A 288,358-nucleotide genomic window follows, 5' to 3' on the forward strand; every position below is an offset into this window, starting at 1 on the left:
AAAAGCCTCCCGTTGTCAGATACGACATGAAACTACTCCAATTAGCTCAATCATGTTGTAACTAAGACATGCGCTGGAGAAAATATTTTTTTCACGGGCCACTTTGTGAGTTTAGTGAGTTATTACAGACACGGCTAACAGCTAACAGCTAACGGTAGGCCAGCTAATCTACGATAACCATGTTATTAATTACACACAGAGAAAATACTAATGTTTGTTCAGTCATTGTGTTTATAGACTTTACAAACATCAGATTAGTCTAAACGGTGATATAGTGACGTGAAAAATGTGATATATATACATATATATATAGCTAAACTCAGCAAGGTGAACAACAAGGCGATTCCCATTTACACAGTGGTAAGAGTGCTGGACCGGAAGTGTCGCACAAAAAAACAGAAGCTGGCTGCGTTCTGTTTTGCCTCCGTGTTTCCGTGAAAAATAAAGTGCATATGACGGGCGTCTTCTGCAGCACAAGCTAACATCACTAGCTGCGTTAGCATCAACTCACCAAGACGTTGATAAACGCATTAACACTCCCACAGCACAGGTCCTCGGTCCCTCCCTCACGTCTCCTGCGAGGATCTCGCAGTGTTATCATTGTGTTTACAGCAACACTTCTCACCGCAGACATTGTGTAGTTTCACTTGATTCCCTCCGTCGTCTGATTCCTGTGCCTGCGCAGTACAAGCTTGTCCCCTCGGCCTCGCTGAGAGGTGGTACTTCCTGTCTTAACCAATGGGAAATGTGCACCTCCCTGTTTGACCAATGACTGCAGGTCTAAGCAGAGTGGCTGTGATTGACACCTTGTTTGATCAATGAGACTATGCCAGAGCGATCTAGTAATTGACAGTTAACAACGTAAAACCTAACAAACAAACATTAAAGCAACTTCAAGACAACTGAGGAATCATACGGGAATATTGTAAGAAAATAAACCCAGTACTTTCTCTGTTGACAATGTCAAGCAAACTATGTCCCTCTGATGTTACAGCAAGGGACCTGTGATTAGGTGTTCTGTTCAGTTCACTTTTGTGTCACAAACTAATACCATACAACATGTCATCAGACAATTTTTGCATAAAATAAGAAAAAAAAGAATTGATGAGATATCAATCTCAATGAGACTCACCTGGTTAAAATAAATAAAAATTACTGTACTTACGGAGTATGGATGAGAGGAATAGTGCCTGTCATGTGTTTTCTGTGTAATCACATAATAAAAACATTTTATAACTCTGAATGACTCATTATTGTGGATTTATTACTGTATAGTTTGTGTTTTGCCCTTGGATGACAGTACGAGACTTCCATAGATGTGCATTTTAGAGAGGTAAGTTTGCTACCAGCCAGCCTGTTATTAGCCAGTTTCCATACTGTATTCCCATTTCCCAACATATTATTTTTCCAAACCATAATGAATAGTACATCTCTGGAATAGGGGTGAAATTTGCCTGCTGACACTTAGAAAAAACAAGACTGTAACAATTGCAAAGAGCGAAAGGCTGTGCTCATATTGTACAGCAGACTATTTAATTTAATATACCTGGTACTTAAAATGATTGGTGGGGAAAAAAGACCAGGGGGAGTTACACTGTAAGTCCGGGCAAAGTAGGACATAATTGTACGGGAGTTACGCCTAGTTATACTGTAAAACACATGGAAAGTAACGGGGGAAAGTGAGCAAGAGTTACTCTAAGTTGGTGTAAAGTAGGACGTAATTGTACGGGAGTTATGCTCTAATACGCAGCCTAGTTATACTGTAAAACACGAGGGAAATAGTGGGGGAAAGTGAGCAAGAGTTACTCTAAGTTGGTGTAAAGTAGGACGTAATTGTACAGGAGTTACGCTCTAATACGCAGCCTAGTTATACTGTAAAACACAGAAAAAGTAGCGGGGGAAAGTGAGCAAGAGTTACTCTAAGTTGGTGTAAAGTAGGACGTAATTATACGGGAGTTACGCACTCAGACGCAGCCTAGTTATACTGTAAAACACGGGGGAAATAGTGGGGGAAGTGAGCAAGAGTTACTCTGTACTTCTGTGGAAGTTGGTGTAAAGTAGGACATAAGTCAATGGGAGTTACGCGCTAAGAAGCAGCCTAGTTATACTGTAAAACATGGGGGAAATGGGGGGGGGGCGAGAGTTACGCAGTACTTCTGTTAAATTAGGTGCAAAGTGAGTGGTAGGTACGCTCTAAGTGAGTGGTAGGTACGCTCTAAGTCGCGGGCCGTATTATGTAGTATTACCCAAACTAATGCTGGAATGTTTTAGATCAGTTTCTTGGCTACCAAATATTATGTGTCATCACTGCATATGCTATTTCATGTTTTGCAAAAGTCAAAAATAGACTCACTGCCTGACAGTTGTATGCCTCCACACACCAGTCAAGTTTCTTTTATAGTTTACATCCATGTCTATTAAAACATGGATGCCTCACGCAGCACAGGAGATCTACACAATCAGCACAGTTTCAGGGTGGACAACCAGTATCAGTGTCACCAATTCATTATCTGACCAAATTTCTCCTCTTCTGTTCCTGAGTTACGACATTGAGTAATGGCCAGAAAAGTGTTTTTGCAGAACATTATGATGTCACAGTGAAGGTGACCTTTGACCTTTTGGATATAAATGTCATCACTTCATCATTTTATCTATTCGACATCTGTGTTAAATTTTCTCATAATGAGCATATGAATTCTTGAGTTTGGCCAAAAACATGTTTGTGAGGTCACAGTGACCTTGTTCTTTTACCTTGAACCACCAAAATGTAATCATTTCATCGCTGAGTCAAGGTGAACGTTTGTGCCAAATTTGAAGAAATTCCTTCAAGGTTTTCTTGAGATATTGCATCATAAGTATGAGTTGATGCAAATAGGTCACGTTGACCTTGACCTTTGACCATCTAAATCTCATGAGTACATCCTTCACTCAAAAAAAAGACCTCAAGATGTTCTTGAGCGCCCCGAGCTGTTGGGAGGTTCAGTGCCTTGCTCAAGGACACCTCGACAGTGCCCAGGAGGTGAACGGGCACCTCTCCAGCCACCAGTCCACGCTCCATATTTGGTCTGGACGGGGACTTGAACAGGCGACCCTCCGGTTCCCAACCCAAGTCCCTATGGACTGAGCTACTGCCTCTTTTGTTCACAGGAATGGACATACGGAAGTATGTACATATGTAGGAACGAACAGACAACCCAAAAATATGCCTCTGGCCATGTTTATCCGGAGGCCTACCCTTTTTTTCATACTACAAGGCTGCATGCTCATTTTCATGCCAACAAGTTTGTCAGCTAGCACTACTGAGATGTAACCCACAGCTGATGCCAATATGCCCTTGATTTGTGTATCTGTTTTACTTGTTTACGGCATTTTTTTTTGTTATCGGTATGTGCCTAGGTATTCTAACTGATTGAAATTAATAGTGTCTTGAAAATATGCTTATTTGTCTTTCTTCAGATAATTCAATGAGAGTATTGATACCGCTCATGTTTGCAGGTTAAATATGGATCTACCACCAGCAGCTGGTTAGCTTAGGTTGCCATAGAGATTCGAAATAAGGACTGCCAGTTGTTGCGATGGCCCATTATTCCAAAACCGCAATAGTTAAAAATTAAATAAAATTCCCACTGGACTGAAAGCCCATTTGTCCAACAGCCTGCACTTAAAATAGAAACAAACAGAAGCACATGGCTAATTATCATGTAGAAAGACGTCATCGGACTGGGTTATGCCTTTGCCATAGTACAAAAAAAAAAAATATTGCAGCAGGGCAAATTGCAGGCCATCAATCTTTCTAACTCCAGGGAGAGTATGTATTTTCGGAGCAAGGGGAGTTTGTTTTTGGGATAAAGCTCTGCTGGACAAATGGGCTTTTGGTCCTATGAGAAATTTTCCAGACTGTTGGGGTTTTGCAATGATGGGCTATCAGAACAATGACACTATTTTTAATTTTCTATGTAAACACTCCAGTGCATAGCGTGATTTTTTTTGTTGTATTCTTTTACCCAAATGACTGAAAAGACAAGTGTTAATCTAGCAACATACAGCATACAATACATAACAACATACCTAACATCATAGAATTTGCAGTTTGTGAAAGTTTTACATGGTGCTTATGTCCCTGGGCTGAAACAGCGCATAGAAAAAACCTTAGCAAACCAAAGCAACAGCAAATTATCAGCAGCAAAGGCAAACAAATCAGAAAACAGGAGGGCTTCCTGTTGATATACAGCATCAGAAATAAAAATCTGTCAGTAAGAACAGCCTTCCTAACATAAAGGTTAGGCTCTCTTACTTCATTGGAGGCAAATAAAAGTCCCATATTTGAGAATTTATGGTGTTAGCCAACTGATAAAACATGGCCACATTTTTGTGAATCCGTGGTCACACTGGCAGTGTGGACAGATATCATATATCATCCTCAGTATTAGGTCCACATTTGACCCTGTGGCATTAACCAAGATTTTCTGACGTTTAACTGTGGATGTATTCATCAGATAGGAATGTCTTTGCTCCCTTCCTCTGCCTCTCCGGCCTACCTACCACCTGTGTGTGAGGCTTGTTAAAACTTTATGAACGTATGAAAGGTCTGGCCTGTGTTTCATATGACACAGATAGCCCAGTTGAGGTGTGCGGGGGTCAAGTTAATGTGCAGGGTGGTGTTATATAGAACCCAAGTGAAACCGGAGCTTCAGGGTTCTGTTCCAGAAGGAAGAAAACCTCATTCAAAGTCTCAGTGACATTTGTTACTATTGTAATAACCAAAACTCAGCAATGGAATAGAGTCTTACCTGACGGTATGTTGTATATGTCTAGATATGATAGATATTGAATATTTATGTTTTGTAGGGCCTTTAATGTACACATCCTATCAACCTTGACAGTATGCAGGGGAGATGTCCTGGCTCAACAGAAGAGGCGAGTACACAGGCTAGGGGTAGTGGCTAGCTCAGACATGTCTGTAATGACAGCAAGACAGAGAAAAAAGCAAACACTTTAAGACTGCAGAGATCACACATAGGAAGTTGAAGAAATGACTGTAACAGAGAGGAATAGTGAGTTTTATGGATGTGGACCTTTGGCATTACAGGTGCCACCATCTTGGTTTTTTGGGCGAGAGGCTGGTGCTGTGGAGGAACGAGGGGTGGATCTAACTGAGAAACTGAGGTCACTATCAGTAGACAGTCTATTGCTCAAAGCGACGCGCCTTAAATTATGCATAGCTTTAAGCCTTAATGAAATGTAAACAGGTGACTTATCCAAGAAAAAAAAATCACCCACGCTACAATTATAGTACAGTTAGCGTTTTTTTTTTTTTTTTACCAGGCTGTAAACAAATGTTGTTAAGTTGGGCATTTTAACATCTATGGGGTCTGTGGGGATTGGCTGGCCTCTGGACCCAGCCTCATGTGGCCATTCAAAGAAATGCATTGTTTGGCACCTCTGTGTTGGTTTAATTTTTCAGCCCTGGAGGTTGTCTCCTGGAGCTGTATTTTTTTCTGCGCTCACGAAGAAGAAGAAGAAGAAGAAGAAGAAGAAGAAGAAGAAGAATCAATTAATCAATCAATCAATCAATCTTTATTTATAAAGCACTTTTCATACATAAATGTAGCACAAAGTGCTTTACAAGGTTAAAGAAATGTCCTTCCCACCCACCCCCCACCCGCCCACACCCCCACATACACACAGCCACCCACCCACACCCACGCACACACACACCCACCCACATATACAGTCATGATGTAGACATAAAAACATAAAAACATGTGGATTAATGAAGATATACTTCATTAATCCCTGAGGGAAAGCTGATTTTTTTCACTCTGTTGTCATATACACACAGGCCATAATACACACATACACAAACAGGACCTATACATGCATTAAATGGAGAGATATCAGAGCCAGGGGGCTGCCTTGGACAGGCACCCCGAGCAGCTGGGGGTTCAGTGCCTTCCTCAAGGGCACCTCAGCAGTGCCCAGGAGGCAAACTGGCACCTCTCCAACTACCAGTCCACACTCCATACTTGCTCCATATGGGGACTTGAGTCGGCAACCCTCTGGTTCCCAAGCCAACCTCCTATGGACTGAGCTACTGTCACCCCAAAATAATTCTTGTTAAAATTGAGCATAGCGTTAGTTCAGGCCGGACACGATGTCAAGCTCAGCTCACATCCCAGCTACATCAGTTGATCTCAAAAAGCCAATCAACTGATGGAGCAGCTGATTGACGAAAGGCAGTCAGCTGATAGATCACATGGTTCCTTTCTATGCAATCAATTGGCAAATCTCATTCACGACACCCTATTTAAACTGCTCTGGCCTGCCTACTGTTGCTGCTTCCTCTGCAAGCTGCTTTGCAAACCGCCTCCACCCCAGCTCCTCCTTTTCATGCTGTATCTGACTTATCAGTGTCATTTCTGTTTGTCATTCATGCTGGCTCTGTTCTATTCCCAGTGGGTCTTTGCTGCTGCTCTCCCTGCCTTAGGCTTTCCACGCAGGCATGTGGAAGGGCGGAGACGTGTGCTGTCTCCACCTTAGGCTTTCCATGTAGGCACGTGGAAGAGGCGTTCTGCGTAGGCCTGACGAACGGCAGAGGGGCCCGAGAACAGAGCCATACTGCCAAATATAATACTGCGCCAAATATAATATTGCAAATGGAAATTAAGTTTTCTTTGACAAAAGTGTTCCTGACTGAACTTTTTTTTTTTTTTTTCTCAAAACTTCTCTAGTGGAGGACGATGTGACTTAGAGCATGTAAACTTCATGAACACACTTCATTTTTTTTCTTCTGTAAGACCTATCAAAGAAATGCTAAATTAAAGATTTCATTGTGTTAAAGATGCTAGTAGAATATAGCAAACACAGGCTAGCCCAATTGACTCTCTTTATAAAAAAGGGTCAGCACATATAAAAGAGCCCTTCCCAGCAGATACAAAGGGTGTCTGATTTGCATCTTGAAGCAGTGTTGGTCTGTCAGGCTGTTGGTTGGTCAGTCAGTATGCCAGAATGAAATATCTTTACAAAAACTGGATTGGATTGCAATTAGGTACAGAAATTCATGATCCCCAGATGCTGAACCTGAATGGCTGTGGTTACAGTAAGATGGTAAACACACTATAAAAAATAGATCTCCATAACATCAGCATGTTATCACTTACTATATGTATGCACACTAATTTTCCACTATTATTCTGAATTTGATGTGGGTCATGTAAAAAATCATATTCCGGTTGGATATTCTAATTTAGGCCTTCATTCGAATGATACATTTTTTGATAATGGGATATGCCAATATTATTGGGATTTTAGAAAAAATCTTTGGACATGTATACAGTGTTGAAAGAATGTCTGTCATGACCTGTCAAGTTACCTAGAATCATGTTCATTTGTTATCCCTGTGTATCCTGTTTTGTTGTAGTAACCATTGTCTCATCTTGTTTCAGATCCCATGTCCTGTCAAGTTTCCCTCCTTTGTGATTCCTTGCCCCACCCTAATGTGTTTCACCTGTGTCTCATTGTCTCCCTTGTCTTAGTTTATTTAAGAGGCCGTTTACACGTTGCCGGCTATTTTCATAAACGGACATTCCACCGTCTCCGTTTTCAAAAAGATCTTATACACAAGAGCATGCCAAACCTGTAGGTGGCAGTGTAACGAGAAGATCAAGCCTTCCATGTATCCATTGTCACCATAGCAACATAGGTCGCACTTTTGACACAGGCGCAAGTTCCGGCGCATACTGTGACGTCGGCTGCCTATAACTCTGTTTATCTCCGTTTATCTCAGTTTACATGCAAACGCGCAACCGGAATTTTCCAAAATCTCCACTCTGGCCGGAGTTTTTAGAAAGACTCATTTTCAGAGGAGAAATCTCAGTTTGCGTGTAAACGAAGGGCACAAACGAAGGAAGATGTCTCCGTTTATCAAAATCACCGTGTACGTGTAAACGGCCTCTAAGTCCCTGTCTTCCCCTTGTTTGTTGCCAAGTTGTCTTTACCCCTGAGTCGGAGTTCTTGCGTTTTCCTAGTGTTCCCTGTGTGTGTTTTTGACAGTTTTTGCTGGTGAGCACCCTTTTTGCCTGTCGTTTTTGGATACTTTTGCCTGTGTGACTGACTACCTGTGTACTGACCTTTGTCTGATTAAAAACCCTGAACGTTCATTGGAGTCTGAGAGTCTGCTTAGTGAGTCAATCTCCAGTTTGTGCTTGATAATATCTGTCTTAATTGTGGTTTTTATAGCAGTTTGTGACATACAGCCTCTTGCCTTTTTACAATCAGTTCTGTGTGTTGTCACTGATGCATCATACACAAACCAACTAGCCACCAGTTTGCAAGGCTGGGGTAGAGATGCGTGTGTGGCACCCTGGAGATTTCAGATTATATCCAGTATTATTATTTTATTAGTTCTTGTAATTAACTGACTCCCCCTACCATTATTTTTCTTATTAATACAATTTAAAACGACTTGTGTCACTTATAAAACCTCACCTGCTTCACTTTATGTAATTGCAGGGCAAGACCCATTTTCACCAGTAGGTCGCAGTATAGGCGCTGTAATTTGAGTGACTGCCGCTGTAATCCTGGCGTGTAGGGAAGTAAACTCAGTTGTACAGCGTAAACAGTCAAGATATCAGCACAGAGAGCCTATACTCATCCAAGACTTTCTTTCTTGTTATATTTGCAGGTGAGAGAAGTGCACAAGCGCCCAATAAATTTCGGTTAAGCTTATCCCTCATTTCTCGTGCCATTTGTGTATGTTTATAAAGTCATTTATGTCAGAAATACAGCAGTTAACTACAGCTAGCCTTAGCTGCTAACATAGCCGTGTCCCGCACGTTGTGTGGGTGTAAGACGTAATGGCGTCGCGCTGTAATGATAGTGACCTTACCATTTCGTTTTATTGTCTTAATGCATATTAACATTGTGTTCAGAGGTTTATAACATGAAGCTGTGTATATAAGCAGCCACTATAAGCAGTTTACAAGATGTGTTTCATATAAGATAAGGTGCTCAGTGTACAATACAAGTCAATGATAAAAGCAGCCACAATATTGAGTTTATTAGTGAGAAGGCTGTACATGTTATGTTGTTTATTCAGTATTCATTTGATGTTAGGTCAGTAACAGATGCGTTATGTATCACTTTATTATTTTTGGCTGTAATCCTGGCGTGTAGGGAAGTAAACTCAGTTGTACAGCGTAAACAGTCAAGATATCAGCACAGAGAGCCTATACTCATCCAAGACTTTCTTTCTTGTTATATTTGCAGTTGTCCTGTGCAAATAAAGTCAACAAAACCTGGACACATGTCGTCATCATTGTACGTGTGTAACACATGCACAAAAGAAAAACCCATAAACTCATTTCAGAAGGCTGTGATCACATGACCAATGTGCTAACAGTAGTAAATAAGGAGGTGGTCCCGGGTTGTCCAGTTAAGAGGCAGGTTGAGGTGGTGGATGGGTCACAATACACAGGATTTTCACCAAGAGATCGTAACTGTGTGAACTTTGATCGAACTTTGAGTCATTTCAAGGTACATCCTCACCATGTTTCTTTTCCTTAACCTAACCACAGTAGCCTAATTAGCCTAAACCTAACCTCTGTAACTTTATGTTAATTATGTAACTTTGCGTTGAGGATGTAATGTCATTCGTGGGTTGCTAATTTGTTAGGACATCATACAAACTGTAGCATAAGGTATGTAAAAACAGGAATACTAGGTAGGTAGGTAGGTAGGTAGGTAAGTAGGTAGGTAGATAGAACTTTATTTATCCCCAAAGGGAAATTCAACTGTCCAGTAGCTCATAAAAAAGAACAACCACACTTCCCCTCATCAACAACAACAACAACAACAACAACACAGTGGTATTAAAAGAGACAAAATAAGATAAGTTAAAATAAATGCATGAATAAAGTTAAGTTAAAATAAGTGCATAGACGCTTAGTTCGGTGGAATCAATATCTCATGTCTGAGCAATATTTATGTGTGCGTGAATTTATCTCTGTGCCGTCATGCTTATGCTAAAGATTGTGAGTCTTTATGGTTTGTCCTGATTTCCTGCTTTTAATTCCTGCAATCATCTGTTTATGAGTGCATGGATGCCCCCGCTGTAAGAGTGAACACACGTCTTTGTACCCCATATAACTGTATGTACATATCTGTACATGCTTTCTATGGTGTGTGTGTGTGTACAGTATGTGTGCAGTAACACAACTGGGACCTGAGATGGTGTAATTCGTCTTTTAATTCGTTTATTTCCCCCAGTTAAAACACTCAGTGATTCCCCAGATAGTGCCTTTAATGCACTCTACAGTACACTGCATATTAAAGGCATACAACTGCACACAAACTCAGAGAGGACAGCCTCATTTCATTAAATGCTGCTTTAATCTCAAATATAACCACCTGCTTCGAGGCCTCTGTTCCCATAAGTCTATTTCTGGTTTAGTGAGATAGAAACTAGCAAACACGGATTGCATCTTCAATCAATAAAACAATTTTTGGAGTTTCTGAAGAGTCAAATAAACTGCCCTTTTTTTGGGAAACATATCAGAAATCAATCCAGGGCTTTTTTCAACTGAGAAAACTGAGCACTGTCATTTTAAGCAAACATTACCCGATCAGAAGGAAAAGCATTTGTGCATTTATTGGAGACTATTTTAAGCTGTGGATGAAAACACCTGGGTATTTTATATAGGACTGACTCAAGATAAACTATATTGCTTATATTCCTTGTGATACAGGAACTAGAGTTATAATGATTAGTCAGTGGAGTCAATTTAAAGTAATTTGACCAAAAAATGTGAAAATTGATTAATCATTTTTAGTCATTTTTCAAGCAAACATACTAAAGTGACTTGGATCTTGGACTGTTAGTCAGAAAAAAAGAAGCAATTTGAAGACATTGATTTGGTTTCTGGAAAACTTAGGCATGTTTCACTATTTTCTAACACTTTATAGACAAAAAAAAGGAAGACTGATGTCTCAGCAGGATCTGGAAAAACTTGTCCACGCATTTATCTTCAGTAGACTTGACTATACTGAAATGGGGTCTTTACAGGTCTCCCAAAAAAATCGATCAGACAGCTGCAGCTGAGTCAGAATTCTGCCACTCAAGTCCTCACTGAGACCAAGAAAGTGAATCACATAACTCCAGTTCCGAATTTTTACACTGGCCTCCTGTCTGTTAGAGAATAAACTTCAAAATACTTGGTTTACAACGCACTGAATGGTTTATGGCCTAAATACATTTCTGACCTTTTGCTACACTATGAGCCATCCAGACCTCTGAGAGGCATCATCACAGTCAGTCCCGCCCCTTGCTCCTCAACAACTCCCACCTCTCACCCAAATATGGTCACTTCTGGCTCGAAAAAGATGGTAACAACTGAAATACCGAACTCGAAGCTTCGAACGACAGTCTGCAAACCAATGGATGATGTCACAGTTACTACGTCCATTATTTATACAGTCAATGTTAAAAACCAAAACACTGTGAAAGGTATATGGTTTTTTTTTTTTTTCTGACTTTTGTTATTTCTGTTGGCATTAGCATATGATTGCAAGCACAAACATGTACACATGACATGATAAAAGGTGTGGCATATAATTTATATAATGTGTGTCCACATAGCAGAGCATGTCAGGCCATCAGAAGGTTGTCACAGAATGACATGGCCACAGAGTTCCCATTCTTGCTCTGCCAATGCTCGGTCACCTCCTTCTTATCTTCTTCCATCCCTCCCGTCCCCTCTCCGCCTGTATGCCCAGCAGTGAGGTTGGGAGACGGGCTGGAGCAGAGGGCCAGGTGTTGTGAGTTAGAGAGCGTCACTTCAAGAACATCAGCGCAATCAGAATCTTACAGCGCTCACACAGCAGGGTGCCTCCTCAGTCGAGAAGCGTGAACAGCCGGTCACAAATTAGTCTGCCCACATGCCTCATCCATCATCCCATTCCTTCTTTATTTAGTACTTTCTCTCCTTCTTTCCAGGTCACACACTAATGCTGCATACTAACTGTATTAATGCCAAATTAACAACACAGGGGTGGAGAAATAGACTTAAAACTCTTTTTGTGCTTTTTTCTCTTTACACCTCCTTCCTCTCTTCTCGTTTCTCCATGTTGCTTATTGAAATGAGTCTTAAGATTGCAATTAGTAGTCTGATTAAAGAAGGAAATTGCTGCTTTATCTAGTGGCCTTTATAAATGGCTCACAAATGCATCGATACCTGGGATAAAGTGCCTGTCAGTGGATTTAATATGACAAACACAACCACAGTCTGTGGCAATCACACAATCAATGGTCAGGGTCATGTAGTCATTGTGCTAGGGTGGCGTTACATTGATTTGTTGAGGCTGTTGTATGAAACTAAAGGTGTGCAGGCCAACAACATGAATGTGCTCACCGTTGGCATGCACAAGCGCCTTATCTATGTTTATGTCTCACTGTTTGTGCATTTGTGGTCATGCATGCTTTCTGTTTGCTTGTGCTTCATGCAGTTTATTTGTCTGTGTTCTCATGTGTTGTGAGAGTGTATATTTAACACATGGGCATCTGGCAATGTACCACAATATGTCCCAAAGGCAAGTAAGGGATAAATAAACCATTACAGGAACCGTACATTTTACCATTTCCCTCAGTCTTCTGTTTTCTCTTTTTTTTCCATGGAAGGCTAAGTGCACTCACTCATGGTCGATTTTCAAATCAATAAGCTGGATATCTCTGAGATGACACACCGACTTGCAGATCCCCCATGCAGGCAGAATTCTAGTAGTAATGCAATTCACATATTCTGCGCGCGCACACACACACACACACACACACACACAAAGACACACAGGCCATACTTATGCTTGAAAGGAAGTACACATGCACATTCAAGCGTACATGAAGGCATATGCTCACATTGTGTCTGTTTCCTGCTTAGAAATAGATATCATGGTCCGTCATGGGAGACGGGGGGGGGAGTAGACTGAGTTATGTGTTGTTATTGTTGTGAAAGATGCCAGCTACTAGAGGTCATAACTCACACATGGCAGGGGGAGATGATGTAAGATAAAACAATGTGTCACTTATGAAACTTTCACCCAAGATTTAATCAGAACTGAGCTGGCATCAGGGTGGAGGTGGCATGCATGTGAAATGTGTTTGTGTTTGTGGGCAGGCATTGCTTAACAAAGTAACCTCTGGCTTCAGCTACAGGGGCCAATAAGGGACAAAAAAAGAAATACACTGATAATTTGCCAATATAAATAAATAAATGAATAAACAGGCATAGTTAATTATAAATTATTTTATAACATTTTCTTTTTACATATTAATAGACTTACATGCATTCATTAATTTCTTTGTGTATTTATCCTATCCCTTTTCAGTGTTGTGTTTATTTATCCCCCTATTTATTTATTTCTGTATTTCTCCTTTATGAAATGAGGAAAGCTGGCAGTCAATTATGAGACAGTTTCCCATGGCTCTCACTGGCTGATCAAGGTCACAGTATATTACATTGCCTGGGGAGCCCAACATAAAAGGAGTGCAGTCCGACTGGCACAATATTAGATTTTAACTTCACAGTTATCATGGCCAAAAGAGTTCATATCAATAATAATTATCACATTATCTAGGGAAAAAGGCTAATGTTATCAGTCAAATTTTATGTTTAACTTTCTTTATTGCGCATTTTGTTTCTTTTTTGGCAAATGAATTACACTCAAAATACAAGTGTAGGGAGGTGGAGAGTAACCATGACTGCACAAAAGCATACAAAAAGAGCAATTATACCTAATGGATCGTGAACAGGCAACCAGATGGCATTGAGGGAGGGAGTAAAATGAGAACAGACAGAAATGGGATTATTTAAGAGGCGCTGGATTATTAACATGACATTGTGATATGTGTATTATTAATTTACATCAATATACACATTTAATTTATAGATATCAGTGTTATCATCAATACAGGTAGATCACAACGTCCCTCAAGTGCAGGCAGCATATGAGGCAGGTATTAATGTTTAATCTCTATAAAATGATAATCAAAGAGCAGGTTGATGCTGTGATGAACACTTTTGTAGTTTGGATTTATTCAAAATATTTTATGGCTAATTTAAGTTAACTATTGTTTATAAATATATATATATATATATATATATATATATATATATATATACTATATACCCTCAATCGACCAAGATTGCCTCAAGTGGAGCAGTCGTTGTGTTGTGCAGTGTACTTATCCGAACATTTTAGTCCCCAGATTTTGCTGCCGTGTGACTTTCATGCTACTCTTTGGTACAGACAGCTGCAGACAGGATGCAGTGGCACAGGGGAAGAGGAACTTTCCACCGTAAGGTTCCATGACAACATTATCTTCTCTCTTCTGCTTGGAAGTGGTGAATTTACAGCTGACAGGTACTTAGTACATCACAGTCTCCGGCTTTTGTTTGATATCTAGTGTCTGCAAAAACTGTTGTTGCACATCTTCAATTGACATTAGCGCCATTAGCTTGTTTACCATATAACATGAATGCCACTGTCACACTGACGCCGGATTTCCACTGGATGCATGTCCGTTGCGGAACGGCAGTGCCAGTTATCCGCTGTGTGCTCCGCCGTCCGTCAACATTCACTGGCTGCATTTGCTGTGCGGAAGGTGCAGCTCCGCCGGAAGACATCTCGGTGCACTGCCATGATTAATATCTCCTCGTCCATGGTGTCAACGGGGTGAAATGATGTCTGAAAACCTCTGACCTGTTGACTTCAGGCCTGCCTCTGCCCATTATGTAGTTTTCAAGGTGTAGTGCAGGGAAATATGATCCACCGTGAACACTGTGTATTTTATTTTGAAAATTAACCGGATGTTTTATTTTGTTTCTGTGCATGACTTCCTGCCCCGAGCGATCTGCTCTGTGCTGAATTGCTGCATTGTGCTCCGGCGTCCGGCAAAAATAGAAGTCCTGCATATCTCTTGTGGAGGGCTCCGGAGCGCCGGAGCTGAGACAGAGCCGGAACGCAGCACAGCTGCAGCTGGTGGAAACACACACATTGACTAGAAATGAATCCTATCAGCTCCGCTGCCGTGCCGGAGTGCAGACGCAACCAACACGCATCTGGTGGAAATAGGCCGTCAACGTCCCGCTGAGCCCTGTTCAAACTTTATGTATATGATAAGATTATTGTAAAAACATAAAAATAATAATTGAACATTCATATTAAATGGCTCAATATTATTCGAAGTACAGCCCTGATTTTAAAACAAGGATAAACAAAAACACAAACGATACAGCAACACACAGGTCCCCACCCTGGGAGTCAGGTGCCCCTCACTAGGGCTAGGATGATATGCTTATCGTCACATTCAAGATTATCATGATATTTGATAGTTCATATCAAATATATATTGAGATTTTTAAATAGATCTTTTCATCGCTTGAACAAGGAAAAAAAAATCTACCTTTGGTTATTATAAATTGTATGTTTCTCTTCCCCATCATAATCATCATCATCATCATCATCATCAACATTTACATGATTGAAAACTGGTCTGCATACTATAAAGCCTTTATGCAAATGTGCACATACTGTATATAATGTATAAATGTATCACTGTAAAATAGTATTTTATTGTTGACATCATCACTATCAACATTTCCCTCAGAAACATTCATGCTTTGTCCTCCACCAGCATGTCTAAGCCCGGTATGAGTTAACACATCTTATTCGCCACATTTCCCACGTTGCTGTGAGCCTTCCAGGATGGGAACATAAACCACAATATGGTACCGTATCAAGTGCGTGTATGCAAAATAAAAGTGTTCCAGCTGGTTACCAAGCCTGGATTCACTTTGTAATCCCTGGTCTTTACCTTCAGGCTGACTTCCATTATGTTTTCACACGTTAGCACGTTCATCCCTGGTTTTCTGCCTCTCCATTTTTCGCTCTCTGGTTGAGTAGGAGGAGAAGGGAAAAGAGCCCGGGGCAGGCCACCTGTGCCGTTGTTTGTTGGTTGTGTCAGTAATCAGAGGAATTAACTTCTGTGTGTGTTGGTGTGTGTATGTGTGTGTGTGTGTGTGGGTGTGGAGAGACAGCAACGACAGAAAATGGTGTGTGAAAGAAAGACTTGATTATATATGACCAATGTGTCTGTATCGTTATCTCACAGGTGTGTGTGTGTGTGTGTGTGCGCGCACTCAGGTCTTCCACTGGTTGTATATTCTATCATTTCACACTGGTACGCATTACTTACTTATACATATTCAGCTTCATTGAAAAGATCCATCCATAAATGGAATAGCATAAAAAGACTGCAGCAATATCCCAACATTATAGTGGGGTAGAACATTCTAAATTTTCTCACACAGTGAATGCATGTTTTTCTTCCCCACAAATGCTGCTAATCCATTTATATGAAGAGAATACTGTAAAAAGGAAAACTTTAAATTTTTAAATTTCAGTAGGGTGAACATAAAATGGGTGGCACAGCGATGCAGTGGTTAGCACTGTCGCCTCACAGCAAGAGGGTTCTGGGTTTGGCTGGTGCCCTTCTGTGTGGAGGCTGGTCATTCTTCTTGTGTCAGCATGGGTTTTTTGCTGGTTCTCCAGCTTCCTCCCACAGTCCAAAGACATGCAGGTTAATTAGTGTCTCAAAAGTGGCCATAGGTGTGAATGTCAGCGTGAATGTCTGTCTATCTCTTTGTGTCAGCCCTGTGATAGTCTAGCGACCTGTCAAGGGTGTACCTTGCCTATTGCCCAGTGTTAGCTGGGATAGGCTCAAGTCCCCTCACAGCCCTGTACCAGGATAAGCAGTAAAGGATAATGAATTAATGAACATAAAATCATAAGTGACCAACTATTGCCAGTTACTGACTTCAAGTAATTGTCTTCTTGTGAAAACCTCTGCTAACTACAATATTTTCATTGAAATTTATATTCATAATGTAAAATTCTCTAAATGTGATTATATCAGTGGTGTAGTCTTTTGTTGTGGCTTGGCCAACCTTGCATATGCTCATTTTGTTGTTTTGATTACACTGGGTTCTTCAGAAGCATTTTGCAGAGGTTCACATACACAGTATTGTCTTTGTCATACGTTGGCTAAAACGAGGGCTGTGAAGCCATTTTGGCATGGTGGCCAAAGCTGGTACTGCATCTCATTATAAAGCTGGGCAATATGGCTTAAAAGTGATATCACAATATTTTTGGTCTATATTGCATTACATGATGCAGTTGAACTACAGTTACAGTAAAGTTAAGCAACTGTCACAATATAGCTAAATAAAACAGTGTTAAAGTTAAATAAAATATTATTATAATTTAATAAATCAAAGTGGAACCACTGGTGCTTTTATTTTGAAGCATTTGGCTTGCTTAGACTGGAAGTGTTTTTGTTACTATTGTGAACTCAACCTGATCTCACAGAAATACGTGAAATGACCACAACCTATTAACACTGCATTCCGTGGTCGCAGCACGTAATGGGTTGAAATTACGTGCTGCCACCACGAAAACAATGCCAATGTAAAGTCAATTAGGGTCCTCTCCCGTGGTGGACACATGGATTCCCTGATTCAATCACGTCACGTCAACCTCGTTTTCCTCAATGATATCTTTAACATTCCTGTATACACACAAAAACGCGGAAGTGTCCTTGATAACTCAACAATATGACAGGTTAATGTCAAGGCCATAAAATAAAATAAATGTATTTTGCCAGCTTTTGATAGCGTGGGGCTTTAAGAGCATTGTGCTGTGGGCGGATAGGGCGCGTTCCACTACTGTTTTGTAGCTGCTGTCTGCCATCTGTGGGCTTCATTCCATTTCAGATTGCCATCCGTCTGCCGTAATTGAATCCAAACGCCAGTAATAAATAAATAAATAAGAAGATAAAAATAAGGCTGAGCACGGAAGAACCAGAGAGGAAACACCATCACATGGAGCCGTCTGCCCCTGGCAACCCGGCCACCCTCCACTCCACCAGGGGAGAGTGGACCCCAAGCCAGCGCCACAGAACGGCTGCCCCGCTGGTTATACGTCCGTGGCAGCTGTCACACAAACCGCTGCTGAAAATTATACATTTTGATACAGGTAGGCTATATACATATTGCAAAACTCTGTAAAAGTAGCCTACACCAAAGCATATTTTCGTTTCCAAATATTTATTTGAAAACGAAACCATTCATACGGTCAATATAAAACATTTTGTTAGTAATAAAAAACAAATGTAATCTCAATGTGAGCCAGCCGGCTGGACTGTGGCTGAACCTCTTCCAATGTTCATTCATTCATTCATTCATTCATTCATTCATTCAATCGCATGTTCAATGTGTGTGTGTGTGTGTGTGTGTGTCAGAGAGGAGTATCAATAAAAAAAAGTAATTATTTCGGTGTTTATTTCTTTTATTGTTCCGGTTTTTTTTAATCAAAATGCGTAATATAGCCAACAATATTACAGACCAAATGTTAATCTAATTATTATTGTAGAATGTATTTAGCAAATCACCACTCTCAACTGGAGACAGCAGCAAAAAAAAAAAAAAAAGGCATTATAAAAAGCCGACAAATCGTGTTAATTAATTGACGTGAGACATTGAAGAGGCTGTCTCCAATAGTCTGTAATTTTTTATTTTTTTTTATCATAACTTCTTGGAAATTACTCAAAAGTAGAACATGCTAAAAGTAAATACAATAATAGGCTAAATAGTATCTAAGCAATAATAAAGTGTCTAAACAATAATAAATATTATCTAAGTTATCTATTAGGCTACAATTCCACTCTGTAAATAGATTTTAACATTTCAATATGATTTTAATATTATTTTTGTTTATTTCATTATTGTTATTATTAGTTTTACTTTTTAGTAGTATTGTATTGTCTGAGGATGACTCATTTTAGTAACTATCTACAGTAAAAAAGATCAAAACAAGCAAAGAAACAAACAAAACTCATTTTATACACGGGGCCTTCAAAGTGCTCTCTGAAACTACACCTGGCATGGCTTGTGTCCAAAAAATGAAAAAATCTAAACTTTGTCGTAGAGCTAAACCAAATACATCATTGGAAAGGTCTCAACCTGGAGAGTGACATATGTCAGTATGAAGATTCTACATGGCTCCTGCTTTCAGCCATTGACCTTTGAACCTTGACCTCAGTGCATGTTTGAGGGCTTATAACTCAGCAACGAAAGGGGGTACAGACATGGGACCAACTGTTACAGAGAGCTCTTGACCTCAGCTATCATGTGAGTGTAGTCAACAACTGTGGGTGCTGTCAGATATGGATAAAATATGGAAAAAAATAATTTTCACCCATTTAGAAATTAGATATTTAAAATCTGATTTCACAAATGTGTTTACCATACCCTTAAAGTCCACAGTGTACTCTCAATTCAATATTTACAACTTCCAAATCTGGGAAAAACACTTTGATTTTTAAAAAACTACAATTTCCTGGGACCGCGCCATGCAGTTTGATACATATCAGCAACATAGTTGTAGTTCTTCTGATTTGCAAAGTAGGGTTCTAAATAGGGTTGTAAAAAGATATATCTACTGTATATATCTAATATCAAGTAAAGCCGAACTAGTTATTACACTCCACCTAGATGAACTATGGTAAGAAAAAGTAAAGATGTCCGCTAATTTTTGATATTTTAGCTAATACACTAGAAACGGCGTTTTTGGGACAGTAGGTCCGTTTGCGGCATGTAAAATAGGGTTGTAAAAAGCTAGATCTACTGAATAAATCTAATATCTAGTAAAGCCGAAGTAGTTATTACACTGCACCTAGATGGACTATGTTAAGAAAAAAAGCAAGGATATTGGCTAATCGTAGTTATTTTAGATAGTACTCTAAAAACGGCGTTTTTGGGATGGTAGGTTTTTTGCGGCTTGTTGTAAAACAGGGTCGTAAAAAGATACATCTACCGAGTATATCAAATGTCTAGTAAAGCTGATACACACCTTGCCTGCTCACACATCGCTCGGGAGAAAGTGATCTGGATGGGCAGAGGAGTATGTATAATGTGCATGTTTGTGAATCTTTCTTTATGCGTGTGTGCCTGTTGGAGGGAGAGAGTTGCTTGAGAGAGCGAGAGGTCCAAAATGCTGAGACGAGTCTCTGCTGGTGACTTAAGAAAAAAAACAAATAAATAACAACTTTAAAATTTACTTAGTGTTCACGGTATAGTCATTTTATCCATTCCCTGTGGAAACAGGCCACGATACAGACTATATTCAGTATCAAAAGTTGCTATATTTAACTACTTAAAGAACAGTCTCTGGATTGAGCTAAGGATTGTTTTTAATCAGAAAAGTAAGCAATTAAAAACAGCTACCCAAATGAGAATTCTCCTTTATCGTAAGTATGGATACTATCACCTTTTCCTTTGGGTTATACTCATAAAAAGTACATTATCCATACCAGATAATCTTTCCATCCGAGTATTGAGGTCAACGCTATGCTTCTAAGACAATGCCAGCCAAATATCAGTCCTGACTGCTGAATGAGCACAATGTAAAGCGGAGGTGATGAGCTAACCAGTGTGATAACCACATGCACTAACATGCACATGCAACAAGACCAGCTCACCACAAAATCAGACAGAGAAGCTGGGATCAACACACACACACACACACACACACTGTAGAGATGTGGGAGATCTCCAGGGAGTCGTTTTACAGGTAAAAATGAACACCAGACAAAATACTTCTCACCTCAGCTGTAGTTTTATTAAGAGCAGACGTTGTGATGGTACAGGTCACGGCTTCACCAACAAAAAGGAGACTTTTAACACAAAATAGCTGGCACATGTGCGGACTAGCGTCTTCTCCCATCAAAAGTAAAACAACGACTCACCCAAAGCTGACGTGACGTCACTATTTAACCCTCAGGTAGGCAGCGATCATTACATACCCCCCCCCCTTAAAACCAGGGCCGTCCTCGGGCTGCAGCCAACCAAGAAATGAAACTTAAAAGCTGACATTATACACGGACATAGCCAGTGGTACAATAAAAAAATAAATAAACAACAAGTCTCACAGCATAAGCCTAAAACCAGTGTGCCCATGTCCAACACTCTGCAGGTATACATACAGTCGAAGGTTGATATTTTTTCCTCCCCCTTAAAACGAACACAGGAACCCACAGCAAAAGCATTTAAATTTAACAGGCCATCACAAAACACAAAATGTGCTCACTTTCACAGTCACAGCTGGCCAAGCATCAGGCAATGAAACAAAAAAGAAAACAGTTGTGGACTAAAAAACATCATCTGACAATATATAACTGTAGTGAGAATAAGGCACAAAACAGCCAACTAATTTTCTGATTCTCCAACGAAAAAAACAACAACAACACATTCCTACAGAAGTTGGTTTACAGAACAATGTCAACTGAAAAGAAATCTTGTCACACCATAAAACAAATGTTTCAGAAAAAGAAATCACATTGGAAATAAAAAAAATATATATATATATAAAAATCACAGAACCCAACAGCTCACAAATCTAGCTTCTGAGTAAAATAAGGGTGAGACCAATGCGTAGTGGCCCACCCAGAGGTCACTCTAGGTGCGTGCCTCGGCCTGAATGAATATTGGGGGGAGTGGGGGAGAGACGGGGAAAAGTGAGGGATAGGCAAAGAGGGGTGAGGGCGTGACAGAGATGCAGGCGGCCCTCGTTCCTCCAGCACCACCCCTAATGGCGACACATCAAGGCCTGCAGGTTGTACCGACACTGCCAGGGGCTCCTCACGTTCCACCATTGGAGGGCCGGTGGCCACCCCACTGACAAAGAGAAAGTCGAACCCATAGTCCTCCGTTTCATCATCATCCCCACCAGTTTCTTCAGCGAGGGCGGATTCCACAGGTGGAGCAGGGGGATCCTGATGAGACTGCGCATCCCCACCCCAAGTGAAGAAAGGAAGCAGGTTGGCCACATGATGAACCCCAGCATCGGAGTCGTCGAAGACCTGTGACAACCTGTAGTTCAAGTCCGACATCACTCTCTCCACTCTGTACAGACCCTTGAACAAGGGGGCCAACTTGGCAGTGAACCCTGTAGACGCGTCAGTGCGTGGATGAGTTCTCAGCCGTACCAAGTCGCCAACCTCGAAAGAAACCTGTCTCCGTCTCTTGTCATAGTGACCCTTCTGAGTTTCATGACTGGCTGCCAGCGACTGACGCACATGATCGTATGCATCCCGCAGAGCAGCAGACAGCTCAGACTTGTACACCTCCACATCCTCCGGAGGTGGTTCCAGTTCAGGTTGCATCCACAGGTCTAGTGGCGTAGCGAGGTCCCTGCCATAGAGAAGGAAGCCAAGGCGAATCCCCCGTGCTCTGATGGGGGGCGGTTCTCAGCGCAAAACTGATGAGAGACAGATGACGGTCCCACTCCCTGTGCTTAGAGCCAACATAAGCTCTGATTGCGGTCTTGATTGTCCGATTTACCCGCTCAGTTTGGTTGGACTGTGGGTGATAGGCTGTGGTCAGCCTATGGGCAGTACCCATTGCCGCGACAACTGACTCAAACATGTCGCTGACAAACTGGACGCCTCTGTCAGATACCAGATGTTTTGGCGCACCATGCCAAAAACCTCGGACAGAAACTTATCAGCAGCAACATGCGCAGTTGCTTCTCGCACTGGGCATATCTCAACCCACTTGGTAAAATAGTCTATGAAGACTAGAATGTACTCATTGCCCCGTGAAGACCTCAGCAGTGGCCCCACAAAGTCGACTCCAGCGAACTCCCAAGGGAAGGAGGCCACAACCGATTGAAGGAATCCACCTGGCTTACGATTAGTCAGCTTACTGAACTGACAGGTAGAACAAGACAGCACGTACCGTTTGACATCGCCCCTCATGCCTGGCCAGTACACCCGCTTCTGGAGTCGGTCCTGGGTCTTCACGATCCCAAGATGACCTGCCATTGGATGGTCATGAAAGTACTCCAGCAAGGTGCTTCGAAGTGAAGTGGGCACGTAAAGACGAAGGTCTTTATAAGGGTGCAGACGACATGATGCTCTCTTGTCTCTGAAATATACAAGGCCATCATGAAGACAACACAGGAGTTACTCTCCAGCGTGGAGCGCAGTGAACTGATGGTCGAGTCAGCGTCCTGTAGTGCACGCAATTGCACTTTATCAGTTAGTACTAACAGGGACTGATTCCTGATGTTCAGAAATCCCACTGTGGCATAGCTGGGGAGCAAGTCATCCACCTCACTGGTTGAGACTGGATTGCGCGACAGCGCATCAGGGACGGAGTTCGCTGCACCCGGCTTGTGGACAACCTCGAAATCAAAGTCTTGGAGCCTAAGGCACCACCGAGCCAACCGACCTGACGGGGTTGGACGAGACATCAGCCAACGCAGACTGTTATGGTCTGTCACCACCGTAACATGGGTCCCCTCGATGTAGGGTCGGAAGTGCTCTAGGGCCCATATCATTCCAAGGCATTCTTTTTCGGATGTGGAATATGGTCGTTCTGACTTAGACAGGGTGCGGCTTGCATATGCCACGGCTCTCTCATGCCCCCTCTCGTCAGTATGGATCAAAGCGGCACCTAAACCGACGTCGCACGCGTCAGTGTGCACGACAAACGGTTTCTCAAAGTCAGGGAGAACCAAGACTGGCGCGGTACACAGTCTTGACTTGAGGTTGTCCAAGGCCTGCTGGCAATCGCTAGACCATACAAACGGGGCCCCATCCCTCATCAGTGCAATAAGTGGCTCTGCCACCGCTGAATAGCCCTGGATGAATCTACGGTAGTATCCCGTCATCCCAAGGAACTGCTTGATCTGTTTGACACTACGGGGCCTTGGGAAGTCTTTGATGGCACTGACCTTGTTCTCATCTGGGCTCAGACCTTCCTGAGTGACAGTGTAGCCCAGGTACCGGAGGGAGGGCTTGCAAAAGTGGCATTTTGAGAACTTCAAGGACAACCCAGCATCTGCCAGGTGGGTGAAGACCTCATTGAGATCAAACAGGTGCTGGGAGAAGGTGGGTGAAGCAATGACTATATCGTCTAGGTAGACCACGCAACACTTGTAGGTCAGGCCAGCCAGGACTGAATTCATCAGACGTTGGAAAGTCGCTGGCGCGTTTGACAGACCAAACGGCATCACTCTAAACTGGTATAACCCCATGTGACAAACAAAGGCCGTCTTAGGGCGGGATTCAGGGGCCATGGACACTTGCCAGTACCCCCGAGCGAGGTCAAGCGTTGAGATGTACTTCCCCCGGGCAAGAAAGTCCAGTAACTCATCCACCCTAGGAAGGGGGTATGAATCCTTGACTGTTGCCTTGTTCACTTTTCTGTAGTCCTAGCTGCACAAGGTTGAGTGAGGGGCCAACGCCAGAGAAGTTTCTGCCGTTGTTTGAATTAGGACCCTTAGAATCATTGCGACCACCTTTCTGAAACTTGTGTGTGCGGGCCCCCTGGTCCATTTGGGGGGACGTCCTGTTCTCACCCACTTTGCCAGCAGAGGCCCCTTCAGACTCATGAACAGGTGGGGGCGCATGGCTTGACTCCGCCCTCACCCCTTCCTTATCACGTCTACAGTTCACACAATTACGAGTGGTCACCCCTGGGGCCATACATTTGAAGCAGTGCAGCTTCTGGCGTGACTGGGCTCGGGGGCCGGGCTCTATCTCTCTGAAGACAGATGAGTTCGAGCTTGAATTTAGCCTGGGGGTGGGGGTTAATTTGGCTCTCTAGGTGATCCAGCAAACCTCGCTGTAGCTCCAAAGACTGGCTGAGCGTAGACTGCAACTGAGTTACCTGAAGCTGTATGTGTTTAACCTGAGCAGCAAGGTTACGAACATCAGTAGACAAAACATCACAAAGATCACATCTGGTGAGCTCCCTAAAATCCCCATCATACAGTGTTAAACCCCTTCTCGCCATCTTATTTGACTAATAACCAAAGAGGAAACAATATCTGCTACCCCAGTGAACCACAAAGCTGAACTTGAATACACCATAAATGCACATACACTAAGTAGACAGTCATGAATGTACACAAGGCAGAACAAAACAAAAAGTGAACTACATTAACCAAATAGCGGTTTAAGTTATATATTTTTCCACTTTGACTTTTTTTTTTTTTAAATTTCCAAAGTCAAATTACATAACTCACATAACTCCAATGTGGTCCTGTGAAGCCACAGCTGTGAAAATCTTCTTCTGGACTCGGCTGTGTCCACCAGCAATGAATGAGAAACACCAATCCAGTTCACTCCAAGCTGTCCTCATGTGAAGCAGCAGCACTCGGTGCAGCAACAGCGTTGACCCTTCAATGTTCTCACGGTGATAGAGCCAGCAGAAAATCCTCACATAACAGCACAGTCACAGTTCCTCCTTGCAGAGAAAAAGCTTCTGAAACATACCCGGTCGGGATCCTGCGGTCCGTCGCTTCCTCCCGATCCAAAACGAGCCAGCGGACACCGCAGTAACTTCTTGGCAGGCAGTCAGCCAGCCAGCAGGCTGCAGCGGGCCGTTTGCTTCTCCAGTTAGCGGCTAACAATGATGTAGCCTAGCACCGTCTTTATCCAGTCTTTAGCTCCATCACGGGGCGAAGATGGCAGTCCACGGCCACCACACTGAGTCCACTCGAGCTTTAGACTCACAAGTCACTCTTTAGACGCTTTGCTTAACTAAAGACTGATGACTTTCTCCCTGATTTTGTGTTTAGATGGGCGGATACAATTTCAGAGTTTAAAAAAACTCCCTACGTTGCAGAACCATTAGTAAATCTGCAGGGCGGTCCTTCGGTGGCTCGCTGAACTGCTCGTAAACATAGTCCGACTAGAAACACGTGTAGCGGTGCAAAATGGCTCAGCCGTGCTCGCAGGAAACGCCGTCAAAGTTAGTGGATGTTTGTCGCGTTTGCGGCGACACATTCTCGCCAACTAAAAGAAACAAACATAATCTTTTACAAGGCCATGACTCATCCGTCCGGCCGGACTATAACGTTAGAGGGAATCGCCTTGTTGTTTACAAATACTTCCGGGTAGAAAACCAGCAGAGCTTTTAGCTATATATATAGCCTATATATCACATTTTTCACATCACTGTATCACCGTTTGGACTAATCCGATGTTTGTAAAGTCTATAAACACAATGACTGAACAAACATTACTGTTTCTGTGTGCACGTTTAGCTGGGCTAACCGTTAGCTGGTAGCTGTTAGCGATGTCTGTAATAGGTAATAACTCATTAAACGGTCCATGAAAAAAATATCTTTTCCAGCGGATATCTTAGTTACAACATGATTGAGCTAGCAAAGCAGTTTTGTGTTGCTATGTGTGGTATTTATTCAGTGGCTGCAGCTGACAGGGACAGCTAACAGCAGCAGCAACACTAACATCAGGACGTCATCTGTTAAAAGCCTCCCGTTGTCAGATACGACATGAAACTACTCCAGTTAGCTCAATAATGTTGTAACTAAGACATCCGCTGGAAAAAATATTTTCTTCACGGATGAGCACACGTTTGATAAAACGGAGTTAAATCTCTCGGCATCCATTTTCAAGTGTGTTTGTTTCCTTGCGGACAAGAAAAGGGGGAGCGCACATTTCCAAGAAGGCGTGTCATTTTCAAAAATGCAAGAGGCGTTGCTTTGTTGTCCGCCATTTTCGCCGATGTGTTACACACACTTTAGAAAGGAGTGTCCCCAGACTATCAGAAGGCGGAGATCTCTGATTGTCTGGTGGCGAGACTACTCGAGCTTAAACAACAGTCCGGCCTTATGGGAAAAGCGGCCACAGCTGATATCCGAGGTGTTCATGACACGGTTCGGGCGCCATTTGTAGAGATGTGGGAGATCTCCGGGGAGTCGTTTCACAGGTAAAAATGAACACCAGACGAAATACTTCTCACCTCAGCTGTAGTTTTATTAAGGGCAGACGTTGTGATGGTACAGGTCACGGCTTCAGCAACAAAAAGGAGACTTTTAACACAAAATAGCTGGCACATGTGCGGACTAGCGTCTTCTCCCATCAAAAGTAAAACAACGACTCACCCAAAGCGGACGTGACGTCACTATTTAACCCTCAGGTAGGCAGCGATCATTACAACACACACACACACACACAGAGTATTATTACTATTAATGCTCTAAATGTTGCCTACAGAAACTTAAAGTCCAGCGAAAAATGTAAAAGTCTTCAAGAGCCATTTCAGTTACGTTCATGCTCAGCCAGTAAAGAACTCCAGTGTGCTCTGTGGACTAAAATATGCAGGAGCCTTAGTTCGTTTGTTTGTTTGTTTGTTTGTTTTAGGAAAAGACATTTCCGGCTTTACAAGAAAGAATGGGGAGCCACGTCAGTAAGTCACATGGTCTTCTCTTAGTGCAAACCACTATGAAGTATGAGTTCTGTAAATTTTACAATCTAAACTCATTTCAGTGTTTTCTTTCTTTCTTTCTTTCTTTTTAACATCATGAGCATAGCAATTCAAGTATCTCTCTAGAAGATTGGATCAGCAGTAGATAAATATATTACCTGAGAAACAAAGTTCAAATATCCATTTATTCTACCTTGAGTAGTGTCTGCAGTTACCTTTCAGGTGTTATACAGGCCCAACAACCTTCACCAGTAAGACAAGGCAGAATGAACACGTAAGAGTTAAAACCATAGAATGTAAAAATAATGACTGTATCTACTGTGACATCACCTATTGGTTTGTGGATTGATGGTGATTGAAGCCGCAATTTTGGCATTTGGGCCGTCACCATCTTGTTTTTTTGGAGCCAGAAGTGACCATATTTGGGCAAGAGGCTGGAGCTGTGGAGGAGCAAGGAGTGGATCTAACTGAGAGGCCGAGGACACTGCCCGCAGACAGTCTGTCTCTCAAAGCATCCAGCCCTTAATTGTGTGTACCTTTACGCCTTAATAAACTGTAAATGGGTAAGTTGTGAAAAAAATCGCCACCTGTACAGTTGTCATGAATGTTGAATCAGCTATAAAGACCAAAACCGTTTATATGTACCAGACTGTGAATGTTTATTTCTGCCATAAAGTTGGGCATTTTAACATGCGGGTGTACAGAGCTTTACTGGCGTTTGGAGCCATTCAACTGCACTGGCTTCCTGTTAAGTTCCGGATCACCTTCAAACTTCTCCTGCTCACCTACAAATCTCTGCACACCCTTGCCCCTCAGTATTTAACAGACCTCCTTCATGTTCACCACCCGTCCCGGAACCTGCGATCTGCGGACTTGGGCCTCCTTTCAATTCCTCGTACTAGAAGGCAAACCTTTGGGAGCAGGGCCTTCAGTGTGGCAGCACCCACCCTCTGGAACTCGCTTCCGCTGGAGATTCACCAGGCAACCAACTCTGGACTCTTTTAAATCTCAGCTAAAGAGGCACCTTTTCCTGCTGGCTTTCGCCAGCTAGTTGTGTTTTCTGTTTGTTCATGTCATGTGATTTTGTGGTTGTCTGTGTGATTTTGTGGTTGTTTGCAATTGTGAAGCGACCTTGGGTTTTTGAAAGGCGCTATATAAAATTGATTTATTATTATTATTATTATTATTATTCTCAAGTGGCCATTAGAGGAACAGCAGTTTTTGGCTCACATTGGCTTTGTTTTTCAGCCCTGGGGATTGCCATTTGGTTAAAACCAACCTGTTCTCATTCTGAAGTTGTCAAATACTGTCACTTGATTTCTGCTCCAAAAACTGACGAAAAAGGCATCCTTTGGCAGCAGTATGATATGCTGCCAGGCGGTGTCGGTTTATAACACCACAGGACAGCTCAGTTTGAAACGCCACCATTCAACAAGGTAAATTTAGGAGCTGGAAAGTCCCTATAGGGAGGGCGGAAGAGGTGGTGAATCGGTGCAACCTAGGAGCCTGGTGTTCGCTTGCCTTATGAATGTAGAGCCTAACCTTGTGCTTATTGTCGCCTAATCCTAACCATGTGATTTCTTTGCACAAGGACAGAAACATGAATACCAGGTGTTTTGCCAACATTTTAAGTTTATTTTGAAATAGACTGTATGCATCTAATGAGTAGAAACTGTACAGTTCCCGTGAAAACATGTGTATTTTTTAGACATAATGCATGTAACAGGCATTAATTGACACAGTGTCCCAGAACGTCAACAACAGACGCACCCACGATATTAAGAGCATCATCTGTAGACATAAAAGTCAGCTGACCAAACAACGAAATCTGATGAGTTGGAGGTGAGAACGTTGTTAAAACACAAAGCTAAAAAGTCTACAAAGCACTCGCTGCACCCTTCGCTACTGGTGGTTAAGCTCACAGAGTGCCCAAGGAATGAATCGTAAAACCCAGGAAATAGTCAGCATTTTTGCACTCCTGATTCCCCCGTCTCAAAGTCAGTGGGCTTTTTGAATGGGTTTCTGGTTAGATGCCTGACATAAGGTCTGTGGTTACCACAAGCTTAAGAGACTTCCATGTTTTATACAAAAAAATATATATCTTTAACTACCCTACTTGTGAATTTAAACCTACAGAAAAACGTCACCCCTGAAGCAATCTATTGCTCTGAGCGCACTGTAAGAACTGAAGATAACACAGATACGTATATCAACATTTTCATCAGCACATCCCCAGTAGAAACTGCAGCCTTGGAATCGATGAAAAGCAAAACATAAGCTTTTGCATTATTGCATGCACAAGTTTGAAAGGGTGCTATAGCCTGGTGAACACAAATGCTCATAAGGGTTTCATGCCACGCACTTATCTCTTTCATGGCCACCTGTAGCAGTTGAGGTGTTGTACATGAAATTGCCATCATAAAGTAGCAAACCAAGGGGACACTTTGTCACTAACACATCACTTACATCACACCACCTCCTAGTGACAGCCTGTATGCACTATATACACACATATACATACATATATATATATATATGCCAAATCAGCTCAAATTCAAAGGTCCGGACCTTCCCCACTCATATGGAAGTAGAGACCACTCCTGTCTTTGCAAATCATAAATAAATAAGTGGAAATGTAAAGCAGACCTCTTGGTCTGAGGAGGGATCTTAAAGACACCTACTCAAGTAGAGTGTTGGAGTCATGGGAGGGCCCCTGCATGCTCCCTCAAGGTTTGTTTGACTAACAGCACTGGATGCCATCTCCCTTTTCAGATAAGGGAGGGAACCGGGGGGGAGGAGGAGAGGCAGTGGAGGGGAAAGAAAGGGCAGGAAAAGAAAATAGGAAAGGGTGTATAGACGTGTAAAAGTATTTTAAGGTGGAATAAGAAAGACAGCAAAGTCTGACATTTGATGTGTGTGTTTGTGAACGCCTGTCACTTGCCATTCCAGCCTAAAGGAGTGGAAGAGAAGGATGTTGAGCAGCAATACAGTAGACAAGGTTTTCACTCAAACTGAAGTACACATTTCTATGCTACCTTTCATGCTTTACAGAAGCTTTTGCAGCTGTGTCCATTAGCGGCCTCTACTTGCATCATCATGGATCATTACAGAATTGGCTGCATGTCTTCATTTCTTCACAAAAACAGCTGTGTGGCAGACAAAGAAAGGTACTTGTGAGAGAAAGTGGTTATTGATGACCCACTATGTGCCTGGAAGAGTGTAAGGTAGCTAATAAACAAAGCACAAGCTGTAGCAGTGGTGAATCATCAGTCGCAAGTTAGAGTACAGCCAGGCTAAGAGTCTGTATGTAGGCACAGCTGTCCTTTGCTAACATGCTTACAATGACAACGTTATAAAGCTGAAAGTTAGCAGGTACAATATCTAACACGTTCACCATCTCAGTTTAGCATTTTAACTAGCTAACATTTGCTAATTAACAGTGAACACAAAGTACAATGAGGCTGATGGGAATGTTATTACTTTTGCAGGTATTTGGACATAAACCAGTGTGTGTTGGACACAATAAAATTTTGACCCTAGATGGAAAGTCAGAGGATCACCAAAGTTATTATACAATACATTCCAGGTCCCCAAAGGTTAATATGACGTGTATTTTTACCAACTTTCATATCAGTCCATCCAAAAGCAGTTAATATACTTCCCTCAAAAACCACAAATGCCAACAGCATGATAGCATAACAGGAAAATTCAGGGAATCGCTAGGTCATTAGGGTTCATCTTCTGGAAACTATGCATGTCTGTATAAAAGGTTGTGCTGAGCCATATTATAGATGTTGAGATGTTTTCATGGGATACGTGACAATGTTGACCTGCTGGTGGCACAAGAGAAAAGGCTAAGAGATCACTAAAGTCATAGGAGAAATCCTCTGGGGAACATGAATGCCTGAACCAAATTCCATGGCAATCCATTCAAGACTTTTTGATATTTCAGTTTGTACCTAAGCAGGAGACTAAATGACCGACAGACATCCCACGGGCCATGTAGCAAGCGGGCTTGAAACAGCCCAGAAATGCAGCATATCTGCTTCATTTGAGTAATCTATAGGGATGTCCCACTTCGGATGTCAAGGATCGGTGTCTCAATCTCAAGAATTGGTATCTGGGCCGATTAAGGCATTTTTTTTAACAGATTGGGGTTGACTATATTTAGCTATATAGAGCCTGATCTGGTCCTTTATTTTATATAAGCTGGTGTTTTTACTTGCGAAACAGCGCAATGAGTGCAGCCTTCATCAGCTCCCTAACCCTCTGCTGTCAATACAATATTTCAAGAACAACTTATGAGAATTTGGCACAAACATTCATTTGGACTCAATGGTGAACTGATTATATTTCAGTGGTCATAGGTCAAAGGTCAAGTCTGTGACCTCATGAGTCTCACTGTTGTGAACGTGATATCTCATGAACAGCTTGAGGGAATTTCTTCAAATTTGGCACAAACATTCACTGTTCACACAATGAACTGTTTAGAATTTTGTGGTCAAAGGTCAAGGTCTGTGTAACCTAACAAAACATGTTTTGGCCATAACTCAAGAATACTAATTATGACAAAACTCCACACAAATGTCCAATAGGATAAAATAATGAACTGATGACATTTTATATCCAAAAGGTCAACGTCATTGTGAGATCATAATGTTCTGCATAAAACACTTTTCTGGCCATTATTCAGTGTCATATCTCAGGAACAGAAGGAAAAATATGTGTTCAGGTACTGAACTGGTGACACTAATCTTGGGTGCCTACCTTGAAACTGTGCTATTAGTACAGATCATCTGTGCTGGTTGGTGAACAATGGGTGTGAAGCGTTGACTTGGATGTCAACTGTAAAAGAATGTTGACTAGTTCACAAAGGCATACAACTACAGAGCAGTAAGTCTAGATTTTGATTAATGCATTGTAGAGCTATTAAGTTGCCAAGCATATTGACCTACATTGGATTGAGTTTGATAACTTTAAAGGACTGAAAGTGTGCACTATACAGCTGTATTAACTAGGAAAATAGAAGTATTGGATTGGAACTCAGTATTGACAGATTAATCTAAGTTTAAAAAGTGTTAGTGTCCACTTTTGCTCTCATAATAAGGATTTCTAACATGGCTGTCAATAGGTGAGTTCACTTATTTTACTATCTTGGTCTCCTTAGAGCAAAGAAAAGTGCACCTGGTGTGTTTTCTTTTTGTGCCTCTTACACTGATGCACAGTTCATCTGGCTTTTGTCAAAGTTTCTATTCAGGGCATGTTAGAGCTCCTTCTTTTACCATATGAGCAGCAGATATTCACTCACTGTGAGGATGACTAATTCAGGTCATCTTCTAATATTAGCATGAAATTTGATTTCATAATTCACTTTAAAAAAAAATATAGACTGAGCTTTGTCTCAGTGTGGGTCTATGCCATGCTGCTACAGCCATGCATATTATATTTGTATCTCTTTTTTGAGGTGTTTTTCTAGAGTTCAGAACAGTTATAATAATGTACCTGTGCACTTAATTTTCCCTTGATCCTATACTTCACCTTCATTTGAACCTGCACATTTTCTTCTCTGTGAAAGTCTGCCTTTTCTCTAAATTCACACTCCCCAAGCAACTAAAATACAACTCAAGACACATACTGCTCTGTACAATGTCTAAATAAATGAATGGAAGAGAAGGTGATTAATTGGTTGTCATTGCTTGTACAAGTGCTGTATTATTATGTCCTAACTTAAATTTAAAGGTCAGGTTCAGATACAGATCAGCAGTTGAAGCTGGTCAGGATTCATTGTCTAACTGAAGGACACTCCAGCCAGGCAGATGCTTGCCAACACTGGGTGTTGAACATGGAACCTCTGATTGAAGCATGGTGTTGTCCTTGTTGCCATTTTTTTACACAAACATTACACCAAATTGGCTGATGCAGAGAGTCACTGCAAGGACAAGTGCATTGTACTAACCTTTAAAGGACAGCTTTCCCCATATAGATACTGCAACCAATGGTACATTAGCCTTCCCTCTAATTGTATGGTTACACACCTGCATAAAACAGTTGCATTAGATATTTCTTTCTGGGTAAGCTGAGAACTTGTGAGTGCTGCTTATAGGGAGACATCCAGGGGTGACAAGACTTAATAGGAGTTGTCTGTTTTAATCAACATTCGCTCCGTCACACACCTTAAATGAACAAGACCTCCATTCAAGGTTTTCAGACAGTGAACACAGTAGGCTCAGCCATAACTATCACATATCACTAAATTACATGTCCTTCTGAATTTGCTCAGTAATGTGTTCAAAAAAGGTTGTTTTTCCTTTCATACTTTCCTTTCATAGAGAGATAAATGTGGCACATTGTCCTACAGAAACCTTGATATTATTCACTGTCCAAGAAAATGCCTCAGTTTTTGACTAAACAATCTGACTATGTCTCAGTATTTGTTATCCCACCTCTAAAGGGTCAGGGTCAAATAACCTTGAAACAAGAAACAGTTGAAGTTTTCAAGTTCAAAACTGAACCGTCAAGCTGAACCATCAAGCCAACATGGAAGAGAAGTCCATTACCATGGATATGTGCTACCTCTGAGGTACGTCTCACGAGTGCTCTATTGGATTGGGATCTGGGGAATCTGTAGGGCCAAGTTGATGCCTTGTATTCTTTGTCACATTCCTTGGGCCATTCCTGAGTAGTTTCTATGGTGTGGCATGGTGCATTGTATTGCTGGGGGGGGGGGGGGGGGGCATTTCTATGAGGGGAAGTACTTGCTCTGTAGCAGTTTTTCAGTGGATGGAGTGCATCAAGTGGCATTGACATACATGCCAAGACCCAAGGTTTCCCAGCAGAACATTGCATTGTAATAAGATGATCAATGTTATTCACTTCATCAGCCAGTGGTTTTAATGTGTTGGGCTAATTGGTATATGAGCTGAGTTTCTCATCATGAGGAGAAGGGGATGGTGTATGGTGTCAGACATACTCAAGATGGCTGCCAAAGCAGGGTGCTAAGCAGTAGACCACTGTTTGAGAGCAGTGACACTTCCAGCCGCAATCTGGCGACAAAACTGGGTATTCTTTAACGAGAAATAACACATTAATAACTAATGTCACAACATAAAAATGAAACTTATAAAGAAAAGAAAAGTTAAGTTTCAAGATATCCATATGTGAAATGTACAAAATTAACATATCTATTTTCTTCCTCTTTATCGGTCAAGAATTATGGAGGCTCCATTAGCAAAAATAAATGAAAGTTTTGACAGCATTTTTGGTGCAGGAGGTCAGTCTCGCTACAGAGTGGAGAGACTTGTTTGCAAGTCTCTCCACTCTGTAGCGAAATCTGCGAAATCTGAATCTGGAAGATGATGAAATGGGTGATGAGACAATGTGTAGCAGAATCAGTTCTATTTGTTTAACCCACATTTAAAATAATATCTAATTATTCAGGAGTAATTTCTAAGTCAGAAAGTCTCCTGGTAATGGTAGTCCTGTGCTAATAGGGCTTTAGAGTTTGAATCCTTACTAATGAATGTGATGACAAAGCTGAATATGTCCATGTGTTGGCCCAATCTATGTCAGATGTCCTGGGAATAACTAGCCTCAAGCAATTTCAATATCGTACTCACCATAAATGATGTAGTCGACCTTATCTAATACTTCTTAGGACCTCTCATGGAGTGAATCTGTGCATGTTAGCCCTAAGGCTGATAAAAACATGGGTGGTGGAGCAAAGCTTTAACCGGCGGTGTGTTTGTCTCATCTGTGTTGCAGGGATAACAGTTGGCTGGTGTGGTAGTGGACCGGGACGAGGCCATGGCGATACTGGCAAAGTGTCTGAACCAATCTGTCACATATACGGTTGGACGGTGAGCAGATTGTGTGTCAGCCTGCCAAAGGAGATGTGCTGCCTCTGATTACAGACAGGTGTCTCGGTCAGTGAGACAGACGGCTGAACAGACAGGGAGTGGAAACATTTTGATAGTGGCCATGGTCATGCTAATGGGCAAAACAAGCCAGTATTTTCCTGTGGGCTCCGCTGAAGGTCAAGTCCCCAAGTCACTGACTCTAATGTAGAAACAGGAAATTATAAAAATTTGATTTGATTTTGGCAACACAAAATTAGAATTGTTACTTCAAGACATTGCTTATGGATTGGTCATGGTTTATTTCTTTTTCTGGCTCCTCATTTTTTCTAAAATAGAAAAAAAAGACCTAACATATATTTCTGAAAAAATGTTGAAAATTCATGATCATTGTCAACATCAAGTTATGGTAACTGGCATTACATGGTGAATAAAACAAGACGTGAGCCATTCACGTGTGGAGTCAGCTTTGTGCAGCTGCAAACCAATCGATTTCTGTAGCTGTGAGAAATGTTTGCTTCATTTACTCACACATGCCTATTTTTCTAATGGCATTCACCCAGCTAAATCCCTACCAAGCAGCAGACTGAGCTGGATAATAGCTCAATACCTTATCAACTATAACATTATTACATAATTATCTCAGCTGGGGATGACTGGGCTTCACTGTTAGCAAGGTGTTTGTCATAGCCCTGTTACATATAATGCTTTCCTTCCACTGTATGGCACTTTGGATGATTACTTTCACCAAATGGTATGTGTAACACTGAGTGAAGTCAGAAGACCCCTGTGTTCAGAACCAAGCTGGCTTTGTTCCTGTGAAACCGTGATGTTTCATTAGATTTCATCTGATCAATGCAGCTGGTGTGAAAACAGCAGTGTTAACCATGTTTTCGGTCTGGTGCTTTTAGAGAGGCATATGCTGTGGGGTTTTAGCAAACTTATGGACGTGTGTTTTGCATTTCCCAAGTGAAATGGTGCATAGAGTATATAACATTGATCCTGTAATTACATGAACTTGGCCGTTCCCTCATCTGGATTGTATTACTGTAAAGAAGGATAATGTTCTGGCCTATAGCTGTCGGATTCACTGTTTAATGGCATCTAACGCAATTTACACTGAGAAGTGCCTCAGCTCCCTATCAGTTCTGTGAGGCTGTTGGCAAACTGTACAAAAGATAGAAAGGCTGTTATGCTTGCTATTTATGTCTTTTTAGGCTGATAAGTTTACCCTAAAAATCAGGGAACCCGCACAATAGGGTTGGTTACTATTCACATTTAAACTGATACCTGGAATTTGGACTTTATCTTTTTCTAAAAAAAACAAAAAAACAAAGTAATTTCTGAACAAGTTGCAAAGCAATTTGGTATTTTGCTCTTTTCTAATCACAAAGAGATAATCTTTTGTCTTGTTTGTCTGTCTGCTTGTGTGTATGTATGTGTGTGTGTGTGTGTGTGTGTGTGTGTGTGTGTGCATGTATGTCTGTTCATCTAGAAGTACTGCAAGGCTTTTACTAAAATAATATGGAAAAGAAAATGGACCACACGCCAAAATTATCCCGAAGATCAGCACTAGCAGTAATAGTTCTGGCTTGCTGGGGAGCAGACAGAGCGGAGGGAGCAGCTGGCTTCCTGGCTTCCTGGCTTCAGGGTGCTTCATGGCACTTTTGCATCTTGTCCATACCTGGCCTTCTCAACCAAATGCTCTCTCAGGTAACGCCATTTCGCACCAATGGATTTAACATGAATCAGCACTCGAGAGTACTGACATAATTTGGTCAGTAGCCTACCCTTTGTACAGACTTTGTTACCCTACCCTGCCACTTTGGATAATTTTCCCAGAATGCTCCAAGAAAATGTTGTTGTTTTTACCAAACTAAATTGTCTCTCAGCTTTTCTCCATTTCAACTAGTTTGTTGAAGAAAATTAACTTTAGTTTGATTATTATGTACAGTCCATAGCTTATAGGAACTGGGTGTTTATATCTGCCCAGTCCACTTAGTACTTTAAAATACATTAAAGTCTGTGACTTAAAAGCAGCTGAAGCACACTAAGTAGTATGAAATTCATGAGTCACAAAATTAGATAGCAGGCACTGAGATCTGCTATGCTAGTTACCTTCAGCAGGAGTGAAGCTATTTTTCACTTCTCCATCATGGAATGATGAAATGATGATCTATTATCCTTTTTCATGATGTGAAATAACAAACTAAATAAACAAAATTCTTGTTACAGTCAAACAAAACATAATGTTTAAGCATTTCCTTCAGTCTAGCCTCAGATTTGCACAAATAATGTTTCTGGCTAGCTGCTGAGTGGTGTTTTTTTCTGTTGCTCAGGTGTTTGCTGAGAGAGAACAGCAATTCAGAGCTCAAGTAGTCTTAGCCCAGGCGCACAGGCCTCAGGCGGGAGACTCAAGTTTTGAGTCTCTCCCAGCATGGAGGCCTGACAGTGGGGATTACTGCCATCTCATCCCCTGCTGAGAGGCGCCAGATATGGATTGAATCAGTTCAGTCTCTGTCCTTGGGGAGAAGGATAAGTAGGTAGACAATGGACTCAACACACACACACACACACACACACACACACACACACAGACATACACATCTAATTGAATCCCATTTGTCTCATCCCTGGACATCCATGAGGTGTAATGACAGCTAAAAATCTGTGGCAAATTGCTCCAACGGTAGCTGCTCATTTACACCCTCATCTTCATCATTAGAGATGGGGAGGGGGGAGCATAAATAACTGCTCATATCTAATGGCACGCTAATCATCAGTGTAAAATCACTGTCAGTTCTGGCAAGTTCTAAATATATCTGGTGGCAGGTGGGACCTCAGCAGCTGGGTAACTTCAATAGAACTCTCTGCCTTTATTGTGTCTTTATTCTCTTGCCAAGTCTCTTTTCAACTCTGGTTACATTATGATGTCATAGTGTGTAGTATTTCTTGATATGAGCATGGTCATTACTTGCTCAAGGCACACTATTGCAAGTGTTTACATTACGTAGCCTTACCTGCTAAATGAAGCTACGTGCTAGTATCAGAGAAAGGAAACTTTGTTGCTGATACTGTGAATTCCTCCTGGATTTGGGGTATTTCTGCTGGAACATGTCTGATTCTCTTAAGAATCTTTTATTTAGGGATGCCATTCTCAGTTAAAGTCATTACCCAGCTGTAAGTACAAAGCTAATTGGAGCTACATACTGACATCAGGAAAACGTAATATTTTGGTCGCAGATGTCGTTATTTTCTTCCAGAATTCTGATCATATTCCTGCTGGAACATGTGTGGTTGTGTTGTCGAGCCTTTTACTGGTGATTTTTCACAGCAGAAATTGCAGCTATTCTTTGTTACAGTCATTATGATGACGATGCGGAGACACTATGGATACAAAGAGACCTGCATACAGCATTGGAGGTGGGGCCCTGTTCTTTCCAATGAAAATTGCTCAGTGGAGCATTAAGCCAAAAAAGCTCTATTTCAGCTGTATAAAATTATTCAAATCTTCTGCATCTTGGGACCCATAGAGCAAGGAGGCTGAGTATGGCCAACTTCCACCGGCCAAATGACTAACATCCGATTTAGCTCTTTGCTAACTTAAATGGAGATAAAATTATTTACAACCCCAATCCCTAAAAAGTTGGGACATTGTGTAAAATGTGCATCTGTGATGGTATGGGGGTGTGTTAGTGTCCATGGCATTATGGGTAACTTGTTCATCTGTGAAGGCACAATGAATGCTGAAAGGTACCTACAGGTTTTGGAGCAACATATGCTGCCATCCAGACAACATCTTTTTTCAGGAACATGCCTGCTTATTCTAGCAAGACTATGAGACACATTCTGCACGTTACAACAGTGTGGCTTCAAAGGTTATTGGACTGAATGGCTCAAATCCTGATATGGACAAGTCATCCTGGGGGGGTTGTGACGCTGAAAAAAATGTATCCGCAGATTTACAGATGTTTCTTTTACAATGTAAGTCTATGGGAAAAAGCTTTTTTGGGCCCAAAGGCTTCACATTACCAACCCAGCCACAATGTAAAATTGGCTTCAAGCGCCAGGCCCAGTGCTGTTCCTTGGGGCTTGAAAGAGACTAAGAGATATGGAAGATGCTGAAACACTGACCAATCAGAATAGACTGGGCTTTTTCAGGAGGTGGGCTTAAAGAGACAGGCGCTGAAATGGAGCCTTCTCAGACAGAGGATGAGTACAGGTGTTTCAGCAGCAGTTTTTTGACTATTAAAACATGTGAGCATTGTTCTAGTAAAAACCCTGAATACAAGTATGAGCCTGAAAATTAACACAATAGATCCTCTTTAAGAACTAACTATGTCATCTGCTAAACAGTCAAATTAGGACACGCATTTCTATTTCGGAAGCAAATGGGCCAAATGTTTAAAATTACTGTTCAGTTTCCATCTATGAAGTAAAAAACACGCTATTTGAGCATATTTTCATACAACTCTACCGCCACTTAAAATCCTGCATTTTGTTTAGGCTGCTGAGCAGAAAGTTATAGACATATCACAGGGTCAGATTGGTAAGGCAGAAGAAAATGCACTGAGCATATGCGCAGAGAATCATAATTCTAGCTTAGTGTCAGCTCTTTGGAAGCGTGTGTCCAGATGGGGAGAGCTGGGTGCTCATTTAATGGTCAGTTTAGCTAATGCAATAATAGCTGCAGAGTGGGGCCGTGTAATGACCACCTCACTGGGCTTATTCAAGTGAGTCAAGCGATTCCAGCCTAGCCCTAATAAGGGATCTCAAGGCCGCAGCAGACACTGGACAGGCAATTGTAAATTTTCAGACATCTCAGCCCAACACGCTGTAAAAGGTGAGAAATGAGAAGTAAAATGGGATGTGGAGGAGAGGCTATTATTTAAAAAATGAGTAGGTTACGCCTCCATGAGCATGCCTGAGGTGGAATCCCTGTAGTTGTTTCGTTTGACAATCTGGATGTAATTATGAAAGTGCAGCTTCATATGTTGTGCATGTTTACTCAATAAGACAGACAAATCTCTCCATCTGACTGCAACAGCTAATATTACACAAACAAGTATGTCTATGAAACATGAACATCCAGACAGATAAAACATATCTCTCATGAGATAGGAAAGAAATGAATTTAACAAAACAGGTTCCAATCTTAAAACTCATATCTACACTGACAGAGTCACTCATTGCTGTAGTCACTCCTTCTGTCCACACTGGCTGTAAAGTCCTTGTCTAGCCTTCCATTGTAAGAGATGGGGGACAGAATGTCACTACAGTATGTTGTCTAAAAAATATCAAAGTTCAGTCAATGCTAATATGAGGCTTCAGCAGAGGATGCGAAAGCTCCCAATAGGCTTTATAAATTAATAAGGGTAAGCAAGGGGCATTTGGTTGTTGTAGGGGAATAGTACCCTAAAACATGTGTTGTTTAAATTTTCTTTGTTAGAGAATAACATTTAAACAGGGTCTATATAATTTCTACATAGAAATGTTGTTTGTATGAGTTAATTGATTCTGAACTTACTTAAATTTGTCTTGTAGGAGGGGCTCCCTGTATAAAAGCAAGGGATGGAAACTCCTCTCAGGTTAGAGGTAGGGTTGTTGGAGACTGACAAGTTCAGTTACTGTTGCCAGAAGCAACTTGTTGCATAGGCAATGTTCCTTTTGACAAATTTATATTTGGTTTTACCGTTTCACACCGGAACAAAAAACAAACAAACAAAAAAAAAACCTGACCTGTAATGTTCTGTTCTTTGAAAGACCGGGTAAAGACATTCCCACCAGTCGGCTAAACCTAAATGGTCTCCCCTAGTTTGTCTTTTAAGTACACAAATCCCTCTTTATTTCCCACGACCAAGTTCCACTGCTGGAGGGACAGAAAATGGGCCCAGCACACAACTCCAGGTAAACAGTTACATGGCTATTTTGTCAAAGGAATGGCCATGGGCTTCCTTTTACTTTACTGCAGTCTTGCTCCTGTCTCTGTGTGTAAATAACGGCAGACATAGACAGTGGTTTGCATCTGTGCTTTTTGGGATGTTCACAAAGAAACCGGCAATATTAAAGTTTTGGACCCATTCCAAGTTTGAGGTTTTACACACAAGCAAACACATGTTGTTGGCTAATGCCTGTACTGTTTACTGCATTGTCCAATTGTATCAGGTAAACTAGGGGTCAAGCAATTCCAATACTGATTATTAGTAATCAGGGAGGCTGATAACTGATATTTGGTTTTAGAATAACACAAACTTCAACTCTATTAATTAATTGATGGAAAAAAGAATGTCTTAACATTACCTTTAAAAAAAAACTGCCACTGCTCTTCAACCTTTTTTGCATGTATTGCAGTCTGCCTTCCCTGGTGTATAACTCCCATAGGCCTACTGCACTTTAAGGCCTTTTCTTTAGTGCATCAATCCAGAGAGAGAGAGAGAGAGCAGATAGCACAGAGAGTTACAAAATTTGAGATACAAAAACTTTCTTTGATTACAAAGCCTAGTGTATAGCTCTCTGGTTTAACAATGGGGTGTATGACCAGCACTGCAGACTGAAGTCTCTAACAGTGACAGCTGACTCATATGAACTGGTCCAGTGCAGGTTGAATGCACATCAGTGGGTATGCATTATATGTATATTGTTCAATGAAATGTCCGTATGGTCACAGATCAACTGTGTTTATAATTTATTTACCATAACCTTGTGACATCTCTTGCCATGCCCACGCCACGTCTCATTCCCTCTTCCTCTCCTTGCAGTTCTTATACTGCTACAACTGACGTTACATCCAGCAACTAATATTGTTAACAGCAGAACATTACCAGTGGAAACACTGGTCTGTTCTTTTGAGATCAACTTTTTATTAACACCATTTATTCAGTACAGGTATTTTACAGGTACAGAAAAGGTAACAAATGGTATGAATGTTCCCCCTCCCATCCTCAACACACATACCAACCCAAAAACACCCACCCTCGTGAACACCCCTTGCACCCAACTTGAGTGATGACATCCTCCATGTTGATTTCTGTGTTAGCGCTAGCCTAAATGTTAGAGATATTTGTTTCTTTGTGTCCCCAGACAACCAACTGGACCACTGAAGTGGTAATTAAAACAACTCAGAGGTTAAATAAACCCGTTTCTACAGGGAAAAAGGGAGGTTTATGAGGAGCTCTACTTTTCAGCGACCATTGCAGTTGCAAGTCATGTGACCTCCCTTACTGGCACAATGTGTTTTTGTGTCACATGGGTTTTGCCACTGCCCTGCCCCTTTTGAAGACTAGTGGCAATCCTGTGCCCATTTATTCCAATGGGATAAGTGAATGTGAGCAAAGATTATGATTCTTTCAACCCTAAAGTCAACAAAGTACATATTGGACCCATTTTTCACAAGCCAAATCAGGAGAAAATTTACTTTGTCTTTGTCTTAAGGCCAAAACACACCGGCGGCGTCATATGACGGCGGCGTCATATGACAGCGGCGTCATTGACGCGAGTCAAGTGCCGCCCCCAACACACACAAAAAGCGTCGCACTGTGGGGCGTCAACCGGATTTCTATTGCACACTCCAGTCCGCTAGGCTGGGAAGTACAAAATAGCACTTTTTCAAGGGCGGCAATGCTGGAAAAATAGGACAATAGTGTAAAGTGCCGTGGTGCGGCACGTTGACGCGTGTCGAGCTGTCGCCGGTGTGGGTTTGTAAATAGAAAATAATGAGGGCGGCTGTTTTGATGCGCGTCGTACGGCGCCGGTGTGTTTGGCCTTTAGCAACACACTCTCGTAAGATCTGGCAACAACTTATATAACCTTGTACTGAGCTGAAATCAGATAATAAGCTAGCAGATAAAAACGAGTGGCAAAATATGGAGCAAACATTACATTTGTACTGTATATGTTGTTGTATTGTTTTGAATCTGAGTTCATCCATTCCAAAGGATGATCGCAACACTTCAAAACAAGATGGGGATGATGTGCCCACTTAGTAGACAGGAAGTGTACACCATTTTAAAAGGCAATAAAAGCTTCTGTTGAAGGAAGTGCCTCCCCTTATTCCTTTGACCTCAAAGCCAATTAGTAGCCAGGCTTATGGGTCTTGTAGTCAATGACACTCCTTTAACCCCTTATTGTCATCATAGACTGCTATAAATGTACATATATGGTAAACAAACTCTGTTGTCTTAAGTGAAAATAACAAAGCCTTTCTTATCAATTTAGATTTCCTGGAAGTGTTTTTTTTTTTTTTTTTTTTTTTTTTTTACTTATGGTAAGCTCTTAAATAGAAATGTCTGTGTTAGTTATTAGTTTTTCACTCATAATCACAAGTTAAGTACATTGTTTTACCCTCTTTTTTTGGAAAGCACCTGGGCCCGTATTCACAAAGAATCCTAAGACTAAAAGTAGCTCTTAGTGACGTAATTCTAAGAAAAATCTTAGAATTCCTCAAATTCTATGATTTTTCTTAGAATTTTCCCTTGGTAAGATAAAAGTTATTCATAAAGCATCTTAGGTCTTAAGAGAGCTCCTAGGGTGAAAAACTGTTAAGAGGAGGGAGGAGGACTTTTAAGAAGCCTAAGAGTGTCTTAAACAGAGAAGATGGCGGAAAGACAGAGAGGAAGGAGAGATATTCTCCATATATTGAACGACAGTGATTTAATAAGACGCTACCGGCTTGATCGTGTAGGGATAATGTTTGTGGTTGACCTCATCAGGGATGAGCTTACTTTGCCCACCCAGCATAGTAACGCAATAACGCCCGCTTTGGATTGCAGCATGTACCAGCGCTTCTCACACTCATCGCTTGTGTGTAAAAGGAGAGGGAACGACGCATTGATTTGTCGGGCAATGCGCTCCCAAGTCTGCCTCTTCCCTTGTGCCGTGATCCCGGGACCAAATTTCCCTCTTAAAACTCCTTTGTTCTCCCCCACGAGCTGTGCCACCAGCAGGCACTGCTCTTCTGTCAAGTTCAGCTTTCTTGTTCTTTTTTTCCTCCATTTCATTCATTGTTTTGGTCATTCTGCCAAATCAAACCGCTTTCAGCAATCACAGTAATTGCTGACAGCTGAGTCTGCGTCCACCATTAATATCAAATAGATTAAGTAGTAAAATTACCAGCATGGCGAGTAAACATAGCAATAAGCAAATCAATATAATAATCGGCATGTGAATGAGGTACGTTCAAACATTTTGAAGCTGTGTAACAATTAATTTAATTTTCCTGAGTTTCATCATCATGACATAAAATTAATTTCATGATTACACATTTCTTAATAGCCTACAGTTTAAGTTCTATGATCGGTTCATTTCACTGTCCATCCATTACTAGGAGTGCATTTTTTTTTTCTTTTTGTAACAACCAATCACAGCTTTTAGAAGACTGCGTCATACCTAGCAACGGGGTCAACCACACCTCCTCACTAAGATAAAAGTTTCTGTCCCTTCCTTGCTCAGAGTTGCTCTCAGAAACATCCTGAATCACTCTTAAGCTAAGATTCCTTGCTAGGAATTTTTAGGTTAAGTTAGGAGCTCTCTGAGAGGACTCTGAGAATCTTTGTGAATACGGGCCCTGGACTTTAGAACTTTAGAAAAACGTGTAAAATTTTTATTTTCTATGATATTGTTATCTACTTCGAGTTTGAACTATGTGAGGCTTTATGCTATGGACCCATTGCATTTTCCAGCTAATAGCTCCCAGTTGTGACATAAGCAGCATCTTTGTTTTTATTCTTTTTTTTTTATAAGAAAACAGTGATGATTTTTTAAAAAAGCCCTTTATTTCAGTGTGTTGAAACACTAGCACTTAAAGTGATTCTGACTCTCAGGGAAAAAAAACAAAACAACTTGAATGTTATCTTTCAAATGAGACCATGCATGTACATGTACTAACAATGGAACAAGAGCAGCTTTCAATTTACTTTGGGTATGCTCTGGATAGGCATTTTAGGCAAATCTGTAGGTACATTTTGCGGGATGCTTAAGAGGCTTAAACAAATAAACAGGGAAACACAAAGTGGGAAAATCAGTACATTTGGAAGATCATGTTTAGTTTATCTCAGACTGCTCAAGTCTTATAGGCTATTAGCTTCAGATAAACTATATATACTTTCATATGCAACATGGACTGCGGGATTTGTCCCTGATTTTTTACAAAAGAATTGTGTTAGTGGTGATTACAGTGACCAATAAGTCTTTCAACGCACATATGGCATAAGAGTATTTTATAACTGTAGACTTGAATGAATCCAAGCCTATCAAAATTAGAAAGCGAGAAAAAGAGAAACAGGGAAGCGTGATTGCTCACATTAGACCTAATGACTCACAAAAAATGTTAAAGTGAAGAGAACTACCCTTACTGCCATAATTGGCTGCACTAGCCTTTGATATTTGTCTTTTTAAGTCAGAGGCATTGTGTTCTTTCTGTCTAAAGACAGCAAAATGGTATTTTTCTGCACTTTCATTTTTAAGTAGAGGGTTAGCGGTACTGTAGTTGGGGAGCAGCTGAACTGCATATTTAATTTTAATTGCAGGCCAGCTGAAGCACAGGTTGACAGTTGGCTGAAAGAAACCAAGCAATAAATGGGCATCTGGTCTTTGTGCTTGAATTAGTGTACATTCAGCTGTGATGGGCCAACAGCACATCAAGCAAATTCCCATCAATACCACATTAAAAAAATGTATAATAGATACATAACATTACCAAGTGCATTTCAATAATAATGACAATAAGTAAGAAGTATCCAAATAAAATCATTTTGAAAATGAATCTTGTGCGTGAAACAAGACAGCCAAGAACTGAAATTTAAAATGACCCACAGCTACAAAAATGTAGGAATGAAAGAGAAGGATTTGATGTGTGCTTCATTGTTTCATCTGCTTCATATTCACTTCTACTGTCATTCTTCTGCTTGATACATCCCCCTTTTTTAATTATACTTTATGTAAAGCATTTAAGTAGGGGCCTCTTCTTTATCTTTTCCCTTTTCTTGTCTTTTTCAGCCTCTTTTCTTCCTCATCTGTGAAAGGTTGTGAGACACGCCACAGTCTCTCTGGCTAATTTCAGCTTGCCGAATGTCTTGTCATTTGAAGCTAATTGCATGGTTTAGCCCAGCTCTGGCAATTATAGCTTCCCTCCTTTGTGTAAGTGCGATAGCTTTCAGGGGTCTGGTGGTTAAAGAAGAAGGGGCTGCTGCTTTCCTCATACAGTTCAATTCAGTGTTTTACTAACCCTGTGAATGCAGATGTCTCATAAAAGAATACCAAGGAGCTATATAGGGAGGAGTTAGCATTAAGGCTACTGACACTTATTGTTGAAAACAAGGCAGTTTTTGTTGATGGTTGATAGTCTTGATCCTATGGATGACTGTATCAACCAGGGTGGTAGAAAGCTGGGATTGTGTCAGGGCTACATAAAAATAGGACATTTATCTTCTCCAATGTTATTTTAATCACCAGGCCAAAAGAGGGTGAAGGGGGGAGTACATGTTTTTCTTCTCTTTCTTTCAGCTCATCTTCTCACATGAGCACATTTGGCATGTGAACACACTCCCAATGACACAAAGACACAGACACACACAGCCAAACACACAGGGGAACATCAGCAAAGATGGAGCCTTTGGGGTCAGGGCTGTCTGGTGAAAAGGTCAAGTGTCTGGTCTGTCTGTTCTTCGCCAGACATGTGGAATGCTGAATACAATTTTTGGGCACATGTGTGTGCGTTCGTGTATTTAAAGTGTAATGATATGAATGAAAGTGCCTTGGGTCACAGCCCTTTTAGTAAAAATATTCAGATAAAGACTTCTGGACAGGCGTCCTCTTGGTAAAGACAGGAAACAGCCAGCACACAAACTTCCTTGCACACACACACACACACACACACACACACACAAACACTCGCATACAAACAGAGTAGCAGGACTAAAGCGCCAGAGGCATTTGCCAGAAGGCGCCTCAGATAATTTCACACTCTAAACAGAACCCAGAAACCGCTGACAGACCATGAGCATGCACACCAGAGCAAAATCGGCAAACACTGGGCACCTCCCTTGTGGCTGGAAACTGTTGGAAGCGGTGTAAGGGCACTTGGTTTGAAGCCCATTCAAACAAGACTAAAGCTAATGAGTCCTTCATTGGATAGACCAGAGCCTGATTGGAGCTGTTGTTGTAGTCAGGGAGCCAAATGTAGAGGGATTACAAGGGAATGTACCAATGACGAGGGTAGATGACTGGTGTTTAGGAATTGTTTTAGGTTGTAGAAATATTTGGGGCACATGGTGGCATGGCATCCGTGATATCTTCTGTTTGATTTAGCGTGGTTTTAGAAATGTAGTCTGAGTATGTTCATAATTACACAAAGGCAGCACTATGCGGGTGTGTATATTTATGCATACACATATTTGGATGCATATACAGAGACACACATTTAGTACTAACCAACAGATGATGCATAAACTGTCGCTGCCTGCCTGTTTATTGTTTTCTTTTTCATTCTGTCTGACCTGTCCTTTGAATAATGGCAACATGGTCAGATTTATTATCACAAAAAGGGGTTATACACTTCTTTCTTTCTTCTTTTATTATGGATCCACCATTAGCACTTGCCTAAGCATGGCTATTCTTCCTGGGGTCCATCACACCCAATGCATCCAACATAATACAAATCATACACATCTACATACAATACACATACAGTAACCACAACAAACACACTATAAAACATACAACATCACAACATAATACCTCTCAACATAATACAAATCATACACATCTACATACAAAACCCATACAGTAACCACAATGAACACACAGCAGTTCACAAACATTTAGAATCAGGTACAGTATAACACTTTGTGTTTGCTGCCAGTACAGATTAGAAGAAAATGTGGATGTCGACTACTCACAGCCTGAGGTTTTTAATGTTTCAGCACGTGAGTTGTAGGGTTTAGCCAACATTTTGTTTTTTGAAAATAATGTTGGCATATGAGAGTGAATGATGGGTTGAACATGCCAGGTTTAGTCAGACAAGAGGCAGAAACATGTTGTCATACAGTCTTCACTAAGGGTGGGAATCACCAGAGGACCTACGATACAATATTGTCATGATAATTAGGTCATTGTATGATACTACTGTGATTCTGATTTTTTTTTTCAACAGCAAATTATTCTCCCAAAGGAAAACTTTGTTAACATCAGTTTTACCTCATAAGATAAAGGTTTCAGTCTGTTCATCTGACTCCAATCATTTTAATTACGGCAAAATGTGATGAAAAGCAGACAGACTGACCAACATTGTCATAAAACCTGTCAGAAATACTGCATACACTTGACAAACTGAACTTCACGGGCATATACTTTTACTGATCAGCAGATTTAACAGACAAGGCCAGATTAAATGCATGAGGGCAACACTTCAAATGCAGGTATCCCACTAACCAAATGGCAACACCCATGTTAGAAGTGTTGTCTGTTACAACAACAAGATTTTTGTTGGCAATCCCCCATTCTTGTGCTGCATTTTGCAGGAGTTCAGCAGTGTTTGCTCCAGAGTGACACTCGTGTACTGTTCTAGTTTGGAGAATGTGAGACAGCAGTCACCAGTTCTCTGTAAGATGATGTGTTGTTGTAGTCTCATATGAATCCACTGACCTTGAAGTCCAGGGCCCATATTCCTAAAGATTCTGAGAATCCTCTCAGAGAGCTCCTAACTTAGCCTAGAAATTCCTAGCAAGGAATCTTAGCTTAGGAGTGATCAAGAACATTCTCAGAGAACTCTGAGCAAGTAATGGACAGAAACTTTTATCTTAGTGAGGAGGTGTGGTTGACCCCATTGCTAGGTATGAGTCATCATTTCAAAAGGTGTGATTGGTTGATCCTAAAAGCTAGATAAAAATACACTTTTGGTGATAATGGGCATAGAATGGACTGTCAAATCAATAGACTTAACCATAAGATCTAATCTCTATGAAGACTGTGTAATTATAAATAATATTTTACATAAAAAGAAAATCTCTGTTAAATAAATAGTAAGCTATACTTTAAAATTATCCTACAAAATGTGTGAAAACTCAGGCCCACTTGTACAGTATTCACATGCTGATAGTTATATTTATTTGCTTACATTCATTTACCATGCTGGTAATTTTTGCACTTCATCCATTTGGTATTAACGAGGGTAAAATGGCTCAGCTTTCATCCATTTCTGTGATTGCTAACCGGCCTATAAGAAGCAGTGTTGGTTGGCATTCAAATCTTCCAAAAACCGAAAAGCAATGGAGAAGAAAAGAAGTAGGAACCCAACTAGACAGAGGAACAGTGTTTGCTTCTGGCTCAATTGGTCAATGAGAATAAAAGTGTTTAGAGAGGTAGATTTGGCCCCAATGTCACACTACAAGCCAAGAAGCAGGCATGGGAAAATATAGCACAACAGATAAATGCCTCCTTTCCGCTGGTTGTGCGCACAAGTGAGGAGTGCGAGAAGAGGTGGTATGTGTTGCAGTCGAAAGCAAGAGAGGAGAATGACACAAACGTGAATCTTCACACACAGGTGAGTGATATACCACTTACTTACAACTGCTGGCAAAGTTAATTTAAATATAGAATTAATGTGTACATATTGGTTACTGGATTGTTTTTAGGGGGTGGACCACCTGCTAAGCAGCTGTCCCAGGTTGCAGAAACAGTGTTTAATGTCCTGGGACAGTCAGAAGTTAGTATCACCAGGCTGAGGGAAGGCATTGACCCATCAGTGATGCAGCTCAATGAAATGCAACAAAGGTAGAAGCGAGTTTTCATATATCAATAGAAAGGTAAACAAAATATCAAGAACAATATTTATTCATTACGTAAGCCATTTCTCATATCTCTTGTACATGCTCATTCTGCGAAATCAATGAAAACAAAACAATAATTAAATAAACTAAATGTATTCCCCTTTCTGTAGCATGGAGCCATCAGAGGAACCGGGCCTTCAACATCACAGGTGTATGACCCTCAACCTGAAACATCACAGTTCAGCCTGCCCGCTGGTGCTGCTTCCGCTGCTCCAGCCGCTGCTCAAACACCATTCCTGCAGGACAGAAGATTGGAGGTGACAATGGATGTCCTCAGACAGCAGAAAAGAGTTCTATGCCTACAGGAGGAGTACTACTGACTAAAAATTGATCTCCTAAAAAACAAATACCATGACAAATAGATATTATGTATTCATGTGTCTTTGTGTGTAATATGTGTCATGTATTTAACTATTGTAGGCTATGTGTAGTAAATATTAGTTGGTATATTAGTTCACTGCAGTCACAAGTTCTTAAATTACATATACTATAACTTGCCTGAAATGTAAATTTGTAAATTGGGCTCTGTAAGGCAGTCCACTCTGGCCCAAGTTCCCCTGTGGAGCGTGAATGTTTTCTTCACCACCACCATCATCATCATCATCATCATTATCATCATCATCATCGCTGTCTTCATCACCCTCGAGAGGTTCTGCAATCTGTCTAGCCTTGCAAATGTTGTGTAGTATTGCACAGGCTATGATAACTTTGCAGACTTTATCAGGGGTCAGCCGCACCTCTCCGTGGAGAACATGAAAGCGCCTCTTCAGTTGGCCGATGCCACACTCCACTGCCCTTGTTGTCTTATGGACCCTACAAGTTAATACAGACATAATGAAAATTTCATTCAAAACAACTGGAAATAATGTGAATAATTTAATACATGACAATGTACATTATTTGAGGGAAATATTTAAACTACTAGGATACTCCAACATGCTCTTTACATTTTATTTCCATGCATAATTCTATATTGTTTGGGTTACCTGTTGTAGTTTAGACATGCAGCAAAGGGCCACAGGCTGGATTTGAACACAGGCCTTGTACATGGGGCACCTGCTCTACCACTAAGCCACCAATGCCCCAACTGTGTTATTTTCTTAGCTCTCTCAGAGTTGGATGGGGGTTTTGTCAAGCTATGTCTGGACGGTGGTGTATGAGGTGAGCCCTCATGTTTGTAGTATTCCCACAGTATTTTATTTTCAAATGACATTGCTTGCAAATCACGTGTCATATCCAAATCCTTCTTTCCTTCCATGTTAAAAAAAACTCAAAATAAGTCCAGACGTTTGATTTAAACGCAGACAGCACATTTCTGATTTCTGTCTCCGATGCCTCCATCTTTGTTTTGATGAACTTCCTGCCAAATGCAGTTGACTGAGACCTCTACTGACCTCATCAGGAACACCCCCCCCCCCCCCCCCCCTCCCCAAAAAACAAAAACAAAAACAAAAACAAAAAACAGAAAAACATCATCAGCATCTAGTGGACCGAAAAAGCCATTGAGTTTATTAGTCTAATATCAAAATATGTATTTACAAAAATAAATAATGTACATAATAAAATGAATAATGTATATTATAAATAATGCATATAATAAAAGACTGATACTTACTTCCCCCCATCCCTAGACTTCACAGGCAGATACTCTTATAGATAAGAAGATACATAGACTAAATGAGAATCCAATCAGATCCCTTACCTAATATAATTTGGTACAATTTAAAATCCATCCATCCATTTTTGTAACCGCTTATCCTCTTCAGCTGACATTAGGCGAGAGGCAGGGTACATCCTGGACAGGTCGCCAAACTATCGGAGGGCTAACACATAGAGACAGACAACCATTCACACTCACATTCACATTCACACCTACGGCCAATTTAGAGTCACCAATTACCCTATCCCCAACCTGCATGTCTTTGGACTGTGGGAAGAAGCTGGAGTACCCGGAGGAAACCCACGCTGACACGGGGAGAATATGTCCGGGGTTTGCCTACAGACTCTACATTCACTGAATGTAGATGAATATCCATTTCTGCCAGTATATCCTTCTAAATTCAACACACTGGACCTTTAAATTGATGAGCATGGTAATTAATCAATATAAAAGTGAAAATGGGAAATTGTCCTGAAACTAACGTGATGTAATTAGCTGATTATATCTTATATCTTTAGAGAAGAGACCTCAATATCCCATTTTCCACTGCACAAAATACCTGCAAACACCTGGCTTTTTTATGCAATGGGAAAGATTACCATCGGCATTCATTTCAGTTCAGTTCAGTTCAGTTCAGAAAACTTTATTTATCCCTGAAGGGCAATTTAGTTTCTACAGTCCACCGACAACATACAAGCATTCACATCCAGGTCAAAAGACTCTGCAGCAGGGTAGTAGGCATGAGTATTTATTGGCTCCAGCACTGATCGGCATCGATGGAAACACAACACCCAGGTGAACATGTTGATTTTAGCACCTTTAGCGGCAAGATGCAATGACGCACCACCACAAAATACCATCTGCCCCTGTCCAAGCAATGCCCAAGCATCGATCCAAATTAGTTTGCACCAAGTTTGGAAAAGAGACTGTGTAAGTAAGAAATATATAGAGAAATATATATATATATTTATATAATATATTTTTTGGGGCATTTTATCCTTTAACTGATAGGACAGACAAGCGTGAAAGGGGGAGAGAGAGAAGGAGTGACATGCAGCAAAGGGCAACGGGCTGGAGCCGAACCCGGGCCGCTGCGGCAACAGTCTTGTACATGGGGCGCATGCTCTAACCACTAAGCCACCAACACCCCGCTGCTTTCTAGTGTTTACTAACCTCTTTACTGGCCTGTCCATGACGTTGAACATGACACACCAAAAAACCCTCATACACACATTAAGGCTTACTCATCTACTGTAGCATTGTGTACACAGCTCTGGTCTACTGGCAATGGCAATGGAGTCTACCACCTATTTTTAGCCTGTTTTTTTTTCTGTGTTTACATACATGTACACGCAATATGCTATGGTCTTAATAAAACCATATCCATAGGCACAAACACAAGTCTACTTACATATGGTTATACACCTATGCAAATACATATAGGGGAACTCAGTCACATGACATGCATATATACATACATATTATACATGTACATATTGACAACATATACACAGCATGCACCGACCTCACAAACAAGCTCTGCTCACTGTGTCCCTTGATCCTTGTATGCTTTTTTGTTTACTTCGTGTAGCCTGTTTGTCAAATCCTATAAGCTGTCCAAAGCATAAACTGAATCAATGGGAGGCAGCAGAGATTGGTAAATAACAAAAATGTTCACTGTGTGAAATCACTAATCTCTGTCACTAATTGTCTTTTTAGTGTTTACTTGCTAATAACAGGCTGATAGCAATAAAGTAAGTGACTGCATCAGATTAGCACATTTATGGGAGCTCATAGTTACTGTAGCTGAACATCAGAACAGTGTAAAAACACTGACAGTTTCAGGAGCCATAAAGACTTTTTTAAATAATGTAAGAAATGACTTCATGTTGATTCAAAAAGCTGCACCAAAGCCAAAAACAAGAAGTAGCTGCAAATTAGGAATAACATCAACAACCATTTATTAAAACAAGCAATCCTATAAATCCTTCCTGAAGAAAGAGTATAAATAAGAATAATAAAGATCCACAACAGTGATGGATCACTTGCCTTACATAGATTTCATATTGTATGGAAATGAAAACCAGTGGCTGCCATGTTTAAAAAACACTTTCTCTGAAAATGGTGACTAATAATGTAAACACTTTGTAATTAGTAGCAAATAGTCTAGGACATATAAAATGAATTACAAAGTGTTCTCAAGAAACCTATTAAATCATCCGTCTGTAAAAAGATAGTCATTTTAAATCTTGAACATTAGATTTTCATTACCATCTCTTCCTCTTTGGGTGTAGAGAAGTTCAAATAAGGACAGATTTCTATTTGGGTAAAATGCAGTAATAGGTTTTCAAACAGATGATGCTACAGCTGTACACGGGTACTTGTGATAAATAGAAAAATCACTTCCAGTGCAGCTTTGAAGTCTTTGGGCACAAACGTCGGTTACATGTAATTTGTATTAAGGATTCACCAAAGTCACCTTTGGCCCAGAATGATGGTGAAACTTGAAAGCTGCAACGTTAAGGCAGACAGGCTTGCTGTCTTTTTAAAACAAACAGCGGTCCCTGTGATCTTACTTCTGTATTCATTTTGGGAGTTCTCTGGTGCTATTTCCAACACAATCAAAAACAAAACCCTCTGGCAGACTGGCAAGTTATGCATCAAACACAGTGTTGTAGGGAAATAATTGAGCCAGCAGGGATCAGCTGGCAGGGCCAATGCAGTGGAGTGTTGTTAGTCATGTTGGAGATGCTTAGATGTTAAAGCAGTAATGCATACTGATACATGGCGCCTATGAATAAAGGATAAGGTTGGCTATTGCCTTTAAAGAGATCACCATTGCCTTATCCATCAGTTCACATCTCCATGAACATCATTTGCTTTGGGGATTTGGTGGTTCGCTAATGTGGTGCCACGCTAAATACAGATGTAAAATGTACCATGTTGTTTGGTGGTAACACTATTACAGAACCATCTTAAACCAAGTTACGTCTCATTGAGTTACAGATGATTGATGCTGTTCAGCCAACTGAGTCAGCACTCAGAAATTGCACAGCTTCAACTTTAGATGGGTGGAATGAATGACGACTGTGGGGACGAACCTGACAATCTGCAGTGGGAAGCTGTGACATTCTTTCTGCATCCTTAAGCTTTTCAAGGACTAAATGAACACCAAATCCACTTTTTTGATTGTAAATTATATGCTTAATCACTTTTTTATACTATTAATTAAATCTGGTCCCAGTCTGTAATGTTCATTTAACAGCAGTTCTTTGCTTTTTTTCAGAGAAGATTGACTCTAGAGGTGTTTGGTATTGCATTTATGAACAAACCTCTAAAATTGAATCTTCAAGCTGAAACTGACTACACTGAATCAGATTCACCATTTTCACTCACTGCATCAGTAGGTTTAAAAGAGGAGCCCCTCACTGGTGACTGACAGCACTGTTGTTCCCTCATCTCAGATACACAGTACATGACTGCCTGATTTTAAACTTAATGAAATGCCACAAAAAAAACACAAGCAATCACGATGCAATAACATTGTGACTGCTGAGTTAATAAAGGGTATCTCCACCAATTTTACACACCAAAGAGTGTTTGCCTTTGTTGGAGAGTACACTTGCATAGGTAAAAACAGTTGTATAAAGTCTTTTGTGGCTCTTACATCCAGTGTCATTGCTCATTGCCAACTCAGGAGTTTGCCCTTTCTGTAGGTGAAAAGTTATGCTGTTTATTCATTCATTTTCTGCAATCCCCAACTGCTTATCCAGTTGGGGTGTGTGTGGGAGGGGTTGCTGGAGCTGGACTATCACAGGTCTGACACATAGAGACAGACAACCATTCATGCATATTTGAGTCACCAATTAACCTAACCTGCATGGCTTTGGACTGTGGGAGAAAGCCAGAGTGCCCAGAGAAAACCCATGCTGACACAGGGAGAACATGCAAACTCCACACAGAAAGGCTTCCCCACCCTGTATTCGAACCAGCAACCCTCAGCTAACCACTACACTATTGTGCCGCCAAGTTATGCTGTGCTTACAGCAAATTTTTGATTCATGTTACCAGTGCATAAATAGCCTCTGAAGTATGGAGCTACATTAGGGTCAAATGTTTTGTACTTGAAAAAATAAAATCTGAAACTGAAAATTCATGTGTTGATCTTGAATTTTGAAAAATACAACAATGTATTCAAAATAAAAATAAGTATATGAAACGTTTTTTCAGGTTAAATATAATTTTGATTCACTTTAGTAATTCTTTTGAATGAATAATTTATTTTCACTTTTCACTTCCATATATATTTTAACATTTGAGGTCTTATTTTTTCAGTTGCATGTTTTATCTTTTCAGATTCAGATCTTATTTTTTACAGTTTCAAATCTTAGTTTTCCACTTTCAAATCTTTTTTTTCACTTGCAAATTTTTTTTTCACTTTCAGATCTTTTTGTTTTCAGTTTCAAATCTGTTTTTTGAGTTTCAGACTTCTGACCCTGATTTGGGTTGGGGGGGCGTGGCATCAACTGAGAGGGGTGTGGAATCATGAGTGACAGTACCTTCAGGGAATGTAGGAACTAAAACAATTCTGACTCAACACTTACATACACCATATTCATGTGACTGGCAGTGTAAAAATTGATGCCAGTGACAAACTTCCATTTAGAAATCTGTTTTAGACAGTACTGAGCACCAATTGCGGTATAAGAGCGATAAATTATGCCAGATTTTGCAATTCAACAGCCACATTTTAAGTGCTGATATGTCTGATTTCCACATAGCACTGTGAACGCAGCATAGTGTCCGTTTTGCTTGCTATGATGGCGTCCAGTCGGTCGGGTCAATCTGCTGGAGCCCATACATCCAGCACGCAGGTGAGAAATGTTAACTAAGTTTTGGGAAATCATAACAAGTATTAAGGGGTCTTTTTTGTGACAATATACATTTTCACAGCTCCATCATCACGGCCCTGTTGATGCTACCACATCCAGACGTGTCCCCTGGATGAAACCTTTGAGCTTGGGGAAAAGGAAACAATCCTAAAACACCTCCCTACCCACCTGGTGCCACAAAAATCACCTGGAGCCAGGTCAGGTGAGTAGGGAGGTGTTTTAGGATTGTTTCCTTTTCCCCAAGCTCAAAGGTTTCATCCAGGGGACACGTTTACTGGATGAGGAAGCATCAACAGGGCCGTGATGATGGAGCTGTGGACAATCACACTTTCCAGCTCTGACAAACTCGCCACTTAAAAGACGTCACAAAAAAAAAGTATGTTGTCACAAAAACGACCCCTTAATACTTGTGTTGAGTAAGTGTTGAGTCAGAATTGTTTTAGTTCCTACATTCCCTGAAGGTACTGTCACTCATGATTCCACACCCCTCTCAGTTGATGCCACGCCCCCCCAACCCAAATCAGGGTCAGAAGTCTGAAACTCAAAAAACAGATTTGAAACTGAAAACAAAAAGATCTGAAAGTGAAAAAAAAAAGATCTGAAAGTGAAAAAAAGATTTGAAAGTGAAAAACTAAGATTTGAAACTGTAAAAAATAAGATCTGAATCTGAAAAGATAAAACATGCAACTGAAAAAAAAAGACCTCAAATGTTAAAATATATATGGATATATATGGATGCTATATAAAAGTGAAAATAAATTATTCATTCAAAAGAATTACCAAAGTGAATCAAAATTATATTTAACCTGAAAAAACGTTTCATACACTTATTTTTTATTTTGAATACATTGTTGTATTTTTCAAAATTCAAGATCAACACATGAATTTTCAGTTTCAAATTTTATTTTTTAAAGTACAAAACATTTGACCTTAATGTAGCTCCATAGTGAAGTGTTTTTCTAAACTAGTAAATATTTACCCCAAACAGCTGTGCAAACAGTTGTGCTCGCTAACTGGGGAGGGCAGCTAATGGCTGATTTGGTTCATAGTAAAGTAGTGATGAGAACATGGTGACCATGGAGGCCCTGTGCTCTAAACCACCATGAGCCAAGACAGCAACACTCTTTATCCATTCTATTTCATAACCACTTATCCTCTTGAGGGTTGTGGGGGGGCTCAAACAAAATACTGTATTTCAAAATACACACACTATGTTGGCACAACACCGTGACTTGACTTTTTTTTTCTTCTACAACAAACACACGTGGTTGGGTTTACGAAACAAGTACAGGGTTTGGCTTTACATTTATATGGGAAGCAAACACCAGCCTCCCAAAGGTTGAACGTTGGTGGTTGTTGGACCCATCCACCACTCCTTCTGCCCACCCCACTTGGAAATTTGCCCCTTCAGCTTATGTTGTTGTCCTGCCATGTTTCCTCCTGTATCATGGATGGCTTTATTTGTCTGTGTCCTAAGCTGGAAGTCACTTTCCAAGTGCTGGTAGATGACGACCTTGGAGTGAAACCAGGTTGTGTGAACACAGTATAGAGGCCATGACACATCAAACTGACTTCAAAGAACTAGCAGCAACAAAAGCAGACTGATGTGTCACCTCACCTCACCTGTGTTGGCCTAAATATTGCGCATGAACACACCACAAAATCTATAGCCAATGGCCAACCAGCACATACATTCTGCGCCTGCATGAGAGGAAGTAATAATCCACACCGGCAGATTGTGATGGTCTGATTTTATCACTCAAAAAGGGAAACCGGTACACTAGTTAGCATATTTACTGTGCGCCAGTGAACAATAACGCAAACCATCAGGAAAGGCTTCTGCTTAAGAGCTCAATGGCTAAAGGAAAAATAATCTTACCTTATGGAACAAGTCTTTTTGGTCTCACTCCCTCTTGACTTTAGCTGTGGTTTACTTACCTCACTTCCATTTCTCCTCTCATACGCTGAGCTGAACTGCCAACCACAGTGATTTCATTCACCAATGGTCTCTGCCGTTGCCGATTCAACATGCAGAATCAGCCAAAGAGAAGCCGACAGGGGCCAATGAGGGCCCACAGGTGGACATGTAGAGCATCAGCCTTTGATGCAAGCGAGCAAAGTTCAATCTCCCCCGTACACCACAATTAACACTTTGATTAATTGCAACTGCTTATCTCTCGCTAACCTTAACTTTTAGTTGCATAAAACCATTTAACTCTCCTGGTTAAATTATCAGTCCAAAAGATGAACAACTATGTTAGAAATGTGGTTCTTTTGATAAAATATAAAATGTTACACCCAAGATGCATTTGGACAAAGACAATGTAGACGCCGTTCGTTCAAACTAAGACCTAAGTGGGATGCTGGAGGAATGTTCTGCAAACCTTTGGGGTGGCGAGGGTGAGGTGGTCAGTGGTTGTAGGTAGCTGCCGGAGAGGTTGCAGGTATTCTGGACTTAAAGGCAAACTCCTCAGCTGTCAAAGCAAAATAAGTACTGGTAGACATTTTTGGTGTTCACCCTTGAAAACCCTGTCTCCTTTTCATAACACACCATACTTATATTGCAGTATCTGGAAATTATTACATTTGCAAAGGAAATTCATTAGTTGAATTGACTGTCTAAAGATATCTTAAAGACTTACAGTGATTCTTTATTAAATTTGGTGGACAGAGAAGCCTCAGGCCATGTAACAATTGTTTTGGAATTTGGAAGTGATCCGGATCAGGGATTTCCGTTATTAAAGGATAATTGCTGTTTTGTTTGAGGCATAACTCTGAAATTAACAGAGATGGAGAGTCGATTCCAAATCCTCTGGGTTTGTTCCCATTGTTGGGAAAAAAAATCTATTAAAACTGGATTCTCAAGGTAGAGGTGTGTTTTTAGACATAATGGCAAGAGTATTGATGAAGGCATGCAGACCCTCTTGTTTACTGTCCAAAATGTTTTATAGAATTTCACAGTGTATAACTTTACCAGCAGCACTGAGTCCACTGCCTATTGTTATGGTTTAACATGTCCACTTTGGATCTCTATCATTCCACATCCCACTCTGATCTCCTGTTTTAACTGGACTACACATAATGTTTGCAGGACACCATCATTAAATGCTGCTCCTTGAGACCTGGATCCATTAATTTCTGTTCCTCATCACTACGATTTCTCTTTCCTCAAACATCCTCTCCCAATGGCCCTGGCTAACCCCACTCTGTCTGGGGCAGGAACTAGCCAGCAGGAATGACCTTGAGGCTATACAGCAATTTGAAATTCAGCTCCAGGTTTTGTGTTGAACCGCTGAATTCCTTTCTAAGACCCCCACCACCCATCATTATCTGCCTGGGATTGAGTGGAGATCACTGCCTCTTATCCCTTGGATCATCATAGTCCCCTCCACCCCCCGCCGTTAGAGATGGAACAGCCAACCTCATGTCATGTAGTGTAAAATATTGATGGTGTGAGCCAAAGGGATACAAGTCAGGGACCCTCTGCAATCTATCTTTAATTTATGGCAGCTTTGAGATTCAATGAATTTACTTTGATGTTCATATTTTAATGTGCTTGATTCGGTGAATTGCTGTGGCTGTCTCTTCCACGTGTTTACTTTGGATGCTGAGTCACTTTCCCTCATAACAATGTCATCTAAATATGTAGTTAATGGTGAGTTATCATTTGTCAGATCATATGGTTTGGCCAAGTGGTTGGACAGATTGTCCCTGAAGTAAAGTTACATTTGCTTTACAACCTGAATAGTATTTTCATAGCTTTTTTGTATTTTTCAATATCTGTTATGATAACATTTTACACACCATTGCTCAGATATGTGGACAGAATTACTCCAGACATGGCTTTACATTGAAGTTTATGAGGCAGACCCATAAGCAGTCAGAAAGGTTTTAATCAAGTCTGCATTAACCAAGTCAGGCTCACTCTCAGTTTGGGAGTTAAACAATGTAGAGTGGGTGACTGATGTAGGGTGATCAAGGAGAGCAGATGGGGTGCTTTTAGCAGAGCAAACCTGTTACGTAGATGACTGTTGCAGGTTTTTTTTTTTCATAACAATTGTACAGCATAGTGCTCCAGCGATGACATTTTTCTTTAGGGCAATGCAGAAGTTAAGGTCGCCCTGGTTCCGTTGTCAAAAAGCCGATAGGATTTTTCAGTTGGATTTTGAATTATTGCAGAAAATAAGCTCTGTGGCAAACAAAAGTTTATGATACTTGCATGTTTTGTTCAGCAAGATAATCTTCACAAATGAACACCACTTTCTGATTTTTGAAGCACAACTACAATCATCAGAAGTGAAAAGCTAACAAAGGCTACAAACCAACCACACCATCATTGACATGACATAAAGGCTGTAATGCCTTATTTGGCGTGATGACGTTCTGTAGTCTCATTTAGCTACTCATTAACACATTAAGACACATAAAAGCTTCAGAATTCACAACAAAAATAAATAAAAACCCATTCAAAAAACCTACTGACTTTAAGACAAGGGAACAGGCGGTGCTAAAATGGTAACTAATTTCTGGGTTTTAGAACTCATTTCTGGAGCAGTCTGTTGTGACATAAATAATTTTGTAAAGGGCCATCCACACCAAGAACTATAAAAATAACAATAATGATGTTAGCATCCATGTGCTCCAGCTTTTGGCAGCTTAGGGAAATAGGCAATGATAGTGTTTCTATCATTCATCAAATTGCTCTGCAAGTGATCCCAACCACAACACTTACCATTGTCTTTGTCATTATAGTTATGGTGTTGACTCCCCCACCCACTTGAGTTAGAATGGTTTTAAAAGGAAATAGTTATACTTATCAATCTTGGTGTGGACAGCCCTTAAGAGTGAACAAATGAATGGACGGTTAAGATGTAACCAAACACTAGATAATAACACCCTGAGTTTGACACCACTTAATATCAACAAAAGCACATTTCAGTCAGCCAACCTACATGGAGTGGATTGTTATATGAAAGTAGAATACATACAATGTTGTAATTTGTTGTTTAGGCTCTGACCTTGTCATTCATCACAAGGATGCACCAAACTCATCACAGCTTATTAAATGTGTCTGGGTTAAAGTATTAAGTGTGTAAAATGTACAATAATTACTAATTAGTTCTAATTATTCAAGATCATTAAACATATACCTCCTATGGTCAAGTCACCACAATTTACCAGAAATAGGAAAATTGTACACCTACTGTTTAGCATCAGAAGTTACACTACTTGTCACATGACAGTTACATTAAACTCATCCGTAGAGTAAATCCTAAATGCAGCATTGATTTCAGATATCACACAGGACAAAAAAAGCCATTGGTTATCCTAACATCTAAAAAGTAGTGTTTGGCAAAGGCTGGCCATCCAGCTGTTCCTATTGCAGCATCTGTAACTGCCTTTGTCATTACTGGTTGAGTCACATCCCTCAGTTTCCATTTCACTGAAATAGTTAATAGTTAAAGTAAAATTAAAACAGAGCATGTAAGTTAACACTAAGGAATGGATGCATGTGCAAGTGAGCCATACCTTCATCCGGCTGTGGTTATTCTCTGTTGACTCTTGAAAATTCAGTCTCATGTCACTGCTATCCCATTATTCTTTCATGCATCCTTCACCAAATAGAATTTGCATTAGTGGCTGTGAGAGTTACTGGGGTTGATTAGCCAATAGAAGTAGAGCCCTGAGTTACTTTTAACCTGTTTTCTTAGAAATGTGATCACGCACTCATGTTTACTTCTTTTTATTCTCCATTATTATTCTGCTGTAGATGATGACCTGCTTGTATTCAACTCCCCATTCATCACAAATAACTTGCTCTCTCGACATCTGTTAAGATCTTACCTTCCAGTGTTTGAGTCTGACACTGAGTTCAGAGGAGTGCTTGGCTTTACCACATTCAAATCCCACTGTGAGTGTGTAAGGATCACTGGCTGCATGTATCAGATGGGGCTTGAGGAATGCATACACACACACCCACAGGCACACGTACACTGTGGCAGCCCAAAGAAGAAAATGTTGGCATTGTGCATTTCTGCAAACCATTAACATGTTACATTTCATATGTATCACGTCAACTTTCTGAGGTGAAGTAGTATACTGTATGAGCTGACTTTGTCATCTGGATGTGGAGAGGATAATGGATAGTGTGTCACCTGGGTAAGAAGCCTGCTAAGCTGCAGACCACAGTCGAGACCTATTAATGCAAAACCATTTTCTTAGAGAGTCCTTGCTGTTTCCAGTGGCCACCAAAGCCACCAAACGTGGGTGGGCTTTAAAACGGTGGTCCTACGTTGCACTGTGAGAGAGGTTTAAGGATAGCCATTGTCACAGTCTTGTGATCAAAGACAACCTGGGAAAAAATTCTGACAGTGTCATGCACTGGAATGACCATCTCACTATGTGACTGCTGCTATGACCTACATCTAACAGCCAACCAACAGAGACGCAGCATGAACTGACGGCAGTGTTCAATGCTATTAAATGCTAAAAAATGCTAATAAATACATACTTCAAGCTGTCGTTGCAAAATTAGCAAGCAAAGTTGGCCTCTGATCCATAGCCATAACCGCATCCACATTCTCCTCCTTCTCCTCCTCTTTTTAATACTTTTTTCGGCACACATAAATATAACACACTTATGCCACTATAGCAAGGGTCTGATTCATGTTTGTTTTAATTTTTCTCTTAGATGGATGATGCACCCTGATGATCTTTTGTTTGCGGATGCACAATAATATCAGCACGTTATCTGTATCAGCTGATATGGGCTTTAAAATGAACTATCAGAATCGGCCAAGATGCTTTTTTCTAATTTTGCACAATAAATGAATATTACATACATTGAGAATCATTCTATTTCATGTCTCCATCTGCTGATGGGCCACCATGACACCACAATAAGAGCATGCATGCATAATATGATGTTAATTCCATGACAGGAGATACTTGATGATCATTAAAATAAGGGGAGGAAAAAAATAGATGTCAATAATTGGTATCAGTTATCAGAAAATTAGTTGTTAATATATCAGCATATCGATAAAGGCAAAAAAATCCAATATCGTGCATCCCTAGTTTTGTTTTTGCATATTGACACTGATAAATGTACGTCGTAGCCTGTGATTCAGTAGGTGCTGTCACTGTACAGTCCAAGTTCATCAAACTTGATGTCGCACTCAAGTTTATTATATCCACGTAGCACATTGTAGCTTCAACTAACCTTATAGGACTGCTAAAATCTATGTCTGTAGGAGGCTTTAAAATGACTCTTAAAAAAAAATGACCCTTAAAAGTTCAGATGGGTCTGAACACTGGTCTACTGGGGAAAGTACTGGTGGAGAGTCCTGTGTTTTGTGGCCCATCCACCTTCCCTTACAGGGACAGATCAGGACTGCTTCCTGTCAGTGCATTGATCACGTGATGCTGCCCTTTCAAATGCATGGGTTATGCAGAAATTACTGTTTCATCATTATGTGGGATATGTACGAACTTTGGTGCATTACTTATTGGGGGAACAATTTGTTTGAGAACAGCCTGAATAACATACAAATGTAACCTATCTGCACACATGCACAGACACACACAAGATTATAAACTTACACTCCATATAAAATAGTTAATGATAAAACTACATTTATTATCAGTTTTAATTATATTACTACTTTGAAAAATAATTTTTGTAATTAATTTGCTTTTTAATTGTAACCCATCTTTTACATACATAAACAAAACTAAGCCTTATCCTTTATTAAAATAGCTTTGCCCCTCTGTCCCTTTCCATTCCAGCAAGGATGAAGATAAATGTATTATTCTGATGGCATAATTGTGTTTACAGTTGGAGAACAAGTGCTGCTTATATTTGTCATTTATTTTTGATGAGGCTCTGTTTCATTTTCAGTTTTCTCATTACGCCAGGCGATGAGAGCCCCGGGGACAGTTCTGTTCTTTTCTATGTTTAACACTTGTTTCAGAGACAGAAAGAATTTGTGTGAAAAAGCAAGAGACAATGAGTAAGAAAACAGGGGGAAAAGGAGAGAAAAAAATTGCCAGTAAGGAGAATTATTCTACCCACAACCTGTCAGCAATATTCCAATCAACAGGTAAGCCCTCTACCCACTTAAATCTCATCAAAATTAAGGCTGGTGGGAGAGAGAAGTTGTGGAGGGAGAAGAGGGTAAATACTGAGGAAAATATGTGCAGAAAATATGAAATGAGGGTGAGAGCTTAAAATGAGGGAGTTTTATTTTTGTGGCAGTGGTGTTGTCACGCCCTCCAGACTACAATTTTGGTCGGTCTGGAAAACAATGCAACCAGCTAATTAAACACCTACAAAGTAAACCCGTTGGGTACCTGCATTCATGTGGGCCACACATCCATCATCATTCTTTGGTCTGCCACACGCTGTCTTTGACATGGGACCAAGATTTACAGTCACAATCACCTCACTGCTGTCACTTCAAAAGTTATGGCTGAGTAGGTTTTACTTTGGGCTGTGATCTCACGAGACTGTGTGTGTCTCTATGTCTTCTCTGTTGCACTGAGGTATCTCTGTGGCTCATGTATCACATAGCTGCCTTCAGCCGAAGTGAAATTTCAGTATTCTAAGGTATTAAAATTAACTTTGGTTTAGTAGTTTAGATGATCTGGCTAAATTGAGCAAGACATTCAGTAAGGTTTTAGCCAAATGGCAAGAGGAAAATGGTAAGCCACAAAATTGGGGAATTGGGCAAGTTACTCACAAAATGTAATTAATTACTGGTTACCTTTCCTTGAAAGTAATATCTTACTTTACAGTATTGCTCATTGCAGAGTAATTCATTAGCCTACTTGTTACACTACTTTTGAGTTACTTTCACCAAAATGACCTCAGAGGAACGGCTCTGCATTATAAATAGATAAGGCTGATTTTTCATACCAAGTAATCAAAGCACAGAGGCTCCAGTTTATTACAGTTCAGGTCAAATCCAGTGCTGCACAGGTCTGACCCATTCATGCATTCACATACAGTGGTTACCACTTTGTATTAAAATCCTCTGCTTATATTAATAATAGTGTGATGTTACAGAACAATTAAATAGCCTAGAACTTTTTTTTTATATAAATGGATACCCTTTGACACAGGGAGGGTCAGGCAGAGGATCAAAGTCTGATAAATTATGAGATAGGGATCATGATTTGTGGGCCATATTATATGAAACACAATAGATAGTTTGCTGGTCAGCTACAAACAGCACCGGAGAGAGAGAACCTTTTAAACCCTAAGCCTATTTTATAGGCCTCTGCTCGAAAATTGCAAATCCATAATGAAATGAATATATCTCTGCAACCACGAGGTCTATTTAAATACTTTTGGTGTCATGGTAATGGGAACACTTGTGAGATTTGTTAAGGTGTGTAAATATCAGTATATGTGTTATATGTGAAGAGTAAATGAAGATGGTACACAGCACAAGTGAAATATTTTGAGGTTTGCCTAAAAAAAATCATTTTCAGGATGAGTATCCCTTTGGAATGATGCAGCTGCAGCTCTTAACCTCTATCAAATCATAGTACAATATGTGAACATTAACTCTGCAAAGGTTGATTCTGATAAAGTGAAGTAGAACAATATCAGAGAGGTTTTAGTACAGAAAATTCAGACAAGCTCTCCAAAATTGCACCATGTTTGGATGTGAATTTTGTCATGTACAATCCTGTATCTTTCATTTTTTGTTTCTGTAAATCCCTACTGATGTTTAGGATATACACATACAACTGTCCGTTACGTTTTTTTCCTCTTTTCCACTCCAAACTGACCAATACACACCTACTACATTTGAACCTGAGTTTCTATTCTGTGCTTTGGAGGCTCGTATCTCCACGATGGCTTGGCCGATTTGAGTGATTGACACCTCGTTCGATTCGTTAGAGCGAATAGAATGACGCTATACCCACCAAAATGAGATTGACAGCACTGTAAGCCAATCAGAGTCAGCAGAACGCGTTGTGGGGAGATGTCGGCTGCTGTGAGTGGTCATTGTTTTGGTTCCCCTGGAACCTTTTTTTTCCGCCTGGATTCATTTGAATGATGGACCACATTCTGTAATACGCGAACGGAGCGTGAATCAACAGCAGAATGCGCATTTCACGGCGATAATAATAAGGTAAGAGCCATATTACAAATATATTTTGGTGAAGAGATTTCTGTTGTTGTTCTTCTTTAGCCTGTAGCTCTGTGATGGTTTGTGGTAGAGTGCTTTGGTGCATACATGTGGAAACAGTGGAGTCTCAGCTTTCATTTGAGATGAATGGCGTGTGTTTTGAATAAAGTATGGTCGAGTTAGAGCCCGAAATATACCGAGTTGGTCGGGATATCGGTGCTGTATGGAGTTGTTGGAGTTAGTTGTTGTTGTTGTTTATTTAGTTGTTGTTTGAGCTGTGTTTGGGGCATGTAAAAAGGGTTTTTACAGCTGTGTAGCCGAGGTTCTGCTGTTTAATTTGATGTGCAACATCACTATGTTCTTCGTGATCAGTGTATTGTTTCACACCAGGCCTGTAAAGCCCCAGTTGGGGGACTTTAGGGTTTAACAGGTTTTTAAGGGGACAATGTGCTGGTGTTGCTCTGCAGTTGTAAGGAATGTAAATGAAAAACATAAATAAAATCCAACACACTATCGCACATTTGATGGCATCACTCAGATGTGCCGATCACTGAGATAAAGAACCGATCACCGGTACCCTTCTATAATGTAGTCCGTAATGACATGACAAGACACAACAACCTTTGGGGGATATTTCTTCTTGGGCACACTGGCCGAAGCAGAAGGGTGTGGATCAGTGTGGATGAATGAAAAATGAAAACAATGAACAGTTTTTTTCTAATTGTAATGTGTTACATGTCATTGTAAATGTAATAAAATTACCCAAAATCCTTTTGGTAATGTGTGATATTACTTTTACATATTACTTTTGTAACATGTTACCCACACCACTTTTCATCATGAACATCTATTAAAAACTGTAATCTTCAAGATGTGTTCTCCTTTATCTGACAACTGTGGTTATTGGTGGCATACGCAAGTTTATTACTACATGTCCCAGAATTCTGGGGCTAGCAATTACCTCTTGGGCTGCTCATATGTCAGACATACAACAGAAAAGCAACTGGTTTATCTGTTTACAGTTCTCCTTTATCTGACAACTGTGGTTACTGGTGGCATACGCAAGTTTATTACTACATGTCCCAGAATTCTGGGGATAGCAATTACCTCTTGGGCTGCTCATATGTCAGACATACAACAGAAAAGCAACTGGTTTATCTGTTTACAGTGCAGCCAAACAAGTTTACGTTTAAGAAGTCAAGAATGAGTATGATTATATTTGACAGCTGCTGGCGCTGACCTCAGTGTCAAACATTGCTGTAGCTTTTTCACAAAAGGAAATTGTGAGTTAGTTCTTGCAGTAACTTAACCCCGAACTGCTTGCAGGTGTTTCAAACAATTCTACATATCTAGGGTCTGAAGCAACTTGCATATGCAATTTAAGCCATATAATCCTGTTGTTTGAAAATTAAAAAAAAATTACAAACATGCAAAAATGTTTTTCTTTTGGCAAAAATTGGAATATACATACATATATATATATCTATATATATATATATATCACTTAACTGAATGAAATAGATGAATACGCCAGGGTGTAATATAGTCCCTGGTCTGGTGAATAGTTAGTCTGATATTAATGAGTTTACAGATTACATGCATGCATCATTTTCTATGAATTCCTCAAGTAAACAAAGGCAACTTGAATACAGCACAGGAATGGCGGCCTTAAGAAGGGTTAATACTTCTGTTTTAAATCAAAGCTTTACCTACGGCCTAGGCTCTGTGCAGACACGTACCCTACGCTGTAGCCTGACATACACCTCCCCAGAATGTCACGACACAGACCTGAAAACCATTTTGCCATTTAAATGTCTATTTTAGGTCTGTCAGTTGACTCAATCAAACTTTACTGCACTTCACAGAAACTCAACACAGTGGCATAGAAACCCTACTGCCAACTAGTGTTTTTGGGTGTAATTGCAAAGTGACGCAGACACCACTGCATAAGTATAAATGCTCACAATGGCGTAGGCAATTGGGGGAGGCTATGACATAGGCTCTGTGTAGAGCCTGCGTACAACTGTGTCTCAGCTTTAATGCAACCAATGACAAGTAACCGATCTATTACTTGGTTCACAGACAATTTCGAGTAAACACAGATGTGCACATATTTAAATATAATGAGGAATTATAAGCAACATTGCAGGTACACTCACTTTTAGTTTTAACTCCAAATAAAGTGGTTTAGATAATCTGTCAAAATTATTGACCCAGAGCCAGTCTCAACCCCTGACTGCTTTTCTTTTAAACCCTTGTAGACCTCTTATTTTAAAATGTTGACAGTTTCCAAAATTACAGTTTTATCATAACCAAAAGAAATCATGGCCAAACCTGATATCTAAATTGGAATAAACCAGAGTTTGTGAAAAAATGTCTCTACTGTTCCTCTAAAAACATTTATAAGTCTTTTTTTTTCTTTCTTTTTTTGGCAATAAAAATGTTATTGTATTTTAGAGAGATGCTGAATTTCCAAATACTTAAACCCAGCTGGTCAAACCCCAAGACGAGGACAGCCCATTTATTCTTCACATCAATTTCATTGCAGGTGCAGATTTTGCATAGGGCCCCTTTATTCCCACTTGACAGATGAATTAAAGGATCAGCGCTATCATATTTGTAAGAAACACATTGCTAAAATTCCACAGTCATCAGAAAGGAAATACAAAACTATCATGAGAAGAAAAATTCTGCTCACACACATCACCAAAACCACAAACATCCATGCCTACAGTACCACTCCTCTCTTAGCTTTCTCTTGATCTAGCAGCCATGCTTTAGTGAAGTGGATATTGCCTTATTAAGAGTAAGTGCAGGAACACTTTGCCTTCAATACTTTTCCAATCCAGTCTGCTGTTTTTGGCACCCAGACTCTGGGTGTGCGTGTGTTTCACATAATCATCTCTGGAGTCCCAGAAATCACTCGTACTTAGGACTGTGATTCTCAGGTTTCTTTAGTTTCATTTCTCTTGTTCAGATTGTAGGCCCTCCACTCTTTTTGCTTACTTTGACAGATTGCCTGTTCTCCATCTCTGTTTTCAGACTCTTTGTGCTCTGAATTCTGTGTTGTGGAATATTTCCCACCTGGAACTCTTTCCGTCTCCATATCCATTTTGCTCTGTGACTTTGAATGTGATGAGGTGCGTTGTTTCTGCTTGTTCCACACCCTGACATTTGTGTTTTGCAGACTGCTGTTAAGTTTCTCCTTTCATTTGTGTTACCTTTGCTGTTACCTGTGTCTTCTCTTTCTGTTTCCCTTTCTCTTCATCTTGCAGCAATTTCCTCACCTCTGTCTCTTGTAACTGAGTTTGTATCCTTTGTAAGCCGGAGAACAGACAGAATAATATCATATCTCATTATTTGTAAAGAGATCAAATATGAAGCCTGGCTTGGGTTCTAGCGGCATGCAGGGCGACTGTGATAAGAGAACACGATGTGTATTTGATGTTATAGGATCTTAACAGAATTGTCACTCTGTTGTAATTCCCATTGCGTCAAAAACTGATGCTGACGCAGAACGCACCCTTTTGCATCTTTATGAGACGCACCATGCTTTCAGCTAAATTGAATGTAAACCCTTCTGCAGCAATATTTGACACTCAGGGCAACTGATGTATAAAGAGAGAAAAGGGGCATGTTGGGCGGAGGAAGGGGAGGTGCATGGATCAAACAAACAGACTTTCAGCCAGGAGACTGCAGTTTGTGTCCCGTGTGAAACCAAAAGTCAGTGCTGTTTTCACATTAAGTTGATGCAGTTTTAACATAATGCTACATAACTTACATCTGTCTGTGACATACTAATGTCACATGCTTGTTGTATCTTTGTATCTATTTTTTTTTTTTTTTGTTCCCCTAAAATTAATGCAAGGGAATCAGCTTTATTTGTACGGCACATTTCATACACCAGGGCAATTCAAAGTGCTTTACAGAGCAATAAATATGAAATATAATAAAGGATACATATTTACAATAGAAGAATAAAGAGAAAAGGTATGAAAGTAAATTAAAAAAAACATTAAAAATAGCAAATGTGCGAAGACAAAAAACAAAACAAACAAACAAAACAACAACAAAAAAACACCACTTAACCAAGCAGTTTTGTTTCACCTGAGAGACAGCTGTGTGTCACAAGCATACATCAAAGTGTGTACTTCATAAAGAAAGGGTGCCTTCAGTGTCAGTATCATCTGCGAGGGGTGTGACAAACAATTCATATTTGATGACCTGGAATGAGAACGAGATGCTGGAATAGCTTAACAGTTTTATAATTATGCAAATTTGCATTATATTCAAAAGTGAGATGAGAAGCCTGATCCAACTGTAACTCCAGCTCTGTATTCCAAGTACTACAGACATGATATTGACAGTGATTTTCTGATCCTCTGATCTAAAGCATGTTTTCCAACATGGTGAACTGTTCCATTAGTTTGACATCCAGAGTTTCCCATACGTTTATTTATTTTCGGTAGCTCACAACAGTATCAGCATCTACCACTACATATTGATTTTCTATTTTTGGAGCTGGACCGTTCACTGGGAGTGCTGTTGGAATCTATATACTATTTGGTTATTCACTGCACCACAGAATACTCTAAGCATACTCTGGGCACAGACAAAACAGCAGGGGCTGGTTGCACGAACTGGTCTTAAGCCTGGTCTTAAGCTAAGTCAGTCGTAACTTGGTGTTCTAAGTCCGACCTAATAGATATGCCAGTTGCACCAACAGGGCTTAAGCCTTCTTCTCACTAAGACCGGGCGTAAATCTTACGCCTAGTCAAGAGCAGGTGTAACGTCATTATCAAGCTGCGCTCATGCACTCTAGAGCGCAGAGAGCCTCTGAGACGGTCTCATCCACCGTCTGTATACGAGCGGGCATTTAGACGGGAGAGGGTAATTAGGGACAGAAGCAATTGGACATAGCCTATATAATGACGAGGAGCTGATTGAGAGGTTTCAATTCGGTAGGAGAGATCTGTTTGAACTTAATGAAGAGCTGTCACCGGATTTACAGTTTGTGTTGGGCTGCAATGCAGCACTACCACCAGCCTTCCCACCAGGCAGGGGAATCCTCCCCAAATACGTCAACAATGATGTCACTGTAAATTGAGGTTTTCGGGGAGGACCCCCACCAGTTGGATGATTTTTTTTGGAGGACATGTATTTTTTTGCCTTGCTGAGGAGATCTTTCCACTTCTTCCTCATGTCAGCCTCTGTATGAAGGCAGCCAGAGTCTGAACACGTATTGATGTGCCCCGTTATCTCTGCCCATACCAACTGTTTTTTCTTATTTGTGATACGTCTCTGTGCTCGCTGTACAGCTTGATTAATTTTCTAATTTCAGTGTCGGTAAAGTTTTTTGTTGATCCTTCATGTTTTCTTCAAATCTTAAACTGTAAATAAACTGTCAACACAGATGAGAGGGGCTGTCAACAGTCAATTGTAATCTGTCAAGCACGCAGGGTGATTCAGCTGCGCATCATTTAACATCACAGCGCTCCTCTAAGCAGGCCGCATGGGGCATTCTGGGGGCATTCACATGGACGCGCACAGCTAAAACCAGCGTAGCTAAGACCAGGCGTAAGCCCTGTTGGTGCAACCGGCGTAAGTCCACTCCTTAAGACTGGTCTTAACAAAGACTGTCTTAGGAGTTACGACCAGGCGTAGTAAAGACCAGTTGGTGCAACCGGCCCCAGAACACTAGGTGCAGTGAAACTGAAACTTAATCGTTTCTTGTATTGGTTCTAAAATTTTGCATTTACTCTGCAGCAGCTGATCCTCTTATACATCAGTATGATCTAATCAGCTGTGATCGGATCAACTGATCACAAACACAAACTCCACAAAGTGCTGCTGTGGAAACGGGGTTCCAACACATTTTCATGGATAACATTTCAGAACTTTTCAAGGATTTGCACCACTTGCCCTCTTCAAACATATTAGATTCAGACCCTGTTCAAACATAATCTCATGCCGCTGCAATACATGGAGAAACAAAACGCAGCAGCAAAATGAAGAAAAGTACATGATGGTAAGCAAAATGTCATAAATTGACACGTCATATAATAATGTTATATTATGTGGAAGGTTGTCCACAAAAGATTACTGTGACAATATCATTGCACACAATACAATTTCCATTATTATTCTAGGCATAGGGTCTCATTCATGAAATGTTAGTAAATCTGTGAGTAGATCTGCACATAAAAAACCCTCGGTACTAAAAACCTACACTGGATTCATGTACCCTGCGGGAATCTCAGATTTGATCGTAGGCATTTGTGTATGAATGCCAATCAACTGTAAATTGACAGCATGCTCCAGCTAGTCAGCAATTACCATACATCCCTGCCATAGCCAGTGACCACAGGAGGTGATAATGACTCTGGATAGGTGCTTCCTGTCGACCTGTGAACATGGAGCAAACAAAAAGAGAAGAAGAAAGAGAAAAATACTGAGACTGAGGTTAGTTTAGATCACTATACATTCTGACAGCCATCACTCATTGCTTAGTGTTTGCTCAGTAATGTGGGTCTCTAAGTGTCACCACTCAAACAGAAGATAAGTTTGAGGTGTTCTCTCTTCTGATTGAATCAAGTGGGAACAGGTTGCCAGAAATGTAGAAAACACATGTATTAAGTTGATTTAAATAACCCATTGACATTTTTAAGAAACCTGATCTTAAGCTTAAATCTGCTAAATGCCAACTAATTTAGCTAGATGTGTTATATTTCTAATCTTTTGTCATGTTTACCTTACATGTTTCAAAGGCATCTGGGTATTGTGAACATAACAGATCACAATACAAATTAAAATCGTAGTTTCTAATAATGACAGGCAACATTATGTGCAATCCTTATTTACACAAGCACTACGAGCAGTCAGAAGGAGGTGTTGATTTTGTTAGCACCTATGAAAAGACTGGAACTACTAACATATTAATGAGTGCCTAAATACATTACACACAAATTCGTTCTGCTCACGTTTCTTAAATGAGACCCATAGATTATAACTGTGGGAAACAGTGACATCCGTAGGTGTTCAGTGTGCTTTTCGGTTGGACAAATCAAGAGTGAGATACTATCCATGTCCTTTCAGTCCGAGTAGTACAAGCAGAGGTTTCTCTCATCCCATGATTCCAATATGAAGTGTTAAAATACTGAACTAAATCAATGAAGCATTTCAGCCTCCATTACTGCTTTTAAGTGTGTATTTATAACACATCTAAAACAAGCAAAGAGCACACATGAACACATCCTGTAGGATGTGACAGGTCTGTACCATGCTAAAACCTTAAATGGGCAGTGATTATTTATAAAGCATGGATAATGTCATCTGTAGGCGGCTGGCTGGTGCGATTTCTCCTCCTCTGCCTCGACTTCTCTATCTAGGATCTTCAGACCCGGAGACAGCCCTGAATCCCTTGGCAGGGAGACATGGAGGCCTTCATCAGTCATGGGTCGTTAGTTTGATCTTCCTCACCATAATGAGGTCACTGTCACCTCGGCCTTTCATAATTCTCTAATTACTCTGTGTCTAGAGGTGGATTCTCATTAGAATGAGCCGGCAAGAGGAAGGTGTGTTTCACAGAGTGATAAATGTATCAACTTGGATTAGTGACTATGTTAAGTTGTTACTACTGTAAGATACCAGCTAAAAACAAGTATAAAAGGGACACTCCACTGATCTTACGTGTCAATTTACAAGTCCCGGGGGGGACTACTTGGCCTGTGAAAACTTTTGTATTTTACAAGTTTGAGAAGATAACCCCTCATGATATCATAGTGATGTCATCAGAGGTATCTCAGCCTGACCTTGGACATAAAGCTGGTAATATCTGAAGGCCTGAAGTTTGAAAGACATGGATGTTTACCAGTTTGGAAGGGTATAAAGATTCTTTTGAGTTGCATTATGAGACATGAGGGTTTTTTTTTGTTTTTTTTTATTATCATTTTTTAGTCTGATTTATACTACAGGGCCTGTGTGTATTCAGCCTGGTGCCCCTGACTAATAAGAATCAGGAGACTGCATTGGAAGACAAAGAGGATTGTTCGTGTCTAGCTGTCTCTCACATTCAATAGCTCCATACATCTATGTATGAGAGTTTGGCAGTTGCCACGGCACCATGGCCCATCATTATTATTAGGATCAATTGACCTGAATTTCACTGCTGTGATTTATCACTGTATTGATCCCAGGTGTCTTGTGTGGATGTAATGAGTGGATTTCTGTAAAATGACTGAGTAGGAAATATGAGTGTTACAAGAATGTGAATGGAAAATCAAATGTATTTTGCCATTAGTTAAGGAAGAATTATGAACTGAGTTTATTTTGTAATAATAATGACCTACTGTGTTGAAGTTTGGGGAAATGCTTGTAAAACATATATTCAGTCAGTTTTCAGTTTACAAAAAAGAGCCATAAGAATAATCAGTAGAAAACGATATAGAGATCCAACAAATCCATTATTCCTTCAGTTAAAATTGTTGAAATTTCATGAATTAGTAGATTACAGTATTCTGCAAATTATGTTTAAAGCTCATGAAAAAAACTTTACCAATCAATATTCAGAAAAGATTTGAAAAAAGAGAAAGCAAGTATAACTTAAAAGGAACAGAGATCTTTAAAAAACCAAGATTCAGAACTAAACTGATGGAACGTTGCATTTCTGTTAAAGGAATCAGTTTATGGAACAATCTGAACAAAGACACCAAAGAATCCAAGTCAAACATTACATTTAAAGGAACAATTAAAGCCAGTATGTTAAGGAAATATATTGATATATGTTAGTTATGTTTGATTGTCATACCCATTGTCATGAAAGGTATAGTATATTAAAAAATAAAATAAAAAATGTTTGAATGGGTGGCGGCACAGTGGTGTGGTGGTTATCACTGTCGCCTCACAGCAAGAGGGTTGCCGGTTCGATCCCGGGTGTGGGAGCCCTTCTGTGCGGTGTTTGCATGTTCTCCCCGTGTCAGTGTGGGTTCTCTCCGGGCACTCCGGCTTCCTCCCACAGTCCAAAGACATGCAGATTGGGGATTAGGTTAATTGATAACTCTAAATTGTCCATAGGTGTGAGTGTGAATGCCTGTCTGTCTCTATGTGTCAGCCCTGCGATAGTCTGGCGACCTGTCCAGGGTGTACCCTGCCTCTTGCCCAATGTCAGCAGGGATAGACTCCAGCCCCCCTGCAACCCTCAAGAGGATGAAGCGGTTAGAAGATGAATGAATGTTTGAATGGTATTAATTGAATTGTAACTCGGGAACTAAAAAGAATGTGATTGTCTGTGTTGTGGCAGGCAGCTATTTTATTTTATTTTGGTTTATTTTGTTGTTGTTTTAATTGAAGTGCTTTGTAAATTGATTTTTTGGGATTAAGGGGCAGATTAAATAAGATAATTCTTCTTTCTGCTCCCTTTCATTCAGATTTGGGAATGTTGTGTTTATATTGTAATGTTTTGGGGGTTTTTTTCAGGTTTTTTTCCAATAAAAAAAAAAGATTAATAATTCTGTAATGACTGACAGCTGTACTTCACTAACAACTCACAAAACAATAAGGTGGTTATAAGCGTCATTGATAGAGGCTACAACTGGACCTCATGCAGTACATAATACATAGGGTTCTAAAACATTTATTTTTCAATCGCAATTAATCACTTAAGTTCAATAGTTAATCACAAATAATCCCTTTTTTTAATCACATGTTAAAAATTCCATTATTTTCCATTTCAAAACTGAAATTCATATTACCAGGGTGAAGCAATTCTTTTTTTTTTTTTTAAAGATATTTTTTTGGGCATTTTGCCTTTAATGGATAGGACAGGTACGCGTGAAAGGGAGAGAGAGAGAGGGGGGAATGACATGCAGCAAAGAGCCACAGGCTGGATTCGAACCCGGGCTGCTGCGGCAACAGCCTTGTACATGGGGCGCCTGCTCTACCACTAAGCCACCGACACCCAACTGCGTGAAGCAGTTCTTATAAGAAAATCTTGATTGGGAATCAAATGAATACATGTATGTCAAACCATTAAAGGAAAGGAGTGTAGTGTCCAATAGTGTAAATATGCTGTGCAGTTACTTCTAGATAATAATTATTACTCACTGACGTCCAGTGATCCCAGGTTAATGCGACAGCATCTCCATTTTTCAGAAGTTATACTACTGTTCTCTGTGATGGTGAGGCATATGACTGGTCACAACATGCCAACCTGAGGACGTCCCTTGACCCCAGTCTTCCACAATGTTGACTGGTCTGCAATCAGTTGCCACCCATTTAGCAAGAGCTGTTGTTAACTTATACAATTTAGTTTCATCCACAAGTCTGTGGCGATTCACACACCTCAAAATGGTGCTTTGCTGGTTATAGGGATGCAGTTGCTAGCTGACATCAGTCTGATTAGCTGCACCTGCATGCTTAGCTTGTAAGACGTTTTTTTACTTTTGTGACATTTTTCAAAATGTTTTCATTTTCATGTTAAAAATCAAGGTCAACGAAGTTACCATATTTGATTCCTTGCCCTTAACAGGGTTTTCCCTGCATAGAAAATATTTTGGTGGCCGTCAAAGCTGTTTTAGCCCTCCGGCAATGGCAAATCCCCTCTGCCAAAGAGGGGTGTAGGAGCGGGGAAGGGAGGAAATATCTCAAGATTTTAATCGATATATTTCTAAAGGCAATATCACACGGGACAATATTGCTTCTATCAATATAGTTCATTTTGCATTAAAATGAAAATACATGGGTCGCAAGTTTGCACTTATTTCTCTTCTCCCTCTCCCTGAGTCCCTGTCTCATACACATAACCTCTCTGCTCCGCCGCCCTCGCTCTGTGACCATAACCCCCCCCCCCCCGCCTCCATTCTCACCTGCGCTTAGCGACAACATGGAGACAGAGAGTTGGTTAGTAAACGAAAAAACAATGGCTCGATAATTTGGAGATGGTTTGGTTTTAAAGTGTCAGATGACCAGCAGTAAAATGTTTTCTGTAAAGAATGTCGAAAACCGGTCTGGTGCGTATCTCTGACGAAGCGGAGTGCCGTGCAGCTTCTGGGACGCTCCAGACACGCTGTGCAGTGCTTGCTGTGGAAATGCAGCTATTCACTAGAATGGGAGCGTATCTGCTACGCGGTGCAGTGCGGTGCGGTGCGGTGCGCTGACTGAGCATGTGGAAATTGGGGATAAAGTTTTGAGCACGATAAATCTCTTCCACCACTTACAACAGCGCCATAAAGTGCGAGGAGTGTACATATACGTGCTGATCAGACCACAAAGCTGTCTACTGATACTGTTAAAATTGTAACACAGTGTGTTTACAGTATATTCGATTGTTTTTTTAATTCAAGGAGCATTTTTTCATATCTGCAGACAGTTTTTTTGTTCAGTTTATTTTAAACATTTTGATATTGTGCAGAGTGACCTCTGTTAATAAAGGTACTTGTGTGACACGTTGCTTAAACTTATAGCTGACCTTTTTTTTTTAAGGGTTTGCCTCTGAAAACAGGGACGCTATGCCATAATGCTTTGTGGGGAAACCCCAATTACGTCACAGAAAAAATATCCATATATCGCCATTCAGCTAAAAAATATCGAGATATGACTGTCGACCATGTCGACCAGCCCTAGCTGATGGTGATCTGTAAATGTATACCCCCAAAATTTTGCGGCAGGCGCAGACATCACCACCAAAGCCCCTTTCTGAGCCAGGGAAAACCTTGCCTTAAGTGGTAAAAAAAATCCAAGAAGTGTTTATATAATAAATACAAGAAATACACATATAAGGTGAAATGAACATGTATTTTAAAACATTAAAACATCACTTTTAGAATATTACAACGTAAGTGCTGATACAGGCATCTGTCACCATACACATCATCACTTTGGCCAACTTAGGCCACTTCTTCATGATACCTAATAAAGCAGTTACGCTCACTGTTCATGCAGAGGTGGACCTTGCAGACCCTGCAGATCACATCTGACCTGAGAATGTTGCCTATCCTGCTGCAGTACTTGCAGGTCTGGCCAGTGGTGTGCACAGGGGGTAGGGGGTTGGGGGTTGGGCGGGCGGTCGGCCCCCCTCGTGGCCCAATTGTTGAAAAACGTGCGCTAAAGTGCCCTCTTGGGAGCCAAAACATGCACTAAAGTACCTTCTTGGCAGCCAAAATGCCCTCCTGGGAGCCCAAATGCATGCTAAAGTGCCATCTTGGGAGCCAAAATGCCCTCCTGGGAGCCCAAACGCACGCTAAAGTGCCCTCTTGGCAGCCAAAATGCCCTCCTGGGAGCCCAAACGCACGCTAAAGTGCCCTCTTGGCAGCCAAAACGCGCGCTAAAGTGCCCTCCTGGGAGCCAAAACGCACACTAAAGTGCCCTCTTGGCAGCCAAAATGCCCTCCTGGGAGCCAAAACACGCACTAAAGTGCCCTCTTCGGAGCCAAAAAACACACTAAACTGCCATCTTGGGTGAGACACCAATCCGATCCAAGCGCGTATTATACATATTCACTTTTTTTGTTGTCAGTCATGTTAGAAAAGGTTTGATCAAGCGATATTACTCTAACAAGAACAACTACTTAATCAGGTTAGTTAGAATGATCCACAACAGTTGGTATGAGAAACTGACCTGTTTATTGTTAACAGGGTTAAATAAACAAACTTTAAACCTGAACATTAACATTAAATAAAAAATATAGCTAGTTTGCTTTGGCTGCTTTCAACACAAGAAATCTTTAAAATGTCTAACACTGAAATTAAAATAGCAGCAAGACTCCACACACTTGTGCTTTGCTCCCCTAATAAATAAAAAATAGATTAACACCACGAGACATTGTTGACATTTAACAAACAATGCAGCCTTTCCTTTTCAGTTATTTTTGTAGGGTCAGCAGAGATATTGGATAAAGGAGATACCCCACCGTAGGCTTATCCAATGTTAAGAAAACGGTTACTCTTCCTGTCTCCTAAGTGGGCGTGGTTAGCTCTCCCTCCAGTCAGAGCCTGACTGACTTTAGCTGAGCTGACTGTTCACACATTTATTAATTACACGTTGACAAAATATTTCACACAACTCCTAAGGTATTCAGCAATGGCAAACACAATGTTAGCTGGGGAATATGAGCAGAGATACTGGATCCAGTAACGTTATCTCTGATGTGAGGTTCTCATCCAGTATCTCTGACATGACAGCTTGCCCACCCACAGTGCTGACTTAAAGTGACACTAGCTTACCTGTCTGCTTCCTATGGGAATGAAAATACATTCTGCCTATTATTACAGCCTATTGCTGCACAAAGCTTGGGCATTTTTTATTTATTATTAGCGGTAAATAACTGTTTGTAAGCTAACTGTGATTTTGCCCCTGATTTTACCGCCTGTTTATCAAGATCACGAGATCTCGCGAGAACTTGTTTTCTGAGATGGACAGGTCTCAAACAAAGTTAACGTCCTCTTGATCTGTGCGGATGAAAAATGCAGCTTTAGTGTCAGAATATTGGGAAGATATGTGGCCTGTGGAAAATGAACCCAATATTTACTTTAGTGACTATAGGGCGAAAGAATTGACCATAAATTGTGATCACGTTCATTTTCCTCATGACAATACATTCAGAGCTGCCGCAAGTCTCCTACGGAGGCGTGGCGCTGACGTCACTGAATCAGGAAGTGAGCTGAGTGGGGTATCTCACTTTATCCAATGGGTATGTCCCAAGTCCCTTAAAATTACTGCTAACCACCTAACCTAGCCACCTTATCTAACTGTTTAGTCCCTCCCACTTAGGAAAACATTTAAGGAGTCAGGAGTTAGGAGTGAGGAGCGAGGATTGCTGATAAGAGACATGAGACGGCCTTACTCCTATTCTGGTGACGGCGGCACCTATGGGCGGCACAGCTGGATCTGCTGCATAACGGAGCCAGCGTTTGGCGTACATCCCAAGTCACATTATATTCGCTGATCAAAGCCGTAACCTCCCCCCCGTCATGACTTTGGTCGCACAGTTTTGCATGTATTACCATTGGTATTGAGTCATTTGCCGAGGTTTGTGGCAATTAAAGAACGGTCTGACATCAAGACATCAGACCTGTCAGTCTACCTCAATCAATTCAATTTTATTTATAAAGCCCAATATCACAAATCACAATTTGCCTCACAGGGCTTTACAGCATACAACATCCCTCTGTCCTTAGGACCCTCACAGCGGATAAGGAAAAACTCTGCAAAAAACCCCTTTAACGGGGGAAAAAACGGTAGAAACCTCAGGAAGAGCACGAGGAGGGATCCCTCGTCCAGGACAGACAGACGTGCAATAGATGTCGTACAGAACAGATCAACATAATAAATTAACAGTAATTCGTATGAGACAGAAAGAGAGACAGAGAGAGATGCAGGACAGATGGTAATGACAGTAGCTTACAACAACATTAATGAAAGTAATAATAATAATAATATTAATATTAATAATTAATATTACCTACAGCCCATTAAACATTATTCCACTCACATGACATGCAGGACAATTAATGATGGGCAAATGTGTTTGTGTATGTGTTTGTGTATGTGTGTGTGCGTGGTGTTATATCACTCGAGCAGCTGCACATTTAACAGCCACGCATCACAGACAGTCCACTGAACACCGCAACAGGTTGTGAATGAAATAAACTTAATAACAACATGACAGTCTTGCACGAAATATCATTAACGTTACTCTTTGTAGTCACGTAGGCATGTGAATTACAGCGTTTCATTGCAAAGAATGCATGTAACGAGCACACTTGTGCTATTTCTCCGCCAAATAAGACAGACGAAGGGGGCGGGTATTTATACGTCATGGCCTCAAGCTGAAAAAGACTTCCTGTTAGGAACCTCTCGTGTTACCTTACTCATCGCACCTAACAGATCCCTCCTAACGCCTAACGCTAACTCCTTACTGGCAGGAATAAGAGACATGAGACGGCCTTAAAGATGGCGGAGCTCGAAAGACTTCCGGTTCAAGTAAGGAGTTAGGAGTTAGCAGTATAAAATAAGAGACTTGGGACGTACCCAATATCTCTGGTGTCAGTGCTAGCCTAGTGCTGCTGTTTCCTGTGTGTCTGCATGCTGGCCTGGTGGATTGATAGTAAGTGCTGGGGCGGATCAGTGGAATGGACTGCTTGAGTCGTGGAGCGCTGGGCTGGACGGAAAACCTGGATCGGACACCATGAAAAACTGAATAGGAGTTCTTGGATCAGCATTTTTCCATGCAGTCCGATCCGATGCACGTTTTTTGCTAATATCGGCGGCCGATACCAATCCAAATATCGGATCGGGACATCCATAGTTATGAGGTCATAAACTGACAAAAATCACTCATACTCACTATTTATAGCTTGAAAGTAAATGGGCTAAAATTCTCTCTGAATCACTGTATAGTGTGATACAAACCTTTGGCAACATTAAAACATAATGTCCTAACTTGTATTGCCTTATTTCTAAAGAAAATGCACTAAGTATGCTTGTTAGATGCATCGGGCATATGTCCAAAAATGGACATCCCATATTAACTCTAGTTTTTAGGTGAACAGGGCGTATGATCAAATATGGTGCCTGCATTTTTCAAGCCGTAATTTCACTACTTTAACTAAGTCCTCCACAAACAACACATAGTTCATCTCTTAGCACAACTATTCAACCATAAAACTGGTGTGTTTCATCAACTTACCATGGTTAGTTTTGATGTTTTGACTGTAACTGTAGAGTGAGCGGAGCCACATGAAAGTCATGAACTTCAGAAAAAACAGGAAGCTGGATGTGGTCCAGGTCTCTGCTGATTTGTCAAATGCCACAATCATGTGTTCTGTGACGTAGGGTAAACTTTGCTGATTGGCTGGCGGAAGACCACATACTACTTGACCTCACTGAGGTCACATAGCATTTAATGTATGTATGTAATGTGTGCGGAAATTACCAAATACAGTTCCTCCTCCAGATACACCAGGATGGCACCTATTCATTCCAATGGAGTTGTTTGCCTTGTGCACATGCCAAAAATGTTTCTAGCTTCCAGGTTTACTTCCTGCAGTAAGCGGCCCACTAAATATGCGTTTTAGTGTTTCTCCTGCTGGCCCTGCCCACAAGTTCCTACTCGACTCATTGACTTTACATTGTGATGATGTCACAGATTTTAAAATAACGTTTCCCAACTCCAGGAAAGTTTTACAAACATAAAACTTCCATGGATCAAAAATAAATTATAGCAAGAGTCATAATTGGCCTCGTTTGCAGTTTGCAGAGATGTCCTGTCAACAGTTTTACAAATGTCTCTTTAATAATAGTGGTCTATGCTTTTTGAATTTTCTTTTTCTTGCAATACCAAGAGTGGCCACTGTGATACATTGGAAACAAGGCTGAGCTGTTCTTCTGGGGGGCTGGTTGGACAGAAAGGTGCATATTACTTTTGATTTGTCAACTGAGCCATCTGGAAGCTTGTTTTTTTTGTTTGTTTTTTTTAAGTAAAAGGAAGACACTGCAGCGTCCTATCTACAAGTAAGGGAGCATCGAAGTGTCAAAATAGCAGCATGTGATTAACGCACTCAAAAAAACAACACATTATGTTTACAATTTAGTTGCATCAGGATTAACGCATTATCATTGACAGCCCCAGTAATCCATCTCTCTCTCTCTCTCTCTCTCTGTCTCTCTCTGCATCTTGTTAACTCGGCCATTCTGGATGTCACTAACTCGGCTTCTTCTCCGGAGCCTTTGTGCTCCACTGTCTCTCAGGTTAACTCATATTGCAGCGGTGCCTGGATAGTGTGACGTGCCAGATGCCTCCTGCTGCTGCTGCTGCCATCATTAGTCATACTTCTACTGTTATTATACACATGATTATTGGCACATATGTATACTGTCAGATATTAATATATACTTTCAACATATTGTATCACAGTAGCCAGAACTATAATTATAATATTATTACTTTCATTAATGTTGTTGTAAGCTACTGTCATTACCGTCTGTCCTGCATCTCTCTCTGTCTCTCTCTCTCTCTTTTTCTGTCTCATTGTGTCATATGGATTACTGTTAATTTATCATGCTGATCTGTTCTGTACGACATCTATTGCACGTCTGTCCGTCCTGGAAGAGGGATCCCTCCTCAGTTGCTCTTCCTGAGGTTTCTACCGTTTTTTTTTTTTTCCCCCGTTAAAGGGGTTTTTTTGGGGAGTTTTTCCTTATCCGCTGTGAGGGTCCAAAGGAGAGAGGGATGTCGTATGCTGTAAAGCCCTGTGAGGCAAATTGTGATTTGTGATATTGGGCTTTATAAATAAAATTGATTGATTGATAGATTGATTTGATTGTAATAGTAGGCTATTACAAAAATTGTCAGACTGATGGACTTATGGATTCATACCCCCTTCCATGGATCATAGCTACATCAGCTTGCTTAAAAATATACTTATGTGGGTAGTGTCCTAAAAATATGATAATTTTACACCTGTGGTACCAAAGTTTAACATTTCTAAAGGTAATCCTCAGTACAACCAGTCTCATCTGCAATCTACATACATGCATGTAGCACCTGCTGATCTCATCGTCTGAACTGCACTATCATAGGTAGTATAGCAGAAAGGAAGGCAAAATGGTTGTTCTTGAAATTGCCTCCAGCATATAGGCTAATCCATAGTAGGCCAACATAGCCTCACGCAACGGTTTGTATATTCTATGAAAATGCACACACAACAGTTTGTATGACATCCCACAAATTAGCGTCCCATAAATGATGTTACTTCCCTAATGTAAAGTTACGTAATAAATATTAAGTTACTGTGGTTAGGTTTAGGTAAAAGAAACATGGTACATTAGTATGACTTACAGTTCAAGCAGTTCTGAACACCAGTCTGATGGGGATGTCCCAACAGAAAGCCCTGTTTTATTGTGACCCATCCACAGCCCCAACCTTCGTCCTTACAAGGACCACTGGAGACTGCTTCATTCTTTACTCCCGTCAGTGCCTTGGTCACGTGATTTTGGCTTATGCACAAATTAATGGCTCATTATGTAGGATATGTAAGAATTATGGAGCATTGCTTTTCATGGGAAAATGAACCAACAGAACAGAGAACAGCCTTAGTGGGAATAATGCACAGTTTGACCTCAAAGCATGGACTTGGGATCCTGCAATTGTCACTCTTTTCTACATTATAGCTATAACAACAAATTTCGTGGAGATGATAATGCAAGTGTACTCCGGTATGGTACAATATTACTAGCTTCAAAGCTGAGCGAGGGGGAGTGGTAAGGGCATGGGGTATCACACCTGACCATGGCATGAATCAATCATACCTTGAAAACCACCCTCGTCTTGTTCACAGAGAAGTAGCTGGGGTAGACAAACACTGATTTACATTTTATTCATTCATTCATTCATTATCTGTTACCAATTGTCCTGGTTCAGGGTAGGAGGGCTGGAGCCTATCCCAGCTGACATTGGGTGAGAGGTGGGGTACACTCCGGACAAGCTGCCAGACTATCATAGGGCTGACAAATAGAGAAAGACGCTCACATTCACACCTATGGGATTTTAGAGTCACCAATTAACTAAACAGCATGTCTTCTGACTGTGGGATGAAGCCAGAGAACCTGGATAAAACCCAAAAACATGCAAACTCCATGCAGAGGGCCCCCAGCAGGCGGTAAGATTCAATTCCAGAACCCTCTTGCATTGAGGCAACAGTGTTAACCACCGCATTACTGTGCCACCCCCAAATTCACATTTTGTTTGTCAAATTTATGACGTGCTTAAAACTTTTGTTACAATTTAGCAATGAGCACTAGGGAAGCTAAATATTTATCAGCATTATTGCTAACACACCTAAAATATCAGGAACACCTTTGACTTGCTCCCTCCCCACATTTCAATATCTATCACTGGAAAGCTCTCAACCCCTAAAATCTGAAGGGGCAGATACAAGGAAAAGCGACTTCCATAAAAACAAATTAAAAACATTCACTGGCTGACAAGACATCAGCCTGTAAAATACAACCAGCCACTCAGTCAACCAGAAAGAGTTAATGCTAGAAACCGTCACTGCTTTCTAGCTGGAAACAAGTTGGGTAGCAGCGTGTTGTGACACTACATCAGAAAAACATGCAAGGAAAGGAAAATTCCTCTGTGGATTACGTTCTAGTAGACATGCTTGGAATAACACCCACACTTACACATTAGGATAGCATAAAATCACAGACAAAATACACACATTCGTGAGCATACATCCAGAACATTTATCATGTTCAATTACACAATTACCTTCAGCTGGGATTTAGAGGAAAATCTGTGCCAGGATTTGAAACCACGCATCTCCTATTCAACCTCACTGTACAGCTGGACATTTTCCTGGAAACGACACCTCAGCCCCCCTCTTTGCCTTTCCTTGTCTGAAGTCCAGCATGTCTACACACAGAAACACAGAGCACATACAATTCTGTCTTCTTACTGCTTTAATTTGAAACAGACTGCTCAGGTATGAGAAAGTGGCAGCACAGGGAAAACTTTGCAAAGGATGTGACACCTATCTGAATACTTAGATAAGGCACATTTTCCATCTCCTCTTCTACAAAGCAGGTTGGTTTCTCCAACAGTAGACATTATCTGTGCTGCGCAGTACCTTTTAAGTCCCAGAGTCAACCATCTGAGATGACCTGTTCCTTCTCTTCTTCCTCTCACTCTTCACCTCATCTATATACACTCAATGAAAACACTTATGCTATTTTAATAGGGTTGAGGAGAGAATTTTATGAGATGTCAATCATAGTCTTGTACAGAGGAATACATTCGTCAGCACTTGACGTTCAACCAACCTTGACATGGATTTGTCATTTGAGGCATCTTGGAATGTTTTTAATGGGTTGTTGCCAGGTTGCTTGCAAAAATCCAGGATGTCTATTCTTGGTGCTTTTCTATCATTCTAAATGGACAAATGGACATTTCTGTTTAATCTATAAAGCAGAAAGGCAAGGTTAAATATTCACCTGACTGTTGGCCTGCTACCACAGTGTTGCTTGCATATCACGTCTCCTTGGAAAGAAAAGAACATCTTATAATGACAATATATAGACACACCAAGATTTAGTAACTCCACTAAACAAACAGAATCTCTTATTTGGGTTGGTTATTCATCTTTGAAATCATATGGCAGCTGATTTTGATTGGGCAATTACAGCATTAACAATGCACGCCACAATTACAGAGCAATATGCACGAGTCCTAATCGTTTAGCTTCATTTAATCCGACAAGCTGGCAACAATGGAGAAAACTCACTCAACGTCTCTGTTAGGGAGTGCTTTAAGTGTCTCAAGTTGGTTTCTCTCCCCAGTGCTCTATCTCTAGTAGTCAGGTGGCAACAGAACAATAGCTTTCTTGATTGAGGACCTAAACCCAAAATGGGTGGACTGGCCTAGGAGAAAAGAGATAATGAGGTTTTAATCATGGCATTTTGGACAAATTCCAAAGGCGAAGGGCATGTGCTGGTGGCCAGGCATGTCCACCCCCCCAACTGGTTTGATCTCTGCCTCCAGTTGTTGTCATACTGAAGAGCCCTTATGCTGAGAACAGACCATAAGATTAGCCAGCAGTTGTCATATTTCAGTGTCCTTCTGCTGGGAAAAGACTGGTGGTTAAAATTTACAAAGATTAGACAGCCCACACATACAGGATGCTTCCACAAGACATTTTTATTCCAGACAGTCAGAAAGAAGTATATAAAGAGTGTGATTGAGGACTGACACACTGGACAGGCAAACCCTTCTCATATATTCCACTGATTCCACTTTATGTTCAGCATTTTCAGTTTGCCTAATGAATTAACCTTTTCTCAGCATCTAGCTGTCTGCTAATGATGATGTGATGTGCGTGTTGGTGTTTACATTCTCTGGACTATGCTACATAAAGGACAGGTTAAAATGCTCTTGAGGATGAGCTAATTAAGCATAGTGAAAGACAACACAGCTCATGCTATGTTATTGCTGGTGCTATTGAGGGTAACACTGGCAACTGAATGGGACAATACAGCATACAGTATATTCACTGTATTTTGGATGTACATAGGAAAGGGCCTGCTGCTCTACCGGCACTGCAGCCAGTCCACTCCCCTATGGCTTGAGTTAGCAAGTGACTCTGATGCCCAGACTGTGATGAAATTAGCCACAGTTGTAAACTTTGAAAGTAACAATGCCAGTTCAAACAAAAAGCTTCAAAAGCCCATCTGTTGGCCCTGGTAAGGTTTTATTTGATTATTATTACTATATGTAAACAACTGCTGTATTTTCTGTTTTTAAGTGGTTTACTCATAAGACCTATCGTATAAAAACTACACTCCTTGTTGTTTGATTGATGTTGACCATTTCAAGACACAACCATCACAGCAGGTTCAATAAATGCTTCTGTCAGACAAAAAACAAACAGATATAAGCCACCTATGACGTATAAGTATAATCCACAGATTGGCATTATGCCAACAAAAACACAACTCATGCAGTCTTCATACACTCCCAAAGGTCCATGTGATCTAAATCCAGTGAAATATTTAGTCCAAACACATTATCACATCCATAGATATCCAAAAACTGTCATTGCATCATTTCAAATGTTGATATTTATCCATATATTATCCTTAATATCTTAAATTTGCATGTAAACATGCAGACTCCTCACTGTCAACATAGTGGCTGAACTCGTAATCTGTTGAATGACATCTCGCTTGTGCCAATAGGAGCGTCTACACTAACACCACTGGACGGCGTCAGTTGCCAGTAAAAACATAATATAAAAAGCTGGAAATTCCCTTGGACAGGTGGACGGGAAGGTGAATGGGTCCAACACACTCTGGACTTTCACCCAGGAGCCTGCTGTTTTTGGGACTTGTCATAGATCACAAACTATGCTGGAAACCACACTAATCATATTAAAACCAAAATATTGTTTCTCTTCCCTTATAATTTCTTCCATGCATTTCGTTGACAGACTTGTCGGGGATTCCTTCTGGTTAAATGTCTTGTAATGTGTGACCACCCCTTGTTGCCAATCACCTGTGTAATGTGCAAACCACAATTTAAATATACTCCATTATTAGACAGTAGGGCTATCACATTTTATTCGAGTTTCGGACATTCGTTCGGACATGAGGTGAAAAGTTCATGTTCGAGCTGTAATTACCTGTTCAAAATGTCGGCTGCAGTCTCTATAGGTGCATCACACAATTTAATGTAGTTTGCCTTGTGATCCAACAGAGGTTCTAAAACCTGGCCACACTTCAAGGTTTTAAACAGAGTTCACAAGATCTACCAAAAATGACAACATGCTACAAAAAGCTACAAGTTGCTTTCTAACACACAACACAAAGGTCTCCCAACAAGAGGCAAGCTGCCACTAACAGTTAGCCACCCTGGACTGACAGGCTGGCAGGGCTTTTGTAGATGCTGGAATTGTTGGGTGGCTGGGATTGGCTAACTGCACTAGTGCCGCACCAATCAGGAACCCAGGTGAGCTGTGGATTGGGCCGTCAGGAGCACCAGAGGCCGCACCAATCAGGACAGAGGGGGTGGAGCTTCAGGGTCCAGTGGCTGTGCAGGCAGCTTGGCGGACAGAGGAAAAATTAGACTTAGATAACAACACACAACGAAGGTGGAAAGAGTGGCGGCCATAACATTGACAAAAAAAGTTTAGCCGTATCCACCATACTTACATGTAAATGTAAGGTATTAATGGTTTGCGGAAACATGCAACACCAACATTCATTCTGGTGACTGGGTTGCAGTCCAACAATCAGCATGTGTTCCCATCTTTAGAAAGTGATCTTTTCACCTACACTCATTTTAAGTCATTTTAACACCAGCTTAGTACCTAAAATGTAAATGTCAGTCAGAGTGGAGGCTGGGAACAAGGTCAAGTTTAAACAAAGGAGGGCAATGGGATCGGAAGTCCCTGAAAAAGAGCTGGCTTGTTTTTTAAGCCCTACCTATTCAATCATCAGCAGTTTGCCACATATGGTAATTCTGTTCTGGCAAGGAGGAACAGCAGTTAAAGGTTTTGCTGGGGTTGCAGCTGTGTTTGAAAGGACAGTGTTTGCTTCTCTCATGTTCTGTCCTTGGTTTTCCTTGTACTCCACAATCTGAGCCAATTTATCTCCAGTTCTCTCTTCCTTTACTCTCTCTTCTCTCCTTCCTTTTCTATGGACTCCATAAGAAGTACCCATGATGTGACCGGTTGGCATTTAGAGTTATTAGCCTAATATTCACAAACAGTCTGAGAAAACACCACAGTTAACATGCTCAGAAATTAAAAGTACACAACCCCCTACAGCTGTAGTAATCAGTGGGTTTCCGAGATGAATTTTAAAACAGGAAAGTGAGCAGAGAAAAGTGGAAAGAAAGGAAGAAGGAGGAACAGAAACATAAGGGAGGCAAGCCATATTGTAACATCTGGGAACCCATGTTGAAACAATGCACCCCCTCTCCCACCCTGCAGACCATTAGGAGACTGATGAGTGAACAGTTAGCTGGATCAACTCAGCATGTCTGGTTCTCCAGCTAGCTCTTTAATCATTCCTTATCTCCACCGACAATACCACATCTCAACCTCTCTCCCTCCCTCTCTATTCCTGTCTCTCTCACTCTCTCACATCCATCTTGTCCTGCCTGCCCCCCCTCCACCCCACCTAAATGTTGTTCATGGGTGGTGCTCTGTTTTGTTTTTGGGGCACAGAACAACACGGTCTGCGGTGCCATTGTGTGTTGTTTCTGGAAACAGAGGAATGCCAAAATGCCAGGGAGTGATGAATGCTGTGTAAATATAGGAGCTGGCTCCTGATTGGCTGGGTCTGAGTGAGGAACTGAGAATGTTCAAGTCTGAGCCAAAATCATAATCTGTGAGTTTTATGTTGTTTGTGTGCTTGGTTGTGTTCCAAACATGACACCCCCCCCCCCCAAACTAACAAATGTTAATAAAATGTGCCACAATTTTGCATCATGACAAGGGAATAGTTCAACATTTTGATTAATATACTTATTTGGTCTAGGCATGAAGCTCCCCAAGTTGAATCATCTGTGTCACAAAAATCAGTTTCTTTGCAGGGTATACCATCTCTTACCTCATCAGATGTGACATCTTGGTCAGTGGCCCTACAGTTAGAACTATGAAAAATGTATGTTCAATTATGACAAAGTGTACTTATGGAGGAGGTTGGGTCAGATGGACGGATCAAACAAACACAGGATTTTCACCTAGGAGACTCTCTTCATGTTGACTTATTTTAACTTACATATATGTAAGATGACTTACATAACATTACACAGGATTTTCAGATATTTCATATATGTTCAGTGTGTTCCCATTAATATACCTGCAACGTCTGCAGTGAATCCTGCTCTGCTTTTATGCCCTAAGGCTGCTTGAAAGCAACAAGGATAAGGAGGTGGCCTCTGGTTTGTCTTTCTTCCTCGTCCAAGTGGTCGACACATGTGGGTGATGCAGTCAAACGTCTGTTAGTATGGTGGATGTTTTTGTATTCACATCCCCTACAATGTCAGAGTAACACCAACACACCATCCCGTTCTTATGCATAACTGTCTCTCCGGAGCTGCTGTAGCTGACCGGCATACTGGGAATTGGCAGGTGGGATTTCAGCTCCAGTGTATTGATTTGCACTCATCACAGTGACTTATTCGCACACCATTACATTTGTTGTGCTTACCTCAGCATTTGTCTATTGTGCTTCATTTGATTGACCCACAAATATTAATCACTATCTCATAATCAGGTCCTCTGTTTGCCTGTCCCTGTGTCCAAGGCTATTTGTTTATTGTAATCAGTCGAGGCTATTTCATTTTTCCATATCATCACACTATTATTAATATAAGCAGGGGATTTTAATACAAAGTGATAACCACTGTATGTGAATGCATGAATGAGTCAAACCTGCACAGCACTGGATTTAAAATGAATTGTAATAAACTGTAGCTACTGTGCTTTGATTACCTGCTATGAAACTAGCCTCATTCATTTAAAATGCCCAGCCATTCTTCTGATGTCATTTTGGTGAAAGTAGTGTAATAAGTAACTCTATACAGAGAGTAATATTGTAAAGTAACAAATTACTTTCAAATGGTGGTAACTTGTAATATGCAGTGTATTACATTTTGAGAGTAACTTTTGTTTATATGACAACAGAGTGAAAAAAAATATTTTTCCCTCAGGGATTAATAAAGTATATCTTCTTCAAATTTAACTTGCCTAACACTGCATGTCATACTTGATTTATGTCACACGTGGAATGTTCTTCACTGACGTCATGTCCGTACTGACATACTTATTTTAACCCAAATTATGATCTTTTCCTAAACCTAACCAAATAATTTGTGCCTAAATCTAACCAAACATTTATTTTTAAAAGACAGTGTACATGGAAACTGTAACATGTAAGACTGACACGTTGAATGTCATAGTTTTAAGTATAGACCCCACTGACCAAGTTGCAGTATTTGATGAGTTGGGAGTCAGAACGTGTTTTCTTTGATGAAAAAATAAAAGATCAAAGATGCAAGCCTGTGTACAGAAGGAAAGACAAGTCACTACAACTCCATGGTGCATTTTGGTAGGATCACATCCACTAGTCTGTTTTCACAGAGGGCATCTTTACATGTCACAGTCATAGACTGCATAAAATATTGGATGTAGCCATGGCACCCATTGGTTTTGTTTTGAAGTTTGGCATTTTTGCTGTTGCCATCTTAGGTTTTTTGGAATCAGAAGTGACCATATTGGGATGGGAGGGTGCCAGCTTGGTTAGCACAGTGCATTTCACAGCTATGGTTAACCGTAATAGTACAAATGCAGTTTATTGCTCGCAGGCTTCAAACTGTTTGAATAAAATGTAGTAACCAGACCTCTCAGGGCTCATTTATACTTCCTTTAGGTACATAAATACACTGCTCAAAAAAATAAAGGGAACACATAATCATAACAGTGTAACTCAAAGTCAATCAAACTTCTGGGATATCAACCTGTCCAGTTAGGAAGCATTAGTAGCCCCTTTTACACTGCCAGATTTTCCGCGAATGTTGGGCCGTTTTGCCAGCAAGCTGCAAGCGTTTAGACACACAGAGCCGGATTGGCGAGTTGATCCGAGGTGCCCAATTTTCCGCCTTATAGGGTAGTCCTATTGGCGGAACCCTTTTAGTTTAAAAAGAGCGAGGCGGCCTTCTGCAACGGGAGGGGCTGTTGAAGATGACAGGGACGGTGAAAAACGGGCCAACTTATGAGAGAATCGCAGAAGGACTGACTAGCTGCGGCTTCCCTTGGAGTACGTCACTGTTTACATCACACGCTGAGCTACACATTTTGTTACTTGCTCATGCCCCCCATTGCCCCGAAAAAGGCGCATTCTGTATTAACAAAATTAGGTAGGCAGCATTTTGCCGCACTCCCCCATTTTGTTTTTATACTGCCAATGCTGAAAAATGACTGAATGGACTTTCCTGCAAATTTGCACTATTCCTATCTAAAAAGGGCTATTGATTGTGAATCAAATTCACCTGCTGTTGTGCAAATTGGACAGACAACAGGTGGAAAGGAGAGGCAATTACCAAGACAACCCCTATTTAGGAATGGTTTTGCAGGTGGTGGCCACAGACCATTTCCCTCTGTGCGTCCTTTCTGGTTGATTCTTGGCTAGTTTTGCATTTTTCCAGTGCCTCACCACTAGTGGTATCATGAGGTGGTATCTACAGCCCACAGAAGTTGCTCAGGTAGTGCAGCTACTCCAGGATGGCACATCCATAGGCGCAGTGGCCAGAAGGTTTGCTGTGTCTCCCAGCACAATGTCAAGAGCATAGAGGCGATACCAGGAGACAAGCCAGTACACCAGGAGAGGTGGAGGGGGCCGTAGGAGGGCAACAACCCAGCAGCAGGACCGCTATCTGCTTCTTTGTGCAAAGAGGAACAGGAGGAGCACTGCCAGAGCCCTCCAAAATGACCTCCAGCAGGCCACTCGTGTGCATGTTTCTGCCCAAACTGTCAGAAACAGACTCCATGAGGGTGGCATGAGGGCCCGACGTCCACAAGTGGGGCCTGTGCTCACACCCAGCACCATGCAGCCCGATTGACATTTGCAAGAGAACACCAAAATTGGCAGATTCGCCACTGCCACACGGTTTTCTTCACAGATGAGAGCAGGTTCACACTGAGCACATGTGACAGACGTGACAGAGTCTGGAGACGCCATGGAGAATCTTCTGCTGCCTGCAACATCCTCCAGTATGACTGTTTTGGTGGTGGGTCACTGATGGTCTAGGGAGGCATATCCTTGGAGGGCCACACAGACCTACACATGCTAGCCAGAGGTACCCTGACTGCTGTTAGGTACTGGGATGAGATCCTCAGACCCATTGTCAGACCAGCTGGTGCAGTGGGCCCTGGGTTCCTTCTGATGCATGGCATGTGGCTGGAGTGTGTCAGCAGTTCCTGGATGACGAAGGGATTGATGCTATTGACTGGCCCGTCCATTCCCCAGACCTGAATCCAATCGAGCCCCTTTGGGACATCATGTATCGTAGCATCCACCGCTGCCACATTGCACCACAGACTGTCCAGGAGCTGACTGATGCCCTGATCCAGGTCTGGGAGGAGATACCCCAGGTGACCATCCGTCGTCTCATCAGGAGCACATTGTAGGAAATGTATACAGGCATGTGGAGGCCATACACACTACTGAGCAACATTATGGGCTCTAGTTTCGCAGACCAGGCAAGGTGGGGGTGCAGCGCACCTGTGCTTCGCCAACTGGGTGTGGCCAGGCGGATTTTGCAAGTTTGGCACACCGTGCGCCTGGTGCAGCTACTCCTCTTTCCCACCTCCGTCCCTCCTACCTGCACAAGTTGGAAAGAGGGAGGAGAGAAGGCGTGGAGTGGGTTTTACACACATCACACCAATCAAATGAGCCCCTCTCCTCGCCCTTAAATGCGCCGCACAAAGGCGTAATGAGAGTTTACTCAATTCGCCATGGCAGAAGAGAGCAACAGCACAGACGGCCAAACTCCTCCCAGGAGGAAACTGATGTTTTGGTCCGGGAGGTCCAAGCTCACAGCGTCCGAATATACGGAACTGCGAGCAGACCTCCACGGGCTGATGATGCAAAGGTAGCCTGCGAGGTCACCACAGTTGTAAATCAATGTTGCGTTTCTCTTGTGCGCACGTGCGCTCTCTCTTTCTATCTCGCAGTCTCACTCTGTTTCTTTTCTTTTAACTTTTCTAAGATGACAGATGCTGAATATATACTCCCTATCTGATGCTGTTTGTGGTTGGCTGAGAGGGATGTGAACTCATTAGTTTGCAGCTGTGTTAATCAAATCAGGTTGGGTTTCCATTATGCGTGCCAAACATGCCAAACGGTGCCAATCCCCTTTGATCTGACATCAGATGTGACAGGACAGTCAATACAGAGATACGTTTATGTGCTGATTGCAGATAGTTGCATTGAATAGTGGTTTTTGGGTATTTATTGCATTGTTAATGTGCCTGATATTCTGGAAACCTGCCTGTGAGGTTTTGGTGACGTGCGCGCACTGTCCGCCGGTCAGCCAAACTTCGGCTTACACCGGCTGCGCTCCGCCTGCGCTGACAGTAGACCTGGTTTCAGCTGGCGAGCTTTTAGCGCACCTTCGGCAAAGCCTTTTGGCACGAAACTGTCACTGCGCCAAGCTGGATCTGTCGACACCTCCCCCTGATGCGCCGCCACACCCATCTTAGCGCACCTTGGTCTGCCAAACTACCAAACTGGGCGCGCCTCGGGTTGCGCTGCTCGAAACTAGCTCTGCGCGGGGTTCGCCACCCTGCGCTGTGCTGGGAAACTAGAGCCCTATGAGTTGTCCTGAGGAAATTCACAGAAGTTGGATCAGCCTGTGATCTAATTCTTCCACTTTGATTTTGGGTATGATTCTGAATCCAGTCCTAAATTAGTTAATAATTTTGGTTTCCATGGATTGTTCTTACATTATTTTTTTCTCAACGAATTACACTATGTAATCAATAAAGATTTTCATCTGAAATATTACATTCATCAAGATCTGGGATGGGTGATTTAAAGGGAAATTTCGGTTTTTTTCTACCTGTCTCCTATTGTCCTAAATTTGTTTCAAGTGACTAGTGACATAAAAAAAATAGTTAGCATGTTAGCCGTTAGCCTAGATAGTAGTGTCAGACCTGTTAAAACCTAAGTGAACGGGCATACTTCAAGTGCAAAGTTAGTCCACTAAACAAGCTTTTTTCCCACAAAGACTGCCTCATATCGTTAGGATAAATGTCAGAGAACATATAGAAAATGACATGTAAATGTGTTGTCTTACCTTACCGGTATGGTGCTATGTTTGTTTACCATTTAGCTCTGCTTTCCAAAGCACGGCCAAAATCTCGCGAGAACAAGCAGCAACAGCTGGAAGGCAGAACCGGACAGTAGCCTGAAAAGTTCATTCATTTATTTTATTAAAGATTTATAGAATATAGAATAATTTTTGCCAGACTTTGACTTTGTGGAGGAGGAATTTGATTTTGCAGAGTTTGATGGCCGCCCTTATTTATTTGAGGCAGAATACACTGACGAAGAACTTCATGAAATTAAAGAACGGAGGAGGAGAGAGAGAGAGAGGCGCAACAGGTAGAGGACGAAAGAGGAGGAATGGCTGTTGCAAGGCTGCATAGCTCTGGAGATTGGTGGTGTACCTGTGAATGCTGTGCCCCAGTGCCCACAGAAGAGGAATGCCTCTGTTGCAAGGAATGGGATCAGTTGCAGCCTTATTTTCAAGGTCTTGATGTGACCGAGGACGAGACATCTCCACCTGGAGTAGTATCCAGCTGGGCTTTATCTAGAGCTGGAGAGATAAATTTGGGCCGCACTTTGGAAAGCAGAGCTAAATGGTAAACAAACATGGCACCACACCGGTAAGGTAAGTCAACACGTTTACATGTCGTTTTCTATATGTTCTCTGACATTTATCCTAACGATATGAGGCGGTCTTTGTGGAAAAAAAGCTTGTTTTGTGGACTAACTTTGCACTTGAAGGTTGCCCGTTCACTTACGTTTTAACAGGTCTGACGCTACTATGCGCCCCGGCTGTGTCTAGGCTAACGGCTAACATGCTAACTATTATTTTTATGTCACTAGTCACTTGAAACAAATTTAGGACGAGAGGAGACGGGTTGAAATAAACCGAAATTTCCCTTTAAATCACCCATCCCAGATCTTGATGAATGTAATATTTCAGATGAAAATCTTTATTGATTACATAGTGTAATTCGAAATTTCCCTTTAAGTATTCCCTTTATTTTTTTGAGCAGTAGATCTGAACATTCCAAACATTGTAAACGTCACTGCCCTCCATTCATCCATACATAGATAGCATAGACGCAGCCAATAGATGGAACTAGAGGGCAGAGTCAAAAGTTTTACATGGCAAGAAGGGAGGCAACAGTGGAGGAGGTCGCAATAATGTAATCTACTTTTAAAGACAGTGGTGGTCTGAGAGGCCGATACAGCACAACATGTGGACAGATAATTCTTTTCATTATATCACAGATACGTTTCACTCTGCCATTTTTTAAATATCCTAGTTGTCTCTTGCGGTTGAGCTTGCTTGAGCTACACCACATTGCCCCTGTGATCTCCAATCTCTGGTGGTACTGCTCTGTTTCATCCATATCCATAAGCTTTCAGAAAATATGCACAAATACGAATGAAATGAATGTAGATTACAGACAGAAGGCTCTATCTGTGTCCATATATGAATTTAACGTGGAGTCTTCAGGGGGTCTGTTAGTACAGCCAACAGCTAAACAACTTTTTCAGGCAAACAATTAACTTTTATGAACAGAAAACACACTGAACTAGCAACAGCTCCAGCTATGCCTATACTCTTGTTGGGATTCACAGGACCACAGATGATTGATCATTTGGTAAAATCATCACTGGACATTTAAAGGCTTTTTCCTCTGCATGCTCTTTGTCTTCAAACAAAGAGAACTAGGTGACACCCATCTCCACAGGAGGTCTCCCCTCACACCTCAGTGAGACACAAGTCTCAAAACTTGATCGGACAGTACTGTTACAGTGACATGCCCCTCTGTGATGTCACCAAACTCTATGCTAAGTCCTGCTCCTTTCAAGCCTCTCTCTTGCTCCAGCTGTTGAACAGCTAACACCTATTTCCGGCTGGGCCTGGACCAGCCCAGATGCTCAGGCCCTTGCTCCTTGCCCCAAACCACTAAAGGGAGGGCAATTGATCACAGACTCTCTAACCTGAACTGGAAAGGTAGAGGTGCAAGCACAATTTTTTTTTTTTTTTTTTAAAGATATGTTTTTGGGCATTTTAGCCTTTAATCGATAGGACAGATAAGTGTGAAGGAGGGAGAGAGAGGGGGAATGACATGCAGCAAAGGGCCACAGGCTGGAGTCAAACCTGGGCCGCTGCGGCAACAGCCTTGTACATAGGGCGCCTGCTCTATCGAAGCCCCGCAAGCACAAGGTTTGCAACTAGCTTTCCAGCAACAAAGAGAACCAAGTGACTTAGCACCCAGCATCTAACTCTGCTAAACCCTGAGCGACCAGCTTCCTCGGAGTTTCACCTTTGGAACAAAGGACACAACAAAGACTGCAGCCATCACCTTCCCAGCCTTCATCTGCCAGCTAACAAAGCACCACCAAGTGACTCTTTCTCCCATCCATTCAAGGATCAGTAATGTAACAACTGGGCATAGCTTATCACAGCTTTACAGGCTAAGCAAGACTGTTTAACTTGTTGTATGTGATTTAATGCTGTCATTGAGTTATTGTTGTGATAGTTTGCAGTTAGGTCATTGATTACTTGGCTTCGCCAAAGCTAAGTGTTTAGTTTGCTAATACTGTTTCACAAACAGATTCTTGCACACAACTAAACAATCTCTGCACTAATCCAGACCGTTTGCAACACAAATCACATTCACATAGACTCATTAATAAATAGGCTTTCAACAGAGCTACACCCAAACAGGCATCTCAAAGTTCCCGCTTCTTTTCCTTTGTCTTTGTCCTGACCACACGGTCAGACAAACACCTCCCCCTGAAGCCAGCTTTGATTCGGCCATATTGTAGTTCTCTGTTGTCAGCCATTTTGTTTTGTAGGCCAAACGGCTTTTTGATCACCACATCCACCTTTGTCTTTCTCTTCTTTCTCTCTCTCTCTCTCTCTCTCTCTCTCTCTCTCACACACACACACACACACACACACATATATACACACCAAGCTTGTATATAGTTAGTTAGAATTTGTGTGTTTTGCTTTGCTTTGCTAGTTTGTGAATAAATATAATTCTTTGGAATCATACCTGCTGTCTGTTTAATGTTGCACAAGAGTGAATGAATAGTCAACCTCTGCTGCGTCAAGAACTCCGAAATCCTTCAGGCATTACCGTTAATTTTGGTTGTTGTCATTAGTTTAATTATTAATCAAACTCCAAATTAATAGTTTAGCCTATTTTATGAGACTGATATCTTTAACTGGCTATCATTTTTCCCTTTACGGGAATGGTGCCCCACAAGGTGATTTAATGTTAATTAAGTCACATTATTTAACATAATTATTAATTCTTAATAATAATTATTAATTATTTCCGATAGCCAATTAAATCCCTACATATTTGGTGCCTCTGTGTGAAGCCCAAATTTATGTTCCCAAAACTCTGAATCTGGTTACGTTACCTAACCAGTGATGTCATCATGGTAGTATCATGGTAGAACCGACAGCACCCACCTGTCACTCAAAGTGGCCATGCCCATTATTATGCATAGATTTCAGCCTTAATAAAATGTCAATGGTTGAGTTAAACATTTACCCACAGCACAGTTTTCATTATTGTTGAAATTAGCTATAGAGACCAAACCATTTTTGTACCAGGCTGTAAACATGTTTATTGTTGCTGTATAGTTCGGCATTTTATCATGGGGATCTATGAGAATTGACTTGCTTTTAAACGCAGCTTCAAATGGCCATTCGGAGAACTCCAGTTTAAGGCACTTCCACGATGGCTTCAGTTTTCAGTCCCACCGTATGCCGCTTGGTCATAGTAGGAAAATTCCATTTATCTGATCAGCTTCAGGGTCCTGATTTGTGCATGCTGACTCACTGTCACACTGTCATGGCTCACTGGGGCACTCGATCAGAACAGAGCCATTGTTAATGTTATTAACCCTTTGATGCACAACATATGCACACCTCTTCTAATGCACAACATGGGTCAAAAACGACCCATATCCATTTCCCATGTTATTTCATGCTGGCTGAGTGTTTCTTTGCTCTATCTTTTGAAATCAAATTATTTTATGATTGAATATTCAAAGTATTTAAATATCTTGTTTTTGATTACAACAGATGATTATTTCCATTTTTCTTTTCATACTTTATGAACAAAAATAGTTTTTGTATTACTACATCAAGTTTACACACAGATCAAAAATGACCCATTCGTCCAAGTGTGATTTAAAATTAAATGACTTAATACAATAATAATAATTTGTTTCAAATAATTACTTTAGCAGTGAGTGGGGCCAAACACTCATACAATATTTGCAACATGTTTATTTATCATTTTGTCACATACACATACCTCTGATAACAGATAACATGGCTATGTAGAGACAGAAATGACATGCCATAGTGTAAATAAGATAAATGACATAGGGCTATTGAGTTTGTTTAATAAAATGACAAGTTATAGACATGTTCAATAGGAAAGATAACCTTAAATGACTTCTGTTGTGATCTGGTGCTACACAGAAAATAAAATTAAATAAAATTAACTTGACCTTCAAGGAGGGGTGGGGGTGGTTCATTCTAGAACATGCGCTTCAACTATTAGCAGCAAAGTCTGGTAGCTCTGCAATTTTACTTAGTTTTACTGAATTTTTATTGTATGTTTCTCAACTACTAATGGGTACTTCTGTGAAGAGAAGAGTTTATTCAAGAGGAGCTTTTTTCGTTGAAAAGAAGTAAGTCTGGAGGACACCATCCTATTAAGTTAGTTATCTAACTACTTGGCTAAGTAGCTTAGCCAAATAGTTAGATAACGACCTAGCTAACTATTGTAGTTAGCTAAACTAACTACTTGGCTAAGTAGCTTAGCCAAATAGTTAGATAACGACCTAGCTAACTATTGTAGTTAGCTAAACTAACTACTTGGCTAAGTAGTTAGTTTAGCTAACTACAATAGTTAGCTAACTACAAAGAACTAAAATAGAATATGTCAACAGCTAGCTAGCTAACAGTAATTACTTACAAGTAATGTACTCACTCTCAAGGTAACCTAAACCTAATCAAATATAATGTACAACTATATTTCACAATTATCATCAAATATTTTACTAGGGTAATGTTTGAACAATTGTAAAACAAGACTAACATGTATCAGATGTGCAAAGGGAGCTGTGCTGAGCTGTGAATAGTTGTCCGAGGTAAGTATGTTCTTACTTGCAAACAAACGACTTTCACAGGTTCCCACCAAATGCTAACCCATGTGTGTAAACTTGATGTAGAAATACAAAAGCTGTGCTTGTTCATAAAATAAGAAAGGAAAAAATAAAAATGATGATTTGTGCTAAACAAAAACAAGATATTTACTGATTACTTGGAATAATAAATGATAAAATACATTTATTTCAAACATATATCATAGAAACACTCAGCCATACATGAAATATCATAGAAAATGGATATGGGTCATTTTAGACCCATGTTGTGCATTAGAAGGGTAGTGATACAAAAAGGGTTTTTATTAAAAAAGTAAGAAAGGAAAGCATAAAATAAGGATGTATAATGATCAAAAACAAGTTAATTGAGGAAAACCTGGAATACTGAATGATGAAATTAATTTATTGCAAAGATATAGAACATAAAAACTCAGTCGGGTCACTTTAGACCCATGTTGTGCATCAAAGGGTTAATAACTCCGGTGCTTCTCTTACAATGACAAGTCAAAATGTCAGCCTTGAAAAAGCCCATCACTGACCTAATAATTGTTATATATGTTCTGCAAGTGTTGCTAACAATGGATGGAGTGCTAAGCTGGGCTAACCAGACCCTTCAGGTCCACATAACACATAACTTTGAGACTGATATCTGAATCAATTCCTATTCCTTTAATAACACTTATTCTACAGATAAAAACCCAATATATCTCACGGCTAAATTTTCTGAGAGCTTTAATGTACATACAATAAACGGAATTGCATTTAGGATTATCCGGGTTTTTCCTGTGTATTTTTTCCATCAATGGCACACCTGCAGGTCTTTCTCAGTAATGTGAAGTTAATGAATTCAGTGCAGAACTGCTCATATCTTTCCATTGTCAACATTCATCCCCAATCACAATACGCTGGGAGTGCATTTGATGCAGGCATCCCTTGAAGAAACTGTCAATATCAATACAAGCATAATCCTCTTGAATTTCAATAGTTCATTATTGCACAGCATCAAGACCACACTGATGTATCTAATTTCCTTCACACAGTCATCTCCCCCATTTTTCATAGTGTATGTTTGTCTGAGATTGCCTTTGAACATGTTTCATGGAACCAATCTCTTTCCTCTTCACTTTCTCCCCCTTTCACTTCCTGTCAGTGTCTCTTTCCATTGGGAGCGATGTCATGAGTTTAATTGCCGCCAGGTGACTAGGAGCTAGGAAAAACAGAATTAACCTTGTCAGCCCAAAGCCTTCCCTCTCTGCCCTCCCCTTCCTCCCCTCTATCCGATGCATCAATTAAAGTTAAGCCGCCGTGGCCCTTGGTTTCAACAGACTCAGAGTCAGGTACACAAAGGGGAGAGGAAAATGTTGAGAGGTACAGTAGAGAGCAGAACAAGTGGGATTTACAAAGAGGAAAAGGGAGAAACTGACAAACGGACAGGGCGGATAAGAGGGGAAGACAGAGAAACAAGACAATGAGCCAAGGAAAGATAGACAGACAGACTTGGCAGATAGACTGGAGAAGGGATCAAGTGGGATTCAGCCGTTGCAGGATTAAGATGAGAGGATGATGGTACAAAGGCAGACACAGTGACAAGTAGAGAGAGTAAGGGGGACAAAGAACATGTGAGAGAGATGGAAAGAGATATGTTTGTAGGTGAAAATGAAAAAAAAAAAAACGGAGAGAAAAGTAGAAGGTATGAGACAGAGGAGGAGAGGATGCAAAGGATACAGACGTGAGAAGGGGACAGGGATGACCCAAAGGACAGAATGTACCCACTGATCCTTTACAAAGATCAAATGTGACAAAGAGTTATCACTACATTAAGGTTGAAGTAGGTTTCCATCTAACTATTTTTGTGTGCATTACCAGTTTGCACATTTTTTCATTCATTCTATTTTTTATTTTTATACCTGAATTGAACAGAGTTATTGTTAATGCTATTAGTACCACCAGTACTTTATTTACTATGACAAATCAAAATGTCAGCTGTGACAATGGACTATTGTAAGTGAAATTTTTATTATAAAAGTGCATCAAAAAGCAACACAAATACAACTTTATGCTCCAATATCCAACCTTCTCCATTCACAGTATAGGCTGGCCGAATAGCAGAGTAACTGTTTGTGTTCAGTTCACCTGTCCTCACAGTAGTGCTTTTGTTTGATCCTCTAGACCCATGACGCCAGGCCTGTGCACCCTGACAGTGTGATAATGGAGCTCCAAACCCTGCACACACTGCCTTTCTCTTTCTCTCTCCCACACATACATCCACAAAGGACCTCAGAGCTTTTAGTGCCTCTCGGTTACAACCCTCTCACCATCTCCAATAGCATTCTTATCACCTGCCGTTTTTCGTAGTCTCTATCTTCCCCTCCCTTTCCGACACACATGGTGAGCCTTCACTCTACAAATGTGCATTTAGGTTCAAGTCATATTTCAAATGTTCACCGTCGGATACTTTCAACAGAGATGATTGTAATGCACATGGCCAACTAAACATTTGCAAAGGCTATTAGTCAGAATGTAGCAAACAGTTGAAGCATTTCACTGAGAAATCAACCAAGGACAGCTTCATCGCAACAGTTACCAACACATGGCACTAACAAAAAGATCTTCTGAATGAAATACCACAAGAAATATTGGATTTCCATTAAATTTGTTACACACATTCATGACTCCCAGAGAATGAATCATAATGACTTTAGTGATCCCCAGATTTTTCATCTAGCACCAAATTGAGGTTAACATTTTAGAGTGAATTATTCGACAACTAGTAGATGAATTGCTACATTGGTACATAGACTCCTGTTCACACACACAAACATGTCTATAATGTATTTCATTTGAAAACCAAATACCAAAGTAATTCCATTCCCATCAGGTCAAAGGTTTTTGTTCTTGGATGACATTTGTGTCGCTCATTGTTTGTTACTCAACAATCCAGCTATTGTAGAATATTATATAGCAGATATGTTGAAAATTTACATGTCTTTGCTGTCACAAAATTTAAGGAAAAGATTACTTCGTCGTTAAATTTAAATTCAATACCAATACCTTCAGTAACAGAGGTTTCCCGTGCCGACTTTAACCTCTCCCAAATTGATCATTTTGTTGATAGCGCCGTAGGCTCGCTGCGAACAACACTCGACTCTGTAGCTCCTCTTAAAAAGAAGTTAACAAAGCAAAGAAAGTTTGCTCCTTGGTATAACTCTCAAACCCGTAGGTTAAAACAAATATCGCGAAAATTTGAAAGGAATTGGCGATTAACCAAACTGGAAGAATCTCGTTTAATCTGGACAGACAGTCTCAAAACTTATAAGAGGGGCCTCCGCAATGCCAGAGCAAACTATTACTCAGCATTAATAGAAGAAAACAAGAACAACCCCAGGTTTCTTTTCAGCACTGTAGCCAGGCTGACTGAGAGTCAAAGCTCTATTGAGCCTTGTATTCCTTTAGCCCTTAGCAGTAATGATTTTATGAGCTTTTTTAATGACAAAATTCTAACTATTAGAGGCAAAATTCATGACCTCCTGCCCTCAGATGGTAGGCCTACCTATCTAACCTCAAACACAGCTGTAGAATCTAATATATATTTAGATTGCTTCTCCCCAATTTCTCTTCAAGAATTGACCGCAGTGATTTCTTCATCTAAATCATCAACGTGTCTCTTAGACCCCATCCCAACTAGGCTACTTAAGGAGGTCTTTCCTTTAGTTAACACTCATATATTAGATATGATCAATATATCCCTATTAACAGGCTATGTACCACAGTCTTTTAAGGTAGCTGTAATTAAACCTCTCCTAAAAAAGCCCACCCTGGATCCAGAGGTGTTAGCCAACTATAGACCAATATCTAATCTTCCCTTTATGTCAAAGATCCTTGAGAAAGTAGTCGCAGACCAGCTGTGTGATTTTCTCCAGGATAATAATTTATTTGAGGAATTTCAGTCAGGATTTAGAGTGCATCATAGCACTGAGACAGCTCTAGTTAAAATTACAAATGACCTTCTGATTGCTTCAGACAAAGGACTCGTCTCTGTTCTTGTTTTATTAGATCTTAGTGCGGCGTTTGACACAATTGACCATCAAATTCTACTGCAGAGACTGGATCACTTAATTGGCCTAAAAGGTTCAGCACTAAGCTGGTTTAAATCTTATTTATCTGATCGTTTTCAATTTGTTGACGTTCGTAATAAATCATCCATATGTACCAAAGTTTGTTTTGGAGTTCCGCAAGGTTCTGTGCTCGGACCAATCCTATTTACTCTATATATGCTTCCTTTAGGTAACATCATTAGAAATCACTCTATAAATTTCCATTGTTATGCGGATGATACACAGTTGTATTTATCGATGAAGCCAGAAGAAAGTAATCAATTAACTAAACTCCATAACTGCCTTAAAGACATAAAAAATTGGATGAGCACCAATTTCCTGATGTTAAATTCAGACAAAACTGAAGTTATTGTTCTTGGCCCCAAACAACTCAGAGACTCTTTATCTGATGACATAGTTTCTCCAGATGGCATTGCTCTGGCCTCTAGCACTACCGTAAGAAACCTCGGAGTAATATTTGATCAAGATTTGTCTTTTAATTCTCATTTAAAGCAAACCTCACGGACTGCATTTTTTCATCTGCGTAATATTGCGAAAATTAGGCCTATCCTGACCCGAAAAGATGCAGAAAAATTGGTCCACGCTTTTGTTACCTCAAGGCTGGATTACTGTAACTCTCTATTATCAGGTAGCTCTAGTAAGTCCTTAAAAACTCTCCAGCTAATTCAGAATGCAGCAGCTCGTGTACTAACAGGAACTAAGAAACGAGATCATATTTCTCCTGTTTTAGCTTCTCTGCACTGGCTCCCTGTAAAATCCAGAATTGAATTTAAAATCCTACTGTTAACTTATAAAGCTCTAAATGGTCAAGCTCCGTCATATCTTAGAGAGCTCATAGTGCCATATTATCCCACCAGAACACTGCGCTCTGAGAACGCAGGGTTACTCGTGGTCCCTAAAGTCTCCAAAAGCAGATCAGGAGCCAGAGCCTTCAGCTATCAGGCTCCTCTCCTGTGGAATCATCTTCCTGTTACGGTCCGGGAGGCAGACACCGTCTCCACATTTAAGACTAGACTTAAGACTTTCCTCTTTGATAAAGCTTATAGTTAGGGCTGGCTCAGGCTTGCCCTGTACCAGCCCCTAGTTAGGCTGACTTAGGCCTAGTCTGCCGGAGGACCCCCTATAATACACCGGGCTCCCTCTCTCCCTCTCTCTCTCTCTCTCTCTCTCTCTCACTCTCATCCTATTACTGCATCTTGCTAACTCGGCCATTCTGGATGTCACTAACTCGGCTTCTTCTCCGGAGCCTTTGTGCTCCACTGTCTCTCAGAATAACTCATACCGCAGCGGTGCCTGGACAGTGTGACGTGTGTGGTTGTGCTGCTGCCGTGGTCCTGCCAGATGCCTCCTGCTGCTGCTGCCATCATTAGTCATTAGTCATACTTCTACTGTTATTATACACATATGATTATTGTCACACAAGTATACTGTCAGATATTAATACATACTTTCAACATATTGTACCACAGTAGCCAGAACTATAACTATAATATTATTACTTTCATTAATGTTGTTGTAAGCTACTGTCATTACCTGCATCTCTCTCTCTCTCTCTCTCTCTCTCTCTCTCTCTCTCTCTGTCTCATTGTGTCATATGGATTACTGTTAATTTATTATGCTGATCTGTTCTGTACGACATCTATTGCACGTCTGTCCGTCCTGGAAGAGGGATCCCTCCTCAGTTGCTCTTCCTGAGGTTTCTACCGTTTTTTTTTCCCCGTTAAAGGGTTTTTTTTTGGGGAGTTTTTCCTTATCCGCTGTGAGGGTCTTAAGGACAGAGGGATGTCGTATGCTGTAAAGCCCTGTGAGGCAAATTCTGATTTGTGATATTGGGCTTTATAAATAAAATTGAATTGAATTGAATTGAATTCAACAATGGTTAACGTGTGGTTATGTTTCTGCAAGCCTCCGCCAAGGTTGTCCCTTGTCACCAATCCTGTTTGTGATCTTCATGGACAGGATCTGGAGATGCAACGGGGGGAGGAAGGGGTCCGGTTTGGGGACCTCAGAATTACATCTCTGCTTTTCGCAGATGATGTGGTTCTGTTGGCTCCATCACACCGTGACCTCCAGCATGCACTGGGGCGGTTTGCAGCCGAGTGTGAAGCAGCTGGGATGAGAGGCAGCACCCCCAAGTCTGAGGCCATGGTTCTCTGTCGGAAACCGGTGGATTGCCCTCTCCGGGTTGGGGGAGAGTTACTGCCTCAAGCGAGGGAGTTCAAGTATCTTAGGGTCTTGTTCACGAGTGAGGGTAGAATGGAGTGTGAGATGGATTGGCAGGTCGGTGTGGCTTCTGCAGTGATGCGGTCTGTCGTGGTGAAGAGGGAGCTGAGCCGGAAAGCAAAGCTTTTGATTTACTGGTCCATCTACGTCCCAACCCTCACCTATGGTCATGAACTCTGGGTAGTGACCGAAAGAATGAGATCACGGATACAAGCGGTGGAAATGAGTTTCCTCCGTGGGGTGGCTGGGCTCAGCCTTAGAGATAGGGTGAGGAGCTTGGACATCTGGAGGGAGCTCCTTCACGTCGAAAAGAGTCAGTTGAGATGGTTCGGGCATCTGACTAGGATGCTCCTGGGCGCCTCCCGCTGGAGGTGTCCCGGGCACGTCCCAGCAGTAGGAGGCCCCAGGGCAGACCAAGAACACACTAGAGGGGTTACATATCTCGTCTGGCCTGGTAACGCCTTGGGGTCCCCCAGGAGCTGGAAAGCATTGCTGGGGAGAGGGATGTCTGGGGTGCTTTGCTCAGCCTGCTGCCCCCATGACCTGGCCCCGGGTCATCCATATAAGTGGATGAATATGGATGGATGGATGGACATTTCAAAGTCACAGTTTGACCCCGAAACTTAGTTTCTGTACATGAGCATTATGTAAAGCAACTGCTGCCGAAACACCTGTTGAGTTATATGAAATGGAATTTAAAGAAAGCATCACAGGTTATAGTTCTAATGTGTCCGATTTGTCAATTTGCTTGACTAAAACAACTGCTGCTGGGAAAAAAAAAAAAAAAAAAGAACAGGTACGAGCAAAGGTCACCATATCATGACAGCTCAACCATCAAATGTACATTAATTAGCTTAATGTGCTTACAACTGCATACATTAGACCAATTAGCTTGTTAAAATATGCAAATGAGGATGACTGATCAAGCGTTTACTGTCACACCGCCATATGTGCTCGGAGCAACCTCAGCAGACGATGCAAACAGCAGGGGGTTGGCTAGGTGCACAAGTTCAGAGGAGAGCTAATTAAATAAAGAAGCTAGTATGCCTGTTATCTTATCATCGTGTCTCTCCCAATTACCCCCCCTTCCCTTTCCTGTCCCTCCTCCCCTCCTGTCCCTTTATTTCCGTTATGACTTAATCTGTTTCCAATTCTCTCCCTCAGTCACTTTCTAACTCTGGGAAAATATTTGAGCAATTATAACGTCTGCTTCCTTGATATTCTGTGTGTAGCTCAGGCGTGCATGGGGGGTGGGTTACTTGTCTTCTCATGCACAGAGGGGGCACTGAGGGCATGATTTAGTCAACTATCCCCCCTTCCTGTGCTGCCCTGTTCACCCTCACTCTGTAGCACTTAACTAACTTTCACAGGCTGATAAAAAAATAATTGCTGCCCCAAGGGTGGGGGACTCCAAATACATTAGCACCACAAAGAGAAGAGCTAAGATCACATTACCCATAGCACTGACACTATAGTATGCAGCCTGAAAAAAAGAAGAAAAAAAATACCAGGTCAAACACCACAGACACAGACGAAGAGAAAGCAGCATGCACTCGTCTGTGAGTGCAACAGCATGAACCGCGCCATGAGATAGTGTCGGTAAAGGGGCCCAGAGAAAGGAATGCGCTCCGTTTTTTTATTTGTGCCCAATCCTCTTGTATTTCTGTCTGTGTGTCAAAGGACCTCATCTGCCGCCATGCTCCATTGCAGACCAATAACACAGGACAGGAGGGTGGGGGGTGCGCTGTGGGGGACGGCAGAGGAAGCAGAGAGCAAAGGGGGGAGTCAGGCAAGCATGACTCTGTTGAAGGAAAGCTCTGCTTGTGAAAGAGGAGAAGTGCAGGAGATGGAGGGGCGGAGGTGGCCTTCGCCAAGCTGCTGATCCCATCTTCTCGTATGTGTGTTGTGCTCTACGTAGCAAGTGCACACACCTGAGACACCTGTTGGACTTAACCTTTCTGTTTGTTTCATGAAACATCTTTCACAGACCTGCTTAGTGATTAGAGGCAGTCATTACCAGAATCCTGTTTGGCCTGCCTTTTAGTGTTTTGTGTTTTGTGTGTTGTTCCTCCCTGCACTGTAACAACTTCGTCATTTTAAATGTGGAAATTGTATGTCTGTATTGTCTCTGTGCTGTCCACTGTTCATCTGTGTTTCAGGTTTCTCCTTTGTATTTTAGATTGTGGTCTGTGTCTATTGTGAATTATATGTTGGGACTACAGATGGAAATTAGCAGTTATAGCTAAATCTGGTGCAACCATCTTCTTATTTCTTGTAAATGATTAATGCTATTGCACACTGTCCGTTGATAAATTAAATAAACTAAACTAAAAAAAAAAACAAAAAACTAAACTACAGCCAGAAGACAGCTGCATGAAAAGAGACCTACTTTTTGTCTCAAAAATTATTTTAAGTCAGACTCATTATAGACACTAAAACTTACCTGTTGCACAAAGCTTCCTTGTGAGTGGTGCAAGACTGACTTTGATAGCCTGTTGCACACAGTGTGAGGGAGTAACTACTTACATGTAGCTAATTAATTGTAGTCAGTTAAAATTACTAAGAAAAAAATGTATTTAAATTACAGTTACTCATCAAAATGTAATATAATCAAAAATGTTGGTGATTACAAAGGAGTCATATAAAAAAAAAAAAAAGCTTACATGTAGAATATGACATTCAGTCTGTTGCTCTGAATGTTTATGCCGTGCAGGAATGCCTTCTTTTGACAGAGCCTTTCCGGACATTTTTCAGCTCTATTGCCCAGTTTAAAACATTTGGTAGAAAAGTAATCAAATGTGATAAATTACGTTACTTTTATGAGGTAATTAATATACATAAATCAACACATTTTTAAAAAGATAACTAGTATTCTGTAATCTACTGTTATTTCAACAGTAACCTTCCCAACACTGGTCACGCAATACATTATGGGTGAAATGAGGCTTTTCACAAGAGAAAAAATGGCTTATGCGACAGCAGCACTTAGCTGTGGAATTGATTAGTCAAGTCTAGCCTGACATTATAAGACCAGTCTAAGGCCATGATAAACCTTAAAGCTGCAGTAGGTAGAAAGCCTGAAAACGGTTGATTTTTGAGTCTGAGCTCCTCCTACCAGACGAGCATGTGAGTATTTTCCCTCTCCGCGCAGCAGCCCTCCTCATCCCTCCCTCGCGGCCACGCATATATACCCCCGAGGCTCGGCTCTCCTCCGCGGAGAGCCCTCGGCTCTGCTCCCACAGCTAACCCTTGCGCCCTCTGGCTGGGCCCGGCCCCACCTCACCCTTCCCCTTCCTCCGGGGCTCCGGGGAACCGAGTTCTGTTTTCCTGTTTTTTTGGGTTGTTTAGCCGTGTTGCTAAATGCTGGAATAGCTATTTTACCTGGTGCACTGTTCGCCATTGCCGCTTGTTCTCCCTTTCTGCCGGCGGCATGGGAACGTGCATATGCAGTAGAACAGCCAATGGGAATGCAGTGGTCTGAGCTGACCTTTGATTGGTTGATGCACATCAGCACGATACTGATTCTTTAGAGGCTGAACACAGAGCCATGGTGAGGTGCAGAAACCTGTTGTTTGTCTCAGACCACTTGATTTAAATTATGCTTAGAGGATATTATAACATTTTTACTCAATTATACCAAAACAATGTTGCCTACTGGAGCTTTAAGCTAAGTTCATGCAACTGGCCCCTGGTCTCACTCCCAGGGTGTCAAAAAAGGCCCCTGGTGCTACTATAATAATGATGCTGGGGGTACTATTCTGTGTGAGATGCACAAGGCTTTCCACTGACTAATCCAAGATATCATTAGATGCTCAGACCAACAAACCAATCCATACATGACACAACATTTTATGCAAAGTCTACACAGATGCCCCAGATTGTCAAAGTGACAATAAAAACTTTATGCTCACATGACATAAAATCTCATCCCCTGTGAGGCCGACATAATTTTTTAATTTCTAAAAAAAACGTAGGGAGTCAATTTCACCTAATTAGTTTAAGACCAATTAACAACACTGTTTTTGTTTACTTAACATAAAGTGGTGTGTTGGGGCTTAAGTGGTAGTTTCCCAGCATGCCATTTGACAACATGTTTAAGGCCATAAGCCGAAGAAAACTGTGTTTAAATGTGCTCTAAATCACACATTACCCACTATGCAGTGATTACTGTTTATGTATTTCAAAATGGTTTTAATGGGTTACAGTTAATGTTGTGGTAAAAGATATTTTGCATCATCAGTGAAGTCTTATACACAGTTCGTGACCTCCCGCCTGTGTAGATATTAGAGTCTAACATAAAGTTATGCTGAGGGGAATTAAGAGCACTTCCTGGTTCAGAGTTCATCTCTTTGCCTTATTCTACCAATCGAGAAACTTAAGCTCGTAACAATATATTTTCATAGTTCAAGGAAATAAAAATAAAAAATAAAATAAGAAAAATGTGTACCACTATTTGTATGTTCAAATGGCATAAAGCAATACAACACATTCATCAACTCTCTTATCTACATATCACATCTGGTGCACAATCTGAATTCCACACAAGTAGAATAAGTATCCTTGCCATCATTGCACATTTATTTGGAAGCATTGTTCAATTTCAGTGAAGTTAAAGCCTCAACAATACAACTGAATGCAGTGAGAGCTTTCTCAGAGCAAGAGAGTCAACATAACCATAGAAACTCACTACAACCAAACTCCCACAGTGCGATGAGTGGTGTCTCATCTCCTCCTGTCTGCCCCACACCTACTGACTGCCTGTACAGAGAGCGGAGGAGATATCCGACACTGTTGACAGAGCAGCTGTGGACAGTGATTACTCTAAGCACCATGCATGGGAATTAATTACAAGCACATTTCTCGCTTTTTCCCTGATGGTCTGAATAAGTCGCTAAATTTGTAGTTAGTGGCTTTTTAGAAATTAAGTCACTAAGAGGGTCTGCAAAGTTGCCAAATCTAGAGAGAAAGTCATCAAGTTGGCAATACTTAAAACAATGAGAGGTGATATTTATTGCCAAATGTGCAACAGAAACAGTTTGCCTGTGTGTTGACAGGACAGCTGATGTGCATTCAACAAATAAGACACCTCAGTAGATGACGTCAAGTGTGTTCTTATTGCTGACACATTATGAAGTGTGTATTTTTGCTGTATTATCAGCAATTGCATATTTGGGAAATCACCTTATGTTACTGTTCACAGAATTTTTGCATCTTCTTCTCTCAGGTGTAAGGATTAATAAAACAATGACACTGACTACATTTTAGCCTTTATTTCCTTCCTTGAAGCTAGACACTCAATCTGAATGTGCACTGAGCTATATTTGCTGCTCCTCACATGTAAAAGTCACTGTGTACCACATCACTATTTTACTGTACCTTGGACAAAGTCAGTTTGATCAATCAGCTTACCAGCCATTTTATTTAATAGGAAGGAAATACTGCAGTGTGAATGTTATTGAGCTCAGCAAGACTCAAGCCAAAAACATTTCAACTTTAGCTAAAGCATGCTGTGCTGTTAAATGGTTATTACCAGTCTCATAGCAACAGCCGGAGCTTTGACGATTGCCCCGCTGAAACATCTGCTGAGCGCTGCTGGCTAGGAAAGAGGGAGGTGCTCTGCAGACTGAAAGGCCCACGGAGGCAGGGAAATTCAAATAACCTAACCTCAGAGCTGCTTACACAGTAACACACAGGGGACTGTTGTCTTAGTTGTTTCGTACTCTAACTTTTTATTGTTTAACTTTATATCATCATATAAAGTTTGGGTGTGCTGGAGGCTAACATAACTGAGGAGTACTTGGCATCTCTCTCTTTCATTGTTTCAGACTTTTCATTAAATGTCAAGTGTAAATCTAGCAGTTACTTTTATAAATTTAATTAGGGTCTGAGTGTTTTTTGATCATCTCTTCAGAGAATCACCTAAATAAACTGAATAGCTAAAACTCAATATTTGTACAACAAGCACAGCCAAATTAAAATAATTCAAGGCCACTCATGTGTCTCCCTTTGGCATCATAGGCAGCCTCCCGACAAGGATTTCAGTCACTGCAGGAAACGTAAAGCTCTAAAAAGTAGGAAGCTGACAATACAGTGAAATTACACCTCCATTTACTTTTACCTGCACAGCTCTTAACAAAATGACTGTGTTTTTCACTCACATCTTCAAGACGGGCTGCAATTTTATAAAGTGGGGGCCTGATTTGCGCTTTCTAAAAATAGACATGGAGGCTGTAGTTGAAGTTGGCATTTGGACTAAACAACAATGGTGAGGTCCTGCTGACTTACTTTTATCTTCCCAGTACTACCTCTGTGCTTTGTAAGCCCAGTGATCCCATTCCAATCTACTGAATGTGCTGAAATGAAAATGTAGCTCCATATAATGACCCACAGTGTGTCCAATTAATCTTTAAAAAGGATTACATGTCACTTTTCCTTTTAGGCATCCAGCTGACTTCAGATTAATTTCCTTCATTGGTGTCACTACAATTAAATATGAGTACGAGGTACTCAACAGACTATATGTGCTTTGTAATCAGTAATTTTGATTCAGTTAATCTATATCATAGACTGTATATAAAAAATAAATGATGAGTTTCCACTTACCCTTTCTGTAAAAAAGTAAAGCCAAAATATTGTGGATACTAATATTGTAGCAATCTCTACCGGTGTTGAGTTCCCGCCTATGCACCTGTCCAAGTAATCACAAGCAGCGCCACTGATAACAAGCATACAGACCCTTTGAGGACGGCAAGACAGAAAATCTCTGATCCAAAGAATTATCAACATTAAGATGAGACAGCCTTTTCAAAAGAGTATGTAGCTTCATAGAATTAAAGGCTGCGCTGAAGTCTACAGATAGGACCCTAGCATATCCTTTAGGAAATGTAAGCTGCTTCAAGACTGAATATAACAGAGTCAGCACAGCATCTTCTGTACCTCTGTCGCTCTTACTGTATATGCAAACTGGAGTGGATCTAATGCACTGGCCACTGTGGTGGTCAGGGGGATCAACCAGAACATTCTCTATAGTTTTACACAATATGGAGGTTATAGCAATTGGCCGAAAATTTTCAGGCTTGTTTGCACCCGGCTTTTTTGGTATAGGCCTTATTATTGAAAACTTCCAAGATTTGGGCACGCCTGTGACTAAGAGAGAGTTAAACAACTTTGAGAAGCCTCCCTTTAGTTGAGGAGCACAGTCTTTTAGTAGACGGGCTTTCAGGCCATCTGGGCCAATGGCCTTGTTCGGCTTCAGCTTAGAGAAACTTTTAGCTACAGCATCTTCTGTGATAACCAATTGTGGTCCTGCAGGGAGATTTTTACATATCTCATCACATTCCAGCTTATCATCCACAATATTGTTACATACGGAACTATCAGTAAGGTATTTAGACGCTCCCAGGCCTGTTTTATATTACCACTAAAATATTTGCTTTGTATTTTATTTTTGTGCTCAATTTTTCCCTTAAAGATATTCCCTCTTAATTATCTCCTTTTTCCTGCATTAATTCCATATTACCAGGGCAGAAAGCAGCCTTCCTTTCATTGAGACAAGTTTTCAGTTGTTTAGAGACCCAGGATTTATTATTTGGGAATATTTTCACCGTCTTTGTTTCAGACACATAGCTCTCACAAAACGTAATATACTGTATGATGTGATGCTGTCCATGAGTTCATCCCCATCCTGACAGGATTCAAAGAAAATGTCCCAATTTGTATCATCAAAGCAGTCCCTGAGTTGTTCTTTGCTTTTGTCAGACCACACCTGTATTTGCTTGGCAACTGGTTTTGTTCTTTTGACCACTGCTTTGTATTAAGGCGAAAGATGAATTACATTGTGGTCTGATTTTCCGAGAGGCTGTCTGCATACTGCTTTATAAGCCTCTGGGATGTTGCCATAGCAACTATCAAGCGTCCGATTTAAACGTGTAGGACAGTCGACGTATTGCTGAAGGGTAGGCAAGTGGTCAGACAAATTACAGGAGTTAAAGTCCCCGAGAACGAAAATAGGCTGGTCTGCAGAACGGGGAGTGCATCATTGTAGCTTTCCGTTATTCTCTCCCCTGCTGCTTCGTCATTCGGTCCGGGCACATAAACGAGAATGACAGTGACCTGGCCGAACTTGCTTGAGATAATAAGGTCTAAATGATACTGTCAATATCTTATAGTCTGGTGTACATATTTGCTCCTGTATGTGGTATTGTGTGGCCCAGCTGTCATCCACAAACAAACACGGCCCCCCTTCGATGGATTTACGTGCACTGCGCTCGTTCCTGTCATCTCTTATAGTGGTGTACCCAGGCAGTTTTGGAGTTTCATGATTGTCTTTAAGCCCTGTTGCCGTCAGATACACAAGGTTGCTCTGTCTGAATTCACAGTCGTGCTCAGCTCTTAATGCAAGTTCATCAAGTTTGTTGCTTACCGAGCGAACATTGGACAGAGTGATGAAAGGCAGAGGGAATCTGTTGTGGGGTCTCCAAAGTCGGTGCCTCACGCCTCCCCTTGAGCCTCGCTTTTTCTTTTTCCTCTCCAGTCATTTAACCGCTCATTGGATTTCCTCGCAGTCCCCAGGAAGAAAGACCGATGGAGCCCCACTAATTGGGCGAAGTGAGAGCAGGTGCTCTCGGGTGTAGGTGAGGAAGTCCTGTCGGCTTGTCAGGCAATTCCCAGGTGCAAGCCCCAAAAGGCAAAGAAGTGTCCATAATGAAGCGATTTTCATTATGACGATAAAGTGTGAAGTGCGGTATTGCACAGTACTGAGTCAAGTCTATTTTTGGACTAAGAAGTGCTACATTAACTGTGCATCAGGTTAACTCTGAGGATTGCATTTCTAGATAAAGTTATCAATAAGATCACTTTAGAATATAGCTGCCTAACCTAATATTATTGCCTGTGTCTGTTAAAGCTTTACTGTGTAACTGCGCGCACACAGCTTGGACAACAGTTGATTTAGGTTAATGTTGTAAAATGTATAGTAGAAAACAGACAAGTTGTAACAAAGGTATAAATGGGAAATGTAGCGAAATTAAAGGTCCAGTGTGTGAGATTTAGGGGAATTTAATGGCATCTAGCAATGAGGACTGCAGATTGCATCTAGCTGGAACTTTCTCAGGTTAGAATCCCTTCAGTGTTCATTGTTCAAGAGGTTTTTCCGGGAGCTGAATTATCCACAGAGGCTTCTTCCTCGCTGATACAAATGGATTAGGTGATTAAAACTGCTAAAAACACTGAATAAAGCACTTTCAAAATTACAAATCAGTGTTTCTCCAATTCTGTTTGGCATGTCAGACGGGCCACTAGCCCAACACTTGCAAATATGCTGTGCTGGCTAATGTACTTTTTTCTCTGATAACTGAAGATCCAGACATCCAGGAGGTTTTTATATGGAGCCGAATTATCTGCATAGGTCAATTCCTCTCCAGAACAAACAGACTCAGTGATTTAAACCAGTAAAAACACTGAATAAAGTAGTTTCATTTTAAAGAAAAAAAAAAAAATCAATGTTTTTCAACCTTCTTGTTGCGAATGGGCTGCTAACTACAGTGGCCGATACGGAAAGGTGAGAGGCCCAATCTACAGCCAGTGTTTGGTTTGTCAGTTCTGGGCTACTGCAGAAAAATTGGTGGTGGAACATTGCAATCTCCATAAATGAAGACCTACTCCCTATGTAGATATAAACAGCTCATTCTAAGATAATGAAAACACAAAGATTCTTATTTTCAGGTGATTATACGCTTAAGAAAACACACTTATTATATTATATTATATTCCTTTACTGCCAATATATCCCCCACCATCGCTTATACTGGACCTTTAAAAGTTGATTACTGACCCCCCTTAAAAATACTCCAGTTAAAAAGTAGGGATTACAAAAAACTGATGTAAATGCATTTAAAGGCTGATGCCTTCACATACAGATGTATGTACTGTAGTGCATTTGAGCTGTGATATGGCAACTGCTTAGCTCAGGAAAAAAAATTACATAGTCAGCGACTAAGACTCTGTCAACAGAATGGAATGATTTGAATCAGCAAACTGATTCCCACCTCTACTAATGAGGATACAAAGAATGTTGATCTCCCTCATACCCACTCTGGAACCACTTGTCTCCTCTCCTAAAAAGAGAGGTGGATTCCAGAGAGCATGAACATAAAGAGGCATTTAAAATGGAAGGCAGAGGTTAGTCAGTCTATGTCGAGCATTGTTAGAAATGCTCATCCACAGCTATGCCCTGAATTTTAAGTAGTTCATTGTAAATTTGGAGCTCTGACTCAGTGAAATATATTAATTCCACCTTTCGATTGATTCTTTTTCATCATCCTGTAAGCTGTTGTTGTAGTGACATTCCTTTTCACTAATCCATAATGGCTTTTTAGATTTCTCCATTGAACTGTCCTGGCTGTAATTGTTTTCCGTGGTCACTTGCTCAGACTTTGAATTAACTCTGGGTTGTGTTGTGCCCTATACTCTGTTTCCTCTGTCCAAAACAGCAAACCCAAATGTAGTGTTGACCCAAACAAGCGCTTCATTACCTGATTAGATGAATCACTGCTTGGCCAATGCCGACATCACTGGCTCGCTTCCTCCTGGGCGGGGGGAGACAGGAAGGAGTGGGCAGGGAGGAAAGGGGAGCTGAGCCCAGGAATGAAGCATATCTCTTTTCCTTGCCTGGCAAAGGATTGGTTTATTTATCGAGGGGCGATGGGGGAAGTGGAATGGACCAAGGGGAGTTGGACAGGTTAACATCACACTAACTGGAGAGGTCAGTCCTGCATCACCCCATCCATCCATTCCTCTGTTCCCTCGTCACTTAGAATTCCCACCTCTGCTTTCTCTTTTTCTTTGTTTACTCAAGGAGACTGGTCGGCTATGAGAAAACTCATGTTTAATTTACTGCAGGCACTAAACCCAAAGTATTGTGAAAAAATAAGGAAGTACCCCAGGTTCTGAAGTGGCCCCAAAGGACATGTTAGAAATTCCCTCTCACATTGAATAAATTGGCACAGCCCCTCTCATCGATCTCTCCTGCTTAAGCGAAAGATGTTATGGTTTTGTCAATTCTCTTAAAAGCTGATTATGCTGAATTCAGTGTTGTCCCCTGATGTAAAGCAATAACTCCCTAACCACTTTTTGGAATGCAGTTTTATTAGAAACAAAGAGAATACTTTATCACAAACAAGACTGTCTCTGTCTGGCTCTTTTTGTAATTTTTTTATCCTCTTTTCTGCATGTTGGCATCTGGATATAGTCCTTTCATCTTAAAGGATGGGGCTGGCATTACTATAAATATTTCTGACTGTCAACAAATCCTATTAAAACACCAAAACCAACAATGTGTTAGTCTGTCCCACCAGCCTGTTTTCATCCCCAGGTTGTCACCTGCCAACACTTTGTCACGCCCCTAAACTTCTTATTGCAAAGCACTGGGCCACCTTTAGCACCTCTATGTGACGCACAACTGAAACACATTGTAACACGTGGTTAATGTTGTGAAATAGTCATGGATAGGTTTAGGCAGCAACATTACTTGGTTAGGCTGAGACATTAGATCATGTTTGGTGTTAAAATAAGTATGTTTGTTAGGTGACGGGAGTGACATCAGTTTGCAATAATGTATATTATGCAACACTGCATTAAAACAACATTGACTTTTTGTTTCACATGTATCCTGGGTTAATGTCTGTATTTGTCTGACCCATCCACCTGCCCTCCCTCCTACATTACAAAGACTTTCTCCCTTTGAATACTACCCCAGTATGGAGGATCGGAACTGACAAAATAAAATAAAAAGTCAGATTTCTATTTTTTTTTTTTTAATTAATGACACATTTTCAATACGGACATAACTTTTTAGTTTAGGCTGTACATATATAAGGGATATGAGGGGTGCGAAATTGATATATTTCAGTTCTTAAAGCCACTACAAGGAACTTTTAACTGGATATGCAAAAGTCGCTCATTTCTGCTGATGTCTGTGCGTGACCTACAACAGCAAATGAGACCATCGGTGTGAAGATAAGCTATTTCTATATAGTGTATATCCATACCTTTAGGAAACTGTCTCCGGGTCCGCCCCAGGTCGCTTCCAGGACAAAACGATTTACGGCACTCAGATGGCACACTTCATCTTACCTAGCTGCTTACATTTATAGTGACTCTTATAAATAGTCGCTATTCCTCCTCCTCGACACGACATCTGCGGGGAGTTAAAATAGCAGCAATCATCGGGTAAAAGTTCTGTGAAAGCACTGGACTCACCAACAGTCAGCCACGTCTCAGTCACACAGAGAAAATCCAATCCTCGGGAAGTCAGGAAATCCTTCAGGATAAACATTTTGTTCGCTAGCGATCTAGCATTTACCAGCCCAATCCTGGCAAGAACCAGCAGGTCCACGGTGTTAGCTGTCCGGGGAGCCACACACAGAGGCCGCAGGTTGCGCAGATTAACCCCGCGCCAGCGGGGACGGGGAGAGCAGGGGCTGCGGGGCTGGAACACCTCATCCGGGCCAACGACAGGTACCAGCCAGGCGTTGACAGGGTCCAGCGAGTGCCGAGAAATAAAGAGGCGAGGCACCGCTCCATACTCAGTCCAAGAAGCCGTGGAAGTGCTCGCCAAACAGGCCTTCAGCCTTACCAGCCGACCGCTGCATTTACCCCGGCGGCGGTGGCGCTTACGCCGGAGAGGTGGAGCTGGGGCGCGGCAGAGGTGAGCTGGGATCCCCGATAGGAGCGGGGGCAAGGTTTTCCCGTCTTTTTGTTTCATTCATCCCCAAAACAAACACATGTGCAAGCCAGGTAAGCATCTTTACGACAATACGCGCTAGAGCTCATGGGAAATGTAGGCTTCATTCCGGCAAAACACTACCGCTTTTGTCCACAGGGTCGCCAAAATCAACTCAAAATGAAAGTTCCTTGTAGGGGATTTAAGGTTCGCGTTCACACACATTTGTTTTCATTCTGGTCCAAATGCCGCAGTACTTGTGGGGAGTCATGACTCTCCTGAACTGAAATGTATCAATTTTGCACCCCAGGTGTGGACCAAGACAGCGCACTAATATGTGTGAAAGCACCATAGTTTGGTGAATCCATGGGTTAGGTTAGCTAAACTGTGCTAGTGGAAATGAAACCCCCGAGAGCTGAGCATTAGCAAACTTACAGGTGGTTGTGCTCCTCTGACTTCCCTCCCCTCCATGCGTTGCTGTCATGAGTCTGTGTTCCCAGTGTGTCTCCCCTCCCCCGTGTCTGTGTCTCCCTCTCTCCTAGGGGCGGGTCCAGTGAGCAGGCAGGTGTGCAGGCTACGCACCTGTTTTCCATCTCTCATCAGCCTCAGTTAAAAGCCCGGTCTCTCCAGTCACTCGTCGTCAGATCGTCCAGTTTCCCGTGCGGTATACTGTGTTCAGGCTCTCGACTCCTAGCAATTTCTTGTGATAGTGTTTCCAGTGTGTTTTTCCCTCGTGATTTACCTTGTTTCTCCTATGATCACGAATCCTCCTCGCTCGCCTGCATCCTGCCTGTGCCAGCTGGATCCGCTCTCGTCCTCCACCGTGCCTCACCGACCTGCCTCACTGCCTCACCTCACCGCCCTGCCTCACCACCTTGTCTCACTGCACAGCCTCACCACCCTGTCTCCTCGCACTCCTCACGGGCAACTTCCTGGACCTCACGGCCACAGCACTCACCGGCTTCACCACTCCACCCGGAGTCCTAACTACAGCACTAATTAAAACACCTTCAACTGATTCCTGTCTCTGAGTCTCGCTTTTGGGTCCCACTCTCAGCTGTAATTGTGACAGTTGCGTCTGCAGTGGATGCTGTGTATGAAGAAAGTAAGTCAAGAAATCTTCAACGGACGCAAGAAAAAACATCACATGTCAGTATTTCATACTTACCACGCTCCAATTCCTCCAACCTGTCTGCTGCCTCTCTGAGAAGCTTAGAGACCGAGCATCTAGCTGCCCTAGCCATCACAGTCCTCTGAGGTTTCCTCTAAGCTGGCTGTGGCTGTGGGGAGCAAGGCATGCATAGTCGATCCATGCAGTCAGGTGTCGATCAACCAATAGGCGAAAAGTTCACCCCATGACACACTTTGGACATCCCGCTCATTTGCATTTACATTTCCTCATGCCTTACTGCATGCATGAAGAAATGTAAATGTGAAAAGAATTCAGGAAGGAATGTAAATGTATAATTTGTATTAAATGTCTGAAGGAATGTAAATGTACAAAGAATGTGTGAAGGAGTGTAAATGTATAAAGAATGAGTGAAGGAATGTAAATGTTAAAATGTATGTAGGAATGTAAATGTAAAATGAAAAGACACATTGTATCAGTTAATTAATGCCTACATTCATTTTTTATGCATTTTTGGTGTAATTTAATGGCATATGAATTTATTTATTGACTTATTTATTTATAATTTTGGCAGTTCCGATCCTCCATACTCCAGTTACCTGGAGCGTCAAGTTTTGTGGTGGATGGGTCTACATAGGCATTAACCCTTTGAACTGCAATAGAAATGGTCCTACCATTGCCAACATTGTTTTTTTTTTCATTTTTTGCTTATTGTTATGTAATGTCTTGGACTATTTTTAGATGCTAAATACAGAAACATAAACAAAATATTTCTTCACACTTCAGATGTTGTTTGAACTATTTACATCATTTAGTTTCTGAAATAATGCTCATTGCCGTGTGCAAAGACATTGTGATGGATTCATCATTCATTCCTCTGGCGCCATCACATGTATTTGCACCACAGATAACACAGCGCAATGACATCATTATGAGCATACAAAGTGATGACACAAAAAACAGATGCCTTAGCTTTCTGCTGCAAAAAAAAAAAAAACATTCTGAGTATTGCATTTTTTTAAAAATCAAATATCCAGAATTATGCAAAAAACAATCTCCCGCGCCAATACAGGAAAATACCAGCACAATGATGTTGAAATGCTATAATTGCATGGGATGTAGGGTAAGGTAACATAAGGTCATAATGTGATGTCAGGGAAGACAAGAGTCTTACCTCTGCTGCAAAAATAATTAATCCTCTAGCTGTTATCGTTCTTATTTAAGAGCTATCATAGAAACAATGACCTGCGCCTCATAAAGACCCAAAGGGTTCCTTTTGCATAGATATCACATGTGGAATGATGTGACAAAGCGTCAGTATTTGACTACCAGGAAATAACAACATGCTGGTCTCTTACTTCTTTGGAACACCCAACCTTGCCTGTGGCACTAGGCCACAAACTCATTGGTTCCTACTGGTTCCTAAAGAAGTAATTATTGTTTAACGGTATTTAGGGAGCATGTCACCCAGTGTGACAGTGCGGGTCATGCTTGTTGGTAGGATAGGTTTTTTTTTTTTTTTCTTGAAGATTCTTTATTGACCTTGGAAATAGTAACACGACTCATAGCATAGGGTCCACTCACTTAAAATTCTTCAGAGCTCTCCAGCCATGGCCTTTGTCAGTGGATGGAGTCACCAGTACCTTATATGAAAACTTGATTTTGCTGTTTCATTTGCTAATGAAGGCCTTACATCTGGTAATTACTTTCGAATCTTAATAGTTCCTCTTGAAATTGCCGAAAATATGCAGTAATGTGAAGAATAAGGCCAAAAATCATTTTGTTTTTAGGTACGCATGACAGATTAAAAGTAGGGTCTGGAGGATTTTCCAGTTGCTGTTTGTAAACACACATTCAAATTTGGCCCCTTCTATCAGGCTCAACAGCGCGCTGCTCCTACCCCTCCCGGCAGTTGGGTGTTACACAAAATGATTCAAAGCTCAATCCTCACACTACATCAAGCCATATATTAGCTAAACGTAAAGTTATTTGCATCGGTTGATAGTCGGAATTAGCCTCCACAACAAACTACATAGGAATTACAGTTGTTGTAATGGAAAAGTTGATAAATTAGCAAACTAGCACAAGCTAACCGGCCTGTATTTGGGATTTACCTGTCCAACAGAAAGCAGGCCAACTCCGCGTCGCTGTACATCCCGAGCCTCTCCTTCAATGTTCAAAAGCAGGTGAAAGCCACCCCGATATTCACACGAGTTTTGGCCCGTGCTTTATCGGCTCAACGTTTTGCCTCACTCACATTTAATTTCCTTTTCTTCGTGGGTACGTCTGTATCCGCCATTTCTCCCGGGTGTACGGAGCCCGGAGGTACGGAAGAAGGCTTCACAGAAGAGGTTCAGGCAAGGTTTGCGCTGGTGCACGCTCGGACGCTTGGGCACGGCACCTGCGCTCTCTCATTGGCTGGGGAAATCTCCGCCCAGAAGCGGTCCGAGCTCAAAAAAAACATCAAAATACAGTTAAAGGGCAGGAGCTCTGCAAACAGAGTCACCACCACACGAGTAGAAGCCCATAGGTGATGATTAAGGAGGATTTCATTTGTATATGTCTATATTTTGTTTTGTTTGAAAATCCTCCAGATCCTACCTTTAAGTGTATATTCAGCTTTTTGAATCTGATCATAGTTCATATGAACTTTGATAGAAACACAGCTTTTTCATTTTTTCAGCTCTCCATACATTTTGTCTCTTTACTGACTGTCTCTTAACCCTGGACCTCAGGGCCCAGAGCCTTGCTGCTTTTCATCTTCTCCTCTCAGGAACAACTTACAGCAGGGATACAAGTTGAATGCAATTAAGAAACCAGTGGTAGAAAGAACCTCAAAGAAGCCTCAAAGCAGATACATATCTCATGAGTTTACTTAAAACTTTAAAATGATGTTCTCATCCCAAGTCATACCATATCACCGCTTTGTCAGTGGCCTTTCATGTCTACATGTTAAGTGTCTGCTGTTGATGTTCCAGGACGCTGCAACCAATGTGCACCGATATGTTGCAGTTGGGGAGTGACCCTTTAAACTGGTGAAACTTGGGATATTGACTGCTACAGAGCTCCGGTCAGAGAACACACAGTCATCAGGTAAGTTTAAACTCTTTACTGGCTGAATGAAAAACTTTACAGGGTGCAGCATAGAAGTGCGTGAACTAGTGATGCGCAGGTCGGGTTTTTTTCCAACCCGTGGGTCCCGCATTTATGAAATAATTTGACCCGCCCCACCCACCCCGCCAATAAAGTGAACATTTCTTGACCCTACCCAACCCAACCCACGCATCACTAGCGTGAACACTAAGGCCTCTAGTTTCGCAGACCAGGCGAGGCGGAGGCCAGGCGGATTTTGCAAGTTTGGCACACCATGCGCGCTGGTGCAGCTACTCCTCTTTCCCACCTCCGTCCCTCCTACCTGTGCAAGTCGGAAAGAGGGAGGAGAGAAGGCATGGAGTGGGTTTTACACATATCACACCAATCAAATGAGCCCCTCTCCTCGCCCTTAAATGCGCTGCAGGAAGCGTAATGAGAGTTTACTCAATTCGCCATGGCAGAAGAGAGCAGCAGTGTCAGATGGCCAAACTTCTCCCAGGAGGAAACTGATGTTTTGGTCCGGGAGGTCTGCTCGCAGTGTCCGAATATACGGAACTGCGAGCAGACCTCCACGGGTTGATGATGGAAAGGTAGCCTGGGAGGAGGTCACCACAATTGTAAATCAATTTTGCGTTTCTCTCGTGCGCACGTGCACTCTCTCTTCCTCTCTCGCAGTCTCACTCTGTTTCTTTTCTTTTGACTTTTCTAAGATGACAGATGCTGAATATATACTCCCTATCTGATGCTGTGGCTGTTTGTGGTTGGCTGAGAGGGATGTGAACTCATTAGTTTGCAGCTGTGTTAATCAAATCAGGTTGCGTTTCCATTACGCGTGCCAAACGTGCCAAACAGTGCCAATCCCCTTTAATCTGATATCAGATGTGACAGGACAGTCGATATAGAGATACATTTATGTGCTGATTGCAGATAGTTGCATTGAATAGTGGTTTTGTGGCTATTTATTGCATCGTTAATGTGCCTGACATTCTGGAAACCTGCCTGTGAGGTTTTGGTGACGTGCGCACTGTCCGCCGGTCAGCCAAACTTCCACTTACAGTAGACCTGGTTTCAGCTGGCGAGCTTTTAGCGCACCTTCAGCGAAACTGTCACTGCGCCAAGCTGGATCTGTCAACACCTCCCCCTGCTGCGCCACCACGCCCATCTCAGTGCACCTCGGTCTGCCAAACTACCAAACTGAGCGTGCCTCGGGTTGCGCTGCTCGAAACTAGCTCTGTGCAGGGTTCGCCACCCTGCGCCGCACCGGGAAACTAGAGGCCAAAGTTTCTGAAATAAAACAGAAAAATACAAATATACACAATCAAGTTATTTACCAATAACCAACATTCGCTTAAGGCATCACATGTGCTATAACTGGGACAGTAACCATTTTCATCTTAATATCACAAAGAAAACAAATACATATCAGATTTACAATCATAATAATGCAGGCAAGCCGGCTAGGTTACTGAGTTAGTTCAACATTAGGCTAATATTTTAACAGATTAATAACTGCAACAAACACACCTAACGATCATAAAATACAGAAATATAACTAAGAAATTTCACCATGTAAACACCACAGCAGCAAAATTATACTTACATCATTTGGGACTTCTGCACCCACGATGATCACACTGCTGAAATGAACGGAGTGAAAACAAACACCAAGTATCTCGCAATACAAAATGAGATTTCAAAATAAGAGTCTCTAACTCAAAAGTACAACTTCAAAATAAGAGTGTCTGAACTAAAATGTTTATAAAGTCAAGCATTTACAACAGTTGCCTTATTTTGAGATGTTGCCAGCAGCATTTCAATCTAACGCCATCCAATGGTGTATCACACTGCCACACAGGTGTCAGCTGGCAGTGTAATGTACCACCATGAAAGGTTCCATTTGACTGCATTACAAAGTGACGCTGCCAAGGACATATCATACTGCTGCAAAAGGTGGCTTTGGGTGTCAGGCGTCTGACTTTGAAATCACTGACAAAGCGGCAGAATTTGATGGCTATAGAATGAGAACAGGCTGGATAATTACATATTTTGGCTTCTTTCTTCATCCCTCCGTCCTTTGGCCTCTCCTCCTTTCTACTCTCTCTACCCTTTCCCCAGCTATCCATCTATCAGCTCCTCTCAGGAGAGCTCACTAGGCCAGAGTCATGGATGCCCTCTCTGAACTGTCAGGGATATGCTCACCTTGTACTCAAAGCTCTTGTCCTGTTCACTCCCTCAGCACATGTCCCCTCTTGTCTCTCAACCCCCCCCCCCCCCCCCCACCGCCACATCTCATCATGTCATCTGCTTGCCCACCCCTTTGCCTGCCCTCCTGGCCTCCCCTCTGCTCATCTAACTCCATTACTTTACTTCTCCCTCATCCATGTAACCCTCTACTTTAGAAATTAAATAGAAATGATAGAAGTGTAACAACAGGAATTGTATGAATAGAAACAAGGACAAGACAGGGTCAAATTCATTTAGATATGCTCTTCTAACAAGATAGAATGCCAGCTCATAGTGATGCCTTCAGCTTGATAGTGACCTTGGGTCTTGTGAGCACCACCCATGCTGTTTCTCCATCCTCCATATTTATCAGCGCAACACCTCTGAGGGTCTCATTACATTGCCATTGAGAGCTAATAAGACACAAAGGGTGTTGTTTTTTAATGGCCCGAGTCTCTCACCTGTTTTTGAATGTAGAGAGCGAGATGGCAGCATCTGAAGGAATCACAGATATAATAAAACATAATGAAGAGAATATGATGAAGGATCATCTCAGCAGTCCCTGTCTATTAAAACTACCTATTATGATGCTAATGAGAGGAGTTTTTTATTGTAGCAATACAGGGTTGAGCAGATTATTGGCCCTGTATTTTTTCATGAACATTAACTACAAATAGTCTCCCCACAAACCAGCTTTATACTCTTTTGGGACTGTTGCTGTGTTTAATGGAGAACAACAGGAATGAGGAAAAAGGAGGATGGAGAATACAGTGTGTTTTAACACTAAAGAGCAAGTGGGTTTAGGGGTTCATAGGAGACCAAGAAACTGTTAGACTGTAATTTTAACCACATTTTTCTGAAGTGTTTTATATAGCTTAACCTCTTTGGAACCAATGTTCAGCAGAATGGACATCATATACGTAGGTACTAGTCTCGGTAAATTTGACAATACAATTTGATTGTGGGGATAGAGCCTAAACTTTGCAACAAGTCAAAATTCTGTCATTTGCTTTTCACATAAGGCTCAGTTCCTAATACAGTTGGTCACAGTAGTTTTAGCAAACATAACTCAAACAGGAAGAAAAAGAGCACTTGTTAGGAACTATTTTCAGCTGTATATAAATCCATATTCAACCCATTCTCATCCCCAGGTCATCAAATACTGAGGCCTTGTCATGCCCCGTGGCGTCTCTATGTGACACACAGCTGAAACACATGGTAACATGTGGTTAATATGCAGCCCTCTCCCATTCCAAAGTCGTCACATACCACTGCTTTGTCATAGATTTCAGCGTCAAACACTGAGGGCAAAGCCACCTTTCGCAGTGTTATGATATGCCACTGGTTGGTCAGCGGCAATATGATACACTGCTGGCAATATAAGGAGCTATAAGGTGGGTAGAAGGGGTGGTGGATGGGTCCAACAAACCCTGGACTTTCACCTGGGAGCCCAGTGTTTGCTTCCCATTTGAATGTAGTGTAAAACATGATGTTTTTTTCTAAACCTAACCATGTGCTTTTGTTGAAATCTGGTTGTCGGTTGTGGCATCCCACAACAATAACAGCAGACACAGGAGGATACCTAGTGTGTGATCTGAAGATGTAAAAGTCCACTGACAAGTAGCTATATGTGATGACTTTGGATGAGAACATGTAATGTTGTGAAACAGTCATGGTTAGGTTTAGGCAATAAAAGTGCTTGGTTAGGTTTAGAGAAAAGATAATGTTTTGGGTTAAAAAAGTATGTTTGTGACAATAACATAACGTGTCAGTCAATGCGTCACATAAGTGACGTCAGTGCACAACAATCACAAGTTATTTATATAACGTTACGTCAAAAATCTTGAGTCTCTTTCACACGGGACATAGGTACGTCAGTTGTGTAACATTATGTTAAAACAACATTGACTTTTGGTTTCACATGGGACATAAATGCAGACCTTCCAGCCCATTCTTACACCCACCTTGTCAAAATCCACTGCTTTTTCAGTGATCTCAGAGTCATAGACTGATGGAGACATGCACCTTTCGTGGCGTATGATATGCGTCAGGCACGTCAGTTTTAGAGGAAATGGGTAATAACCCAAGTCATCAAATACTGCAGAGAGACAAAAGATACCCTTCATGGTGTTATGATACGCACCAGTTGACAGCAGATGGTAAAGCTGCTGGCAACTACTGTAATATAAAGAGCTTCAAAGTCTATATAGGGCCGGGAACGTCAGACTTTCACTCAGGATCCTGTTGTTTGGTTCTCGTGTAAATTTAAAGCCAAACCATAATGTTTTGTTTTGTTTTGTTTTTTTTACTAAAACTACCAACATTTACATAAATTACCTACCTTGCAAATTTATTTTGAAAAAGAATTTAGGCATGTAGCATAAATTTCCTGTGAAAATGGTAATGCATTTTGAAAAGACACACTGCATGTAACAAATGTAAATTGACTCACCCTCCGCAAACATTCAAAACTAACGCAGGAGGCTACCTAGTAGGTTTAACATGTAGGCCCACTGACGCTGCGGTGATATTTGACAAGCTGAGATGAGAACATGTTTACAACTGAGTTATATAAAGCGTGGTGCATCTCATAACAATGCTAAATGGAGATATCACAGGTCAAGGACCATGTTTGGTGCTGTAGAGAGTATTTTTCTGCAGCCGAAGCATGTTTGTGGGGTTGACTCAAAAAAGACCGAACTTGTTGGTAGGATCAATTCATTGTTGATTTCATGGAATTTGTTGACAATCAGAAAACAGAATACTGTTGGCCTTGTCCTCAAATCATGTTCTGTTCATTAAAGATGGTCAACAAAAGGTCAGTGGTGAATACTTCAAAAACCCTTATTTCTTGAGCTGAGATCTCAAAATAAAACTGTCATCTGACCATAGGCGTTAATGGTGTTAATCTGCTAACGTGATACAGGCACACATAATGCTACTTGTGCCATAATCCCCTGACATACCATCAAGCTAGTATGTAAAGTAGACTGTAAAGCAGCTGTAAAATAGAGTCCCACATAAGATGTTTGGAGTCCTGTGGAATGGTAACAGACCTCACTGCTTAGACTCTTTAATTTCATTCAAGGAAAAGAGTGGAAACAGAATCTACCTGGATCTCTTCAGTACAATACTCAGAGGATGCATGATGGGAACACTCTGTTCCCCTGTCCCTTTGCAATAAGGTAGACAGAGCGTGGCACACAATAATCCTTATTTTCATAGAAGTAGCGTACTGGATCACAATGGAATATGAGGCACATATTGATTTGAAGATCAACAGTGAGAAGCCCCTTCATCCTTATTCCCTTTGATTCTTGCAGTGTTTGAAAGCTCAGTTCCTCTCTATGCTTTTGTAGTTTCAGTTACAGAGGAGGCCATGGCAACTTTTTGAGACGTGATGACATAGACTTGGTGCCGTGGAATGACTGAAGGGTCTGTGGAAGACCGCTTCTGTCCTCCCTTTTGTGTTACACTCAATATCCCTGTGTAATCAATTGCCACATTGAAGTGAATGATTCATTTCTTCCATCTTAAGACACTCAGTCTCACACATGTGCAAATAACTGAATCAACAACTGAATAAAGCGATCTCAAGAGCTCAGTGGGTAATTCAGTCCAGTTGCCAGAAGAAACTCTTGGTATTGTACATTTCTACAAACCATGAATATGTTACATTAATACATTTTAGACGTATATTAACGTTTCTCAACCAGAAACTCTGTTGTTGCATCATGGAGAAAACACCCCAATAGTTTACAAATGTATCAAAAATTGATAAATTTGGCAACTCTGGGGGGTGTTTTGTTCCCAACTGCAACAAAGTGTGTTTAAGTTGCTACACATCTAATCAGTGCTTATGAATAACTTCTCCATTAGGACAACTGGGTTGGGAAGTGGTAGGGGTCACTTGCACTGAAGAAATTTTCCCATTCTTTGTTTGTTTTTATTTTTTATAATAACTTTATTCAAACAATGTCCTTGGTGTTACTGAACATAAAAATGCTGAACTTTCCTGGATATTGTTATAATCTATTGGTTTATGTTATGACCACCAGTTTAATTTTTTTTTCAACTTTGTTTCAAATAAATCATGATTTGTTCATCATTTTGGCACAGTGGACAGCTCTAAACACTACAATACCAGGGGCGATTGGTCTGAGACAACAAGGGAGGCTGAACTTCCCCTAAAATTTCATAGAAGAAATGGTCAAATATGTACTATTGAATTTACATTAAAATAATAATTTACATTGCATTAAACGTGCGCTAGGATGCGTTTAACATCATGACTGTGACGTTCAAACGTCAGCTGTTTTCAAACGCGACCTCCCTGTCATACATTCTCATGTCAGCACAGTGGACACGGAGCCTCCAAGCATTCCTATGAGACAGCGCTGAGCAGTTTTTTTCATGCAGCAAAGCAAGGTGGTCATTGGATAAATGCAACAAAATCGTCACTTCCAGGGAGGCTTAGCTTCCGTGGGACCTAATGGAGCGGTAGGCGGGAGAGGACGCTCGGTGTATGCATGATGATTGGAGGATTGTCTAAAAGGCTGAAACCCTTTGTGATTGACAGGGCTTTTGAAAGACACACCGGCTTCGTCGCATTTCAAGCTCAGTCCCATGCGGATATTTGCGAGTGGAGTCTTCTGACAGAGTGCCGTCTGGAGTTCCTTATTTCAATAAGCGATATGGCTGATTTTCACCACAGTTCAGGTGTTTAAACCCATCTGAAAATCTCTGAGGTGTGTTTTGCTGTGGCATGAGTGTGGTTGAAGAATGGCTTCAATTAAATGTTCCTTTTATAAGTTACTGCCTCGCTGCAATATGACAAATTTTATGATGTAAACTTAAAGTGAGCTTCCCCTGTTTGAAAAACCAGTAGCCACCACTGTATAATACCCATGAGTCTTGGCCCCCATTTCTATGAAAAACAAGCTAGAAAGTGAGAAAGAAAGAGTCATAGCAAATTCAGTTGTAAACAAAACATATGGTTCTGAGTTGCTGAATTCACCTTAGATTTACACCAAATTTAAAGTGAACTGATTTAAGATGCAGAATGTAGAATCAACCCCATAATCTTTACCTGCTGCAGTGGTGGGTGGGGTACTGAAAATCTATTCCCAAGTAACAGCACAATTACTCCCATTAAAAATGACTCAAGTTAAAGTGAAAATTTGACCTGCACTGGTAAAAGTAAAAAAGTACCTTGTCTTAGAGTTGAAACCAGCAACTTTCCATTTTAATATTTGTAGGGTGTGTGGGCCACTGTAAAATAAATTTAAAAAAATGCACTTGTTCATTAAACTTAATTAATAATAATTAATTAATAATCCTAACCCCTTTTGATGAGGATTAAACTCAAAAGGCCAACAGACCACTTGCTACAAGAAAAGTTAATGTCATTATTAAAACATCAAGTATTAACACTACACATGAAAAATTAACATGCTGGTAACTAACGTTTGCTTGCTAAATACATTTCACCTACCGTATGTGCAACTTTTATGCACTTGCTGAGTGAAAATCTCCCTATGTTTAAAGAGGCACAGCAAGCATTGTGTACTTTCATTGTGTGTTTAGATTTTGGTATAAAAAGCATGGCCAGATGTGGTCAGGGATTGTAGGGTTTCCCCCAGAAGAGCTGTTAGGCCAGGTGGCAGATATCTTTTTATGGTGCCAGTGACCTGGCGTGGCTTAGCTGGCAAGTGTCTTTTTGACGGGGGCCAGCAGCAGACTTTACTTTGATTTTGATGTTAACAGTGCAGCAAAGGGTAAATTAACATACGCTTTTTACTTGTTAAAAGTAGCATTTGCTCTTACACACATATGTAACATGCAGATTAGTTGTGTATTCATGATTTATAGGGGGGCAAAATAAGATTTTGCATTGGGCCCCCAAAAAAGCTAAATATGGCCCTGCTAGCTGGTGTGTCTCCGAGACAAGATGCAGCTGTCATGGGGAGATGGGCAGCATGTTGACAAGGACAGAATGTGATAGAGAGATTTCATTACAGCCTTATGTCCCATAGGAGATGGAGAGGAGTCAATAAACAGTGTTGGGCAAGTTGCTCTCAAAATGTAATACATCACATACGACTAGTTACCTTCATTTGAAAGTAATACCATCATTTACAACATTACTCTCTGTGTAGAGTAATACGTTACCCATTACACTACTTTTACGTTACTTTCATCAAAATGACCTCAGAAGAACTAATTAGGGATGTCCCGATCACATTTTTTTGCCCCCGAGTCCGAGTCCAAGTCATTTGATTTTGAGTATCTGCCGATACCGAGTCCCGATCCAATACTTTGGCAATGCAGTAAAATTTTTAACTGTAGATTAACTGTATCATCCCACTATTTTTCTATTCTTTGTGCTCTACTAGGGATGTAACAATATCACAGTCTCACAATATTACAATACTGTACCCCAATAACAAGCCCATGACATTTATTGCAGTATTGTAAGACATGTCATGATATCAAAACCTCACTGTATGATAATAGTACAGTAGCTCCACGGTATAATATTAATTCCATTATCCATTAGTCAACAACAAGAACATTTGGTCAAAAATAAAATAGCTTATCATGCCTTTCTCAATCACCAGCCTCTTTCCCTTTATCCCTCCCTCACCTGCCTGTCTGCCCCCACCTCACTCACTCCCCCCCCCCCCCCCCACCTCGCTCCTTCTCCCTCCCTCATTCCCTCCCTCCCTCCCTCCCTCACCCAGCTCACCTCACTCCTTCTCACTCTCTAACTTTAAATAAATACCCGGTTCTGTATCTGCCGTCACACAACAGTGTGAGAAGTTTAACGATGTCCGCGACATCTGCGCAGTCTGTCCGTGTGTCTGTCTCACGTGCGTTACGTCTGACTCGCTCTCAGTAGAAGCTGCAGTGACTGTTGTTGCCGCTGGGGTCTGTAGCGCTCAAACATCAACAACAACAGCTGCTTGGAAGTCAGCAGTGAAACAATTCTGCCACACACACGTACTAAACAGTCAGCTGACACGGTGACACGGACGATCGTCTCTCACACTCTCGCAAGCGCCGTCATTTCATATCGTTACATGTCCGCAACGACGCAGCCACACACACACGGACGTGCACGAAAAACAAGCACGTTGCACCGAAGGCGCGCCGCTGGCGTCGCTTTGGGTTATGAGTGCACATGACGCACGTCTACAGTAAAAGTAATGGGTTTGAGAGTGCAAAAGAGCTACATCTGAACGCCCCCCATGCGGCCCGTCTTGCTTTAGACAAATAGGGAAAACCCTGACATGTATCTGATATGTTATAGGCCTATATCCAATCCCTGATCGGGATGTAACTTCCAATTCTGATCGAGTCTGAAACCACGTGATCGGCCCCGATTTCCAATCACGTGATCGGATCGGGACATGCCTAGAACTAATGTTCATTTTAAATGGATTATGGTCATGTTGTTTCACAGTAGAAGAAATCATTCAGACCTCGGCCGCCCGGATCACCACCTGCACCAAATCATCTGACCACATCCCCCCTGTTTTCATCCAACTTCACTGGTTCTCTGTACAATACTGCATCCACTACAAAAACCTTCTCCTCACCTACAAAGCTCTCCACAATCTAGCCCACACTTACCTCTGTGACCTCCTTCAGGAATACCCCCCTCCCGCACCCTCCGCTCAACCTCTGCTGGACTCCTCACCATCCCCACCTCACGCCTCAGTACCATGGGTGCCCGAGCCTTCAGCTGCTTGGCACCCAGACTCTGGAACTCCCTCCCCCCACACATAAGACAGTCAGACTCCATCACATCATTCAAATCCCAACTCAAAACCCACCTGTTCAAACTGGCATATTCACTCTAACTGGACACGACACTTGTTTTTATGTTGATGTTTTTTAATGTCTTTTATTTTCTACGCTCTGCAAGGTGACCTTGGGTGACCTGAAAGGCGCCTCCAAATAAAATGTATTATTATTATTATTATTATTATTAGAAGCTCCAGTTTATTACAGTTGATTTTAAATCCAGTGCTGCACAGGTCTGACCCATTCATGCATTCACAGTGGTTACCACTTTGTATTAAAATTGCCTGCTAATATTAATGATGACCTGATGATATAGGATAAATGAATAGCCAAGACTATTCTAAATAAGCCTCAGATACAAGGAGGGTCAGGCAGAGGATCAAAGTCTGATAATTATGAGATATAGATAAATATTTGTGGGCCTATGATATGAAACACAATAAGTAAATATTGAGGTAAGGATAAAAAAACAGAATGGCGTGTGAGGAGCGCAAATTACACCAGAGCTGGAAGATCCACCTGTTGGTTCCTGGTGTACTGGTCAGCTACAACAACACTAAAGAGAGAGTTATGCATAAGAACAGGACCGTGTGCTGGTGTTGCTCTGCAGTTGTAGGGGATGTGAATGGAAACACATCCAACACATACCAAAATCACTCAGATGTGCTGATCACCAGGACAAGTTAAAAACACACAAGAGACCAGTGCCTTAGGATGCAAAAGCAGAATGGAATACATTGTAGACGTTGCAAGTGTATTAATGGAAACACACTGAACATAATAACGCACAGTCCCAGATGCACCAATCACTGACACCCTTCTAGGCCTCTTATGTAGCTTATGACATGTAGTATAGTATGCATGACATGTTTTTTTTCTGCAGAAGCAGAGCAGTGTGGATCAGTGTGGATGAGTGAAAAATGAAAACAATAAACAATTTATTTCGGGTGATAACACGTTACGTGGCATTGTATATTATCAATACCTGAAATCCTGTTGGCAACATGTTCTATTACTTTCTTACGGCTAAAACGTAATATATTATTGTAACACGTTACTTTTGTTACTTTTATAACATGTTACCCCAACACTCTGAGTAAATAGGTGGTTAACGTTAGTAACATGATTTAGGGTGTTAACGTAACGTTAACGTTATTGTCATTGTCAGCTCACTCACTGTATATACAAACATAGGCTGCTCACTCTTTAGCATTTACTGTAACATTATGGTTAACAGTCTAACTGTTAACTAACTGGTAATGTAAACATTAATACTAGCAAGCTTACTTCACTGACTTGGATTGAATTCCCTGTTAGCTGCAGCTGTCATGAGGTCAAAGACTGGCGGCTTTGTGCTTGTGTGTGTAGTCAGTTTCATTTTCACCCCTGTTCATTTAAATGTTAAGTGGGTGTTTTTCTTTACTCTACAGGCTACTTTTTAAAGGTTTTAGTTTAAAAACATCTTAAAATACACTTTTTTGGGCTTTGCTCTCTCATTTGCATCTGCAGTAGAAGTGCTCCTCATGCGCTCCCTCCTACTCTCATGCAGAGCAGATTCGTTGTAACGTAGGCATGAATGGCAAATCTAGTGAAGTAAAAAACAGATTACTGGCTTAAAAAATATATTCACGTAAAGAGCAGAAATACAGTTTTGTAAAAGGAACTTGAAAAGTACTTGTTCCTGAAAAACCTGCTTTTTTTTTAAACTTTTGTGTTATTTGTAGCGTGTCACTACCCACCCCTGACCTCCTGTCTGACATCAGTGACTCATGTGATGCAATTCTCCATCAATGCAGTTAACATGATGCTTATAACATAAAAAAAAAAAGAATAAAACAAGTTTTAATTTCACTGTTTTTTAGCTCCACTTAGATGTCCATGTTTGTCTTCAAAATAAAATAAGAAGTTCTAATTTTGTATTTGTTCCTGTTCTCATATAGTCTGGTCCTCATAATGAAGACCCAAATCTTGTAGAAGACATGATTATCAGCAATCATACCCTCTTCATTAGTGGCAAACACTCATTGTGACAGTGCTGAGATGCAAATAGAAAATGAGTAGACCCCCCTCTTCCCAAAACTGGCAGTCATGTTGACTTAACTCCTCAAGATAACAACGGTGACAATGAGTTTGCAGTGTTATGGAAACAGGCACTCAAGAGGCATTCAGACACGTCAGCATTGACATTGAGCTGCTTGGGGAAGTCAAAGTCAATGAGAAGCCATTATACGGAAAAATATAGTGATGAAGCAGCAATAGTATCAGGATAAGTGAAAGAAACAGGTAGGAGGAAACAAAGACGTGAGAAGCACAGAGTGAGAGAGAGGTAAGACAACAGACATAAAGGATTTGAGGAAAGACGAAGAAAGAGAAATAGAAAGGAAGGAGACGGGAACAAACCAGGGTGGGAGATGGGGGGCTTCATTTTTGAGACAATGAAAAATTCATAGCACCTTCACCGGCTGCCAGCCTGAATCAAAGGAGGATATGCATCGCTGACGGGCCTTGCAAGAATAAAATCAATTTATCTCTGATTTCACGAGGGGGGTTAAAAATATCCACATCACTTATTTATGTCTGTGTCGTCCCTTGACACCCAGTGAGGTGACAGCCACCCTGCAGAGAGCCACACTGTTTCCAATGTCGCAAGGATGCTAATTCACACAGAAGCCACAAAGAGGGCCTGAATGTGACATCGGCACGCATGCACTGCAGCTCACTGAGGCACACATCATGAAAAATAAGCAAAATTGCCTCATGTTCTAAAAGCACAAACTTTGTATCTACTGTGTAGAGACATAACTTGCAGCTCTATAGATACATGCAAAGCATGTATTTGTGAGGTTGTGTGCGTTCACCTGATCTAATGACTGACCACTGTTTTTGTAAATTATACTGGCTAGATTTCCCATCCATAATCAAAAAAAAGAAAGAAAAAAATCAGCCTGCTCAGGACTTTGTCGTCCATATAAATGAGGCAACATCAATCAATCAATCAATCAATTTTATTTATAAAGCCCAATATCACAAATCACAATTTGCCTCAGAGGGCTTTACAGCATACGATATCCCTCTGTCCTTAGGACCCTCGCAGCAGATAAGAAAAAACTCCCCCAAAAAAACCCTTTAATGGGGAAAAAAACCCAGTAGAAACCTCAGGAAGAGCAACTGAGGAGGGATCCCTCTTCCAGGACGACAGACATGCAATAGATGTCGTACAGAACAGATCAACATAATAAATTAATAGTAAATGAGACAGAAAGTGAGACAGAGACAGAGAGAGATGCAGGACAGACGGTAATGACAGTAGCTTACAACAAAATTAATTTAAATAATAATATTCTAATTCTAATTCTGGCTATTGTGGTACAATATGTTGAAAGTATATATTAACATCTGATAGTATACATATGTGACAATAATCATATGTGTATAGTAACAGTAGAAGTATGAGTATGAAGAAGGTAGATATTGAAATGATTAAAGAGATTGTTTCTCAGCAGCTAAAACAGAAGTGGACCATTGAGGTTTGGAACAAACCAAAACTTAGAATTTTCTGTCGGATTAAAAATGAGTTTGGTGTAAAGAATTATGTTAAATATAATTTGTCTAAGAGGAGAAGATCATTGTGTGCCCAGTTCAGGTCAGGTATTCTTCCTCTGCATATTGAAACAGGACATTGGGTTGGAACAAATGAGGATGACAGATTTTGTTTTTTATGTGATCTCAATGAAATTGAAAATGAAGTTCATTTTGTTTTCTATTGTCCATATTATCATGATTTAAGATGATTAAGATGATTTAAGAAGTTATTTAACAAACTGGAAGTGGAAGAGATGAGACAGGATACAGATTTGCTGGCATGGTTATTTGAATATAAAACATTTTTATTTGCAGAATTTATAGAAAAGGCCTGGGTTAAAAGAAGTATGGCATTGTACAGATGATTATGGCTCGTTTTTGTTTTCTTTCTTTTTTTTTTGTGTGTGTGTTGTGGTTATGTAAAGTTGAATTTTGTTATGTGTACCGGAAGTCACATATGAAATGTTTTTTCTATGTTTCATTGGTGTCACGTAGTGCCGTGTGGGATGGGCCACTTGTGGCATGACACGTAAATAAATAAAAATCAATCAATCAATCAATCAGTCATGACTAAATATAACAGCAGCAGGACACATCAGGCAGGGCCACGGCAGCAGCACAACAACACATGTCACGCTATCCAGGCACTGTTGCAATACGAGTTAACCTGCGAGACAGTGGAGCACAAAGGCTCAGGAGTTAGTGACATGCAGTACAGTCGAGTTAGCAAGATGCAGTAACAGGACATGAGTGTTAGCAAAAGAGAGAGAGAGAGAGAGAAGGAGAGAAGGTGCTCGGTGTATTATAGGGGGTCCCCCGGCAGACTAGGCCTAAGTCAGCCTAACTAGGGGCTGGTACAAGGCAAGCCTGAGCCAGCCCTAACTATAAGCTTTATCAAAAAGGAAAGTCTTGAGTCTAGTCTTAAATGTGGAGATGGTGTCTGCCTCCCGGACCGCAACAGGAAGGTGATTCCACAGGAGAGGAGCCTAATAGCTGAAGGCTCTGGCTCCTGGTCTACTTTTGTTGACTTTAGGGACCACAAGTAACCCTGCATTCTCTGAGCGCAGTGTTCTGGTAAGATAACAGGGCACTATGAGCTCTCTAAGATATGATGGAGCCTGAGCTTTACGGAGCTTTGTAAGTTAAGATTTTAAATTCAGTTCTGGATTTTACAGGGAGCCAGTGCATATAAACATGCTGACAAGATGAAAAAACAACAACAAAAACAAACAAACAAAAAACAATACTACGTGAATACATACAATCCAAAATAACAATTCTGTATATAAGGACTAACTAAACAATTACATAAAGGATAGAATAATTCAGCATTGAGGTATTTTTTAACCTGGAACCTATTTTCCCAAACTTCTGTGTAAAAGTGATTAATGGAGACATCTTTTTAGAAAAATTTGGTCCAGTAGCGAGAGAGCCCTCCGCAGCCGCCGCACTGAAAAGGACTGCAACATAACCATGGAGGCATTTGGTACCGTCAATGTACATCCATTGAAAGTAGTTGTTTTTGCCACTGACAGGCTCAGATTGTTATTACAGTGCAAAAATGATCCATCTAAATGTAAGAAAAAAATACCGTATTTGAGAAGCTAAATACTAGAAACAAGTGAAATTAAAGCTGCAAGCGATGAATGGGCTCTCGCACCTCTGCAACTCGGGGGTGCTGGCAGGACGCCCACATTTAGTTCAATTCTGTGAGATGACATATCCTTCATAGAGTGTGGGCACTGGAATGACCTGTTTCACATTTTGTACCACTTCCTCTTTCCACTATGGGGTGCTGGAGAATGCACTAAGGATATGTCATGTTTTTGTACATCAAATATAGACCACAGCAGGTAAATTCTGGGAACTCAAAAGATAATTGTCTTAAAAGATGTACTTACTGTTGCCAGTAGGTGGCGATATGTATATGACTGAATATTATCATATAGATGTGTTCAGGGCAGGACTACTATCAAACAAGTGAAGTGTGGTGCAGATTGGACCATTTACGTTATAGGAATTTCGTGTTTCATGGCGAGTCATCAAAACCTAATCCCACGCCACGGACACACCGTTCAATACTGACTAAATCTTGTAATAAATTTTGTTCACAAAGTTGTCTAGATTGTACTCACCATTTCTTAAGTCAATTGGATTATGTCTGCAGGAGGAGTTTGTTAAAATGCCCAGCATGGAAAATGCCAAAATTGACCATTAAATTCAAAATGGCCGACTTCCTGTTGGGTTTGGCCTATGGGTCCAAGAGGCTTTTTTGTACATCAGGGCATGATACATGTGCATACCAATTTTCGTGCATGTCCATGAAACATGCCATGGTGGCTGCTCTTTAAAGTGCGTGGCCAAGCCGTTTTGTCATGCCCATCACACCTAAGTTAATGCCAATTGCTGTGTTTTGGCGAAACATCCACCTTCATTGTGCCATCATGGTGAAATTTCACACTCTTTACAATATAACATTACCAAGATCTTAAGGCCTTTCTGACCAGATTTGAGTTGGGTATGGTCAACTTTCCAGGAGGAGCATGCTAAAGTCTAAAACATGTTGTTTCTTGTTGCCACTAGGTGGCGCTATGGATATCACGGAATATTGTCATATAGATGTATTCAGGGCTATTATTATAAATCATGTGCAGTTTGGTCGAGATCGGACCATTTACACCAAAGTTATAGCAATTTCATGTTTCATGGCGAGACATCCAAATTCGATGGTCCGCAGTTGGCGTGCCCTTCAAAGTAAGGTAGATCTTGTAATAACTTTTGATCACATCGTAGTCAAACTCGTACAAAGCCATTTTTGAGGCAATCCAATTAAATCTGTAGGGGGAGTGTGTTAAAATACAACACACAAAATGCCAAAAATGACCACAGAATTCATAATGGCTGACTTCCTGTTGAGTTTAGCCATAAGAAAAGTGAGAAATATCTTGAAATAAGTGGCAAAACATTAATTCCAAGTACTGCAATAAGTCAAATTCACTCAAAACTAGGTTGTTAATTCTTCTTCCAGCATTTGCTTCTTTCTTAGGGCTCCTCCAGTCTGCATGTCAAAGTACACTGGACCATTGTAAGTCAAACTAGCTTTACTGAACAAAGAAACCCACAAAGCTCATCAAATCTACGTTTCTGATAAAAAAACAAACAAACAAACAAACAAACAAAAAAACACCTACTTAACCCAGAACCCAACCTGATCAACCTTACATTGAGTTGTAAGGATTTCATCTTTTTCAGGGATAAGATCAGAAACATCAGACGAGTATTGAACAAAAATGTATTTCTTGGCTTGCTATGAGAAACAGCTCCTCCCTCTCTCTAATTGCTGGAACACATTTTCTACTGTCAACAAAAACTTCAACTTGTAATCTTGACCCCACCCACTTTTTCAAACAAGTATTTAGCTGTCTTGAGGATGCTGTTCTTGAAATTGTAAATCGATCTCTGCTCACTGGTAGTTTCCCCATGGCTCTCAAAGCAGCTATTGTCAAACCCCTTCTTAAGAAAACTAGTGCAGACCTTCTGGTTTTAAGCAACTTCAGGCCCATTTCAAAACTACCTTTTCTGAGAAAGAAATATCATTAGAGCATGGAATTGGTCTCCACTCCTATGCTGATGATACTCAGGTGTACATTCCATTCTCTTCAGATGATACAAGCCCAATTAAAAAACTGTCATGATTGTATTGACCAAATTAACACATGGATGTCCCAAAACTTCTTGCATCAAAGAAAGAGCAATTTCAATTTAATACTCCGTTACATAAGCTGGCTCTGAACAAGAAGCATGGAGTAAAGAACCTTGGTGTCAACTTTGATTGTGACCCTTGTTTTGAACCCCAAGTGAGAAACATCACCTTCATTTTTCATCTTAGAAACATTATGCGTGTAAAACCTCTTCTATCTAAAGAGGACTCCAAAAACCTTGTTCATGCTTTTATCTCCAGCAGACTTGACTACTGTAATGCCTTGTTCTCGGGCCTCAATGCTTCATTGACATATCTCAGCTTCTTAGGCGGTGCAGATGGCAAAGGAAAGAGTGTGGGGAGTGCTCTGAACAGAGCAACAGAACAGATCACCTATAATGCAAGTAAGTGTTATAACCTGCAACAATGCTTGCTTTGGTAATAAGCCAAAACAGTAAGTTGCTTGCTTACATGATGGATGTCCTTAAAACATGGATATGCATCTAGTATCTTTGTTGGCCTGTCCTCTTTCAGGGCATCACTGTCAGTGAAGGCTCTTCTTGCTTAAACCTCAAGGTCAAGGATTTGGGACACAGCATCTTGGTTGGGTTTTGGTTTCTTGTACATCCCCTTTAGAGTCTTGTAATGTCTGCCCTGTGCTGTCAGACTACCCTTGTCTGCTAAAATGGAGAACACAAATCAGTATTGGGTATCAGGCAAGTCAGTTTGAATGATACTATGGGTTTCAGACAGCAAGTGTAACTTTGTACCAAATTGGACAGTCTTAAAAACAGTCTGGATAATGACTTTTTTAAAATTCAAGTAGAGATGCAACAATTGATTGGCAGGTGACAGGAACTGGCTGGGTTTTAAGCTGATCAGCCATGACCGGTAACTGATCGATCAATGTCAGATATATGGTCAAATTTATACATGTCGCAAAATGAACACAGCAGTACAGACAGTTACGTCACAGCCATAATCTGTTACACCCATTTTTATTTATTTTTTGTTAAAGATATCTGATAAAGTGGGGTATACTGCAATTCATTTTAGTTTGATTTGCAAAGCTCTATTCAGTAACCTGGAGCTTTTTTTTTTTTTTTTTAAGATTAGTTTGACGGAGAGTGAGAGAGGGTCTTTTAACCTAGTGCAATTTTGAAGACAGTCATTTAATACTCTTTATTACACTATCAACTAACAATTGAATTTTCCATAAAAGAAAAGTTCCAAAATTATTTGTGTATGCTGTCAAATACAGTTTTAAGAAAGAAAATCTGAATCAGCAGGTCAGAATTTTGGAATCAGCCAAGAAAATTGCATTTGGTGCATCTCTCAGTAAAAGAGAAAAATATCTTGAGAAACAAAACAACCTCAACCCACACCACAAGGAATCTTGTGCATGTTGTACTTTAAGCAAGGTATGCCCTTTTTGCAGCCAAATGGCTCCCAATTAGAATTGAAATGTAAGAACATCAACGTCTGCAATATATCCAAAACTATCATAACATTGCCTACTCTTTATGGCAAATATTGTTAGCAAAATTACATGTTTACACTTATGTAAACTGTGGCCACTATCTGAACTGCTCCCAAATGTTTGATGCAAAATAATTGTTGATCCACCACCTTATTCTGCATCATAATCTTCTCCATTGTCATTGAGGAGAGGTGAGCCCCTCTCTGTTGTGGGCCCCTGCCGCTTTTGTGGGGACTTCACATTCTGCAGCCTCTTGTGAAGATTTTTTTATAAATGCTCATCTGTGGTAAATTAAATTTTACTCACTGAGAGAACAAATACAAATAAAAAGAAATTATATTTTATGTCACAGATAAACAATGTCACTAAATGCCACTAAAATAAATAACTAATAATCTAAGTGCAAGAAATAATACACCTCAAATTTGAAATCACTGACATGTTTCATAGGTTTGTCTTTATCCTGTAGCATGGGATAATATTCCACTTGTCTCCTAGCCATTGCAGTGGCTTCATACTTAGAAGGGTACCGGAACTCCTCTCCCTGCTGACTTGCTCTCAAGATGGATATCATGCTGGTGACAGTGTTCCTCCCCAGCCTGCATCTCAGCTCTTTGGACAAGACACATTCCCACTTGTTGCCAGTGAGGGCCATCTCAAAGTAGTGCTTACAAACTTGCTCCAACTCACTGTCAGTATATACCACATATTCTGGAGTACTGGGAAAACTCTGGAGGGACTGTGTGTAACTAAGTCTTACTCCAGGTGAAGTCTCCTTCTGAAATGTTGTCAAACACTTCTAAAAACTATCAATGGCAAAAACAAACACTTTTAATGGACATACATTGATGTTGCCAAATGCTCTGAGTGGTTACATTGCAGCCTGTTTCACTGCTGAGGCTGCAGTGCTTTCTCAATACAAAAACATGGGAAAATAGGGTCCAGACTGAAAAGAAATACAAAGTTTCCTAATGTCCACACTCCTTTTGCAACAACAAAAATGTTTTTTTTTTTTTGGCCCCCTCCCCCTGTTTTTGTTTTGTATTGTTTTTCCAACAAAACTCCCAAGTTTTTGAAATAAAAAATAATTTAAAAAACACTGATTTTTGTTGTTTGTTTGTTTTTGTTTGTTTGCTGTTTTTTGTTTGTTTTGTTTTGTTCATGTAACAACAACCTAACCTATTTTATCTTCCTATTTCGGTCCGGGAGGCAGACACCCTCTCCATATTTAAGACTAGACTTAAAACTTTCCTTTTCGATAAAGCTTATAGTTGGGCTGGCTCAGGCTTGCCTTGGACCAGCCCCTAGTTAGGCTGACATCGGCCTACTCTGCCGGGGGACCTCCTATAATCAGTGTTGGGAACGTTTCTTTAAAAAAGTAATTAGTTATAGTTACTAGTTACTTTCCCAAAAAAGTAACTGAGTTACTAACTGAGTTACTGCACTGTAAAAGTAACTGATTACCTGGATAAGTAACTATAGCGTTACGTTTTTATAAAATACTTGAATATGTAAAATTGTTTGGACACCCCCCCCCTTAATGGAACTGTATGTAATGAAACTCAACTGTATGTAATGAAACTCAACATTGAATATGTAAATGGATGAAAGTGACTCTTAATAATCGCACAAAAGTCTCATTGAATGACCGTCACCTGTGTGTATGCGGAGAAGGAGAGGGGCAGAGGGAGCTGAGCTGTGGAAACATCCTGCAGTCATACTATCATGCGTTTAAATAACTTATTAGACGGATATATAGAGAAAGGCAACGTTTAGAGAGCAAGCCCAAATAAGCAACTCCACTTTAGAAACAACGCCAAAAAATCGCAACCCGAGACTACCAATATTTGTAAGCGACTTTACAGAAAATCAAGCCCAAAGTTACAGCTAATAAGCGGACCTGACAACCCTGCTTGCGTGTTCATGAATACCCGCCCTACTCTACCTCTGATTGGTTTATGATGAAATTTTACTCTCCCTCAGCCAATCATCATCACTTATGCGGTTGTCTCTCCCTCCCTCCCCCCTCACCTGCCCTCACTAAAGAAAACAAACTTTAGAGCTCCGCTGAGAAGGAGCTTGCTTGGGTGAAAGCCGCTTCAGTGAACTAAAGTAAAGCCGAGTAACGGCACATTTTATTGTGAATAACGGTAACAGCGTTATAACAGGAGAGACACTAACTTTTTTGATTACTCATTACTGAAAAAGTAGCGCCGTTAGTAATGCCGTTTATTTATAATGCCGTTTTTCCCATCACTGCCTATAATACATGGAGCCCCATCTGTCCTTCTCTTTCAGTCAATCAGTTTTATTTATAAAGCCCAATATCACAAATCACAATTTGCCTCACAGGGCTTTACAGCATACGACATCCCTCTGTCCTTAGGACCCTTCTCTCCTCAGTTTCGGAAAAGTACTTGGCTTTACTGCATGTCGCTAATTCGGCTTCTTCTCCAGAGCCTTTGTGCTCCACTGTCTTGCAGGTTCACTTGTATCGCAGCTTCGCCTGGATGGTGTGTAGTGGTTGTGCTGCTGTGGTCCTGCCTGATGCCTCCTACTACTGCTGTTATTACTAGTCATATTTTTAATGTTATTATACAGATATGATTATTATTATCACATACATATACTTTCATATATCAAGATACACTTACAACATATTGTACCACAATTACTGCTATTATCATTATTATTATATTATTACTAAAATCAATGTTATTGTAGCGTTGTGTCATTACTGTCTGCCCTGCATCTCTCTCTGTCTCAGTCCCTCTGTATGTATCATTTTGTCATATGGATTACTGTAAATTTATTATGCTGATCTGTTCTGTACGACATCTATTGCACGTCTGTCCGTCCTGGAAGTGGGATCCCTCCTCAGTTGCTCTTCCTGAGGTTTCTATCATTTTTTTCCCTAAAAGGGGTTTAAAGGGGTTTTTCTTGGAGAGTTTTTCCTTATCTGCTGTGAGGGTCCAAAGGACAGAGGGATGTTGTATGCTGTAAAGCCCTCTGAGGCAAATTGTGATTTGTGATATTGGGCTTTATAAATAAAACTGAATTAAATTGAATTATTTTGTAGCTAATTGTTAAAGCCCCTACAAGGAACTTTCATTTTGAGTTGATTTTGGCGACCCTGTGGACAAAAGCGGTAATGTTTTGCTGGAATGAAGCCTACATTTCCCATGAGCTCTAGCACGTATTGTCGTAAAGACGCTTACCTGGCTCGCGCATGTGTTTGTTTTGGGAATGAATGAAACAACAAGATGGGAAAACTTTGCCCTCGCTCCTATCGGGGATCCCAGCTCACCTCTGCCGTGCCCCACCTTCACCTCTCCGGCGTAAGCGCCACCGCCGCCAGGGTAAACGCAGCAGTCGGCTGGTAAGGCTGAAGGCCTGTTTGGCGAGCACTTCCACGGCTTCTTGGACTGAGTATGGAGCGGTGCCTCGCCTCTTAATTTCTCGGCACTTGCTGGACCCTGTAGATGCCTGGCTGGTACCTGTCGTCGGCCCGGATGAGGTGTTCCAGCCCCGCGGCCCCTGCTCTCCCCGTCCCCGCTGGTGCAGGGTGAATCTGCGCAACCTGCGGCCTCTGTGTGCGGCTCCCCGGACAGCTAACGCCGTGGACCCGCCAGCTCCTGCCAGGATTGGGCTGGTAAATGCTAGATCTCTAGCGAACAAAACGTTTATCCTGAAGGATTTCCTGACTTCCGAGGATTGGATTTTCTCTGTGTGACTGAGACGTGGCTGACTGTTGGTGAGTCCAGTGCTTTCACAGAACTTTATCCCGATGATTGCTGCTATTTTAACTCCCCGCAGACGTTGGGTCGAAGAGGAGGAATAGCGACTATTTATAAGAGTCACTATAAATGTAAGCAGCTAGGTAAGATGAAGGTATGGTAAATCGTTTCGTCCTGGAAGCGAGGTGCGGCAGACCCAGAGATAGTTTCCTAAAGGTATGGATATGCACTATATAGAAATAGCTTATCTTCACACCGATGGTCTCATTTGCTGTTGTAGGTCACGCACAGACATCAGCAGAAACGAGAGACTTTTGCACATCCAGTTAAAAGTTCCTTGTAGCGGCTTTAATTTTAATTGCATTAACTTACCTTCATTACTTTTACCATAAAAGGAAAAATGAACTGAATTTTGTTTTGTGTATAAAGTTACTATAACTTTAACAAAATATGCATATTCTTGGAAATCCCGCCACACAGTCCTCATGTATGGACTGACTTCTTTTGTTACTAACATCCTGTAGGAGGCGAACTGCAAAAGCAGACTATTTAAAGTCACAGTGACATCTAGTGGATTTTTTTTAACATAACATAGCCTACCTAAACCGAATGGTACAAATAGCTCATTCAGGCTGAGTTATGTTCAACACATTTTACATTAAAGGGATAGTGCACCCAAAAATGAAAATTCAGCCATTATCTACTCACCCATATGCCAGTGGAGGCCCTGGTGAAGTTTTAGAGTCTTCACATCCCTTGCGGAGATCGGCGGGGGGAGCGGCCAGCACACCTAATGGCATACGGCGCCCCAGACTAACGTCCAAGAACACAAAATTGAATCCACAAAGTATCTCCATACTGCTCATCCGTAGTGAGTTCTTGCCAAGCGTTAAATGACAAAAATGATACCGCTCGCATATCTATATATGTATGAAGCTATGGCCGGTGGTCTGCTCAGCATAAAGACTGAAACAAGGAAATATTTAGCTTGACTGTTTGAAAGTAGTGAAATACTATCGGCACCTCTGAAGCTCAGTAGTTAACATTATTTCCTGGTCAGATGCAATAACTTCCTGGAGTCTTGTTGCCAGGCAAACAGCAGAGACTTCACAAAGTCACTACAACTTGCCAAGAAACAGATAAAAAAGCCTATGTTGAATCCTGCATATCCATGTAATTCCCAATTCCCAATGTAAGGAATAATTCCTTTGACAGATTAACTGAATAGGTACATATCATATTACATACAATTTCACAAACATTTTGTTATGAATATCTAGGCCTGTATAAATCCTCTTGGGTGGCAACATTTTATAGTATATTGAAAGAAGTTACTCATTAGTAAAGATTAAAAACTGAAAACAGGCCAATATTACCAATAAATCTGAGTGTAGCAAACATTAGCAGCACTCAAAATAATATCTTATGTTCTCTATTAGAGCTTCACCTAAACTAGCATGGGATGAAACATCAAAAAGCCAATCAAACCAAAGAGATGATGCCATACTGCCTGAGGTCCTCCCTACATTTTGATATTTTTCAGATTGGTCATTATCATGAGCTTTAATGGTTTTCTATGTGACATTTTCCTGCACTGTTGAGTAATAATGTGAGTAATAGTGACACTTTGGAGTTTTCCTGTCATGAAGTACGTATGGTGGGTGGAGAAGAGTTTCCATGGCCCATTATAGTCTTAAGACTATTTTTACACGTTTTCTTACGATAATGTTTTCAGTTAAAACTTGATTTGTATTTGTTCATTCATTTCTTGTCTTGGAAGTGGTCAGATTTATGATACTAAATAATGTTTCATAACAACATCCTTAAAAATCCAAATACATTGAGCCTTTATAGTGGAAAATATCATATTTTGCATGTTTTACACACACAAGTATACAACAGGCCTTTACTTTACACCCATGGCCACACATTCTGTCAACCCATGAGGTCTCCTGTTCCATCACTGTTAAGTAATTGCAAAGTAATGGGCTTGCCCCTCCACCACATGCTGTATGATACCCACCACATGTTAGGTCATTAGAGAAAGTGAGTGTCTCCGGTGAGAGCATCAGATAACGAAGGTGATACTTCATCTGTTGGAGGGACACATGGGGACACTGGAGGGTGGCTGAGGTGAGCACACACAATTATACACACACACAACCAGACACAAACACAAAGCTGGGCTCAGTACTGGCATACACTCATTCAAGAATATAGCCATTCAATGGCATAAGTTAGTTTCAATAGGCACCAGTGCAGGGCAGCACGGTGGTGTGGTGGTTAGCACTGTCGCCTCACAGCAAGAGGGTTCCTGGTTCGATCCCGGGTGGGGGAGCCCCTCTGTGTGGAGTTTGCATGTTCTCCCCGTGTCAGCGTGGGTTCTCTCCGGGCACTCTGGCTTCCTTCCACAGTCCAAAGACATGCAGATTGGGGACTAGGTTAACTGATAACTCTAAATTGTCCATAGGTGTGAATGTGAGCGTGAATGGTTGTCTGTCTCTATGTGTCAGCCCTGTGATAGTCTGGCGACCCGTCCAGGGTGTACCCTGCCTCTTGCCCAATGTCAGCTGGGATAGGCTCCAGCCCCCCCCCGCGACCCTCAAGAGGATAAAGCGGTTAGAAGATGGATGGGGGGATGGAGGCGCCAGTGCACGCTATTATGACAGGTCCTAGTGCACGCTATAGTATCACATATCATCTTGTCACATGATCAAAGACTTGACTACGGACAGCATCAATATACATATAACCCGGCAATCATCACTGCATATCTGTATGTGACAGTGTGATAGTTATTTGTAGAATAAACTGATAATTTTGCCATATATCATAGACTGTATAAAATAATGGACGTAGTCACCGTGACGTCATCCATCCGTTTCTGAAGAGTGGATTTGAAGCTCAAAATACTCCGCTCTGGACGTCGCCATCTTGGCAGTGCCTGACTCCGCCCAACTCCCGGATAATCAGAAATGGGCAAAGAGGCGGGTCGAAGGAAGCCTGGTTGCTTAAACACGCCCACCTTGCTCGGCGCTGCTAAGTTAGCTAAGGCTAACAAGCTAGGCTAAGAAGCTACGAGGCTAAGAAGCTACGCTACTTTGGCTAGCCCTGCCAGCTTCCTCACGAAACTTGAGGTAAGTTGAGTTTAGCTGAAACTAACATTATACAACAAACCTTGAAACAACGATTCAGCTGTTACCTTAAAAAAAAAATGCTTCAACTTTTTTTTAAATATATAACGCTAATTTTTTTTATTACACTCATTTTACTTTCATATGCACAGTGTAGAGCATTGGTGACAGCTATGTCCGGCGTGGTGTCCAGAGAGCTGCAGAGACCTCACCCTCAGTATGCCGGGCGTCCGTGTCTGCTGGTTTGGCTGGGGTGGACTGCAGTGGGGAGGCCTTCTCTCCTTCTTTTCCCACTCCCTGCGAGGAAGAGCAGCACCAGATGTCCTCATCATCCACTGTGGCGGCAGTGACATGGGGAAGGTCAGCAGTGTCAAGCTGATCAGCATGATGAAGGAGGACCTGCACCAGCTTCACCTCCAGCATCCTGGCATTAAGATAATATTTTCTTCATTGGCCCAAAGGTACAGGTGGGAGGCTGGTGGCAATCCAGCAAAGAATGATAAGGCCAGGAAATGTGTTTACAGTTAGAAATTATATGTTTTTAAGTAAATTAGTTAATTGTCTTAAAGACCACCTCCAAACACAGTGAACTGCTTACAGTTGGCAGTGTCACTGCTTTTGAATTTGGGCTTTAGGACACATTTTGTTAGGCCTGATCATAGCCTAGACTGTCAAGGCTAATGTTGAGTTTTTGATATTCATCTATAACTTGTTTAAAATGTCAATAAATTCTAGTAATATTTGCACTCCTTTTGTCTTTGTTACTGACTGAATGTTGTATTTCACAATCAAATCTGACTGTCAATTGAAAGGGCAAAAAAATCATACATTACAGATAAAACATTAAGCATTAATGTTTAACATTGTCACTGACAAAAAATTAAGCAGTCCATTTCTGTGTGGGCCTGATTATTTTAACTTTGTACTTGAAGATAACTAAGCACCTTACACCCAGCAGCAGAGCCTGAGAAGATTTTGGAGAGTAACCTTTGTTTGCTGCTCTGTTAGAAGTCTAGTTTTAACACAGAAGAATGTGACTGGATAAAAGGGTTCAAAGTGAAAAACAAAGAATTAGCTGGACACAATAGTTTTGAAGCCCCCAAGGAGGTATCACTTGTTCGCTATGTTGCCAACTCTGAGAGGGTCTTCCTCACGCAAAGGTATTGTGACTTTTTTTGTAGTGAGGCAAACAGAAAGATAATCAGCCAGTTATGTGTTGTTTTTTTTAGCCTCACTATATAAGCCTCAATACCGAGCAATACCCACAGAACCTTCTCATATGTCACAACGTCACAAATAAATAATACCTCCTACGGGACTTAAAACTATTCAGTGTGCAGATATTTCCTTGTTTTTCACAAAAGGAGAATCGTTTCTCAGTGAATTTTCTTCATTTGTCTTAAAGAAATGTCCAAACAAAACCAGCACATAACATCAGCTTTTCATTTTTTTTTTTACATTCTGCTAAGATAAATGCAAACTTGGGTAAATGTTAAGACATAAATGAAAACATTAAGATGCCATTAATAACTATTATATTTTGTTAAAGCTTTAAATCACCACTATATTTCCAATCATCACAGGAAACTGATGAAAGACAGCTTTCAGAAAATTTGCTTTTACTCTAAAGTAAATTTTGTCTGATCCATTTTATATAGCAAAAGTTATAACCATTACACAAACAGTTTAACAAAATTAAGTCAAAGCTTGCATTCATGAAATCATCACTATTAAAAGGTTCCAAAAAGTACACATGAAATAAATGAAAGATTTATAACAGTAATTATAAAACCTATGGATTAGGACCCAGTGTCATAATTTGCAAAATCTTAATTTCTCATGAAACAACCTCTTTACTGTGGAGTAAATATCACATTGGTCGAGGCGTTGTAACTTTCCTCAAGTGTCCTACATGAGAGAAAGATGACAGGTTAAAAACACAGGTAGAAAACATTGACTACAGCCTGTCTTGGTTAAAAGCCCACTCACCACCAAAATGATCTTATTGCTGAGCAAGTGGCTGTCATTCATAAAATAGTTTTGTGTTTAAGTTCTGTAGATATTCGCCTTTATATTTGAATGTGATTTTAAATTTAACTGTACCATCAAGACAAGTGGAGTATGAATGTACAGTATGCAATTCATCCACATTAAAATAATTGTTGCTATCAAAAGGAAACTGAACTGTTCTCAAAGCTCACTGCCACCGTGGAATCATGCTATGTTCGGCTGTCTCATTATGAGAATATTTTTTCCATTGGTTCTTCACAGACTGTGAGTGGGGAAAAAGGTAGTAATTCTCACTTTGATAAAGGGTCTTTGCATAAAAGGCACTAAAATGTTAAAGTCGGTAAATACATGTCATGTTCCTTGATTGATAAAATCTTCATTTGGCCTTTTGCATCATGGGAACACTAAACTGCACTGGTGTGTCAGTAATTTCACCTTATCAGTAACAGTACAGAGCAAGCTGTGCCCTAATCAAGTACTTAGTAATGTATGACAATTAGTAATTTATGTAATGTATTTAAATGTATTATGGACAATAATTCATCATTTTAAACTAATACGTTTCTTGACTCTTTGTGAGGTACTGTATAAAAAAAGGTGTCTTTATCCTGGAGTCAGTGCTGAAGTGATGACTCTCAAAGTGTTCACTGCACAGATGGGAAGTCTTGTTTGGAGTCCAGTTCTGTCTCCTCGTGTTGAGTGTCCACTGGTCCAGTCTGTCTGGGTCACCTAGAGGAAAACTTTACACAGACAAATAGATATTAAAAGTAATATATGTGTTAGGTTACCTACTTCACAGACACCTTTACATGCAAACAATACAACTTAAATTACTTCAGTGTTCAACAGATCATAATCAATTTATGTTAACAAAACAAAAAGGTGGTGGCCATCACAGTCCTCATATTCTGTCTGTGCATTATCTATTGTTGTGTAACTACACGCCTACAGGCCTATATCATACACTAGTCTTCTAATATTTTATATGTGACAGTCAAATGTCACATTAGTTTTTTTAATTATGTTACACACCTTATTGTAATTTCACACAGTTTGCCACTTTTTAATTCACGTACACAAGTATAGCCTTAATGTTACGTTAACGTTACACTGCTCATATGACAACGTTAACATTGCATCACTGAAAAAATATCCAAAAGGCACAAACACGGCTGAGAGGACAGGTTCAATGCCTTGAACATGGGCATGAATTGGCTGAGTTGACGCCGAGCAGACGACCGAGTCTGAGCTCAGCTCCGCCGAGCTCCGCACAGCAGAGCCAGCGGCTAGTTAGCATGCTAGTTAGGCACCTGTGATGGTGCGACCTGTCACTCAAAGTGACCACGCCCTTAATTATGCGCAATTTCAAACCTTAATAACATTTAAACGGAAGAGTTAGAAAAAAAATCACCCCCCCCCACAGTTGTCATGAAAGGGGAAATTAACTATAGAGACCAAAACCATTTTTTGTACCAGGCTGTAAACATGTTTATTTCTGTCTAAAGTTGGGCATTTTAACATGGGGGTCTATGGGAATTGACTCACTTCCGGAGCCAGCCTCAAGTGGACAGTCAGTGAACTGCAGTTTTTGGCACTTCCGCATTGGTCTCACTCGTCTCCCCCGGAGGTTGGGGCTTGATATATATATATATATATATATATATATATGTATATGTATGTATGTATATGTATATGTGTATGTATGGCCCCATTCTTGCTCAACACATTGTTGGAGGGCCCACTGTCTCTGTGGCCCCCCCACCACCATACAGGCCCCAGTGCAACCATACTGCCTGCACTGTCTATATTTACACCCCTACAACCAATGAGCAATGACAACACACAGCAGGCCACCACCCAAGCACAACAAACACTGGCTCACCGCCCAAGCACAACAAACACTGGCTCACTGTGAAACTTCATTGATGAAGAAGGCTTCTTCATATTAAGTAAGTATGCATTTATTTATATGTATGACCACATCTTTTATTATTAGCAGGCTAGCAATCAATCTTAAAATCAGCATCTTATGTTCATAAATGCTTGTGTCCGTAGCACTTTAAAGGTGGTCGACAAGCTAAGCAAACTAGCTTGCTTAGACTCTATATTGTCAGTCTCTAGCTGTAATAAAGAACTGAGCATCACAGTCTGACTCAGAAAAAACATGTGAACACACATACACACATCAACCTCATCTGTTGTTCAGCGGCTGTTTTCAAGGCTGCTGAGGTAAAGGGTCTCAGATAATGCATCTGTTTAAAGTGTTTACTCAACCACTGAATGAACTCAAGGGTTTTTCCTCTGGATAGATGTGGACATATACAAAAAAAGAATAAAGGAATAAACACAATACATATATAGGTTTTCCCCACTTTTACTGAAATAGCATTCTTTATGTTTACTTGAGTTCTACAAGCCTAACAATATTTCTATGTATTTCTCCAAGGCTTTATAATAGCCTTATACTTGATAGAATTATGTTCAGCTCATTTTTCTGTCAGTTTCAACCAGTGGTGTCTAGTTTATTTTAGTGGGTATGCTGTGATCACCAAAGTTGGCAGGGCCATGGCCACCCTGATACAATCACCCTCGCAAAAATATAGAATTATAAGGTTCTACCTGCATTCTGAGCAGATTTGAGATATTGAGCTTCACATTTTGCATTCCAAATAGCATTAATAATGCAAACCATTTGTTTTTTTAAATAAAAAAGTGTTACATAATAATAATATATGACTAATTTAATTTTGACAAAGATGAATTTGTAGATACAGTAGAACCCTACAATTCTTAGCGATGAACCACAGTGACATCTCCATCTGGTTTGTGGACTCCCCTTTGAAAGCCTTAACCCTATGGGCCCTAGGCGTTTTTGGGGTATTTTTACTGCCTTTACTTTTAAGCTCATATCACAGTCATTCTAAAGGCTACATACACATGCTATATCTTGCTTTTTTCAGGACATTCCATGTCCTTCTATGTGCCTGTATTAAATTAATTTTTATATCAATGAAAAAAACAAATCAGTGTGACTAAACTCTTACATTTTTACATGTATCTCACCATAGCAAGTTGAAAGTTGACATATTCTACCATATATGAATAAGGGAAACTCTCTGGAATCTGGCAATATAAGAACCATGATGCTGGGACATTCTGTCACTTCACAGCTGTCCAAAACATGTGGTTTGTGCCAGGCGGACATGATTGCCAGTATTTTTTCATTATTGCAAGAAATTCCTTTGACTCATTCACAAGTCAAAAATGTGTTTTATCTGAAAGAAACATGCAATATTTACATCTAAGATTATAGAAAAATAGTCAACCAAGTGCAATGATGTCCTCCAAGATAATATTTGCCACTTTATTTGCAGTAAACAAAGTTTGTTGTTGTTTTTCAGTTTCAGTTATATATTGGGGGGACATTTTGGGCATTGGAGGGGGAGGGGGAGGGGGGGGTCAATGTATATGGTGACTACTGCCCTGTCAGCATGCATAATTAGGCCTCAGTTGTCTGGGTGCGCAAAGGTGAAGTGGCTTGTCTTGTCATACAAAGTTTGATGGAGTGTCAATTGGACAATATGGAGATATTTGCATCTTGAAAGCCAGACTACAAATGTGGATAGACAGGGAGAAACACACGCAAGCCTAAGACATGGTAAGATACGATATTCCTCACTATATGAAGTGACTGATAACAAGATCTGTATAATGGATTGTAAAGAAATTCATCAGGTTTTTATTTTGTGGACAATTGATCTGTATTTATAGTGTGATGGGATGACAGCACAATGATGTGTGTGGTATCACTGGAAAGCTCTAGTCCTGCGCTTTCATGTGATATGCGTGGCATTTCTGTGCAAGCCTGCATTCGTGAGTAATCCATCTAAGAGTAATGTGTGTGCAAAGCTGCATGAACACTCTGTTATTCATGATTTTAGTGTAACTTTATCATTTTTCATCATGGTTGCGGAGAAAATCAATAGAGAAGAACAGGTGTGAATTTGGACGCACTATGCGTCATTCGGGCCCATAGGGTTAAGTTAGGCATTTTAATCTTTTATTTTTATTTTTTTTTAGCCAGAAGTGACCAAATTTGGGCAAGAGGCTGGCACTGTGGAGGAGTGAGGGGTGGATCTGACTGAGAAGCAGAGGACACTATCAGTAGACAGATTGTCACTCAAAGTAGCCTGCTCTTAATAATGCACAACTTCAACCCTTGATTAAATAAACAAGATGAGTTATATTAAAATTCAACCCAGCGCCCCCCCTTACAGTTGTCATGAATGTTGAAACTGGTCATAGAGCGCAAAACCGTCTTTATACCAGCCTGTAAACATGTTCATTTCTGCTGTAAAGTTGGACATTTTAACATGGGTATCTATGGGATTGACTTGCTTTTGGAGCCAGCCTCAAGTGGACATTTGAGGCACTGCAGTTTTTGGCACTTCTGTATTGGCTTTTTTGTTTTTTCAGCCACTAAGGTTGCCACTTGGGATGAGGTTGACATTAACCAGCTTCTGTTCACCCAGCAGTATAGAAGAAAGACACTGAGGGCCGAATTCACAAAGAATGAACTGCGGCCGCTGATAGCACCTTGAATTGCACTTCACTTGCACCTGCAGTTTGCTCCGTCTTAATGTCCTATTCACAAAGGATATTGTGCTAATGATATACCAGCGCAAACACGCCCACAAAGTTTGGCAGCTGAGTGCAGTTTGCCCCTGATTTGCCCCTGATTGCAGTTAGCCACATGGCAAAGTATAAATGCTGGCTTTGCGCCAAGAACACCGTGGCAGAACAATGGCAGACTTTGTTTGAATACTGCATACCCTCATGTAGTGATGTCTGCTGGTGAGCCAGTCTAACAGTGTCAGATGGGTTGAGGCTGTGGATTTGACCAAGTCTGACCACTTTATCACTATTCCCTCTCACTTGTGGCTGTTTTTTCGTTATCTTTTGAATTTAATATGAATTATGGAACCGTTTTTGTTCACGTTTGTTTCCCCCGTTTTGTAAAATAAATTATTGAAAGTTGCTTTTGAAGTGCGTGACAGAAGTGCGTTTTGAGAACGACCGCAGACTGTCACCTGTTCAACGCATCAGTATCTTCAGATGCCATTAAAGTAATAATGATTATAATAATAATGTCAAAATAATATTTACAGACTGATTTAACAGACGATCACTGCTGCCATGATCACTAGAAAGTCTGGTGTGAGGCTTTCACAGAGGAGCGCCCAGTTTGCACCAGCTTTCTAAAGACGTTATTTATAGGCCGTAAGGTGAATCAGAAAAAGTCTCACAGAAACTGATTTCCGCTCAGACATCTGGGGACTACACGATCTTTACTTCTGCGATCGGGATCGTAATTCGGCACTTGTTCCGTCTGAGCGTAATGATCTGTTCCGCCTGAGCGTAATGAGATTTGGTAGACGAGTGGTGGCACGGCCGTCACGTGATCGCGCTACACCAATAAGGTACCCGCATTTCGTGTCGCCATGGTTTCATTCAGCAGAGGAAAACAGACCCGGAAGTCCTCAAAAGTGAGCTACGAACTCCCGCTGATTAGCTGAACATGTATCTATCTTTTTTATTAAGTAAAGATCGTGTAGTCCCCAGATGTCGGAACGAGATGAAACTATAACTGCAGCAAAGTGCTCCAAAATAACCGACCTGTTTGGCCGCGGCATTGGTTGACCGGCTGAGGGTGCTGGTGTTGCTAACGACGGAGATGGAGCTGGAGGCAACAGTGCCATTATAGCAGGTGTATTAACGTTAGCTAACCTTCGTGAGTATGTAATGTGCAAGGTTGGCTTTGGCAAATTGCATATTTCTTCTAGGTGTCTGTTTCAAGAGACCAACTAGCCTACTAGGTATTGTAAGTCATTATAATTTAAACCTGTACTAAAAGAAAATATGCACTAGCTTTTTTCCTGTGGATGCATGTAATTAACGTTAAGTGGTGCTCCCATTCCCAAGGACAATGAAGCTGAGGGACAGACTAACCCCAGTCGTGATGTGGAGGAGGATGAGACCAGAAATATGACAGGTGCAATGTGAAGGCATAGCCTACTATGCATTACATTTTAGTAGCACTAAGTGGGATTTTTTTTGTTGTAGTAATAAGTTGACTAAAAGTTGACTATAGGGCCTATTGCCCAATTTATACCTCCTTAGTTCATGGCTGTGAGCCATGGAGATATAAACTGGGGTTATGTAATACAAGAGCAGTGCTGGGCAGGACAGGGCAGACAATTATATTGTGCATAAAATTAGATGCATTAGGATAGAGTAATATGCTCTTATTTTAAGTTAAATAATAAGCACATAGCCATTTGTGGCCAATTCATTATTGCATTTATTTTGTAGTCTGGAATTAAACAATAACTGCTGATTTTCTTATGCAGTTGATTCTGAGGACAGTGTTTGTGTAGTGTGTACAAGCATATAGAGTATATTCAACAGGTAGAAACGTGTGGGCTAGTGTGCCTGAATGTCGGGAACTGCCCATTGGTCCAACATCCCATTGTTCCGACCATATTAAACCCATTGTTCCGAAGTCCCGTTGTTCTGAAATCATCATGATGCCCTATGGTTAATGTCTGGTTAGGTTTAGGCACAAAAACCACTTGGTTAGGGTTAGGAAAAGATCATGGTGTGGGTTAAAATGAAAAAGAACGTGGCAAACACATAAGCTGTGAGCCTACTTCGCCTCAGGCCTTTCCCAGCTGACCCAGAGCCGGTCGCGGCACACCATCAAGGCAGAAATACGCCCGCCGGGAGCCATTCAGCACCGCGGACCGTCGGACTAATGGGATGTCGGACCAATGGGCTGTCAGACCAATGACATGGACCCCTGAATGTCCTGGGCTTTTATTTGTGTCCAAGTCCGCCCCTCGTCTCGTTTCTTATACAACATATGTGAACATGTAAAGATACTTTATTTGCACTCAATTATACATTCATACTTTTGTTTTTGTGCAGTCTTATAATTCTGCATGTGACCACCACTAGAGTAAATCTAAAAGAAATCAGATATGAGCATTTGGAAACTCATTTTTCCACCAAAAAAACAATCGAGGAGCATAACCCCGGGACCCCCTAGCAGGGGCGAGGTCTCGTACCCTCCCACCTTTTTCACCCCTGACCCATTTTCATGCCTGATATAAGGAGGGAGGAGCTGTTTATTGTGGGTCTTTTTTGTTGCAATAGCCCCTTTTCCACTGCAGGAACTTTTCTCATTTACCCAGGATTTTGTAAAACCTCTGCGTGTTTCCACCAGAATTACCTGGGTAAAAAAACTTTCCCTCAACCACAAACTGTCCCTGAAAAAAATACCTAGTAGGGGGGTAGGACTTTTCAGATTACCTGGAATTCTTGAGGGGGGGGGGCTGTGTGCTGAAGAACGCTGTTCGGTGGAATACACACTTGCAGCGTTATGCACTTCCGTGCCAGTGTGTCTGCATACTTTATTTCATTTCTACTACAAGCTTCACTTTGTTTCTGTTTTGATGAAGGTACCGAAACCCGGTACTAAATTAGCTCTGGGGCTATATTATCAAAGACCGTAGTATTGATAAGTGCTAACGGTATGGATTCTTTTGTGCGGGTGCTGATCTCCTCCACACACATACACACACACACACACGCACACACATCAACGCGACACGGTAACCGGTGAACAGCCGAGCGGCTGCGGTGGAAACTAAAGTGACGATAACTCGAAAATGACTCGAGTTGACTGCAGCTACACTCGTTACTGTAAGTGACATTAACCCTTAGCGAGTAAGAAGCCAATACTTTATTAATACATGTGTTCAGAAAACATGTAGACAATGAAATTCAATATGCTCCGTCCACAGTCTCTCAACCACTGACACTAACGTTATGTCTTACACGCTAGTTCAGCTGATAGCAAATTGTTACTAACAAGCTCAAATGACAGCTGTCTGTATGTAGACTAACTTAGTTTGACATTTACCTTAAAACTAGTCCATACCCATTGGTAGCTTTGTCACCTTCTACCTATGCCAATCCTCAATGCCTATGTGCAGTTTCACATAGAGTGACCATGTCAGTGAGTAGAAAAACATGGGACAGACAGAATGAATGACTGACAGAATGACACACTGACAGTTTCTGTGATTATGTACAGCATACCATACCGTGACTTAGTCATACCAAAAATTAGAAAAAAAACAAACATTTTGCCACAGGGGGAGCCACAGCAATTGGTCGCATTTTAGCCATTTTTAAGCATTTTTCTGTTGTTATAGTGCCACCCAGTTGCCAATTAGATTTAAATGTCTCCAGTCACCTTGAGGCGTCCTGTTCTACGTATCTACCAAGTTTAGTAAAAATCCATATGGCGGTTAGGCCTAGATAAGAAATTAGCTCTCTAGCGCCCCCATTTTGTTTGATGGGGTCAATAATGGAGGGGTCCCCTCAGATTATGTGTGATCATATGTCAACAAAGTTGCGTGGTGATCAGTGAAACCTTTACCTTTGAGATGTTATACACCTTTATGTGATGAGCCACGCCCTCCGCAATATTCATTGCCTTATAGAAGCTCAGTTTTAGTAAGTTTTCCAACTTTTGCCAAGAGGAAACTTTAGATATTGGTCCCTAGATTATGTTCACCAAGTTTAATGCAGATCAGTCAAACACAGACAGAGTTTTCGTCATTATATAGTAAAATACTTTTAAACTTGGTTGCTGGCTGAGACAAACAGCCCCAGCTCTCTACACCAGCATGTAACCAGCCAAGCTGGCAGTGCCAAATACAGGGCACACGCCAAATCATCTACGTCATCACGCTAATTTGAATAAATTTTCCGGAACTTTGAGGTGCAGTGGAAACACAAACCACACAGATTACCAGGACTTCTTTTACCCAGGTAAATAAATTCCTGCCAATAAAAGTTCCTGGAAATGTTGGTGGAAAAGGGGCTAATCATAATACCAAAACACCATAAAGGGAATATCAAACTAAGTGCATTAGACTACAGACTGCTTCCTTTTCTTTATTTGAATAAAAGTGAAAACCTGGAGACTGATAATTCAAGGCCATAAAGATACTCAGCTCCAAAAGAATCAAACAGCATCCATTTGACAGGTCTTCTGTGGCTCAAGTACATATGAAAGGCGTGGAGCGCAATCTTTTCCAGGAGTGATGAAACACCTCATTATTTAGATTCCTGGCAGCCTGTTTTGTATCTACCCATCTGTACCCTAACAGAGGGTTCTTACTTTAATTCTGGATACTGTATTGACTGCAGTATAGAAAACACCAAAGATTTTTTTTTATTTTGTTTTTTTTTTTTTTTGCACACAGCATTCACATTATAGGCCTACTTTGAGGATAGATACAGTTGGTGTCTAGTCATTGTTAGAGGGCATGGTGAGGGTGAGAGTTGGCGAGTTGGAAACAGTAAACAGTAAATGCTTGAAACCACAGATTTTAAACTCCAATAAGAGATACTGAGCCCGTTTATATGCACACAATAAACCGATCATTATCTGATTTCTGGAGTTACCAGATTATTCAAGTGGTCACGTAAACAGCATAATCCAACGTGCTTTATCAGATAAAAGCCATTATCGGATTATGAGAAATCGGATAAACACACCTAGCTTTTTCCCCAATAGTCCGTTTTATTCGGTGCATGTATACCATTAATCTGGTATCTTTCGTTCTTTTACATCTGCACATGTGTGAAAAGTCGTAGAAAATATGCCACTTGCGTTTCCAGAGGTACAGGGGGACGTACTGTCGTCTCATCGGGGCTCATGACATCCTTCATCAGATCACACAGTTTCAGAAATGCTCTCCGAGACATCCTGAAATTCTCTCTCCATTCTGGATCTGAGAATTCCTTGAGGACCACTTTCTCCCACCAGTCCTTGCTCCGGATGCACATCCAGCAAGCCCTGACCATTAGCGTCGCCTCCATATTCTTCTTATTCTTCTTTGTGTAGCGTTGCCATGGTGAAGAAGACAGGATGTTTTGAAACTAACAGGAAGTTTCTTCTTCTTGTTCTTCTTTTCGGTATTATGGCAAGTGGCAACCAGTGTTAAGGTGCATTACCGCCACCTACTGTAACAGGAAATTTGAGTTTTACGTCATGTACTTGGACAGAAATCCGACTAATGGACTGAATCATGTAAACCAGGGTTTTCTGATTATCGCATTACTGAAGTGCATGTAAACGCGTCAGATCAGATCTGATTATTCCCAGTTATCTGATTATTGTGCACATGTAAACGTGCTCACTGTTACATTTACTACAGATAATTACTATATTATATTAATACTACAAATTAAGTAAATGTACCATAACAACAGAACCCTACAGCCATTAAAGCTAAAATGTTATATACAATGCCATGCACATTTTGAGACAGCATAGCAGCGCTAACATAACGCAACACCTCTAGCCTATGTTTTATGCTATAATATTATTATGCAGAGAATTGCAACGTGAAGAACTACAGGTCCTTGGAGGCTCACAACTTTTTTTTTATCTGTGGCTAAATAATCTAACACTGTTTTGATCCTTAACCAGAAACAGCCTCGAAATCGTGATTGCCAGACCCACCAGACTCCATTTAAATAAACACTAACTTTAGCGTGTATAGAGCCAGTATATTTTCACATGCAACTGGGTGAATTAAGGGTTTATTTTCACCAAACCAAAGTTTGTGATTTTAGGAGCAGTGGAAAGATTAATCATGATAGTGTCTGTGACTTTTATTTTGTTTCTGTCGACTTTGCATGAAGTGTGTTTTATGATGATAAAATTACTGTTGATTAAATGGAATCTGGTGGGTTTGACGCTAACAATTTTAGAGCTGTGTCTGGTGGACATATATGATATTACTCTTTACAAAAAGGTCTGTATCCTTTCAATAATCTTGTCAGACAAGTACAATAACCATCTGAGCATGCCAGTGGCAAAAACAAGCACTTTTAGTGGATGTAAATGGACTGTGCCCTGAATGTTTACTGTACATTGCAACTTAGCTGATGGCTGTAGTGCTCTTGCTCAATACTGGACTGATTTGAAAAAAAAAAAAGTTGTTTCCTTTAGACACAAAAATGTGAAAACCTAAACAAGTGTTCAGGTTGAGAACTACTGTACCCCTTAACCTTTTAAGCCCACTATACAGCTGCGGGAGATCATTGTTTGCATCATTCTGTTAAAACAGATCTAAAGAAGAACCTAATAGCTAGATTATTGCAGCAGAAAGCTAAGACTTTTGTCTTCCCTGTTATGACCTTGCGTTACCTTACTGTGCAAACGTAGTATTTTGCAGTAATTTCCCTGTAATGGCTGAGGGACATTGTTGTTTACAAAATCCTTTATCAATCTTAAATAAAAACCATTAACAGCTAGAACAGTCATTCTTTTTGCAGCAAAAAGCTAAGGCTTCACATTGTACGCTTGTAATGATGGCACTGCATTACAATACGTGTGATGCAAACCACGGAAAAAAAATGTGATGGCGCCAGAAGAATGAATAATGAATGTCGTAACACCTTTTCACTCTGCTCATAAAAATGAGCACAGTCTCAAAAACTAAGTAATGTGGGTATTTCAAATAACTCATGGAGTGTTAAGAACTATTTTGTTTCTATTCCTTAATATAAAAATAATTTGGATCAGTATATTTCTGTGTTTATTTTACCAAATCTGATGAAAAAATGTCAGATTTTTCAATTTATTTTTAAATTACACAATTTATAACTTCTTATGGTTTATTAACTTAACCTTTTAGCTTAGTTTTTAAGGTTGTACAGATTTTAGGGATGTAAAGCATAAAAAAATACTCAAAAAATGACATCACAATAAGCAAAAATACAAATGTAGGCACTGGCAGACAATTTCCATTGCAGAGTTCAAAGGGTTAGGTTTATTTGACGTGCAGAAATCCACCCAGTACCTCTCCACCATGTTAGCGAATTTTTTGTTTTCCCCCTTGGCATAAAATAATGTGATGTTTTGAGGGTGTTTTGTATATACCTACTGTATCTATGCTTGCCAAAGGAGGATGTAATCCTGATTTGACATCTAAAATGGTCAGGGCTCTGCAGTAGCCCCATTTGTGACCTAGTACCAAGCTAGCAAGAGAGGACAGTTAAGCAGCTCACTATCTGCCCCATGTAGGTGAACTGCTTGGCCCTTTGTCTGCAAGCGCTCAGAATGTGACTGATACATGAGGATTTAATAAAACAGGCAATTCAGCAACGTAAAACAGATTTCATGAGGCAGAGGCTTGTGGCTTTGTTTTTTTGTCCTTATAAAAGGTTCCACAGGATCTTCTGGACAGATTTCTTGGCAAAGGTGCTTTAAAAGTGAAATATTTTACATGCACCACAGTGTAATACCACTGCAGCAATACCAGCTTGTTTGCTTGTGCCTTCAACAGAGTGTACCCTATGCAAACATGAACATTTACATACAGACAGCAGGCAATCTCTACTTCAAACAAACTTTTTAAGTGATATGTAGGGAACCCTATGAGACAAAATCATAGAGTAACATGGAGTGCTGAGGCCTCAAATGGGGCCAGTTTTTAAGTCAGCTATCTATTGTTACCTATGCTACCTGCTGTCTCAGCTCAGACTCACTAATATGAGGATTTTCACACTTTAGCCTCTTGAAGTCCGATGGATGAACCCATTCTCACCTGGGCTTGGTGTTTGCCTGGTCCAAAGAAGAAAGTGTTGGTTTTGCATACAGTATTCATGCGATGCAGTGTGACTCAGTAGACTCTCAGAGGTGGCATTTTCTCACCTCGCTCGCCATACTAATGCACACGATGCTAAGGCTTTGTAGGCCACAGGCTCGAGTAGGGGACCAGTGGCGCTTTCTCACAGGCTGTGACCAAGTGTGATTTTAAGGCTTAACGTCTAGACCCATGACTCCCTCATCCAAGAGAGCTTTTGGCAATTGGATGTAAGAGGCTCTGAGAGTCACAGCAGATAGGCTTAACACTCCATTATTTATCGAAACAGGATTTAAATAAGAGATGTGTTAATCAATGAGGGACAGTACAGACTTCCTGATGCCACAGTTTCTTGGGTCTTGTGCACTGTATACAGTATTACCAATGGCATCATAATAATGCGATCTCAAACAGTATATTGCAGTTAGGGTTCTGTGCAGCATCTATGTATGTATGTGGCCAAATATTTCATAGAGTCTTACAGAGTGTATTAGATAAATCAGTTAAGTAATACATTATCTATTGCTTCCTGCTCTATATTAAATAAGTGCAGGGTTTTTTTTCTTTCTTTCTTTTTTTTTTTTTTAGACAAAGGTATACACCAAAATGCTTTAACCCTCAGAAACTCCATGTTTAATTGATGAGTTTGGATAGGAGCGACTCCAAAATTCAATGAAATTAATGGCCAGCTTTTTTCCTCAGGTTTCAAAGGCTTCTGCTTTGAAAGATGAACCTGTTGTGCTGAGATTTTGGCAGGGCATGACGATTATTAAATTCATTTAATCTATTAAAGCTGTTCTGCATTACCTAAATGAATTTTTTAATGGGGAGCAGGCTGGCGGGGTAAAGACACACCAGGGAACATGTACAGCACTAAAGCAAACGGACATAAACAGAACCAGACAAGGGTATCTGACGGGTTACTCCCCCAAAGCGGCCGTTATATTATGTGGTTTTAATATCCTAAAACTCAGCGCTATGGCAGGGCTGGCTCTTATGAGACAGCCTATTCAATAAAGCTGGACAAGGTCTTGACTTAAAATGCTGCCAGACACTGTGCTGTGAGCAAAAACAGGGGTTAGTGGGATGTGAATCAGGAAGAGTAAAGGCAACAACCTGCTAAACAGTTACTGGAATTTATAATGTGAATCAGTTCCATAGTTTCATCTTGACCTTGAAAATACAATTTTCTTTAAAGACTAGACTTAATCATAATAGTGTATAGAATAAGTGATGGGGTTGTGCAATATCTCTGTTTCTTGGAGGATGTTGTTTTAGCTGTCCCTTGACTTCGGTAAAATCTCCTGCAAAAGCTCAACAAGCCAAAAAAGTCATGTTATAGAAATAAAATCTAAATACCTAGAAATATGTATAATCCTTTTTGGTGATAGTGAGTCTTCCATTTAACAATAGATGTCAATGATGATTTCAACTATTGATGACTGGGTTGGATAATGATGACTAAGTGTATACTTTTTTTGTTAAGCTGTAACTTGATCTGCGCTGTATTTTTTTTTTCTTTTTTTATGAATATGTTACATAAACACTTTAATATCCTGCATTCAAAATGTTACTTATGTATGTAGTAAGTGTTGTAAATGTACTGTTAAAGGTGAATGACCCCTTTCAGACTATATCTGTACCTCTATTTTTGTATTGTTAGTATTAATGATGACTATTGTGTAAGCAGTGTTTAATGTTGTACCTGATTGATGTGAGGCTAATTCTTTTGCATACTTTAATATATGTATAACAATATATCATATTTTTCTTAAACTGATCATTTGTTTAGTATATAAAGTAACTTCATCAACATTATCAGTATCACCAAGTAGCAGGAAATGGAAATACATATGTTGAGTACAGGTAACTTATAATTGTACATCTGTACAGGTCTTGGACCTGGTATATAAACTTAGTTACTGTCCATGACTGTAGCTCCTTTAAAATTTACCTATGCCTATCCAGGTCATACCCAAAATAAATTGAAAGCTGTTCTTTTTCCTTTTTTAGTACATATACAAGCATGGTCTCATTTGAAAGGTAATGGTGAAGTTTTTTCCCCAAAAGTCAGAATTGCGATTCTGTCATTGAGTTATAGAAGTTTCAAATCAAAAGGTTTTTTTATGTTTGTTTGTTTCTCTGTTTGAATAATATGCTGAAGGGCCAAACTGGACGGTATTAACTGGAAAACACAATGGGACCAATAGGATTTTACACACCAAAAGAAAAAGGTTAAAACAAAGTGAAGTTAATGTGTAAATATTAGGGTTGGGAACGATTAACCGATATGACCGGATATCCGGTTTGACAAGCAAGAGATACGGCTGCGTCGGTAGCAGCCTCCTCAATCGATACGAATCAGCCATGAATCCTTAGATGAATCGATTGTAGAGTCATGGATCGGGTATCACGAGACTAGCAATCGGTTGACTGGCTTTAACAGTTTGCATCTCTAAAACAACGCGAGAGCTGGAGGCATGCTCCGTAGCAGGCATTACTGACAATGATAATGGATGTAAACATCAGCGCCTCATCAGCTTGACCGGTGAAGCTGAGGAACAGAGGCTAATGCTGGTTGGATAAACCAGGGAGCAGCCAAGCCGCAGCAGAAACTAAAGGCGAATCCTGCTGGTTGTATTCCTGTCAAATAACGTTACAGCGGCCATAGTGCTCCGCAGCACAAGATAACAGCTTACCGGCGACCGAGAAGCCCGGCTCCAGGTCCAAGAAGTCTTTGTCGGTGTCATGACTGCCCAAACATACCTGAACAGCCGAGCCGTGGCAGCACACAGGTATGTGACGTGTCAGAGGAGAAACGAGCTGTTCACATTTCCACAAACCTCACCGCACTTTAGGGACTGTTCTTTACTTGTCAGGGGAGGAGGGTGGCTGGTTGATTTTGATTTTATTTATTTATTTTATTTTGATCCCCCCCTATGTTAATCACTTATTGATGCTGTTTTTGAAGCATGAATAAGTCAATAAGTAATTTATTCCATTGAAATATCATTGATGTATTATAGAAAAGTGATTTATCTTTTTATAAATGACAAACACAGAGTGTAGCAAACACAGAGAAATAGTCTGACATGCTGTCAGTGATAAGCTGCTAGTCATCACAGTCCATGATATCAGTCAGATTCTGCAAATCACCATCCACAGAAATGTATATTTAGAAGCTAAGTGTTTATAAAAAACACATCTAACAAAACTAAATTGACAAGAATGAGTTTTTTAACCCCTTAAGAGAACAGAGGAGCCATTTGTTTTTTGTTAATGTACATTTTTAACAGTCTATGCTGCAAGGAAGGACCTCCTGTGAAGGTAAGGAGTGTCATTGACTACAAGGCCCATAAGCCATCAGGCCAATCGCTGGCCACTGATTGGCTATAAACACTGGAAATGTAAAGGATGCACTCTCCTTCTACACAGGCCCTCATTGGCTATCAAGGCTACAGCAACAGCATATGAGGCTCCTATTGGCTCAAGTGAGGTGTCAATCAAAAGGTAAGGAGTTTGCCTCCAGTTTGACAGCGTATTTTCATGTGAGTGGAAGAAAACATGGACAACATACGGAGAAACAAACATTTACAGTGATGCAACAGTCATTTGTGAATATCTATGGATGTAATAATGTGTTTGGACTAAATATTTTGCTGGATTTAGATCATCTGGACCTTAAGAAGGGTATGAAGACTGCATGAGGACCATTTTTGTTGGAATATCAATCTGTGGATTAAAGTAATGCTTATAAGTGAGTTATAACTGGGTTTTTTTTTTTTTTTATTTTGTTTTGTTTTGTTTGTTTTGTTTTGTTAATTTCTTTCTTTCTTTGTCTAACAGAGGGGTTTTTTGAACCGGCTGTGGTGGTTCTATCTGAAAATGGTCCACATCAATGGAACCGCAAGGAGTGTAGCTTTCAAACATTAGGACGTATGAGTAAACCACTTGGACAACAGCAAACAAGCAGCAGTTTGCTACAAATAATAATCATCAAATAAAACCTTACAAGGGCCCATGGCCTGGATGTCAGATTTCCAAGATAAATAAATATGTTTCGTGCTTCATTATAGTAGCTTATGTTCAGGTCCTGCTTGTGTTCTGTATCCAACCTGTATACAAGACAAATTTGTCACTTGCCCTCACTTTTTGACTTTGTAGTTTTTTTGTGTCTATACATACAGTATCCAGGGCAGCATTTCACTCCATATACAAGTAAAAATCTAACTGTGAATGTGAAAAATGATTTGGGTGTGCTGGTGAGTGACAAATTGCACAAATTTGCTGAACACCTTTGCTATGTATGGACCTAGCTTGACTCTCTCTGTCTCTTTTCTTTTTTGGAATTCTAGTAATTTATATATGTCAATCAAATCATATCATATTTTTAGATATGCTTTGCTTCATGAAGAGATTCTGGGACTATTTCTAAATCACTACACAGCTCAAGCTTTGACTAACAGTCTGGCAAGGCCACAGTAAAGCTTTATTAGCTGGCCAATTGTATTTTAGTGGACAGTTGCTATTGATCACCAGCACAGTATTGTGATTTATTGGCTAATGAACTAAATCCTGTCTCTTTGTGTGTGTGTGTGTGTGTGTGTGTGTGTGTGTGTGTTAGTTTGGCTTGCAACCCTTTCATACTCACCTCCCTCACTGTGATAAAACAAATGCTTTTTTCTGCCATCATTGTTGATTTGACCAGCATAACTGCAGAAAGTTTGAGTAAATAATGGGTATGGGTAAGAGACACTTACAGATTTAATATGTGTGATGGTACATGCCTGCCTTTTTGTTTAGTGCATGCATGTGTAAAACCAACACTTCTGTCTTCCAGATAGGTGTCAACACTGGTTAACTTCATTCCTCTGACTCAAACTGTTGGACAGCTTCTTGGCTTTGCCTTCTGTTAAATGTCCTCTTTAAATACATCTCCGTGTCTCTCCCTACTTCTCTCTCTGGTGTTCTTTTGACAGTGTTTATTTCTAATACTTCATGGATCTTTGATGTTTTTGAAGTCAGCGGGAAGTATTTGCATCTGTTACATCACCATTTTTTTTTCTTTTTTTTGCTGGCAGCATATTACACATATTCGTTTAAGCAATTCATTCCCCCCTGCTAGGTGCTTGTAATGATAAATGTACCCGTGATATTTGAGCCTTCCCTGTCTGTCCTTTTCTGTTATTAATTTATGCGGTCTGAAACAGCTGACCAGTAACGTTCAGCGCTGTGGTTGAGGCACAAATGCAATCAGAGGCAATGCAGGCTTTGATCCATGCTTGTCAGGTTGCATTAACATCTTGTCCCACACTCCCTGGTTTGCAGTTGACAGATGTGTTTACACTTCTCAACAGCCAGTGTCGTCATGACTCCCTTCAGTCATCTAAATGGTACACAGTGACACTGAAGAGCACAGGCCCAACATGAGAGACACAACAGCTACCTTGACAACATACTGTAGATGTTAATTCTTATTTTTTGGTTATGTTTTTTTAAGCACATAAAGTCTCATAGAGATGAGACCTGACCAAACAGCAGAGAGACCTGAGGGCTGTACCACAAAGCAAGTTCAACAAAGCAAGGCTGTCTTTGTGCAAGGTGGCTCGTCAAAACCTAAAGCCTCAGTCCGAATTAACGGGGTACCACGAAGGTGGTTATCAACTTGATCTGTTAATATAGGCTCTCTGATTCCGGCTCTGTGCATGTTTCAATAAAACCAGTTAAACGACTCGTTCAGCACATCATTTGATTCCTAAAATTGATTGATCACGTGCCCCTTACTTTCACCTTTGAAGAATGTTAAAAACCATTACAGTAAAGAGCAACACTGTTGCTACAATTAAGAGAGGAGTGCTTGCATTAATATCACTAATCATGTGACACCTGCACATTTTATAGCTCTGAAACTTTAAACTTGATGCAGCACATTTAAATGGTATACTGAAGAACTGCATTTGCTTTTCCATAATGAGGGATATGAGGAAATCATCTCAGTTTTGGGGCAAACCAAAGTGAAATGAATTTGACTGATTGAATAGGCTATTATGTGTGATAAATTCCGATAGACAAATCAATTTTCAAAATGGTGTTCTCTCAGCTGTGTTGGTGATTTGACATTTGTGCAGATCTAAACCGGACATGTAAAGGTTCTTTGTTCTTCAAACAAAAGACAGCTATTTGGGACTCATGTTCTCAGGATCATTGTCACACCTAAGTGAGAGACCAGTCATCAAACTTGATTGGACAGGACTTTCACAGTAACATGTGACTCTGTGATGTCACCAGGCAAACCACAGGATAAGTTCTGCTCTCTTCTCTCTCTGTCTCTTTGCTCCTGAGCCGCTGACCGACTCAGACACCTCTTGCCCCTAAACCACTGAAGGGGACACTTGCTCTACAGACTCTTGCTCTTTCTCTTGATCCGTCGACTGTCTCTTGCTCACAGACTCTTGTTGCTCTTTCTCCTGGACCACGACCTGCTCATGCTCCCGGCAGAGCAGAACCTGGAGACCAGAGAAATTAATGTGCCAAACACAAGGTTTGCAACTAACTTTCCAGCAACAAGGACAACCAAGTTGAGTTATAACCCCAATGTCTAACTCTGCAAGAACCTCGAGCAAACGGCTTCCTAAGATCTGCACCTTTAGAACAAGGACACAACAAAGGCTGCACCTGGTACCACAGCTTTTTACAGCCTTCATCTACCAGCTAACAAAAGCAACATGCCACAAGTCATGCCACAACTCTTCCCTCCATCCATTCAAGGATTGGGAATGTAACAACTGGGCATAGCATTATTATAGTTAGACAAGCTAAGCAAGACTGTTTAACTTTGTAAATTGTGATCCAATGCTGTTTATTGAGTTATTGTTGTGACTGTTTGCAATTAGGTTAATTGTGTATGAAAAGCATTAGCAAACTAACAACACTTAGCTTTGGCCAAGCCAACTAACAGAGTCTTGCATGCAACTAAACATCTTCTGTACTAACCCAAACCCTTTGCAACACATACCACATTAACATAGACTCACTTACAAATCTGGCTTTCAACATAGCTACGCCCAAAGAGGCAGCTTCTTTTCCTTTGTCTTTGTCCTGACCACATGGTCAGGCAGACCTTCCCTGATCTGAAGCCAGCTTTCATTCTTTAAGTACTCTGTTGTCAGCCATTTTGTTTGTAGGCCAAACAGCCTTTTTTGTTTCACACATCCGCCTCTCTCTCTCTCTCTCTCTCTCTCTCTCTCTCTCTCTCTCTCGCACACCTACCCACCCACCTTAGAAATGATTAATAATTATTATTAATAATTATTAATCATTTCTAATAGCCATTTTAACACTTTAATTGGAGAGCTGTTATGAAGTCAGGCCCTTCGTGAGGCACAGTTCCCAACACCTGTAATACACCAGCAGTGTACAACGGATTTCAGTAAATCAGGACCAAGCACAAAACCTAACCTAAAGCGGTAATGTTATCATGGTACTTGATTTTACAAATAGCTAATTCAACTCGATCCTGCATTTGATTGCAGTAATATGAGCTAATGTGTAGCTGGAGCCAGCAGCTGGCTAGTTTAGCATGGCATAAAGACTGAAAACAAGGGGATAACAGCTAGTCTGCCCAATCCAAAGGTACCAAAAGCTGCCTCCCAGGGCCTCTAAAGCTCTTATTAACATGTTATATCTTGCTTATTTGAGATGTACAAAAAATATACAAAAAATAAAGGAAGAAAAAAAAAAAGATTAACTGTTTACGACAGTTACATGCCAGACTATTTCTTGGCCACAACCAGTTCTCCTTATTAATGCAATACATTACCTGCAAATGACCATTTGTACACTAGTAACTCACCAAATATAACCTTGAATTTGTGAAGAAAACCTTGCTTTCTTGCATGCCTCCATGGTGAATGAAGAATCAAAAAAGATGAAAATTTTCATGGACTGAAGTAAACAGGGACCCTGATTAACAATAGCAAAAGTATCTCAAAACATATGTTTACAAACTCTCCCACAACTAATGCAGTATAATCCAAGTCTCATTTATCCAGTTGTATGCTTGGTTCTTCCCAAACACATGCATTTCTGTGAAAATGTTAAAATATAAACACTTCCAGCTATGAGTAGCGTGCTCTGAGCATGCATATGAGCAGAGTTCAAACACACGAGTTATCAGGTACTCTGTCGCGTATGAGACTGTTTGTACTGACGTGTTTTAAATCTGAATGTTTCAGCCAAAATGCACGTGTTTGTGAAACGAACATACAACTTGATAAATGAGACTTGGATTATACAGCACGAGTTGTGTGAGATTTTCCATTACAGCATTGCAAACAATCTTATGCACACCTGAGCATATGCATGTCACCACATGTTTAAGCAGAGCTCATACGCATGCTCCGTGCATGCATGTATATTGCGATGTTTTAGCAAAAATTGATGTGTTCGGAAGTACTGAGCGTACAACTAGATAAATGAAACTCAGATTTTACTGCAGGAGCTGTGTGATAATTTGTAAATGGATGTTTTGATACAGTTTTGCTGTTGTTAAATGCAGACCCTTATTACTTTAATTCATGAAGAATGTGTGCCTTTCTTTAAATTCTTCATTCACTGTGCAGGCATGTGAGAAAAACTATGTTTAATTCACAAATTCAAGGTAACACTAAGTGAGTAATTCATACACAATTGTTCATTTTGCGGGTGAAGTACTGAATGCTGTCAAGAGTGGTTAGGGTTCAAATTTAAATAATAGTCCGTGTCAGTGGGGTTCTTGTATGCTGCAGTTGTTGTGGCATTAGTTACATATTAATATTGTGTTTTAATATCAGTAAGATTGCTATGCACAAAACATTTTGTAAAACATTTGTTTGTTTATATCATAGGGCCAATTCAAGGACCATGAAATACCTGGCCAGTTTCCCTGCACAAACACCATATGTGTCAACCTTCTCGGCAAATGTGGATTTCATTCTTCATGCCAGAACATAGAATCATAGTATCTGCTTTGCCATGGCTTGGTACACCTAGCACTGCAAAGATAATCCATGAAAATCAGCGTTTAAACACCCAAATGTTTGGAAATGTTTCATGGCTCTCTGTTACTGCTGTTGTCATTTCAGACTGTTTGTCACCAATGAGATTATCACGCCCAGGGAGTGGATGGAAGAAACATGACATGACATCATCAGCCACAGCTATGAAACGGTCTCTCCATTCCAGTGTTTGATATGGCGGATCATGCACATGACCTGTGAAAAATATACTGAAACTGAAAATATAGCTGAAAGCCTGAGGCCATTCTGGCTGAACGTCCACCCAGTCATTACAATTTTTTGTCCTACTTTATTCACTTATGACCCCCAGTGTGGCCTTTTACAGTTGTGGTGAAGTGGATGGGTTGAGTCAGCGCTTTAAAGCCTCAGCAGCTGTATGTAAGGGTCTGTGTTGGTGTGGGCATGTTGTTTCAGGTAAAACATAAAACTAAAATGGAAAAATCCACTTTGAGTAACAGGTCCCAGGCTGTTCTCATAAACTGTTTTCCTATGAAAAATAATGCACCCAAATTTGTAGATATCCCACATTTTTTCAAAGGCTGTGATCATGTGACAAATTCACTGACAGGATTAAACAAGGAAGCACCCTGGAGAGGTCATGTATGGAGGAAGTTTTGGGGTGGTGGATGGGTCACAAAAATGTGGACTTTCCCTAGGAGAGCGGTGTTTGGAATCATGTGAACTCTGGATGATTTTTCAATATGTTGTTACCATGTTTCTTTTTCTAAACTTTACCTCTGTAACTTTATGTTAATTGCCTACTTATACGTAAAGGATGTGACGTCATTCATGGGGCACTAGTTTATCACACAAACTGTTGTGTGTGCGCATTTTCATAGGATATCATATGAACCATTCTATGAGGATATGTTGATAGATCCATGAGTTTAAGGACCGACTGGAAGGTGAAACACAGCACAGGGGCTTTATAATACACACTCAGACAGGATGTCACAACTAAGGAAAATTATTACGGTGGCAATTATTTCATCATTTGTCAGTACAATTTCAGGACTAACAATAGAAATACAGCATTCATATTAAAAAGTAATCTACAGGTAATGTATACTTACACATTTTTGTCTTTCCACAGGGCACTGTGTTGTGGTCCGACAACAATTTTTTTGCTGGAATGGATCCTCCTTGGTGGCATACCTGGAGGAGGTAGCTAGGAAGAAGCACTGTAAACTAGCCCTCTTCAGAGGACAGAAAATAGATTAGAAAATAGAAAGACATTTATTTTTTATTTTCAGTGAAAGTTGCTTTTCCATAACCACAACTAGGGATGCACTGATATGAAAATCTTGGCCGATACCGATATTAATATTGCTGTTATGGCCGATAACCGCTATTTACCGATATCGATATCTGTTTGAAAAAAATTAAAAACAAAAAAACATTTTCCGAGATAATCAAATTTTGTACATACTGAAAAACATGCAAACACTGAATTTTTGAAAGAGTATTGTCTTTCTTTATTTTCAAAACTTTTACAACTTGTAGCAAGTAAGTGTGTAACTAAATTAAAGTGCGGTTTAACCCACTCAGTGCAATCGTAAATCAATTTAAGGATCATAAATCAAATTATCCAGACAAAGTGGATTTTTCAGAACTTGTTGATAATCATGCCAAGTAGACATTTATTACATTGCAAAAACTAATTAAACTTGAAAAAAAAAACAAATTTAACAGACACTGCGGTCAGTGCACATTATCCCACTTAAATTGTCATTTTCAAGTAAATATTAAAGTAAATGTCCACACACTGAAACAATGTTTCCACCAGGCAGACATAAAAACCACTAATACTGCAAAATGCAAAACAATGCAAGTCAATTTCAAATCACATCTACGAAATTGATTGTTGTTGTAATTTCCCAAATTAAAGCAGCCCCAATGTTCTCAAAGTAAATATCCCAAACACTCAAACAGTGTTTCCACCTGACACTGTAGTTATAGACCAGGCCTACTTCATCAGAAAAGGCAGTTTTTTTTGACAAAGAGAAGCATTTCTGCTTTCTCCTATTTCTCTTTTCAACTAAGACATGTGATGCAGCGGAGAATAGACGTTCGTTGTCAACACTTGTACATGGAGCTGAAAGGTACGGGGCTGGACGAGACGTGTTGCTTTTCCAATACTGCAATGGGCTCTCATTTCTGGGGATGCGGGGCTCACTCAGATGGCCATGCACCTATAGGAATATAGACAAGTGTATACTTATGTACAGTACATCTGGTAAATTACCAAGAATCTGGACATTACAACATTATCCTCCTCCCCTTAAGAGCTTTGTTTAATTCTGCTCTGAGCAGATGACCAGGGCTAAAGCTCAACCTCAAGGAGGCAGTGAAGCATTACTAAAAGAGGTACTTCATCATAATCAGCTTTGTTATTTAAGTAAATCTATTATTTTAGTAAATCAATATAATTTACTGCATATTAATGAAAAAAATCATTACACAAAGGAATTTAACAAACTTGGTTATATATATGAAAGACTGGGTCTGATAATACTATACCTGCACAATTGTTTGGCTTGTCAGGCCTGTCTGCTGTTCCATGGTCGAGTTTTCCTCCAGAATTTCATCATGCATGTCAGTAGCGACTGTCCACCCTCATCGCTTGCTGATTGCATCTTCTTCTCTTGCGGTTCTTATGTGACAGGTTTTTCCGTGGCTCTGTCGCTGTGCGTCGTTTTGTCCACTTGCTTCTGAAGCATATATATTTCCGCTTGCTTGGTGACTGTGTCAAAGTAGCGGTCTTTGTATGCCGGATCCAGGATCGTTGGCAAGTAGTAAAGCGGCTAAGAGAAAGCGCTTCCAAATCGGTCGTTTACTGCTTCTAGTAGAGTGCTCTTTGCTGTGCGGACCCCACTGTCTGTTTCAGCTGCCTTGCTCAGCAAATGTTGCAGTGACACAACAGAGGGAATCACGCCAGCAGTACTAGCCAAATGTGAGCTTATCTCCCTCGTTAACTGTTCAAATGGAGTGAGAAGCGCGGTCATGTTTTCGATGAGGCCCCACTGGCATACGCTGAGACAAGCGGGAAGTTCATGATCTGCTCTGTACACACTGAGTGCACGCTTTTGATCCAGTAGGCTTTTCATCATATAAAACATACTATTTCATCTGGTGCCCATGTCTCACGGTCTTGCGCAAATGCACACACGTGAGCGCGGTGCACAGAGAGGCAGTTAGAGCTACAGGCTACAATAAGGCTAAAAACAGAGTTCAAATGAAGTTTTTCCGAACAACTTTTTATGAAATCCTATAAATAAGAAAAAGATACACTTTCTGTACTCCAACAAACTATTACTGACACTATTAAATGGTCAGGCTCTGTCATATCTTCATAGGCTTATAGTATCTTATTATCCCACCAAAGCACTGCACTCTGAGAATGCAGGCTTACTTGTGTCTCCAAACGTATAACGGGAGTCAGAGCCTTCATCTATCTGGCTCCCCTTCTGTGGAACCATCTTCCTGTTTCAGTTCGGGAGGCAGACACCGTCTCTACATTTAAGAGCAGACTTGGGACTTTCCTCTTTCATAAGCTTATAGTTAGGGCTGGCTCAGGCTTGACTTAGACCAGCCCCTAGTTAGGCTGACTTAGGCCTAGTCTGCCGGGGGACCTATGATACACTGAGGCCCTTCTCTCCTTCCCTCTCTCTCTTGCTCTCAGATTCTGAAAAGTTGGTTCTTCTGTTTTTTGCTCACATTCATGTCCTATTACTGCACATCACTGACACTAACTAATAATAATATTGTTATTATTAGGACTCAAGAGCAAATAGTGGGCGCGCATTGGGTGTATTATTAAGGGAGACGTCCTATACACTCATTAAAAAACAGAGCCGGTTTTTGAAATTAAACTTAAATGTTGTCTAAGAGCACTTTTTGGTGGCAAGGAGTAGCAGGAGTGATATAGGCCATCACGGCCTGGACCCTTGGCCGTATAGCTTAGGCAGTTATACAAATGTTCTAATGATAATGACTGTGTATGCAGTGCTCTTAGATGCAATATATTGAGCCTGTTTTTATTTTATGTTACTGTATTTTATTACCACTGTCATTCTCAATTTCTATTTCCCTTTTTAATTGACTGTTTTTATTGTTTTAAATTGTGTCTTGTTGCTTTTAATGTCTCTGTAAAGCACTGTGAATTACCTTGTGTTGAATTGTGCTATACAAATAAACTTGCCTTGCCTTGCCTTGCCCTATTATTATTATCATTGTCATTATATTACTAGCATTCATGCTATTGTAGCTATTGTCATTACTGTTTACTGTGCATCTCTCTGAGTCTCTCCCTCTCTCTCAATGTATCATTTTATCTGTGAGGGTCCAAGGACAGAGGGATGTGGTATGCTGTAAAGCCCTCTGAGGCAAAGCGTGATTTGTGATATTGGGCTTTATAAATAAAATTGAATTGAAACTAAAATTGAATTTTGTGTCCAAGACGCACTAAAAGAGAAGTCTTGTTCTGAAATTTTGCAAAAAAGTTTCACATTGTCAAAGTTAGCCAAGTATTCAGCCAAGACATTTAAAATCCTTATGATAAAAGTTTGTTTTGCTGCTGCAGGCTGCAGTGGTCTCTCTCAATGGACTAATTTCAAAAGTTGTTGTTCCCATTAGATACCGAAGATTGAAAAATACAGGAGTTCTCCTTTAAAGTCATGTTGTAAAAATGTGAACCAGGGACAGAATTTCATTTTTGATTACAGTATATGTATCCATGTGCTCGCTATAGGGCTGTAGTCAACCAAAGAAAATCTTGGTCAACCAAAGTTGCACATAATATTCAACTAATCAATTAGTTGTGGGGAAAAAAAAAATCTGCATGTTATTTTTACTTCTGCGGTGGTGTGTCATTCTGCAGTTACACCCCCAAAACACTAGTCGGCTGTGGAGGACTCTGTTAAGTGCTGTAAAGTTTAGTTCAAATCAAACTTTATTTATATAGTTGATTCAAAACACACATTAAACATGGCTTAATAGAGACAATTTCAAACACAAGTACACAAATCAGCTTCACTATAAATCGCAGAACTGACAAACAAACACTTGTCTTTATCTGGACACATTTCCCCTACCAATACAACATGCTGACGTTATTAGCACAAGTCTATGGCGTTTTACATTGTATAAATTAGCCTAGCGTCTAGCAATCTTTTCCTCTTCTCATATAAAACCAGAGACAGCAACATGTAACAAAGGTAACGGTACATAATTTGGCTCCATTACAACTCACAACTTTCACCGACAAAACAACTGTCTTATACTAAACACGTTTTCCAAACAAATACAACATGCTAACGTTATTAGCGCCAGCCTATGGCATTTTACATTGTACACATTAGCCTAGTGACAAGCGAATTCCTCTGCTCATATGAAGCAAGGATAAATCCCGAAGTATAAATTTCTAAAGGATAAATCACACATACACGACTTCAAATGCTATTTTAGTGGAGGCTTTACTGCCTTCACAATGTATTGTTTCTTATTGGTAAAATACAAGTAAATACAAGCTTCGTTTCCACTGAGGGAGATGGTGTTGGTACACAGAAACAGACGGGAGGTCTGCGTCACTGCGACGCTGAGCGCAAATTGCAGTATCTACTAAAGCTGTCAACAAAAGGGGTGTTTTGAAAACACCCCTATTTTCACAGGTAACTTAGCCTGTCCCCCCACCACAGGAAATAATGGATTAATCCTGGAAAGCTATTGATGTAGCACTTTTCTCTTTATGAAAGTAACACAGCGATCATTCGACTAATGAGAATTTGGTCGGATGAGAGCATATCAACCAAAGAATGGACTAGTTGACCAGGAAACTAGTGCTTGCATGAATGGATATGGGTAAAATGTTGCAGCTGATTACTTAACCCTATGGGATCGAACGACACATAGTGCATCCAACTTCACACCTGTTCTTTTCTATTGATTTTCTCCGCTTCCATTCATCACAGCGAGAAGCCGCATATCACGTGAAACAGTAGCTTTCCGACAAGACCAAGCATTTGTTGGTAGTCTGATGTTTTCACAGCGAAAAAAAATGATAAAGTTACCTAAAATTACCTACAACAAAGCTATTACTCTTGGATGGATTACTCGCGAATGCAGGGTCACACAGAAATGCCGCTCATATCACATGAAAGCATAGGACCACAGCTTTCCACCACACACATCATTGTGCTGTCATCCCATCACGCTATAAATCCAGACTCACGCAATCCCTGTCTATCCACATTTGTAGATGCAAACATCTCCATATTGTCCAGTTGACACTCCATCAAACTTTGTAGGACAAGACCAGCGCACTTCACCTTTGCGCACCCAGACAACCGAGGCCTAATTATGCATGCTGACAGGGCAATAGTCACCATATACACTGAGGGGAAGATGCCCCCCCCCACCAAATGCCCAAAATGTCTCCCCAATATATAACTGAAACTGAAAAACAACAACAAACTTTGTTTACTGCAAACAAAGTGGCAAATATTATCTTGGAGGACATCATTGCACTTGATGATCTTAGATGTAAATATTGCATGTTTCTTTCAGATAAAACACATTTTTGACTTGTGAATGAGTCAATGGAATTTCTTGCAATATTTTTTTTTGGACAACTGTGAAGTGACAGCATCATGGTTCTTATATTGCCAGATTCCAGAGAGTCTCCCCTCTTCATATATGGTAGAATATGTCAACTGCTATAGTGAGATACATGTAAAAATGTAAGAATTTAGTAACACAGATTTGTTTTTTTTTCATAGATATAAAAATGAATATAAAATACAGGCACATAGAAGGACAAAAAAAAAAGATATAGCATGTGTATGTAGCCTTTATAATGACTGTGATATGAGCAAAGGCAGTACAAATACCCCAAAAAAGGCCTAGGGCCCATAGGGTTAAGCAGTTCCACTTATGATGAGAAAGTCAGTGCAACTGAAGCTGCAGACAGGGTACAGTCCCCTCCCTCTCCACATGTCAGTGATGTGTGACAGACCCGGTAAAGTGATTCTTAAAGTTCAGCCGGTGAAGCTACTCAGCTTCCTCCTGCTTGTTCTGCTGTTTGACCTTGCAGTTTGATTAAATGGCTGATTAAACACAGGGAGGGAGGAAACACCCACAGACATGGCCCTGCACATACAGAGACTCACATACAACATGGTATCAGGCATCTGCACACACATGCACACACAAAGAGACAGCCACACAGATAAACATGCCCATGTGTGCCAGCAGAGATAAGCACACGTACATGTGATGATGGAGCTAGAAGTGCACACACACTCTTCACATCCATTTGCTCTTACTGTCCCCTTAAATCATCAGTGTTTTGTTTCAGCTCACTGTAGTGACTGCGATCAGTAATTTACTCTTGCTTTGTGCTGCACTTAGGAAACAATGGTGCTACACCCCCAGATACATACACTGCAGTTCGGAAAGTTTCTCAGCCATAGTACCAGCCTCTCATATCTCACGTTGATTTGGTGAATAATACACAAGCAGTAAGTATTAAGATGAAGTGGTGGTGAGGAGTTTCATCATTCGTTAATCTCATAATTGTCTGTGGAAATAAACATTCACATATGTTAAGATTTACCTAAAACGGAAAGTAATACTATTTAATGACTAATGTCTCCCAAGAGAGTACAGCAGGATTCACAGGCTATTCTTTATGCAGATTGTTCCGAGTCTGTCCTAAGAGACTACTCCACTGATTTTGTAGAAAAGTCCTATACAGCACAAACAGCGATATTGGTTATGTTTGAAAACGCACATCAACATACTACACAATCAGTCAGTGTGTACTGCATTCTGCTTACTAAAGTAACCATTAAGTATGACAGTGCTAGCTGACCTTTCACACTTAATTATATTTGAGCAATACATCTTCTCTGCATCACATAACTTAATTGATCACAGTGCTACTGGTCCGAGCTACTGTTGAGTGAAAACTGTTTATCACAAATGTAAATAAACTAGGAATGCACAGTAATATAGGCATATCACAGGGGTTAAAGTTCTCCGGCGTGGCAAAGTTTCTGTCCGGCATGGGCAGAAGTGCTCTGCAGTGCGAGCATTTCACTCGCATTTGCCCCTAAAAATATATATATGTGCTAACTGGGAAAATGATTTAGGCGCACAGTGTGCGAGTAAACACAACCTACTGTTCACCATAATCGGCATCAGACATTTTTCATCGATAACCAATCAAATAAATATGTTTTAAAACTCGCTTCTTTGGCTCTGATACAGCCATCTCCCTCCCTGACTGCAGTCCCCACTGCACTGGGCTTTGTAACAATGTCCCGCCTACAGCCCCCTCTGATTGGTTACACGGCACAAGTGATAGCCAATCAACACTGACGCCTGTGCATGCTTTCACATCATGTCACATTGAGACACAGAGCACAGAGGGAGCAGGAGAGGCTCCGGTAAGCCAGCGGTAATTTTGAAGGTAAGGTAACAGAAACCAGACAGAAACGAAAGTTGCAATAAAAGTCCCCTATGCTGAAGTTTCAATGATGTCCATTTCAATGATGACATGCTTGCCCAGAGGCGAAATTTCGATGTAACTGCCTGTTTAATTCACATCAAGCGCGATACAAATTTGCAAACAGCCTAAATGATTTAGCTTCTAAAAATAAATAGCACCAAGGCAAAAAAGAGATGTAGGAGGTATAAGTCAAAAAGTCTGGTAACTACTGAAAGTTTAATCATAATAAGCATAATTCATTATGCTATAAAAGTTTAATCTGAAAAGTAACTACTAAAGCTATAATCTTTTTGTTCATTTTGATAATAAACATGTTCCTTTGCAAAACATACATTTCTATTTCTTCATTTTGTGACAAACACAACACCAAGCCCCCCCGCTCTGGAAAAGATTTCAGATTTCAGGCACACAAATCTTCCATGCTCCACATTTCAGGCACAAAATTTTTTCTTGCTTTAACCCCTGATATCATCGGTATCAGGTGATATTGGGTGTAAAATGAATATCGAAATAAGCCAACATGTTTTTTCTCACCTGACCTGGATATCCCGAATCACGTCCGACCTATGCTTTTCAAGACCCGTTGGGCTTTTGAGACCCGCTGGGATTGGGCTGAGATTAAGAAATCTAACACCAATACTAAATGCTATACAGCTGTGACACACTACATACTAAATTTTCTGTCATACTTAGTATAAATAGTATGTTAGTATGTGATGTCAAACACAGCCATTATCATTTTTATCCAACTCGTTATCACTCTGAAGTTGTCAAATACCTCCACTTGGTCAGTGATCTTGGTGTATGACACCAACGAGAAAAGACATCCTTTCACAGGGGTATGATACGCTGACAGGTGGTGTCAGTGTAAAACAACGCCAGAGGACATCACTATAAAAAGATGGGCAGGAGGGGTGGTGGATGGGTCCAACAAACACTGGACTTTCACCCAGGCAATTGTTTGCCTCCTGGGTGTATGTGGAGCCAAACCATGATATTTTTTCTAAATCTCCCCTAGTGCTTTTGTTTCACAAAGAAATAAACATAAATATGAGGTGTTTTACCAATGTTGTAAGTTACTTTTGAAAACAACTATTCATATAATGAGCTGAAACTGTAAATGTCTAGAACTGTACTTTGAAAAGACACAATGCATGTAAGAGCCATAAATTGACACAGTGTTCTAGAACATCAACAACAGGAGGATACCTAGCGTCATACATAGGCATGAAATTCCACTGACCAAACAGCGATAATTGATGAGTTAGAAGAGAGAACATTTTGTTTTAGTCTGGATTTTCTAATTCCTTGTTAAAAAAATATACCTACATTACTCAGAATTAAACAGACATAAAGCAACTTTTGTGATTTCAACACTAAACAATCATTCAGAATGCTGTTGGAGCATGTATCTAATCTTTGTTTAGTTCAACCTGTGAATGATGGTGAGAGAGCACTGATCTGCAAGTTATAGGAAGTGTGAGTGAGAGCTATGAATATGATCAAAACTTTCGTCTCACTTGTAAACTATCCGGACAATTGATCCATGTGTATTTATAAGCATATACATTAGCTATCTAGTTAAACTGTTATTGTTGTACCTGAACTCCTAAATATACATCTTTTACATCTTTTATTATGTAGTTGCATTAGGAAGGGATCATGGCCAGTATAGACAAGAGAAATAACTACAAGAATCATAAAGCTTCCAACATATGAATTGCACGTGAATATTATACTCTAAACAGCTTGAAAAACCTATTCTTAAAACAGATATCATAAATACTATTATTGTTCTTTTACTGTATATGGATGTGGGAGAATGCTAATTTCTTTTATAAGTCTCTGCATGATAGCACTCCACAGGTGTTCATGTGGGCCTGAGTTATCTCACAAAATTTGCATGTCATCTCATCTAGCACCTCAGCCAGATGCTGTGCTTGGAATGTGACACACAGGTACAGTAAATCAGAAACCCCAGGCACACTGACATCAGCCTACAATAGGGAGGTAATATCTCGAGCATGGGAGAATTGACTTGATTCCACAGTGTAGTAAGAGGAGCAGGGATGTAATCCGCAGTGGTAACACAGAAGTAATTTAAAAGATACACGAAAGTGATTGGAAAACCCTATCTTCATACATATGTAATGTTGTGCGATGGTAGAGGTACAGTTAAATCACTGTGATACCACACGACACCTGCAAATATACATGAGGGGAGCTGCATGCTGACAATTTTCACGTAAAACTCTGTGTGTGTGTGTGTCATTTTGGGTGAGAACGAACATGAGAGAAGAGAAAGAGACTAATGTTAATCAAAAAGCTATTTGCCTGTCTCTGTCAGACTCAGTCATTTAGATTGCCACATCCTAAACTAAACTTCACTCAATTCAAATAGAAATTGAGAAATACTTCCTCGATTACAACTCAGCCCTGGCAACACTCTTGTCCTGCTAGGGCTTTCTTGGTCTGTAAGTGAAAGAGCTGCCATCACACATTCTGGTCACAAGCAAAGCTGACTCAATTTTGGATCTGGTTGGATCGGGACCTCTAGTATTTGAATGAAGTAGCTCATGGGAAATGTGAAAGATGTATTGAAGCAGCTATAATCCATCATGTTTATAATAATCTGTCAAGTGTCAATGTGACACCAATGTGACAATGTGAAAGGAGTCACTTGTTTAGCTGTTAAACCCAAAACTTTACTCTTGGTTCAATGTCACCGCTCTCATAGTGTTGTATAGCTCTAAAAACTCACTGTACACTAACTGCTCAGCACCAAACAGCAGACAGACACAATTAAATTAATTAAATTAACAGGTATGAAGGACTTGCACATTTGATTTTTAACATATGCCTGTGCACTGCTTTAGTGGGAACTGGGGTTTTAAAGACTAAGAGATAGGGACAGAGGTCCCCTATGAGTTAAGTTAGCGCTAGGGGCAGGAGTCCCCACATAAGCTCAGATCTACTCTTTGAGGATGAAAAGAGTAAAGTGCTGCAGTGGCCCTTGACCCTGGGCAGAGCAAGGCCAGGGTGTGCCTGGCCACCCAAGATGAGATACTTTGCTCGAGGTCGAGCCCGAGCGTTCGTAAATGCAACTCGTTTGCTCATATTAAGTCTGAACACTCAAAAGTTAGCTCTGTCATAAGTACAGGAAAGCTATACTGACGAGTTAAGGACTTATCTAATAAAACATATTGTGAAGCAGTTCAGTTTGAGTAGAGGAGTGTATTAAATAGAGTATTGTACAAACTGTAAGAGAAACAGTTGTCTATGTGACATTATTGTACAAATCTGAAAATTATGCTGCAGTCACTATAAGAGGGTTGATCAATTTAAAAAGTATCTATATTATATAATAACTACATAAACCGATCGGCCTACGGTAACTATGTAAATAAGATATAGTCTACTGTGTTTAAATTCCTGCTTCGTACATAGTCCACAAGCATACGGCCCCAGAGAATATGTCCTAAGACCTGTAAAAAAAAAAACAAAGCGTAGTTTCAATAACTTAAAATAGCTGAAGACAAAAGTGTAGTGAAATACCAGGAAATAAAATAAAAGGTTAATAACCATGTTAATAAAATTTGTTACTGAAAAAAACAGCAACACGTCACTTTAAAACACCCATGTTTGATGCCCAAAAAGCCACTGGAAACACAGCAATGTCTCACTAAAAAACAACCAGTTTAATTGTTTGTTGGTCTTGAATGGTGGTCTGCAGCCTGGCTGCTGTCTCACCTAGGTGATACACCATCCACCATCACCACCACCTGATAACAAAGTCAGCGCATGTTCTACAAATACTGATATGATAGGAATGACATGTACAAATGTAATGTATTCATGGTTTGCAGAAATATACAATGTCAACATTAGTTCACCTTAGCCCCTTTAACACTGCCTGCTTAAGGGGGGAATATTGCGCTGTTATAGTGCCTTGCTATTCTGTATATTAGGTATGATTGTGGAATGGGGGGACAGAACATGAAACAGTAACAGCTCCAAAACGAGGTCTGTATAAATGGAACAGCCAGTGAGATGGGATCATTGGCAGCACGGGTGTGACGTTTTGATGACGTGTTAACGTGTGTGACCCACCACTGGAGATTTAAAAAGTAGATGATAGCAGTTAGCAGCTAACTCAAGCACCCTCAGAACAGAGGACAAGATCAGCCACCATATAGCAGGGATGGTAAATGCTTGTTATTGCCATGTTTTGCTATTGTTATTGTTTATAAAGCGTAGCCAATGCCTGTTATATGTGAACTAGAGGCCATACTGTTGTGTCAAACGTCATGCCTCTTTTGATTCCACAATGCTGGTATGCAATTTAGAATTACACACTGGAGCAACCTCCTCCGAGAACCGTCACCTTATCGTGGTGGAGGAGTTTGAGTGCCCTAATGACCCTAGGAGCTGTGTTGTCGGGGGCATTTCGCCCCTGGTAGGGTTTCCCATGGCAGATTGGTTCTGGGCGAAGGGTCAGACGAAGAACGGTTCAGAAGACCCTTCATGATGGAAGATAACAAGAGTTGGTGTACCCGGCCCGGAGGGTTACCGGGGCCCCGCCCTGGAGCCAGGCCTGGGGTTGGGGCCCGTGGGCGAGCGCCTGGTGGCCGGGCCTTCGCCCATGGGGTCCGGCCGGGCCCAGCCCGAACCGGCTACATGGGCTCATCCCCCTGCAGGCCCACCACCCGCAGAGGGATCCAGAAGAGTTCGGTGCAGTGTGGATCGGGCAGCAGACCAAGGCGGGGGCCTTGGCGGTCCGATCCTCGGCTACGGAAGTTGGCTCTTGGGACATGGAATGTCACCTCTCTGGCGGGGAAGGAGCCGGAGCTTGTGGAAGAGGTTGAGCGCTACCGGCTAGATATAGTCGGCCTCACCTCGACACATAGTTCCGGCTCTGGAACCCAAGTCCTTGAGAGGGGTTGGACTCTCTCCTTCGCTGGAGTTGCTCTGGGTGAGAGGCGGAGGGCCGGGGTGGGCTTTCTGATAGCCCCCAGACTCTCTGCCTGTACGTTGGGGTTTACCCCAGTGGACGAAAGGGTTGCGTCCCTGCGCCTTCGGGTCGGGGAACGGGTCCTGACTGTTGTCTGCGCTTATGCGCCGAACAGCAGTTCAGAGTACCCGCCCTTTTTGGAGTCCCTGGGACGGGTGCTGGACAGTGCCCCGACTGGGGACTCCATTGTTCTGCTGGGGGACTTCAACGCTCACGTGGGCAATGACAGCAGGACCTGGAGGGGCGTGATTGGGAGGAACGGCCCGCCCGATCTGAACCCGAGTGGTGTGCAGTTATTAGACTTCTGTGCGGGTCGCAGTTTGGCCATAACTAACACCATGTTCGAGCATAAGGATGTCCATCGATGCACGTGGCACCAGGACAGCCTAGGTCGCAGGTCAATGATTGACTTTGTAGTCGTGTCATTTGACCTGCGACCATATGTTCTGGACACTCGGGTGAAGAGAGGAGCAGAGCTGTCAACTGATCACCACCTGGTGGTGAGTTGGATCAGGTGGCAGGGGAGGACGCCGCGCAGACCTGGCAGGCCCAAACAAGCAGTGAGGGTCTGCTGGGAACGCCTGGCGGAAGAACCTGTCAAGATGATCTTCAACTCCCACCTTCGGGAGAGCTTCGACCGCGTCCCGAGGGCGGAGGGGGACATTGAGTCCGAATGGGCCTTGTTCCGCTCTGCCATTGTCGAGGCGGCTGTTGCGAGCTGTGGCTGCAAGGCCGCGGGGGCCAGTCGCGGCGGTAACCGAGCCGAGCCGTCAGGCTGAAGAAGGAGGCCTACAGGGCATGGTTGGTCTGTGGGTCTCCAGAAGCAGCTGACGGGTACCAGCGGGCCAAGCGGAGCACAGCAGCGGCAATCGCGGAGGCAAAAACTCGGGCATGGGAGGAGTTCGGTGAGGCCATGGAGAAAGACTATCGATCGGCTCCAAAGAGATTCTGGCAAACCGTCCGGCGCCTCAGGGGGGGAAGGCAGCAACTTGCTCACACTGTTTACAGTGGGGGCGGGGAGCTGCTGACGTCAACTGGGGACATTGTCGGGCGGTGGAAGGAATACTTTGAGGAGCTCCTCAATCCCACCAGCACGTATTCCAGTGAGGAAACAGAGCCGGGGGTCTTGGGGGCGGGTCGTCCAATTTCGGGGGCAGAAGTCGCCGAGGTAGTGAAGGAACTGCGCGGCGGCGGGGCCCCGGGGGTGGACGAAATTCGCCCTGGATATCTCAAGGCTCTGGATGATTTAGGGCTGTCCTGGCTGACACGCCTCTGCAACATTGCGCGGACATCGGGGGCAGTGCCTCTGGAGTGGCAGACCGGGGTGGTGGTCCCCATCTTCAAGAAAGGGGACCAGAGGGTGTGTTCCAACTATAGGGGGATCACACTCCTCAGCCTACCTGGTAAGGTCTACGCCAGGGTGCTGGAGAAGAGGGTCTGGTCGATAGTTGAACCTCGGATTGAGGAGGAGCAATGTGGTTTTCGTCCTGGACGCGGAACCGTGGACCAGCTCTTTACTCTTGGAGGAGTTTAGGTACCTCGGGATCTTGTTCACGAGTGAGGGTAGGATGGAGCGGGAGATTGACAGGCGGATTGGGGCGGCGTCAGCAGTGATGCGGACACTTAACCGGTCCGTTGTGGTGAAAAGGGAGCTTAGCCAGAAAGCGAAGCTCTCGATTTACTGGTCGATCTACGTTCCAACCCTCACCTATGGTCATGAGCTCTGGGTAGTGACTGAAAGAACGAGATCGCGAGTACAAGCGGCTGAAATGAGTTTCCTCCGCAGGGTGGCTGGGCTCAGCCTTAGAGATAGGGTGAGGAGCTCGGACATCCGGGAGGGACTCGGAGTAGAGCCGCTGCTCCTCCACATTGAGAAAAGCCAGTTGAGGTGGTTCGGGCATCTGGTAAGGATGCCTCCCGGACGCCTCCCTTGGGAGGTATTCCGGGCATGTCCAACCGGGAGGAGACCTCGGGGCCGACCCAGGACACGCTGGAGGGATTACATCGCCCGGCTGGCCTGGGAGCACCTCGGGGTTCCCTCGGAAGAGCTGACGGAGGTGGCTGGGGAGAGGAGTGTCTGGGTTTCTTTGCTGAGGCTGCTGCCCCCACAACCCGGACCCGGATAAGTGGAGGACGACGAGACTAGACGAGACGAGACGAGACACTGGAGCAACATGTGTCACATGTTTTACACAATATTATTTAGGGTGAACATTGATTAGGATGCCCCTCAGTACAGCAGTGTACTACCTTCTCATCCAACAAAATGTGATTTGAGACCTCTCTTTGATTTTTACTACCATTAGTTATAACTTTTCTTCCTGTTGAATGTAAAACACGTATAAGATTTACTTTGGGACTGGAAAGGATTCAGATTCAATAAGTAGATCCAATACTAGATTTGGGTATAATGAAAATGATATTGGATCCTTACCCTACATCATGTTGAGCCACTCAGTCCCTTTTCACAGCTGACACTTTGACTCTTCATAGTAGGAAAAGCACAGGTGCTTCTAATAACATTTACAATGGCTCTGTTCTGTTCCAAGTGTCCCAGTAAGCCACGACAGTGTGACAGTGAGCCAACAGAAACTAAAACTGAAGTAGCTAAATGGAATTCAGCCATCATTCATCATTTTTTTTATTATAATTTACAATTCATCATATAATTTCAATCTACGACGGCCAAAGAGTGTTTGTTATTCTTGAAACTTGAGACAGGTGGTGCTTCCACAGTAACTGTGCAGTGGATTTCCCCTGAAATAAGTGAATCAACGGGAACGAGTAAAGCTGCATCCCATTCTACTGTATCACATTGCAGATTACAGTTTTAACCAGGTAGTCTGTGACAAATTACTTTTTTAAAGCAACCTTCTCAACCCCTCCGGCCTGTAGGATTGCGGGATAGAGACTCACAGCCTCCCTGCATCTCTCCTCTACTACACTGTAATCCTTTATGACACAGCCTCGTACACCATCCATTAAGAGTCAGCCGCCAGACATATTGAGACCTAACTCTGACCATGTGTGCATGGCTGTGACAGCTACAGTGTTTCAGATGCATGGGGTGGAAGTGGGGGGAGGTGGATACTACCTGGATCCCCTCCTTGTTCCCATTTCTCCCTCTCATCTCCCTAAGCTTTATTGGAGAGGCTATCCCTGGAGACAGACACCAGTCAACACCCTACCCTTCCATTCCCAGCAGATGGGACTTCATCCTTTGCTGCAATTGTTGGACAAACCGAGTAAGAGAAAGAGAAAGAGAGGGAGGGCAGGACTGACAGGAGAGTCATGTGTGGAATATTTGACCATCCATGGTCACTGAAGGTCTCAAATGGCATATGAAAGGGAAAATTTGGTAATATGTGCACATGTGCTTATGTGTGTGTGTGTGGGTGGGTGGGTGTGTATTTGAGTCCCTTAAACTATAAGTGCTAATTTACAATAAGCATGTTTTTAAGTGACAAATGGTTAGAGAAGTGGATTTCTGTATTTTGCAGTGAAACTACCTGAGGGTCATTGAGCAAGGGCAGAGTATGACCACTCCTACACAGCCACACTAAACTAACATAAAATGAAAAATAGCTGTACTGAAGCTCACCGTCTTAAATATTTTTACAGTACCTTAAGCCCTTTTTTACTGCTTCTTTCAATGGATGTTATGTATTAAAAGTTTGTTGCACTTAAAAACGCAGCTCACATTTGTTGGCAAGTATAAAACTGTCGTCGAGTCCCCTTGACATTTTACCAACATCTATATTTAAAAATGTCCTTGAGTCTACTGGTCCTGGCTGGGTTTCTGTCATTAATATCTCTGCAATCTGGCCATGCCCCAGCATGTTTTCAAACAAACTCTATGTAAAATATATAAATCTTTTTACTGCTTGAAAACGACAGGCCAGTTTCTGGACTGTCTTTTATCTCTAAGATAAACATGCCTTCAGTCACTTTTTGGGAAAAGTGATGGCAAAGCAGCTGTCTTGAGTGTGCAAAAAAACAGGACCTTTTTTTGTTGGATGCCCTTTACAGAAAGAGCCATTGTCAGAGTCTCTGATGATCTTGGCAATCCCACTGCATCACTGTGCATCACAAGGGGAGTGCTCCTTGATAATGATGAATAAGTGGAGCTTTTGACACTGTTAATCTGAGTTGAATTTATAAATTGAGAGACTTTGGGGAGGATATATTTTGTTTTCCATGTCCCTCTCTCACAGGACGTTCTAAATAACTGCTGGCCATTGCATTGTGGTATCAGCTGCTCTGTCTGGCATTCCCCAAGGTTCAGTTCTGGGTTCACTTTTGTTAGCTTTGTATGTACTTTCCCTTTTCCAGATTGCTGCTATATGAACAATATTCAGCCTTATTATAAATACACTTCAGTTATGTCAAGGACTGATAGTAAGTTCCTGCAGCACTATGCAGATTTAACTGAGATGCTTCATTGTTCTCCTGACAACCTGTTCCTGAAGGTGATGAAATGTGTTAGGTCTGCTTTATCTTTGGCTGAGTTCAGCCTCAAGAAACCTACATGTTTTGACTAGGCCCTGACTCTCAACCTCTTTGTCATCCCTATATTTAACAATGTGAAATGCAAACTCCATCGTCTCAAACGACATTTATTTCTCCTAACTTAAAGTTTTGTAATTCTCCTTTTACTAAGGAAGTTATCTTTGGGTTGTCTGCAGGCATGTTCGGAGATGAATCAATGCTTTAGTTTTCTTAAAGTTCCCACATTACACCCATACTGTCTCCCCACTGATTTCAGTATTCAGTTCAGAATGCTTGTTATTTTACAGCTTGGCACAAGGTTGCTCTTATATTATATTGTAGTGGTAGCGTAAATAAATCTTCTCTGGTTTGCAACCCCAGACGCTTTACTGACAGCAGCCCAAATCCTCACACACACACACATGCAAAAAAAAAAAAAACAAAAACAAAAAAACAATAACTGTTGTCAGTTGATTGGGCATGTAGTTTGGATAGTTACCTGGCAGTAGATCCCTTTGAAGTTAGCAAAAATAACTTATCCAGGGGGGTAGTTTCAGATTTAAAGGCAAGCATTTAAAATGATTCATGAATATTGAAGTTTCAGGGGTTTTTGCACCATTAGCCCCAAGGCACATTGTTTTGCCAGATTCTGCCTTTTCACAATCTTTACAATGGAGGTGGCTAGTGCAAACTTAGCATAAGTCATAACCAGAAAAGCCACAATAATAAGGAAGAAAAGCCAGTTTGAAAAATACCAGAACTTTCTTTTGAGTACAAAATACAGATTATTGCGTACTTATTTTCACACTACTTAAGCCCTTTAACCTTGAAAAGTGCTACGCAAATACAGTGGTCACACAGGAAGTATATAGTACATTACACAACCAATCCTGCATATTTCTGAAATGTCAGTTTTTGTTAAATAGATGGCTTTAACTCATGCACACAGTCTTCAGACACAGACTGTTCATGTATTTTATATATTATCCTAATTTGGTTATTTATATGCAATGAAGTTGCATGTTGCAACTTTAATTCAAATATGGTCTGTTCCTATGTAACCCTGGCAGACTGATGCCCGTGGGAATGTGTGTCTGATTAGAACTCAGTAATGTGGTGGGAGACAGGAGGTGAAGGTGGTGGTGAGGGCAATGGAGGAGTCAGGCCTTTCTGTCACTGATGCTGTATGACTTCTCTCTCAGCTGATGATCTAGTCACTGTGGCTCATCACTCAGTTCACCCTGACACACACACGAACCAGGCTAATTGAGCATCACCACCCCTGTGCCCTTCCAATTACACGTTCACATCAGAAGAGGAATAAATAAATCTGTGTGTCTGTGTGTCTGTCTGTGTATGTGTGTGTGAGAGACACAGAGATAAAAGGTAATGTGTTGAACTGTGCCCTCGCAGATGTTGGCATGGCATATACCAGGGGCAGTTGTTGGGTCAGTGAATATCTGGGGCTCAGCCCTGAAATCTTTGAATGAGTCTGTGGTGAGGCTTTGATTCATACATATTACAATATGAATAAGTGCAGTGCTTAATTTGAGCTGGAACTTACTGGAACACATACCAGGATCTTTTCAGAAAAGGCCCTGGTGCGTTCCGGAACTAATTTGCATGGGTCTAGAACTTTTAAGTAAGTAAGTAAGTCATTTATTCCATTGAAATATCATTGATGTATTATAGAAAAGTGATTTATCTTTTTATAAATGACAAAAGGCACATCTGCCTCATTTTCGCTGTGGTATCGTGATACTACTCAGAACCATGATACTTTCACTGGTATCGTACCGCGGGTCCCAATTTTGGTACCGTGACAACACTAGATGTCACAACCATTCCATTCGGAGTTGCGCAGTGAGGCGGCTCGGGTGCCGCTTAAAAAAGTGTTCCCCCACTCTCTCAGAGGACCAAAGTGTTCCCCTACTTCTAATTTTACAAATTAAGCACTGAATAAGTGCTATTTAAAAAACAAAAAATTTAATGGTACTACTACCACACACTGCCAACTGTCACAAAACAGCCTCCTTTAACATAATTGCAAGTTTATAAATCACACCAAACTAATTCAGTCTAATGTAACAGCCCTGCAATAAATCCATCATACAATAGGATTTACACCAGCCCACTGTCATGATGTATGTCATGTAAAGTTACATGACACTACTAACAACCAACAATTTTTTTGTTTGTGAACCTAACCACACTTTGTTGACTAAACTGAAGGAAATGAATGTGAAAAGTGTCTTACCTATGTTGTAAGAAAAAAGACTATGCTTGTATCAAGCAACAACTGTACATTTCCTATGAAAATGCTATGAAAAGACAATACGCATGTAACAACCGTAAATTGACAGGGCTTCCCAGAGAAGTTCACTGACAAAGTGGGGCTATCTGACGAGTTGGGATGAGGATGCATTGGTTATTCTCCCTAGAACAAGTAAACAAAACTTTATGTGTAAAATAAGTGGAGTGCATCTTGTTTTCTATTACTGGCATACTCTGTGCATATAATGCTGCAGAACCTTCGCCTTTTATTCAATTATTTTTAAGAGTAATATTATTAAATAATAAAGATAATATTCTGAAAAGAAACTAATGTTTTACAACACTTTTAAAAATGAACGCCTAGTTTCCAGTTCAAAAAAGAAACAGCAGCACTGAACACTCTCACAGTGCATTTTGTCCCAGAACACTGTTCAGGATGCGTGACAAACAATATTTAAAAGAACAACAGAGTAAGTCCATGCAGTAAATGAAAGCCACACTATCATGATAAACAGGCAGATGTCACTGATCTAGTCCTACAAAGCTGTTCCTTAGTGGTACTTGTTGATGGTGCCAAGAAGAGGCTGAACCAGGATACGGGTAATCTGTAAATCTGATGGAAAGAGATCTGTCAGAAGGGAACCTTTCACAGACGGGTTTGGAGATCTCAGAGTATGATCACAGGAAACACTATCCCTTTCAGAGTGAATGAGTTAACCATACCTTGGGAAAAGTTCGATTCGCTTGCCGGATGTTTTGTATGGAATTGATTTACCACATCAGAATGAAGCATAAGACTAAAGCATCCTGACTGAGGGGAAAGCTTAGGCTGTACTCATCTCGTGCAGATAAACACACTAACATGCACATTGTCTGGGTGAAAGCATGTGTGTCTGTGTCCCTCTAAGTGAACAAACAAAATCTACGCTGTACATATTGTCAAATGCATTTGTGTATTAGAAAGTGATTAAAATCCTGGATGCTGCTTGCAACATGAAGTTTAAATGAGAAGCTTTTCTTTGCTTGGCGAAGGTCTTTTCATGGAAAAAACACTGTAGAATGGTCATACTTTGAGCAATCTTCTTCAGATTTGAAATGAGTGTTCATTGATAGTGTGCCTACAGCCCCATAGTGTCATTTACCTGCTCAGATGAAGCCACGGACAGTTATTCATCCTGAAAAACATTTTTTATTTTATGTTAGGCAAAATCTTCAATTTTTTACTGACTTCAGAGGCCCATTACCCCATCTCTGTATCACCTAGAGTGTTTCTGACTTCATGCATGCATGTAGTCAGAAACACTCTATGTCATTTTAGGCGTTTTTGCTACAAAATGGGGGTGGAGTACAAGAAGTAACACTGACTGTTCACTATGCAGAGTAACAATTAACCATAATCTTATCCCAACTCCTAACCCTAGCCTAGCCCCTTGATGGAGTGAACTTTAGCCAAGAGAGGTTTAACATTTTACAACAATAGGAAAACACACATCCCATGCTCCATATACAGCACAGGAAATCTGCCAGCAATATGTGTAGGAACATACTGTAATATATGTTCATCCAGTGAGAGTGAATACTAAACAGCATTCTGAAAGTGAAAGGGTAAGGGAAGGTCAGTTGGGGGCAATTTATAGATGGAGTAAGCCTTTTTACTCTGCATTTGCTATAAGTATGAGTCATTCTTAAGGTCAGCATCTAAGCTTGTGTTTGCGTTTTCATAACATTATATATGAAAATAGACCCTGCATCAAAGAAAGGTAAAACAATCCACCCACAGACTGCTGTGGCAGGATGGCTTGCCAAAGATCTAAGGAAGCTATGATAACCTCTATTTGTTTATCACAGGGAGGTTGAAATGTAGAAGGAAGACTCAGTAAACATGTCAAAATGTCAGATATGAGCCCATGACAACATTATCCAGGGCATCAGGCTCCGTATATGCAATAATTGGCCTCCTGATTGTGAACACTTGTGATATGTGTAACCAAATGCCCATGCAATGGGCCGCATGCCACAATGCATAAATCATGTTTTGTCAACATAATGTTGGGAGAGTAGGTCAGGGGTTACACCTACTAATAGGCAGATGGGGAGTAAACTGCTGTATGTGGCATGAAGTAAAAGCAAACATAAGGAAAGAGTGATTGCAAGGAAAGTGAGAATAATTGCAAGCTCAGGCCAAAAGTGCTGCATCGGTTCATTAAGGCAGATAGATCCGGATGCTCCTGTGTCTGTTTGGTTTTAAACGCTGTCATCTTCTAATGGGGATTACCTCTTTTTCTCTGTTTCTCTCATCAGGCATGTCGGCTGTTTTTTTTTTTTTTTTTTGTGCCTGCCTCAGCAGAAACCAAACCGTGAAGGGAGGAACAGAAAGAAAGAGAGACAGAAGGAAGGAAACTAGTTGCTTTTTTAAGGATTAAGTGAACCGAGAGGAGCCCTAGCACATAAGAATTATTTATTATCATCCTCAAATTATGACCTTATATTAATGGTGGTTAAATTCCAACCTAAATTTTAATAATAGTGGATTTATCAATTAATTTTGTGCAATACAGCAAAAGCAAAACCTTTTGTAATGTCATTTGTTTCATGCAATGAATCTCATTTTCACTGTTTCCTGGCAACACATTCATTAAGATGAAAAGGGCTGAAATCCACATTAGGTCACAAGGTATTTCCCTAATGAGGTACATTGGTTTATATTTGGTGGAGGTCTGTGTGAGTGTGTATTATGTGTGTGCTGTGTACCCATGAATGGTAATGTCGCCTGTGTCTTTGACATCATCTACTATTTTGGCTGCTCATTAAAATGACAAAATGTGCGGCACAAACAATTGATTATCACTGCTTTATTGTTTGTGTGTAATGTCCATGTTGGTGGAGAGAATGGGTTTGTTACGAGAGTTTGTCTCTCCGCACCACAGCTCAAGTAACTGAAGTGGATAAACTCTCAGCGTGTGCACTGGAACAAAATACAATGATAGAAATTGCGTCCCTTGCTGAAGCTACTATACACACACACACACACAGAACAGAAACACAAAGACAGTTGTGAGTGAGCACTGTGGGAGGTTTTTATGAGAGGCAAACTTGCTTTTGAGCATTCTCCCCAAGCTGGTGCTATGCCTGTGATTGCTCCATTTGTCTTATTTACTGTACATGAGCCTTATTCACTCTGCCCACTAAACAGTCCTAAAGTGAGTAAATGTGCCCATAATTCACAGCTAGTGCTGCTTTCAAAAACCTGGAAAATTCTTTCATAGTGCCTTACCTGAGGAGAAATGAAGAAAGAGAGGAAAGAAAACACAAAGGCATGATAAATAGAGGAAAAGAAGGAGATGATGAGTGGAAACAAGCATGTGGCAAAAGAGAGCTTCACAAACAAATGGCCAAAAAGTGTAAAAAAAAAAAAAAAATCCTGGTTAAATTGTCGCATCAAAGGTATTTACAGTAGGTCTACCATGATGGATGATGATGATTGATCAAGTGTAAACATCAGTAAACATCGAGGACAAGATGGAGAAAAATGGGCATCGACTGAACTAGTATCCTGCTAGCCAATGTACAGACGTTGGCAATAAACTGGATGACATCCTTGCTGCATCAGCCTCCAGCGGGATATCAGGAGCTGTAATATCCTTTGATTCACTGTAAAGTTGGCTAAATCCTGGACAGGGGAATTCAAGGTGACTCATTTTCTACGTGCCAGACAGAGCAGAAGACTGGAAATGTGAGGTGTTGTCCTGTTCCTGCTGTGGATCAATGCTATATACCATTCAGAGCCAGCTGCAGTGTGGTGCTGCCCATTTTTGGGAGGAGCAACCATGTAGCCACTTTGTTGAGGTCTGTATGTGTGTAGGTAAAACACTCCTCAACGAGAAACCATGGATTACCACAACCATCTGCATCATGGACAATTATAAAGCAGCAGCCAAAAATGTAAGAAGACATGAAAAAGACTAAATTACAGTGCACATTGTAAAGGATCACATTTCACTGGAAGTTATGCAACTGACAACCTGACCTTGTTATATTCCATGTGACAAATAAAATGATTGATTGATTATCAATGAACATTTATGTCAGTGAACAGGGGAGAGACCAGCCCAGACCCACTTTAAGAAGGTTATCGAGCTTAAAAAGCTCTACAGGCATCAACAGAGACCCTGACTGCTGCAAACAAACAGCTGCTCGACCTTTTACTCACATAAATACTAAATCAGTTTCTGTGATAGGCTGCATGTGCATCAGTGCCATCGGCTGTGCACCTTTACTTATTGCATGCATGTACTTCTAAGAACGCATTTTCATTTTACTGTTAGTGGCTCAAAATTTTACTGTGTCCAAAGTACCATCTGTGTGTTTTTATAGACAATAGACCACACATAAACAGTAAGTTGACCCATCGCTGTTGTTACTGTACATTTTGCCATTTGTTACGACCAACAAGTCCTCCAACCCACATTGTACCATGGTCGTATGTTCCTATCTCTGAATACGGCCCACTGGAGTGTTTCCTAATTTAGCATGGATGACAGAATAGGTCAGTTTTGGTTTTAAACACATGGTTAATGGAGTGAAATGGTCACAATTACACCAAAACTACAGGGTTAAGTTTAGATAAAAGATGCTTTGGTTTAAAATAAGAATCTGTATCTCAGGTGACACATGTCACAAATCACATACTACAACATACTACTTTTTGTGGTACATTGACTTTTGGTTTCACACAGGAGACAAACACTCGTCTCCTGGAGGAGTGTCAAGTGCTTGTTTCACCCATCCACCAACCCATCTCCCTTCCCTCCCATCCACCCCAAGCAGACTTTCTTGCTCTTTATACTACATCACCTGACTTCCTCCTTTGCTCCTGCAATAATTAGTACAGCCACCAGGTGCCATTGTATCGTCGTAATTTTTGTTTGTAAAAACAATATACTGGCATATTTTGGAGGAGGACAGACCTGTTACGTTGGATGTTGTGACTGGTGTAACCTGTCATGCTGCAAGCAAAAAGTGGAAAAATAAGTACAAAAAAGTACACTTTAACGCAAATGTTACAACTGCCCAAATTCTGCAGCCATATTTCACATTGTATAGGTAATGTACATTGGGTTAAATGGCTGTGAAATACGTGTGAAGTAATAAACCTAAAAATAGCACTCAAGGACCTGAAGAGTCTGTGCTTTGCCAACCAACAGATGTAACAACCACAGACTGTAAAAATAATGGCAGTAGCTACTGTGACGTTTTTTTTTTTTTTTACATATATACACACACACACACACACATATATATGTATATATACAGTACAGGCCAAAAGTTTGGACACACCTTCTCATTCAATGCATTTTCTTTATTTTCATGACTATTTACATTGTAGATTCTCACTGAAGGCATCAAAACTATGAATGAACACATGTGGAGTTATGTACTTAACAAAAAAGGTGAAATAACTGAAGACATGTTTTATATTCTAGTTTCTTCAAAATAGCCACCCTTTGCTCTGATTACTGCTTTGCACACTCTTGGCATTCTCTCGATGAGCTTCAAGAGGTAGTCACCTGAAATGGTTTCCACTTCACAGGTGTGCCTTATCAGGGTTAATTAGTGGAATTTCTTGCTTTATCAATGGGGTTGGGACCATCAGTTGTGTTGTGCAGAAGTCAGGTTAATACACAGCCGACAGCCCTATTGGACAACTGTTAAAATTCATATTATGGCAAGAACCAATCAGCTAACTAAGGAAAAATGAGTGGCCATCATTACTTTAAGAAATGAAGGTCAGTCAGTCCGGAAAATTGCAAAAACTTTAAATGTGTCCCCAAGTGGAGTCGCAAAAACCATCAAGCGCTACAGCGAAACTGGCACACATGAGGACCGACCCAGGAAAGGAAGACCAAGAGTCACCTCTGCTTCTGAGGATAAGTTCATCCGAGTCACCAGCCTCAGAAATCGCAAGTTAACAGCAGCTCAGATCAGATAGGTAGTCACCTGAAATGGTTTTCCAACAGTCTTGAAGGAGTTCCCAGAGGTGTTTAGCACTTGTTGGCCCCTTTGCCTTCACTCTGCGGTCCAGCTCACCCCAGACCATCTCGATTGGGTTCAGGTCCGGTGACTGTGGAGGCCAGGTCATCTGCCGCAGCACTCCATCACTCTCCTTCTTGGTCAAATAGCCCTTACACAGCCTGGAGGTGTGTTTGGGGTCATTGTCCTGTTGAAAAATAAATGATGGTCCAACTAAACGTAAACCGGATGGGATGGCATGTCGCTGCAGGATGCTGTGGTAGCCATGCTGGTTCAGTGTGCCTTCAATTTTGAATAAATCCCCAACAGTGTCACCAGCAAAACACCCCCACACCATCACACCTCTACCTCCATGCTTCACAGTGGGAACCAGGCATGTGAAATCCATCTGTTCACCTTTTCTGCGAAGACACGGCGGTTGGAACCAAAGATCTCAAATTTGGACTCATCAGACCAAAGCACAGATTTCCACTGGTCTAATGTCCATTCCTTGTGTTTCTTGGCCCAAACAAATCTCTTCTGCTTGTTGCTTCTCCTTAGCAGTGGTTTCCTAGCAGCTATTTGACCATGAAGGCCTGATTGGCGCAGTCTCCTCTTAACAGTTGTTCTAGAGATGGGTCTGCAGCTAGAACTCTGTGTGGCATTCATCAGGTCTCTGATCTGAGCTGCTGTTAACTTGCGATTTCTGAGGCTGGTGACTCGGATGAACTTATCCTCAGAAGCAGAGGTGACTCTTGGTCTTCCTTTCCTGGGTCGGTCCTCATGTGTACCAGTTTCGTTGTAGCGCTTGATGGTTTTTGCGACTCCACTTGGGGACACATTTAAAGTTTTTGCAATTTTCCAGACTGACTGACCTTCATTTCTTAAAGTAATGATGGCCACTCGTTTTTCTTTAGTTAGCTGATTGGTTCTTGCCATAATATGAATTTTAACAGTTTTCCAATAGGGCTGTCGGCTGTGTATTAACCTGACTTCTGCACAACACAACTGATGGTCCCGACCCCACTGATAAAGCAAGAAATTCCACTAATTAACCCTGATAAGGCACACCTGTGAAGTGGAAACCATTTCAGGTGACTACCTCTTGAAGCTCATGGAGAGAATGCCAAGAGTGTGCAAAGCAGTAATCAGAGCAAAGGGTGGCTATTTTGAAGAAACTAGAATATAAAACATGTTTTCAGTTATTTCACCTTTTTTTGTTAAGTACATAACTCCACATGTGTTCATTCATGGTTTTGATGCCTTCAGTGAGAATCTACAATGTAAATAGTCATGAAAATAAAGAAAACGCATTGAATGAGAAGGTGTGTCCAAACTTTTGGCCTGTACTGTATATATATATATATATATATATATATATATATATATATATATATACATATATACAGACATACATACATACATACTGAAGCTGCAGTAAACATTAGAATTGTGAGTTTTCTGACTTAATGAACATTGGTAAACAAAGGCTACCTGATCAACACTAGCCATACATGATCAAACTGTTTACTAACACTGCTTTCTAAAATAACATTGTACATAAAAATAACAACATTAAAGATATTCACCTACAGCCTAGAATGCTGTTATTTCACATTTAGCCTACTTCAAGTAAGTCCAAATGCCTTCTTATTATTGTCAGACTAGCCACTCAACATTACAAAACAAATATTTGCCAAATCTGGGAAAGTCAACAGGCATCAGGCATAGGATATTTACATCTTTTGGTTCTTGAAAAAAACACTGTGATTATTTTTCTGTCTTCTCTGGCTTCATGTGGCAGAAAATTCACCAGCTCAGTCATTAGACAGTTGTATATGCACAGGCACAGGCACAGCTATCAGCTCCTCTTAGGACCCCCGTGCCTTATGGTGCGTTACATTTACGTTGGAAGTCGGAACTTGGAGCTACGAACAACGTAACCTCCGAACTGAGCGCTTCCCAGTTTAAAAACTGGGACATGGAACATGGAATTTGAAAAAAAAAAAATGGACAGTTAATGAAATTAAACAAAAAACCCAACGTTTATGCTTGTAGATGCTAGATTTCAGTGCTTTTCCGACTTACGAGTACAACTGAACGAACCATTAGTCGTAGCACAAACACCGGGTTATCAATGGATCAGCTGGTCACTATAAATCTGGGGGGGGGCATGTCCCCCCTGTCCCCAGTGCCATCTGCGCGCATGAGTATGGTATGGTACGCTGCAGTTCTGTTCAGTACGCATTTTCTCTGTCTCCACTGTGAAAAGTTGCAGATGGTAACCAATGGAACCATTCTGTATTGTCCCCATTTTTGGTGATCAGGGTCACTATAAATCTGGGGGGGGGGGGCATGCCCCCCCTGTCCCCAGTGCCATCTGCGCGCATGAGTATGGTATGGTACGCTGCAGTTCTGTTCAGTACGCATTTTCTCTGTCTCCACTGTGAAAAGTTGCAGATGGTACCAATGGAACCATTCTGTATTGTCCCCATTTTTTGTACCTCTTCTGTTGGGGTACCAGGCACACAGATCTGGTACTAAAAGGTGGAGCTATGAACACTGCTTTTTGGTCACTGGTCAATATCAGACGGTCACTCTGCTCAGGGCTGAGTTGTGGCTGGTTTTGAGGCTTGTGTAACCACTGTTCATACTGTGGAGAGTTTAGTAAACTGTAACTATAAAATGAAAGTGTTATGGTCTGCGGTGCCTTCCCCGCTGTTTTCTTATGTTTACCCCTCCCTTGTGTTTCCTATGTGTGCCTTGTCTGTTCTCTCTCTCTCTGTCTGTCTGGGCGTGGCCATCCTCCTGCTGCTACTCACCTGCTGCCAATCTGACACACCTGCAACCTATCCAATAATCAACCCGAGCAGTATATAAACCCCAGCTCATCACTCCAGTCTTCGCCAGATCGTTCAGTCACCCAAGTGGTATTTGATGCTACGGCTCTCTTCTTTGTGGATTTTGATATCTCTGTGTGTTTTTTTTCCTCGCCTTGTGACCTGACTTGTTTTTTGGCTGTGCCTCAGGATCATCTCCCATGCTCTCTGTCTGCCTGCCTCGCCCAGTGGAGCTCCAGTTCCTCATCAAATCTTCACTACCTGCAGACCCCCCCACCCCCACCCCCCAACCTCCAACTTTCACAATAAACTTTCATTTAATTGCACTTCATCGTCTGAGTTTTGTTTTTGGGGTGTGCTATTCAAGCCTGACCTCACAGAAAGGATGTTTTGCTACCTCTTTCAGCAGCTGGAGTTGGGAAAAAAAATTACTTAATTCACTGGGCCAACTGCCAGCAACTTTTAAGATGGAATGTTAACTTGTAATAATACTCAATGCATGAGTTCTCAATGTGAATCAATCAGCACACCTAAATTTCACTTTAAAAACTTTGACCAATGCTTAAGTTTTTATATGACATACACCTTAAGTAATCTCCAAGCGTTTTTATCAATTTCAAATGGGCTATGTGAAGTGCACATAATCTAATCCTCACTCGGAGAAAAAAAAAAAAACGTTGCTGAGCATTGTTTCTGTGGGCTCCAGCAACACTAAACTCCCGAGCTTGCCTTGAAAGGACTAAATGCACAAAGCCACTGTTTTTAACTATCCCATGGAGAGAGACTCTCACTGCAGCCTATTTTATTTTGCTCTGAAATTGTCGGCATGCAATCCCATTCTGTGGACGATAAACAAGGTGCAGACTTCCATCTGTGTCACCGGTAATGAGGAAATACAGTGAGAGTTGGATGGAGCAGTGAGTGACAACAACCCCGCCCACATGAGAGAGCACTGTTTGCGGTGGAAATGCTAGGGTCTAGGTCCCATGTCTGAACAGTTACTTTTGGTTCCAAAGGTATCTTACCGAAAGTGTTTGGTGGAAAGGGGGCTAAAGCGGCCACCCTTAACACTTTACTTTACTTTAAGCCTTAATAACATGTCAACCGGTGAGTAACAAAAATAAAAAAAAAAAAAAAATCACCCTCCGGAAAATTGAAAGGTGAAACTATTTTTTGAGACCAAAACTGTTTTTTGTACCAGGCTTTAAAGTTCTGCTGTAAAGTTAGGCATTTAACACATGGTCTGTGGGTATTGACTTGCTTCTGGAGCTTTTAAGTACTCCCCTGTTGGCTTCATTTTCCAGTGCCAGAGGTTGCAGCTTAGTAACAACAGCTAAAAGCTAATGTCACCATGCTTACATGCTCCCAACACCATTGCTAACATCCTGATGTTAAGCAAGTATATTGAATACCTGGTTTTCAGTTGCTAAGATTAGCTAATTAGCACAAGTCCAACTAAGGCTGATGGGAATGTCATCTGTTTTTCATCTGTTTTCTAGGTATTTGATGGTATTGCATTACTACTACTAGCTAGGTTAAAAGTGTGAGGATCAACTTTAAAACAAAACAAACAAAAAAAAAAACCCAACGTATTTATTCTTTTTCAGATGTGCAAAACAGAACATCAAGGTAAATTATAGTTGCTGCGCAGCAATGGTCGGGGCTGGGCAATTTTACGCAAAATTAGGCAATTCTGAGCAATAAGCAGAGTGTAGGAAGATGAAAAAAGGTGGCATTCTAAGCATAAGAGACTATATGCTCTATCACTCTGAGCTAATTAGCAAGAGACAACTCTGCAGTATATATGTTTAAAACTCCTTCTAGCTCATTATAGGAATTCTACAGCTGCAATGATTAGTCAATAAATCAATAAGTCAAATAATTAATTCATAATTCATAATTAATCCAGAACTATTAATTGATGGATTGATTGTTTCAGGCATCAGTGTTGGAGTTACCTTCGCAGATTTGACTAAGTAGCTATTGGATAGACTCTGCATACTGACTGATAGCTAAGCCAAATAAACAGGGAAAAGAGACAAGGGATAACAGGGAAAAGTGCTGATAAAGAGTATTTGTCTCTCTGCAAAACTGCCTGGATCATAATTATTTTAACCATGGTAGTCTCTAATCCACATAGCATGATGCTTGAACATAGAACTTTCACATTAGAATGTCTGTTCTGCCTTAGCTGAGGCTTGAACTCATAACTTCTGAGACTGAGGTCCATCTTCTATCTCACTGAGCTAATTGGCAAGTGACAGTTCATGTGTGGCTTCACAAATTGAAGCATCAAGCATCAGGGTGCCAGACAGTAGCCATCCATGCCATGGAAAAGCAAATTTCAAAGTGAAAGTTCCAAAGCTGTAGCACATATGGTTGATTTGTTATGAATTTTCAAAGTTTTGAAATTTAGAGGCTTGCTGTAGCGCCACCATCAGGACTATTGTCTTCTGTTTCCAGATGAGGACATCTGGCATGGGACTGGACCTTTATGAAAAGTTTGGGTAGATTTCTCATATGGAAATGTTGCATGAGCTGAGGCTTGAACTCACAATCTTTAACACCAAGAACCATCCTCTATCTCACTGAGCTAACTGGCCAACAGAAATGTCACATGTAGCTTCACAAATTGACTAAGCCAGTCAACTGTGTGCAAGACAGCAGCTGTTAGTGTGTAAAGGCAGATTTCAAACGGCTGTCAAAAATTCAGTTATTAAGACAAAAATCAGAAAATACACAAATTACATCTAGACAGTATGGAGATGTTGGTAATTTGTTTTCAACAATGATTTATTGGCCCCATAAGTGAAAAACTGATGTTTAAAAATGCCATTTTTGCATTGACTCCAATTGTTTGCAAGAGAGTGAAATTCAAAATGCTGTAAAAAAAATCAGTTTTTGAGATAAAATTCTGATATTTTCCAAACATCATCTACCATGACTCCAAAATTTTTGTCATTTTTTTTAATGAACATTGAAAAGTATATGTTTACAATAATGTTTACAGTCAAGTTACCCCTTTCTTCCCACCCCTCTCCCCAAAGCAGGCTAGGAAAAGAAGAAAAAGAAAGAGAGAGGGAAAAAAAAGGGAAAATCTGTACTCTATAACAAAAATTTCTGTGGCCACCTGTGACTGTAATCTCATTATACTTGAGAAATTACAAAGAAACAAATATTCAAACACAGTCAACACACTGAGGTGTCCTGATGGTCCTTTCCGCTGTGTGATGTGATCAAGAAATGGTTGCCATATCTGATGAAATCTCTTTGATTTCCCTGATATCTCAAATCCATTTTTCTCCATATACAAGATACTTAAGAGCTCCGTGAGCCAGGCTTCAAAACTTGGAGGTATCTCTTTGTTCCAGACTTTAAATATAATTTTCTTAGCAATGACCATCCCATACTGGATTGACAGAACCTTCCAGTGGCTAAGAGTCTGGAGCTGTTGAAACCAGCCAAGAATGTCTGTCTCTGGGTCTGGAGGAAGGTCATATCCATAAACCTCAGAGTAAAAATGGAAAACCTCCCACCAAAATCAGTGGAGTTTAGTGCAGTACCAGAACATATGTGCTAGCGTGCCCTCAGACTGTTTGCATTTCACACATAGTGGTGAAGAGGATGAAAAAAATGACTGCAGTTTAACATGTGAATAATTGAGTCTATGTATAACCTTATATTGAATTAGCTGGTGTCTTGAATTAATTGAACATGTGTGTATGCTACGAAGACATTCACACCATGCATCTTCTGAGATGACGGTGCCTATTTCCCTCTCCCACTCTCTCAGGTGTTGTGTACGAGGATCAACAATTTTATTAAAATTTATCCAATAGTTGTTAAGATTTACTGTCAATTCACTCTGAACTGTCACATCAGAAAACAGGATAGGATCATTTTTACTTATGTAGCCCAGTGTAAAAAACCAAGGTATTAAAACAAGCTAATGCCTATAAAGTAAAGGAAAATAATGCAGGATGGTCGTTAAACTTAAAGTAATTTGGTTTGGTAAATAAAGAGGAAGTGGGTAATGAAGGATTAATATACTAAAGTCATAGATAAGCAGAATGTAAATGTAACTGTTTCTAGACAATACTTTGCAATACTTTGAGGCAAATTGAGGTAAACTGTGTAAGAGAAAAATGTAGGTTGTATCTTTAATTTCAGCTGTTTTGTTTAATTGGTTGCTGTCAGTCAGCATCCGAGATGGTGATTGTGGGAGATAGAGGTGAGGGACTCAGAGGGAGAGAAGGGCAAAAAAGAGAGGGAAAACAAAAAGAAAAGGAGCAGAGAAGAGAGGAGACAGATGTTAAGAAAAGTGTAGCCACACACTGTGTACATTACTTTTACAGGGGTGATTGGGAATCCGGCACCGTGCATGTGGCGATCGGTGAGGAATTAAAAAAAAAAAAAAAAAAGTTGATGCAGCATACATGCGTGTGTCGCAGACAGTAGACGGGCTCTGGTAGAAGACCTTTGCTATCAACCTATGGCTTTCACTCCCAACCAGACCAAAGTTAGGCTACTAGCCAATCAGAAGTAGAGCGGGGGCAGGTCTTGGGGGGGAGGAACAAACTTGGTTCAGAGCCAACTTCAGACCCTAGTGGAGCCCATCCCGTGGACCCTCTCATCAAGACGGAAAGTAAGTCAATGAAACCCGGGGAAACATCCAGATAGTCGATAAAGGACTCAAAAATAAATGGCGTTGGGCGTGGGTAGAAGAGATAGGCATAGACGGAAAGCCTTTTGGAAGCTGGTGCAAAAAAATTAAGGGAACTGGGTGCATGTTTCTGCACATTGTGCTCACATAAATTGATGTACGCAACCAGCGGCAAGAAAGTCCTATCACGGCATGAATTAGACCCCAGTCATAAAGTCTCTGTGCATGCAGTAAAGCACGTAACGTGTTTACCAGGAGCTGACATACCGGCACCGACGCATTCCTCATGCCTCAACCTGAAAAAAAAATTTCAGGCTTAGGATTTTTTTTTGCTATCACCTCTGCTTTTAGTCACAGTAGACTGGATTGAGTGCTTTGTGTGAATGTGTTTGAGCCAGTCATGTAAGGCTGTCATAAGGCCGCTGAAGAGAGGACGCCATTTGGGGTATCTTGGGGTGATACTAAATGGAAAGTTAATTTGGTCATATTATTATTCGGGCAGGTACTATTTTATTTTTTAGAAGAGACCTGATATATTTTGTTTTATTACATTTTTCACTCAAGAGGGTCTGAGTATTAATGTTTAGATTCTATTTCAAACTAAAACAAGTGAATATTATGTGTACTGCACATGTTGCAAGAGAAAAAAATATTAGTAGAGTTTGGTTTATTTTTTATTCAGGAGAGTTGTCTGGTGTCAGTACAGTGTACATTTATGGTGAATATTTCTACTGCTAAGTTTGTCAGCTTTCTAAGTGTAGATCAGTAGACTATTTTAAATTCACTCATACAGGTAAACCTTTGTGGTATCTACCTTACAAACCAAACCCAAACACCCCATCATTCCAGCCTAGGGCGAGATAAAGTAGCCTAGACTTATTTTAGAGTGTTGGGGTGCTACACTACGCTACACACAGTAGCTGTTGATAATTTTTAATAAAAGTTTTGAGTAGTATGTGGTGCTAAACGAAAAATGAAGCAATTGACAAAGTTATAAGAATTCATCCTTTGGGTACAATGAATGTCTGAATTAACTTTTTTGACAATCCATCAGACATTTGTGGAAAAATTTAACCAATCTACCGACCAACCAACTGACCAACCGACATTGCCATCCCTAAAGTCCTGCCGTTAGCAAAGGAAGAAGATGGAAAGAGTAAGGGACCAAATAGCAAAGGCCTAACAAAGGACACTGAGGAAGAAAGACAGCAGCAGTATCAAAAGAGGGGTGTAGAAGTAGAAAGTGCTTCTGCTCTAGCACATTCCTCATTTTCTTCCTTCATCTCTTTCGCTCCCTTTCTCTTTTCTCAGTTGTCTCTCAGGCTTCCTCTGTCTCTGTATTCACTCTCTCTCCTTTCTTTCACTTCAAAGAGGGGCTGGAATTACAGGCTGGAACAGACGGCCTTACAGCTCATTCATAATGAATGAAGGCCCAGTTTAATGACTCTGTCCACTCAGAGACACCCCTCGCCGCCCCGCTCCTCCTCTTCTACCTTCGTGCTCAGGCTCAGGCCTCTGAAACGTGGGCTAATGATGTCACCTTTGGCTCCCAGGGGGACACAGATAAGCCCCATTCCTCTGTTTGCTTTAATTATGTATATGATAAATGCCCACATCCAGCTGATGGATAATTAGGATGGGATGCCATTGGCTGTCTTTTTCTCAGGCTCATAAACAAGTGACCAACAGTGCTGCAGTGAAAGAGAGAATGACAAGAAAGAAAAAGCAAAGGGGTGGCAGGCTGTGGAGGACGGTGAGGAAAAGAGAAATAGAGAAGGAGAAGGAATCTGTCAGTCAGAGCGCAACAGATTGACAGATGAGGGTGTAAAAAAAGAGAGAAAAAAGCAGAAAGAGGTGGAGAGAGCAAATCTATCACTTTAATGACCGAGTGCAGCCTTCTCTGTTCTTTAGAGGACGATCGGCACAGTGACCTGCCTGCTGTTAGCGTTAGCTCCCAGTGACAGATGAGCCATTGGGATGAATAGCGCTGACAGCAGTCTAAGCGCTAATTTCGCCCCAGCAGACAACAGTACAGGATGGTGCTGACTGTGGCAGTCAATCTGCTGGATTTTTATGACTTTTGTGAAAAATAGGCTTTGTGCTTGCTCTACATGGCACATGAAAAATTCAAGAGGGAACAAAATGCTTTGTTGATTACCTCCCAGTTGCAGGGGCTGTGCATATTTTTGTAGGTTTTGTGAGAATATGTTGATGTTTTGAGAGATTTGGAATTTGCTCATCCAGTGGCATCAGGAACCTAAGCCATAGTTAAAGTGAATTTGTTTTCATTCCTTTACTTGTGTAAAAATTTAAATATTTTTGTTTTAAGGAATATTACTCAATATTTCATTTTTGCATCTTGACCTCCTTACCTTTGATTTACCCTTTTATCAACTCAATCGCCATGGCATTGTACAGATATGTCGTAACTTTATATTTCAACAGTGCTGTAGTTAGTGTGTAATTAGGGTTAGGCAAACAACCCACTTGGTAACAACTGGATAAGAAAACCCAGTTTCGGAGCACATTTCAGGCAGGAAATGCAATGATGGGTTGCTACGAAACACAAGTTTGGGGAGAAAAAGCTGCTGGGGTTGATTTTTACTCTTCCAATTTTGATGAGAAAATATATTTTAAAAGCTCGAAGTCTTGACTATTAAACCTTGACACTAGAAATGATAAAAATATACTCAGAATTACTCATGGTAAGCAGAATTATGTGATACTAATTTACAATTGTGACTTGCTGAATCATAAAAATTATAAAAATGGTTAATTTAAATTATAAAGTGGAAGGCCAAAATTATAAGCTTTATGAGTCTTACAGAGAGAGACAAAAAGTCATACATTAATTGTTGGTGAAGGTTCTCAGTCACCCAGGTCATGGTAATCCGAAGTGCTATATTGTAGGCAACTGGACTTGCTTGAGTGTCTTGCAGACGTTTCACCTCTCATCCAAGAGGCTCCTTCAGTTTTAACTGACTGGTGTTGAGTTGCAGGCTTTAGTCTCTGTGTGGATGTGAGCCCTTACAGAGTCATTGAGGTCACGTGAGCTCTGAGTTTTAAAGAGCTCACACATGTGAAACTCAGAGTTCACATGTGACCTCAGTCAGGGTTAACACCCACACAGGGTTTAAAGCCTGCAGCTCAGCACCAGTCAGTTAGAACTGAACAAGCCTCTCGGTTGAGAGGTGAAACTTCTTCAAAAAACTCTGCCTACGATGTAGCATTTAGGATTATATATTTATTAATTTCAGTTGTAGTAAGTAATCATTTTATTTTTCAAAGTTGCTAAGAGAAAGAGGCTCTTAATGCTAGAGGAATACTAATCAAAGTACTTATTTTTTATTTTTTCATTTTCTTATTTTTGGTAGGTATATGTCCCAATTCTCAAGAGAGCCTCCAGCCTCTGAGTAAGTGTTTCCCATGACCTTAGTTGACTGTCAAGTGGGTGCTGTTTGCAAAGAGAGATGCTGTCAACTTCTGTAATGCACTGCCAACAGGAAACGTTATGTAGCTTGCGAATGATGATACGTAGTTGTTATCCCCTTTTTATCAAACTCATTGCTGCAAAGTTTGTGCTCTGCTCAGAAAACAGGAAGCAAGTTAGCAGAATTTGCCAATGTTAGCACGATTCCCAATACGTTAGTTTTTATTTGTGTGATATCAGCACCTGCTGAGTCATCGACAGCTCCCACAGACTTTTTGCTCTGTTCATCGTTGAGGTGATGCAAATGACCAAAAATTCAGTTTCAGCAGTCAGTCTAGCTGATTGAAACCTATACAGTAATGTGCTTATGAGGCTGTTCGACTTGAAAGGATATGACAAACTTCCAGAGGCAAATGAACCTGCAGCAACTGAAACAGAGAACAGATCATAGTCCATAGGAAATAACAACTCTTAAGTCTGCATATTTTCTTGAACAACCTGAAGAATGTTCCTTTAACTGGTCCTAGAGACAGCTAATTCTTCTGTGCCAACTCAATATGACAACTGTAGGATGGATGCATCATTCATCATTCAGGCAAACCTACAACAACAAAACAGGGCTCTCACTAACAGTACAAGCATGTATACAGCTACCTGGATTTATCAAACTGCTCTACCTGAAACACACATTTTTGGGTGTTGATTTATCTCCATTTGCGTCTGTCCACTGCTTTACCACCAACAATGACTTCATTTGGGTCCTCCTGTAGCACCAGGTGCTACTAAATGAGGTTACGCAGCTGGTTATTTCAGAGGTCTTAGTAAAAAGGGTCAGCCTGTAAAGGAGGCCACATCAGAGGAACGCTAATTGACTGACTGGACTCCTCAAGAGGGTCTCCATCTTCAAAGACATCAGGTCAGAGAACACTTGGGAACTGATGGAAAAGAAGATACATCTGATTTTTGTTTCACAGCAATTCTTTGTTGTCATGTGATGCCGCGCATCTCCTCTGAGGCCATCATATAGTGTGCTTGTATTTTTCTTGTTGAAGCTGTAGCAGGATGTTTGTCCTTTGACGGCCTTTGGATGGTGTTTTTTCACAAAGTCTGTAGTCACCCACGCCAGATCTTTTGTTTTGATCCCTTTTGCACAAAATAGCACAGTGGTATGAGGATGAAATTATACTCACATATACTCAAAATCACTCATGGTAAGCAGATTTATGTGATACTAATTTACAATTGTGACTTACTGAATCATGAAAATTATAAAATGGTTAATTTAAACTATAAAATGGTAGGACAAAAAAAAGACATTTATGAGGCAGTATTGTACTGACTATGACTATTGTACTATGAATCTATCCAGCAAGAAAATAATTCTATAACTAAAAGATTCAGCCTTCAAAGAGCCAAATTAGCTGAATAAGAATGAAGGTTACTTTAGCCTGTTAACAGAATGTTAGCCTGAATTAGTCAAGCCAGTTCTGAAGAACAGGACCTTGTTTGCTGTTTACTCGCGACACACTCACTGTTTCTGCCAAAATGCATCAAGCTGCCTCTAGCTGTCATCTGAGGTCACTTGCTTTTTCTAAGGTCTTGACATTGCATTATTTCCAGTTCTTTTTTTCCTTTTCCTTTCAATTCAATTCAATTTCAATTTTATTTATAAAGCCCAATATCACAAATCACAATTTGCCTCACAGGGCTTTACAGCATACGACATCCCTCTGTCCTTAAGACCCTCACAGCGGATAAGGAAAAACTCCCCAAAAAAAAACCCTTTTAACGGGGAAAAAAAAAAAAACGGTAGAAACCTCAGGAAGAGCAACTGAGGAGGGATCCCTCTTCCAGGACGGACAGACGTGCAATAGATGTCGTACAGAACAGATCAGCATAATAAATTAACAGTAATCCATATGACACAATGAGACAGAGAGAGAGAGAGAGAGAGAGAGAGAGAGAGATGCAGGTAATGACAGTAGCTTACAACAACATTAATGAAAGTAATAATATTATAGTTATAGTTCTGGCTACTGTGGTACAATATGTTGAAAGTATGTATTAATATCAGACAGTATACTTGTGTGACAATAGTCATATGTGTATAATAACAGTAGAAGTATGACTAATGACTAATGATGGCAGCAGCAGCAGGAGGCATCTGGCAGGACCACGGCAGCAGCACAACCACACACGTCACACTGTCCAGGCACCGCTGCGGTATGAGTTATTCTGAGAGACAGTGGAGCACAAAGGCTCCGGAGAAGAAGCCGAGTTAGTGACATCCAGAATGGCCGAGTTAGCAAGATGCAGTAATAGGATGAGAGTGTGAGAGAGAGAGAGAGAGAGAGAGAGAGAGGGAGAGAGAGGGAGCCCGGTGTATTATAGGGGGTCCTCCGGCAGACTAGGCCTAAGTCAGCCTAACTAGGGGCTGGTACAGGGCAAGCCTGAGCCAGCCCTAACTATAAGCTTTATCAAAGAGGAAAGTCTTAAGTCTAGTCTTAAATGTGGAGACGGTGTCTGCCTCCCGGACCGTAACAGGAAGATGATTCCACAGGAGAGGAGCCTGATAGCTGAAGGCTCTGGCTCCTGATCTGCTTTTGGAGACTTTAGGGACCACGAGTAACCCTGCGTTCTCAGAGCGCAGTGTTCTGGTGGGATAATATGGCACTATGAGCTCTCTAAGATATGACGGAGCTTGACCATTTAGAGCTTTATAAGTTAACAGTAGGATTTTAAATTCAATTCTGGATTTTACAGGGAGCCAGTGCAGAGAAGCTAAAACAGGAGAAATATGATCTCGTTTCTTAGTTCCTGTTAGTACACGTGCTGCTGCATTCTGAATTAGCTGGAGAGTTTTTAAGGACTTACTAGAGCTACCTGATAATAGAGAGTTACAGTAATCCAGCCTTGAGGTAACAAAAGCGTGGACCAATTTTTCTGCATCTTTTCGGGTCAGGATAGGCCTAATTTTCGCAATATTACGCAGATGAAAAAATGCAGTCCGTGAGGTTTGCTTTAAATGAGAATTAAAAGACAAATCTTGATCAAATATTACTCCGAGGTTTCTTACGGTAGTGCTAGAGGCCAGAGCAATGCCATCTGGAGAAACTATGTCATCAGATAAAGAGTCTCTGAGTTGTTTGGGGCCAAGAACAATAACTTCAGTTTTGTCTGAATTTAACATCAGGAAATTGGTGCTCATCCAATTTTTTATGTCTTTAAGGCAGTTATGGAGTTTAGTTAATTGATTACTTTCTTCTGGCTTCATCGATAAATACAACTGTGTATCATCCGCATAACAATGGAAATTTATAGAGTGATTTCTAATGATGTTACCTAAAGGAAGCATATATAGAGTAAATAGGATTGGTCCGAGCACAGAACCTTGCGGAACTCCAAAACAAACTTTGGTACGTAAGGATGATTCATTACGAACGTCAACAAATTGAAAACGATCAGATAAATAAGATTTAAACCAGCTTAGTGCTGAACCTTTTAGGCCAATTAAGTGATCCAGTCTCTGCAGTAGAATTTGATGGTCAATTGTGTCAAACGCCGCACTAAGATCTAATAAAACAAGAACAGAGACGAGTCCTTTGTCTGAAGCAATCAGAAGGTCATTTGTAATTTTAACTAGAGCTGTCTCAGTGCTATGATGCACTCTAAATCCTGACTGAAATTCCTCAAATAAATTATTATCCTGGAGAAAATCACACAGCTGGTCTGCGACTACTTTCTCAAGGATCTTTGACATAAAGGGAAGATTAGATATTGGTCTATAGTTGGCTAACACCTCTGGATCCAGGGTGGGCTTTTTTAGGAGAGGTTTAATTACAGCTACCTTAAAAGACTGTGGTACATAGCCTGTTAATAGGGATATATTGATCATATCTAATATATGAGTGTTAACTAAAGGAAAGACCTCCTTAAGTAGCCTAGTTGGGATGGGGTCTAAGAGACACGTTGATGATTTAGATGAAGAAATCACTGCGGTCAATTCTTGAAGAGAAATTGGGGAGAAGCAATCTAAATATATATTAGATTCTACAGCTGTGTTTGAGGTTAGATAGGTAGGCCTACCATCCGAGGGCAGGAGGTCATGAATTTTGCCTCTAATAGTTAGAATTTTGTCATTAAAAAAGCTCATAAAATCATTACTGCTAAGGGCTAAAGGAATACAAGGCTCAATAGAGCTTTGACTCTCAGTCAGCCTGGCTACAGTGCTGAAAAGAAACCTGGGGTTGTTCTTGTTTTCTTCTATTAATGCTGAGTAATAGTTTGCTCTGGCATTGCAGAGGCCCCTCTTATAAGTTTTGAGACTGTCTGTCCAGATTAAACGAGATTCTTCCAGTTTGGTTAATCGCCAATTCCTTTCAAATTTTCGCGATATTTGTTTTAACCTACGGGTTTGAGAGTTATACCAAGGAGCAAACTTTCTTTGCTTTGTTAACTTCTTTTTAAGAGGAGCTACAGAGTCGAGCGTTGTTCGCAGCGAGCCTACGGCGCTATCAACAAAATGATCAATTTGGGAGAGGTTAAAGTCGGCACGGGAAACCTCTGTTACTGAAGGTATTGGTATTGAATTTAACGACGAAGTAATCTTTTCCTTAAATTTTGTGACAGCACTATCTGATAAACATCTAGTATAGTAACTGTTGCTAAGTGGCGTGTAATCGAGTAAAAAGAAATCAAAAGTAATCAGATAATGATCTGATAGCAAGGGATTCTGTGGAAAGACTTTTAGGTTATCAATTTCAATTCCATACGTCAGAACTAGATCGAGGGTATGGTTAAAACAATGAGTGGGTTCATGTACACCCTGACTGAAGCCAATGGAGTCTATTAATGAGATAAACGCGGTAGCCAGGGAGTCATTATCAACGTCGACATGAATGTTAAAATCGCCTACAATAATAACTTTATCTGATTTAAGAACTAAACTGGATAAAAACTCTGAGAATTCAGATACAAATTCAGAATACGGGCCAGGAGCACGGTACACTATAACAAATAAAAGTGGCTGCGAGGTTTTCCAGGTCGGATGTAAAACACTAAGAACGAGGCTTTCAAATGAATTATAATCTAGTTTAGGTTTAGGGCTGATTAACAGACTAGAGTTAAAAATGGCTGCAACTCCCCCTCCTCGGCCGCTGCCTCGAGGAATGTGGGTATTATTATGACTGGGAGGAGTGGACTCATTTAGACTAACATATTCATCTTGACACAGCCAGGTTTCAGTGAGACTGAGTAAATCAATATGATTATCTGATATTAATTCGTTTACTAACACTGCTTTAGACGATAGAGACCTGATATTTAACAGTCCGCATTTAATTCTCCTGTTTTGTCTTTCTGTCACAGAAGAGGTTTTAATTTTTATGAGGTTGTTATGCACAACTCCTCTTTGTTTAATTTTAGATTTAAATAATTTAGGTGGTCGGGGGACAGACACCGTTTGTATAAAACTATGAAAACTATGGCTGGGTAACTGAACTAGAAGCTCAGAGAGGCGTTTAGGACTGCAACTCTCTGTCCTGGTCTCAACTCTGGGTTGTCAGGGATTTAAATTACTAATAAAATTTGCCAGGTTCCTAGAAATGAGAGCAGCTCCATCCAAAGTGGGGTGAATGCCGTCTCTCCTAATAAGACCAGGTTTTCCCCAGAAAGTTTGCCAATTATTAACAAAACCCACATCGTTTGCTGGACACCACCTGGACAGCCAGCGGTTAAATGATAACATGCGGCTAAACATGTCATCACTGGTCAGATTTGGGAGGGGTCCAGAGAAAACTACGGAGTCCGACATCGTTTTTGCATATTCACACACCGAGGCAATATTAATTTTAGTGACCTCCGATTGGCGTAACCAATTTCCTTTTTTTAAGCATATAATTAACTGCAAGTCTTAACTGTAAAAAAAATATTGTTTATTAAGTTGTCATTTGAAAGTTTGTGTGTGCAGTTTGGAGAGGATCAGGACTGACTAACTATGAATAAATTTGCTGTGTTTGTTTCACAACCAGGAATAAATATATACCATAGAAGCATGTAAACTTGACAGAGCTTTGAACCAGGAATTCAGAACTTTGACCCACATAGCTTTTCCCACTACACAGCCATAGAAAAGTGCTTTCAGATATCAGTCTCATGGCAAAACAAATCAACAACCATACAAGGAATGACACACAGCTGCACAACAAAACCAAACAATCTGTCTCTATTTTGGTCTGCGGGTGCAGCCGACTCCGAGATTGATTTTGAACAACATCTGAGATGGTTACAAACGACCTCTCCTCTCCACTTCTCTGCTGGTGATATATGCGGTCGTCAGGTAGGCCCCTCTGCCCCTCCAAGAGCCCATATCCTTTTGAACACAGAGCCTGATTACCCTCGAGAACACAAACACACACACACACACACACACACACACACACACACACACACACACACGTTGATGCCTTGGGGAAAATGAGAATGAGAGGCAGATCACTCTATCTTGTCCTCTGGCCTTTGACAGGTGGGCTCTTTCGCCAAATCCCACCTGGGACATTCGTTGTGGCTGATCGGGGGCATAAGTGTGTGTGTGTGTGTGTGTGTGGGTGTGTGTGTGTGTATGTGTGTGTGTGTGTGTGTGTGTGAGAAGCTTAAGCTCAATGTGACATCTCCCCAAATGACTTTGAAACAGTGTTCCCTCATCTCCAGGGAACAAGGTGGATTTATAAAATTGATGGTGTATATGACCCTCATATGATGTCAGCAGTATCAGGTATTATTGGTGTGCAACTGACGATGACAGTTTCAATGACAAAAAAAGTTGACCAGTTATGTTTTTGCAGCTTGGTCTTCTTTTCAAAGATATTTCAGTCATAAATTGACTTGCCATTAACATATATTTCCCCACTTCCTATCTGCGTACACAAGACACTTTGTAACAAAAACATTATTTTCCTACAGCACATACCAGCCTGTGTTCCTAACTTGCAAAGTAATTCTGCAGTGTATTTTCTTTTTCTTTTGGTGTTTTTTGCCAACCACAGAGCACAAAGTGTGCAGTCACCATTAGTGATGTGCTCGGAGCAGACAGTCTAGTGTGCATCAGGACCCCGTTCTTCCAGCAAGTCCTCCAACTCAAATACTGTACAACTTACAGGGTAATTTCCTGAAACCGAGTTGTGAAACGATCAGTTTGGTTTGATTTAGGCAACAAAACTACTTGGTTGGGTTTAGGAAAACATCATGGTTTGGGTTAAAATCAGACTGTATAAAAATAATGTTTATAGATACTATGATGTTATCCATTGGTTTTTGGAGTCACGTTTGAAAGCCTCAAGTTTGGCATTTTGGCCATCGCCATCTTGGATTTTTGGAGCCAGAAGGAGCCAGACTGAACAAATTGGTGAAACTGTACAGCGTTGTAGGGGAGCAAGGGGTGGATCTAACTCAAAGACTGTGGTCACTCAAGTGACCACGCCCTTAATTAACATTAAGTCTAAATTAATTATTAGATATTATAACAGATGCTTTTTAGTTGTACTTGAACATGACAAGCTTTTATTGCTTCAAACCTTCATAATTCATTTTAAATGTCAATATCGCACCATAACTGTATAAAATAATGGACGTAGCCAACAGACATGCCTTTATTTATGCATAAGTTGCGACCAGCTCAGTGGCCTAGTGGTAGTGGTAGTGGCTCAACCCTGATTGTAAATGAGAACCTGTGTTGCCTTTTTAAAATTAGAGTCCTAGGCTCTTTTAACCTAGGTGGCGTTGTCGGTTTTATAACATTTTATCTAAATTTTAAAGCTCCTTCAACCTTGCCACATTAACACTGCACATCAAAATTTAATGTTAAATGTTTTCAACAATACAGACATGCTACACATCATTAGCTCAGTTAGATTCTCCACAACTCAATTGCAAAGTTAAGTTTACAATGCCTATGGGTAATACGTTTGGGATTGGGGTGATACAGTGGGTTGTTCAAACAGACAGTGCAAGTAAGCAGATAAATTACATAGGAAAGATATCAAAACCATAATAATTTTTATTTTTTTCCTCTTCTTGGCTTCACAGCCAAATGTAACTCTAAGGCATTCTGTGGCACATTATGGATGAAGACCAGCAAAAACACATTTCCTGTGAAATCCATCTATAATGCCATTAAAGGAAAGTGTTTATAAGGACACACTGTGACACATTCATGATCCCGTACAGAAGTACCATACGTGAAAAGTAGTGCAGTGTATACAGTAATAAATACACAGCCTTGTAAGTAACACCCCATTGATGTGGGACTCTTCTGTCTGCTTCTGCTGGCGGTGTGAAGGCGAGCAGTTATTTAACCCTGAGGTGGTGAATGTTGGAATCATGTCAAGCGGAAGTAAAGAGAAAAAAAGGCTGCCTGTTGAATTATTGAAAGCACAGGGGACATTTCAAGAACAAAAGAGTCCCCTTAGATAAATGCCACCTCGACCTGCTTCCCCTGAGAGGATGTTTATCAGTCAGCCTTTCCACAATGCACCTGGATGCACACATGTACATAGACGCAGACTCACAGAAATATTCATTGCCACTGCTTGCTGGAGATGAAAGCTACTTCAGTAATGGATGGAAATGATGGCTGCAATATGTTCAAAAGTCCTGACTCCTCCTGTTGTTCAAGGCTTAAGATGGATAATTAAGCGATTAGACCCATAATCCAAGTTTCATAATGCTGCAAAGCTCACATGATGGCCCCGAGACTCTTTGTGGATATTTCTCCATTGAAACAGGTGTGGTCATTGCAGAAACTTAAGAAGCCAGCTAAGCTAAAATTTTGTTAATGGTTTGATTTCATTTCAAAAGATTTTGTTACATTCTTGATCTTCATGGGTTAGGGAACAAACCTATTGCCAGAGTTGAAGGCAAACATACATGAATATATCCATCCTTTCTACACCCTTACTTTTCAGTGTTCCAATTCCATGGTCAAACTTCTGTATGTATGTTTGCATCTCAACTTAGCCTGTTTGTTGTAGACTTTAAAATGTGGAAAAACCTTGAAAAGTAGTCTTTTGAATCGGCTTTAGAGACATGTCATACATGTCATGTTTCTGACAATGTCAAAAATTGTATTTTACTGAATTCTTGAGGTCCTTGAGCCTCATAACCATGGACAAGAGCTACAGCCATGCTAGCAACTTTTCAAAGCTACCATCCTCCTTGTAAAGAAAATTGTAAGATATCTAGAGCTTTATGTTTCAAAGGTTTTTGTCCTTTTGGCAGTTGTGGTGAAGACAGGCAGAAAGTCAATATGTTTAATCACTCATGTCCTCTGTAAATGTTATTAGTGTTGTCAGCTCTGCATCCTCTGGTACAGAAAGAATCAGTCTATTCATTCCTCTCACTTGCATACCCACTAGAGGATTTGGCATGTTGGGGAATTGACCTAACCAATGGACAAATCAAACATATTGTCAACATGTTTCCTCAGTTCTACTTGGGCACAGTGGTACTTTGAGCTGAATGCTAATGTTAGAATGCTAATATGCTCACAATGACAATGTGAACATGCTGATGTTCAGCTGGTAATGTTCACTATATTCCCTGCTGTCATGTCCAAGCAGCTTTTGTGTGATTTCTTAATATCCTGGTATTTCCATAATGAGATGAAAATTAGAAGATACTATGTTGTCCGTTCATAAACAATATATGGACAAATTTATAGCCATAAAGTTGCTTATAAAACACATCTCACTATATTTCAGAATATAATACAAAACTGAATAGAAGAAAAAAATATTCCAACAGTTTACAACAGGTAATAGATAGAGGATGTGGTAATCCTGGACCAGTCCAGCTGGTCAATACCATCTCTACAATATGTCAACTCTGGTGATGTTCAAACTATCTTCAGGCTGTTGTCTGACCCACCAGTGTCTGTTTTTTTCTCTCTCTCTTTCTCACGTGACTACCTGGTAGTGACTGATAAGCCAGTTCATCTTTATTTTCCAGAGGTGGGACCAATTCAATGTTTTGAAAGTCACAAGTGAAGCGTGATCTATAGTTCTGCATCAGACTGACCCTGTAACTACAGTTTAGAGTCTGTATAGACACGTACCTTATGCCGTACTATAAGCTGTAGCCTGACGTGCACTTCCCCAGATAGTAACCGCGTGTTGCAGTAACACAGACCTTCTGTTTATTTTTTTAAGCTGAAAACCATTTCCCTCAGTGGAAATGAAGCTTTTATTTACTTTTATTTCACAGATAAGAAGCAATAATTTGTGGAGACAATAAAGCCCCCACAAAATAGCATTTTGAATCCTGTCTGTGATTTATCCTGGCTTCATATGAGTTGAGGAAAACTCTTCTAGCTGCTAGGCTAATTTATGCAATGTAAAATACTACAGATTTGTACCAATAATTTTAGCATGTTCTATTTGTGGGGAAAATGTGTCCAGCAGAACACAAGTGTTTTGTTTGTGACTTTTGTGAGTTATAATACAGCCAGTTTGTGTACTTGTTTGAAATTGGTACTATTAAGCCACTTTTAATGTTTGTTTTGGGTGTGTTTTGAATCAATCAAACTTCATAGCACTTCACAGAAACTCCACTTCCCACGAGTATTTTGGAAGTGTAGCTGCAGAACGACACATACACACATACACTGCACAAGTATCATACACTGTATAAATAATGTACGTAGCTACTGTGACGTCACCCATTGGTTAATGGACCACGAGCCTTTAGTTCGGCAGTCAGGCCGTTGTCATTTTGGGTTTTTTTGGTGCCAGATGTGACCTTGAGGAATGAGGGGTGGATCTGACTTATAGACTGCAGCGAGTGGTAGCAACGCCTTGCAGACAGCCTGTCAATCAAGAGGCCCCGCCCTTAAATATGCATAACTTAGGGCCTTAATAATATGTAAACAGGTGAGTTCTATAAAAATAAACTCCTTATATAGTTGTCATGAATGTTGAAACTAGCTATAGAGACCAAAACCATTTTTTTTGCACCCAGCAGTAAACATGATTTTTTCTGCTGTAAAGTTGTACATTTTAACATGGAGGTTTATGGGGATTTACTGTGCTTTGGATCCAGCTTCAAATGGCCATTCAAGGAACTGCAAGTTTTGGCACTCCCACACTGGCTCAGCCTCGGAGGCTGCCACTTGACAAGTATAAATGCTGACAACAGCCTAGGCCACATACCTGTTAATATAAGCCCTGATTTACAGTTATATGTGCAACTTTAATGAAGCTGGCATAACATAAAGTTATTTCTTCAAGGTTCTCTTCTGCAACTTCACTGGATGTTATCAGATTGGTTTAAACAAAGTGGATTGGAGGAATTAAGTGTAAACTTGCAGGGAATTAACCACTACTGTTAGTTGATTCTGTGAATGTAGGTAATCCTGGCACACTTTTTAATCTTTGGGCCTGGGGGAAGGTATCAAGTATTTTCAAGTTTGTGACTTAAGTCAGACTTGAGTCCAAGACATGTGACTTGAGTTAACACACACATCTAGCACTTTTGATTTCTTTTTTTTTTCTTGACACTGTGACATGTTGCCCTGATTAATTGTCCCTTGAGCTTGATAAGCCTAATGTTCAGCAATTCACACTATACAGAATAGAGATAGATTGATGGAATTAACATCCTTTTTTTTCTACTTCTTTTTTTTCTCACCAAGATTTTCTCGAGTACAAACAAATCATTGGTCAGCTCAGATTTTGTGAATCTGAGGTTTTTTTGTTTTTTTGGGGGGTATCCTCTTGTTTTTAACAAAACCAATTGTAGGGAGGTAATCAAAAACGTTGTTGAATGAGGCCCATTGTCTTCCTTTTTATTTTTATCAAATCTACAAGAGTGCTTGTTAGTTTACCTGTGCCTGCAGTGCAGAAAATGTAAAATGCTGTTTCAATGGTCAGTTCTAATTTCAACAAACAAAACTTTTAAAGATGAGAGCTCAACAGAGAGAAACAAAGACGTTTTCTTTCATCCGGAAATATGATGACTTGGGATGCTGAAACACTGGAGTGCTGTGCGCAGTAAGAGGGGAGGACAAAGGGTAAACAGAGAGAAAGGACAGTGTTGCTTCTCATTTTCTCTCTCTCTTTCATCCCCTCTTTCTCCAAGTCACCCATCCGCCTCCATGTCTTGTTTTGGCTAATCTTCACAGGCCATGGTGGTGACAAGGAACTGATGGGGGTTCAGTGAAGAGACCCCAGAAGGGCCCTGTGGCCAGAGTGCACCCCCCGCAGTCTATAATGCCTCGCCTTCCTTGAAGGATGGATCCGCCACTCGCTTCCTGGCTGCTCCCAAAATACGTCCCCCTGCGAGCTTCCTGTGCATAATTGTCCCCAGCTGTAACACTGGGGATAAATAGGGCTGTGGAGACAACAGATTTGTAATTTTGGGGTGAGAGTGAAAAGGAGGAAAATTGGTAGCAGGCCGCAAAAATTAGCATTCTTTTGGCTTTAGAGGGCATTAAACATTAAATAGCTGCAAAGTCCCTTAAGTATTGGGGTCTTGGGAGAGAGACTGCCTGGTTGGAGAGATGAGAGACAGAGGTGGGGAGGGGAGGGGGTAGAGAGCTTCAGAGGATTTTTGTTTAGGCCACAGATGGTTGGTTTCACTAGACTACGTACCTCCTACAGTGTTTAGCCCAGGAGATAGTGTCTATTATTGATGCTTGTTTAGAAGGGGTTTGCTGTGCTTCACTGACTTTCACATATCAGCTTTCATGTGTCTATTACACTGCAACTTGCCGGTGAAAGGCTTCCACACAATGGTGAACACAGAAAAGGCACATAAATAAAAATATAAACACAAGAATCACTCAGAAGTGATGGACTCTGGTCTTTCAAATATAGTGTCAGATTTTTAGATGTTTTTTAATTACTCTATTCAAACATGACAGGACAGTGACCAAAAGAACCACAAGGCTTAAATAATATTTGGATCCTTGCAACAATTGTGAAACTGCTGGAGGACAGTGCTGAGTTGGAAAATAACATGAGGGAAGAGGGGTGTTTCCTTACTGGCTGCACTAGTGATCAAATTTAAAACTTTAACTCAACATCCACTTTATTAGGTACACCTGTAAAATCTAAATTGATGGAGTAAAACAGCTCAGTCATAAACTCTACTACAGATACCAGAGAGGCATTCATTTAACTCCATGTTTATTATTGGGGTTTGTTGGCTCAACGTAACCACATGCATTTGTTGTTGAAGGAAGAAAAGGGTGACGAGCACGCATTCAGCCACTGAGATTTGCATAAATGTAGCTGGCCAATCAGGATGTGCCTACTCAAAAATGTGCGGACTCCACAGTATATAAGGCAGCACACAAGGCTTTTTCTCTTCGGCGACAGCAGTTTGTCCACTGAACAGCTTTCAATCCCTGCAAGGTTGGGCAATGGCTTCACCCAGTTTGGTTGCCTAACTTCTTGACTGGCTGGGGGCCCCTACTTCTCCACTGCAGCCGCCTGGGTTAAAAAGAGGTAGGGGGGCTATGGTGAACGAATATTAAAAATATGGTAACCCTACTTCTATAAGCCCAGGTGGGGCCCTCTACCTGGGGGCTCTTTCACACCTAAGCCACTTGCATAAGAGGGTGTAGGACGGTGGGCAGTTGTGGATCCAGCAGTGTATCAGGCACCACATCACATGTATTTGGGTAGGCACATCCTAATTGGCCAGCTACATTTATGCAAAATGTACAAAGCCAATTTTACATTTACATTTTTTGTTTTTTCTAATTTCCTTACGTCAGTTTGAATTGTATAGAAAATAATAATAATAATAATAATAATAATAATAATAATAATAATAATAATATTATTATCTTTGAACGATTACTGAACGTGACGTGTTCTGCTATACCACAGTGTTCTGTTGTCTCCCTCTCCTCTGTGGTCGTCTTGTTCGTGCATCACTGTCACCGTCATGGCGATCCCACTTTGTCCCACCAAACTCATTTGCTTCTTTGTCCAAATCGGATTCAGAATGTTGTTAAAAACAGGAATTGTCAGAGTCTGAGTCCATCAACATCTCCACGGCTTGCTCTAACGTAAACTTTTCTGCTGGCGTCAGCATTTTCGTTCAGTTTACAAGCTGCTACATTTCCATCAACAACATCCAGGTTCCAGCAGATCTTCTTAATTTGTATTTGGACACGACAGTGCTTTTCTATTTCATAAGATGTGTAACAGCGCCCCCTATCTTATAACAGTGAAAACACAGATTGATGGAATATCTCGTCAATGGCGGGGAAGCATTGTGTCATAAATGACTGAAAATCTTGTCAATGGCAGGAAAAGTGTTAAAATAACTCAGAGTGCACTTGGTTTCACATAGGACATGGACACGTGGGGGGCAGGCATGTGGATAGTGACTGGAACAGACCAGAATGAGGGCTGAAGTGGCTGGCTGAGGGCGTCAAGCGTGGCCGGGCTGGAAAACAGGAGGATCAGGTTAAGCCAACAAAAACCACAAGGAATCAGAGAATCTTTAGGCAAAGTAGCAAACAAAATCTTAATCTTAGGTTGAAGCAGGCCAAGAAGTACCACTGAAGGTGAAATAACAATCTGGCAGAGAGTGGAGTGATGAGCTGGGCTTTATACTGCAGAGTAGGGTGTGGTAATCAGGTGATGACTGTCAGGTGTGGAGATGAGCCAGGTGCAAATGATCAGGAGCCATGTCAGCCACTCAGACAGGGGAAAACATGGAACAGGAGGGAGGGGGAGAACAGTGGAAAACAATACAAGGGCAGATCCTAACAGTAACCCCCCTCTAATGGGAACCTCACACAACACACCAGGCTTGTCAGGGTTGGCAGCATGAAAGTCATTAATGAGATCAGGGTCCAGAATGAATGAGCGGGGCACCCAGGAGTGGTCCTCCGGGCCATAGCCCTCCCAGTCAACCAGATATTGCAGGCCACAACCTCTACGCCTCACATCCACCAATCACCGAACAGTGAAAGCAGCGTGGTCATTGATGAGGCGGGTAGGAAGAGGGGGTCTGGATGGAGGGCACAACAGGCTAGATGAAATGGGTTTGAGCTGGGACACATGGAAATTTGGGTGGATCTTCATATTATCAGGCAAGTTCAGTTTAACAACAGTGGGTTAATGAATGCTGGGATAGGAAATGGACCAATGAATCTAGGTGAGAGCTTGCTTAATTCAGTAAGCAAGGAAATGTTCTTAGTGGAATGCCAGACAGACTGACCTGGTTGACAGGGAGGGGCTGGGCTCCGGTGTTGGTCGGCGGAGCGCTGGTTGGACTCCTGGGTGCACGTCAGAGCGCGACAGGTCTCCTGCCCGATCTGCCGGCAGCGCTGGATGTGATCCTGCACAGAGGGGACTGCCAGTTCTAGTTCCTGGGCTGGAAACAGGGGAGGTTGGTAGCCCAGTGAGGCCTCAAAAGGGGATACCCCAGTGGCTGAACTGGGTAAACTGTTGTGGGCGTATTCGACCCAAGGTGGATGCTCCAGGTGGTTGGGTCAGAACCTGTAACACAATGGAGGGCTGCCTCCAGACACTGATTTGCTCTTTCAGACTGGCCATTAGTTTGCGGGTGAAAGCCAAAGGAGAGACTGGCAGTGGCTCCCAGGGCTTTGCAAAAGGCATTCCAAACCTGAGAGATAAACTGAGGGCCACGATCAGAGACAATGTCCATGGGGATACCATTATTCCTAAACACATGTTCCACCAGCAGGCCTGCAGTCTCCAAAGAGGAAGGAAGTTTGGGGAGAGCAATGAAATGAGCAGCCTTGGAAAACCGGTCAACTATGGTGAGAATTACTTTTTCACCTCTTGAGTTTGGTAATCTGGTAACAAAGTCCAATGTGATGTGTGACCATGGCCTACTGGGGATAGGCAGAGGATGGAGTGGACCAGCCGGGGTCTGATGGGAAGCCTTATTTCGAGCACAGGTGTTACAGGCCGCAACAAACTCCCTAGCGTTGTTGTTAAGCCCTGGCCACCAGAAATGCCTTTTGAGGAGGGCAATGGTAGGTCTGGTGCCAGGATGACAGGCAAACCGGGAACTATGTGCCCACTGCAGCACCTGAGAGCGGGCAGAGACAGGAACAAAGAGATGGTTAGCAGGACTGTTACCTGGGTCTGGTTCCTGTTGCTGTGCATCACTGACCACCTTCTCGATTCCCCAGGTGAGCAGGGCAATGACACGCTCTGGAGGTAGGATGGTATCATGGCTAGCTCCTTCCTCAACGTAGGGACCAGCCACTCCTCCACTTCTCCAGATCTGTCAGGACTCTCCCGCTCTGAATGATGTAACCCAGAATAGACACAGATTTAACATGGAATTCACACTTTTCAGCCTTTACGTACAGTCTATTTTCCAGGAGTCTGGTGAGGATTTGACGGACGTGAGAGATGTGTTCTTCTCTAGAGCGGGAGAAGATGAGTATGTCATCTAAGTAGACAAAGACAAATCTGTTCAGGAATTCCTGGAGCACACCATTTATCAGGGCCTGAAAGACAGCAGGGGCGTTAGTAAGGCCAAAAGAGATGACCAAGTATTCAAAGTGTCCCAAAGGTGTGTTAAATGCAGTCTTCCATTCTTCCCCTTCTTTTACACGGACCAAGTGATATGCATTACGGAGGTCTAGTTTGGAAAAGATGGTGGAGCCTTGCAGAGGCTCGAAAGCTTAATCAATGAGGGGCAGAGGGTACTTGTTTTTGATGGTTATATTATTGAGTCCACGGAAGGGGGCAGTGATTGGGCAGTGATTGGAAGTCCAAGGACTTACTAAATACTTGGTGTAGATCAAGATATTCAGGTGGAACATTAGAAAGGTCCAGGTCCACCGGCTCTCATCCTGCGGAGGTGCTCCTCTGGAGTTAACGCTGCTCTTCCCAGCTGCATGGGCTCTTCCTCTGCAGGACGGGCTGGAAGGTGGACCCGCCTGCCTGACTGGGCAGAGGCCACGGTGTCAGTGTGCTGGGAGGACTGTGGTGGGGGTTAGGCGTGTGGATAGTGACTGGGACAGACCGGAATTGGCTGGCTAAGGGCATCAAGTGTGGCCGGGCTGGAAAACAGGAGGATCAGGTTAAGCCAACAAAAACCACAAGGAATCAGAGAATCTTTAGGCAAAGTAGCAAACAAAATCTTAATCTTAGGTTGAAGCAGGCCAAGAAGTACCACTGAAGGTGAAACAACGATCTGGCAGAGAGTGGAGTGATGAGCCGGGCTTTATACTCCAGAGGAGGGTGTGGTAATCAGATGATGACTGTCAGGTGTGGAGATGAGCCAGGTGCAAATGATCAGGAGCCACGTCAGCCACTCAGACAGGGAAAAACACAGAACAGGAGGGAGGGGGAGAACAGTGGAAAACAGTACAAGGGCAGATCCAGAGCCCAATTCTGCTGAGCAGAATATACTGTGTTTTTGTCATCATTATTGAGGCCCAATGCAAAATTCCCCAAAAACCAAAAATATATGCATATTTCAGTTTGAAGTAGGCATTCCCAATCGCATAGGCTGGTTTAAGATCAACATTTTGACCAAAGGAACTGGTTTTAGATGCATATTTCATGGGCAAAGGTTGACTCAAACCAAACTATCCCTCAGTTCTTAAGTCTTGGGGTTTTTATTTAGAACAGAACTTTTAATTTATACACATAAATAATCTGTGCTTGGAGCATAGTGATGTTTTCTATTGGAGGTTCAAAGCTGAAAAGTGTCTCCTTTGTATATGTGATGCTGTGTGTAACATGAAAGCTTAACATAGTCTCTTTTTTCTGTTGTACATTTGACACCACCATTAGTTGCTCTTGAGCTCCATCAGATGTTTAGCAGAGATTACATTTTATTTGAGCAGAAAGTTGAAGCATTAGTTTAATAATCAAGATATATGTATATATATTAATGTTTTTATGACCAAGTAAGCATGAAGGAAGTGACAAAAATAAGCAGGCCCTGCTTTAAAATGTTTATACAACATTGTGGATTGGACATTTGAAACATCCAAACCTGCCATGTCATCAGGCTGTCTGTGTCACGTAATATTACAAATGGATTCATATTTTTGCAGGCTGAAATTTGTCCGTGACAGGTTCTCATAAATTACAAGTTCCTCTGTGGAAATTGAAATAACATTTTTACAGTCGGTACGGTACGGTTTGTTTGTTCTTTGCAGGTCTCTCGTGGTAAAAGTGAAAAATTAAACTTGGCTCCTGTTTCTGCAACCTGCTCAGCATGGTCCCACCTTTCATCTGCCGTTTGCTGGCATTGTGCGAGCCTGCAAATAAAAACAGGACGTGATAGACTGCCTGTCATCACTGCGCTCGCCTGATGCGCTTTAATTAATTACGCTCTGCAAAGAGAAGTCAGAGAAAAAACCCAGAGAAACAAACTTTTTGTTGGTCGCTTGCTGGCTCTCATTGCACATCTCTCCTTTGAAGTGGCAGCTGAATTGAAAGCAAGTGACCCCAGGTTTCCTCCCACTTTCATTTTTTTTTCTCCCCTGCCCCCATCTGAGTGCTGACTTACTCATCAAGGAGGGCTAAAATCAAATTAGCAGCCTCTTAGTCAATCACATGTGGATCTTTCGCTCATTACAGTGCTCCCACAGCTCACCTTCAGCAAACTCATTGCACAGATCTTATTGCACCTTGCTTTTATTTCATGCTGTCAGCAAATGAGCGCTGAGTGCATCCTAACTTGATTTGCTTCTCTGTATTTACACTTCCCATCACAAAGTGCTCTGACCTAGAAGGCCCCTGATTTCTTGTGAGCATTTCTAATTCAATAAGTCCTTTGTTTAGAACAAAGGAAATAAAAACTTGCTGTGGCAGGACCTATTTTTATAAAATTGTCAAAGAAGGTGCTCTGATGTGTTGCCAGATGACCTGGTGAAAAGGATAGCATGTCATACAGAATTTGAATGGGATGGTTTTGAAGAAATTTTAGTATTACAAACCCCACAACATGAGTGGTGGTATGATATGCACCGGGCGATGGCTATTTCAGACACATAGAGACACAGAGACTTGTCGAATGCTGTCTCTTTGTCAGTGGATGTTGGCGTCAGAATCCAACGCACAAAGGCACTCTTCATGGAAGTGTGATACGCACTGGCCAATGACCATTTCTGACACTGCTGGCAACTATACCGTACTATACAGAATCAAGACAGTCTGTTTGACCCATCCACCATCCCTCCCGCCAACAAACAACAAACTGTCACCCGGGAGCAATGGAGGTCAGTGGAGTTGTTTTAATAACATAGTCTGCTAGGATGTATAGCATGCTACACTAGTGAGGTATGTCACATGACATTTTTAATGCAAGACACTTTTATCCCCCCTAAACCTAACCATGTGGTTTTGTTGCCTAAACTTAAAGACATAAACCTAAAAACGAAGGCACAATACATGTAACAAGTGTCAACTGACACGTCATCCGTGAACATCAAAAACCGTTGAAAATGAGTGAGAACTCACACCTGGCCCCTGTTACTCTTAATGCTGTTTCATGTTTTAAGTCTTGGTTTTACCGCATTAGTCTCAGTTCTGCTCTTACTCAATACCATTGGTTGCAAATTCTCCAAGCAAACCTAGACCTACATGTAAGATTTTTTTGTTGACTTCTGTGGTCATTACACCTTGTACAAAATTGATTCATATTTTTTCACTCCAATCATACAGTCCTGAACATTTCTCCGCAATAATCTCCATCTCTTCAAATCAGTCGTTATCCACGCAGCTTTCTCCTCAACACTAAACAAGGCAAACCTCCAGACAATGCTGCAGTGATACAGGCCATGATAGTTCATTTTGCTTATATATCACACAAATGACTGTGATAATGTTGGGATGAAAGCAAGGGGTTTTTTTGCTTAAAAAAAAAAAGAGAGAGTTGAGGCTATCATTTTTTCCCCACTCACTGCCTGCTTGTACATCACGCCTCCCATACTGTAGATAGCTCTTCTTCTCTTCTCCATGGTAAAACTTTGACTCCTCTTCTCGACTTTTTCTGTCACTGTCTCTTGTGTATGTCTGACTGCAGAACAGCTGTTACTTCCTTGTTGGCTTAATTTTTCAAGGCCAGAGGTTGCCGCTTAGTGTCCATAAATGATTTTAAGGAATTTTTGGCATTATACTTAACGGAATCCCATGCTTTAGTTCTTTAACTCTATAATATGACACACTGGAGAGGTCATTATTGTTTTTCTTCTTCTTCTTCTTCTTCTTCTTCTTCTTCTTCTTCTTCTTCTTATTTTATTTTCTGCTTTACTCCATAAAAAACACGCTACTTCCTGTAGTGCCACTGGACAAAAATTGTGAGGTCCAGTATCAAAACTGGTCTGGGAAATTTGAAGACTAAATTATGTTGTTAAGAACATGATATTAACTGTTAGACCGTGACAAGACACCAAGTTTGGTCTTATGCATGAAAGTTGCAGTCCATGCCCTTCCTCAGACCTTACCTACATAACTTTACATTCTGGTTCACAACAGAAAGGGAACACTACTTCCTGCATTGTCACTGAATGTTGGTGTGCTCCAACTTAGTCCAATTTGAACACCATTCCTAGTAATACTGGTTTGGTACAGTTTTCTTTATCTTCATTTGGGCCCTGGAGTTGAAGTTGCGGGGGAGTTCTTTTGAAAGAAAAGTGAGATTTTCTCTGCTGCAACATGAGCATGATTATTGTTCTGTTGGAAACGGTAAGCAGACTTTGTTATTGATTTGTGGCTATTGAGTTTGAGCTTTGAGTCCATGGTTATACCAAGATGAATTAGTTTTAGGCTTTTAGGTTAAAACAGAGTCATGATAATTATTATTTTAACTGTATTCAATTCAAGAAATGTCAGGCATATGCAATCATTAATTCGTTTTAATGCTCTATGGGAGTATGTCTTGGTAATAAAGTTAAATAAGTGTTGGTATTATTTGAGTAGTTATAATCTCAGAGTTTTCTGGCCTGTTTATGAATATTGTCTTGTCAAGTGTTTTTGCGACATTCAGACTCTTTGGATGAAGTCTCAATTCCCTCTGTAACATCCATTCAGAAGTCTGTGTGTTTAATGCCAAACAGATCTGACAAAAATAAACTGTCACAGACATAGCACTTGGTTCTGTCTCTGTTCACCCAAGTCTTTCAAACTTTCTTCACAGTGAACAAAGACAGGGTGAAGCCCATATGGGTAGCAACTCAAATCCAGGAAGTATGAGCTGAAACTTTCCACATATAGAGACCTGCCAGTTATGTTGCCAGCAGACAATTCTCAGCACACCTTTGGCAGTGTTACATAGGCTCACAGAGGAAAGTGCTGTGTTATGGCTGCTAATGAGCTGTTAGTCAGACTCTACCTTGTTGTTGGTGAAGTAGCTCCCTTTGAGTTACTTTAGTGAAAAAAAAACACCTTTTGGCCACCTGACCTTTTAGTCCTGTAAAACATTTCATAATACATATACTTATTAGGATTTTTTTTTCTTTTCCTGATTTCCTGAAGCTCCTCTGAGCCGTGACAAGCAATATGTTTTGACCCAGTTATACAAAGGACCGTTCTTACATTATGCACCTCCATAGCCTAATTCACTCAAATAATATTTTACACTGAACAACAAAACTGTGGGGCGGCACGGTGGTGTGGTGGTTAGCACTGTCGCCTCACAGCAAGAGGGTTGCCGGTTCGATCTCGGGCGTGGGAGCCCTTCTGTGCGGAGTTTGCATGTTCTCCCCGTGTCAGCGTGGGTTCTCTCCAGGCACTCCGGCTTCCTCCCACAGTCCAAAGACATGCAGATTGGGGACTAGGTTAATTGATAACTCTAAATTGTCCGTAGGTGTGAATGTGAGTGTGAATGGTTGTTTGTCTCTGTGTGTCAGCCCTGCGATAGTCTGGCGACTTGCCTCTTGCCCGATGTCATGAATGAATGAACAAAACTGTGATCTCCCAAGTTCCTCTGTGGTCCTTGTCACTGCTAATTCTACTGTTGGCACATAAATGAAGTTGACCCAAACAAAGCTTTTTTGAAGCAAGGATTTTAACCAGTGGGGTGTAACACTTGTATGTGGATGTCCAGATCCCACCACCCAACCAACCAACAACCAGGACTTGCCAGAGCAACATCCAGGACACCCCATAAAACAAAACCAGTTGGGTTCATCATAACATAATACTAAACTAGAGGTACCACTGCAATAAAACTAACTGGCTGTCTGTGGAGAAGTGTTATTTTCGCCAACAAAAACTATGCTGAAAGATATTCATTGACACCCTTCTTTGTACTACAATACTAAGACCAAAACAAAACTAAAAGTAAACTTCAAAATAGAGAACTAAAATCAAATGTATTACATTTTCATCAACATATAAAAACTAAGTGATAATACGAAGGATGGAGGAATAGACATGTAAACCAATTCATGTTTCATGCAAAACAAGCTGAATGCATCTGTGGAAGCGAACACCGTTGACCCTGATTAGAAAAACAGTATTCTAGTAACTGCTTGGCCTGTTGCACTACCGTAGCTCTGCTAGTTGGCTAACTTCTCTCCCTGTTGCCATTATCTTTTAGTTTAGTTTATCCGGGTTGCAGGTCCAGGTTGCGGGGGCAGCAGCCTCAGCAAAGAAGCCCAAACAGTCCTCTCCCCAGCTACTTCCGTCAGCTCTTCCACGGGAACCCCGAGGCATTCCCAGGCCAGCCGGGTGATGTAGTCCCTCCAGCGTGTCCTGGGGCGGCCCCGAGGTCTCCTCCCAGTTGGACACGCCCGAAACACCTCCCAAGGGAGGCGTCTGGAAGGCATCCTCCGCCCCAATCTGCCTGTCAATCTCCCGCTCCATGCTACCCTCACTCGTGAACAAGATCCCGAGATACTTAAACTCCTCCACCTGAGGAAGGACCTCCCCCCTCGACCTGGATTGGGCAATCCACCCTTTTCCGGCTGAGGACCATGACTTCAGACTTGGAGGTGCTGATTCTCATCCCAGCCGCTTCACACTTGGCTGCGAACCATCCCAGCAAGAGCTGGAGGTCACTGTTCAATGGAGCTAGGAGGACCACGTCATCCGCAAAAAGCAGGGACGAGATCCTCCCGTCACCGAACCTGACACCCTCCACCACTCGGCAGCGCCTAGAAATTCTGTCCATAAAAGTTATGAACAGAACCGGTGACAAAGGGCAGCCCTGGCGGAGTCCAACCCTCACCGGGAACAGGTCCGACTTACTGCTGGCCATGCGAACCAGACTCATGCTTCTTCGGTACAGGGACTGGATGGCCCTTAGCAAGGGGCCACCAACCCCATACTCCCGGAGCACCCCCCACGGGATGCCACAAAACACATATGGACTGGTTGGGCAAACTGCCGTGCCCCCTCCAGCACCCTGGCAAGGGTAAAGAGCTGGTCCACGGTTCCGCATCCGGGATGAAAACCACATTGCTCCTCCTCAATCTGAGGTTCAACTATCGACCGGACCCTCTTCTCCAGCACCCTGGCGTAGACCTTACTGGGTAGGCTGAGGAGTGTGATCCCCCTGTAGTTGGAACACACTCTCTGGTCCCCTTTCCTGAAAATGGGGACCACCACCCCGGTCTGCCACTCCAGAGGCACTGCCCACGATGTCCACGCAATGTTGCAGAGGCATGTCAGCCAGGACAGCCCTACAACATCCAGAGCCTTGAGATACCCAGGATGAATCTCATCCACCCTCGGGGCTCCGCCGCCTCAGAGTTGTTTCACTACCTCAGCAACTTCTGCCCGAGAAATTGGACGACCCACCCCCGAGACCCCCGTCTCTGTTTCCTCACTGGAATACGTGTTGGTGGGATTGAGGAGCTCCTCAAAGTATTCCTTCCACCGCCCGACAATGTCCCCAGTTGACGTCAGCAGCTCCCCGCCCCCACTATAAACAGTGTGAGCAAGTTGCCGCCTTCCCCCCCTGAGGCATCCTTGTGTTTGAACATGGTGTTAGTTATGGCCAAACTGTGACCCACACAGAAGTCCAATAACTGAACACCACTCGGGTTCAGATCGGGCAGGCCGTTCCTCCCAATCACGCCCCTCCAGGTCCCGCTGTCATTGCCCACGTGAGTGTTGAAGTCCCCCAGCAGAACAATGGAGTCCCCGGTCGGGGCACTGTCCAGCACCCGTCCCAGGGACTCCAAAAAAGGGCGGGTACTCTGAACTGTTGTTTGGCGCATAAGCGCAGACAACAGTCAGGACCCGTTCCCCGACCCGAAGGCGCAGGGAAGCAACCCTTTTGTCTACCGGGGTAAACCCCAACATACAGGCAGAGAGTCTGGGGGCTATCAGAAAGCCCACCCCGGCCCTCTGCCTCTCACCCGGAGCAACTCCAGCGAAGGAGAGAGTCCAACCCCTCTCAAGGACTTGGCTTCCAGAGCCGGAAGTATGTGTCGAGGTGAGGCCGACTATATCTAGCCGGTAGCGCTCAACCTCTTCCACAAGCTCCGGCTCCTTCCCTGTCAGAGAGGTGACATTCTATGTCCCAAGAGCCAACTTCTCTAGCTGAGGATCGGACCACCAAGGCCCCCGCCTTGGTCTGTTGCCCAATCCACATAGCACCGAACCCTTCTGGATCCCTCTGCTGGTGGTGGGCCTGCAGGGGGATGAGCCCATGTAGCCGGTTTGGGCTGGGCCCGGCCGGACCCCATGGGCGAAGGCCTGGCCACCAGGCGCTTGCCCATGGGCCCCAACCCCAGGCCTGGCTCCAGGGCGGGGCCCCGGTAACCCTCCGGGCCGGGTACACGTGTCCTTGTTTTTATCCATCATGAAGAGTCTTTCACCCTTTTATCGACATGACGGACTTCACCCGAGCAAGTTAGGAAGCCGCGCGTTTAGCAGCCAACATACAGCATACCGTACACACAACGCCACTCACACATGCGTGACTGTTTACGTGCCACACCCCCTTCTCAGTGCCTGCCTCTTCTTCTACGAAGCATTCTATAGACATTGCCTCCCGTAGCTCCCCCTACAGACTCCAGCTGCCACTAACCTCTACAGACAATCCCTCCTGCTTCCCTATTGCCCCAACTGCTGGGCTAGTCTCTACTGTACCACAAACTCCTACTTTCATACCCGTAGTAATGAACAACAGACATCACAAATGTCAAAACCACACAACCCACAATTTCCGGTATCTGCAACCACTGTCACAATCACAGTCTGTCTGCAAAGCTGGTCCCAAGTCTCTTAAGCTGGCATTGTTGAATGCTCGCTCGATCAACAACAAATCATTCACGCTGAATGATTTTTTCATCGCTAGAGATTTAGATTTCACCGAGACCTGGCAAAGGGATGAAGATTATGTGTCCATGAAGGAGCTATGCCCGCCTGATTGCACATTCATATGTGCCCCAAGGACCACTGGCCGTGGTGGTGGCCTTGTTTTGTTGTACAAAGACAGTTTCTCCTCGAGGAGAGTGAATTGTGGAACTTTTACCTCATTTGAACTGCCTATTTCTAAAGTTGGCCGCTCTAACCCATTTTATTGTATTTTAATTTATCGCCCTCCTGGTATTAATGGCGCCTTTCTGGCTGAATTCAGTGACTTTTTGGCTTCCATCACTAAATTTCAAAGAATCTTAATGCTTGGGGATTTTAATGTGCCTGTAAATGACACCACAAACTCCTTTGCTAATAATTTTATAAATCTCACCGAATCTTTTCATTTTGTGCAACATGTCAATGGCCCGACACACATTAAGGGAAACACGCTGGACCTTGTTTTTACACTTGGTTTGGACATTGATTGTATCGTCTCTGAGGAGCTGCCCGTCACGGATCACAACTGCATCCTGTTTAATTCGTCTATTATTTCTGATTCTTCAACCAGCAAGCGTACAAAACTCCCCCGTATGTTAAATAACCTCTCTGCTGAGAAATTCTCATTCGCTTTTAACAGTGTGGCGCAGCCTGTTAGTATTAATGTTGACGTTGACTCCCAAGTTTTAACTTTTAACTCACACTGCTCTGCTATTCTTGATAAGATTGCTCCTTTAAAGCCTCAAACTATCCCCGCAGCTAATCCCACTCCCTGGCTGAACGATGACATCCGCTCCCTTTGTCGTAAATGTCGGAGAGCTGAGCGCTTGTGGAAATCAAGCAAGCTTCATGTACATCGTCTTTATTTTAAAGAACTGTTAGCTAAATTCAATTCTGTTGTTAGCGTAGCCAGAGCCTCTTATTTTAAAAATCTCATCATCTCCAACAAGAGAAATCCCAGGGTCATTTTTGACACTATAAGTAGCATTACTGGTGCGCAACCACCTGCTCTACCTGTGTCCTCTGATGAGGACTGTAGCAATTTTTTAATGTATTTTGTGAATAAGGTTGCCAGTGTCAAGGCCAGTATAACACCCTCCTCCTCCTCCCTTCCTGATCCTCCCAAACAACAGTCAATTATTGACAATTTCTCACCTGTCTCCTTACAAGACTTAGCAGATCTTGTGTGCACTATGAAGATCTCTTCTAGTCCGCTGGATATCCTGCCCACAACTTTGCTGAAAAATATTTTCAGCACTATTGGTCCATCTCTGCTCTCCATAATCAATAGCTCACTGGTTTCTGGTCGTGTCCCATCCCATTTCAAGCAAGCGGTTGTTCAGCCGCTTCTCAAAAAGCCCAATCTGGACCCCGATGTTCTTAGTAACTACCGGCCCATTTCCAAGCTTCCGTTTGTATCTAAGATTCTAGAAAAAGCAGTTGTAAACCAGTTAGTGACAGCGTTGAACAGTTAGAATATCTTAGATAAATTTCAGTCCGGTTATTGTCAGTTACATTCCACAGAAACTGCTCTTCTCAGGGTCTCCAATGACATCATGATGGCCTCCGATGCCGGTAAATCCACTATCCTGGTTCTGCTTGATCTCAGTGCAGCCTTTGTCCCTCAGCCTGTCTAAAAGGATGTGGTGATCAACAGTGTCAGAGAAGGAATCTCAGGATTTAAACCAATGAAGAGCGGTCCCTATCTGTCTGATCGATCCTTTTCTGTGGCTGTTGGCCATAAATCAGAGTTTGCCCCCCTTTCTTGCGGGGTGCCCCAGGGTTCAGTGCTTGGGCCTATCCTCTTTACGCTATACATGCTCCCTCTCAGAGATGTCATCAGCAATTTTGAAGGTATCTCATACCATATGTATGCAGATGACCTCCAGTTATATTTTTCTTTTAACCGCGATAGGACCGATGGAATTGACTCACTGTACGATTGTATGAATGTAATTAAGGACTGGATGTCTCCTAACTCCCTTCAGTTGAACGCAGCTAAAAACTGAGATTTTAATTATTGCACCTGATGCCTCAGCATCTAAAGTGGCCAGCTGTTTAGGGTCCCTCAGTGCAAATGTGCGCCCCAAGTTGAGAAACCTCGGGGTCACATTTGATCAGGCCATGCTCTTCAATGACCACATCAAAACTGTCACTTGCTCCTGCTTTTTCCACCTCAAAAAACATTTCCAAACTCAGATCCATGTTAACTTATTCCGAGCTAGAAATGATCATCCATGCTTTTATTTCCTCACATCTGGATTACTGTAATTCTCTTTTCATCTGTCTAAATAAAACTTCATTAGACTGCCTCCAGCTGGTCCAGAACGCTGCCGCCAGGCTTCTGTCCAGATCTCATAAGTTCACTCACATCACTCCAGTCCTGGCATCCCCGCACTGGCTCCCTGTTAATTTCAGGATCCAGCACAAGATTCTAACCATCACTTACAGAGCCCTCCATGGTCAAGCACCTGCATACTTGACGGATCTGGTGTCCTTTCACTGTCCTGTCAGGTCACTGCAGTCCGCTGAAGGCCACCTACTTACTGTCCTTCACACAAGATTAAAGACAAAAGGTGATAGAGCCTTTAAGGCCGTTGCACCGAAATGGTGAAATGCACTACCTCATGAGCTGAGAGCGGCCTCTTCCGTGGACATTTTTAAAAAGCAGTTAAAAACACATCTGTTTAGGCTTGCGTTCCATTAATTGTCCATTGTATCATCTCTGTATTTCACTGCACTTTACTTTTTATTTGTTTTTGTGTATTTTGCATTGTTTCTGTTATTGTATTTTTTGTATTTTATCTTGTGAAGCACTTTGTGAGTCCTCTCTGTGAGAAGTGCTATATAAATAAATTTACTTACTTACTTTTTAAGTATCCCCAGGTCCCACATTCTCTGCATCTATCCCCTCTCTGTGGAACTGCTGGTATAGTAGCATTCCATCAATTCCGTGTTCTCCGCCCATGTCCATGTATGTCTTGTTCTTTGTTATTTGCCATCAGATTGCCTTGGTTCCCTAACAACTGACACAGACCTTGGTGACGTCCAGGCCAATATGACTCTATCAATATTGTCATCACTCATATCTGAGGTAGGCAGGTATAGCCTTGGGAGTCTTACCTAAGGACTCTTACTGGATGATGTTCGCCCAGGCCGTGATTCAAACCCTGACCTCAAGAGCACTAAACACTGTACTATCCAGCTATACACTAGGGCTGTCCAGAATACCTTTTTTTAACATTCGGACCTTTGGCAGAATTTATAACGAATATTCGAATATTCGTTTGCATGGTGGGGTGTCTGGGAGGGGATGGAGGCGGACTCCGGGGTCTTTTTCGGACCTACTGTAATTTTATTGCGGAGTTTTGCACAGCAGTGACCGGATCTTTGCTCTCAAACCACAAAAAAATATGATGGCACAACAGTCTCCTTCAGTACATTATTCTATGCTTTCTTTTTATTTTCACATTGGCTAGTCATCCTGTTTAATTTGTCTTCTGACTAAATCAGAACCGTTGAAACAAGTTGTAGGAAGCCTCTGCAAGTCATTGGTTGCTGGCAGACGCTCTGTGCTGCAATGAAATGGTTAATCAGCAGTGCCGTGCACTGTAGAGCCGAAGCGCTCCTGGTTCTGCCGGCCTGAATAGAATATAATGTCTATAGCCTTACTGTTGTGTGTACAGCCTTATAGACTGAGCTGTGTAGTGATGCGCGGGTCGACCCGTAACCCGCGGGACCCGCAAATGGACCTGCGGATCGGGCAGCAGTGATCGTCTGTTAAATCGGTCTGTAAATGGTATTTTGACAATATTGGCTATTACTGTCATGGCATCAGAAGGTACTGATGCGTTGAGCAGGTGACGGTCCGCGGTCGTTTTCAAAACACACTTGTGTCACACACTCCAAAAGAAACTTGTTGAAACTTTAAACAATAATTTATTGTAAAAACAAACACTGACAAAAACGGTTCCATAATTCATATTAAAAGATAATGAAAAAACAGCTACAAGTTAGAGGGAATAGTGATAAAGTGGTAAAACTTGGCATTGATCCACAGCCTCAGACGGATGCAATCAAGTGTGCCGTGCGCACAAGCTCCGTTGGTATACTATATTTTCACATTTTTAACAATGCAATTTAAAAGTTTAGATTTTTATTGATAACCTACATTTACCAACAACAAAAAGACTACATTTAGCACCAAAAAAAAATGTTAAAAAAAAGTAAATAAAAAAACAAACATTGAATACACCCATATATATATATATATATATATATATATATATATATATATTTATATATATATATATATATATATATATATATACAGTACAGGCCAAAAGTTTGGACACACCTTCTCATTCAATGCGTTTTCTTTATTTTCATGACTATTTACATTGTAGATTCTCACTGAAGGCATCAAAACTATGAATGAACACATGTGGAGTTATGTACTTAACAAAAAAAGGTGAAATAACTGAAAACATGTTTTATATTCTAGTTTTATATTCACAGCCGACAGCCCTATTGGACAACTGTTAAAATTCATATTATGGCAAGAACCAATCAGCTAACTAAAGAAAAACGAGTGGCCATCATTACTTTAAGAAATGAAGGTCAGTCAGTCCGGAAAATTGCAAAAACTTTAAATGTGTCCCCAAGTAGAGTCGCAAAAACCATCAAGCGCTACAACGAAACTGGCACACATGAGGACCAACCCAGGAAAGGAAGACCAAGAGTCACCTCTGCTTCTGAGGATAAGTTCATCCGAGTCACCAGCCTCAGAAATCGCAAGTTAACAGCAGCTCAGATCAGAGAACAGATGAATGCCACACAGAGTTCTAGCAGCAGACCCATCTCTAGAACAACTGTTAAGAGGAGACTGCGCCAATCAGGCCTTCATGGTCAAATAGCTGCTAGGAAACCACTGCTAAGGAGAGGCAACAAGCAGAAGAGATTTGTTTGGGCCAAGAAACACAAGGAATGGACATTAGACCAGTGGAAATTTGTGCTTTGGTCTGATGAGTCCAAATTTGAGATCTTTGGTTCCAACCGCCGTGTCTTTGTGAGACGCAGAAAAGGTGAACGGATGGATTCCACATGCCTGGTTCCCACTGTGAAGCATGGAGGAGGAGGTGTGATGGTGTGGGGGTGTTTTGCTGGTGACACTGTTGGGGATTTATTCAAAATTGAAGGCACACTGAACCAGCATGGCTACCACAGCATCCTGCAGCGACATGCCATCCCATCCGGTTTGCGTTTAGTTGGACGATCATTTATTTTTCAACAGGACAATGACCCCAAACACACCTCCAGGCTGTGTAAGGGCTATTTGACCAAGAAGGAGAGTGATGGGGTGCTGCGGCAGATGACCTGGCCTCCACAGTCACCGGACCTGAACCCAATCGAGATGGTTTGGGGTGAGCTGGACCGCAGAGTGAAGGCAAAGGGGCCAACAAGTGCTAAACACCTCTGGGAACTCCTTCAAGACTGTTGGAAAACCATTTCAGGTGACTACCTCTTGAAGCTCATGGAGAGAATGCCAAGAGTGTGCAAAGCAGTAATCAGAGCAAAGGGTGGCTATTTTGAAGAAACTAGAATATAAAACATGTTTTCAGTTATTTCACCTTTTTTTGTTAAGTACATAATTCCACATGTGTTCATTCATAGTTTTGATGCCTTCAGTGAGAATCTACAATGTAAATAGTCATGAAAATAAAGAAAATGCATTGAATGAGAAGGTGTGTCCAAACTTTTGGCCTGTACTGTACATACACATATATATATATATATGTGTGTGTGTGTGTGTGTGTGTGTGTGTGTATATACATGTGTATATACAGTACAGGCCAAAAGTTTGGACACACCTTCTCATTCAATGCGTTTTCTTTATTTTCATGACTATTTACATTGTAGATTCTCACTGAAGGCATCAAAACTATGAATGAACACATGTGGAGTTATGTACTTAACAAAAAAAGGTGAAATAACTGAAAACATGTTTTATATTCTAGTTTCTTCAAAATAGCCACCCTTTGCTCTGATTACTGCTTTGCACACTCTTGGCATTCTCTCCATGAGCTTCAAGAGGTAGTCACCTGAAATGGTTTTCCAACAGTCTTGAAGGAGTTCCCAGAGGTGTTTAGCACTTGTTGGCCCCTTTGCCTTCACTCTGCGGTCCAGCTCACCCCAAACCATCTCGATTGGGTTCAGGTCCGGTGACTGTGGAGGCCAGGTCATCTGCCGCAGCACTCCATCACTCTCCTTCTTGGTCAAATAGCTCTTACATAGCCTGGAGGTGTGTTTGGGGTCATTGTCCTGTTGAAAAATAAATGATCGTCCAACTAAACGCAAACCGGATGGGATGGCATGTCGCTGCAGGATGCTGTAGTAGCCATGCTGGTTCAGTGTGCCTTCAATTTTGAATAAATCCCCAACAGTGTCACCAGCAAAACACCCCCACACCATCACACCTCCTCCTCCATGCTTCACAGTGGGAACCAGGCATGTGGAATCCATCCGTTCACCTTTTCTGCGTCTCACAAAGACACGGCGGTTGGAACCAAAGATCTCAAATTTGGACTCATCAGACCAAAGCACAGATTTCCACTGGTCTAATGTCCATTCCTTGTGTTTCTTGGCCCAAACAAATCTCTTCTGCTTGTTGCCTCTCCTTAGCAGTGGTTTCCTAGCAGCTATTTGACCATGAAGGCCTGATTGGCGCAGTCTCCTCTTAACAGTTGTTCTAGAGATGGGTCTGCTGCTAGAACTCTGTGTGGCATTCATCTGTTCTCTGATCTGAGCTGCTGTTAACTTGCGATTTCTGAGGCTGGTGACTCGGATGAACTTATCCTCAGAAGCAGAGGTGACTCTTGGTCTTCCTTTCCTGGGTCGGTCCTCATGTGTGCCAGTTTCGTTGTAGCGCTTGATGGTTTTTGCGACTCCACTTGGGGACACATTTAAAGTTTTTGCAATTTTCCGGACTGACTGACCTTCATTTCTTAAAGTAATGATGGCCACTCGTTTTTCTTTAGTTAGCTGATTGGTTCTTGCCATAATATGAATTTTAACAGTTGTCCAATAGGGCTGTCGGCTGTGTATTAACCTGACTTCTGCACAACACAACTGATGGTCCCAACCCCATTGATAAAGCAAGAAATTCCACTAATTAACCCTGATAAGGCACACCTGTGAAGTGGAAACCATTTCAGGTGACTACCTCTTGAAGCTCATGGAGAGAATGCCAAGAGTGTGCAAAGCAGTAATCAGAGCAAAGGGTGGCTATTTTGAAGAAACTAGAATATAAAACATGTTTTCAGTTATTTCACCTTTTTTTGTTAAGTACATAACTCCACATGTGTTCATTCATAGTTTTGATGCCTTCAGTGAGAATCTACAATGTAAATAGTCATGAAAATAAAGAAAATGCATTGAATGAGAAGGTGTGTCCAAACTTTTGGCCTGTACTGTACATACATATATATATACACATGTGTATATATATATATATATATATATATATATATATATATATACATATATATATATATATATATATATATATATATAAAACACATATCCAGTCTGATCCCTTAGGCAAGGTTCTTAATGCTGCTAGCCTACCTCACAATAAGTGAAAGTGCACAAAAGTCATACCAGCTCGAACCCCGCCTGGATCAACAACATTTGCGTGTTGGGGAACTGGGGGGACAGGAGCAGAAAATAGAGGACTGTTGGAATGTTACTACACAAAAGGGGTTAAATGCAGAGGATGCTGAACATATGGATGTTTCAAAACCCAACATCTACACTGACAAAGAAACAACTCCTAGCCTACTGTTCTAGTATCCGCAGACGGCAACTGCTGTCGCAACAAGAGATTGATGAGGTACAACAAACATGCTACGGCAAGGGGGGCCAAGACAACAGGTCAAAGTGGGGATGTCATCATCATCCCCATACTCCGAGATTGGGTATCAAGCCCTAAGCCCTTAAGAGACAGATTCCCTTACAGCAAGGGCAAATGACCTGAGATTGAGAATAATAAATAAGCTGGAATCCGGAAACTGATTACCAAGACTTAATGACATTCAAGAATGTCCAATCCAATACATGAGCAAACCCCGGAAAGGAACTGGTAGTAATACCAGGGGAACAGTCAGCCAAGACCAGGCAGACCTGAACTGACTACAAGAAAGCCTACGACTCAGTACCACTCACATGGATACTGGAATGCTTGGAAATGTACAACATCAACAGGACACTAAGAGCCTACATCAAAAAACAACTCTGGAGGCCAGTTCAAAGCCAGTTGCACAAGTTACCATCAAGTGCGGCATATACCAAGGTGATGCACTGTCCCCACGATGGAAGACTAAAACCAAATCAAAATCAGGTGCTAACATTGACACTGCTGTGGTGGTGGGTGTTTTGCTCCTTGACCACCTTATGGAGAACACAGTAATTATAACGCTGTTTGTCATCAGTAACACATTAATGCTCAGTGCACACAGCGCATGCTGGCATTCATTAATGTCTTGTGTTGTGAGTCACAGCATATCATAAGAGCCACTCAGGCACTTCACAGCCAGGGGTTACTAGGCTCTGTGATTCATTGTCATCTCATATTCTGATGTCTGTATTTTTGGGCCAAAACAAATAAGTCAGAATGAGACAAACTAATGAGAAAAGGAGTAGTGTTCCTGATAAATTGCCTGTTAGTGGAAGGTCAGACGAGCCATCTGGAAGACCTGACAGAACCTGTTCCAGCGGTAGTGTGTGTGTGTGTGTGTGTGTGTGTGTGTGTGCCTGTGTGTGTGCCTGTGTGTCTGTGTGTGCCATCTGGGCACACTGTGTGCAGCAGTACAGAAAAAGTACAAGAAACGTGTGTAAGTGCACGGAAGGTGCAGTATTACAGGATGTATTCTATATGTTTGTTATTCTACATCTACTCCATACCAGTGTTTGTCACTGGTTCCAACTGAAGATGCAAAAAATATAATACTGTATAAAAGCTGTAACGAAATTTCATCTTTAAGAATAATTTAAAAAAAAAAAAAGTTTTCCCTGAAAGCAATTGTTACTTAATGTTACTCAAAGAAATGTAAACAGCACATATGTTGTGAACTATTTTCTTATGACACACATTTGTTTCCCAATAGTGAGCATTAACAGCAGCAGGATGGTGTTAAGAGGTTGAGGTGAGCTGTTGTGTAAAGATTATTCTGTGGCTAAGGGAAGCACATTATATGATGTTATTGTCCATGACAGTGGCCATTATAACAACGCACATGGTAATTGTAGACATTGATGTTGCTATTGTCCACCATTATAGTCTAATAATCTCTGATTTAATTGGGATCAAGTGCATGCAGGTAATTACACATGTAGTTTGTGTATGATTTTTCAGTGGAGGTGTCTTCGGCTGAATGGATCTTCTCCACAGAGAGAGGTGGTTCTACACTTTGTAATTCAGTGGGGGAAAGGATTTCCTGTGCTATCATTCCACTGATGAAGGTGATCTCATGCCTAAGTGTTTTGGGTGAGAGACATTGTCTGTGATGCTTTATAGTTTGTGTAACAGGGTCCTCCATCCTCCTGATTCTGCTGGCGTCAGCTGCTTTCAACCTGCGGCCCCACCCCATCTTACATTATAAACAACAAAGGCAATGGAATGGTAAACTGTAAGTGCGTTCCATTTGACTAACATGGCTCCTCATTGTCCCTTCCTCTCTTTTTACCTCTTTCCAGTGGAGATACTGATGTGAGATGCAATTATATAGGAATCTCATTTATAAGACGACAGTAACTCATGATGTACAGCATTAAGCCTTTTTTGAAATAGTGGACAGTAGAGGTGACAGGAATTGAGGGAAGACAGAGTGGTGAGGACAACCTGATCTCACAGAAATACGTGAAATGACCACGACCTCTTAACACCGCATTCCGTGGTGGCAGCACGTAATGGGTTGAAATTACGTGCTGCCACCACGAAAACAATGCCAATGTAAAGTCAATTAGGGTCCTCTCCCGTGGTGGACACACGGATTCCCTGATTCAATCACGTCACGTCAACCTCGTTTTCCTCAATGATATCTTTAACATTCCTGTATACACACAAAAACGCGGAAGTGTCCTTGATAACTCAACAATATGACAGGTTAATGTCAAGGCCATAAAATGAAATAAATGTATTTTGCCAGCTTTTGATAGCGTAGGGCTTTAAGAGCATTGTGCTGTGGGCAGATGGGGAGCGTTCCACTACTGTTTTGTAGCTGCTGTCCGCCGTCTGTGGGCTTCATTCCATTTCAGATTGCCATCCGTCTGCCGTAACTGAATCCAAACGCCAGTAATAAATAAATAAATAAGAAGATAAAAATAAGGCTGAGCACGGAAGAACCAGAGAGGAAACACCATCACATGGAGCCGTCTGCCCCTGGCAACCCGGCCACCCTCCACTCCACCAGGGGAGAGTGGACCCCAAGCCTGCGCCACAGAACCAGCGGCTACCCCGCTGGTTACATCTCTGACCGTGGCAGCTGTCACACAAACTGCTGCTGAAAATTATACATTTTGATACAGGTAGGCTATGTACATATTGCAAAACTCTGTAAAAGTACACCAAAGCATATTTTCGTTTCCAAATATTTATTTGAAAACGAAACCATTCATACGGTCAATATAAAACATTTTGTTAGTAATAAAAAACAAATGTAATCTCAATGTGACCACGCCAGCCGGCGGGACTGCGGCTGAACCACTTCCAATGTTCATTCATTCATTCATTCATTCAATCGCGTGTTCAATGTGTGTGTGTGTGTGTGTGTGTGTCAGAGAGGAGTATCAATAAAAAAAGTAATTATTTTGGTGTTTATTTCTTTTATTCTTCCGTTTTTTTTTTAATTAAAATGCGTAATATAGCCAACAATATTATAGACCAAATGTTAATCTAATTATTATTATAGAATGTATTTAGCAAATCACCACTCTCAACTGGAGACAGCAGCAGCAAAAAAAAAAAAAAGGCATCATAAAAAGCCGACAAATGGTGTTAATTAATTGACGTGAGACATTGAAGAGGTTGTCTCCTATAGTCTGTAATTTTTTATTTTTTTTATCATAACTTCTCGGAAATTACTCAAAAGTAGAACATGCTAAAAGTAAATACAATAATAGGCTAAATAGTATCTAAGCAATAATAAAGTGTCTAAACAATAATAAATATTATCTAAGTTATCTATTAGGCTACCATTCCACTCTGTAAATAGATTTTAACATTTCAGTATGATTTTAATATTATTTTTGCTTATTTTATTATTGTTATTATTGGTTTTACTTTTTAGTAGTATTGTATTGTCTGAGGATGACTCATGTTAGTAACTATCTACAGTAAAAAAGAAAAAAACAAGCAAAGAAAAACAAAACTCATTTTATACACGGGGCCTTCACAGTGCTCTCTGAAACTACACCTGGCATGGCTTGTGTCCAAAAAATGAAAAAATCTAAACTTTGTCGTAGAGCTAAACCAAATACATCATTGGAAAGGTCTCAACCTGGAGAGTAACATATGTCAGTATGAAGATTCTACATGGCTCCTGCTTTCAGCCATTGACCTTTGAACCTTGACCTCAGTGCATGTTTGAGGGCTTATAACTCAGCAACGAAAGGGGGTACAGACATGGGACCAACTGTTATAGAGAGCTCTTGACCTCAGCTATCATGTGAGTGTAGTCAACAACTGTGGGTGCTGTCAGATATGGATAAAATATGGATAAAATTAATTTTCACCCATTTAGAAATTAGATATTTAAAATCTGATTTCACAAATGTGTTTACCATACCCTTAAAGTCCACAGTGTACTCTCAATTCAAAATTTACAACTTCCAAATCTGGGAAAAACACTTAGATTTTTAAAAAACTACAATTCCCTGGGACCACGCCATGCAGTTTGATACATATCAGCAAGTAGGGCTCTAAATAGGGTTGTAAAAAGATATATCTACTGAATATATCTAATATCAAGTAAAGCCGAACTAGTTATTACACTGCACCTAGATGAACTATGGTAAGAAAAAGTAAAGATGTCGGCTAATTTTTGATATTTTAGCTAATACACTAGAAACGGCGTTTTTGGGACAGTAGGTTCGTTTGCGGCTTGTAAAATAGGGTTGTAAAAAGCTAGATCTACTGAATAAATCTAATATCTAGTAAAGCCGAAGTAGTTATTACACTGCACCTAGATGGACTATGTTAAGAAAAAAAGCAAGGATATTGGCTAATCGTAGTTATTTTAGATAGTACTCTAAAAACGGCGTTTTTGGGACGGTAGGTTTTTGCGGCTTGTTGTAAAACAGGGTCGTAAAAAGATACATCTACTGAGTATATCAAATGTCTAGTAAAGCTGAACTAGTAATGACACTGCACCTAGATGAAATATGTTAAGAAAAAGTAGGCATGATGGTTCATTTCAGATATTTTAGCAAATTCTCTAGAAACGGCGTTTTTGTGATTGAATATTTGAATAGGCTATGACAAATATCTAGAACAGCCGAACTATCACGTTATTATAATTATTATTATTATTATTGGTGGGAAATTATAACAGAGGAATATATTTGCCGTTTTAATATCAAGAACACGCGTTTTTGTGTGTATACAGGAATGTTAAAGATATCATTGAGGAAAACGAGGTTGACGTGACGTGATTGAATCAGGGAATCCGTGTGTCTACCACGGGAGAGGACCCTAATTGACTTTACATTGGCATTGTTTTTGTGGTGGCAGCACGTAATTTCAACCCATTACGTGCTGCCACCACGGAATGCGGTGTTAAGAGGTCGTGGTCATTTCACGTATTTCTGTGAGATCAGGTTGGGTGAGGACACACAGTAACAGGTCCCAGCTGACAACATTGTACAACCTTATGCAACCTGACTGTCCAGGCTGCATACAGACTGTCTACAAGAAAGACATTGGTTTTCATCGTATCTTTAAAGTCTTGCCAGGGCTTTTCTTGTTGTAATCCTTCCTCCTGTTCATATTGGAAGGACAGGAAGACATCCCTCACTAACGCCCTTTCTATGTAAGTGATGGGGGACAACATACACCGTCCTCATTTCAAAGTTTATCATTTCAGCAGTCCAAGTCAGACAAATCAAGTTAATATCCTTCTAATGTCTGAACAAAATTCCGTCTTTTTGTTTTTACAGGTAGGCTAGTGTTTCTTTATCAGGCTGCGGTGGGGGGATAGTAACAAAAGAAGCATTATGCACTAAAAACAGTTTCACTTTGGAACATATTCACTTGATTTAGTGAGCTCAGACTACTGAAGCTTCATATTTGCCTCAGATGAACTTTGGAATTCAATTTTACACAGGTCTCCTATCACTTAAGGGTGGCTGTGGCTCAGAGGTAGAGCAGGTCATTTACTAATCAAAAGGTGGGTGCTTCGATCCCCGGCTCCTTCAGTCTGCATGTCGAAGAATCCTTGGGCAAGATACTGAACCCCAAATTGCTCCCGCTGGCTGTGTGAGTGCATGTGAATAGTTACTGAGTAGTAGGTGGCATCATGTATGGTAGCCTCGGCCACAATGCATGACTGTGTGTGTGAATGTGACATGTAGTGTTAAAGCATTTTGAGTGGTTGAAAGACTAGAAAAGTGCTATAGAAGTGCAGTCCATTTACTTACACTGGAAGAATGTTAGGAAGAGTATGAACCTACACATGTGGACCTACACATCAAGATATGACATGCCACTTACCCCCTGTGTCAGTTTTGGATGGTCAGGGATGACCTGTTAGATGCATTTTGTCTTTTTAAAATATACTTCTGTTTTCCCAAGAAATGTACAGTTTCTGCTCATTACATGTATGCAGTCTTTTTCAAAATACACTTACCACATAAGTAAAAGACTTCTTTTTTAGGTTTATTTCCTTTGGTTAAGGCAACAAATGTCCTTGGTTAGGTAATGTTATGCAATGTCATGTGACATACATTACTAGCCTAGCATGCCACTGTGGGCTCCTGGGTTAAAGTCTGGAGATTGTTTGACCTGCCCATCCCATACAGACTTAGTCGCTCTTTATACTGCGGGAGTTTAAAGCAACGTGAAAAACTGCTGCTACCTGGTGTGTATCATACTGCCACAAAGGGTGCTTCTGTGGGTCAATGACTGATGCCAAATTCCAGTGACAAAACTGTGGTATTGACAAGTTGGGAGTTAAAACAGCCTGGTATGAAAAGGAGGTATGTTTACATCTAGCAAAACCTGTTTCAGTGTTCATATTGGCACCTGAGTGTTGCTTTAAGACAGACTTGAAAAACTGTGAACTTGTCTTTTAAATGCCTAATTACATAAACTCACAGTGACCTCCAACAGTCATGTCTATCAGGAATGAAATGCACAAGTAGCACACCAACATTATTAGCTTTACAAAACTTTGTGGAGTAGAGATTAGAGTGAATAACTGAGCTATGGTCATTTCCTGGCTTTAACCCGGAAGTTTGTTTTTTTGTTTGTTTTTTTTAATTTATACCTAACCAAAAACTTAACCAGAGCCGTGGCCAATCATACAGCTATCATATGAATCCAATTTGTAATGGCTATAAGTAACACTACTGTTCAACCAAGCTGTCCTGCTGATGGGGGCATCAGATCACAAATACTGTATGTGTCATGTGGGAAGGCAATGACAAATTACGTATTTTTGTTGTTTAGTTACAAGGACTTGTTGACGATTCTTTACTGCTGCACCATCTGTTGTTGACAAAAATAGCAAGACCCCCTCCTGTCCACTTTCAATGCAACTCCTGTCTTACCAATGGAGAACCAAGCAGCCCACAATCAAGTCCAAGCACTTAAGTAAGATATAGCTCATATTGTGCATACTAAAATAGTGTTCAGAAAATGGAGTTGGCTCAGGTGTCATGATAAAAACATGATAACAACTTTTCATATATGAGGAGAGGACTGAGAGGTGATTAAAAGCTTATAAAAACTAGTAAAGCCCCATTGGGATGTGATTAGCATGACAGGGGGAGGTGGGGAGTAAAATATCCTCTGAGCTGTAAATTAACTCATCTTTCCAAACAACATTTCAACTATGGAGAAATGGGTCCATGTCATTGGTTCGACAGCCCAATGGTTCAACATCCCATTAGTCCGACTGTCCGCGGTGCTGAACGGCTCACTGTGGGCGTATGGTGCGCCGCAACCGGATTGAGGCGAAGCAGGTTCACGGCTTATGAGTTTGTCACTTTCTTTTTCATTTTAACCCACACCATGATCTTTTCCTGACCCTAACCAAGTGGTTTTTGCGCCTAAACCTAACCAGACCTTAACCACAGGGCATCATGATGATTTCGGAACGGACTTCGGAACAATGAGTTTAATATGGACGGAACAATGGGATGTCGAACCAATGGGCTGTCGAACCAATGGGCAGTTCCCCGAGAAATTACAGGTCTGTATTAGACATGGACATTCTGTAGGATGATGCCAAAAGTGAAAGCCAAAAGCCTCTCCATAGGAGAAAGGGCGAGCTGAAAGGGAGGAAAAGTGAATTTGGGTCAAAAATTATTTTAATTTCAAAATAGCATCTTAACACACAGACATGAAACATACAGTGATGTCAATCGGTGTAACTTACACTTCCAGGGAATATAGCCTAATTATCTCTGATGCCCATCATGAACAAACATCCATAAATTAGCATACAAAACAAAGAAGAACAATACCCCTTATACCTCCAGAACAGAGCCTGAATTTTATCATGTTTTTACGTTTCCTTCAGGATCAAACTAATCCAGTGATAGATGACTGTACATCTATGAATACTAAAACAGGAACTGCTAATACCTAATTCATCATACATTTAATGGTAAAAAAAAAAAAAATGTAAACAAAAGAAAACAGCAGTACCTTTCTGTAGCAACATAGCACAGTTGATGAACTTTTACAGGGTCTTGCTCTCTTGATGGCTTTAATTTTTTCTGTTGTCATATTGGTTCGCAAATAGCCCTAGATGTCTTCACCCATCAGGTTAGCAAAAAGACAAAACATGTTTTACTTCCATTCATCTATGTTTTCACACAAAAGTTGAATTTCACATTTAGCTATTAAAAAACTAGAATTGCTGCCTTACGTTTGTATGCCTCCGCAAAGCAGTCTAGTTGCAGTTACAGTTTACATCCATATCTGTCTAGACTCATATGTAGCCATTACAGGAGAGAATGCTTCAAATGTTGCTGCAAATAAGCTGCATATTGTAAAATGTGGATGCTTCACAGAAATTTTCAACCCGGATGCACCAAAGATCTATACAGTCAGCCCATTTTAAAGTGGGCAGCCAAGATTAGCGAGTCACTGCAGCTTGGCCTCCCCGCTGAAATTCTACTTTTTCATGATTAATCAATTTATGATTGAAGATGTCTGTGTGTTCTGTGCCAGGTTGCAGTCACTCCAAGCTGCTGGAAGCGACCGAAGGCTATGACGTCACATACGCGACCGCCTCCTGTGTAGTTTTTCTAATTACATTTTTTTCAAAAGCTTATATCTCAACAGTTTTACCACAAAGTATAACTTTCTTGACCTTAAAATTTATGTTTTAAATTCATTAACGACATATTTGGATTTCATGTCACAACTCAAACAGGACCAAAAGATAATATTTCTCTCCTCATTTACTGCCATTCATATTTTTTCTGATCTAAGGTCCCATGAGCTTCACCGGAAGGGGCGTGACTTCGGCACTCTATGGCTCTCCATCATTGCGAGCGGACATTGCGCTGTGTTCACAGTGCTACATGGAAATCAGAAATTTAAGCACTTAAAGTGTGGCTGTTGAAGTGCACAATAACACAAATAACAATAATAACAATAACATAAAACAAATTTAGCCATGCAGGATATTCGTGCATGCCGTGCAGATGGAAGTTTGTCACTGACATCAGTTTTTTCACTGCCAATCACATGGTGTAGCCTACATAAAGTGTTGAGTTGAACTGTTTTAGTTCCTACGTTCCCTGAAGGCAACGTGATAGGGGAAGGTCCCTAGCCTTTTTGTTAAACTGTCTGTCATGATTCCAAACCCCTCTCAGCTGATGCCATGCCCCCACGCTAGATTAGGGCCAAAAGTCTGAAACTGAAAAGAAAAGATCCGAAAGTGAAAAAGAAAGATCTGGAAGTGAAAAAAAGATTTGAAACTGTAAAAAATAAGATCTGAATCTGAAAAGGTAAACCGTGCAACTGAAAGAAATAGGCTCTGAAATATCTAAATACATGAAAATGAAAAATGAAAATAAAAAATTTATTCAAAAGAATTACCAGAGTGAATCATAATTACATTTAACCTGTAAAAACACTTTTGGTACACTTATTTTTATTTTGAATACATTAATGTATTTTTCAAAATTCAAGATCAAAACTTGAATTTTCAGTTTCAAATTTTATTATCAAGTACAAAACATTTGGCCCCAATAAAGCTCCATTGATGAGCTTCTCTATTGAAACATTTGGCGTTCAGGGCCTACAAAAGCACATTTAGCATAGACTACAGGATGCAACATTGCCTCTGTAGTTGCTTTGTGTTGCTAGTCAGTCGGTGTTTAAAGAATTGTATTCCTAATGAGTAGACCACTCTACATTAATATTATTTATGTAAGTTCATGATTATAGTAAGAATGAATCCAAAGTGAGGCAAAGATGCATTGTTTTCTGTCAGTGTTAAAAGCAGGAAATCATTGATATTCTGGTAGAGAATGCCTCCCGAAATTCCCCAGTCCCCACTCAAGTGGTTATGAATCCAGAGTCAGAGAAACAATAATCATAATTGCATCTGATTGTTTGTCTGAGTTGCTTGTTTGTATGACTTTGACCAAATGTCATTATCTGCAGCTGCACAAATTCACTAAAGGCATACTCAAGAAGAACAAAATCTATCTGTGCAGAAACAATTATCTTCTTTCCTGAGGAGATGAGGTCATAATAACTGTCAAGACCCAACAATTCAATATTACTGGTGATCAACATGGCCATGCCTCAGTGTCGTCTACCTCTATTAGTATAAATGAGGCTGTAATGGAAGGTATTACCACACAAGAAAATACACTAAAACAACTCCATTAATATCTCTCTTTGGTGATGTTTTTTTCTTTTGTTTTGTTTTTTGTTTTTTTTTCCTATTAAGAGGACAAATGGAGATTAAGAACACTTCAACCTGTCTAAAACCTGACACGTTTTGGTGTCAGTGCCTCAAAAAGTGGAGCACATTGCTTATTTCTTAACTCACAATGTAATTCAGATTGAACAACACATGCTTTCTGGCCTCAATAAGTGCATCCAAAATACATGCTGCATTCAAGGGTACAACTGTAATTTAATTTTTCACCGTTGTAATTGTTTTCATGTTTACTATTATTTAGACTTAATCCACTGCATTTATGTATGCAGGATTTATAGCATGCCACACCTTAACCCAATGCATTACTATGTAGAGAATATGTTGAAACTTTGGTTAGGTTAAGGCACCAAAAGCAAGTGGTTAGATTTAGAAAAAAACATTGTGATTTGGCTCTACTTTCATACACAAAGTGAACACTAAGCTCCTGGGTGAGAGTCCGGGGTTTGCTGGACCCATCCACCGCCCTTCCCATCCACCCTATAGGGACTTTCCAGCTCCTTACATTACAGCAGCATTTCAAACTGATGCCATCCAGCGGCATATCATACTGCTGCAACAGGTGCCATCCAGCTGATTAGCGGTATATCAATACAATGCAAAAGGTTCCGCCCAGCCACGTTACAAACTCATGCCATGCGGTGGTGTATCATACCGCTACACAAGGTGGCTTTTGACGTCAGTGTCTGACACCAAAATTACTGACAAATTGTCAGACAACTTGACTTGACGACTTTGGATTAAGGGCTGTAGTAGACTTGCCGCTTCATCGAACGTACGTTAACACAATACGCTGTCTGTGTATATACTTGCTGCAGCACTACGCAGCCAAAACACACAAAAGTGGCGGTCTCCACTTGGGGCAGACAACAGAAATATAACCCGGAAATCAGGTAGTGCATGCCAGGTGTTGTAAACAAACATGGATGCCTTTGATATGCTTGATGAGGAGGATGTCACTATGTAATGGCGTGGAAACATCATAGAGATGCAGGTAGTTCCACACCAGGTCTGTCAGCCTCTCTTCCAAAGTTTCCACTATTGCTCTGACAGCGACTCCATCTGGTCTGATCTCTAAGTCCCCGTATTCATTCTAGCGGTCATGTCAATATTGCATCTTGCGCACGCGTCACGGTACCTCACGTTGAGATGTGCGGTCGACGCATCAAACGAACACAAATCACACATGGTAGCCATGATGCGTTCGTGTTCTCGTTGTTTGCAGCAAGTATATTACAGCCTTACGAATGAGCTGCACTGTCCGGGCAAGAAATGTTATGAAGTGACAAACACCACTTTTGGTGGCTAGACAGGCGCTAGAAAAACAACAGGTCGCTAAAATGATGTTTGTTGGTTTCAAACGGTGAACTGCAGCTGTCAGGCATCTTGCCTAGATGTCATGCCATCCACCATCCCCTCCACCTCCCAATGACAAAGTCAGCTCATATATTACATCACTTTAGAAACACTGACAGGACACATAAACGTACAAATGCAGAACTGTGAAATGAAATTGGTGGCTGGGCTGCACACCGTGTGTACAACAACTGTCTTCACTAAAATGTCTGAGAACGACGACAAATGGCAGTTTCATTTATGTTTTTATGATTGGCATTCTGCGGTGTTGTTCCAGATTTCACCTGCCACTGACAACTTGAAAACAAAACTAACTAACATGAACACAGTGCTAGTCTGAGTGAACTGAAATTGAATGTCTTGTCAGATTATATGGTAAAAACTCTACATTCAGTATAATTTTTCCATGCAAAACCTGACTGCAATCACATCAAATATTACTTAATTTTCAAACATCCCAGGGTATTCTTATATTATGCAATAATCTATATTGAAAGCTGATAGCAGACTCAGGGAGAAAGTTGGGCAAAAATTAATGTTCAGACTCTTAGTCCCTAATATGGGTTAAGCTCCAAAAAACACTGGATCCTACACCTCCCACAACGCATCTCATTGATGACCCTGCCTAATATATGCATGCATCTTTCAAACTCCATGCTCCCAATTCTTAACAAAGGTTTTTTTTTTTTAAAAAAGTATTCAAGCCCAAACTAAAATAATCCTGACTACATTTATGACATCATCCCGGTTACCTTCTCAGACTTGACAAAGTTCCTCCAGAGCAGAAAACCTGAGTAGCACAGCCCATGAATAGTAATCTATTCTTTGTGTGTAAAATTGAGGATTTTCCCTTTAAGACTTTTCTGGTGTGTTCACACCGTACACAAAGCAAGGTGAGATTACATACAAAGTCAATGTAAAGATGCACTTAGATGCAAATTCATGCCAGGAAAACATGAAATTTGTACTTTTCATGTGTTCAGGCACAAGAAATTTGCAAAACTTTGCGAAAAAGCCTGTCAGTGTTGAGCTCAAGTTGAGATTCTCCTGACGTTACTGAGAATCAGAAATAGAGGACAAACTTATTGTCACCATCTGTGTGTGACCGGGTGAGTAGGTAATCAGGGCCAGCTGCGTTTAATTTCCATCTCACACAATATTTATGAGCAGGCGCTGCATTAGACAGCCAGGTGTGTTGGGGTCCTTTGTATCCGGTTAGCAGAAAAGCTACGAGCACAGGTATGTACAGCAGGATTCTTAAACTGTTTTTAAAGTAACTTATTACCCAGTGACCTAACAATTGCACTGTTAGGCAGACGCGACAGCAAGAGAGGTTATCTGCACAAATAGCCACAGCGACAGAAGCATATCGCACTGTCAGGCAGACGTGACAGCAAGAGAGGTTGGCCACAAACAACTGGGGTAATGCGCTTTTATTTTTACATTTCATGTTTTTTATTGTTTATTGTTTTTAGCATTGTTGATGTACATTGTTGGAGAGTAACTTTTATCTGTCACTTCAGAGCCCGGTGCATGGTGCAGTTGTCAGCTGTTGTTTTAGTATTGTTTTATTTGGTTTTATTGATTCTATGTTTTATTTGTCTGCAAACCTGAGCCAAAGCACCTTTTTAGCTTGTAGCAGTGGTTTGATTACGGGGAGACGGAGGCTGGGCATTGTGACATAGATTTTTATTTGCATGGTTTTATTTTTTTATGGACAAGGTGTTTTAATTGCATGGAGTGTGTTGTGTTTTACTTTTGTATTTATTTTATGTAGCACCTTACATCCCAGTGTTTTTATTGTCATACTGCCTAGCTAAGTCTATTGATCCATTTTCTGTAAATCATCTAATGCTACCTCTTTTTTAAATTAAAACAAGTATTTACTCTTTAACAGTTATCCTCATTATTATGGGCCTTACGGGGGGGGGGTTGTAGTAGTTAGCCACAGTACACAGCTACTACATGTGGGCACCTGGAGCTCCAGCATGCAACATCAGAACTTCACAGAGGCATAACAAAAAGGAGAGGGCGTGGAAAAAAGTGAGCGAAGCCAAAGGATTACATGGCAAGTTCTTAAAATATGTTTTTGTGACTTAAGTTATTTTGTTGAGTTGCTTCTTAGCAAAATGTTCTGAATAATTAAAGTGTGTGTGTTATTGTACTAAGTAATCAACCGAAGGAGTGAAGCAGTGATTGACTGCCGTGTGTTGCCATTTTGGTTCATGCTAGTTCAGATGATAGAGCCTCACACCACATCACTTGATTCCAACTATAGGTTGTACTTTTCCAGGAGCAAGATACCCATTACCTGCCTTCCCATTAGCACAACCGTTAGCACAGCTGTTAGGGACAAATACAGTTGCGAAATATTCCCAATAAACACTCCGGCAGCTGTATTCCTACAAGTAACCTGAGGCAAAATTTAACTTCACGTTCGGTGTGAACATATTATTTGAAATTTGGCTACATTTGGTAAAATTTCTTGTTTTGACTGTCAAGGAAGACAGAAGACATCTTCCATCCATCCATATTCACCTGCATATCTGCATATTGTTAGCTTAGCACAGTTGCTAATGGGATAATAACTTCACACAGTCTACATAAGACATCCATCCATCCATTTCCAACTGCTTATCCAGGGCTGGGTTGTTGTGGCCGCAGGCTAGGCAAGTATTCCAGACTTTCCTCTCTCCAGCAATGTTTTTCAGCTCCTCCAGAGTGATTCTGATGTGTTCTCAGGCCAGATGAGATATATAATCCCTCAAGCATGTTCTGGGTTTACCCTGGTGCCTCCAACCAATTGGATGCATCTGGAAAACCTCTAATGGAAGGCACCCAGGACGCATCCTGATTAGATTAGAGAACCACCTCAATTTGTACCTTTTGACACGAAGGAGCAGCAGCTCTTCTCCAAGCTCCTTCCGAATATCTGAGCTACGCATTCTATCTCTAAAAGCTCAGTTATAATACTCCCTTTATGTACAAAAACAGATGCATCCATTTCAAAAGTTGTAAATGACGCTACCTTCAAACTGCCATGTGTCCTTTGTGAAATTATTTATATAGCCAACAGATGGCACTAGAGAGGAAAGTATAAAACACAACAACAAACAAGGCGACAGTGGAGAAGGTCTGGATATTGTACCTTTGAACGGAGGCAGCGCTGTTAACGGCGGTGGTCTGTGAGGCCATTAAATACATACATCCCAACATGTGGACTGAGAGTCATTGTCACAGTTTTCACTATATATATATATTATATTATATATTATTCATTCTATTATGTCATTATTAAAATTTCTTTGTTGTCTCCTGTGGTGATATCTTGCTCTAACTATGCTACACTGCCTCCACGATTTCCGGTGGTACAGCTACATCTCATCCGTATCCATAAGCTTTTAGAAAATGTGCACAAAAATGGACAAAATGAACGCAGGGTAGAGACAGAAGGCTCCATTATTTGTGTCCGTATCCAATGTTGACCATAAATGAGCCTGAAGGCTGAGATGCATATATATACACATAAATATATGTATACACACACCACTGTTCTATATCTACATATAACTGTTATAGCTTACTGCAGGTGCAAGGTTATCTACTTTCTTTCAAGGCTGTTTCAAAGGCAACTTGGCTAGTGTAGGAACACCCTACCTGACATAAAAGGCAACCACAGTAAATGTCCACACTTAGTTAAAAAAAAACAAAAAACAGTCAACAGCACAGAATGAAGATGCACCACTGTGTAAGAGCATCCGAATGTGGAATCTTCCTTTAAGGGAGACAGAAATATAGTTGTCACATCTGGACTTCTAACGGCTTCTTCCACATTCCCCTGCACAGCCCTGAATAAAAAGCCCCCGCACAGGCCTGTGGAAGCTACACTGACTTGTTAACTCAGCTGGGGATGAGAGAAGAAGATTCCCAGCAACGGGCCTTTGTGTGACTCACCATCTCACAGACGCAATATATAATGTCTCACCCCCAAATAAACTATCCATCAAGTCAGTTTTTATCCTGTGGCGGAATGTGTACATCTGTGGCTGTAATAAGATTTGTTTTCATGCCTTTGTGTTGATGTTATTGTTGTGTGGTACTTTCATGCTGAAGCTGAGTATATGGAAAGTGACATTTTTGCACCGACAGCTATTGTGAGGCTGCTGTTTGAGAAGCCTGCGGGCTTTCCCTGCATATAAACCCTTAGTGTAGGTATAAAGCAGAGATCTTGCCTAAGAGACAAAGTGCAATAGAGGTTGGGTGATAGTCCTCCAAATTAGGGGAAACAGCTGGAGGAGGAACACACACCATACACACAGGCAAGGGAAATAAAACTGAAAACTTCCAGGTACAGATGAGGATCTTGTTTTACCTTAGTGGTACAAGGACAATCCTTCATAATACAGCAGGAGCACTACTAAAGTCTATTCACAGCAGTTACCCATGATGAAACACTGTACATCTTCCAAACCAACAACTACAAATGTGTTTTTAACACGTTATCATGTTAAATCATTTTAAGAAACAAACAGAAAACAGCTATAGAGGAAAGCAATGTCAGACTTACACTGAGTTGTCACTTTGTGAACTCTTTGTATGCAATATATAGTAATTTCTGGTACAGTTAAATGCAATGTTGGGCAAGCTACTGTAGTGTAAGTGTAAGTGTAGTGAGCTCAGCTACTAGTTACTCTAATATTAAATGAAGCTTCACTACATCAAAGCTATCACCCTCAGAAATGTAGCAAGCTAAGCTACAGCAAAATGAAAGTAACTAGTGCAACTATATCCAAGCTTTTTACTAAATTGAACCAACTTCGTGCCAAGTCAGTGTTATCTTACTGATCAATAAAACTGTCAATCAAACAGATAGGCAGGTAAAAAAGTTAAGTTCAATTGTTTATTGAACAGTGAGCTGCACTAACTCCCAACATGACTCAAACCACAACAGCAAGAATGAAGACCTGCTTCAAACAGTCACAACATGGTCAAAAACGTACATGCGTGTATGTATGTGTGCAAAAACTCAAAGTCTTACCAAGAATATTTATTTCTAGTCAAAACAAATCTCATTACAATTGAAATAAGACTCATCACCTAAAAAGTAACTTGTTTTTAGAGAATTTTCACTTGTTTCAGGAAAATTTTCACTTGAAATAAGTAGAAAAAAAATCTGTCCATGGAGCAGGTTTTTTTTTCTTATTGCAAGCAAAAAAAAAAAACACTTGCTCCATGGGCAGATTTTTATACTTATTTCAAGTGAAAATTTGCTTGAAACAAGTATTTTTTTTAAGTGTAAAGAGATTTGTTTTGACTAGAAATGAGGCTAGTAAACACATTTTAGTAAACACATGTTATAGTGAGCAGCATACACATGTATGTCTCCTACAAATCCCAACCATGTTTACAAAGTTTGAATGAACGAGACGGACGCAAAGAAAACGGAGGCTGCACATTGATCCTTTTGCCTCTGTCTGCAGGAACGAATAAAAATCCCATTCATGATGGGGTCAAATGGATTATGTGCATAATTAACCACAAAACAAGCAAATACTTCATCTTAATGACATATAACACTCATTATGCTTCAGCTAAATCTTCTAAACAAATGACCATGTTGAACTGAAATTAGTTTATCATGTTAAATGTCCGAAATTGTATGAAATTGCTCCAATGCGTTAAACCAAACTTTGCGCATAATCACACAGCCTGATATGCCCTGGCAAACACAGTGGGACTGCTGTACAGACCGTTGATCTTTCTTACCCTAACCCTGGGTATTTTCTGAAAGCACAGAGCAAAGAAATGTCTTATTTTTCTCCCCCGGTCTGCTGTCAGCAGGAGCGGCGGCTGCAGCGGGGATTTCAGCACCATGGACGGTGCGCGTAAAAAGATTTGACAAGCATCTCCTTTTAAATGTGTTTGCTGCTAGAGAAATTATACATAATAAATGAAGACATTGACATATTTTCAATAAAAAACAATGAGTGGAACGTTCATTTCAAGCTTTTGTAGTACAACTAGTTTCAGAATTGTGTGAGTGCGGTCGGAGAGCAGGTGGCAGTGTTTGATGCAGGAAACTTGATATGGACTTGAAAATCAGTTTCGGAGTTGGGGTGGTTCGGAACGGCGGTGTTTGGGAATGGAGGGCTGTCCCCCGTCAGGTTCCTGCGGAACTGACTCTGTGTGGTAGCGGTGACAGTTTTATTTCAGTCCATAACAGAAATCTCCGCCTCGTTTGAGCTTCAGAAATGATTTTGGAAATGTAGCTTGTGTGGACACTACCGCGCTAAGTGATCAATAAAAGAGCTATCTACTGAGAAGTTACTTGATTCAGAAAACAGCGACGCTACCACCAAGCTACTGAGAAATGTAGTTAAACTACAAACGTCCGCTACTGTAGTGACGCTACTGCCCAACACTGGTTAAACGACAGTGAATATATATTATAATGTATAATATGTATTCTGGATTGACACAGTAAATTTATTGGTTTTAAACCCTTAAAATTCTTTTTAAGTGTAATTTATGGGTGATAATTATTTTGGAAGCTGTCCTAAATAGCTCAAACTGCAGATTAGTTTAACTGCAGTGTTCACATATTTTGTTCATATGATAGTTTCAGATTCTTACATGCGATATTTAATATTGAAATAAAAAGAAAAACACTATAAAAGAAGAGTCTGCTGATTTCTGTGGATGCCAGGGAGCTGCCGCTGGCTCCATCTGTTCTTCTAGGTTATGCTGTGTTTACTTAAATATGGTACTGGTGCTGTTTGTCAATATGAGTTTTACTGATGAAGGACTGAAATGTGGTAAATAACCTGAATACAAGTGATAACAGTGTACAGACCTTTTGTCTTTCTCTTTTTTTTTAATGGTGTGAACTAGGAAAATAGTGGTGTGCAGGTGCAGGTATACAGTTTATATCCAGCTCTGGGCAATTTAGCCTACCTACCTACTAGGGCTGTCAACGAATATTCTAAATTAGAATTTAAATTCAAATTTGAAAAAAAAATGGACCTTTCGAATGTGAAAATTGATATTCGATTGTGGAGGGGAAAAAAAACACCACCGCAGCTGTCCTCTTTGCAAGTGGGCGTTGGCCTGGGCCACTGCACTGAACGCACTAAGGGCCACACCGCCTGCGGAAGTGCTGCGAAGCGCAGCGCACCAAAATTCTAGCGCGAGCTGGAGCACTTCCGTTCACATCAGATGCGCATTTCTCCACGCTGGTCGACAAGTGGTTCTGCTCCCAGCTATTGTCTCCGTCACCCGGCTTGACACATTCACTCACGGCTCGCGCAGAAAATACACCAGATGCCGAAACGATGGCTGCAGGGTGCAAGCCAGCCACAGAGCTGCGCGGCTTCGAGGCTATTCGCAGCGGGTCAGAGAGGGGGGGCGAGCGAGAGAGAGGTCCGCGGTCATTTATAATGTAATGTTATAGATAATTGTTTTATGTGTTTTAATGTGTAGGTATGTAAATGTTTTCAAATACGTTTATATTGAAATAAAAATACCTACAAGTAGTTATGTTTCCTTGTATTAATACATATACAAGTATGTTTCCTTGTATTAGTTTGCCCTCTTGTGGACATAATGCGAAAAAAAAAAAAAATTGAATGGTTCGAACCTATGAGTTATTTTTAGAAGGAATATTCAAACGTCATTTTTGAGCAATTTTGACAGCCCTACTACCTACAAAATACCTTTACAACATATCAGTGTTCATCTTGCTGCCAATCCTGTTAGGATCTGTCATTTAATCTGTGGCGTTAACAGGCCCATTCTCATTCCTAGTTAATCAAACACAGACGCCTGGTCAAGCCCCCTTGGTGTGTGATGTCAGTGCCAAAGGCACCCTTTAGCGTCTCAAACCAGGCCTTTAACTAACCCCAACTGCTAACTGCTATCAGCTACTCTGGCTACTTTATAAATCACCCACATTGGGTTGCACGCATAACACCTCTTCAAAACATCACACTGCATCTGCTCTTGACGTTCCAGGACACTGCTACTAATGCCAGGATGTCAACAAATGCACATGGTTGGGTTTAGCAAAAAACATCACAGTTTGGATCTACATTCATACAGGAAGCAAACACCAGACTCCCAGGTGAAAGTCAGGGATTTGTTGGCCCGATCCACCTCCCCACCGGCCTATGGGGACTTTCCAGCTCCTAATATCAGATTGTTACCAGCAGTGTTTCAACCTGTCGCCATCCTATGGCGTAACATACCACCAAAACAGGTGCCGTCCAGCTGCGTTATGAACTGACACCACCCATCTGTATATCATCCTGCTACAAAGGGTGCTGTCTGTCTGACTGGCAGCATATCATTACACTGTGATAGGTTCCATCCTGCAGCATTATAACTTGACGCTGCCCAGTAGTACGTCATACCACCAAGAAAGGTGGCTTTTGGCATCAGGTGTCTGATGCTGAAAACACTGACAAAGCAGCAGTATTAAAAGACTTAGGAATTAGGACAGGCTGGATTTTTGTTCTGTTGCAGAACCCCATTCTAGTCCTATGTAACAATGTGAACATACATGGAGTTAACACATATTGATGTGTGCTCCATGATCACTACCCATAGTGTTTAATGACAAATTACATAATAATAATAATAATACATTTTATTTGTTAGGGTGCCTTTCAAGCCACTCAAGGTCGCCTTACAGCAAAGATAAAAAAAAGCATACATCAGACGAGAAACACAGCATACAAAACATACAAATACATTTAAATAGAGGGGAAGACAGTAAGACAGTGTAAGAACAGGTGCATTTGATTAGGTGGAATGGGCAAGTCTGAACAGATGTGTTTTGATATATCATCATCATTACATGACATGGTTAGGTTTAGAAAAATGACATGACATCATCAGCAAATTAGTGACAGCTAGTACATACTGTATCAGAGTAACTAAGCCCCAGTAAAAGGGGCAAGTGGTAAAAGACCGTAGCTAGGGTAACTGAAAAATGTAACCTTTCCAAAAATGTATACTAATTGACATTTGTTGTGCTTTTAGTCATCTTTAATTATTTTGTTTCTGGGGTAGGCTGCTTCTTGGCTCCTTTGGGGTTTCATTCCAATCACGAAATATAACAGCCTGAATGCACTTGTATTTAATTATGCATAACAGCAAACTAGAGACTGCTCTATAATCCAGTGATGCAGTTGTTTTATATCTAATAAATGTTTCACATAAGCACATCTTTCATTTAGTGGAACTATATGTGTATTTACTCCATTGTGCTTGCTCTACCATATCCCTTATTTCACACACAGTAGCAGCTCAATTGCTTTTCTTTGGGTAAGATGTGACAGAGAGGGCTCATTTGGCATGATGTGCTGTTACAAGGCTCAGCTTTATCACGTGAAGGTGGTTGGGATTACCATGCAGATGCCTCATAATGGAGCTCCAGACTGCTGTACCATTCATCTATGTCTGGGCCAATAGGGGATCACACAGCCTTTCACAATAAACATTCAGAGAGTTCACGTTGGCATTGAGAATGAGGATTATTTGTCTAAATATATTATAAATTAATTTTTCCCATGTGTTGTAAGGTGTAGAAGAATGAGTGCTGTTTATATAAGACAGTTTTCTCCTTGTATTATGTGTGACATGAACTGCAAAAGAGACACATCAAAGTATAAACAGTAAAGTGATTTATTGTTTTGTGAATCTATATAAAATGTACATTTCCATTTGAGCTGGGACCACTGGCTGACTGGTGCCAGTCACAGACAGAGATGTTCAAGCTGCATTCATTATTATCTTGAAGGACTGGCTTTTGGAGTTTTGCCCCAATACAATGCATGATGACAAGTATGCCAAAGAAATGGGATTAAAGAAATCACAATATCAACATGTATTCCTGTTCTCCTCAGTTGATTGTGGGGTTTTTTCTCATAATTTATTTTCCAGGCATTATGAGATAGGACAGTACAGTGGTATGAAACAAAAAAAGAGAGGGGAGAACACTGTAAATTTATTGTGTTGCTCAGTTCTGTACGTCATCCGTCCTGGAAGAGGGATCCCTCTTCAGTTGCTCTTCCTGAAGTTTTTACCATTTTTTTCCCCGTTAAAGGGTTTTTTGGGGAGTTTTTTTTTTATCCGCTGTGACAATTCAAAGGACAGAGGGATGTTGTATGCTGTAAAGCCCTCTGAGGAAAATTGTGATTTGTGATATTGGGCTTTATAAATAAAATTGATTGGTTGATTGATAGAACCCATCCAACTAGGAATGTAAGGATTACCTGTAAAATGATAAACCGCTGTAAAATTGATTACCACACTTTGAAAAACTCACAGTGATACTGTTCATTGCCTGGAAAAGCAGCAGCAGTCCCTCAGAGACAGGCGCGCATGCGCAGTTTGCAATGTTTGGCCTCTGAAAACATGGCATAGAATAGAATAGAATAGTCCTTTATTGTCATTGTAACATGTGACATGTACAACGAAATTAAAAATTGTCAAACAGCCAGTGCATCACCATTAAAAAAAAGCTAACACTACAGTAATAAATACAAAAACAACCACAAACACACACAACCATTCATTCTGTCATTGCACGATCCCGTCATGGTATATATGTGTTGTGTTAGAGATTGTCTTTTTATGGCACTGAGGGTGGGTTTGTTCTTGATTTGATTGTCCTGTATCGTCTGCCTGATGGCAGCAGGTCGAACATGGAGTGTCCAGGGTGAGAAGTGTCCTTTACAATGTTCTGCGCTCTTTTGACACAGCAAGCACTGTGAAGGTCATCCAGTGAGGGGAGGGGGCAACCGACGATTTCCTAAGCACCCTCAGGAAGTGTAGTCTCTGCTGGGCCTTTTTCAGCATCTCTGGGCTGTTCACACTCCAGGTCAGGCCCTCCTCGATGTGGACACCCAGGAAGCGGAAGTCCGACAGCCTCTCCACACAGTCCCCGCTGATGATGAGTGGTGGGATGTCAGTTTTTTTACTCCTGTAGTCAATCACCAGCTCCTTGGTCTTTGATGTGTTGAGGAGCAGGTTGTTCTCTCTGCATCATGCTGCTAGATGTTCAACCTCGTCTTTGTAGGCAGACTCATCCCCCCCAGAGATGGGCCCCACCACCGTAGTGTCATCCGCGAACTTCACTATGACGTTTCTCCATGCTTGTCGACAAGTGGTTCTGCTCCCAGCTATTGTCTCCGTCACCTGGCTTGACACATTCGCTCACGGCTTGCGCAGAAAATCTGGAGGATCTGTCATTTAATCTGTGGTGTTCACAGGCCCATTCTCATTCCTAGTTAATCAAACACAGACGCCTGGTCAAGCCCCCTTGGTGTGTGATGTCAGTGCCAAAGGCACCCTTTAGCGTCTCAAACCAGGCCTTTAACTAACCCCAACTGCTAACTGCTATCAGCTACTCTGGCTACTTTATAAATCACCCACATTGGGTTGCACGCATAACACCTCTTCAAAACGAGTCAATATCATTGGTTCGACAGCCCATTGGTTCGACATCCCATTAGTCCGACTGTCCGCGGTGCTGAACGGCTCGCGGCGGGCGTATGGTGCGCCGCGACCAGCTTGGGGTCGGGGCAGGGGCAGGGGTGCAGTCATGCGTGTAGAGAGTGTACAACAAGAGGCTCAACACGCAGTCCTGTGGGGAGCCGGTGCTGAGGCTGAGGGCTGTAGATGTGTGATGGCCCACTCTCACTCTCTGGTTGTGACCAGTAAGGACGCTGTTGATCCACATACAGGTGGGGTGTGGAATGCCCAGATCCTACAGTTTGTTCACCAGTTTGTGAGGAAGGATGGTATTAAATGCAGAGCTATAGTCCACAAAGAGCATCCGTACGTAGCTCCCCTGCTGCTCCAGGTGGGACAGTGCAGCATGGACGGCTGTAGCTATGGTGTCCTCTGTGGATCTATTAGCCTTGTATGCAAACTGGTGTGAGTCCAAACTTTTTGGCAGGAGTGATGTGATGTGACCCCGGACCAGCTTTTCAAAGCATTTCATCACCACTGAGGTGAGAGCAACTGGCCGGTAGTCGTTGAGGCTGGAGATGGTCATTGTCATGGACAATGGTGGAGGACTTCAGGCAGGGTGGGACAGTGGACTGGGCCAGGGACTGGTTGAAAATCCTCATGAAGACTCCAGCCAGCTGATCCGCGCAGTCCTTTAGTACACGTCCAGAGATGCTGTCCAGCAGCCTTCCTCGGGTCCACGGCCTGCAGTGTGCGTCTCACCTCATGCTCTGTGAGGGTGAAGCTGCTGTGGACCGTGGGGTGTGGTGTGGTAGCCTCAGGTGGTTCCACCTCGAAGCGGGCAAAGAAAATGTTCAGTTCCTCTGCCAACGAGGCATCACCCTCAGCAGCTCCCAAGGTGGACCTGTAGTTGGTAAGATGTTGGACTCCCTGCCACACCTGCCTGCTGTTGTTACTTTCCAGATGTTCCTCAATCCTCCTCCTATAGTCCGACTTGGCCCCTTTGATGCCTCTCTTCAGGTCAGCCCGGGCCACACACTAGAGGGCCTGGTCTCCAGACCTGAAGGCGGTGTTCCTCTCTTTCAGCAGCCGCTGGACCTCCCGGGTCATCCAGAGCTTCTGGTTGGGGTATATCCAGATTTGTCTGTCCACGGTAACAGTGTCTATGCAGTATTTAATGTAACACAGGTCCTGATGTACAAACACATCCCAGTTGGTCCTGTTGAAGCAGTCCTGCAGCTGATGAGAGGCTCTGTCAGGCCAAGTCGTTACAGTTTTTGTGATGGTGGGTGCAGTTTTCCTGAGGGGAGCATATGCAGGAATTAACAGCAGAGACATATGGTCAGACTGGCCCAGGTGAGGTAGTGGTTTAGCCCTGTAGCCCAGCTTGATGTTGAAGTAGACCTTGTCCAGTGTGTTATTTCCTCTAGTAGCACACTCAACATGTTGGTGGAATTTAGGGAGCACTGCTTTCAAGTCCGCGTGATTGAAGTCCCCTGCTATCATGTGTACAGCGTCAGGATGTGTGCTCTGCTGGCTGCTAATGCTAAGCTAAGCTCGACAACGCCACTTGGGGAATTGCACCCCAGAAAATCCTAAACTGAAGTTGTACCAGGCCACACAGATTTGGTAAACCACGTGGCAAGATGGTTTTCAATTAAAACAAATAAATTTTATTTTCAAAATTGTTCAAAGGAAAATAACTAAATAAAGCCACACACCAGTTACACACACTATAAAATGAGCAGTCGGGCAAGAAGGGGATATGGACAGGGCTGGGCTTACCAAGCGGCAGGGACAACCAAAATCAGGGAAGGGGGTCCTCAAATGAATCACCTGGTGACACTGCACACACACACACGCACGCAAAACCAAAAAAAGAAGGGGGGAACCATGAAGAACGCACCACCACCAGGGGTTAAACTGCCACCGTCAGCACCTAACAGAAAGAAAACAGAACAGAGGTTAATAAAACATGCTCAAGAGGTGTGGACTAAATAAATGTTTACATAAATTAAGTGGATATAAATAAAGAAATTAAAGAGAGCAATACGGTTTAATGAACTGATTCAAAAGCTACAATAACTGAAACTAAATACACGAAAATATATATAACTGAACCAATTTAACACAATAAATGAAACCAAAACACAAAGGAAAATGACTAAACTAAGTTCTTCATAACACAATCCAAAAGAACAAATGAATAGATATGAGCTTAAAACATTTGGGTCATGGTCACGAGGCGTGGGCAATCATGCAGGCCCCAGAACAGGCCGTGGGACAGCCAGACCCCTGACACACAGCAGGCCCAGGCGGCGATCAGCCGCTCCGGACCAAAACTGAGTCCGCCCCAAGCAGCCAAAACAGAACAAAACAAAAAGGAACAAGATTACAAAAGAGAACCAAACCAAAGAAACAGGATCAAAGAAAATAAACGAAAGGAAAAGAACCAAAACAAAGTCAAAACAGCAGTGCAGCCCAGGTCAGTTGCGGGCCAAACCGTTACAGAGGGCCGCTAAAAGAAACACAAAAACCTAATATTTAGTAAATTAATTAAATAAATTGAAACTAACCCTTTAACAAAATCAAATTGATACATACCAGGCACAGCAAACCCCAGGCAACTGGAGGATGTGAGCCTCAGAGGACGCGGCTCAAACACACACACAGCATGAGAATTGTGCAGACGTTAGTCAGCTAGGAGCTGAGTAACAGATAGATGGAAAAAGCAGACGGTGTGCAGGCTGACGTACCAGAGCGGGCAGATGGCTACAACCAGCAGGGCTCCAGAGGATCACCCTGTCTCCCCCAGCCCCCAGCAGTCAGCTGCACTGCAAGGAGTGGAGATCGGGTCACCAATGTGCGCATTACGCACACAAAAGAAGAAGACGGCAGAGCGCACCTGGATAAAGAGGACTGTGTGCCTCGACTGCGATCACAGGGATATCACCAACGGGCTGCCATGCCAAACAAAAGGCTGCAACGGCGAGCCACAGCCACCACGGAGCGAGCAAGGAGCAGAAGAGGGAGAGGGGCGCGACCACACACCTGGATATAAGGGTGCGCATGGCACTGCCCAGCAATCACGGTGCCTGGAAAGCTGGCACAGTGCTGAATAGTGGCAGGAAAGGAGGCAACGTCCGGCTACATCAGCTTGATGCTAATGGCAGTACTCAGCGGGTTGACAAAGTGCCTCTGCTGTTTCACACATTATTTTCCCCTTTTACTCTGTGTGGTAACATCCCTAGAAATATTAAAAAGGTTGAGGTGTTGTTGCCGTACAGTTGTCTATGGCAGCAGCTAACTCTGTGTTTCTATTGGTCAAAGTGACGGCTGTGATGGGAGTAATCGTGAACAACAAAAAGAAAATCAAACATGCTAGACTTTCTGTTAGAAAGTACAATGTGCTCTTTATTTCATTTTTTTTTTCGAAATAAAACTTATAACCGTGATAATTTTGGTCACAATATGATGATATGAAATTTTGGAAGCGCTTTATTTTAAGGTCCTTGTAATAAACGTTAATAATACGTAATAAGATGTAATGTAATAAGATGCTTATTAACATTATTAAATGTTTAATAAGACTATTTAAGTGTTAATAATAGCATGATAAACATGTTAATTATTAGATTATAAGACATTTATAAGCACTTCTAAGAAACTTGTTAACAGTTTATAGACTGCTTAAGAACGTTAATAAAAGCCTTATGAGTTTCTTACAATTCTTTATAATAGCATTACAAACACATTTATTGAGTTTAACTAACTTACATATTATGTCATTGTTAAACCTTTACTGAGATTTTTTGTTGCTTTATTAAGATTAAAACATACTTTATTATGCATTTATTAACAGTTAACTATGCACTTATTAACAGTTAGCTATGCTTTTTTTTTGCAGCTACCAGATCTAAAGCAAGAACAGTGCCTTATTAAGCTTAATAAATCCTTTATTATGCACTTATTAACAGTTAACTATGCTTTTTGCAGCTATCGGATCTAAAGCGAGAACAGTGCCTTATTAAGCTTAATAAACCCTTTATTGTGCACTTATTAACAGTTAACTATGCTTTTTTTGCAGCTACTGGATCTAAAGCAAGAACAGTGCCTTATTAAGCTTAATAAATCCTTTATTGTGCAGTTATTAACAGTTAACTATGCTTTTTTTTTGCAGCTACTGGATCTAAAGCAAGAACAGTGCCTTATTAAGCTTAATAAATCCTTTATTATGCACTTATTAACAGTTAACTATGCTTTTTGCAGCTCCCCATTCTGGAATCAGCACTACATGTGGTCAAAGTTGATAAAATGTGAAGAAACAGTTGCATAACAATATATTGTTTCAGCGGTGAAACACAAAAACACACTTTTACACAGCTCTTTTGAAAATTAGTTTTAGTTGTTATCATTTATGCATGAACGGCAGCCACAAAGAGAACATTTTATAAAACATTGCCTAAAACAGGCCGTTGAAAATAAAAATATAGTAAAATCATTAATACTTTCAACATTGAGGTACATTATATATTGTGAAACACATTCTGAAAATGTGATTTAAAACATCAGTAATCACATCCACAAAAAAGTGCAACTGTAACATAAAAACTGAGGTAGGTTTTAATTACACAAAAAAAAAACAATAATAAAAGAAAAAAAGGATTATTTTGGACTCACTGCCAGTTTGTAGGTATTTGCCAGGCTACTGAACCTATAGCATGCTGCCCCACATTGATTCCAGTGTGCATTCATGAAAGACTGGATTGCATTTATTTAAAATAATAAAGAGAGAGAAATAACATAAAACAATTACACAAGTACTCCTTTCTAGCATAGACTGTAATAAGTGGACGTAACTACCATGACATCACCCATTGGTTTGTGGACTCCCGTTCTGAAGCCACGAGTTTGGTGATTTGGCTGCTGCCATCTTGGATTTTTGGAGCCAGAAGTGACCCGCTCCTATTCTGATCTGGGGTTGTGATATGTAATGTATGTCACCAGGGTTGTTGCAGTCGTAAACACGCCCTAAAACATACCCTGCTTTTATTGTGTATTTTACTCTAAATGGGACCATAATTTACAAAATGAACATCATGCTGTATTGAAGACTTGAAACTAGCAATTGAGATCATAAACACACTAGGAAAATGTTTACTGAGGTCATAAATCAAGTGAGAAGTAGGGTCATTTTATCATAGACTTCTATACAAACGGACTTCTTTTTGGAGCCTACTCTGTACCTCTTAGCTACATCATGTAGTAGCCTACCAAGAGGACCATATTTGTGTTTCTTGCCCAGCCATTCAGTCGACTCAACAAGACAAAGATGGTCAGACAGTATGCGCTCGGTTTGATTGCCTCTTTGTCTCCAAACTTGCTCCTTAATGCTACACCAGGCTCTTTCTGTGTGCTGTGTGTGGGCACCTGTTTGGGGATCTACATACCACCTTGTATGATTTACAGTCATGTGATTGTAGCCGAGCGCAGGTAGGGCACGATAAGCATGCCATTCATCGCCAATGATGGATGATCCTATCCTGACATGGTGTGCAATGAGTGGGAGAAGGTCTTGTTGACCTCTTCTTTCTACAAGGCACAGCACTGGCTTTGCTCTCTTGCTCCTCTGCTGCTGCACACCAAGCATGCGGAACACCCATTTCCGTCTTCTCCAAGTGCCACCGATTCTTCCTCTCCCATTCTGTTGTGATGATGCAAACCAATAAAGCAAAAAAAAAGGAAACAGCTCATGTAGTGTAATGAACAGCTTCCAGGCAAACAGGATCCTTTCAAAGTATTTTCACTTTTTAGAATACTGTCTAATGGTATTGTCACTGTGATAATCTGCCAATTAATTGTTGTGTGTTATAAACCAATGGGTAATGTCATGGTAGTTACGTCCACTTTTTACAGTCTATGCTAGAAAGGAGTACTTGTGTAATTGTTTTATGTTATTTTTCTTTCTTTATTATTTTAAATAAATGCAATCCAGTCTTTCATGAATGCACACTGGAATCAATGTGGGGCAGCATGCTATATAGGTTAAGTAGCCTGGCAAATACCTACAGACTGGCAGTGAGTCCAAAATAGTCCTTTTTTTAATTTTAAATTAAAACCTACCTCAGTTTTTATGTTACAGTTGCACTTTTTTGTGGATGTGATTACTGATGTTTTAAATCACATTTTCAGAATGTGTTTCACAATATATAATGTACCTCAATGTTGAAAGTATTAATGATTGTACTTTTATATTTTATTTTCAACGGCCTATTTTAGGCAATGTTTTATAAAATGTTCTCTATGTGGCTGCCATTCATGCATAAATGATGACAACTAAAAAAAACTAATTTTCAAAAGAGCTGTGTAAAAGTGTGTTTTTGTGTTTCACCGCTGAAACATTATATTGTTATGCAACTGTTTCTTCACATTTTATCAACCTTGACCACATGTAGTGCTGATTCCAGAATGGGGAGCTGCAAAAAGCATAGTTAATTGTTAATAAGTGCATAATAAAGGATTTATTAAGCTTAATAAGGCACTGTTCTCGCTTTAAATCCGGTAGTTGCAAAAAAGCATAGTTAACTGTTAATAAGTGCATAGTTAACTGTTTTTAAATGCATAATAAAGTATGTTTCAATCTTAATAAAGCAACAAAAAAATCTTAGTAAAGGTTTAACAATGACATAATATGTAAGTTAGTTAAACTCAATAAATGTGTTTGTAATGCTATTATAAACAATTGTAAGAAACTCATAAGCAGGCTTGTGCTGGTTTGAAAATTTTCCAACCAGTTTGATTTAAAGCCAAATATCTAATCGATATATCAAATTATATACCTAATTTTACCACTGGGGATCGCATTTGAACTATTTTTCCCAATAAAAGCCCATTATAGGTGTAATGCCAGTCTAATGCCTTCCAATCCACTAGGTGGCGGTAATGCTGTATTAACCGCCAATACACACAAGGTTACACAGGAAGAAGAAGACGCAGAAGGACACCAAGGAACCTTTCTCCGACTCCGCTCTCAACACCGATGCAAAGTACATTCACTCAAAATACCTTGTAATAAAAATAATATAGGCAAGTAACACAGTAGTTTTCTTAAGTTTTCAGACTTTAGCTTTCACTCAGTTCAAAATTTAGAGGGGGGCAAATATTAATTTGTCTTTTCACATACACAGTGCCACAGTTATGGCAATGGCCATTCATGACACACCCACTATTAGACAATCTGTCAAGACTGCTACCTGACAGTCCATACACAATCAGAACAAGGCAAAAAGTGTTTATGGTTTCTAATTTACTTTCAATTGTAAAAAGAAAAAACAAAAAGTCCCAACTCAACACATTGTTACTCTGACCTCGTCACATAGACGTTTGGTCATGAACTTTCCACGATAACATATGATGTGCAGGATACTTTGGGTGTGTTGGATGTTGATGTTCTGGAACGCTGTGTCAACTTCTGCCTGTTACATGCACTGTTTTCAAAATACTTCAAATTACTTCCATTTGGTCAGGAAATGTACAGTTTGCATACATTTTTTTTTTAAACAGACTACGTCATCACAACACCAATAATTGACTTTTTTTCTCCCTTCAACAACAAGTGCATGTGGTTACATTTTAGCCAACACGTGCACAGGGTTGGGTTTAGGCAACAAGAGCATGTGGTTAAGTTTATCAATCAATCAATCAATCAATTTTATTTATAAAGCCCAATATCACAAAACACAATTTGCCTCACAGGGCTTTACAGCATACAACATCCCTCTGTCCTTATGACCCTTGCAGTGGATAAGGAAAAACTCCCCTAAAAAAACCCTTTAACGGGGGAAAAAAACTGTAGAAACCTCAGGAAGAGCAACTGAGGAGGGATCCCTCTTCCAGGACAGACAGACGTGTAATAGATGTCGTACAGAACAGATCAGCATAATAAATTAACAGTAATCCATATGACAAGTTTAGGAAAAAAAAAGAATAGGGTTTGGCTTTACAATCTTGGGAAGCAAACAGCAGCCTCATGGGTGAAAGTTGGTGGCTGTTGCAGTTAAAATTTGTGCTACATTTATAAACCCAACCTATGACTTACTACAACTATTACTGTCATAGCCCCAGCCATTGGTTCAATCCGTTATGATAACACAGCATTCACCAATCTAGTGGTTTAGCCCCAATAATAAAATTAAAACCTTGATTTAGAACCATATGAAGATGTCTTTTGATATAGGAGACCTTAAGAAGACATCAGAATATTTTTTACCAAGAACTTTACAGTTTGGCCTTTGGACATGTAATTGAATGTTTGGTATGTTTTTTTAGGCATTTTTTTTGGCCAGGGATTGAAAGAGTTACGACACCAGAACATTCTCAAATCTTCTGTTTAGGATCCCTATGGGGACACCTGTCGGACACCAAATTAAACATGAATGAAGAGTCCAAAAAGAAAAAAAAATTCATAAAAGTTTCCTTCCTAGTTTGTTTGGTTTGTGTCCTTTCACTGGCAAGAAATTATCAGGGTCTGCCCATTGATCCTACAGCCCATTATTCCAACAACCCATTGTTCCGACCATATTAAACCCATTGTTCCAAAGTCCCGTTGTTCCGAAATTTCCGAAAAAGGAAAAGATCATGGTGTGGGTTAAATTAAAAAAGAAAATGGCAAACGCATAAGCTGTGAGCCTGCTTCGCCTCAAGCCTTTCCCAGCTGACCCAGAGCCTGTCGCGGCGCACCATCAAGACAGAAATACGCCCACCGGGAGCTGTTCAGCACTGCGGAGAGCTCCCCACACAACCCCGACACCAGAGTTAATAACAGAAGGTTATGGTGTTTCACTCTCTTCTCTCTATGGCACTTGTATCTCGACCAGTAGCCTACTTTTGTTGCGTTTGCTGATCCTCTATGGTACACAAATACAGTATAGCCTAGTATAATCACATATAGGAACAACGGGACGTCGGACTAATGGGATGTTGGACCAATGGGCTGTCGGACCAATGACATGGAGCCAAATTATCACAGTATGTTCTCACAATTTATTAAGCCTTTTGCAGTAGACTGCATTCTTCCTATTAAGTCACATTAGCTGTATTTTATCGAAGCGAATCATGACCAGTATTTAAATTAAAATGCATTTGCAGAAATGCTTTTTCATTTTAAGAATGTGGCTGCATTATTTGACTCATAAATAAAATTAGTCATCAATCATCCTATTTGCATTTTAATTTTCTTCTTCAGGACTGCTCATTCTTTCACTTAATTAAAATGAAAAAGAAAAAGACATTTGAGATTTAATTTTCAAAATATGCCCCAGCAAATAGATACCAAAATTCAATTTGAAATGTAAAATTTGAAAATTAAAATGCATTTGCAGAAATGCTTTTTCATTTTAAGAATGTGGCTGCATTATTTGACTCATAAATAAAATTAATCATCAATCATCCTATTTGCATTTTAATTTTCTTCTTCAGGACTGCTCATTCTTTCACTTAATTAAAATGAAAAAGAAAAAGACATTTGAGATTTAATTTTCAAAATATGCCTCAGCAAATAGATACCAAAATTCAATTTGAAATGTAAAATTTGAAAATTAAAATGCATTTGCAGAAATGCTTTTTCATTTTAAGAATGTGGCTGCATTATTTGACTCATAAATAAAATGAATAATCAATCAACCTATTTGCATTTGCATTTTCTTCTTCAAGACTGCACATTTTATGCCATAATCAAAAAGAAAACAAAGAAGACATTGCTATTTCATTTTCGTGGTCTGCCCTGCCAAATAGTGCCCATAATTCGAAAATTATTTGGCAATCTGAGCGGCTCAGGAGAGTGATGTCAGTAGCCGCTCTTCTTCAGCTCCGTGCTGACCATGGTGCTACCCATCTAATACGGTAGGGGGCGGTGTGCACATTTGATATATGGATGCATCACAGATCATGGCGCTCCCTGAGATTGTGCTTTCTAAACATCGTAATTTCCCAAAACTGAATAAATACCACACATAGCAACACAAAACTGCTTTGCAAGCTCAATCATGTTGTAACTAAGATATCTGCTGGAAAAAAATAATTTTTTCGTGGACTGTTCATTGAGTTACGATGTTAATACATCTGCTGACTTGACAGTCATTTAAGCTAGTAGCAGCTTATACTTGTACTTATAGCTTATACTTTGTAGACATCGTGATTTCCCAAATCTGAATAAATACCACAGAGTCCAGCAACTTTTCCGGGGGAAACCCTGTGACATTGACACATTAAATAATTTTCATACATACAAAGCTGCCTAATATAATTTAGATCTGCCCTGTAAAAGTGTGTATAGCACACTGAATGAGTGTTCGGTACAAAGAGGACCTTACAAGTGAGCGCACTGTGTTTTCTTATGACAAGCAGTAATAACATCTTCGCATAAAACACTCATTCAGTGCGCTATACACACACTTTTACAGGGCAGATCTAAATTATATTAGCCTAAATATTTAAGATGATTACTTATGTATGCAGTGATTTATTGATATTAAATTGTGCTAATATTTAGATACATATATAGATAATATAGATAAACATACAGTCCAACAATTCCTTTGATCAATGGATATTTTTTTGCTTAAAAATGCAACGCAGAACAGCAAGATGGCATGATGCAAGTTAATTTCTATCATGATCAAGATCATGCTGAATTAATAATAGTGTAAATATATCTATGAAACGTATACAAGTTTACAAGGGTCTTTGTTGACTGCAGCTTGTTAGCTATGGACTCCAGGCTTATTACACACTGATGTCAATAGGTACTCCATATCATATCAGTTAATCTTAGCTGTGCATAATTTATTAATTTCACGATGCAGCAGATTCAATATTTGACAACCATATTTTATGGGTTAGAATCAAACCAAGGCAGCTTTGTTTGTATGAAAATTTATTTATTTATTTATTTAACGGGCTTAGCCCCTAATAAATACTAAATCTTATCCCATGTAGTCAGTAATTTGGTGGATTTTGTAAGTAAATAAGTAAATCACTTAATCTGCTATGAAGGAAATCAAATGTGCAGGTAGTGAGGTAGGTATATATTTTCTATATTTTCTGTGTATGCATCAATGCACATCAATATGTGTGCAGCATGTGTGTCTGTGCATTAATTTACATACTTTTTACAATGTGGGATGCTTAAATTTACACAGAGTGAACCTGATTTCTGGTGGTTAAAGTGAAATATGTGTTGAATAAAAGCTCTGCATACCCCTTTAACCCTTCAAATACAGGCACAGATTGTTTTCAGTGGCCCATAGTAAGTGGGTACAACATATTGCCATAAAAATTTAGAGAATACATAACCTGCCTTCACCCCCAGAGCAAAGCACAGATTCACATTAATGTACAACCTATAAAATTATGTATTTGTTTTTGTCTCAGAGCAATCACTGCTTTCTGTATTCATACACTTCCAGCAGGACAAACCTCTGGATGAAACAATGAAAAGCTCAAAGCATATATCTCATTACAGGCTTTTGTTTATAGCTTTGACTCTGCATGGTACTGCCAATGGATTTTCTTTTTTTCTCTCTTCACAATTCTTTATTGCCATTTTTTGTGTATTTCCTCTGATTCATTCCTTTTGTGCTTGACAAATTCTGTGAGTTATTTGGATTCCATGGGAGTTGCTTAATAAGCTACTTAAAGGGAGAAACTGTAATGGAACCACAGTGCCACCTCAGGTGCCGGGGCAGGGGCAATCTTTGTTAATGCTCTCAAATAAGAAAATACATTTTAATGATGCAAGATAAAACAGCACGACTTCTACATTCTGTTACATTTAATTTGGGGCCCAAGGCAAAGACATAGTTTTCCATCAGTATATGAACTGTAAACTCATTTGGTTCTTTAATAAACCTGACATATTGTTGTCACATGCTGATTTGATGTCAGAGTTCTCAATTAACTTGCAAACAACAATCCTCTGATATGTTCAGTATGGAATCATCCATCCTTTCATTGCAACTGCTAGTCCTTTGTGACTTTGTTGCATCAGATAAATGACCACATCGGTAAATTGCATTATCCAGTGATTGTGTTTCATGTGCTAGCAGTCTGTTGTACAGTACTGTAAGTACTGCTGGGACTGGCTGGAGCCTTTCACTTTTAGATGCAAGTAATGGGTCTATTTTCATGTTTGTAATATAAGTTAATTTTCTCGTATTCATTTATGAAGTATTAACTCACACTTTATTTATTAAACTTTTGGTGAATGGTTGTTGTACTTGTGAGTATGTTGATTTTTTTTTTTTTTTTTTTTTTTTTTTTTGGATCAACATCACGTATCCAAATTAATTTGGCAAGGGAAAAAAAATCTGTATCAATTTTAAAATGCTATACCTGCCAATGAGGGAGGGCATGCAATGGCTAACTTTTTGTTTCACAATGTATAGTGTCCGTTTGACTGAGACACTTTCTTGACCGTAGACACGAGATCCACATTGATACCTGGCACTGCCCTTCTCTGTCTTTATTCAGCCTTGTCTCTAGTGATAATGACACAATTGAAACCTTTAAAGATACTCAAAAGTTCACTGGAAGAAAGGGTACCTTATCAGCTCTGCTCCCCATTACACAAAACAAAGCCTCTCCCCCTGGAATGGCAAGAACATACAGGATGACCAGGGTTTCAGGATTATCAGTGATCTGTTCAAGGCTGAGACTTGTTTTATTGAACAACTTTAAGCTAAATATGGCATACCATCTAAACATTTTTATGACTGTCAACAGATTAGACATTATACCAGCAGTCTCAATTTTCCCACACCTCAGCCAATAGTCTTTGCAAATGATTCATTTTTGTTACAATTTCACTTTAATAAAATTTTTATATCTCACCTCTATGAAAGATTACAATCCCTAAACACATTCAACATTGACAGAATTAAAGGCATGTGGGAGAAGGACCTCGATACTGAGTTTGGGGAGGTGGCATGGTCTTATGCAGTAGAGTCGATAGAGAAAATCTTTTTGTGCAGCAGGCTAACAGCAAGTCAGCACAGGATCCTTCTCAGATTGCAGCGCACTCCCCAGTCGCTTAACACTTTTCATCCCCGGATCTCTCTGGGATCTCTCCTCTGTACGTAAGTGGAAGTAAGAGGTTGGATCTCACATACACTGCGTTTGGCACTGCCCTTTGATACTTTATTTCTGGGAAAAAGTTGCACAGGAATTCTGTTTTTGATAAGGAAATACAAATGAATCCTGGTCTGTTCCTGCTGTATCGTTCAATTGAAGGGCTCTCTTTGACCAGCAAAAACTCTTGAACAAGCTCCTATTAGCAAAACAATGCATCTTATTTCAGTGGATTCAGCCCAGACCTCCTATTGTTAACCAGTGGTATGGAGAACTTTTTAAAGTTCTGCCAATGGAGCACTTGGGCTCAGTCTTAAAGGGGAATGAGAGAGCTTTTGATAAGTTGTGGGCACCTTTTCTAAATTACCTTCAAAATTGCACAGCATACCTATTACGCAGGGAGCATTGCACTGTAGACCGGCATCCTTATAGTACCCCTGTGAATGTCTAAAGCTCTCTCCTGGGTATTTTGCTGCTCTGAATCAGTTGTGTACCCCTTGATCTGAGCAATTTATTCAAGCTCTGTGATCTCCATAAACTGGGTCTTAATCCCACTTGATTCAATCGGGAGAGAGAACTCCACAAATATACCTATTGTTTGAGTGGTGAGACTGTGAGACCCACATTACTGACCATACACTAAGCTATCATTGATGACTATCAGAATGTACAGTGATTTAACACTTGATATTTCACACACATCACCGTACCTTCTGAGTTTGCTGTTGACTGTTCCAGTGGAGGCATGCCGGGTGTCTTCCTTGACACAGAGGTCTCTCCGATGATGCAAGCAATGCATCCTTTTATGTCCTTTGAGGCCTTTGATTTACCGCTAATAAGAAAATATTAATTTTCTCAACCCTAGAAAATTAAAATTTAAAATAAAATAATAAAATAACTTCAGTGAATTGGAAAAGTCTCTCTCTCTCTCTCTCTCTCTCTCTAAGTTCACTTGGTTTGACACGGTCCCGGTCCTGTGGTCTTTCAGCCATCCACCACTCTGACAACACATGAGAAAGCCTGATTCAGATGATGGACTTCAAGATTGCATTGGTTAATAATATTTGGACTACAGACGGAAATCAGAACACTTTCGGTACCCAAAATCTTGTCTAATTGCCTACAGATTCTGCATAGATATGCAGTTTATAGTTTATTGAGATTCTTCAGCACTAAAGCAGCAATTCAGTATTACATATCCATATAGTTCAAGGTCATAAGAGACAGGCTTAAAAAAGACTGGTCAAGTTTCAAAAAACACTTCCCAAAATTCAACATCTTCATTAGACTCTCCATGCCAGATTAATTCTCACACACACTCTGAGTATTCAACATAATAGCTTAACCCTTAGATGTATATGTGGGTCAAAAATGCCCTGGTGAGGTTTTTATCTTGTGATATCTTCGTAATGAAAAGTTGTTATCATTTCATATTCCAGCTATTCCTCAAAAAACATGTTATTGATATCATGCCAAGTACCTTTTATACATTTTACAAAATTCTATTTTTTTAAGAGGGTCAAAAATGACCTGCATTCATTTCCTATGGAATCATGGGAACCTTTGAATCTTATCAACTGTGACTGTCAGGAATTTATATTTTGTGGACCACACAGACTGTATCTTAAGTGTCACTCCTTAAGAAGATTATTTTACACAGCAAGACCTGATGCATGTAAGTAGCTATTATCTTCATTTTTTACCTCAGAAATATGTGTGCGTGTCATTCATGACTACTCTGTGAAAGACCTATGTCTTATTATCATGTGTCAACAAATTAACACTGGCTAGCTAACTAAGCTAGCTAACATTACTGTATGTAGCTACTGTGTGTGTGTGTCTGTGTGTGTGTGTGTGTGTGTGTGTCTGTGTGTGTGTGTCATTACATTCATGAATATTGTGTGAAAGAGTATGTCTTTCTTATCATCTATCATCAAATTTGCCTATTTTATAGTTTGCGAAACTAGCTGGCTAACCAAGCTAGCTAACATTAGCTAGATAGATAGATGTACTTTACTGTATGTATTGCACGTGTGTGTGTGTGTGTGTGTGTGTGTGTGTGTATGAGGGGTCAAACGTTTCACCCAACCACACTACAACGCGTCACTTGTGCCTACTTAAGACACATCAGATCTAATCAAACCGCGTGAGCGCACAGACACATAGGGTTACTATGGAGACACGAGTGTTACACACACGCCTGCTACATGATGCGCTCACACGTCTTATCAGTACGCGTGCACTGCGCGTTACAAACACTACACATACACTACACTTTCGTGTCTATGCACGCACGTCTGATTAGCAGAGTTAGCATAGCGATGCTACATGTCACACGTCCGTAACACGACGCGTGGTTGCTTCAACAGCCGACAGTTTTGACCCCTCTGATTACATGATGTGTCTACACACGCACGTCTGATTAGCATAGCGATGCTACGTGTCACACGTCCGTAACACGACGCATTGTTGCTTCAACAGCCGACACTTTTGACCCCTCTGATTACATGACGTGTCTACGCACACACGTCTAATAACCACACGTCTAGGCGTGTGCAGGCATTGCACGTGCATTGCATGTGTAACAAGTACACGGTGAATGCACGTGCAGTGCACGCGAAGCAAGTACATGGTGATGGTTGCACACGCAATTTACATGTATCAAGTACGCAGTGAATGCAGTGTGTGTGTGTTCGCTGATACGTTTGACCCATCATAGTGTGTGTGTGTGTGTGTGTGTGTGTGTGTGTGGGTGTGTGTGTGTGTGCATGCGTGTGTGGATTTATTTAGGTAGGCCTACATATTGATCAATAGGTTTGCTTGTCCTTCAAAACATTCTCTTCCTTTTATGTTTCCTCATCCAAAGCATTATGGCTGCTAGGTATACAGCTGAAATGGTTCTAAGGATGCTGGATGAAGAGGCAGTTATAGGATTGGACTCAGAATCTGAAATATTAGACAATGAGGACCCAGACTATTGTCCAGGTGGAGGTGTCGGTCATCCACCTGGAAATCCAACTGAACAGGATCGTACAGTTACACACACACACACACACACACACACACACACACACACACGCATATACTCTCTCTCTCTCACACACACACACACACACACACACACACTCACACACCACACGCACGCACACACACAAAATGGATGTTGACATTGTTCCATTGCTATTGTGTAATTTTCCAATATTCAAAATGTTTTAAAAATGTTAAAAAAAAAAAAATTCAACCATGATATCATTCTTGTGTGGACAAAAATATAATACAAAATATAATACAAATGATTTTTCTTGACCAAAATGACAAAAGTGGCATAAAAACACATTGATTCTTACACGGGTCATTTTTGACCCACTTATGAAAGAGTGTAGGGTCCAGTCACTCGTGCATCTGGCGGTTAATAACCTAAAGATATGTAGCCTCAAATATAGCCCCAGTTGTTCCAGGCCTAATAGTACTATCCATGACTAGTAAAATCATCCTAATGTGTAAAATTGGTGGTGTGTCCCTTTAAGGGTAAGCAAAGATTCTCATCATGATCCGCGTCAATAAGCCAAGGTTTATGACTCGTCTGAGACAAGATGGACAAGAAGCATGAAAAATCAGATTCACTTCACGTTGTTCCACCACCCCGACTCCAGCCTCAGTACAAGGGCACACTCCTTCCTGCACTGGCACTGATTGTTAGCACTGGGTGTACTGCACAACTGCTCAATATGAACATAATTTCAGAGGCTATTAGGCTGTGTCATTCACAGACACAGTGTAACAAAAGTGAAATGAAACTGTTTGAAATGGAACTTCAGATGAAAATAATGGCATTAAAATTGATACAACAGCAGAAAGCCAAATAATATCAGATATGTTTTCCACATCAGATGAGTGCATCATCGGCCATGCAGGTGTTCGTGGTTATTATTCCAGAGGGGGACAACAGCAAGATTAATTTTGCTTCCCAGCACCTGAACATGCTGACCAGCCATTCTGCGTAAATGAAGACATCTTTTCATGTGGGTTTGGATGGGGGCCATCTTTATTACTGCATTGTCAACTAACATTTGAACGGTTTATCAATGTGATTTGTTTCCTATTCCACCATTACTTTACTTTTTCTACCCCTTCCAGCTACAACACATCCTTTTTTTCCAATTAAATATTCTTCTCTTGCTTCATTTCTCCTTTGCTGCATAAGCTAAAACATATTACAGCCTTGATTATAAACAGAGCTGCGTTCGCGTTACAAAGTAACGCATTAGAGTACTTTGATTAATTTTGGAATAACGAGTAACCTAATGCGTTAGTTTGCTGTTTGAGTAATCAAATACTTAATTACATTTTCAAACAAGCCATCAGTTACTTCCGTTACTTTTAAAGTGCTGGTCCTTCAGCTCCGAAACAGCAACGGCTGTCGTTTGGTTCTAATAACGGAGATAACGTTAAACCTATCAGTCTGAAAGAAGCCACGGAGCTTGTGGCTCGCTACGTGGTCGGAGAAATGCTGCCATTGTCTACGGTGGAGTCTAAGTAGGTGGAGTAGGACTGACAGGCATATTTCAGACTCAGGACTTGTATTATGCCTGGTACATGCTACATGCTGGTACTCACCAATTATTCCCAGTAGTAAGTAAATGTATAAACACACAGAGGGATTATAAATAAGGGACCGTCTATAATGTAGCTTGTTTCAAATGAAGCTGGGAGCCTCTGCAGTTGTGGTGAGTAAAAGTCCCGCCGCTATTTGTTAATGTTATTACTTTATGTCCGACCGTGAGGATGTAACATTGTTTGCTAGCTTGATGCTAATGACAGTAACTGTTAACTCAGCGGGTTGACAAAGTGCCTCTGCTGTTTCACACCATCATTTCCCCCTTTTACTCTGTGTGGTAACATCCCTAGAGGAAATATTAAAATGCTGGGGTGTTGTTGTCATACAGTTGTCTATGGCAGCAGATTGTTCTGTGTTTCTACTGGTCAAAGTGACGGCTGTGATGGGAGAATTGGATCTCAGTGAAGGGCAAGTGGTCCATAACTTTAATTTTGGAGACAAAAAATGTAGGCTTAGCGCCCTGTGGTCCATTGCCCAATAGGAAATGTAGAATACTCAAAAGTACTTTAAAAGTGCTTGAGTTACTTTTCTCAGGGAGTAACGTTGGAAGTACTTTTAAAGTAATTGAGTTACTTTTCTTAGGGAGTAACGTTGGAAGTACTTTTAAAGTAATTGAGTTACTTTACTCAGGGAGTAATGCAGTAACGTAACTGGTTACTTTTTTAAAAAGTAACGCAGTAACGTACTTTGATTACTTTTAAAGTAACCCTTACCCAGCACTGATTATAAACAATATAAAGCATGACCTACCCTACATTAAGCAATGTTTGTGCTGCATGGGTCCACTTATCACTATGGTGTGCTTTCTTTATTGTATATGAAAGCCAGTTATCAAAGCAAAAAGAGATCCAGGTCACTCACTCAAATAGAGGTCCAGTGTTTGTTATTTTTTTCTTCTCTTTTTTTCTTCTCCCTTGTAGGTTGTCCAAAACACTTAGCTATGTTTCTGAGGTGGAAAATGATTGATTAAAGGAGCTTTATGTAAGAAATCTAAAGCAAATAGTCGAAAAATCATCCTAATATGTCACAGACTAAGGAATAATTTTAATATAACATACAGATCTCACCGACAACAATAGTACAGCCAGAATATTCGCATCTAAAACATTTTTTTACGGTCCGCAAATCATGTTTATGTTTTTAATTTGTGTTTTGGCCTGTTGCGCCACCCACTGCCGTTTACCAGTCACACAGTCAGTAGAGTCTCAGCATCAGTTACAGTTAAGACTGAGCTACAGCAGCACGGCAAGCAGCATTAGCAGTGTCCCAGTACATAGCATTAGCAGTCTCCTCAGCTGTATCCCGGCAGCAGCGTTAGCAGCAGAGAAGCCGGACTTGCTCGAACGGTCCGCTGGAAAACCGAAGATCAAGGACGCGGCGACACGGCCCTGCCATGGCAGACGCCCATGGGCAAACAAATCAGTCTCCAGCGTGCCACTGTCCAGCAACCTCGAATATGTAGGGGAGGGGGGGCGGACACGACTCGTGGCAGTATTTTGAATTTGGGTGCAGTAACCATTTTGGCCACATTCTTACATACAGCGCCTTTAATAATGTGGGACTTAGAGCTTGGATCTAAATCTAGGATAGTGAACAGTAACACAAACAGTTATGAACGGTTTCTGCTAAAGAGCTCAATGGCGAAAAATAATAATCTTACCTAAAAAAAGTTTCAGATCTCACTCCCTCTTGACTTTAGCTGATGATTTGCTTTCCTCACTTCCTTTTCTCCTTTCATGCTCTTAACTGAAATGCCAAGTGAGTGAATTCATTAACCGATGGGCTCCCCTGCCAATGCAACATGCTGAATCTGCCAAAAAGCCGCAGACTAGTGCCATGTGGTGTGGGACACACCGCAAAAAGTAGGGCATCAAATGCTCACTGCCGGCTCATTGACCGATAGTGGACTGTTGGCTTGATGTGGCACGGCTTCAAAGCTGCTGGCTATAAAACCAAAACAATGAGCTGAAAGATGCTAAAACTCTACCAGGAGCTTGGAGGAGTTGCATGGTTGGTGGTAATTCTCTCTGTTTTTTTCTACAAACCTTTCAGATTACGCTGCTCATTTGATCCATTGTTGATATGAAAATATCGATTAGTGCAGCTTTAATTAACATCTGGTTCCTAATCAATTGATCAAAATGAATATTACATATTAGCATCCTGTCAGCAGTAGCCCTGAAACTGCCTGCAAAGAGCACAAAGAGTAATTTTTTATTGAGATTATTTATGTACATGAGAATGTTTATCTCTGCCACGGCTTATATGACACAAAAACTGCAGCAACTGCTCCCCAAACAGATCTTCCCTTTTTTCTATCTCTCTGAAGCTTTCCACCCCATCTCTCCTCTGTAATTGTAAATTCACTTTATTTTGAGGGGATCACTGAATTGTTTATAGAGACAAAAGAATCCATATAATCAATCTTTAATGATGTGGGAACAGCTCTGGTTTTGTCTCTAAGACAGCAAATGTAAACTCACTCCTTGAAGAAAGGGGAACCTAGTTGTTGGATATGGATAAAGGCAAGCTGCCAAGTGCAGCAACACAGACAATCACATTGACTATGACGGGCTGCGGTAACAGACAAATGAAAATCAGAATGCTTCTGTCTTCATGGTAATGATCACAGCTGACTTTTCCTTGATGACTTGTGCAGTTCAGGGGTGCATTATTCCACTCTCCGTGACCTAACCACAGGCCATGGCTGCTGAAGAAACCTCAATATGCTTGTTTCTGTACAAAAGAACAAAGATGGGCTCAGGCAAAAGGAAAACAAACATCAATTTAAGAGATGATTATTTTTATTGTTCTTCACATTATGCATGCACGTGTTTTTCTTTAAAAGAGCCTCATTGTGTCTGGTTTTTACCTCAAAGAAATGAGTGGGTGGATATGGAGACAGAGAGATTGAGAGGGGATAAAAGGAATGGGGAATAACAGGGAGGATACAAACAAAAAAAGTGTTAATTATATTCTCTGGCTCTGCTTATTTTGCCTTTTTTTTCCAGGTCGAATGATAACTGACATTGAAATCTGATGGCAAAAAGGTACACTCCCTTTTCCCTGAGACACACATCTACACATGTGTGCACGCACAACCCCCCATCCCATCCCACTGCACACATCATAGCCACAGCAGAACATGCTC

Source organism: Epinephelus lanceolatus, chromosome 14, assembly GCF_041903045.1.
Source record: "Epinephelus lanceolatus isolate andai-2023 chromosome 14, ASM4190304v1, whole genome shotgun sequence".
NCBI classification, from domain to species: domain Eukaryota; kingdom Metazoa; phylum Chordata; class Actinopteri; order Perciformes; family Serranidae; genus Epinephelus; species Epinephelus lanceolatus.